The sequence below is a fragment of the Schistocerca nitens genome, chromosome 4, assembly GCF_023898315.1.
Source record: "Schistocerca nitens isolate TAMUIC-IGC-003100 chromosome 4, iqSchNite1.1, whole genome shotgun sequence".
Classification (NCBI taxonomy): domain Eukaryota; kingdom Metazoa; phylum Arthropoda; class Insecta; order Orthoptera; family Acrididae; genus Schistocerca; species Schistocerca nitens.
This window is the reverse complement of record NC_064617.1, coordinates 851,068,617-851,356,974: the sequence shown is the minus strand read 5'-3', so window position 1 is coordinate 851,356,974 and position 288,358 is coordinate 851,068,617. Positions and strand designations below refer to the sequence as shown.

The 288,358-nt window shown below is 40.0% G+C and overlaps 2 protein-coding genes across 3 annotated transcripts; one reads left to right on the top strand and one right to left on the bottom strand.

The window, feature by feature from the left end:
- The first annotated feature begins 79,889 nt into the window (after positions 1-79,889).
- LOC126253289 (nucleotide exchange factor SIL1) lies at positions 79,890-209,617 on the top strand. 2 transcript variants are annotated; one of them, XM_049954515.1, is made up of 6 exons: positions 79,890-80,412; positions 127,322-127,545; positions 138,589-138,824; positions 140,687-141,002; positions 187,458-187,658; positions 209,282-209,617. In XM_049954515.1, the coding sequence occupies exons 1-6, from the start codon at positions 80,262-80,264 to the stop codon at positions 209,576-209,578; spliced, it is 1,425 nt and encodes a 474-aa protein (XP_049810472.1). In that variant the 5' UTR covers positions 79,890-80,261; the 3' UTR covers positions 209,579-209,617. The 2 variants fall into 2 exon arrangements, with proteins under 2 accessions (XP_049810472.1, XP_049810473.1); XM_049954516.1 differs by lacking the exon at positions 79,890-80,412 and adding an exon at positions 120,643-120,780.
- A 19,165-nt stretch (positions 209,618-228,782) lies between these two features.
- Positions 228,783-286,889, bottom strand: LOC126253010 (WD repeat-containing protein 54-like). The gene is made up of 5 exons (XM_049954063.1): positions 286,662-286,889; positions 285,871-286,051; positions 254,856-255,069; positions 249,783-250,008; positions 228,783-228,960 (listed from the first exon to the last, which is right to left on the bottom strand). Exons 1-5 carry the CDS (start codon positions 286,887-286,889, stop codon positions 228,832-228,834), a joined length of 978 nt encoding a protein of 325 aa, XP_049810020.1. The 3' UTR covers positions 228,783-228,831.
- Between the last annotated feature and the right edge of the window lie 1,469 nt (positions 286,890-288,358).

Here is a 288,358-nt window from a genome sequence, read left to right as displayed (position 1 = left end):
TAACCCACTCATCAGGAACGCAAACGAACCAAACAGAGTTCTCAATTGATTTTCGTTTAAAAAGAATATCATTGCAAACTAAATAATACTGTCTAATCGCTACGCTTTCCTTTCTCCTCCACTTCTCCCTAATGTCCTTCCAGTTTGGATCCTTGTTTTTCTCCTTAGCGATGTCCTGGAGCGAAGACGAAATAAAATTTTCAAACGTAACACCTTGAATATACATCAAACAATAATTGTTTTCTTTGCAGTCCTCCTCAGCACTTTGTTTTAAACCGATAGGTGCACGTGATAATGCACCAACAAAAATATTTGAAGAACCCTGTATGTAAACAATACTAAAATCAAATTCCTGTAGATACAGCGCCCATCGTGACACTCTTCCATGTGTTAATTTTGTTAACATAAGAAATTCCAGAGCTCGATGATCGGTGTAAACCTTTCTGCCATACAAAAAGATGCGAAATTTTGTGAAAGCCCAAACAACAGCCAAAACTTCAAGTTCCGTAATCGAATAATTCTTTTCTGATTTAGACAGAACACGACTTCCAAATGCAATAGTTTTCTGTACTACAACGCCGTTTTCTTCTATCTCTTGAAATAAGTGTGCACCTAGGCCTTTGTATGATGAGTCCGTCGCCAAACAAAAATCTTTAGATAAAACTGGATGTGAAAGAAGTGGAGCAGCAACTAAACCATCACGAAGTTGTTCAAAATCCGATTGAGCTTCCTCATCCCAACACCAATTAGAATTCTTTCCAGATAGTTCACATAAACGAGATGTGGCCAAATTGTCCAATCTAACAAAGCATCTAAGAAAATTACAGCCACCAAGGAAACTACGAACATCACGTTTTGTAGTAGGAACAGCATAATTACGAATAGCATCTAGTTTCTCTGGATCACGAAGAATACCTTCTGTAGAAATAATATGACTAAGAAATTTCACCTGAGAACGACCAAATTCAGATTTTTCCAAGTTCACTGTAATGCCAACTCTTGCAAAAATACGTAATAATGAATCCAAAATTTTGTTATGCTTACTCCAAGAACGTTTAGCAATAAGAATATCGTCAACATATGAAGTAATATTGTCACGAAGATAAACAGGTAAAATTTCGTTTAAACTACGAATGAATGCTGCTGAAGATACAGTAAGTCCAAACTGTAATTTCCGAAATTGATAACAATTACCAAGGGCTAAAAAGGCAGTGTATTTTCTACAATCAGGGTGGAGTTCTATTTGCCAAGAACTTGCGCGCATATCAATCGTGGATAAAACTTTAATTCCATGGAAATGTTGAAGAAGTTCATCTAAATTTTGTGGACGGTCAGTTTCAGGAATGATGATATTATTTATCTGTCTGGAATCCAGAACCAAACGAATTGACCCATCCTTTTTAAGAACGACGTGTAATGGGCTGGTATAAGGACTGACTGCTGGCTCAATGATGCCTTGATCTAACATGTATTGAAGTTCACTCTTAACCTTGTCTCTATAAGCCAAAGGAATAGCGTACGTTTTCCCCCGAAATGGTGTGTATTCTTTTACTTTAAATAAATATTGTAAGCCTTTTATAGTTCCTGTGTGATGACTAAATACTGTAGCATGTGAAGTCAAAATTTGGTGCAGTTCTTCTCTTGCAACATCTGGTGCTTCAGCTTTGTTAACCTTTTCATTACTTAATTCTTCACTATTAATTATATCATCCATCCCGTCTCTGTATCTATCGTCGTTGTCATGAATGAACACATTGTCGTCATAATAATCAGCGAAAACATCAGAAGTAAGAAACCTTAAACAATTTGTGTCTGATTCAGATTTCGTTACACACTCGAAAAATTTCAAACATCTCGGCATTCCGACAACAGTCAAGTTCACATTTCCTTCCTTAAAGTTTAAAATTGCCTTATGTGTGTTAAGAAACTCCATACCTAATATAATTTGTGTACTGAGTAATGGAACAATAACAAAATTAGCAGAAAATTCATATTCTTGACAAATGAAATTTAAGTTGGTCTGTTGTTTGACTTCCACACTTTTTCCAGAAATAGCTCCTTGAATTGTAGTTTTAGAAACAGGTAACACAGGACGAGCAATAGTTCTTACACATATACGAAAAACTGATTCACTAATAACATTCAATGGGCTCCCAGAATCTAAAACAAGAGTGAGCTTATTCTTACTCACACATACTTCAATAACAGGATGTAAAAATGTGTCTACATTATTTTCCTTTTCGTCTAGCAAAATATCTCTCATGTCTTCCTGGCGCACGTAGTGTACAGTCGTAGTGTCATTCCTTTCTGAACCGTCTGTATTGCTGCCAGAAGCCGAAGCTACATGTCATTGTCGAATGTTTGCATCACGTCTTTGATTATTCGCGTCATTTCGCGGATCAATTTATACGATTTGCACTTGTCTCTCTGAAGTTCTGTCACGTGGAGGATGCCAATTAGGTCCCTCCTGTCTGTTACATGTAAATTCTTGGTTGTGTCTGTTATTAAAATTTCTATTTTCCTGGCTATCTGCATGACTACTTCTTGTGTAATTTCGACTGTCACTTCTGAAATTATTGTTATATCTACTACCCTGGTTATTTCTGTAGTAAGAATTTCTATTATTGTATGAATAATTTCTGACTTGATGATACCGATTACTGTTTCCGTATGATTGATCATTCCGGTACGAATTACCGTTATTATAATTGTCTGTGTAATTTCAGTTAGAACGTCTGTTATTGTCATAAGGCTGGTATCTATTGTCCTGTCTGTTTCGTCTGTCATTTTCAAAATTACCGCTATTACGTCCGTCACGATCATTTACCCTTTTCTTCGAAAATCTATTGTGATTACCGTTAATGAAAAAATTATAAGAAGTCCAGTCGTCGTTGTCATACTCAAGTTCTTGTAGCAAAGCCTTAAAAGTTGCAATGTCGTCTTTACATCTTCCGGCTAAAGCAATGTGTCTTATCGATTGAGGCAGCTTAGTTGAACAAATGCGAATTAATTCAGTCGGGCTATAAGGGTTGGAAAGGAATTGATTCTTTCGAATCATGTCTTCAAAGTATTCTGCCGGCGTGCGGAACTCAGACTGTTTAAAATTACGCTGCATAATAATACTAGGTTTGACTCTGTCTTGCGTGTTTTCGGACCACTATGCCGATAGAAATGCATGATAAAAATCATTTAAATTATTGAAATCTCTAATAAGTGCGCGCATCCGCGTCGCCGGATCGTTTTCTAAATATCCACACATAAATTCCAGTTTGTGACTTAGTGGCCAATTTGGTGGAAGTGCGTACATAAATTGATCTAACCATGAACATGGATATATGTCATTCTTAGAATTGCGAAAGATCTTAAATTTCCGAACAGTTAAAAAGTGTTTATAGTCAAAGTTTTCGCCTCATGGCGACAAAGACCTACCTCGTCTGTCCCAGTCCGAATGTCGATTATTGTCAAGTTCGCGCGGCTGGCGCTCTCTTGTAAATGAAATAAATTATTTTCTTCAAAACCCGCTGCTATCGGTGATTCCAAATTTCTTCTACTGTCTTTTCCTACGATTTCGCTTTCAATTTGTTTAACTTGCTTTTGTAACGCCTCAAATTCCCTTTTAACACCTTCATTAAATTTTCCCCGATTTTCTACATGTTTATTTATATTCTGGTACTCTTCTGTTTCTGCAAATGGCAATGGAGATGTATCATCTGAATCTCTGTCCCCATTTAAACTAAGATTTGTAAATTTATCTGAAATCTCTTCAACTCTTTCCGATAAGTCACCTATTTGTTCTTTCTGTTTAGTTACGTCTTCCGTAAGTGTCGCGACTCGGGTTTCAGTATTGACACATTTAGTAGTTAACTGTTCATATTATTGTGTTAGATTATTTATTCTGTCATTTGGTACAGATTCCTTGATTCTTTCAAATATTTCTTCCTTATCGTGTGCACGTTGAAGATTTAAATCTGAAAATTTTTGTACTATCACGCGATCTCTTTCTTCCTGTTCTCTATCCTGTTCCTTTTCTCTAATTTCTATTGAAATTAATCTGTTATTGTGAGCATTCAAAATCGGTTGTACTTCTTCTCTAATTTCTTTCTTTAATTCATCTTTCATGTTTTTGAAACATGTCCCTATTTGTGAATCTAACCGTGTTTCCATTGTTCCCATATCAGTTTTAATTGTTCCTATTTGTGAGTCTAGCCATGTTGCCAATGTTCCCATCTCGGTTTTTAATTCAGATCCTAACTGTGATCCCAAATTTAATATTGCACTCATCAACTGCTCCATATTAACTGGTTCGAAATTCTTTTCGCCCCTAACATTTCCCGTAAAACTAACTTCCTTCTGCATAGCCGTAAAGCTATCTGTGTTCGATACTATTTCAGAATCTTCTATCGTTAATCTCATATTCTGAAAATTTTCCGATTGTGAAAAATTTTGAACTGGTTCCGGACTATTTTCCCTGCTTATTAAATTGTTTTCTACTTCATTATTCATCATATTGTTCTCCTGTGTTGGCGAGTTCGCCATGTTAATTTCGTCATTCTGACTATCCATCATTTTTGCCTTTTTCATCGATCGCATAATCATTTATAAAACATACAAAACTCGTCATTATACGAAAATTACACACAATATAACACTTTATCACCAACAATACCATTCACACGAAATGCTTACCGACAAGCACAATTAACGAACAATTAAAACCTTCACAATTGCACAAAACTGTCAAACCCATATACGAGACATCAAAAATTAAATTCTGCAAAAATACCACTAGAAGAATGACAAGACAACTACAAATGTTCAATTACCAAATCTACACTTGCAATATAGACTACAATTACTAAACTACAAATTACTATACAATACTACTGTCTGCTATTTTTACTGTCCAAAGAATTCCAAGGGACGATCCGAAGCAGCTCTCTCGCCCAGCAGAACAATAACTGCACACGACATGCTCTCAACTAGTACTGCTCTCGACATCCTCTCAACAAGCACTGCTCATGACAACGTCTGAACTACAACTGCCCTCGACATTCTCTAAACAACAACTGCGCCAGTGGAGGCGGCGGAATAATACTCTTTAGCGCAATCTCTGGCGCTGTGACTCAGTGTAGCCACCTTTCAACTGTCATAGTATTTACAGTGGATACTGATGCAGTCTGGAATTCCTGTATGATGGTCTGGATAGACGTTTGCCTATTACACATTACTACCAACTTCAGCTATCGGCGGTCTCTGTCAGTCAACAGACGAGATCGACCTGTACACTTTTGTGCTGTAAGTGTCCCTTCACGTTTCCACTTCATTATCACATAGGAAACAGTGGACCTAGGGATGTTTAGAAGTGTGGAAATCTCCCGTACAGAGGTATGACACAAGTGACTGCCAATCACCTGACCACGTTCGAAGTCTGTGGGTTCTGCGGAGGGCCCCATCCTGCTCTCTCACGATGTCGAATGACTACTGAGGTCACTGATATGGCGTACCTGGCAGTAGGTGGCAGCACAATGCACCTAATATGAAAAACTTATGTTTTTGGGAGTGTCCGGATGCTTTTGATCACACAGCGTACAACTCGAATATGTGTGCACTAGAACGTTGACCAAAGTGATCTCCTATTATCAAAGACGATCTCCTCACCGGATCTCAATTGCTTACTAGAGAGTCTTATTGTCTCACCATCAACAGCGAGGTCCTCACATTTACGATTTGATATCTGTAAAACACGAAGAATATGTTGTATATATCTCTAATAGATTCATAGAATGAAGTGTTGTTCCTTATCATAAACTTAGTAAAGGCTACATTCCGTGCAGGGTATGTCTGAACTTTCGTGGTGTTTTCCACAAAACGGACAGACAATGCATTTGCAAGTGCTTCTCCTCCTGAAATGAATATGAGCGCTGACCAGCAGTTCGGTCTCGTAATTTAGTAGTTATTTCGATCGACTCTCCCTTTTACGTTGTCCATGTAAATAGTGTTGTCCCCTCTGCACCACATCCACATATCGCATACTGCAGAGTTCGACTGATTATGCCGTTTTCCCATGTGTTCGTCCCTAACGCAGTTAAAATACTATTTTTCCATTGGAATGAAGGGAGAGAATTTGCGAGTAAAGCCAAGACCTATACAAATTATAATATAGTCTGAGATCTGAATGTTCATATACACTTCTGGAGTTTAATGATGTCTTCTGAATAATTGTGGTTCACCTTTTTCGACACTTTTTTAACTTACATTACCAGTACTCTGTCCAGTGACTCACTTTCTCCATAGTTCCTGTTTCAGACAGATCTATGAATACATCGACATCTGTATCTACATCCATACCAAACAACCACTGTGAAGTGCGTGACAGAGGGTACATCACATTCTACCAGTTATTAGGGCTTCTTCTCAGTTCCAATCGCGTATGGAGAGCGGGATGAATGAGTGACTAAACTCTTCCGCGAGCACTGCATTATTGGTCTAAGAATGTCCTCGTTATCCCTACAGGTGTTACATATTGGTGTTTTTAGTACATTCCTAAATTCATCATTTAAAAATGGTTCTTGAAAGTCTGTAGGTAGGTTTTCTTTTGCTGGTTTGCATCTGTCTTAAAGTGTCAGCCACTTTAGTTTCTTCAGGGTCTCCGTGACACTTTCCCATGTATGAAACTAATGTGTGACAATTCGTGCTGCCCTTCATTATATACGCTCAATATTTCCTGTTACTGTTATGAATCGTACTAGTGTTTTGTAAGCCAGCTCCCTTGTAGGATGATTGCATTTTCCTAGTATTCTAAAGACGAAGAGAAGCCTGTCCCTCACTTTACCTGTGACTAAGACTGTGTCACCATTCCATTTCATATCCCTCGAAATTGTTACACACAGGCATTTGTCTGAGTTGACCGATTGCAATTATAACTTTTTATTGTAGTCATTGCATACTACGTTTTTGTTTTTTGTTTTGTGAAGCGCGCAGTTTTACATTTTTGAACATTTAAAGCAAGCTGCCAGTCTTCGCGCCACTTTGAAACCTTATCGAGATCTGACTAAATATTTGTGCGGCTTTTTCAGACGGTACTTCATTATAGATAACTGCATTGTATGGAATAGATAACTGCATTGTATGGAGTAAGAATGAGGTTACATTAACATTGCCTGCATGGTCATTAATATACACCTTGAACAGCAAGGGTTCGAACACACTTCTCTGAGGCATATTTGAAGTTATTTCTGTCTTTCGATGGCTCTCCATCCAAGATAACATGCATCACTCTCTCTACCAAGCAATTCTCAATCCAGCAACAAATTTCTCTTCATGCCCCAGTTGCTTCTGCTTGTGATAATAAATGTAGGTTGTGTATTGATTCAACTGCTCCTCGGAAATCGAGAAACACTGCATCTACCTGAGTAATTTGATCCGTAGCGTTCAGGCTGTCATGTGAGAAAAGTGCGAGGTGGGTTTCACATGATCGATCTTTCCAAAACTCGATGCTGGTTGGCATGGAGACGATTATTATGTTCGAGACAACTCATTACATTTGAGCCCATAATATGTTAAAAGATTCTACAACAAATGGATATCAAGGCTAATGGATGGTAGTTTTTTGGATCACTTCTGCTTCCCATCTTGTCCGCCGTTGGTGTATGACCTGTGTGTTCTTCCAATTACTGGGCATGGTCTTTTGTTCCAAGAATGTAAGGTAGATTACAAGTTAAAAAAGGGGCTACCTCCACCACAGATTCGCTACTGAATCTTATAGGAATTACGTCAGGCACTGAAGCTTGTTCAATTTTAGCAGTTTCAGCTGTTTTTCAATACCACTAACACAATATCTTTATAACTCATCTTTGCAGTGGTGCAATAATTAAAGTGGGGAATACCATTGGATTTTTCCTTGTAAAAGAACATTTGAAAATGGAGTTCAGCATGCCTGCTTTCTTTTTTCTGCCTGCAATTTCAGTTCCTGTCTCGTCTGTGAGTGTCTGCACACTAATCTTGGTACCATTAATAACACTCACTCAAGTTCAGAATTTCTTTCGATTTTGTGAGAGATCTTTCCGTAACATTCGACAGAATAGCCCTCTTGACCCCCAGACATGTTTCATTCAGCATCTATCTATATATAGCCCTAGGCTTTGTTTTGCACTAATTATGCAGTATTTTCTGTTGCTATAGAAGTGATGCACCACAAAATAATGTACTTGGCACGGCTGAGTAAAATTAAGGCATCACCCCCAGGTGCAGCAACAATCCAGAGAAGCAAGTTACGCAGTATGGCGCTCTGATTCAGTAAGAACTGCTGTTATGGTCGTAAGGCAGTTACTTCACACTGTTGGCAATTCGAGCGGCCAGAAGTGCAAAAGTACTGACATAGCAGAACGATGGTCCACCCAAGGTGCAGATGGCCCAGTTACCTCTTACCAAGGCTGAGGTTCTGTTATGACTTGAGTGGAAGAAGCCTCTGGTGTAGCAAAACAAGCATGAAGCACGCCCATATAAATATTTCTCGTTTTAGCTACAGGTATCTCAGTCCACCCACATCCAACTACGAGTTGGGACCCATGAGAGTCCGCAGTTTTTCTGTCTATTGATCTTTGAGTTCAGCGGGTCTACATGTCTTCTTATGTGGATTCAGATCTTCATAGCCATGACACGTACTCATGCAGAGTCCAATGCTGAGGACTTGCTACTCTGCAACTGGAAGACAACTTGCTGGCCTGTAGTTTTTTGTGGCTGGGGGTATGCAGCTCCCGTCCATTCCCCAGAGGGAGGTTTGTGGAGGCAAACTACTTGCTGCCTATGCTGTGCACACTATACACACAGTCTACGCCATGTTAATGATCGCCCTGGTTACCTACTCCCAAAGCTGGTAGTGGCTACCATGCCATGTGAGTGATGCAGCAAGTTTCCTATGTTGTGTTACACATGTAGATATTACGGGAATGGGAGAGTAAAATTTTTTTAATGCGCTAGACTTTCGGGATAAGCATCATGCTAAAATTGATCTTTCACTGTATACTATCCAAGTGAGTGGGATATTGAATCAGTTGTGAATGACCATCACAAATGTTAGTTCTTCACAAGGTTCACCAATCATGAAGGTGGTACGAAACAAACTGAAGACAAATGCGTTAACCCTCAGTTCGCTTGATGAAGTACCGAGGGTTACAGGTACTTATCTCTGGGTAAGAGTGGGTACTATCCTACAGAGTGAAATGTGATATCTTGTAGAGCACTGAAATGCAGTGACGATTTTGATGTATTACTTCGTTTTGTCCGTAGTAGTGTGGTATACATGAGAGAAATAGATAGAGATTGTCTGTTTCTAGTGAGTTTGGATAATTTTGGGTCTGATGTGGTAAGTCTGTAATACGGTTTATTGATTGCCAACGTGGACACACTGAATGAAGACATCTGGAGAAGTCGAGTAGGAACCTTTTCTAGTCAGACCATCAATGCATCTACATTTTAATGGAAGAGAAACAAGGGATGGACAAAAATATGGAAGCACCGCAAACATAAGACATTAAAATTCCCTAATGTGGCGTAGGAAAAGCATTGGCACTCAGGACAGCTTCCAGGTCTCAGACTGGAAACATACAGGTCCTGTGTTGTTTATCAAGGGAACCTTGCACCATTCTTCCTACAAGATAGTGGCAAGTTCAGGTAATGATAACAGAGGTGGTCGGTGATTACGCACTCTTCTCTCCGAAGCAGGCCCCAGTATTGAAATCTGGTAACTGTGGTAACCAGGGTTAGATGTGACAGTTCACCTTTGTGCTAATAAAAACCAGTCCTGGATGAAGTGAGCTGTGTGAACAGGAGTCTTGTCGTCGTGGAACACAGAATCACCATTGGGAAATTAACATTGTACGATGGACCTAATAGCCAAAATTGTCACATACTCTTTGGCAGTAATGCGACCATGCAGAGTACCTATGGGGCCTGTGGAATACCATGATAAGGCTGTCCAAATCATCTCAGAATCCCCACAATGTTTCTTTCTTGCAACAGAAATGCAGACAGAATTTGAAAACAGTGTAGAACAAGACTCATCCAACCAAATGACTTTCTTTGATTCCTCCATAGTTCACGTTTTATGGCTTTGGCACCACATTTTCCTGTCATTGGCATTTGCATCACTGACTGCTTTGGTGTTCCAGCTCACCCTTCTATTCATGGCTTATGGAGCTCCCTTCATGTTGATTTCTCGCTGACAGGGTTTGTAAGTGTAACATTAAGTTCTGGAGTGATTTTGCAGCTGCTGTCGTTTTATTACACTATGTTCTCCAATGACAGTCCACCAAAATCACTCAACACATACTATCGTCTGCTTTTTGACTTAGCAGATGATGTTCTTTCACTTTCCTTATACACAGTATAAATGTTAGATATGGTGGCTCTTGAAGCACTAGAACTTCAGCTGGCTTGCTTACAGAAGCGCCCACCATATGAGCACCAACAATTTACCCACGTTCGAATTCACTCAGCTCTGACATAATGCGCTCACAACTACATAGAACAGTGTTCGGGCCACAACTGACGCTTGCAACGTATTCAGGACACTGCACAGGCGTTGTTCATGTTTAAATACAACAGTGCAACATACAGGTTTGGCTATTATCTCCATTATTGAAGTATGTATTTCTTGTGGTGCTTCCAGCCCCTGTAAGTCGGATATGGAAGCTTCATTAGTACAATTTGCAGATGTGCTCTACCCTGGTGGACCACTACCAGCAATACAACATAGGACACCAGTGGTAATAAAGCTCTGATGTGCAAGAAGTTGTCCAGAATCCCTAGGCAAGTATGTCTGATAATGGAAGAACTTAACAGTCAAGATTTGGCTGACAGCATTATCGAGGAGACTGTAGTCCATGGGGAGCAGCTGCCATATTCGTACCAAGGAAACCATTAGATGAAACGAAGAAATATAGATATTGTTGCGATTACTGATATCTGAATGCAAGGACAACCATGAATGCATAACCTATACCGAACATAACAGAAACTTTAGACAACCTAAGTCAGTGTAAATACTTCTTGTGATGGATTAAAAGAGTGCTTATCACCAACTGGAAGAGTGCCAGGCACTTCCTAGAGGTTACTGGGTGGAGTGCTTAGAGGACTGAAACTGAAACCATGTATTGTTTATCTTCAGTACATAACTGGATTTTGTAAACACTTGGATGAGCATGGACAGTGACTAGACGAAATGTTTAAAAGGCTTTGTTCAGTGCAACTAATGCTGAGTATAGAATTACCACTTTGCATCAACATAGATTATTAAAGTACAGTGGTAAACAGAGTGTCTGATCACGTCTGAAAAAGTAAAGGAAGCGTTTAATATTAGTCTAGTACTGGTAGTCCCAAATTCTGAAAAGGAATTTATTCTGTCATGTGACACAATCAGTCTGGCAGTTGGATGTGTTCTCAGTTAACATATGGACAGCAAAGAGCACCTGGTGGCATGTATGTCAAGACAGCTGAATAAAGCAGAATAGAATTACTTGAATACAGAAAAAGAAATGTTGGCTGTTATTTATGGGATTAAGTATTTATGTTTGTTAATTGTATAGGAAGAAATTAAGGATTGAAATGATTACTAGGATTAAAGGATCCTTCAAGCAGGTTAATGCACTGGTCTCTGAAATTGAGAGATTTTGTTTATGAAATGGTACACAAACCAGGTAACAAATATGCCAGTGCCAACAACCTAGCAGGAAAATTGGGGATTTGCAAGCTCTTGGCAAAAGTCGTCCTGAATGACAGGAAGTTAAGGGTGCTAATTCTGACTGCTGGACTGCTAATTATTTAAGGCTCAACTGCAGTTTACAATGCACAAGTGGCTGCTATGTAGAACGTCAAAGCATGGACCAATTATACCTGTAGCTCTGAGGGATGAACTGTCAAGGCAAGCACACAACCATGTACTTGTGGGTCAAAACACAAATGATTACTGAGTAGCCAAGAATTTTTGGTGGAGGATTAGGAGACAGGAAGTTGAGTAGTATGTCAGGAATTGTATACTATGTGCACAACATACTGACATCAGTCATCAAATAGTACAATTGCAAAGATTACTGGAAGCATCCAAACCATTTGAAATCGTAGGGATGAACATTCTAGGGGCATTTAACGAAACACTGATGTGTAACCATTACATATTGACCATCACAGACCATTTTTCATGTTATGTTCCAATGGTTACAATTCTGTATCAGCAACACAGTGCTGGTGACAGGCAATGGTAAACAACTGATTATTGAAGTTAGACATTTCCAAAATTATAATTACAGATATATAGAGGCACCTCTGGAACACTGTGTCAAGGATGTGAGAGAAGGCTTCAGAAGGTATAGCTGTTTAAAACGATAGAGAGAAATTCATTGAACTTGGAGTCTATATTCTCATTGACGAGGTACTGACGTCTTGCCCTAAGGAGCGAAAGTTACAGGATGCCTGCCAGTGCAGGCCTAACTACAGAAATAGGAAGTGGGGGCAATGGCAGTTCACCTCTATGTGACTGTTGGCCAGTCCTGGCAAGCAGCAACAGAGGTGGATGAGAGTAGGCTGTCCATTCTGAAGTCTGGACACTGAGAAGATGTCTGCACTGTCTCGTAACTCATAAGCAAGAGAGCAAAGCAGCTCTGTTCTGATCTGATGAAACATCTATGGCATTTATTACACACTCAGAAGTCAGGTCCAGGCCTTTCCACCATCAGTCAAATCGGAGAACAAAACATGTTCATTGTACAGTTGCCTAAATCTTAAGTTATTATATGAACAAATACCATTGTGATCCACCGGGCACTATGAATTCAAACATAAAGGATTTACAGACATTGGTTGCAAGTGGGCATTATTTAAGTCAATGGAAAAAGTTCAGGTATAAATTTTCAACCTTCTCCATTGATTTAAATAAATGCCCACCTGCAGCCAAGGTCTGTAATTCCTTTGTGTCTTATTCATTGTGGCTGCTGGATCAAAATGGCGTTTGTTCTTTTGGACATGTTCTTATGGAAATCAACAAAATGCCACGAGAAATGAGAATAATAGTCAGAGGCATTACATTAGTAGTGTGTGGATAAGTTAAGAATTTGGGTCTGACAGGAGGCGCCCTAGGGTAATATGTGCAGTTGTGATTACCATTTTGTCTGGATGGGTTAGTGGTCAGGGCATCGGTGTGGTAAGCAAGAGACCCAGTTTCTTTTCCTGGTCTGGCACAAGTTTTCAACTTTTCCCATTGATTTAAATCAATGCCCTCTCGCAGCCAATGTCTGTACTTCCTTTATGTCTTAGTTATATGAACAGCCATAAGAATGATTGGGACACAGACCTTCCTTATGTAATGGCAGCTTATAATTCTAAGGTACACAACAGTGTCAGACACTCATCATATGAAGTAATACACAACAGGATGCCATCACATTTTGAGCTGATTAAGTCTAATTGTGGGAAGAACTGAGAGTCAGCAAAGAAGTTTTGAAAATGTTAGGGGTTGTCTGGAAGAGGGTGAAGAAAATGAGTACAAAGGCACTCAGATGGCAACAGCAAGTCAGAAGATATACTGGCATGTTACCTCAGTACAGAACTGATCAATGGATTTTGTTGTCAGATACCTACACACCTAAGGGTAAGATGAAGAAATGCCTAACTGGAAACCAAGGACCATATCAGGTCATAGAAATGACATCACCCATGAGTATAAAGCTGCAATTACCAACAAAAACTTCAATTGTGCATGTAGAGTGCATTAATCTTTTTAAGGGAACTGCCCAAACCTTACTGCAAGGGCCAGAGACGGAAATAGTACATTTTATATCTAAAATGGAGAGGAAGAAAGTGAAAATTGACAAACAGGGTATGCTCAAAGTGATAAAACTGACACAGCCAACATCGTATTGGCTGGAAAAGCTGATAGGTGTGTCACTGACCCAGAATCGAACCCTTTTCAACAACGCCTTCAATCTGGACTTCCTTCACTCCTTAGACGAGCTCATAGCTTCACAAAAAGGTCAAATTATCCCAGATCAGATATTATAGCATGTACAGCAGTATCACAACAGGCAACACCTACTGCTGTAACCTGACATAGATCGCAACATACTTACTTTGAATCTCCGTCTGAGAATGGAGTTGAGTGGGATTCGAGATCATCCATCTGCAGCACATCAGCAAGTACTTGCGGGGATGAGACGCTGATGGGGTGAAGCTGCGTTTTCGAGGTCTCTGGAGTTGGAGACAGTACAATATGACTCTGATAAAGCTAAGTAGGTTAATATGGTGGAAATAAGGATATGAGACTCTGGGTTGGTTTTTGGTATGCTTTTAATGCTTCTTCACATGTTTATATGAACATGCCGAAGAGCAAAGACACTGCTTTATCACTTGACTCTAAGACCCACTTAATGTATGTATAAAACACAGATGTGGCTTGTAACCCTCCATGATTCAGTCATAACTCCTCTCATCCCAAGAGGAGGTTTACCCTCAAATTTTTAAGAACCAATTTTACACTTCTTTATTATACAACTTACATACACAATATAAATATACATACAAAAATACATAGTTTTTTCTTCTATTTGAATATACATACTAGATCTTCCTGTTAATACGATTAATACATTCTTGAAACACAAATATGTACAATGTGGAATCACATCTTCATCTCCCCTTTATCTGGGGTCCTGCATATCTATCCAGTAACGAACTAATGGGGTTAGATACAATTTCACTCAGATGTTACATGTCTTGTGAGAGTTTTCCATGACTGGATCACAATTCACACACAACTTTGTGCGTTTGATAATACTAAGAATCTTTTCTATCATTATGAAGACAATAATGGTATTAATGCATAGATGGAAATGTGTGTTTTCCAACCTGTCTCTACTACTTTTTATGTAACCTTAAATTATTTCCTAAGCCTTCCTACACTGTTCTATCCATTATCTACATCTGTGTCTACATGATTACTCTGCAATTAACAATTAAGTGCCAAGCACATGGTTCATATAATCACCTTTAAGCTACTTCTCTACCATTCCACTCTCAAGGAGCATATGGGAAAAACGAGCTTGTAACTATTTCTGTGTGTGCTCTGATTTCTCTTATTTTATCATAATGACCATTTCTGTCTATGGAGGTGGACGCCAAAAAAATATTTTTTCAATCGGAGGAGAAAGTTGGCGGCAAAAACGTTTCATGAGAAGTTCGTGCCACAGTAAAAACGTCTTTGCTTTAATGACTGTCACCCCAGTTCACATATCATGTCCATGGCATTCTCTCCCCTATTTTGTGATAATACAAAACTAGCTGCCCTTCTTTGAACTTTTTCGATGTACTCTGTCAGTCCTATCTGATCCAGATCCCACAATTTCACAACAGTACTCCAAAAAAGGGCAGAGAATTGTGGTGCATGCAGTGCAGACTTGCACTTTCTAAATGTTCTGTCAATAAATTGCAGTCTTGGGTTTGCTTAACCCAAACATAATCTATGTGTTATTTCCAATTTATGTTATTCGTAAATGTAATCCCTAAGTATTTAGTTGAGTTTGTTTGCTACTGCTGCCATGGTTAGGCTAAGAGACTCGGTGAGTGGCAGGGAGGGGGGGGGGGGGGCTCGACCTGTCTCCATGGTCCGATCACAAAGTCTCCCTCACCTATACCCTTGGTATTCCATTACAGAAGACCCTCTCTAAACAGTTTTAAGATAGAATTTAGTCTATTTTTTCTCCTCATATTTCGAAACTCATCAATTTTATTTCGTCACAGCTAAAAGAAATCCTTTAATCTGTTCACTTGTACTGTTCTAAACTTCTTATTCGTTAACTGGAGTTGTGCATTTGGTGCTTTGATTCTATCAGCGTGAAAAGGCCCTCTCCATGGACATTTTAACATATTTCACCACCTTCTTCTCACACTTTCGTCATGTAATAATGCTCTGTCTCCCACTGTAAATTCTTTGAGATGTTGCATGCGACCATAGTATCCCTTATTCTTTTACTTACATTCCTTATCTAAACTCCTTGGCATTGTATGCAGCTGGAGCATCCCTTCCTTAAATTCTGTTATGTAATAATCATAGTTGTATTGTATTTTGGCTGAATCCTCCTCTCGAAAAATAGCTCAAATGGTGTGAATCCAATCGATGAGTGTGGTGTGCTGTTATATTCAAAAACGGCAAAGGAAACCTATTCATTCCAGTTTCCCTGCTTCATTCTCAAAGAACGACGTAGATAGTCTATTAGTGGCTGATGTTTTGTTTCGAGTTCTCCCTTCATCTGCATTTTGTATGCACAACGGTGAATCTTCTCAATCTTCAGTAAACGATAAATTCTCTTTAGGGTGTCACTTGCGAAGTTTGACCTTTGATCACTTAGTAATACTGACGATGTTCCGTAATTCCAGATTATTTTTATACTAAGACTCAAGCTATTGTGTTGTCATCCTGTTGTGCTATAGGCTCTGCTACAATGAATTTTGTGAGGGCATCCCGAATGTGAGATTGTACGAGTATCTATTTCCTTTCTCTATTACCTGAAGCAGACCAGCCTCATTAGTACCAGAATGAATGAATGAATGCTAGTTAGATATTTCGGTCAGTACTAAGAGCAGCTTGAACTTATTCGGTGTAATCTGGTTCTTCTGACAATTCTCGCAACTTTAAATTTACTGTCCTTTGTCTTTGATCGCACTTCTCCATTTTCTATACATTTTAAGACGGTCACAAGTGCGGCTGATCCCTTGGTGTACACTTGTGGGGGAATGATTAAATTGCTTCAAAATAGCTTGTTTCTTTTTTCGTTAATCTCTAGTTGCTGGTGGTCTTGTTCTTCCTCATTGGCCTCTTTCACGCTCCTAGGTACTGCAGCTGGATTTTCTGGTATGTTCAACAATCCACCTGCTACAGTATTTTGCGATCCCCTTTTGTATATAATCTCCAAATCGTATTCTGAATTTCATTAATCTTGATGATCGATCACTTGATGTACCAGTCACATGAAGGGTTAGTGATCAGTACATATAATAAATTTTCTTCCACAGTGCAAGGCCGGTAGTGTTTCATTGCCCACACTATGGCTAAGACCTCTTGCCCAGTTATACTGTATCATTTTTCTTCTGGTATGTCCGACAATCCATCCGCTACATTGTTTCGTGGTCCCTTTTGTACATAATCTCAAAATCGTATTCTGAATTTCATTAATAGTGATTATAGATCACTTACATGTACCAATCACATCAACGGTTTGTGATCAGTACATACGATAATTTTCTTCCATAATGTAAGGTCAGTAGTGTTTCACTGACTACACTATGGCTAAGAGATCTAGCCTAGTCATACTATATTTTTTTCCAGTGAGATTCAGTGCTCTCGCCATGAAGGCAAATGGTAAATCCTAACCGAATTTAGTTGTATATTTTGAAAGGGGTTAAAGTTAACTGACACACATTTATGGGAAATTGAGAAAAATGGTTAAATTTGTAGAACAACCATAGATGTGCATCATTATTAACATTGTCATATTACATCATGCAAATGTGATTGGCAGGTAAGAGATTAAATTTCTAATGTTATATTTTGGTAATGCAGTTAATCATCAATATAAGGAAATTGATACCTTTAAAGAAAATGTAAAAGATACTGAAATTGCATACTTCTTTCTATTCACACTAACATTATCATGACTGCATACAATACAACATATGAAGTTCTGCATTTGACAATACTAATGCAACGTTCTACAACAATGATCAGTATTTGACAGTCCACTCCCTAGTCATCATGGCTCTAGTTCTTTATAGGTCATTTCAGAATTTCTTCATGGGAATGCAGGTGTTTGTCATATGGATAATGTTAGTGTCTTTCCGAGACCTTGATTGTATTAGACTTAACTGGAACAATTCCTAATGGATAAGTTAATTTTTCTAGAGCAATCAAAGGATCACACTGAAGATCCAGATGGCAAATGTGATTAATCAGTCCACTGTTGTTGCAGAAGCTGTAATACAATGCTTTCTTTTGTTATCAAAATCAGTATATGAAAAAGTGTTAATAGGGAATTCTACCTTCTCTTATCTTCCAGTAGCTGGAGTTTCTTCAGAAATTCTAGTCTTCCTGTAGTCTGGCTGCCACCATGACTTTAAGTCTAGTATCTCAGTTCAGTTATATTTCCAATGAGAAATTTACCTAATTTCTAACTAATAAGAACCACCTCTGTGATGCTGCAGTAAACAATGTATCCTGTTTCTTTAGTTTCGTTTTAATAATGCCAGAATCCCTAACACAGGGTAAAAAAATTGTGTCCTCTCGCTGAAAATTAATGTTGAATTTTCTTGACTTTCCCATAATCAGTGAAGTACAATAGAAATCTGCTGAGAGTGTGATTCCTTCTCTCAGCTGAGCAGTTGTCTGAGGATATACAAAGTTCGGTGTATTATTGTGGTTCATTCGTCCAAGCACTCGTTGCATTACAAATAATTGGTAAACACTGCTGTCAACTCATAATGCAATGCATATTTATCTGTGTGGATAACAAAGACAACAATGTACAACAGTCAAAACGGTTGGAGCATATTGTTTTCTTGTAAACACTACTGGTAATGTTCTCTAGGAATGCGAATAGAAAGTATTAAAAACCATTCAGCATCATCCACTGCTGTGATCTAATCTTTATTTTCAGAGGAGCATGTATTACTACTAATACCTCTTTTCTTTTAAAAGGGCATTAACCACTGAGGGATGCCCCTTTCAGAATAACATTCATTTTCAAAAGCCTGTAGAATAGACACTAACTGATAAATTGATAAGCCTTTAATGTCAATTTCTGCAGTTACAATGTAGTGTCTGAAACAATAGCAATTAAAATCACAAAATTACAGACTGATTCCCTTTTAAAAATATACAATTCAGTTGTCCTTGGTTCTGTAATGCACCAGTCGCTTCCTTGGTGGCGTCTGTTGTGATGATGAATTGCTTCATAAAATCAGGATACCGTAAGGTTGGGGGGCTAATTATTTTCTCCTTCAATTAATGGAAAGATGATTCCTGCTGCGTCAACTGCTCGTAGTTTGCTCAATTTTTCAGCAATTCATGTAACAACTTCGCTGCCCAGATGAAGTATTTGATAAATCTTTGGTGAAACGACACTATTTCTGAAAAATTCTTCAACTGATTATTAGTACTGGGTCTCAGATATTCTTTTATCGCTCTTGTCTTCTGTGGGTCAGATTTTAATTTTTATGTCATAATTATGTGCCCTAAATAAGTAATTTCCTTCTGTAGGAACTCACACTAGTCAATCTGCAGTTTTAGGTCACGCAATTGGAACCTCCCATACGTATCTACAGATCTGGCGTTATGCACTTCTAATATAGCTCTGAACCTGACCACTTCATCTTAATATGCAAACATTTGTTGTCTTTGAAGTCTGGTTAGCAATAAGCTCATCAGCCTCTAAAAAATGGCTCCAATATTTTTTATTCCCATCAATAATCTCTTGTACTTATAACGTTCTTCTGGAGTAGAGAAGGCCATTCTCCCTCTACCATCCTTATCCAACAGTATCAAATGGTAATCCCTTGTACAACCTAAAGTGGTGAAGTACTCATATATGGCCTATCCTAAGCTATCTAAAATCTGGTCAATGCGGAAATACAGTACTAATTTAGTTGTCGTCTTCTTTAGAATCTTCAATAGCAGAAAATTCAATCCGCTTGTGCTTTACCTCAAAATCTCAAGGCGAATTGCTCTAAGACTGGGCTTGCTAGACCTCTTCGGAGAAAAGTGTATCTTTTACTGTAAGGCAACTTACTATTTAGTTAAGGTGCTCAGCTAAGTCTCGAAGGCTGGACCCAAAATTTTACACCAGTTTATATGTGGTAACCCAGTGCGGTTCGCAACATACTTACTTTGAATCTCATTCTAAAACGGGAGATTATGTTGGATTTGAGGTCATCCATCTCTAGCACATAAGTGCCTACTTGTGAAAATGAGATGGAACAGCAGCCAAGCTGAGATTTTTCGGGTCCCAGTGGCTGGAGTCAGTACAAAAGGACTCAGACATCAGGCTAAGGAGGAACATATGGTGGTGATAAGGAAATGAGTCCCTGGATTGGTTCTAGGTCTGCTTTTAATTCTTCTTCACATGTTTACATGAATATGCCAAAGAGCACAAACAATGGCGTATCACTTAAGATATGAGTAAAAGGCAAATGAGGCTTGGAACCTCAAACTACTTCTAGATGCTCCAAAAAAATACCAGAAAAAATGAACACGCCAGCCTAACACCCTATTACGAATAGAGTACACTCAGCAGCGTCGAAAGATGGCATTCCAGATCAAGAATCTTGAAAGGTGCCGGTTTCCCTTGCTCTAACTGAACCCTTTGGGTTCCATTACACGACACACTGGAAGTGGAAAACAGATATAGGAACAGATAGGCAAATGTACGACAGAAAGTACTAACCACAGCTTAGAGGTACATACTCGTACAGGCACATTTTACAGGTCCTTTTTAATGTACAAGTTTAATTGTTCCTGCTTCCACCTTCGGAGGTGCAAGTTTTGCTTGATTTCAGGGTTCAGCTTCTCTGCTTGCTGAAACTCTACTCTTCTTGTCAATTGGTGGCCTCTGTAAACTGCAATGGGCGTCTTTCCTCACAGATGTTGTATGACTATCGCCTTTTGTGTCCAATTCGCAATCAGAGAGCATGACATTGGTAGTTTCTTAATGTGTATGACCAGATATTGAACTGGTGAAAGCGACTGGCATGGTATGTCTCCATCTAAGGTAGAATGTTTATTGCTGGTACTCGTATATAGACTACTTTTTTATTTGTCTGGTAACCATTCATGATTTGGTCATTACACCACAGTGTAATGACTCTAACTGTTATGGTTTCTAGTGTTGTATTAATTCTGATTCTGTTTCATGTAACCTACATCTACCTCAAACGAAAATTTAGTTACCCCCAAGAACTGCCAGTGTATCGGATATCAGTGGAATGGATAAGATGTAGCAGTTAAGGATTGGTTACGAAAGATTTAAGTAGAAACCACCTTGTAAACGAGAAGGAGTGCAGAGTATTAGAAGTGAGCAAGAGTGTTATTGTGAAGTATTAGTGAAGCATCTGTGGAGGTATGGAGGATATTATAGCATAATTGTATTAGTTTGTAAGTGGTGACTTGGAATATGTTCGCGCATGAACACCCCATACTCAGGCTGAGGTTCTGTTGTGACTTGAGTGAAGGACAATAGTGCTGTAACAAAACAAGCTTGGGCCACGTCCATATAAATATACCACATTTTCAGCTCGAGGTATCTCAGGCCGCTGGAATCTATTTATGAAGTGGGCACTATGATGGTTTGCAGTCATTGCATCAACTGATCTGAGAGTTCCATGGGTCTACACATTCTCTCCTGTGGCCTTATATGCTGCTAGCCATGACATTGTAGCTGTCCATTGTCTGACACTAGGGACTTGGTGCGTGGAGCTGCCTGTCCACTCCCAATTGTCTGGGCAAATTACTTGCTGCCTGCACCAGACACTCAGCCACTATAGGCTGCTCCTGTTGTAAGCAGTCTATCTCATGGTCATGCTTCACCTCATTGTCTAATCCCGAAGTTGCTAGTAGCCACCAGCCAGTGTGGGTGTAACAGGAAGTCAGCTCTGTAATGTCAAGGGCCTTACAGTGTTGCTGGTGATGATGCTGCTGCTTCCTTCACCACCAACCACCTCTGGCTGCAAGCCACGAGCTGGTCAGCAGTTACCTCAGCAGGCATGCACTACCAACACTTTGTAGGTGCTGGCTGTCTAGAGCAATGTCACCCTGTATAATAAATACAAGCTTTGTCCAGACCGTTAGACTGGTGCCTCACTGGGCTTTTGGCAGGCATCTACTCGTCACAACATCACCTGGCCAAACCCTAGAGCAGCAGTTCATCAACGTCATGAATTCGAACTGTCCAACAACAGTACCACCACAACGGTAGGCGAATTTGTGAATTATAGAAGTTTCTTTACAGTGACTGTATACCTTGAATGGACCTTTCCATCATGAGCAGCTCTGCTATGTACATACCTATCAAGTGATTGGTGAACTATTCTTTTAAACTTGAACCACAGTTCTTCTATATACTCCTCTCCTGAGCTAAATGGTTTGAGTTTGCTATCGAGGCATGACACTACTGCTTCTTTGTCTAGTGTTGCTGAAGATATAAACCCTTCCACTTCTTTTAGTTGTCCTTTGTACTTAGATAATCACTGTTCCAAGTGCCTCGTGATCACTGATATCACTCACACTGTGGTCATACTTAAAGAGGTCATGTCTATTTGTTGTCATTACATCCAGTATATTTCCATTATCAGTGGACTTCCAAAGTATTTGTTCTAGGTAGTTCTTAGAGAACTGTCATTAATGTTTTGCAAGAGAAAATTACCATTTTCACATTTTTTTGTTTGATGAGTAAAATCACCTGCAATTATACAAATTTGATTTGTGTGCTCATGTACTAGTGAACTTAAGTTTTCTCTAAAGTTTTCAGTTACATCTGGAGGAAAGCCAAGTGGTCGACTGAAGGATCCAGTTATCAGTTTCTGCCCATCCTTGATGCTGAGTCTTGCGCAACAATCTCACATTTAGCTTCAATTTCTATCTTGGTAGATTTGAGTTCCTTTTTATCGTGACAAATACAGAACCTCTATTTACCACAAGCCCACACTTTCTATATACTCTTAAATTATCGCAATAAATTTCACTGCCAACAATGATGGGTTTTAATCAGCTTTCCGTACTTAGTATGATGTCAGCTGAACTGCTTTTAGGGACTGCCTTAGCACTTGGGATTTTATTTTGGATGCTTTGGCAGTTAATCACCAGAATTTTAACAATCTCGCCTGTGGAGTGCATTGCTCTGGATATTATACTGGAACCTCCAAGTATCTTATAGGTAACATTTCCTGAGCTGGATGGAGAGTTAGCTGGCAGCAACATGTAATGTGCATATAACAACATGTAGCACCTTGTTTATATACTGTATATGTGAGGAAGCAAATATAATGCTGCACTTGTATGACTTCTATGTGATCACAGAGAATCACCAAAAAGTGTTTTTTCGTTAGAACTCTGCTCGGAAATTCTGTTACATATATTGAATTTATTTGAAGAGTTCATGCACAGTGAAAAGGTGCTTTATCGTCAACCCTGTGGAGAGCTGATTTACGTTGAGTTTTTGCTACTTTTCCTTGCATGACAGCATTTGCTTTAATGTTTCTAACTTCGGTAGAAGGTGTTTTGGGAGAGAATGCTTTATGAGAATCTGGTATTCTAGCAGCTTGCTTATCTGTATTTTCAAGTAATCTTCTCCCAGTCGATTTCTTGCTGACGGAATGCTCAATACTTCTATAATGGAACTGTCTTTTTGCCCATCCATGATGTGGAGATTAAGCGAAAGTTTTAAGGCACTAATTTGCAATGTAAATTTTAAGTCAGAACTATCGTAAAATAGCATTTCAAACCACTAATGGAGTGCAGTGTGCTGTGGGAGTGTCTTTTTAGCATGTATGAACAGTTGCACATCTAATGCTGCATTTCTATCATGAGTATGCGATCACAGAGGGCTACCAAAAAGTGTTTGCTCACTAGAACACTATTCGGAAATTCTGTATTTATTTATTCGAACTATTACAGAGTTTTTTCCCTTAACATTGCCAACTACAGAAAACTATTTGACACTTCTCATCAATGACACTGTGCAAAGCAATATTCTTAGGTAGGTTTATCAATTCCATTTTCTTCAGCTACAATAAATGGATTCATACAAGTGATGTAGAGCATAAATACTTCAATATGTCGTAATGGGAAAGCAATTCCTAATTATATAGCTGCAGAAAAGTCACATCTATCACCTGTTACAATGTAGGCTATGAAAATGAAAAGGTTGTTTAAACTATTCTGACTAGCTTGTAGAGTCTTTAAAATTAAATCTGTTACATGTGTGTTTGTCATACCATTATTTTATTTGTTTGTTGAAAAAGACTTCTAAGAGATATTGACGTTTTAAGATAATGCCTTAGTTTCATCAGCTATTGTACACCAGTGAGTCTCACAATCAGTCAATTCAAATGGATGTTAAATATTAATGTTCATGCCCCCATTCTATCATTGGAACATATCTCTGCATTGAGGGGATGACACAATGGAACACCATGAGTGTGTGGGACATATGAGTGAAGTTCAAGAAATTACAGCAACAAAATACATCTAAAGGTGAAAGTAGGTTTTAACAATGAAAAACTACATGTCTTCATTACTTATAATCACACTGGACTGTGACAAATGTCACATTCATAGTGTTGCAATACAACACAGGCAAAATTGACATTTTTAGTACCCTGCGTATCAGCTACCTGAAACTCCAAGAAGATGGATAATGCTAAATATGGTTTACAAACTGAAGTATTTGCCATGGGTAGAACTAATATGCAAATATTTGGCATTATGTTTGTCTTTGAATATATGTAATGTTATGGAATGTAGAATAACGTAATCCAGTACTGAAATGTACTTAAATAACATACACTAAATAAATAAATTATAATGAAAAAGACAATGTGATTGATGATGGTTTGAGTCTGTGTGAATTTCTGTGTAATAAGGGCAGCACAATACTTTAAGACAATAAAAGATCATTTTAACACAAGAGAATCAGAACAATATACATGCAGACATAACATACAGCACTAATGTGAACTTCAATATCACTGGAAAAAGGCATTATTTACTAAATGTGTCATGCTAGGCACAAAAAACATAACTGCTACAGTACTTTGTTATTTAAAAAATTATTATTGTTATGAAGTTAAGTTAAACCAAATTATTAAGTAAGGCATAGACGGGTGGGAGGGGGCATTCATATGATATAAACAGTAGGCATACTTCACACACCACATATTATGAAAATGATAAAGATACGAGCTGAAATTACTGTAAAAGAGTTACTCACAAATGGTGGAAAGCAATTTAATAATAAAGATGCACAAAAGTTTAAAATTAATTGGACTGAAAATTATAATTATCATGTCATATACTGTTCTGCAGAATTGGACTACCCAGCACAAAAACTGAAGCCATTCTGAGAAGGCACAGTTTTGGTTCTGCTTGCCAAACGTCTATCAAAAGCATTGGGCACTATAGCAGTTTTGACTAGTATATATTCTTGGAATCGAAATGGTCTCACAAAAGTGAGGGGTGAACTTCAATTGAAATATTCTTAAATAAGAAAGATTATTTTAATAATTTGTTGATATTGAAAATGTTCTCTGGTACTTGGATTCACAAGACAAAACAGAAGAAGATTGTTACTAAATCTGCAAAAGGGTATATGGCACATCATGTTCATTTTTCTGAAAAACGATATGTCTGATGATATAGAGGTAAACATTTTAACGCAAAACAACGATGTAAGCCACTGAATCTTGTGATTATGAGGAATGTTGATATATAACAAAGAGAGGAAAAGAATGGGATTACACGGTGTGAAACTGATGATTTTGAAGAGAATGTTAATCAAGACGCCAACAAAAATGTTTGGAGTCATATGTGTGACACTAATGATCAGGTACAGAGAATTATGGAAGCAAGGAATGAGGAGCTCATAATTTACGTGATCGCCAAATCTTGAAGGAACTGTCAAGTTACTATGTAGATTCAGCCCATCAACCAATTATGGCACCACTCCATAAGATACCAAGGAATTATAGTAAAGCAGTGAAGCCAGAAACTGGAAGGAATGCGAAGATAAGAAATGAACTCTCTCAAGAGTAGCTGAGTTAAATAAGGCAACCAGAAACCAACGGCTTTTTTGCAATAAAATTAAATACAGTAATGAGGTGATGTAATGCTCGATTAGTGACAACAGTATAGACTATGACTTATACACAGAGCAAGTTTCGAGACATGAAGACTTGAAAGTTGGATGTCTATGATTCTGCTGTGTGCATATACAAATTCGGAGTCTGAGTATTGTGAGTAGTAGCGAGTGAGGAGTTGTTGAGGAGGGTTGTAAATGGTCGATCGCAGCGTGCAGTGGAGAGAAGCCACGCGACATGAGAGGTCGCAAGTGGCTGTTGATCGTAATAGTAGCACCAGAGGAGACTTTGGTATTAATTGAGGATTTTTCGTAATTTGGTTTTTCGATGCATGTAGTTGTTGGTTGCTTGCACGCCGGTGGGATCTTCTCAGATTTGTGAATGCATACATTGAACGTAATATTCTTATCTTTGTTGTCAGCAGAAATGCGATTTTGAGTATAGACATTGCGAAATAATTAAAAAAATGTATAAAGTTTCGCAGTGCTTAAATAATATATTGCAAATACAGTATAATAGACTATAGAATTAATTGGTTTCTTTCATTTTTGTTTACATCGTTTAAGGCTAGTTGACCAAACCCCTTGTGATCATTCAATTTCTATATATAAAAACGTGGTAATAATAGTTTCTATTAGCCCATGAATTGCACTTTGCATGTATTGCAGTATTGCTTTTGAAATGTTTTAGCATGTTGATGACAACGCAGTTGCAATGGCAAGATGAAGTGAGCAGTCTACTGCATACAGGACCATTGCAGAACATTTGTTAGGGGACATCAGAGAGTCTTTTAAAATCACAGTCAGATAGTTGAGTACTGATGTTTTAATTATTCTTAGAAGGAGTAATTAATTTTCTGTTCCTCTTTCTGCTTCTTTTATGTTCTCAATCAGAATTCTATTACTGTCACAGATGCAATGTCACATGTTTCTGTGAGTGTTCCATCAGAACTAATAATAATAATAACTAACTTTGAAATAATTTCAGGCTTTCCAATGTGTCGTATTTCAATGTGATATATAAAATAGTTTGAAGTAAAGATTATATTTGTCATTGGTATTTCGAAGGGGAGTGCTATGGTAATCGTACAGTAAGCCTCAAAATACTAGTACAGATATCTAGTTAAATTTATAAGTAAATGCATTTATTGGGGAGATTTACTGTTCAATGTTGATTCTACAGCGAAAACATGACACTCCTTTCTCATATTAATCATCGGTTGCATATAGCTTCTACTGACTGAACCACTAAATTTATTTAACAGCTGAATAATCGTTTTCAGATTACTGTAACGATATCGATTATTATTTAGGTTTACAAATCGAGAGATGCTGCTCAAATCAGAAAAAAATCAGCAATTATTGCCATTCTGTTCTGCGTTCAATGGGGTGCAGTTATGTGGAAAACTAAATCAAAGCAGGGGTAATGCAGCACCATTTGTTCACTGGAGGGTGAATATGTGTTATGAATGAGACTTCTCAACCAATTGTTTGGTTAAATCGACTTTTGAAGTAAATTATAGCTGACAATGACTCCTCAGTTTCTATTGTTGAACTAGAGGACCTAAGTGCTGTCATACATCTTATCAAAGGATAAAAAATTTATTAGGGCTCTAAACACATGGAGATAGAATATCATTATATTCAACAAGAAAATAAAAAGGAGACCAGAGTGAGTTAACCTTAAACTAACCAACAGAGAGGGAGGCAATATTCTTACAAAAGGGTTACTATTTGTAGTGTTGTAGGTAATGAAAGATCTTGTTGGGATAACGTCTGCAACAGAAATAATCATTATGGTGTTATGTAAACAATGTTATTTTGGATTAACAACTTTTGAAACATGTGAATTAGCGATTTAGAAATTCTTTTGTGTAATTCTTCTGTTGTTATTGAAAATGGGCCTCATATCTTGTTTAATAAAACGATTTACCATCGCATTTTTATGAATAAAATAAATGTTTTACTTACGTTGACTTGTGACAGTTTAAAGTTGCTCCTCATGTGTGTTGCATATCTTACGTCTCAGGTCTTCATCCATGGTTCACTTGTAAATATCTTCCATGGGGTTTGCTATACCTATGATCTGGCGAGAACATCAGTCCATGTGAATGACAGTAACTTTTGTATGATAACTGAATTAAAACATAGTATTCCCAAGAATAAAAAATCTTCCTTGACATATCCTAACATGCAACCTGTGCCTCACTTACACAGCTGCTCGTTTCTGTCCCACATAAACGTGATAGTGACGAGGGCAGTAGTGAAGCAAGTTCTGCATCGTCACCTTCAAAACACAGTTCTTTGAAATATTCTAATTTTATGTGTAACGATGAGTATACAGAGACTCACAAAATAACATAGTGTGAATTTTATGACGTAGTGAGAGGTCTGGAACAGCTGAAAGGTGAAGCTGAACTGTTGGAGTCAAGACCACAACAGTAGAATTGTCTTGATATGATGGTAAATGTGACTGTTCCATAATTGGCATGTCATTCCTTCCGTTTTTCGAAAGAGAAAAGCAATGGGAATTTTGTAAGTAAGTCTCAAGTGTGTACTACTGCGTAATGGCAACATGTTACGATATATTCTGGTTAGGTATGCACCTTATATGAAAGAAACATGTGAAGTGGCGAGAGTGACATAATCCAAAGCCACCAAAACTAAATTTGTCAGGACAGCGTTTTAAAAGTTAGAATGAATCCATGAATCAAATATCAATTGTTGTGTGTATCCAACACACATAATTTATTTATCTAGTGTCTTCATATGTATGTATTCACAGTTATCTTTTGAAAAAAGTTACATGTTATTAATAAAAAAATATTTTATCATTGGGTGACATATCAGTGGGCTTTGGTCTGCCTCATCCTAAAAGAATGTTTACAAAATTGGGAACATCAACGTATAACATAACTTAGAACGATAGTGACTACATTATTTCGAACCATATAACCAATATCTATCACCTCTGCATCATTTTCTTATTTGTTTCACTCAGACTCAATTACCCCTTCAAAACATCTGGTATACCTAGCATTAATGACATAACATCCTCAGTTTTTTCTCACAAATTGGAATGAGGTTTAAATGTTCCCTTGGTAGCTGGAATGGATTAAGCTCCTAATGTGCTCACCTTTTTTCTAGTGATACTTGTAGCTCTGAAATAACTGTACTGATACTTCAGTTTTAAATGTGACGACAAAACGAAAAGCTGTCGTTTCTGAAAATCAGTACTGAGGTCCATCATTATGTTTGCCCTTCTTTGCAGTATTTTCAGCGAAAGTGTCAGTTCTATAAAGTCTACTTGCTCCATTTTAACAACTGAAATTGGCTTCTTTTCGCAGGAATCTTTTATGACTGTAACCGAATCATCAAGATTATACACTGTTGGGTTTCTGCTCTTAACAGGATTCGCAATTCGACCGAAATCTCGGTCACAGAGCAATCGTGTGTGCCCAATTTGTGGAAATCAATGTTCAACGGTCTTAAATTTTCGTGACTGCACTATTGATCTCTCTATTCTCACAATTTCCCAATTTTTACATTGACCTCTGCAGTTATCACTATATACTATTTCTAAGAATTTTGTCAGACAACTTCCTATCTCATCATATCCACACCATGCATCACATTCGCTCCACACAAACAGTCCCTTTACAGACCCACAATCATGAATACCTAATTATACATCCATACTTTCCTCTTATAGAATGCAGTACTGGACGTCAGTTGCGATGATGGTAAGATTTGTTGTAGATCAAAGGTTATTGTAAGATGTCCCTCAGGATTTTCTCTAGCTATCTTGGAAAGCTGCATAACGATATATTGTCCTGCAGATGATCTGGTATGATTTAGATCCCTTTCAGTTTTTAATCTTCTAATTATATCTTCAGAATAGGTCAATTGTGCATTTTCAATTTGAATTTGAAATTCATCACATACATAATTTAAAACCCATATTGCCAGCTGTGGTGGCTGGGCAGTTCTATGTGCTTCAGTTTGGAACAGCGCGACCACTACGTCGCAGGTTCGAATCCTGCTTCGGGCATGGATGTGTGTGATGTCCTTAGGTTAGTTAGGTTTAAGTAGTTCTAAGTTCTAGGGGACTGATGACCTCAGATGTCCCATAGTGCTCAGAGCCATTTTTAAAACCCATATTGAAATCACGGTTGAAAACATCTGCAAATGTTGAAACGTTTAACTGTGGTGCATTATTTTCTTCGCAATATTTCAAATAATGTTCTTGATATAATGAAGAGATCAATGTGTCAAGGTAACATTACACTTTATCAGAGTTCCGTGAGTGGCTGTAATGACTGGCATGCTTAGGTATATTATTTATGAAGTTTTGAACTGTCTGAACTGCTTCTGGTTCAAATGGTTCAAATGGCTCTGAGCACTATGGGACTTAACATCTATGATCATCAGTCCCCTAGAACTTAGAACTACTTAAACCTAACTAACCTAAGGACATCACACAACACCCAGTCATCACGAGTCAGAGAAAATCCCTGACCCCGCCGGGAATCGAACCCGGGAACCCGGGCGTGGGAAGCGAGAATGCTACCGCACGACCATGAGCTGTGGACGAACTGCTTCTGGTGGAGCTTTCCTTGATGAGTTACGCTTTATGCATGGAAATAAAAAAAATCATTTTAAAGTTAAGAATAGGTCATAGAAATTTAGTAATTTGTGATAGAATATGATACTTAAAGAAAAAACAACATAAATAAACAGAATACAATATAACTGAGGATTTGCTGTGAAATAATATTAATTTAATCTTTAGATACCTCCTCAGTATTTTGGAAAAGCACAGTGACCATCATTCAGAAATACGTTCTTAAGATGTTCTTCATTGCTCTGGACCCATGGCGCTCTGCATACCAAAATAACACAGCCATTAACCTTAATCTGGTACAGAAAAGTAACCATTCCCTCCAAAATTGTGCTTTTCCCTTTCTTTTGGTACCTGAAAAAATAAAATCTGTTAACCAACCAAAACAATAAATTTATCTATAAAAAGTATCTAATATAAAAATCCAATTTCCGATTTTGATTAGTCATAGTTACCTCCTTTACAATTGTTCCATTTTAATATTACTCAGAAGGTAAATATTCTGACAACTGAAGTCACCCATATGCCAGAAAGAATGGATTACCGGTTCTATTCATTCATAAATTTTGTTCCAACACTTGTTTTTACATTTGCATCTAAACCAATAATTTTCGCACCTACAGTTTGTCCTGTTTTATTAGATATGTACTCTCCACCAGAATTTCTCCAATGTTTACATTTTACCCTTTCCCAATTGTTCATATTTCTTCTTTTTTCCACCTTTAGGTGATTTAGCAGGTGGTATCTCTGGAGATCTTTTAAGTTGTCAGCATTCTAAGCCAAACCAAATATTCAGGATGATAAAGACCAAAGCCACTTTAACATATAGAACATGTATTAATATATTATACAAATAGTCTTATAATATTAAAAGTATTACCAATAATGCAGTAATTAATGGGAGAAGTATGATTTATTATATGCATATACACATTTTAATTGGTGTGCAAGTAATAGTTACAATTACATAATAACATTGTAGAATGGTATTTTCGACTTACCATGTCATTTTCCGAAGAATAGTCATCAGAGGACAATAACTACTTCCACTCAATGAATAATCTTCACCAGAGGAAGCCATTTCTTTCTCATGATCTTCTTTCTATATTATGTATGCAAATAGCCTTTTCTTTGCAATGGGCTTTTACTGCAGCTTTGGGTTATTTCACACACAGAAAAGACTAGTTCCTCAATGTATGTGAACAACAAGTGTGAATGGCTCTGCCATCTTGTGAGTGAAAGATAAGATATTGTTGCAATAGCTTCCCCTGTTGAATATAAGTTGAACTAACACAAAAAACGTGTCTTTGTACTACATCATTCTCACCCCTTCATATGATATCGAGAACACTTGTTATTACGACTGAACTTTAACAAGTTTAAATAGATTTCTGGGGTTCTGTAAGGAAGGCATATTACGTGGACTACAACATGCCTACACCAGATTCTGTTGTTTTCTGTGACTCTGGAATAGCCGTGCCAAAAAAAAAATTGGCATGAACGCCAATCACCTGAGCCAGGATCTCACAACATCCATTAAGGACTTGTCAAATCCAAGATAATAATTGTCTCTGCTCTTCATATAAAATTGGGCCTAATGTAAAACTTCGTTAAGGCCATGGACAAAACTAGGGAAACATTTCTGTATTTCCATGAGAAATATCCATGCCTTAGTAAAGAAAATTAAAGAGGGAATTTTCTTGGATCACCAGATACGTAAACTGTAAAAAGATGAGCATTTCAACACTGTCCTGACAGGTGATGAAAAGTTAGCTTGAGATACCTTTGTTCAAGTGTCAACAAAATTTATAGAAAATAAGAGGGCATAAAACTATAAGGATCATGTGACAAATCTTCTGCACTGCTCCAATATACTGGGCTGCAACATGTCCTTAAAGTTACACTTCCTAGATTCCCATAAGAACTTCTTTTCCTGACAGCTGAGATGGTGTAACCGACGAGCACGGATAACGCTTCCGCCAGCAAATTTCGGATATGGAAATGAGATACCAAGGAAAGTGGAGTGCATCAGAGTTAGCCGATTACTGCTTGACGCTAATCACGGAATCACCATCAGAAAACTACAAACGCCAAGCAAAGGGGTTGCGCCTTCAGTGACCTTCCTCCAAGGCATAATAGTAAGATAAATACATACACAATCTTACATAGACAATAATGTAAAGTTATCGTAACTTCAGAACGAGAGCTAATCTTCCATTTCCATTAGCATTTGCGTTATCAGAACGCCTAAAAACACACAGATTGGCTGTTTTCATGCCAGTTACAGAAAAAAAGTAACGTTTTGTTGGCTGGTGTAATCTTTGTGTGATGCATAACACCAATTTCGATTGATCTTTACAAGTGTTTAGCGAACACAACAATGTTTCACGATTGCTAAATATGTACATCTACATCTATATGGATACTCTGCAAATCACATTTACATGCCTAGCAGAGGATTCATCGAACCACCTTCACAATTCTCTGTTATTCCAAACTCGAATAGCACGGGGAAAGAAAAAACACCCATATCTTTCCGTATGAGCTCGGATTTCCCTTATTTTATCGTGGTGATCGTTTCTCTCTATGTAGGTCGGTGTCAACAAAATATTTTCGCATTTGGGGAAGAAAGTTGGTGATTGGAATTTCGTGAGAAGATTCCGTCGCAACAAAAAAGCCTTTCTTTTAATGATGTCCAGTCCCAATCCTGTATCATTTCAGTGACACTCTCTCCCATATTTCGCGATAACACAAAAAGGGCTGCCCTTCTTAGAACTTCTTAGATATACTCCGTCAGACCTATCTGGTAAGGATCCCACACCGTACAGCAGTATTCTAAAAGAGGACAGTCTCCTTAGTAGATCTGTTACATTTTCTGTGTCCTGCCAATAAAACGCAGTCTTTGGTTAACCTTCCCCACAACATTTTCTATGTGTTCCTTCCAATTTAAGTTGTTCATAATTGTAATTCCTAGGTATTTAGTTGAATTTACGGCCTTAAGATTTGACTGATTTATCGTGTAACCGAAATTTAACGAATTCCTTTTAGCACTCATGTAGATGACCTCACATTTTTCGTTATTTAGGATCAACTGCCAATTTTCGCACCATTCAAATATCTTTTCTAAATCGTTATGCAATTTCTTATGATGACTTTATTAGGCGATAAACGGCAGCGTCATCTGCAAACAACCTAAGATGGATGCTAAGATTGTCTCCCAAATTCTTTATATAGATAAGGCACAGCAAAAGGCCTGTAACACTACCTGGGGAGCGCCAGAAATCACTTCTGTTCCAGTCGATGACTTTCCATCAGTTACTACGAACTGTAACCTCTCTGACAGGAAATCACAAATCCAGTCAAATAATTAAGACGATATTCCATAAGCACGCAATTTAAATACAAGCCGCTTGCGTGGTACAGTGTCAATAGCCTTCCAGAAATCCAGAAATACGGAATCGATCTGAAATCCCTAGTCAATAGCACTCAACATTTCATGCGAATAAAGAGCTAGTTGTGTTTCACAAGAACGAGGTTTTCTAAGCACATGCGACTGTGTGTCAATAGGCCGTTTTGTTAGAGGTAATTCATAATTTTCGAACACAACATATGTTCCAAAATCCTGCTGCATATGACGTTAACGATATGGGCCTATAATTAAGTGGATTACTCCTACTAGTACCTTTCTTGAATATTGGTGTGACCTGTGGAACTTTCCAGTCTTTGGGTATGGATCTTTCGTTGAGCAAATGGTTGTATATGATTGTTACGTATGGAGCTAATTCATCAGCATACTCTGAAAGGAACCTAATTGGTATACAGTCTGGGCCATAAGATTTGCTTTTATTAAGTGCTTTAGGTTGCTTCACTACTCCGATATTTACTTCTACGTCCCTCATGTTGGTAGCTGTTCTTGATTCGAATTGTGGAATATTTACTTTGTCTTCTTTTGTGAAGGCATTTCGGAAGGCTGTGTTTAGTAACTCTGTTTTGGCAGCACTGTCTTCGATAGTATCTCCATTGCTATCGCGCAGAGAAGGCATAGATTGTTTCTTGCCACTAACATACTTCACACATGACCAGAGTCTCTTTGGATTTTCTGCCAGGTTTAGAGACAAAGTTTCATTGTGGAAACTGTTATAAGGATCTCGCATTTAAGCCCGCATGAAATTTCGAGCTTCTGTAAAAGATCGCCAATCTTGGGGATTTTGCGTCTGTTTAAATTTGGCATGTTTGTTTCGTTGTTTCTGCAACACTGTTCTGACCCGTTTTGTGTACCAAGCAGGATCAGCTCCGTCGTTTGTTAATTTATTTGGTATAAAAATCCTTCAATTGCTGCCAATACTATTTCTCTGAATTCAAGCCACGTCTGGTCTACACTTATATTACTAATTTGGAAGGAGTGGAGATTGTCCCTCAGGAAGGCGTCAAGAGAATTTTTATCTGCTTTTTCCAATGGGTATATTTTTATTTTATTTTTGGAGAATTTAGGGGTTACAATAATCAATCTCGCCACGACAACCCTGTGTTCATTAATACCTGTATCCGTTTTGATGCTCGTTATTAACTCAGGATTATTTGTTGCTAAGAGGTCAAGTGTGTTTTCACAACCGTTTACTATTCGCCTGGGCTCATGAACTGACTGCTCGAAATAATTTTCGGAGAATGCGTTTAGCACAATTTCGGATGATGTTTTCATGCGTATCTCAGGAATTAAACATGTATTTTCGCCAATATATAGAGGATACATTAAAGGCACCACCAGCTATAATTGTATGAGCAGGTACATCTTTGAAATCAAACTAATGTTTTCTTTGAAACTTTCAGAAACTGTATCATCTGAATTGGGAGTTCGGTAAAAGGATCCAATAATTATTTTATTCCGGTTGCCAACAATGACCGCTGCCCATACTAAGCCACAGGAAGTATCTACTTCAATTTCGCAACGAGATAAACTACTTCTATCAGCAACTAACATGCCACCGTCAAACGTGCTTAGCCTATCCTTTCGGAACATCGGTTCTTCGCAAAAATTACGGCTGAGCTTATATCCGGCTTCAATCAGCTTTCAGTGCCTATAACGATTTTAGCATCAGTGCTTTCTATTAGCGCTTGGAGCTCTTGTACTTTCCCAACACAGCTACGACAATTTACAACTGTTTTACCGATGATTCCTGTGTCTAAGTTCTTCCTGTGTTCAGCCTGCATCCTTTGTGACTGAAGCACTTCTTGTGTTTTCCCAAAACCCTCTAACCTAAAAAACCGCCCAGTCCACACCAAACAGCCCCTGCTACCCGTGTGGTCACCTTCTGAGTGTAGTGGACACCTCATCTATTCAGCGGAACCCGAAACTCAACCACCCTTTGGCGCAAGTCGAGGAAAGTGCAGCCTACATGGTCGCAGAACCGTCTGAGCCTCTGATTCAGACCCTCCACTCAGCTCCGTACCAGAGGTCCGCAATTGGTCCTGCCGACTATGCTGCAAATGGTCAGCTCTGCTTTCATCTTGCAAGCAAGACTGGCAGCCTTTACCACTTCTGTTAGCTGCTGGAAACCAGAGAGAATCTCTTCTGATCCAAAGTGACACACATCACTGGTACTGACGCAAGCAACCACCTGTAGTTAGCTGTACCCTGTGCTCTTCATGGCATCCAGGAGGACCCGTTCCACATCTGGAATGACACCACCCAGTATGCACACAGAATGCACATGGGTTTTCTTTCCCTTCTTGGCAGCTATGTCCCTAAGTGGCCCCATAACGTGTCTAATGTTGGAGCTCAGAACTATCAATAATCCCACTCTCTGTGATTGTCCGGATCTTGCAGGTTGAGAGGTTTCCTCTGAAGCAGGACAGGTGACAGCATCTGGCTCAGTGACAGTGTCAGCCACAGACAGCGCCTGGAATCTGTTTGTCAGACAAACTTGGGGGGGGGGGGGGCGCTTACGTGCAGCCACCTGGGAAGTCTTTCGCCGCCTGCTACGCCCCAGGGAAACCTCCCGCTCGATCACAGGTGAGGGTCAACCTCAGTGCGAGCAGTAACTGGGCTGACCACCAGTGAGGACCGATAGGAGGACTCAGACATGCTGGATGTCCATTGGATCCCCGTGGCCGGCCAACAATAGTGGTGCCCATCCACTGTAGCCTCAAGCTGTGTAACTGAAGCCAACACAGCCTGAAGCTGAGAGCGATGTTTCACCAATTCCAACATGTAATGGAATTGGACATAGTCCTAATCTCCGTTTACTCTCCCCCTCTCTCTGGTCATCTCCTCATCCGCCCTCTCTTTGTCCATCTTCTCCTGCTTCTCATTTCTCTGTCCATCACCTCCTCCTCCCTCTCTCTATCATTCACCTCTCCCCTCTCCCTCTGGCCATCTCCTGCCTCCTTTCTCTCTGTTCATTTCCCACCCCTGCCCCCTTGGTTTACCTTATCTTCCCCTCTCTCTGAGTCTGAGTCTTGTTTATTCATGTTGGAAAGAAAACCTCGATTGGAAACTGAAGTCACTTGAAATTAATAAGTAAATTGGTTGGGATAATTGGTACATAGGGTATGAGAGAGATCTCTCCAACTGCAGAATCTGTGAGGATAGTAGCTTCAGTGACAGTACTCTGAATATTCTGCAATTGGGTATGATTACGAAGTTTGGTACTATTCAGATTCTGTAGTAGCTAATTTAACCATAAGCTGATAAGCCATAAAGACAGCTTCTCCGTTTCTGTTAAAACCGAGTGTGAGGAATAAAACAAAACAGTACATTGTTGGTTATGCAAATTTTGTTTAAAACTGTATCTAATGAGAAAGAATATTATATAGGAGAACTAATTTGTCTAATGGTTTAAATGCTCTGATACTGTAGTTAAAATATATTGTGAGAAAAACAAATAAACCACAAAAAAATGGTTCTGAGCACTATGGGACTTAACATCGGTGGTCATCAGTCCCCTAGAACTTAGAACTACTTAAACCTAACTAACCTAAGGACATCACACACACATCCACGCCCGAGGCAGGATTCGAACCTGCGACTGTAGCGGTCGCCCGGTTCCAGACTGAAGCGCCTAGAACCGCTCGGCCACAACGGCCGGCAAATAAACCACACATTTTCACTGTACAACATTTTTTCCTAACAGAAAACCTGTACATTGTTGTTCAAAAACTATAGGTTATGTCCATCTGAATGTTTATTAGAGTACCGTGCAAAAAAAATCTGAAATAAATCGATCAAGAACTTTTCGAGATTTTTGTTGTATATTACATACATATTTATATACAATATATATTTATATGCAATACATATTTAAAGATATGTAGCCGCTGTTTGTCCAAACTTTAGTACAGTATGGTCTAAAGATTTAAAGTAATTCGCCCAGGAACTTTTCGAGATATTATTGGTAACAACTTAAAGAGTACAGTACTGTCCGACATAGAAAATATATACAAAAACATACTTCGTTGTTGTAGGCTGGCTGGAGTGGCCATGCAGTTTTAGGCACTACAGTCTGGAACCGCGTGACCGCTACGGTCGCAGGTTCGAATCCTGCCATGGGCATGGATGTGTGTGATGTCCTTAGGTTAGTTACGTTTAAGTAGTTCTAAGTTCTAGGGGACTGATGACCACAGCAGTTAAGTCTCATAGTGCTCAGACCCATTTGAACCATACTTCGTTGTTCTTGTCAGAATAGCAGTTTTTGTATAATAACACCATTTTATTTAATACACCGAAGCCAGATACCAATGTAGGAAAGAAGGACAATTTATATATTTAATTATTCAGATGTGCAGAACACGTCCTTAAAATAGATCCCTATATCCAGTTTGGTGATGTTTGTGAATTGAATGAATGGCTGGTCGTCTGCTGACCACAGATAGTGAAGGTAGATTCTATAATCATCTTTGAGACAGTCCTCTGGTCACCTTTAGCCAAACCAAAGAGAGGAAGTACACCAGAGCACTAGAGGGCCTGGAATGTGGCTGACCAATATGTAGTGGCAAGGTCCTCCCCCACTTCTGTGGAAGTGCGGGATGACCTGATGAACGGCCATGTTTCAGCACTCTGTCGCTGGTTCCTGAGGTGTGAAGATGTGTTTTATGTGTGCTCCATAAAAACAAATTTAAATGAAAATGGTATGAACGTGGAATATTTAAGAGTAGATAAAAATAATGATTTCCTTTTTTAGAAACTTTTGGTGGGAGGCTCATGTGAATTGTTCACAAAAAGATATCCAGGTAAAATGAATGGGGAACATAGGATTCTTTGGAAGTGACCAACAGTCACAATGAAAGCGCTTGTCGTAATTATAAGATGATATACGTACTTACATGTGGTAATATTAAGATGAAATACTTGCGTGTGTAAATCAAAGTTGGAAATATTTCAGAACTGTGTGTGCAGAACTTGAATGAGAGACAAGCACTTCCATGTGGTAACTACAGTGTGAGTCTCAATGTGACTATGAGACAATAAAAAAATAGAGGTGCTTGTCTAAGCATTCAGTTGAGGATCCATGTATGAGATAATTAAGATACCAAAAATTTCCATTATGAGATACATTTGTGTGACACTAGCCTGATATTCTGGGAGAGAATTAAGGTGAGACATCCATCTACCTGCAACACCATGTGGGTTGCATTGCACAGGCAGACATGCAGAAATCCTCCAGAGTTTGTGGTAGGGAAATTTATTACGTGGGTCAGTGACATGTGAATGTGAGATGACTATTGATTGATGTGGGAAAGCAGAACAAGTAGATAACCAAACATTTTTTTAAAATGTGTTTTATACTGCCAATTCGATTTATTTTGTATATTTAATCAGTGTGATTTGCATGAGACAGTGGCGAATTAGTTTCAAATACGATGGGTCAACCATGATTTTCCTTAGTACAGCCCGATAGTCAGTAAATTCAGAATGATATTATGAGAGTATGGGAGAGGATGAAGTAGTGAAAGATTCCTTACCAATCCAGAAAGTGCACAGTAGCAATAAACAGAAACATTACGAGACCATAGAATAATAAAATGCTTATGTAATGTCATGCCAATTGGGTGGAGAATCTCTTGTTTAACTATTGTGTTTAAGTGTAATGCAAGAAATTATGCAACATTAGCGTGAAAGAATTTATTATAAAAAAAGAGGAGATATATGAAACAAATGGTGGTCTTGATTATTGAGTTGTGGGTAGCCACTTTTGTTGAGGCATTATAACATAAGCCCCATTTTTTGCTAGTATGCCCAACCTTTGATTGAAATATATGCCACAGAAAGGAAATGTGGTCTTGCCAGGGTGGAGTGAGTCAATCAGAAATGTGCACAAGCTATTAGACAGATGGGTTATCCATTCTGCTGCGTTAAGAAGTAAAGACGAGAATGAATTATAGCTTAACTATTAGGTACTAGGGCTCCAATTTCAAGCATAGTTGCAGTTGGTATGATAAATCATGAATATATTTCTGATGTACAAATAATAAAAGCACTTGCCTTGCAGGCCACTCATCTAGTAGGCCTGACTACTAGATGCCACAGATGAGGATAGCCTCCCACAACGTTAAACAACGCTTTGTCTTTATATAATAGCGTAGCGGTGGATGAGTGTAAATTGCAGGTGGAAATTATGAAGGCAAAAAAAAAAAGAATGGAGGTTGCACTACATACTTATGCTGTACATTGTTTTGAAACCAGAGCAGGCAGGGCCTACCGGCATTTTAAATAGCCCAAAACATTAGCAGACTATTGTTTACGATTGCTTCATGTTCATTATTTCTGTAGTGTGCAAGCAAAAGCTGTTTTAAATACTAAAAATTACAGCGCTTACATAAATAACAGAGTAAGGAAGGCAGTTTAGAAAGCTTCTTTTGTTCTTGAGTGCTCATTTGCTCTAGTAATGCGAGACATTTGGCCTCGTTAATGTACTATGTTTCTCTTCATATGTTTCAAATAACCAAGAAGAGAAGGATGTGATGTGAAAACGATGGTTTCGTAATGTTGACAGCAAATGAAGCAGTAATCCTGAAACCAATGGTTGTTTGCTTACTGGTACTGCTTCTTATTCGTCACATTTTCAGTTTTCAGCTCGTAAGCACAACATTTGTAATAATTCACGAGTTCAAAAAATTTATCTACATGTCCTTTTGTAGGACACACACATAATGTAGAGATATACCTCCATGCAGAATAGAGTTTTTATTTTATTAGGTTGTCAGTTCTTTAGTCTCACTGCAGTTTACACATCTTCTCGCTTTGAAATCTACCTATGATGCATCATTCAATATGTGACCTATAATAGCAATTTACAGGGTAAAAACGATGTAATTTTTTAAACATCTTCCAGCATTCTGGAATGCTATAAATATGATTAAGGGAATGGATTTAAACGTTCAAGACGCTGTAAAATGGATATTTTGCTTCAATATGTATGCAAGTATTTCATTTTAGTAATGATAGCCTAATCTGTGTAAGATGTAAGTCTACCTTTCCAACAGTGACCTATTTGCTTATTTTCTTGGAATATTTCTCGCTAGTAACATTTTTTCAGTAATAACCAGACATAGCACAATTGGGATGTATGTCTAGTTTGAATTTCATTTTGAGGTTTTCAAAGTACATACTCCTATACCATGACTTTGGTATACAAATAGTTAGTTGATTACTTAGTTAGCTCGTTAGTTTCGTGTACCATGTGTCAATTACACGATAAATTTAATAAAATAGAACAACTCATTATATACTGACATCAATTTCTTTCAAACATGCCTTCTTGCTGATCATTTATTAAGTTTTTTCGTTTCTAATTAAAGACAGACAGGTGGTAGTCAGTAATTCCTACCCATCGCCATTTACACATCACAGTAATACATAACCATCTGCGGAACAGATGGAGTTTTCAAAGATTTTTTTCAGTTTAGTTCTAAATTTTACTTTGCTGTCTGTCATGCGTTTTATAAGTGACCAAAGCTTTTCTTTGCAGCATTGTGAACACCTGTTTGTGCTAGAAACAACCTTAATGTGGCGTAATGAATGTGATTCTTTTTTTCTTCTGGTACCATAATTATGTTCATCATTGTTCCTGTTGATATATAGTGGATCATTTGCAACAAACTTTATGAGAGAATAACTGTGCTGTGAAACACATGGACTGTTACTCACATGGCGAGCAGCAGGCACCCACGATGAAAGGAGTGTTCACATAAGTTTCAGCCAAAGCTTTCTTTAGAAAGGAAGCAAAGCTCGCACACACCTTCACACAGTCATAAACACAAAACTCACACAAACATGACCGCTGTCTCCCGCTGTTCTAGCCAGAATCATTTTTAAAGTATGAGGAAATGAGAACAACAAATGATTATCAGCAGGAATGATTTAGGGCATGAGATGCTGCCCCAACGATCAGCGCTGTTACATGGCTGTGTGTTGTACGAGGACGAGACCATTGATACAGTGTGGCTAGTAAGTGGGAGCATTGGGACTTAGAAGGCAATGAAAAATACGGGGAAGACAAGAAAACAAACACTGAGTAAGGCCGGTATTACACTATCAAATTTCTTTGTCAAAGATTTGATCAAAGATGTGATCAAATATTACGTCAAATATTATTTGACAAAGATCTTTGACATAGCACTAGAAGGGGTATTACACTGTCATCATATTTTTCGTCAAAGTTCAAGATGGCTGACAACAACTTGTTATTAACCGCAACAGTTGCATGTACCACAATTGCACTGTGTGCATATGCGGAAAGGAAGTGGGGGAAAAAAAGGAAATATACCTGGGTGAAGCCATGGGTTTTATGACGACACGATAAAAGCATTCAACAAAACTTGTTATGTAAGCTTATAGTGGAGGACGTCAAGTCGTACATCAGTTACTTAAGAATGGATGAGCACACATTTCTGTATGTGCTCAATGAAGTGTATCCTCATATCACAAAGCACAATATTCACTTAAGAACTGCTACAGCTGTAGAAGACAGGCTCACTGTAACACTCCAATTCCTTGCTACAGGAGAGGGTTAGGTTAGGCTAGGTCAGGTCTCCAATCTTCGTAATCTATTTTTGTATTGAGCGTGCCTCACGTTGTAAAGTGCCTCATCAGCTTCATACATCTCTATTAATTTTGTGGTTGTCGGCACACATCAATCGTATTTACACGCAATGTTTATAAAAACACTACAGATGACAGAATGCAGTGATGCTAGCGCTCCATGTGGTAACATGTCACATTGCTGTGAACAGAAGACAAGCGACTTCTTTGATCAAATCTACAGCGAGGCCCTAGATTTGATAAAATATTGGACGACATTTATCAAAGTTCCCTATTACACCATCAAATATCTTTGACAAAGATATTAGACAAAGATATTTGACAAAGAAATTGGATAGTGTAATACCGGCCTACAGTAAGGCAAGTCTAAAGTCAAATGACAGAAATAAAACCACTACAATAAAAGTAAACAGTGCAATCGTAATTCGCGTATACAAAAGAAAATATTGCTTGAGCAGCTTCACTTACGAATGAAATGTAATTTCTTTAAACTTAAGACTGCAATCACATCAATTAGTACACCCATAAACAACGCAAGTTGGCATTTTTGATGAAACAACTACGTCTCCACACATTCAAAGCATCCAACACGGTCGGAAATGGGTACAGGCACGTCAGAGTGACGTCACGGGGAAGTATCTCAGCGGTGAAGCTAATGTTTTAAGCTACTTAAGATGGTGGACGTCGGCTTCAAGTCCGTGACGTAATGACATCTCCCTTCTTTTTTTTATCTCCATGTTTTTTTACCTCCATGTGAATGATGCATCACAAGATGATCACTTGTTGCAGCATGGAATTATTATTATTATTATTATTATTATTATTATTATCGTAATGGAACTTTTGTCCTTTTTATTCTTTGGTTTATCTTTGTTGTTTGTTGGTTAGTTACATGAATAAAATACGAAAATGTCACTTGTGTGTATCTTTAATTCGCTACTATTATGCTGCTAAAGTTGTGTCCCCAACGAAGCAAGCAAATTTATAAGATAACATACCTTTTTCCTCTGAGGCGACGGCAAAATGAGACATGCCAGAGGCAGAAGCCAATGTAAAGGCTACCTATGCCTTGAACATCACTGCATCAAACCACTATGGAGATGATTCAAGCAGAAAGACATCCTATAAATAATATGGGCCGTAACAACTTGCCACGCCTAAGCGAGAATAATAGCAGGGAAAAAAAGAAACAAGTAAGTAATCGTTTACTCCTTAATTCGCATAGAAAACCAACAAATTACAAAGATAAATCAAACAAAAGTTCTGCCATAACAATAATTCCATCATGCTGCAATCAGAGATCTGTGTCAGCTCCAGTAATCAGGGCTGATTTTGTGTCACGTCGATAGAAGACTGCTCGCATTTGTTACAACATTCCAGCAAAGTAACACAGTGGTGGGCCTGTCAGTGCGAAATGTTCAACAAACGGATATACTGATTAAAACGACAACGCAGTCAACAATCTCTAGCACAAACAATGGGAGATCACGCAGCCATATAGTGCCAAAAGAAGATGCAGACACGTGATGCTGCATCACGTCAACATGACCCCTGGGCAGCCAATAGCAGCCATATCGAGAAGACTGCCACTGGACATCCTACAAGCAGCACAAGCCTGTTTGGAAGAACTAATCACAACAAGTATCCTAACCCGTTCTTGCCCGCCCAGTTAGCCGTTCGGTCTAACGCACTGCTTTCCGGGCGGGAAGGCGTGCCGCTCCCCAGCACATATCCGCCTGGTGGATTAGTGTCGAGGTCCGGTGTGCCAGCAAGTCTGTGGATGGTTTTTAAGGCGTATGCAGGCTGGTTCCCCTTATTCCACCTCAGTTACAGTCTGTCGACGACTGCTGCGCAAAGTGGGGTGAGTGGACTGCTGTAGCCTGTTGTGGGTTGTGAACCACTGAGGACTACAGCAGGGACGAAGCTTCTCTGTCGTTTCTAGGTCCCCAGTTCTATACAATACAATACAATACAACCCGTTCTAACACCTCTTGGGCTTCATCATTCAATACGGTATGTAAAAAGGACAAGACTTGGCGTTTATGTGGTGATTACAGGGCACTTACGATTCCCGACAGATACCCGGTACCTAATGGCACATATTTTAATTGTGCTATTGCACAGACAAAAGTATTCAGCACAGTAGATGGTGCGAAACCATATTTACAGATACTGGTAGCCAAAGTGGCTGCACACAAAACTGCAGTAATTACACCCTCCAGCTATCCCAGTGTAGTTTCATGCAGTCTATGTTAAGAAACGTAGCACAAATACGGCAATGATTCATGCACGAGGATTGCGCGAATTTTCGTTTCTCTTCAGCTACATGGATGACATATTCACTATCTCGGCTTCAGAGAAGGACACAGGTCATTTGAACCTACTCTTTCAATGGTCGCAGTACAGAACAGTGGCCAATGTCGCCAAATGAGTACTAGGTAGGAGTAAAGTGAGTGAGGTGGTTGCAGTGGTTAGCACACTGGACTCGCATTCGTGCAGATGACGGTTCAAACCCGCATCCGGCCATCCTGATTTAGGTTTCCCGTGATTTCCCTAAATCGCTTTGGGCAAATCTCGGGATGATTCCTTTGAAATGGCACAGCCGACTTCTTTCCCCATCCTTCCCTAACTGATGACCTCGCTGTTTGGTCCCTTCCTCCCAAATCAATCAATCAACCAAAGTGCAATTTCTCGGATACTCAGTATCTAAGGAAGGATTTTTGCCACTTCCAAGCCGAGTAGAAGTAATACCAACCATGCAGCTACCGGCAAAGCCCTTTCAAAGAATTACGTAGATTTCTTCGATGGTCAATTATCATCGACAATATCTTCCACATCTAGCATATCAACAAGAACCGCTTAATGCACCACTCACTGGCAAGCAGTCTTCAGGAAACCGTAAAATTATGTGGAAGCCAGCAGGCGAAGAGGCTTTTAACATGATCAAATCGTGTTTACCGCCGGGTGCAGTTTGTGAAGGCATTGATAATTACGTATATAATTTTTTTGCTACGATTTTCTTTCATTTTCTACTTTTTTCTTTTGTTCCTACCAGCATACATAATTATGAGGATGTAACGTACTACTGTTGTTTTTAAATGTAAAGATGTAATTGTGATTATTTCATTTGCCAATGGATAAATATGTTTCTTGCTTTGTAACTGTGAAAAAGTTTGTAAATTTCTTTTTTGGTGTATTATTAATTGTGAAAAATGCAGTCAAGAGCATTTATAAAGATTTATGTAATTTACGTTAATGATGTAGCATCTGTAGACAAGGGACAGCGATAGTCAAACAGAGGATGTGCAGTAGAAGGTATGGTGGACGATGCATCTGTGAAGTGTGCGCGGGAGAATGATAGTATGTTTTCATGATAAGCACCCGGAATTGTGTGGACAGTAATAACGAACTATGAGAATGTCAATTCGCTTTACTACTGCAGTCCGTAATGCCATTGCCAGCGAACTTTAGGACCAAATAAACCGAACTGTGAAAGTGCTGCTAACAAGACTTTCTTGTGGACTGATGACCTCAGAAGTTAAGTCGCACAGTGCTAAGAGCCATTTGAACCATTTGAACTTTCTTGTGACCGACACAGCCGGCCGATGTGGCCGAGTGGTTCTAGGCGCTTCAGAGACTGGAACCGCGCGACCGCCAAGGTCGCAGGTTCGAATCCTGCCTCGGGCATGGATGTGTGTGATGTCCTTAGGTTGGTTATGTTTAAGTAGTTCTAAGTTCTAGAGGACTGATGATCTCAGATGTTAAGTCCCATAGTGCTCAGAGCCATTTGAACCATTTGTGACTGACACAAACAATGCCTTTATGCGAATGAACTTTCCTGGCATTGATATTCGGGTGGTGGAACTGCTGTCTTTCGCATTCTATCAAACCCTGAAAGTGGAGACTTAAATGAACTGTGCTGTAGATCTGGCTTTCAATAACGTTACAGAAGTTTGAATTGCGAGAACAGAGTGGACAGTGTTTACGTGAAAGAACGATTCTATGAACTGTGGCTACGGCTACCGCTATATGAATGTGACGAACTGTGTCGCTGTGGACGAAAGCCTCGCGGACAGTGCACAGAGTGAATAAACGAACGCTGTCTGTGTAATGTGCTTTGGAAGAGGGGACGTGTCAACAGTGGTCGCATACCAGCGTCTTGTGGTTTGTTAATCGCCACTGGCTTACTGATACAGCTGTGCATAAACTTTGCTCGCGTTTGGCGGAGAAGATTAACAAGCGAAACTGCCTGTATCCTGCCCACAACATCGTAACCCGCCAACATCGTGCTGCCCAGCGCAACAAAAGTTAAGATATTTCGCCAAACGCTATTCCGATCTAAAAACTTTCTTTCTCTATTAAACGTAGGAGAATTATGGACTCTATTCAAATCAATTCTTTGCTTGTTTATGTTTGCTTTCTGCTATCGAAAATAATAGTACCATTAGTGAACAATAGTCACTGTTGAAACACTGGTAAATATAAGCTTCTTCCTCTCATTAGAACTCATTCCTCTTTGTTATTGTAGCCGTATTATTTTAGGTGATTTTATGTATTGTCATGAGTACAGAAATGTGATAGTGACTAATAAGAATATATTGTCGCGAAATACGGCTGCGCGCGTAAATTACGGTGACCGTCATAATTGCATGAGATCCGGCCAATGACATAAAAGCTACTATTTCACTATTAGTGCATTTCCTGCCGTGCGTGCGAATCATATATGTCAGTTGCAGAGACACGTGGGGAACGTTTACACCGTATTAAAAGCTTTGGTATTATATTGCTACAGGTCTAAGTATTGAGATTTACTGGTTATACTCAAAAGTGAGTAGATGTATGGTGAATACACCCAGTGTTCATGTAATTATTAACAGTGTTGTATGAGATTCACGTAATCTTGTCACCTTTTCTAAATTCTGTAAGGTGTTGTCTTTGACGTTTTTGAAGTTTCCGAGAGTATATACAAAATTTTATTGGGTCAGGTTACTTTCAGAGCAGTTTCTCGTAAACATTCAGTTTTTCAGTTCATAAATAAAGTGGGATTGTGACCAATTGAGAAGTATAACAAATAGTTTGGTTTTCCAACTAGAATTTTGGGTGACTTCACAGTTCAGATTTTGATAATTACACTACTGGCCGTTAAAATTGTTACTCCTAGAAGAAATGCAGTTGATAAACGGATATTCATTGGACAAATATATTATACTAGAACTGACATGTGATTCCATTTTCACGCAATTTGGGTGCATAGATCCTGAGAAATCAGTACCCAGAACAACCACCTCTGGCCGTAATAACGGCCTTGATACGCCTGGGCATTGAGTCAAACAGAGCTTGGATGGCGTGTACAGGTACAGCTGCCCATGCAGCTTCAACACGATACCACAGTTCGTCAAGAGTAGTGACTGGCGTATTGTGACGAGCCAGTTGCTCGGCCACCATTGACCAGACGTCTTCAATTGGTGAGAGATCTGGAGAATGTGCTGGCCAGGGCAGCAGTCGAACATTTTCTGTATCCAGAGAGGCCCGTACAGGACCTGCAACATGCGGTCGTGAATTATCCTGCTGAAATGTAGGGTTTCGCAGGGATCGAATGAAGGGTAGAGCCACGGGTCGTAACACATCTGAAATGTAACGCCCACTGTTCAAAGTGCCGTCAATGTGAACAAGAGGTGACCGAGACGTGTAACCAATAGCACACCATACCTTCACTCCGGGTGATACGCCAGTATGGCGATGACGAATACACGCTTCCAATGTGCGTTCACCGCGATGTCGCCAAACACGGATGCGACCATCATGATGCTGTAAACATAACCTGGATTCATCCGAAAAAATGACGTTTTGCCATTCGTGCACCCAGGTTCGTCGTTTAGTACACCATCGCAGGTGCTCCTGTCTGTGATGCAGCGTCAAGGGTAACCGCAGCCATGGTCTCCGAGCTGATAGTCCATGCTGCTGCAAACGTCGTCGAACAGTTCATGCCGATGGTTATTGTCTTGCAAAGGTCCCCATCTGTTGACTCAGGGATCGAGACGTGGCTGCACGATCCATTACAGCCATGCGGATAAGATGCCTGACATCTCGACTGCTAGTGATACGAGGCCGTTGGGATCCAGCACGGAGTTCCGTATTACCCTCCTGAACCCACCGATTCCATATTCTGCTAACAGTGATAGGATCTCGACCAATGCGAACAGCAATGTCGCGATACGATAAGCCGCAATCGCGATAGGCTACAATCCGACCATTATCGAAGTCGAAAACGTGATGGTACGCATTTCTTTTCCTTACACGAGGCATCACAACAACGTTTCACCAGGCAACGCCGGTCAGCTGCTCTTTGTGTATGAGAAATTGGTTGGAAACTTTCCTCATGTCAGCACGTTTTAGGTGTCGCCACCTGGCGCCAACCTTGTGTGAATGCTCTGAAAAGCTAATCATTTGCATATCACAGCATCTTCGTCCTGTCGGTTAAATTTCTCGTCTGTAGCACGTCATCTTCGTGGTGTAGCAATTTTAATGGCCAGTAGTGTATTTTTCCTATGGGGTGAGGTCATCACAAGTCCTAGCACACCCTCGTTGCGATGCTCAAATAGCTCTCGTGATACACATGAGCAACACATCAATTGGCGTGGCGCTGTAACAAAAGATAAACGGACATGGTAAGCTGCCGGTTTTTTTTCGCAAAATCACTCATGTCATCAGACAAAATAGTGTGCAGTCGGTTTCAAACTATGGACAATTTTTGGTGCGATCAAACATTTCCATTTGGCAGTGAAAGACAGGCATTTTATACTTTCCACCGATCATAAGCCACAGATGTTTTTTTAACTCATAATGAAGCATAGGTCTCAGATACAATAATGACAGAAGGAATTCATTGCTCCATTTACGATCGATGCATGTTACATTTCCAGGGCACAGTACATAGAGCCAGACTGTCTGTCATGAAACTGTGCTACCTTATGTACAATTTCGTGGGAAGAAATGGCTGATGAACAGAAAGCTGATAGGATGCTGCAAGATCTGAGAAAAAGTAAACACGTGGCATTGTGGTCACAATGCATACTGGAGGCTTACAGTGGTATCAGATTCAGGTGTGATATGTCAAGAGATCATACTGACCATTTATTCCAAAGGAATTTAGGCCAAATATTTTTCATAACTTGCATGGTTTGAACCATGCAGTAATGGCAAACGATGTCATATGGCCAGGCACAAAGATATGTACATGTCACGAGCATGCCTAGAAATGTCAATGTAACGAAATCAGCCAACATGCCCTTCCACCAGTTTTACAGTTTGCAACACCAACTTGGAGACTCGCTGTCATTCATGTGGATTTAGTTGGGCTGTTACCTTCATCTAGTGGGTAATGGTGCATGATGACAATCTTGGAACGTTTCACAAGATGGCCAGAAGCAACACTGGTAGCAGATATCTCCGTCGAAACTGGCGAAAGTTTTAGTAGGTGAGTGGTTTGCACGTATCGAAATTCCACACAATATCACGACAGACCGAGATCGTCGATTCGAATCACAACTGTTCATGGAAGTAACGAATACACTTATCAGCCAAGATATTAAGATCGAAGCCCACCGCGACGTTGGGTGCCGCTTGGTGGCGTTATGGGCATGTGACACGGTAGCAAAACTATGTAAGCACACACAGATGGGGAATCACCGTAGCGAAAATAGGGGCTGTAAATGGGGAAATCCATTGAGATAAGTGACTTTTACAAAGGGAGATTATTATTATGCAGAGCCTGTGAACGAGTATTCCGCAAATGGCGAAGCTGGTCGAATGTTCATGTGCTACTGTCATGAGCTTCTACAGAAACCACCACTAGGCGCTAAATGGTTGGACTTACATGACTTATCGTGGAACATTGGGTTCGGAGGCTTGTCTGGTCTTTAAAGTAGGATAGATGGTGATCTGTGGCGTCTGCTGAAAGAGCACAATGCTGGTGCATGCACGAGTGTTTTGGAGCACACCGTTCATCGTCCATTGTTGAACATGGAGCTCCCCAGCAGACCACTCTTACATGTTCACATGTTGACCCAATGGCATCGTCAAATACGACTGTCGTGGGCATGGGGCCATTGGGTGTATCGCACTTTCGCTACACTAGGTCGACAGTCGTCTCCACAAATGGCATCATCGAGATGAACAGCGGCTCGAAATGAGCAGCATGCCACGGATGTAGGCTGCTGGGAGCAGTATTATGCTGTGAAAGCCATTCTGCTGAACTTGGATGGGACCTGTGGTAGTACTCAAAGACAAGCTAACAGCTGCAAACCACGTGCATCCCTTTCTGCTTGATGTAGTCCCTGATGGCAATGTCATCTTTCAGCAGTATAATTGTCCATCTCTCAGAGCCAGAACCTTGCTATGGTGGTCTGAGGAGCATTATAGTGAACTCATTGTGATATCTCGGCGACCAAATTCTCCTGATGTAAATTCTCAGCAATCCATCTGGGTCGCTACTGGGCGCCATCACCACGGACGGGCCGGCCGGATTGACCGAGCGGATCTAGGCGCTACAGTCTGGAACCGTGTGACCGCTACGGTCGCAGGTTCGAATCCTGCCTCGGGCATGGATGTGTGTGATGTCCTTAGGTTAGTTAGGTTTAAGTAGTTCTAAGTTCTAGGGGACTGATGACCTCAGAAGTTAAGTCCCATAGTGCTCAGAGCCATTTGAACATTTTTTTTCACCACAGACGCTAATCAGCAGTCTGTTATTTACCCCAATTATATGACCTGTGCGAAGACGTCTAATGCCACGTACCTCCACAAAGCTACTAACGAACTGTCAGATCCCTGATACACAGAATCAGTGATGTATTTCGTTACAAAGATGGACAAACAATCTATTAAGCAGGTGGTCACAATGCTTTGGTTCATCAGTGTACTTGCAGCTGAAACTATCTATGTACAACCAGTTACAATCCAGCAAGTAAAGGGATGGTGGAAAAGTTTCAACAGACATTAAAGGCAGCACTAATTTGCCACAAGACAGCATGAACTGAGACGTTTCTTCTTGTGTTATTAGTCTTGCACACAATTGTGAAGGAATATATACTAAGTTCACTAGCACAATTGATATATGGACAAGGGATGAGGGTTCCAGGAGAACTAATAATTCCAACGACATCCTCAGGTGTGCAAGTGCTGAGGACAGAATTCGTTAGGTAGGTCAGCAAGCACATGAGACGGTTACAAACCATGCCACCCATCAGGCATGGGGATAGAAGGATATTCCTCCATAAGGTCTTATAAATATGCCGCTTCATTCGGCTACATAATGGCATCATGCAACTGCTGCTACAGCCACGTTATGTAGGTCCTTATAAAGTATCGACAAAAACAGTAACAACTGAATAGTTGAAATAGCATTACCAGTAGAAGGAGGGAACAGTATGACATGAACTAGCAAACACACCTACTGCCAACGACTCGTCACCAGTGTCACATGGAAGAGACAGACACTGAGACTCTGAACAGGAAGAAGACGTCCTGGCGCAGAGATCGCAGGCTTTCATTACCAGGACACGTTGCCGTATGAAGTACCAGTACCCCAACAAACCTGGGGCACCAGGTTTAAGAAAAAGGGGGGGGGGGCTGTAAATGGCAAGTGGGTGATAAAGTAGAAGATGATCGCTGGCTGCAGCACAGAATTATTATTACTATGACTAAACATTAAATCTTGTTATATTTCACCTTGTTATATCAAATCAGGCTTTCAAAGCAGTGCATTCAATTAACAATATACATATTGCAAACTTTAGGGAAACCCTACAGCAGCTAGACTGGGATGAAGTGTATAAGGAACCCGATGCAAACTTGAAATATAACTTATTTCACAATAAATTTTAAGGGTATTTGAAAATTGTTTTCCCAAGAAAATAGTTAAACATAATTTCCAAGAAAACATATAAAAAACGTTGGCTAACTAAAGGAATAAGAATATCTTGCAACCGTAAAAGTGAACTGTATCTAACAGCAAGAGGGAGTACTGACCCCGAAATTGTTCAATATTATAAAAACTATTGTGCGGTATGACGAGATAAAAGAAATTATTCAGGTAGTGAAGGGAGACGAAAATTTAATAGTCATGGGTGACTGGAATTCGTCAGTAGGAAAAGGGAGAGAAGGAAACATAGTAGGTGAATATGGATTGGGGGGAAGAAATGAAAGAGGAAGCCGCCTTGTAGAATTTTGCACAGAGCATAACTTAATCATAGCTAACACTTGGTTCAAGAATCATAAAAGAAGGTTGTATACCTGGAAGAATCCTGGAGATACTAATAGGTATCAGATAGATTATATAATGGTAAGACAGAGATTTAGGAACCAGGTTTTAAATTGTAAGACATTTCCAGGGGCAGATGTGGATTCTGACCACAATCTATTGGTTATGAGCTGCAGATTGAAACTAAAGAAACTGCAAAAAGGTGGGAATTTAAGGAGATGGGACCTGGATAAACTGAAAGAACCAGAGGTTGTAGAGAGTTTCAGGGAGAGCATAAGGGAACAATTGACAGGAATGGGGGAAAGAAATACAGTAGAAGAAGAATGGGTAGCTCTGAGGGATGAAGTAGTGAAGGCAGCAGAGGATCAAGTAGGTAAAAAGACGAGGGCTAATAGAAATCCTTGGGTAACAGAAGAAATATTGAATTTAATTGATGAAAGGAGAAAATATAAAAATGCAGTAAATGAAGCAGGCAAAAGGGAATACAAACGTCTCAAAAATGAGATCGACAGGAAGTGCAAAATGGCTAAGCAGGGATGGCTAGAGGACAAATGTAAGGATGTAGAGGCTTGTCTTACTAGGGGTAAGATAGATACTGCCTACAGGAAAATTAAAGAGACCTTTGGAGAGAAGAGAACCACTTGTATGAATATCAAGAGCTCAGATGGCAACCCAGTTCTAAGCAAAGAAGGGAAGGCAGAAAGGTGGAAGGAGTATATAGAGGGTTTATACAAGGGCGAAGTACTTGAGGACAGTATTATGGAAATGGAAGGGGATGTAGATGAAGATGAAATGGGAGATAAGATACTGCGTGAAGAGTTTGACAGAGCACTGAAAGACCTGAGTCGAAACAAGGCCCCGGGAGTAGACAACATTCCATTAGAATTACTGATGGTCTTGGGAGAGCCAGTCATGACAAAACTCTACCATCTGGTGAGCAAGATGTATGAGACAGGCGAAATACCCACAGACTTCAAGAAGAATATAATAATTCCAATCCCAAAGAAAGCAGGTGTTGACAGATGTGAAAATTACCGAACTATCAGTTTAATAAGTCACAGCTGCAAAATACTAACGCGAATTCTTTACAGACGAATGGAAAAACTGGTTGAAGCGGACCTCGGGGAAGATCAGTTTGGATTCCGTAGAAATGTTGGAACACGTGAGGCAATACTAACCTTATGCCTTATCTTAGAAGAAAGATTAAGAAAAGGCAAACCTACGTTTCTAGCATTTGTAGACTTAGAGAAAGCTTTTGACAACGTTAACTGGAATACTCTCTTTCAAATGCTGAAGGTGGCAGGGGTAAAATACAGAGAGCGAAAGGCTATTTACAATTTGTACAGAAACCAGATGGCAGTTATAAGAGTCGAGGGGCATGAAAGGGAAGCAGTGGTTGGGAAAGGAGTGAGACAGGGTTGTAGCCTCTCCCCGATGTTATTCAATCTGTATATTGAGCAAGCAGTAAAGGAAACAAAAGAAAAATTTGGAGTAGGTATTAAAATTCATGGAGACGAAGTAAAAACTTTGAGGTTTGCCGATGACATTGTAATTCTGTCAGAGACAGCAAAGGACTTGGAAGAGCAGTTGAACGGAATGGACAGTGTCTTGAAAGGAGGATATAAGATGAACATCAACAAAAGCAAAACGAGGATAATGGAATGTAGTCAAATTAAATCGGGTGATGCTGAGGGGATTAGATTAGGAAATGAGACACTTAAAGTAGTAAAGGAGTTTTGCTATTTAGGGAGTAAAATAACTGATGATGGTCGAAGTAGAGAGGATATAAAATGTAGACTGGCAATGGCAAGGAAAGCGTTTCTGAAGAAGAGAAATTTGTTAACATCGAGTATAGATTTAAGTGTCAGGAAGTCGTTTCTGAAAGTGTTTGTATGGAGTGTAGCCATGTATGGAAGTGAAACATGGACGATAACCAGTTTGGACAAGAAGAGAATAGAAGCTTTCGAAATGTGGTGCTACAGAAGAATGCTGAAGATAAGGTGGGTAGATCACGTAACTAATGAGGAGGTATTGAATAGGATTGGGGAGAAGAGAAGTTTGGGGCACAACTTGACTAGAAGAAGGGATCGGTTGGTAGGACATGTTTTGAGGCATCAAGGGATCACAAATTTAGCATTGGAGGTCAGCGTGGAGGGTAAAAATCGTAGAGGGAGACCAAGAGATGAATACACTAAGCAGATTCAGAAGGATGTAGGTTGCAGTAGGTACTGGGAGATGAAGAAGCTTGCACAGGATAGAGTAGCATGGAGAGCTGCATCAAACCAGTCTCAGGACTGAAGACCACAACAACAACATTGTGCGGTACTAAGAAAAGTTATTAAAAAGCCCAGAAGCATGTGTGTCATGTCTGAGATCAGTAACTCTGATAATAAAATTAAAGCAATTTGGAATATTATTGAAAGGGAAACAGGGCAACCAAGAGCACAGGAAGACTTTAGTGCCATAAAACTGAATGACAAGTGTACTAACAAACAATCAGAAATTGAAAATATTTTCAATAATCATTTTTTAAATGTTGTGGAGAAAATAGGATCTAGATCTTCACTAGAAGAGGCAAGTCTACCAATAGAAGAGGCCATACCTGTGCAGTTTGAAACAACTGTAATTCCACCAACCTCTCCATCTGAAATCAGTAAAATAATAAACTCACTGAAAAGTAAAAGCTCTTGCGGAATTGATTGCATTTCCAGCAAGGTACTTAGAGCTTGTTCCCCACAGATAAGTAGGATTCTCAGCCACGAATGTAATAGCTCTTTGGAGCAGGGTCTTTTCCCCGATAGACTGAAATATGGTTTGTAAAACCATTGCATAAAAAGGGGAATATGTCGGATGTCAACAACTACCGCCCAATCTCTCTTCTGACAGCTCTATCACAACGTTTTGAGAAAGTAATTTATTCAAGAGTAGCCTCTGTAACGTTCCCTGGCAAACTCACACTATTTATAAACTAAAATTTATTTGTACCATATACGCCGCTAAAAAGCAATTTGTAAATACTGTAATTATTTAACAAAAAATATCATTTAATTTTGTGTAAAGGGCATTCGTCATTATTGTAATATTTGTTGTAGTAATATTCTCTCTGTATTTAGGATGGTAATATTTCTATATTCATAATATAATTGTGAAATGTGTCAGTATCTGCGATAACAAAAATGTAAAATTCAGCCACAGACGAAAATAATGTCGTAAGATTGCAAAGAAATGTTAATAGTCAGCAGTAGTATAAAATCACCACGTACTGTGGATACTTTGGTCATCTCCCTGTAGAGCTGAAGGCGAGAGGAAGCTGTGACGAAGTATTTTATGAATGGGTACACTTCATTTGTCTGTATCGAGATTTAGCCGCCATTAGAGCAGAAATTACAAACTAATGTAAGTTGAATTATTGTTGTGGTATAAATACATCATAATTTATCAAATGTGTGTATTATTAATGTAAATTAGCTTGCCCATGTCATCTATAATATTTATTTAAAGAATTTTCAGCATTTTTAGCGGTGTTGCTGGGCTGTGCCGCGACCGAACGATTTGCAGCGGCGGCACATTTAAAAAAAATTGTTCCGCTAAGAAAAATTAACTAAACCCGTAAATCGGGAACAGATAAAAATTAGCAGTGAATTAAGAAAATGTTCTTCTTTTACAGCGATCCTGAGACTGATGGATTTGTGCATTCATAGGCGGATAGTTAATGTTGAAATTTAACAATTTTGGTTCTTTCAAATAACTTAAATGTATAGTCAAGTGTGTTATATCAGTGATAATTAAACGTCGTCTTGGCAATATTTAACCATTTTCTGCTAATAGAGACAGTCTTGTGTTCCATAGCTAACGCCGGGAAAGAATTCAGTAAATATTTAAAGAAAAAAACCCACTGCATTTAGAAAATGTGTGCCAAGGCCGAATTATGTAAAGGATTTAATTTTCAACTAAATATTCTTAATCAGTTAATATGAGTTCACGTAATTTTAAATGTACGTAATTCTTTTGAAAATGCATTTTTTATTACCACACATTAATAAGACGTTCTACAACAAAGTTCGTACGTACTGACAGAAGGAAGGAAAGGCAAATTAACTAAAAAACAAATTTAAAAAAAACTAACTGATTATTATTATTATTCTTTAATGAAATTTCCTCATTTCATTAAATTGGCGCCCAGCGTGGGGCTCGAATATGCAGTGGCCACAAAATACCCATGAGATAACTAGGGAATTATTATAGTCGAACTTTGTTGGAGAACAACTAATAATTTTTTCATGTATTGTATGTATTGCCTAACCAATATTGTGTGGTAATACCTGTATATGATTTTTTGCATGGGAACACTATATACCCAGAGGCAAGCTGAAGAAGAGAGCTCATTATATCGAAAAATTAATTACCTACCACAATACCAGGGGGCAGCTGCACCCAAGATAGATCACCAAAAGGTAAAGCTACAGTGTAGTTGTCCTGTGGGTAGTAAAGTAGCCGCAGTGCAGTGTTCTCGGATCATTAGTGGTGTGCTTGTTGTTAGTGTTTTTTTCTAAAAATAACAGTACATTTGAGTAGTTAGTCATTGTAGTATATAATAAGTGTGTTTCAACAAATGACCATTTCTTGTGTGATTATGTCAGTGAAACCTGAGTATTAGGATATTTAGTTCAGATTTTGTTTCTTTTGTTGACTATGGTTAGGTTGCGTAGTCAGACAGATATAAACATGGATAATGAACAACAGTTAGCAAGTAGTGATACCGAGTTGGAAAGTGAGGCACAAAGTAATGTTAGTGGCGTAATTCAGGAAGTACAATGTGAGAATCTGGGGGCAGAAGGGCAAGAAATGTTGCCACTGCCAGCCAGTGATTCAGTTGATGGTAGAAATACTGTGCCACCCACAAGCACTAGACACGGACCAGAGAGTGGTGAGGTGTCGGAAGTGCAATCACTAAGAGTTATGTTCGAGCGCATGCTCAATTTCCAAGCTACATTTATGCATGAACAAGCAGAGCGTGATCGACGCCAGCATGAGAGAGATTTGCAGTTAATGCAATCTTTGGAAGCTATGCAAAGTGAGATTGTTAGTTTGAAACAAAACTATGAAACCATACCCAAAGCGGTACAAGAACTGAGCGAAAGAGTAGATAGTATCCAAGTGGCTAACGCCAGTATCGTGGGTGAAATCAGTGTACTGGCTAACAGGATGGAACAATTAGAAATTGACACAAGTCATGTAATTGAGCACAAAATGTCCGAACAAGTGCACAAAATTGAAAACGAATTTATAAAAAAAATAGATGAGAAAGTGCACGCCCCGATTGAAGCCAAAGATGTGGGCTCCAATGAGGAAATGCAGGACCTAAAAAAGGCGGTACACACTGACATTCCGCTGTGGCAGTGGAATGTCAACCGTCGTCTTGCCGAGCTAGAAAGCAGCTTGCTGCACGGCGACGCACAGGCGTGTCACGCCAGCCAGATCCAACAATGATAGGCTTATAAATACAGCAGTAAAAAATTGCGACTGCGAGACAGAACAGGCAACCAATGTTAGCGAAACAAATTAATGTCACTCCAAAATAGTGATTGAAGAAAGCCTGATTAGAAACCGACAGTTTCAGATCTTTACAACGGAGAAGAAATCTGTTCACCCTGTAGTGTTTATCAAGGGATTTAGAAACATTTTGCCTAGTGTTTGGAGTCATACACAGAAAATACAGTTCGTTATGTCTTACATACAAGGAGATGCTGCGTTATGGGCAACCGAAGCAGCTGACAGTTGCGATACATATGAGCAATTTGAAAAGGCATTCTTGGCCAAATATTGGTCAACATGTATTCAGGAGAGATTACGGAAAGAGGTATATAATCCAGAGCCGTATTCTCCACGATTAGGCAATTTGCGAAAATATTTTGAGAAGTACATTAATAAGACCCGTTACTGGGACGAGCAGATTTCGTCCCGGGATTTGATCAGACTTTTGAAATCACGCTTGCCGATACACGTAAGGGAAAAACTTATATACGTACCGGAGAACGACATAGAACATTTCTTGTCTGTTCTGGACTCAATTGACCTGATTCAGGAGGATGTTAAAGCAGCCTCTGAACAGGCTAGAAGTAACGGAAACGGTTACAGAAATGGTCGAAATATCACGCCTCCACCAAATAATGGAAACGGCGGAGGTAAAAATAGGAGACAAGATTATGTACAAAACGGGAATAGAGGTAGGGACCGGAACGGCAATAGTCCGCCGGTGAATAATGACCGGAAAAGGAGGTTCGATGACGGATATGAAACAGGCCCACCAAGCAATAGTAGATGGAAAAATGCCAGGGGGCCGTGGAACACTAATACCTATAACGATGCAAACCGAACTTGGCCACAGAACCAGAGGCCCAGTCCGGACCGGCAAAACAGTGAAGGATATGACAATAACCGACCGCCACCACAAAATGCGCCAATTGCGCAACCGTGGCGGCCGACGCAACACAACTTACACATAGTGGAGGTCAGCGACACAGAGCAGCCACACCCATCCACCAGTAATAATCCAACAAACTAGATTCAGCCGAGATACGCTCTCCATCGTCGGCTGAGGTTTGGAGTGAGAGCAGCCCGACACAGAACAAAACATCGGGAATCTGTATCCTCAGGTATAATGACGGGGTACAGATGGGACATGAATTAATAACTGAACCATCCACGTGCATAAAGGAACACAAAGACAAAGTACAAGCGATAATAGAGATCTTAATTAACAATATTGATGTGCAAGCAATCGTAGATACAGGTGCTACTGTCAGTGTCATGAGTATGGACTTATTCAGAGTACTGGGGAAAGAAAAGCGTATGCTGACTTTTCCTGTGAACAACTGCAAAGTCACTGGAGCCATCAGTGCACAACGACAAATAATTAAACTCCAAGTGCGGGTAGAGATGTATATAGGGGAAGAAGCCATAGCGTGCTCATTCCTGGTAGTAAAGGGTTTAAAGGTAGCCTGCATTTTGGGGGTAGATTTTTTGAGAGAAAGGGACGCAGTAATCGACCTTTCTCGGGGAAAATTAAGTTTGATGAACGCTGGTAGGAGGATAGAATTGTCCATGCTCAGATCTGAAGAGGTACCTGTGCCTAATTGTAATGTTATTAATATAAAATTTAGGAATCAGTGGATACTACATTTAGACAATCATTGTCTAGGACAAAATCTCTATTATCCAGATGTACAAAGTGATCAATTAAAAGCAAATGTGGACGCACTTGTGAACAAAGTATCAGAGTCCGAAAATTTGAACTCAATGCAACAGCAGGATTTGGTACAGTTATTATCTAACTATCCAGATGTATTTTTAGAACGACCAGGAATTGTTAAGGGATATCAGTACAATATCGAGGTGAAGCCTCACAAAACCTACTGTCGAGCCTCATACTCCATTCCTTAGTCCAAGAAGGAAATAGTAGCTATCTCTTAGCAGATCCCCAATCACGGAGAGTACGGGGACTGTATCCGCATAAGGATGTAAAAATATTCCTACAGTAAATGACTAATAGTCCTATGTGGACACCTTTCTTTTGAAAATGAATGAACATTAATGATGTGTGATCTGTAGAGATAATGTACTAGTGTAGAAGTATTTAGTTATAAGAATATGATTGACTTTCTCTTTTGTTTATGAATATTTGTGTTATGTCTTCTTTTAATTAGTGTTAGCTTAAACATGCTCTAAATGTCTGCACAGATAACCTGATTAGTGCAATTATTTATAGTGTTAAATTGTGACAGAGATCAGTGAGGAGGAACATTTTAGTAGTGATTAGTTTGTGTACTGCATAATATTCTATATGTGTGTCAAACTTGAAATATTTCTTTGTACAATCTTTTCTGTGATATGTATATGTGTATATATGTAGCTGTCAGATTGACAGATTCGAACCCAGAATAATATCAGAAATATGAGACCCTGAGAACCTTATTATCAAACCAGTGTTATCAAAGAGAATAATGCACCCAGTAGTGACCCGAGGGCACCATGGGAGGCAAACTTATTGCAAATTTAAGTAACGCAAAGTTACGCACAAAGAAGCTTCAATTGAAGCATGTGCAGATTCAATCAGTAAAAAAGAGCTAGCCTGATACAGTCCAAGTCAATTTTAGCCTACAGAGACTACACTGTAGTTACGTAGGACCTTGCAAGTAAAGTGAGACATAATTTCAAAGGAGTTATTGAACAATATGCCTGAATCCGGCTGGAATGCACAAATAAAATCTACTCGAACATAAATATAGATGATTTTTGGGCAAACTAACACGAAATTTTAATATTTGTTACCATGTACGCAAATAACACACCTTGGTAAAGAGCGAACAAAGAAGTTACGAATGTGCCGTTAAAAAAAATTGCACAACGGACATTGTAAATAAAAAAACTGAAACAAAAGTGCAGTATTGTGTGGCAGAGACAAACAGTGACTGTTAAACCTGCAGCAATACGTCACGAAGTTGTGTTGTACAAGCAATAAGAAACTGTATCATCGCCGTGTGTGCAAGTGGACAAGGAACTAGCACGACACGAACAGTGAGCCGATAACGGACGGTGGACCAAGTTAGTGTCAAACTATAACTCTTTGTGTGTCAAGGGACGCCAGAAAAGCGCATTGACTACAGAGATACATTTTGTCCTAAGGTGAAAACTTGCGTGTTACTAATGACAAGTCATGACATGGTGAAAAAATATTGTGTGCCCATAAAACGTGTTACTATGACATCGAAACATTGTGCAAACCAGACAAGTGAAGGCCTACTGAATAATAACTGCCAATAACTGTGTGCGTTTTTTTCCCACAGCAGGAAAAATGCCCATAAGGGTAGTACACTGTTTGTCAACTTGTTGCATGTTTGCTGGAGCACTGCAAGAAGATGTCACACGGGCGAGCTGATATACAACGCGCATCCGGCTACCTCAGCCATGCAGCGGCCGCAGCAGCCCGTAGCAGACCAGACAGCCACACGCCTCTCCGCGCCGTAGCTGTCAACACCGGGGGCAGTGACCTACACGGAGCCAACGCGCCGCGCCGAGCGCCGTTCAACAATCACTCCGCACCGCTCACCAACTATAGCATTATTGACATTTTCCAAAATATTTACACAAACTGCATAACATGTCAATGACTCCATTTTTGATAAACATTGAACATTTATTATGTATATCCGTAAACTGATAAGAGAAAATGAACACCAACAAATGTAGGAAATGGATTTGTAACATGTAGGTAGTGGGAACATTATGAAAAGTGACGTTGTGCTAAATTATTTCAAAAAACTAAGTGATGTATCCTAGGACAAGTGACCTTGCAGTATATCGCAAAATTAATAATAACGAGTTGTTAATCACACACAAAAAACTTTCGTTGAACTGTATGTGACTGTGATATTATGTAACCGTTGATGACAAACTGCTAAATCAATTCAAAAGAATGACTGTTAAAGAGACAAGATTAATCATAAACCAACTGGGATGGCTGGGCTCCGGCACAGTTTTGCCCAGGTTTCCTGTCTGCCTTCGCCCAAATGGGGGAGCCATGAACATATATAACCCTGGGACTAATTAAAAGAGCCATTCCATAAAAAAAATACGGAATTGTAAAGAACGTTACTGGCACCATTGTGTCAAAGTATAAAAACTCTTTGCCAAATGCTGCCAGGGGGCAATGTAACGTTCCCTGGCAAACTCACACTATTTATAAACTAAAATTTATTTGTACCATATACGCCGCTAAAAAGCAATTTGTAAATACTGTAATTATTTAACAAAAAATATCATTTAATTTTGTGTAAAGGACATTCGTCATTATTGTAATATTTTTTGTAGTAATATTCTCTATGTATTTAGGTTGGTAATATTTCTATATTCATAATATAATTGTGAAATGTGTCAGTATCTGCGATAAAAATGTAAAATTCAGCCACAGACGAAAATAATGTCGTAAGATTGCAAAGAAATGTTAATAGTCAGCAGTAGTATAAAAGCACCACGTACTGTGGATTCTTTGGTCATCTCCCTGTAGAGTTGAAGGCGAGAGGAAGCTGTGACGAAGTATTTTATGAATGGGTACACTTCATTTGTCTGTATCGAGATTTAGCCGCCATTAGAGCAGAAATTACAAACTAATGTAAGTTGAATTATTGTTGTGGTATAAATACATCATAATTTATCAAATGTGTGTATTATTAATGTAAATTAGCTTGCCCATGTCATCTATAATATTTATTTAAAGAATTTTCAGCATTTTTAGCGGTGTTGCTGGGCTGTGCCGCGACCGAACGATTTGCAGCGGCGGCACATTTAAAAAAAATTGTTCCGCTAAGAAAAATTAACTAAACCCGTAAATCGGGAACAGATAAAAATTAGCAGTGAATTAAGAAAATGTTCTTCTTTTACAGCGATCCTGAGACTGACGGATTTGTGAATTCATAGGCGGATAGTTAATGTTGAAATTTAACAATTTTGGTTCTTTCAAATAACTTAAATGTATAGTCAAGTGTGTTATATCAGTGATAATTAAACGTCGTCTTGGCAATATTTAACCATTTTCTGCTAATAGAGACAGTCTTGTGTTCCATAGCTAACGCCGGGAAAGAATTCAGTAAATATTTAAAGAAAAAACCCACTGCATTTAGAAAATGTGTGCCAAGGCCGAATTATGTAAAGGATTTAATTTTCAACTAAATATTCCTAATCAGTTAATATGAGTTCACGTAATTTTAAATGTATGTAATTCTTTTGAAAATGCATTTTTTATTACCACACATTAATAAGACGTTCTACAACAAAGTTCGTACGTACTGACAGAAGGAAGGAAAGGCAAATTAACTAAAAAACAAATTTAAAAAAAACTAACTGATTATTATTACTCTTCTTTAATGAAATTTCCTCATTTCATTAAACCTCCCATATTTGTAAAAATAAAATACTAATAAAATGTCAGTTTAGTTTTCAGAAAGGCTTTTCAACAGAAAATGCTATATACGCTTTCACTGATCAAATATTAAATGCTCTGAATAACTGGACATCACCCATTGGTATTTTTTGTGATCTCTCAAAAGCCTTTGATTGTGTAAATAATGGAATTCTTTTAGATAAGCTAAATCATTATGGTTTGCGTGGGGCAGTGCACAAATGGTTTAATTCATACTTAAGGGGCTCCGGAACGCCCTATACTTGCAATGTTAAAATAACGCTTATAAATTACATCTTTCCTCACAAAGTATTTGAGGTAGGAAGTTGAACTTTTTACAGATTATTTATTGGAATATGGGCTACAACTTAACACAGGGATTTTACAAAATTTTAGTTCAGTTATTAAAGATGATTTTTTTTCAATTGTAATGGAAATTCACAACATTTTTTTGCAATTTTTTATTTATATATTCAAAAATATACAGTTTTTTTGGAAAAAGGCTGTGTTAAATTATGCAGAAGGTATTGTGTAACATTTACTGAAAGTTTGAAACAAATATGTTTGGAAGATCCTTAGAAAACATGTAATTAGTATGAGAAAATAAAAGTTTTGGAAATCTAGCGACAAAGATTGGATTAACTTTTTAGTGCATTCCAGGTCCATAGGATGGATTATCTTCATCCTCTGCAAACTCCTCCTCCAGCTTCCTCTTGTTCCTCCTCCTGTTTACTCTTGCTTGTATTTCTAGACTCTTTACAGCCCTGTCTGCAGCCCGAAGGCGTTCCTTGTCTAAAGCAAGCATCGCTCGTACCATGTTAGAACCTATCTTCATTCCCATATTTCTAAATACCTTGCACCTTACAACGCTGCCATCATTGAAAGTCGCAACAGCATCATACACACCAAAGTGAAGTGTTTCTATTCCAACAAATACAGTCTTGGGGATTCTCGACCATATAACACTATTTACACTTTCATTGGGGTTTTGAGTTTTTCCGTGAATACACTTTTTCAACAGTTCAGGTGCTGCTAAGTCTCTGAAAATAGGTTTTACCACCTCCATTATTGCATGAGGCAGACTATGCTTATGAGTGTACACTTCACCAGTTAGCAATCCTTTGTTATATTTACACCAACTGTCTTCTTCTTTGGGACACAAGCTATGTTGGGGATTTTCATCGGTTGAAGAAGTATGAAAAAAAAGAGCCCAAACAGCCTTCTTCATTTCGTCGACACTTTGTGTATTTTGCCTAATAGCCATTCCATAATAGTTCTGTATTTTGTCAATTACACTGTCAGTTAACCTTCCCTTCCCATCCAACCCTTTACCATCACTGAGTTTTTGTTTTTTGTACGAAGCTTTCAGTCGCCGAAGTCTTGTTCCCATTCGCTTCTGTACGTGTCCAATACACTCAAATTTCTGCACTACAACATCATCACCATAGGGCTTCAGTCCTTGAACATGTTTGAAACTTTTAGAATCACCGTCACCAAGGTAATTAACATATCGCACTTTATCACACGCCTCAGAACGCTGGAATATACTGGCAACACCAGCCACTTCCATTCCTCCACTACTGCCACTATAGTTAGCTTTGCAATTATTTTCATGTGTACCTTTATATTTTTGTGGACATCTACAATACTTTGATCTTACTGCTACATCTAAAACTTTCCCTGTATACATACTGGTGGCAGATACTACACCATGAAGAGATGTGTGTCCCAGTTTATGCCAGGTACCATCGAACGCTGCGGTCCAATCTCTGTTACCATTATTTTCCATTACTGCCTCTTCCACAGCGTTCTTCATAGATTCTATACAGACATCTTCTACTTTAGACCCTATTAATTTATTATAGGTCGTAAACTTGGTTGGGGGATTTGGAAGATTCATGATGCCACAGAAAATTGCACCTGCAGTAGCACCCTTACCAACTGAACGCAAGGAATAAACAAATCTAATGTTGTGTTCGTAGATTTTGCTACCATTTTCTTCAGTTGCAGTTACTGCAACACTGTTCCAAAAGGTGGTCATGTATGAACACTTATCACATTTCAGTTGTATTTCACTTGCAAGTCCTACGTGCTTTATTATGGAGAGTTCCAGACCAACTTCACTACAATGAATACATCTTACACAGTTTGAAAAAATTCCTTTGAGAACCGACATATCAAATATTTCATTCACATCCGATTCGCCCATAAAACATTCATAGTTTTCACTCATTGAACCAAGCCTCTTCTGTGAAGTATTTTCTTTCCCACTTTGACTGCTATAGGCAGGTGTACTTGAGAGGTTAGGTTCACTCACTTGGTTATCGTCTTTATTGTTTACAGTAATAACACATACCTTTGGCTTTCCAACATTTCTCCTTTTCTTAAAAGCCTTCAGAGGATTTCTAATAACTTTACTTTTACTCATTATTATACTTCAACAAAACAGAGACTCAAGAAACAGAATTAATTACAAATATTTTCGAGATAACGACAGAGTAAATAAACATGAAACAATCGACAATCACACCAGCGATGTATATTGAACCATCACAGGTTAGCCACAACACATACTTTATCTCACATCACTAAAATGTACCTGATGAACACGGACGTTAATAATAACACCATTTGACAGCAGTTTAACAGCGCCACAGTGGGTCACGCCCATGTAGAACACATTTTAAAAAAAATTTAAAAATAGTTGTAGTCTTCAGAATTGAATAAATTATATATCTATTAAAAGGTAATAGTCTGCAGATTCAGAAAACGCAAAAAAGTAAAAATTGAACTTTTCATGATTTTGAGCCTTTCCGGAGCCCCTTAACTGGAAGAATGCAGAAAGTTGAAATAAAGGGTTCATGTAATGTTAAAACAACAGCTGATTCCTCAAACTGGGGGGCTATCAAGTACGGGGTCCCACAGGGTTCAGTCTTAGGTCCTTTACTGTTCTTGATATAGGTTGGTTGGTTGGTTTGGGGAAGGAGACCAGACAGCGTGGTCATCGGTCTCATCGGATTAGGGAAGGATGGGGAAGGAAGTCGGCCGTGCCCTTTCAGAGGAACCATCCCGGCATTTGCCTGGAGTGATTTAGGGAAATCACTGTTCTTGATATACATTAATGACTTACCATTCCACATTGATGAAGATGCAAAGTTAGTTCTTTTAGCTGATGATGCAAGTATAGTAATAACATCCAAAAACCAAGAACTAGTGATGTAATTGTAAATTGTGTTTTTCACAAAATTATTAAGTGGTTCTCAGCAAACGGACTCTCTTTAAATTTTGATAAAACATGGTATATACAGTTCCGTACAGTAAATGGCACAACTCCAGTAATAAATATAGACTTTGGACGGAAGTCTGTAGCTAAGGTAGAATTTTCAAAAATTTTAGGTGTGTCCATTGATGAGAGGTTAAACTGGAAGCAACACATTCATGGTCTGCTGAAACATCTGAGTTCAGCTACATATGCTATTAGGGTTATTGCAAATTTTGGTGATAAGAATCTCAGTAAATTAGCTTACTATGCCTACTTTCATTCGCTGCTTTCGTATGGCATCATATTCTGGGGTAATTCATCGTTGAGTAGAAAAGTATTCATTGCTCAAAAACGTGTAATCAGAATAATTGCTGGAGACCACCCACAGTCATCCTGCAGACATCTATTTAAGGATCTAGGGATCCTCACAGTAACCTCACAGTATATACAGGGTGTTTCAAAAATGACCGGTATATTTGAAACGGCAATAAAAACTAAACGAGCAGCGATAGAAATACACCGTTTGTTGCAATATGCTTGGGACAACAGTACATTTTCAGGCGGACAAACTTTCGAAATTACAGTAGTTACAATTTTCAACAACAGATGGTGCTGCAAGTGATGTGAAAGATATAGAAGACAACGCAGTCTGTGGGTGCGCCATTCTGTACGTCGTCTTTCTGCTGTAAGCATGTGCTGTTCACAACGTGCAAGTGTGCTATAGACAACATGGTTTATTCCTTAGAACAGAGGATTTTTCTGGTGTTGGAATTCCACCGCCTAGAACACAGTGTTGTTGCAACAAGACGAAGTTTTCAACGGAGGTTTAATGTAACCAAAGGACCAAAAAGCGATACAATAAAGGATCTGTTTGAAAAATTTCAACGGACTGGGAACGTGACGGGTGAACGTGCTGGAAAGGTAGGGCGACCGCGTACGGCAACCACAGAGGGCAACGCGCAGCTAGTGCAGCAGGTGATCCAACAGCGGCCTCGGGTTTCCGTTCGCCGTGTTGCAGCTGCGGTCCAAATGACGCCAACGTCCACGTATCGTCTCATGCGCCAGAGTTTACACCTCTATCCATACAAAATTCAAATGCGGCAACCCCTCAGCGCCGCTACCATTGCTGTACGAGAGACGTTCGCTAACGATATAGTGCACACGATTGATGACGGCGATATGCATGTGGGCAGCATTTGGTTTACTGACGAAGCTTATTTTTACCTGGACGGCTTCGTCAATAAACAGAACTGGCGCATATGGGGAACCGAAAGGCCCCATGTTGCAGTCCCATCGTCCCTGCATCCTCAAAAAGTACTGGTCTGGGCCGCCATGTCTTCCAAAGGAATCATTGGCCCATTTTTCAGATCCGAAACGATTACTGCATCACGCTATCTGGACATTCTTCGTGAATTTGTGGCGGTACTAACTGACTTAGACGACACTGTGAACACCTCGTGGTTTACACAAGACGGTGCCCGGCCACATCGCACGGCCGACGTCTTTAATTTCCTGAATGAATATTTCGATGATTGTGTGATTGCTTTGGGCTATCCGAAACATACAGGAGGTGGCGTGGATTGGCCTCCCTATTCGCCAGACATGAACCCCTGTGATGTCTTTCTGTGGGGACACTTGAAAGACCAGGTGTACCGCCAGAATCCAGAAACAATTGAACAGCTGAAGCAGTACATCTCATCTGCATGTGAAGCCATTCCGCCAGACACGTTGTCAAAGGTTTCGGGTAATTTCATTCAGAGACTACGCCATATTATTGCTACGCATGGTGGATATGTGGAAAATATCGTACTATAGAGTTTCCCAGACCGTAGCGCCATCTGTTGTTGAAACTGGTAACTACTGTAATTTCGAAAGTTTGTCTGCCTGAAAATGTACTGTTGTCCCAAGCATATTGCAACAAACGGTGTATTTCTATCGCTGCTCGTTTAGTTTTTAATGCCGTTTCAAATATACCGGTCATTTTTGAAACACCCTGTATATTCACTTATGAAATTTGTTGTTAATAATCCAACCCAGTTCAAAAGTAATAGCAGTGTGCATAGCTATAACACGAGTAGAAAGGATGATCTTCACTATGCAGGGTTAAATCTGACTTTGGCACAGAAAGGGGTAAATTATGCTGCCACAAAAGTCTTTGGTCCCCTACCAAACAGCATCAAAAGCCTGACAGATAGCCAACTAACATTTAAAAATAAATTCAAAGAATTTCTAGATGACAACTCCTTCTACTTATTAGCTGAATTTTTATATATAAATTAAGGGGAAAAGAAACAACAACGACAACTTAAACATTAGTGTTATGCAATAGTTTGTGTAATGTAATATCTTGTACAGACATATTTTATTAACCTGACATGTTCCACATCATTACAAACTGTCGTATTCATGATCTATGGAACAAGTATTAATCTAATCTAATCTAATCTTTGATTTATCTTTGTTGTTTGTTGGTTGGTTACGTGAATGAAGTACAAAAAGACTACTTATCTGTTTCTTTTGTATGCTGCTATTATTCTTGCTTCTGTCACCCCTATCTGATACGGATGCCACACTGCTGAGCAGTATTCAAGCAGTGGGCGAACAAGCATACTGTAACCTACTTCCTTTGTTTTCAGATTGCATTTCCTTAGGATTCTTCCAATGAATCTCAGTCTGGCATCTGCTTTACCGACAATCAACTTTATATGATCATTCCATTTTAAATCACTCCTAATGCGTACTCCTAGATAATTTATGGAATTAACTGCTTCCAGTTGCTGACCTGCTATTTTGTAGCTAAATGATAAGGGATCTATCTTTCTGTGTATTGGCAGCACATTACACTTGTATACATTGAGATTCAATTGCCATTCCCTGCACCATGCGTCAATTCGCTGCAGATCTTCCTGCATTTCAGTACAATTTTCCATTGTTACAACCTCTCGATACACCACAGCATCATCTGCAAAAAGCTTCAGTGAACTTCCAATGTCATCCACAAGGTAATTTATGTATATTGTGAATAGCAACGGTCCTATGACACTCCCCTGCGGCACACCTGAAATCACTCTTACTTTGGAAGACTTCTCTCCATTGAGAATGACATGCTGCGTTCTGTTATCTAGGAACTCTTCAATCCAATCACACAATTAGTCTGATAGACCATATGCTCTTACTTTGTTCATTAAACGACTGTGGAGAACTGTATCGAATGCCTTGCGGAAGTCATGAAACATGGCATCTACCTGTGAACCCGTGTCTATGGCCCTCTGAGTCCCGTGGACGAATAGCGCGAGCTGGGTTTCTCACGACCGACTTTTTCGAAACCCATGCTGATTCCTACAGAGTAGATTTCTAGTCTCCAGAAAAGACATTATACTCGAACATAATACGTGTTCCAAAATTCTACAACTGATCGAAGTTAGAGATATAGGTCTATAGTTCTGCACATCTGTTCGACGTCCCTTCTTGAAAACGGGGATGACCTGTGCCCTTTTCCAATCCTTTGGTACGCTACGCTTTTCTATAGACCTACGGTACACCGCTGCAAGAAGGGGGGCAAGTTCCTTCGCGTATTCTGTGTAAAATCGAACTGGTATCCCATCAGGTCCAGCGGCCTTTCCTCTTTTGAGCGATTTTAATTGTTTCTCTATCCCTCTGTCGTCTATTTCGATATATACCATTTTGTCATCTGTACGACAATCTAGAGAAGGAACTACAGTGCAGTCTTCCTCTGTGAAACGGCTTTGGAAAAACACATTTAGTATTTCGGCCTTTAGTCTGTCATCCTCTGTTTCAGTACAATTTTGGTCACAGAGTGTCTGGACATTGTGTTTTGATCCACCTACCGCTTTGACATAAGACCTAAATTTCTTAGGATTTTCTGCCAAGTCAGTACATAGAACTTCACTTTCGAATTCATTGAACGCCTCTCGCATAGCCCTCCTCACACTACATTTCGCTTCGTGTAATTTTTGTTTGTCTGCAAGGCTTTGGCTATGTTTATATTTGCTGTGAAGTTCCCTTTGCTTACGCAGCAGTTTTCTAACTCGGTTGTTGTACCACGGTGGCTCTTTTCCATCTCTTACGATCTTGCTTGGCACATACTCATCTAACGCATATTGTACGATGGTTTTGAACTTTGTCCACTGATCCTCAACACTATCTGTACTTGAGACAAAACTTTTGTGTTGAGCCATCAGGTACTGCGTAATCTGCTTTTTGTCACTTTTGCTAAACAGAAAAATCTTCCTACCTTTTTTAATATTTCTATTTACGGCTGAAATCATCGATGCAGTAACCGCTTTATGATCGCTGATTCCCTCTTCTGCGTTAACTGTTTCAAATAGTTCGGGTCTGTTGGTCACCAGAAGGTCTAATATGTTATCGCCACGAGTCGGTTCTCTGTTTAACTGCTCAAGGTAGTTTTCAGATAAAGCACTTAAAAAAATTTCACTGGATTCTTTGTCCCTGCCACCCGTTATGAACGTTTGAGTCTCCCAGTCTATATCCGGAAAATTAAAATCTCCACCCAGAACTATAACATGGTGGGGAAATCTACTCGAAATATTTTCCAAATTATCCTTCAGGTGCTCAGCCACAACAGCTGCTGGGCCACGGGGCCTATAGAGACATCCAATTACCATGTCTGAGCCTGCTTGAACTGTGACCTTGACCCAAATCATTTCACATTTCGAATCTCTGTCAATTTCCTTCGAAACTATTGCACTTCTTATCGCTATAAACACGCCTCCCCCTTCGCTGTCCAGCCTGTCTCTGCGGTATACATTCCAATCTGAGTTTAGGATTTCATTACTGTTTACGTCTGGTTTCAGCCAACTTTCTGTCCCTAGTACTATATGGGCGTTGTGACTGTTTATTAATGAGAGCAGTTCTGGGACCTTTCTATAGACGCTCCTGCAGTTTACTATTAGCACATTAATATTGTTATTCCCTGTTGCATTTTGCCTATTCCTACCATGCCGCGTCTCAGGAGTCGTCTTGTCGGGCCTAGGGAGGGAATTCTCTAACCTAAAAAACCCCCATGTGCACTCCACAAGTACTCCGCTACCCTTGTAGCCGCTTACGGCGTGTAGTGCACGCCTGACCTATTCAGGGGTACCTTACATATCTCCAGCGGAGGTCGAGAAATTTGCACCCCAGATCTCCGCAGAACCGTCTGAGCCTCTGGTTTAAGCCTTCCACTTGGCTCCAAACCAGAGGACCGCGATTCCGCCAACCACCTGTACGAACTGAGGATGACCTCTGAACCCAGACGGCAGGAGTCATTGGTGCCGACATGAGCAACAATTTGCAGTTGGGTGCACCGAGTGCTCTCTATCGCCGCCGGCAGGGCCTTCTCCATATCTCGGATGAGACCCCCCGGCAAGCAGACAGAGTGAACACTGGCCTTCTTCCCCGACCTTTCCGCTATTTCCCTAAGGGGCTCCATCACCCCCCCCCCCCCATGAACCATGGACCTTGCCGTTGGTGGGGAGGCTTGCGTGCCTCATCGATACAGATAGCCGTACCGTAGGTACAACCACAACGGAGGGGTATCTGTTGAGAGGCCAGACAAACGTGTGGTTCCTGAAGAGGGGCAGCAGCCTTTTCAGTAGTTGCAAGGGCAACAGTCTGGATGATTGACTGATCTGGCCTTGTAACAATAACCAAAACGGCCTTGCTGTGCTGGTACTGCGAACGGCTGAAAGCAAGGGGAAACTACGGCCGTAATTTTTCCCGAGGGCATGCAGCTTTACTGTATGATTAAATGATGATGGCGTCCTCTTGGGTAAAATATTCCGGAGGTAAAATAGTCCCCCATTCGGATCTCCGGGCGGGGACTACTCAAGAGGATGTCGTTATCAGGAGAAAGAAAACTGGCATTCTACGGATCGGAGCGTGGAATGTCAGGTCCCTTAATCGGGCAGGTAGGTTAGAAAATTTGAAAAGGGAAATGGATAGGTTAAAGTTAGATATAGTGGGAATTAGTGAAGTTCGGTGGCAGGAGGAACAAGACTTCTGGTCAGGTGACTACAGGGTTATAAACACAAAGTCAAATAGGGGTAATGCAGGAGTAGGTTTAATAATGAATAGGAAAATAGGAACGCGGGTAAGCTACTACAAACAGCTTAGTGAACGCATTATTGTGGCCAAGATAGATACGAAGCCCACACCTACTACAGTAGTACAAGTTTATATGCCAACTACCTCTGCAGATGACGAAGAAATTGAAGAAATATATGATGAAATAAAAGAAATTATTCAGATTGTGAAGGGAGACGAAAATTTAATAGTCATGGGTGACTGGAATTCGAGTGTAGGAAAAGGGAGAGAAGGAAAAGTAGTAGGTGAATATGGATTGGGGCTAAGAAATGAAAGAGGAAGCCGCCTGGTAGAATTTTGCACAGAGCACAATTTAATCATAGCTAACACTTGGTTTAAGAATCATGATAGAAGGTTGTATACATGGAAGAACCCTGGAGATACTAAAAGGTATCAGATTGATTATATAATGGTAAGACAGAGATTTAGGAACCAGGTTTTAAATTGTAAGACATTTCCAGGGGCAGATGTGGACTCTGACCACAATCTGTTGGTTATGACCTGTAGATTAAAACTGAAGAAACTGCAAAAAGGTGGGAATTTAAGGAGATGGGACCTGGATAAACTGAAAGAACCAGAGGTTGTACAGAGTTTCAGGGAGAGCATAAGGGAACAATTGACAGGAATGGGGGAAAGAAATACAGTAGAAGAAGAATGGGTAGCTTTGAGGGATGAAGTAGTGAAGGCAGCAGAGGATCAAGTAGGTAAAAAGACGAGGGCTAGTAGAAATCCTTGGGTGACAGAAGAAATATTGAATTTAATTGATGAAAGGAGAAAATATAAAAATGCAGTAAATGAAGCAGGCAAAAAGGAATACAAACGTCTCAAAAATGAGATCGACAGGAAGTGCAAAATGGCTAAGCAGGGATGGCTAGAGGACAAATGTAAGGATGTAGAGGCTTATCTTACTAGGGGTAAGATAGATACTGCCTACAGGAAAATTAAAGAGACCTTTGGAGATAAGAGAACCACTTGTATGAACATCAAGAGCTCAGATGGAAACCCAGTTCTAAGCAAAGAAGGGAAAGCAGAATGGTGGAAGGAGTATATAGAGGGTCTATACAAGGGCGATGTACTTGAGGACAATATTATGGAAATGGAAGAGGATGTAGATGAAGATGAAATGGGAGATACGATACTGCGTGAAGAGTTTGACAGAGCACTGAAAGACCTGAGTCGAAACAAGGCCCCCGGAGTAGACAACATTCCATTGGAACTACTGACGGCCTTGGGAGAGCCAGTCCTGACAAAACTCTACCATCTGGTGAGCAAGATGTATGAAACAGGCGAAATACCCTCAGACTTCAAGAAGAATATAATAATTCCAATCCCAAAGAAAGCAGGTGTTGACAGATGTGAGAATTACCGAACAATCAGTTTAATAAGCCACAGCTGCAAAATACTAACACGAATTCTTTACAGACGAATGGAAAAACTAGTAGAAGCCGACCTCGGGGAAGATCAGTTTGGATTCCGTAGAAATACTGGGACACGTGAGGCAATACTGACCTTACGACTTATCTTAGAAGAAAGATTAAGAAAAGGCAAACCTACGTTTCTAGCATTTGTAGACTTAGAGAAAGCTTTTGACAATGTTGACTGGAATACTCTCTTTCAAATTCTAAAGGTGGCAGGGGTAAAATACAGGGAGCGAAAGGCTATTTACAATTTGTACAGAAACCAGATGGCAGTTATAAGAGTCGAGGGACATGAAAGGGAAGCAGTGGTTGGGAAGGGAGTAAGACAGGGTTGTAGCCTCTCCCCGATGTTATTCAATCTGTATATTGAACAAGCAGTAAAGGAAACAAAAGAAAAATTCGGAGTAGGTATTAAAATCCATGGAGAAGGAATAAAAACTTTGAGGTTCGCCGATGACATTGTAATTCTGTCAGAGACAGCAAAGGACTTGGAAGAGCAGTTGAATGGAATGGATGGTGTCTTGAAGGGAGGATATAAGATGAACATCAACAAAAGCAAAACGAGGATAATGGAATGTAGTCGAATTAAGTCGGGTGATGTTGAGGGTATTAGATTAGGAAATGAGACACTTAAAGTAGTAAAGGAGTTTTGCTATTTGGGGAGCAAAATAACTGATGATGGTCGAAGTAGAGAGGATATAAAATGTAGACTGGCAATGGCAAGGAAAGCGTTTCTGAAGAAGAGAAATTTGTTAACATCGAGTATAGATTTAAGTGTCAGGAAGTCTTTTCTGAAAGTATTTGTATGGAGTGTAGCGATGTATGGAAGTGAAACGTGGACGATAAATAGTTTGGACAAGAAGAGAATAGAAGCTTTCGAAATGTGGTGCTACAGAAGAATGCTGAAGATTAGATGGGTAGATCACATAACTAATGAGGAGGTACTGAACAGGATTGGGGAGAAGAGGAGTTTGTGGCACAACTTGACCAGAAGAAGGGATCAGTGGGTAGGACATGTTCTGAGGCATCAAGGGATCACCAATTTAGTATTGGAGGGCAGCGTGGAGGGTAAAAATCGTAGGGGGAGACCAAGAGATGCATACACTAAGCAGATTCAGAAGGATGTAGGTTGCAGTAGGTACTGGGAGATGAAGAAGCTTGCACAGGATAGATTAGCATGGAGAGCTGCATCAAACCAGTCTCAGGACTGAAGACCACAACAACAACAACAACTCCATCACCCGCCTAACGTTGGAGCTCCCAATCACTAATAAACCCTTCCCCCCGTGTGCCTGCTCGGACCTTGCTGAAGGAGCGTCCACATGTCCACTCACAGGCAGAGCGGGCGATGCCACATGGCGAGCCTCCACATCGACCCTCCACCTCGTGCGCCGCGAACGCCGCTGAACCCGCCACTCCACTTGGGGGCAGGGTGGCCCAACCGCTCCCGGTACCCGCGAAGATGTCTCGACAGCAGGGACAGTGGGTGAAGCATGTAACACCTGGGGTGTACCATGCGACGCACCAGACTCCCCACTGCCGCTACACTCCGAGGCAGCAGCCTGAAGACGGCTGACTGCGGCCATCAACACGCTCAGCTGTTCGCAAACAGTGGCTAGCTCCTCCTGCGTCCGTACACAGCAGTCACACATCCTGTCCATCCTAAGGAATCAATTTACTGTAGATTGTTAATCAACTTTGAACTAGACTGCTAATTCACTAAAGGCGGCTGATAGTTGACTAAACTGTGGTTGCTAGACACTTCTTGCAGAAAACAATGAAAATAGCACTACCTGTCTCTGGACTGTATTGCAAACAAACACTAGTACTGCGGGCACTATGGTTGACTAAGGAGACTCAGACTGACTAAAGGGACTCTCTGACTGTATTCAAAACAAACACGAAATCTATGGAACACTATTACTAGCACTCGACAATTAAAGCTTCCTAAAAGCAAAAACACACGGAAGAAGAAGTGACAAGTAAGAAAAATACAGTTAATACTTAAATTAAGGTAGCTCGCTGCGCAGCAGACGTGAAGCAGGCGGCAGTTACGACGACACTGACACTACTGGCACTATGGCTGACTAAAGGGACTCTCTGACTGTATTCAAAACAAACACGAAATCTGTGGAACACTATTACTAGCACTCGACAATTAAAGCTTCCTAAAAGCAAAAACACACGGAAGAAGAAGTGACAAGTAAGAAAAATACAGTTAATACTTAAGTTAAGGTAGCTCGCTGCACAGCAGACGTGAAGTAGGCGGCCGTTACGACGACACTGACACTACTGGCACTATGGCTGACTAAAGGGACTCTCTGACTGTATTCAAAACAAACACGAAATCTGTGGAACACTATTACTAGCACTCGACAATTAAAGCTTCCTAAAAGCAAAAACACACGGAAGAAGAAGTGACAATTAAGAAAAATACAGTTAATACTTAAGTTAAGGTAGCTCGCTGCACAGCAGACGTGAAGTAGGCGGCAGTTACGACGACACTGACACTACTGGCACTGTGGCTGACTAAAGGGACTCTCTGACTGTATTCAAAACAAACACGAAATCTATGGAACACTATCACTAGCACTCGACAATTAAAGCTTCCTAAAAGCAAAAGCACACGGAAGAAGAAGTGACAAGTAAGAAAAATACAGTTAATACTTAAATTAAGGTAGCTCGCTGCGCAGCAGACGTGAAGCGGGCGGCAGTTACGACGACACTTACCTGTGATCAAAGAAGTTTCACTGAATTAGACTTTGTTTGCACAAATAACTCTGAGATTATTTTCAGTTTGTGTTTATTTTCTGTGTGAGCACCTACCAGATTAATATCTAATTGGCACATTGCTACTGTCCATATGAGTTGTGAAAATTATTCCATTTTTGAAATACCTCACTTAAAAGGAAAGTTCTTGTAACAATTTTTTGATAGATTTTGGGAACATTATGACTACATGTAAATTTTCTCCTTGATAACACTACAAAACAATTTCGACAAAGACCTCCGTAGGTCCCCTGTCTGGGTAACTTGTGTCCCGAGGGAGTGTCTGGTGCCATTTCTAAACAATGTATGCCATCACTTCTTACGAAAGGAGGAAGGATATATAGCGTGGCCGGCCAGTTCAAGAACATCTTAAAGCTCATAACAAAATTTCATTCTAAAACTTTTCTCATTTACTTTTCAGCGAAGCAAGCAGCATGAATTCTTTGCACTGTCTAGGTGACATCCAAGACTGTCCTTCAGGACAGAAGGAGTTAAAAGACACTGACATGGTGTACATTCAGCCTCTGCTGAAAACACTGGCATACTCACACCAGCGAGTTGATCAATGGAGAATGTGAGAGGTGGGTGACATATGTGGTCACTGGAGAGTCTTGGAGGATGGGATGTGGTTGCTTCTCTGACTTGCTTTCCAGGTTTGGGACGCAGCTGATGTTCTCTTGAACTCCAGGACAGACAGCTTCCACTGTCCATCCCTGGCCCTCTGGGATCTGCTGCCAGGCACACAAACGTGAACCGGCACTTCTCCTGTGTCTTATTTCATAAATTTCTTCCTAGACTGGCAGTTGAAATCCGTCTTCACACCCAGAGTGAACTCTTTCTATATTCCATCACTGAGAATATATCCAAAGTTTTCTGTAATCAGTTCTTTTATTTTGACACCACCCTTCCAATACTCACTAATTCTGCATCACATCCTGTACCTCACTTAGAGCAGTATCAAACAGAAAACGTGGTGTTAAGAGACACCATCTGTATTACAAAATGTCGAAGCATAGTACTGGAATTAAGGAACTAAAAAGTGCCAAGTTTATTAATGGCCAAAGAAAACTTCATAATGGATGTCCTCCATCTGTTTAGTACTATAAAATGGTGAGTGATAAAACAACATTTGAAAACATCGAAGTTTACGTATCAGCGATAACACAACACATACAAACATGTCAAACAATATTTATAGAGTAATACACAAGTTCTGCTTATCTTATCCATTATGTTTTTTTCCGTGTGTAGCATATACTATCAAAAATAACTGTATTTTTCTCCTTCAGTACAGCTGACTTTTTCACTTAACAAAAAATTATTTAATAATTGCTTCATCAATTTATGTTCTTAGTTTTACATGTAGTGTTGGCATCAACACAGTTGAGTTATTGTAAAACAAGTTTTCGCTTTTAGATACCTGACATCTCTTGTGGAGGAACACTCAGTGAACAAAATATCCATGTCGTCAAGGTATATTTGCAATTTGCTACGAAAACAAATCAAAATAATAAAATAAAGGCTAAGAAGGCCCAACAGCAGAAAATCCAATACTGTAAGATGGGTGAGAATGGCGAAAATAGGTTAACTTTCGATAACCCATTTCCCTTGTCAAGGTCAAAACTTCCTTCCCGAGAAAAATTAACAGTCACGTTCCTTTACGTTCTGTGGCGTTGATAGCGTGTGTGAATGCCGCCATTTGAAATACAAAGTGGAATGTTTTGACGTGACATTCTGTTCCGTCAAGTATGAATCATCCTTACCGGTAACGGAAGAAATATTAAAGTTATCATGTGTCACAAAAACGAAGAAAAATAATAAAATAAAGACTAAGATTAAAAATGCACAATTCCATTTGTATATATTGAGTGAGCGTTGCAAAATCGAGTTGACTTCCGATGTTAACAAACGACGACACCGTCTCCGCCGTCAACATCAAAACTTTCATGTGGAGAAACCTTGACTTTCCTTCACTCTATTGATAGCTTGTTCGAATGACGCCATTTGAAACGTTTTGTGGGATGTTTCGGCCTTCCTTCCCGTCAAGTATGAGTCGACCTGACTAAAAATCGGAAACAAAGTTTAGATTCCCAAGGCATGATTTGGATGCGCATCGTCCGGATTAGGTTGGCTACACTTGTCAATTGACATGACGATAGTTGATGTTTTCACATCTCAAAACACAAAATATAAATGCAAGTATTGACGGACGAGCGAAGATTGGAATAAGACTTAAAATAAAACTGCCAAAACGAGCCATGTTATGACTGTTAATTATTACCTCTGTTCAAACAACGTTATTTCTAGACTCAAACAGTCTACATATACAAACAGTTGTATGCTGCACTAATGAGAACAAAACATTATTGCAGGCGCAACACATCGTGTTACACGTGTTGCTGCGTACTTGTGTTATGAGTTTTATGCCCCATGTATAATATTTTCCCTTTTAACTTTAATTATTAAAAATGTTCATGTAGATAACTTGAGACGTGCCCTTCTATTATTTCACCTTTCAGTTTCTCTCCTCGTTTACGGTATGTATTATGAGAACAAGAGTTTCCAATGTAGTATTTGTAGTCCATAGATTTTTCAAATTCGAAATCGTATATTTGACATAGATAAAATTGCCAGGACAGTGCGAAAAGTCACATTTTCCCCTAAGAGGAATATAAGCATGCGAATTTTCTTGTCTTAGTTCACAGATTATTCCGTGCCGAGAAACAATTTTTAGTTGTGAATTAAATTTTAGTTGCGTGTGGTTTCGTAAGTAATCACAATCGTACATCATTTTCCCCTTGATACACGTGGAAAAATCTGATTCGATGTTTACGCTGTCTTTCCTGAATAAATACAACCAACACGAGTGACGAATAAACACGCCTCAGGATTTTCTGTTGAACCAATGTGAAAATTTTTGTTTGTAACTTGTTCGTAATCAGTATTCCATTATGAGGTTATGTGTCGTGTTTGCTGTGCTGTTTTTCGTTGAAGCCGTCGTCGGACAATTTGCAACCGTGCGAAGGAAGAGTGGTGTAGTGAAAGATGACGAAGAAGACGATGTTTTTGTAGCTACTGAAGAATGGCAAACAGTGAAAAAAGGTATCAAACTTTTATTTCTCTCTCGTAAGAATTATAAAAGTGACTGTATTTCACACCAGCCACAACTTGCAGAAAATAATACGTTCAAATTACGAATTACACTGTTGTGCTAAGATGTTGTCTTACTTGTAAGAATTCACGCGACTAGGCAACAATATAAGCAATACAAACAGAAAGCTCCACGATAATGCATTTCAATTAGACCGCTTACTGCTCTCATGACAAGTGCTAAAGTTCTTATTTGAGTACTACTATGTACAAATAAAGCTTCCTAGTCTCTGGAGGTTCTCCATGATGGGATTTACGAAACACGTTTGTGAATGAATGTTGATAACCATTTTGCTTGTAATAACTTTTGATGGATTGTCTGACATGCGTAATAAATGATGTTTTTTCGCTTCTTCATTGTAGCCTTTGCATATTAACATTTTTAATATCTTCACACACTACTGTATAACATTACAGTTTCAGGCCTATAGCATATTAAAGCCAGATAGTTTTTCTTCCACTGATTCACAGAGCGAGCTATGAAATTCAGTGTATTGATTTCCTCTAAATATAATGTTAGTTGCTAAATGAATTCTCTCTGTATTGTGAGTACCTGTTTCACTTGTAATTTTAATTCCATTAAAACGTATGTGTTTGTCAGATTAGTTTGCATAATAAGGTGACAAATAGGTCATAATTTTATCCTATTTACTGGTGTTTTATAAACGGCCAAACCTACTGTAGCAGAAGTGATCAGTGCAAAATACTTGCAACCTATTATTTTTATGCCAAAATCATGTCCTATGCGTTGTGCAGACAGTTTTTAAGCCTTGTAAAAAGATTTATTTGACAGGGCCTATACTGTCTTATACTGTTATATAGATTTTGTTAAAAAGCAGTAAAATCTTTATATATAAATGATCAGCTATTCTTAAATACAATTGTTTTAAAATCAAGTCTTGGTAGAAATCATACTGGTATAACTCGGTGGGTCTCTAAATTGAACATGATGTACTTTGTAACACTCGAGTGCACATTGTGCAAGGATTTCAGTGATTTCTCTAAGTGTACTAAGCCTCTTTTACTAAACCCATGTAACAATACCAGAGAAGGAAAGTTTCTACTCACCATATAGCGGAGATACTGAGTCCCGAATGGCACAATAAAAAGATTCACACACTCATAGCTTTCGGCCATTAAGGCCTTCGTCAGCAGTGTAGTTTCAGCTCTCTGAGACTGCAGAAGTGTGTGCAAGTTGTGTTTGCGTGAGTGTGTGTGTGTGTGTGTGTGCGTGGTGTATGTTGCCTACTGCTGACAAAGGCCTAATGGCCGAAGGCTATGAGTGTATGAATCTTTTTATTGTGCCTATCGCGACTGAGCATCTCTGCTATATGGCGAGTATCAACTTTCCTTCTCTGGTATTGTTACATTCCATCCTGGATATTTCATTGTTGGATTGAAACCCATGTAAGATTTACGAATACAATTAGTACCAATTCGCAGTTCTCACCAATCTGGTATTGTCAGTATAAAGTATAAAACAGAACATTTTTTAAATATTTTGTGTGTGAAACACCACTACAGGCCTTACAATTGTAATTAGCTAGTACATGAACTCTAAATTAGGACTTTATTTGAATAATGTATCGAGTAGTAAAATTGACGATGATTTTGGAACAATGTAATACTTTCCCCTCTGTAGTGTTCTAGAGCGAAGGTGAATGCCGGGATGATTTATTTGAGAGAGCATGGTAGATTTCTTTCACCATCTTTCCTAAATCTGAACTAGTGCTTTGTGTCTAATGGCCTTTTTGTCAATGGCATGTAACACCTTAATCTTCCTTCATTTTTTTTCATTAGCTGCAATAGGAAAAAATGGGATTGTGTACAAAAGTATCTTCTTCTTTGTGGTAATTTTTATGTGTAATATGGACAAATGGAATAAAATTTTTCAAAATTATCTGAGGATGAGCTCAGAGATTAGAAATAAGACTAACCATGGCCATACTTCCATCATATCTGCAAATAACATTGGCAAGGCTTGTTTTCCCTCTTCGGTATCTGACGCATTATGCATACTGGAATAAATTAAGTTCTCTGCTGTGGCAGTTGTCGGAAAAGAAAATAGCCTCACAACTTCTCCATTTGAAATTTCACTCAAAAGATTTCTGATTGACATTAAACACAGCATTGATCTGAAGACTGCTGCAAGGATAACACCACTGTTAATGTAAATGGGAGGACTGTAAATGATCAGTCACAGGTAGCAGACTTGTTTAATAATCATTTCTTAAATGTAGTAGGAAATATAGGGACGGACAGTTCAAGAAGAAAAATGAAAAGAGTATATTGAACAAACATCTCATACATATGGCCATCTCACCCACTTCTCATTCTGAAATAAGAAAATTATATATTCTCTCAAAAATAAAAGCTCATCTAGATTTGATGGGTTTTCCAATGGAGTACTAAAGACTTGCCCCCACATAAACAGTTTTTTTTTTTTTTTTTTTTTTCTGAAATACGTAATGCATTACTATCTTAGGGCATTTTTCCAGAGATGTTGAAACATGCTAATGTTAAAGCAGTCTATAAAAAAAGGTGATAGGAGAGATCATCAATAACTACCAACCGGTTTCACTACTGACATCATTAACCAAAACTTTGCGATGCTCATGTATTTTTGCCACATGAGCAACAATAATATTCCCAGTAAACCACAGTTTGGATTGCAGAAGAATTGCTCAACTGAGCATGCCAGTTACACACTACCTCACCAAATTTGATCTATGATCATGTATGTAAAAATAATAATAATGATTATAGCTAATGCCAAGAGGCATGTGTCAATTATAGGTTCAATACCAAATAGACTATCTTGAAAAACAGACAGGAGGTAAACACTGGGCACAGGTAACAGTAGAAAGCAGAAGGAGAAAATGAGAGAACAGAGTTACCTCATGAGTGTTTGTGAGAACAGTCATAGCAGCACAGAAAAGGACGTGCACAAGCTGAAAATATGCCCCCAGACTAAAACGTTGCTGGAGTCCCATCTGCACAGAGCATCCATATGCATGTTAAGAGCATCAGCAAAGTATTGGGCAAGTAGTAATGACAGGCACTAGGCATCGCTGGAAGTGGGGAGAGGGTGGGGGTGCAGTGCAGTAACAGCAAAAAATCATAAAATAATAATGAAGAAATTAACAAACAAATGCAAACCACATTACAATAAAAATGCAAGTATACATAGTTCAGGATGTATAAGATAAAAACTGTGTGTGGAGTCATAAACAGAAAGGCTCATAGGCACAAGTGCAGTACAATAAAACTAAAATTCAGAAAAGCACCAATAAAAGAAAAAATTGACAGTAAATATAAAGCTAAAATGAAATAAAAGAATATAAATAAAGTACAATACAACACATATGGTGAAAAACAGAGACCTTGGTCTTAAATAACAAGGTAAATTAAAAAGTAATTAAGTCTTTAAAAATGGTAAAATAGGATTGTGGAAGACTTTATGAATATTTAACAATTACAGTCTCTTCGAGAATATTGGGTCTCTTCCCTTTGGGAACATGACGTAAAACCTTTAGCTTTCTAAGGGTGAGTTGCTGGTGGCTACTGGATTTCTGCGAAGACAAATTACGTTTAATGTGCCCCTTTGAAATGATTATGCAAATCCGTTGTGCTAAGAAGCTACACTATGTGATCGAAAGTATCCGTACACCTGGCTGAAAATGACTCACAAGTTTGTGGCACCCTCCATCACTATTGCTGGAATTATATGTGGTGTTGGCTCACCCTTAGCCTTGATGAAAGCTTCCACTCTCACAGGCATACATTCATTCAGATGCTGGAAGGCTTCTTGGGGAATGGCGACCCATTCTTCACAAAGTGCTACACTGGGGAAAGGTGCCACTCTTAGAGAATGGAGTGACCGTGACGTATTTCTGTGCAGTCCCTAAATCACAGATTGATCATGTCTTACTTTGGCAGTAGACACCAATTCATATTAGTATATACCAAATTATTGACTAAGTGTTATTTTTCTTTCTGGGCCAATCTTTATGGAGTGGTCCAGTGACAGTTGCTTGACCATTTTAAAAATATTTTAATTTTTTATATGTGATTGCCCGATATTTGAGATGTTCAAAACAGTTTTTTTTAAATAATTTATCTTGCACCTTTACTGGATGGCGGCCCTTTTTCATTTGTAGGCGAGCAACGGTTGTTCAGTCTGGAGACGTGAATGTCTCTGCACTGGGTTAAGTTACAACATTGAAATTAACATGATTGTTTTTAGAAAAGTGTCCTCTACAACATTGTCTATTACACAAAATACCCTAAATTCAAAAATAGTCACTCAAAATGACCTCCAAAATTTGGTATCCAAATTTTCAAAAATCCGCTTTTTAGGCCCAAAAATAACAAACAAGGAGTGATTTAGAGTGTCTATTTTTTCCTATAGTTAGATATCATACACTACTTGCCTCATATAGAGCAAGACTACTTACAAATGTTTCCTTAATTTTTTATGAATTTTTGAAATTTGAACATTTTCATTTTTTGTTAAGTTTGGGGTTATTTATCTCAGGTGGGACTGAATATAAAAATATTATTTTTGCCTAGTTTGTACACCTATATCATAGCAACGTACTGTAAAAATTGATATCTGACTGTGACCAAAGAAATGAATTTTTGAAAATGAAGAAATAATTCACATTACTCTACAACTGATCTTATGGCTGTTGCCTATTTAAATGGTTTATTGTTTCATTGTAATAAAATGATGCAATATTGAACAATAGGAGCTTTCACTTTTGTTCTATGGTAATAAAAATACCCATTTACGTTTAGGTCAGTAAAGAAGTACATTATTGCTGGGTGTGGCATTATTGTAGTCAGTCTGTGGATGTACATACTTCGAGAACGTAGAATGTATTATGTGCTTTGTTCTGTGTGTAATTTGTAATTAATTTTGAGAGACTAACTGGAATTCAGAAACATGGATGAACATTGCTGTGTTGGACAGATAGCAAGTGAAGTGTGTCACAAAATAGTTTATGGTTCAGTTTCAAAAAACTTGAAAAATGTCAATGACTTTGATGAAGTTAGACAAACTTTGTTTAAATTTCGAGTAAGTTCTTCTATAACATCAGTGTGTGAGTATTATGAGAAGAAATATATTCTGAGGTACCACCAATTTTTTGGAAGGAAATACATTCTGAAGCACCACCACATTTTTGGAAGAAAGTGCTGTAATCCACTTAAAGTTCTTAAAAAGCCTATTACTAAAGGTTTGAGGGAAATAAAACTTGAACATTTGTCCGTGTTATGTGAGAGTGAAATAGCTTCCCAAGTGAAACGTAATGTGATTCCTGAAAATTCCCTGTGCCCAAGTTGTTGCTCAAAAATATTTGTTGTGAATCCAGAACCAGAATCATGTAACCTTGGTAATGACATTTATACTCCCAATGAGGAAGCGGTTAGCATATTGGATTCTGCTTGTTCTGAGTTAGATGTATCTCCTGCTTCGAAAATAATAAAATTAAGTAGCAGAAAAAGAAAAGCAGCTATTGAAAATAAGGACAACAAATTTCAGAAAAAATTAGAAAAGACTAATCATGATTTAATAATACAGATACCAAAATTATTTCTAAAGAAGAAGGAAACCTACCACCAGCATCGTCTGACGCTGAATATTTGAGCTCAATAGATAAATTAAAAATTAAATGTTCAGTGACATCTAAAGAGGAAAAAGTTAAATTTTAAGTTTGCTCCCTGACTCATGGTCAAGGGAAAAATAGTTCATGAATTCAGCGTTTCTCATCGTTTGGTTAAACTAACCTGAAAATTAGTGAAAGAGCAAGGCATTCTTACAGCTTTAGGAAAGAAGAAAGGAGTAGGTATAAGTGAAGAAACAATTAAAAAGATCCAGCAGTTTTTTGAAGATGATGAAAACAGTAGAATGTGCCCAGGTTGCAAAGATAGCAAGAGTTGTTATAAATGGAGTTAAAGTAACAAAGCAGAAATGACTAGTACTGTCAAATTTAAATGAACTTTATGTAGCTTTCAAAAATTCTCATCCTGAATGCAAAATTGGAAGATCAAAATTTTGTGACCTCCGCCCTAAATGGTGTATTTTGGCTGAATCCTCAGGGACACACTCCGTATGTGTTTGTTTATATCATAAAAATGTCAAACTGATGATTGGGGGTGCAAAACTCAGTGATCTTAACTTCAAAGAGTTACTAGATTTAATGGCCTGTGACACTAACAGTTATGACTGCATGTTGAGTTTGTGTAATAAATGCCCTGATAAGGAAACTGTTATTGAATTGTTTCACAAATATGAGGAGGAAATGCCAGACAGTATTACCTTCAAACAGTGGGTCACAACTGAGAGGGCAGAAATGATAATGGTGGTTAAATCTCCGGAAGAGTAGTTGGAATCTTTAATTGACAACTTACAAAAACTCAGAAGTCACCACTATGTTTCTAAAATCCAAAGTAAGTTTTTAAAAGGACAAAAAAGCACAACTTCATGAAACTGAATGCATAGAGCTAGCTGATTTTGCATTTGTGATTCAGGATGCAATACAAGGGTAGCACTGGGTCAATGACCAGGTAACAGTGCATCCATTTATTCTCTACTTTAAAAATGAAATAGATGAATTTTGCAGTTCTTCAGTTTGCATTCTAAGCGACTACTTGGAGCACAACACTTTGGCTGTATGTGTGTTTCACAAGTATGTAATAAATCACATAAAAGAAAATTTTCCCCAAGTTGAGAAGTGTATATATTTTTCAGATGGAAGTGGTAGTCAGTATAAGAACAAAAAGAATTTTTCAAATCTGTATAACCACAAAGTAGACTTTGGGTTGGAGGCTGAATGGCACTTTTTTGCATCTTGCCATGGTAAAAATGCATGTGATGGAGTAGGAGGTACAACAAAATGTGAAGTACAGTAAGTAAAGCCAGCCTACAAAGACCAACCACAGACCAAATTCTCAAAGTAAAGGACATGTTTGCTTTTTCAAGTATAATATTAAAGGCATTACCTATTTTACTATCAAGAAAGAAGAAGTGGTTCTGCATATGAAATTAACACTTCAAACCAGATTTGAAAACTGTATAGCAATAAAAGCGACAAGGCATTTCCATAAATTCCTTGTCATTGCAGAAAACTTAGTTCGATGCTGTGTAACATCAGAAACCGAAATTTATGAGGATAATTGTGTCAGTAAAATTACATCTCTGTCTTTAACATTGAATGACGTAGTGGCATGTATGTATGACGGACAGTGGTGGCTTGCAGAGGTTGAAAGAATAAGTTTGGAAAACAATGATGTTTTTGTGCGTTTTTACCACCCTGCTGGCCCAAGAACATCATTCAAGAAATCTACTGGAGACAAAGTTTGGATACCAATGAAAAATGTTTTAAGGAAACTTTCAGTGCTTGAACTTGCCACAGCAACTGGGAGGTCGTATTCTATATCACAGAAGCTGTCTTAACATTCACCACCAGGTCTAGGAACAGTCGCATCTCGAAGGATGTTAATTGAAAATATTTATTTTAAGTATGTCAAAATAATATAAATGTTAATTTCAACAATGTTTCCACTCTTTGTATATAATTCGGTACCTTACTTCAATAATAACTGATTATATCCCGCCAATATCACACATGAATAGGCAACAGCCCAGATCAGTTGTAGAGTAATGTGAATTATCTCCTCATTTTCAAAAATTCATATCTTTGTTCACAGTCAAGATATCAATGTTGAAATTTTTACAGTACATTGCTATCATATAGGTGTACAAATTGTGCAAAAAAAACATATTTTTATATTCAGTCCCACCTGAGATAGCTAACCCCAGACTTTACAAAAAATGAATATTTTCAAATTTCAAAAATTCATAAAAAATTAAGGAAACATTTGTAAGTTCTGTATGAGGCTTGTAGTGTATGATATCTAACTATAGGAAAAAAATATACTCTCATAAATCAGTCCTTGTTTGTTATTTTTGGACCTAAAAAGTGGATTTTTGAAAATATGGATACCAAACTTTGGAGGTCATTTTGACTGGTTATTTTTGAATTTAAGGTATTTTGTGTAATAGACAATGTTGTAGGGGGCACTTTTCTAATAGCAATCATGTCAGCTGCAATGTTACAACTTAACCCAGTGCAGAGATATTCATATTTTTTTGCTAACGTCTGTAAACTGAAAGAGTCGCACGTTTACAAACTAAAATGGCCAATATTCAGTAAAGGTGAAAGGTAAAATTTTTTTAAAAACTTTTTTGAACTTCTCTATTATAGGGTAACCACATATACAAAAAATTAAAATATTTAAAAATGGTCAAGCAACCAACTTAATTTTTATTGGACCACTTCATTTGGATTGACCCTTCTTTATTTTTTTAACAATTTGTGAACCTGAAGTTTCAGTTTTAGGGACCTGATTTTGACATTATATGTAAGATTTTTGCAGGTGTGATAGATGTGCATCTTCTGCAGTTTTTGATACGTACATTCATTGGATGTTTACAAAAAGCTTGTTCTGCTGTTTGCATTTAGTGAGGAGAGAGAAAATCCAAATAAAAGGAGTATGTGTCAACAGAGATTAATTTTGTTATAGTGAAAACTTCATGGAGATCGTCATGAGACTGTGTAGTTTCATTAAGAGGGGTGCTGTGCATCATGAAGTCTACTATTAAAATTCTGAGAGCATTTGTTTAAAGAAGTCAGGCAGTGTATTATTTCCTTCCACATACAACTCATTAAATGACAACAATGGAAATAGTAGATTTGAGCTTGTCCAGAGGCTTACAGACAGTCGCTCATGCCATTTGTGACTGGAACAAAAAGAAAAGGAAAACTATAGCTGATTTCAAAGCACCCTCCTTTACACATAGTAATGTGACTTGTAGAGTACAGACATAGTGCTAAACAAGAATTGTGGTATTCATATCAAACATTTGTGAACAAATAACTACTATGAGAGAAATCAGAGTTTATCAGCTTATTACAGAGATGATGATGATGATGATGATGATGATGTCGATGAAATTTGTATCCTATTAGAATCACTCATACAGCAGTAGGACGTAGGTCAAGTGTTAACTTGGTTTGTGGAATAGTTTTATTTGTGTAAAGCTTTTTAACATAATCACAATATTATGAAAAGGATAGATAGCTACTCGCCATATAGTGGGGATATTGAGTTGGAGATAGGTACAACAAAAAGACTGTCAAACAAGTAAGCTTTAGGCCAAAAAGGCCTTCTTTTGAATTTTGATAAGGAAACCCCCCCTATCAAGTGCCAACGGTCTCAAAGAGAGCGGATGAGCGGATAGAGGCAGGGCACTCTCTTGTCCTTGGAGTGAGAAATTGCTCCTAAAGGCGGAAGAACTTCACAGTCAACGGCATAGGATGGAGAAGGCAACGGGAAACCACTCCATTAAAGATCACTCAAGATATCCCAAGAATCAGTAGCGCACCATGCCAGAATCTTCTGTTAAACATAAATCCGGAGTAATAGTCCCCCAATCGGATCTCCGGGTGGGGACAATGGAAGGTCAGGCAAAGTTGAAGAATACACTAAAAATAGCAACATGGAATGTAAGAACACTCCTCCAATGCGGGAAATTAGAGAACCTCAAACTAGAGATGGACAGAATGGGAACAGACATAATAGGAATATCTGAGATGTGATGGCCTGAACCAGGAGACTTCAGATCAGGAAATTATCGTATCATTCATACAGGTACTAACCAAGGAACAACTGGAATCGGTGGAGTTGGAATAATTCTAAAAGGAAAACTCGGGAATCTAGTCACAGGATATGTGCAATTTAACTCTAGGATAATACTAGTCAAAATTGGAACCAAACCAAAGAACACGGTAATAGTACAAGTCTATATGCCGACATCGGCAGAAGAAGACGATGTAATAGAAACAGTGTATGAAGACATCAACAAAGTTATAAATTATGTTAAAGGTGAAGAGAACTTAATTATAATGGGAGATTGGAATGCTAGTGTTGGAGAAGAGAAAGTTGACGGAATTGTAGGGAAATATGGTCTAGGAGATAGGAACGAAAGAGGAAGCCGGCTAATTGAATTTTGTGCCAAAAACAAGTTGGTCATAGCGAACTCCCTTTTCAACCACCATAAAAGAAGAAGGTACACGTGGAAAGCCCCAGGAGATACTAGAAGACACCAAATCGACTATATATTAGTAAAATCGCGTTTTAAAAACCAAATCAAGGATTGCAGAAGCTACCCGTCTGCGGATATTAATAGTGATCACAACCTTGTAATGATGAAATGCTTACTCAAACTCAAGCGATTAGAGAGAAAAACGAACAAAGTATGGAACAGAGATAACCTAAAGTCTGAAGAACTAGTGATCCCTTATGCACGGAAAACTGATGAGATGGCATCAAACATTATTCCCGGGAGTACTAACGAGGAGTGGAAACAAATCAAAGAAGGCATACATAAAGCAGCAGAAGAATTTATTGGGAAAGCCAAACCTGTAAACAGGAAAGAGTGGATAACACCTGAAATAATTTGTCTAATGGAAGAAAGAAGACTATACAAAAATGCCTCTGACGAGCAAAGCGAAAACAAATATAGAAAGCTTAGAAACCAAATAAACAGAGAATCTAGGAAAGCAAAAGAAAATTACCTCAACAGCATTTGTAAAGAGGTGGAGGAAAACATGGTTAAAGGAAAAACTGACTTGGCCTACAGAACAATAAAACAAAACTTTGCTAAACGGAAAGTAAAATCTTCAGGAACTATAAAGAACAAAGAGGGCAAGGTACTATTTGGATATGACACGCTGAAGAGATGGCAAGAATACATTGAAGAGCTATATCAAGGAGACCCTCTAACAGATAATATGATAGAATTAAGCGAAGAAGTAGAGAAAGAAGAACTAGGGGACACAATTCTGAAAGATGAATTTGAAAAAGCACTAAAAGAACTACCAGATAAGAAAGCGGCAGGTGTTGATGATATACCTTCTGAACTAATTAAGAAATCAGGAGACAAAATGAAAGCTACATTACTGCAACTCATACAGAAAATATACAAAACAGGTGAAGTTCCTGAAGACTATCAGAAATGCATCATATTCCCCATACCTAAGAAAGCATCTACTATGGACTGTGAAAACCATCGAACACTCAGTCTTCTTTCACACGCATCAAAAATTCTAATAAGAATAATTTTGAAAAGAGTTGAAAACCAATTGAATAGCACTCTAAGTGAAGACCAATTCGGTTTTAGAAGCGGTGTAGGGACGAGGGAAGCAATCTTATCTTTAAGACTAATAATTGAGAAACAAATTTCCAAAAACAAACAAGTATTTATAGCCTTCGTAGACCTCGAAAAGGCATTTGACAATGTTGTATGGCCAGAAATGTTTAGAATTCTGAAGAAGGCTGGTCTGAAATATAATGATAGAAGGATAATCTTTAAAATATACCAAAATGAAACAGCCTTAGTTAAGAAGGAAAACAAAGAAGAAACAGCAAGAATAAGGAAAGGAGTGAGACAGGGATGCCCACTATCTCCAGTAATTTTCAACGCATATATCCAAGAAGCAATAGATAAAATAAGAGAGAATATTGAAGTAGGAATAAAACTTAACGGAATGAAAATAGATATGTTGCGATATGCAGATGATATCGCCATAATTACAGAAAGGAAAGAAGATTTAGAAGCCGCACTCAATGAAATGGAAAACACCTTAAAAGAACAGTATGGAATGAAAATAAATAAGAAAAAGACTAAAGTGATGGTGAGTGGCGCCCTGAACTACAATGAACCCATACGAATAACAATAAAGGGAGAGAAACTAGGGCAGGTTACAGAATTTAACTACTTAGGTAGCAAAATAACAGCAGATGGAAGGAGCAAAAGTGACATTAAAAACAGAATACAACTTGCCAAAATAGCATTCAATGGAAAAAGAAACTTACTGACGAGTAGAAATGTTAGTTTAGACGTAAGAAAGAGAGTCATGAAAACCTATGTGTGGAGTACAGCCCTTTACGGATGTGAAACTTGGACTAGTGGAAAAGAAGAAAAGAGAAGATTAGAGGCATTCGAAATGTGGTGCTACCGGAGAATGGAAAAAATCAGCTGGCGAGACAAGGCTACAAACGAAGATGTCCTCAGAAGAGTGAAAGAAAACAGATCTCTTTGGCGAAATATACAGAAAAGAAGAATAACCTTCATAGGTCACATTTTACGGCATAACAATTTCATTAAGAGAATATTAGAAGGAATCATTGAAGGAAGAACTCGCCGAGGACGACCTAGATTAAGCTACATTCAACAAGTAATAAATGACATCGGGTGCCAGACCTATGCAGATATGAAGAAGAAAGTTGACAAAAGAACGGAATGGCGTGCTGCTGCCAACCAACCTGTGGGTTGATAACCGAAGAAGAAGAAGAAGAAGAACACATATGCAGGTGTTCACACCCCCCCCCCCCCCCCCCACTCACACACATGACCTCTGTCTGTGGCTGCCAAGGCCAGACTGCGATTAGCTGTGCTTGATGGGATAAGCAGTCTGGGTGGTGGGGTAAGGAGGAGGCTGGCTGGGGTGGGGAGGGAGAGGGATAGCGGGTAAAGGTGGGGGACATTAAAGTGCAGTTTGTGGGAGCATACAGGGTCAAGATGGAGAGAGGAGAGAGGGTAGGGCAGTTGAGTGCAGTCAGGAGGCTAGACAGAGGGCAAGTGGGGGGGGGGGGGGGGCAGTAGAAAAGGAGAGAAATAAAAAGACAATGGGTGTGTTGGTGGAATAGAGGGCTGTGTAGTGCTGGTGTGGAGAAAGGTAGGTGGGTGAAGGACAATGACTATTAAGGTTGAGGCCAGGAGGGTTACGGGAATGTAGGATATATTGGAGGGAGAGTTCCCACCTGCAATTCAAAAAATCTGGTATTGGTAGGATGGATCCAGAGGGCATAGACTGTGAAGCAGTCATTAAAGTGAAGAATGTTGTGTTGGGCATATGTTGAATAGCAGTCTATCCTTTTCATAATATAATATTATCATTATTCCACCCTGGATTTTCCATTTTTCTAAAGTAATCATTTTTTTATTTATCAGATAATTAGTGTTTCTTTCAGATGGGTAAATTCTTGTACTGTGCTGTCACAAAATGTTTTATTTTGTTTGCTTAGTCACCATCATCATCCAAAATAAGCAGCCTGCCCCTTCTTTCATTTTCAACAGTTGAGAAATGGGCAACTAATTCAAACAATGGAAAAATCCGGGATAGAACATAACAATAACAAGGGTAGTGTGGTTTCAGTTGCCTGAGACTGCAGTTGTGTGTATGAGTTGCATTTGTCTCTCTCTCTCTCTCTCTCTCTCTCTCTCTCTCTCTGTGTGTGTGTGTGTGTGTGTGTGTGTGTGTGTGTGTGTGTGTGTGTGGGGGGGGGGGTCACACACGCAAGTATGTGTGGCTTTTGTTGACGAAGGCCGAAGGCCCATGGGCGAAAGCTTTAATTGTGAGAGTCTTTTTGTTGTACCTATCTGCGACTCAGCATCTCTGCTATATGGTGGGTAGCAACTTTCCTTCACATAATATTGCATGTAATTCAATATTATGGACACATCCTTCCAGATCTAGTTTGACAAGGATAGGCTAGTCATCTGCCATTGCCTTCTAGTGGGAACTATCCTATGCATAATATGATTTGGACAGTCAACAATTGTAGGCATTCATTCACTCACACATCATGTTCCTTGAATTCCATCATGAAGGAGAGCCTTCAGAGATGTTGACGATTCAGATTGTATGTTAATAGACACAAACATCCACAGCACAGTACTTTTGTAAAGTACACTAACAGCAAATTACAATTAGTACTAATATAGTGAAATGATAGTGATGGGAATTGCGTATAAATTACTGATTACAACTATCCTTAACTTGCCTTTTTTCCCTTTATTTGCCAGTGTTTCCTGAATTCTATGAGTTGACTACATGCTTTTTACCAGTGTTCAGAGCAGCAAAGTTGTGGGAATGTCTTGGCTAAAGCTAGCAGACTTGCAGTTGTTTCTCTTTGAACCTGCTGCATGGGGTAGCCGCCTGGTCTGAGGCGCTTTGTCATGGTTGGTGCGGCTACCCCCTGTTGGAGGTTTGAGTCCTCCCTTTGGCATGGGTGTGTGTGTGTTGTCCTTAGTGTAAGTTATTTTAGGTTAGATTAAGTAGTGTGTAAGCCTAGGGACTGATGACATCGGCAGTTTTGCCCCATAGTCCTTACCACAAATTTCCAAATTTTTCTTTAAACCTCTTGCCGAATTTGGCAGGTTTGTGTGCAGTCCAGTCACCTACCATATTCCTAATCTTGGTGCTGCCAATTACAGCTCTTAAATGCTCTAATTCTGAAAATAACTCACTACCTGGCACATTTATATTTGTATTTCTAGTGAGAAGGCATTGTCCATTCTCAGATCATAAAATACAGGCTGTGGTTCAATCATACCATGTATAAACCACATTTTTTGTTTGAAAACATCATTTCTAAATGTTATGATTGAACCGTGGCTTGTATTTTGTAATCTGGCGATTGCCAAAATTGGTCATTTCATTGTAACTGTGATTGTGCTGGATAGTAAGCTATTTTCAAAACAGTCACTCACCGTGTCCTTTGGCTCAGTTGAAATGTCATCCTTTCCAAAATATTTAATTCTGCCTGTGCCAACATGAAAAACCACATAGCCTCCACACTGTCAACAATTTCTAGTCTGCAGCTTTGATTCTAACTGATTACTTTTAAAAAGACTGCAATACATTTTATACATAGTTTTGTCACTGCGGATGACACATGAGCCAATTATTTCATGCCGTAAGTCAAACAGCAATCACAGCAGTGGTGGAAGTGGGTGAATCTGAGCCAAAACACATCAAGTTGAATTCATTTCCTGGAATGCTTTAGGTCAGTATTGTCTAGGTTCTATAAGTGATTTCTTATTTATCTTCATCTTGCAAGAGGTATAACTGTTGAATACTATGAAAAACTACAGGAGAAGAGACATGGAGTATAAGTATGGGGCCACAAAATTTTCTCCACTTTATTTATATATACAGGGCTATTACAAATGATTGAAGCGATTTCATAAATTCACTGCAGCTCCATTCATTGACATATGGTCACGACACACTACAGATACGTAGAAAAACTCACAAAGTTTCGTTCGACTGAAGTCGCACTTCAGGTTTCTGCCGCCAGAGCGCTCGAGAGCGCAGTGAGACAAAATGGCGACAGGAGCCGAGAAAGCGTATGTCGTGCTTGAAATGCACTCACATCAGTCAGTCATAACAGTGCAACGACACTTCAGGACGAAGTTCAACAAAGATCCACCAACTGCTAACTCCATTCGGCGATGGGATGCGCAGTTTAAAGCTTCTGGATGCCTCTGTAAGGGGAAATCAACGGGTCGGCCTGCAGTGAGTGAAGAAACGGTTGAACGCGTGCGGGCAAGTTTCACGTGTAGCCCGCGGAAGTCGACGAATAAAGAAAGCAGGGAGCTAAACGTACCACAGCCGACGGTTTGGAAAATCTTACGGAAAAGGCTAAAGCAGAAGCCTTACCGTTTACAATTGCTACAAGCCCTGACACCCGATGACAAAGTCAAACACTTTGAATTTTCGGCGTGGTTGCAACAGCTCATGGAAGAGGATGCGTTCAGTGCGAAACTTGTTTTCAGTGATGAAGCAACATTTTTTCTTAATGGTGAAGTGAACAGACACAATGTGCGAATCTGGGCAGTAGAGAATACTCACGCATTCGTGCAGCAAATTCGCAATTCACCAAAAGTTAACGTGTTTTGTGCAATTTCATGGTTTAAAGTTTACAGCCCCTTTTTCTTCTGCAAAAAAAAAAAAAGTTACAGGAGACGTGTATCTGGACATGCTGGAAAATTGGCTCATGCCACAACTGGAGACCTAGAGCGCCGACTTCATCTTTCAACAGGATGGTGCTCCACCGCACTTCCATCATGATGTTCGGCATTTCTTAAACAGGAGATTGGAAAACCGATGGATCGGTCGTGGTGGAGATCGTGATCAGCAATTCATGTCATGGCCTCCACGCTCTCCCGACTTAACCCCATGCGATTTCTTTCTGTGGGGTTGTGTGAAAGATTCAGTGTTTAAACCTCCTCTACCAAGAAACGTGCCAGAACTGCGAGCTCGCATCAACGATGCTTTCGAACTCATTGATGGGGACATGCTGCGCCGAGTGTGGGAGGAACTTGATTATCGGCTTGATGTCTGCCGAATCACTAAAGGGGCACATATCGAACGTTTGTGAATGCCTAAAAAAACTTTTTGAGTTTTTGTATGTGCGTGCAAAGCATTGTGAAAATATCTCAAATAATAAAGTTATTGTAGAGCTGTGAAATCGCTTCAATCATTTGTAATAACCCTGTATTTATGCACACTTAAATTATTTTTTAAATTAATGCCTTTCATCATAATAACCCAATTGCAGTAAAGTGTCCTACTCAAATTCCACTCAGCCTTATTATTTACAATGTGGGACATTGAATATTTCAATGATTTTGCTTGATTAGAGACAGGAAATAGTAGAATTCCATTCTTCTTCTGTGACATACATCTTAATTTTTTTGCTTACTCCACAAGCCATCATAGGGTGTGTGTGGCAGAGGGTACTTGTACCACTGTTAGTCATTCCCTTTCCTGTTCTATTTGCAAATGGAGCAGTGAGAAGCAATTGTCAGTACGCTTCCATAAGAGCCCTGCAAGCAGCAGCAGACCACTAACACTGTATTCAAACAGTACAGGAATGTTTTTCTTACCCAAATGCACCAACTTACATTTTTCGACATTGAGAGCAAGCTGCCACTCATTGCACCAAGTAGAAATTCTATTCAAGCTATCCTGTTTTCTCCTAGAGTCCCCTTATGACAGCAGTTTCTCATACTCTACAATGTCATTGGCATAGAGTTGCAAATTGCTGCTCACTCTAGCTGTCGGGCATTTAATATAAAGAGAGAATGGTCCTATCACACTTCCCTGAGGCCCTCCTGACAATACCTCTCTCTCTCTGAGGAACACTTGCTGTCCAGGACAACGTACTGTGCTCTATTACTTAACAACTTTTCGACTGAGAACATACTCTGTATGCTGAGACCTTCATTGACAGTCTTTAGTGTGACACTGACAAACACTTTCTGTAAATTTGTGAATATGGTCTCTATACGTGTTGCCATTCGTATATAGTTCACGGGATATCATTCGAGAAAAATGCACAAACAATGCTTTCAAAATTAAATTTGTGAATAGAAATTTTTCTCTGTCAAAGAAGACACAGATTATTATTATTATTGTTATTATTATTAGATTCAAAGTTGAATTCTGCAGCAAACCAATGTTAATGATATTGTTATGTAATTTTGTGGGTGTATTCTTTTACCCTTCTTATGTGAGTCCTCTGTACCTTTTTCCAGTCATTTAAGACTTTGCTGGATGAGGTATTTATTGCAAACGTGAGCTAAGTAAAAAGTACTTTCTGTAAAACCAAATTGAGACTCTATCTAGGACCTAACAACTTATTTATTTTTTCAACCGTCTTAGTGATTGTACATTTTCTAGCCTGTGGCAAGATCTAACATGTGATGGTGGAAGTTTTGTGCATTGATTTTCTTTAGAGTGCAATTAACGGTCACTTTAAACTTTGCCCATAATTCCTCTACATCCATCATATTGAAACTAAGTGATGTTCTTTCATTGTCTAAGTAGGATGCTAACAACTGTTTACTTGCTCTTTCCAGCATAAAAACTCTACTTGCTTTCATGACAGATATATCAACTTCCTTAACCATCATGGTCATGATTACATTGTGGTTGCTAATCCCTGGCGTTCTATGGATCGGAGCATGGAATCTCAGATCCCTTAATTGGGCAGGTAGGTTAGAAAATTTAAAAAGGGAAATGGATAGGTGAAAGTTACATACAGTGGGAATTAGTGAAGCTCGGTGGCAGGAAGAACCTGACTTTTGGTCAGGTGAATACAAGATTATAAATACAAAATCAAATAGGGGTAATACAGGAGTAGGTTTAATATTGAATAAAACATAGGAGTGCAAGTAAGCTACTATGAACAGCATAGTGAACACATTATTGTAGCCAAGATAGACATGAAGCCCAAGCATACCACAGTAGTACAAGTTAATGCGCCAACTAGCTCCGCAGATGACGAAGAGATAAAAGAAATCATTCAGATAGTATGGGGAGATGAAAATTTAATAGTCATGGGGGACTGGAATTCGATAGTAGGAAAAGCGAGAGAAGGAAAAGTAGTAGGTGAATGTGGAATGGGGGTAAGGAATGAAAGAGGAAGCCACCTTGTAGAATTTTGCACAGAGCATATCTTAATCATAGCTAACACTTGGTTCAAGAATCATGAAAGAAGGTTGTATACGTGGAAGAGGCCTGTAGACACTGGAATTTCAGATAGATTATATAATGGTAAGACAGAGATTTATGAACCAGGTTTTAAATTGTGAGACATTTCCAGGGGTAGATGTGGACTCTGACCACAATTTATTGGTTATGAACTGTAGACTAAAACTGAAGAAACTGCAAAAAGGTAGGAATTTAAGGAGATGGAAACTGGATAAACTGAAAGAACCAGAGCTTGTAGAGAGTTTCAGAGATAGCATTAGGAAACAATTGACAAGAATGGGGGAAAGAAATACAGTAGAAGAAGGATGGGTAGCTTTGAGAGGTGAAATAGTGAAGGCAGCAGAGGATCAAGTAGGTAAAAAGATGAGAGCTAGTAGAAATCCTTGGGTAACAGAAGAGATATTGAATTTAATTGATGAAAGGAGAAAATATAAAAATGCAGTAAATGAAGCAGGCGAAACGGAATACAAACGTCTCAAAAAAGAGATCATCATGAAGTGCAGAATGGGTAAGCAGGGAGGGCTAGAGGACAAATGTAAGGATATAGAGGCATATATCACTAGGGGTAAGTCAGATACTCCTACAGTAAATCCCTCTGTGGGTCCAGGGGTTAGAATAGGCCTTAGGTATTCCTGCCTGTCGTAAGAGGCGACTAAAAGGAGTCTCTCACGTTTCGGCCTTTATGTGATGGTCCCCTGTAGGGTTTGACCTCAATTTTTCAAAATTTTCCCGAAGAGCGAGCCAGATGGGCAAGGGCATCTTACATGGTGCATAGTGTCCATTATGTGCTGAGACGTCTCGCATCCTTCATCGATGTGGATCTGCACTTCTGCTCGTTCTCCAGCTGTTGAGTGAGGTCACCCTCCAGGGTGCATTTTCGTCCATCCTCTGTGCAGTATCGCTTTCTGCGCTGTCGACGGTAATGGACTTCTTAGCTCATTTGCGCCCAATATCCAGCACGGTAGCCAGCCCGTTATGGTGGGGCTGCCATGTACCCTGTTGGTTGTAGCCCCCTAACCACATATGCCAAGGAGTAGATGCCCGTCACCCTGGGGCATTGGGACTCCCGGCAAGGCCATCCTGCCAGTTGGCCTCTGTTGCGGCGGGGTGGCACCCATGGGGAGAGCCCCTGGTTGGAGTGGGTGGCATCAAGGTGGATGACATACCATGAAGCGCAGTACGTCATCTCTTGCTGCAGGTCAAACACCAGCAGTCTCTAAGCAGTCAAGGTCTAACTTCAATGCTAAGAAATACGACTAAAAATCCCCCCCCCCTCTCCCTCTGCCACGCCATGGGTGGAACGCCAGGCTAAGAATGGCAGCGAAGCTTATTCATCCCGGTACCTTGTATGTACAAGAGTTGATGGGGAATCTTTCTTGTCAATCTACATCTACATCTACATCTATACTCCGCGAGCCACCTTACGGTGTGTGGCGGAGGGTACTTATTGTACCACTATCTGATCCCCACTTCCCTGTTCCATTCACGAATTGTGCGTGGGAAGAACGACTGCTTGTAAGTCTCCGTATTTGCTCTAATTTCTCGGATCTTTTCGTTGTGATCATTACGCGAGATATATGTGGGCGGTAGTAATATGTTGCCCATCTCTTCCCGGAATGTGCTCTCTCGTAATTTCGATAATAAACCTCTCCGTATTGCGTAACGCCTTTCTTGAAGTGTCCGCCACTGGAGCTTGTTCAGCATCTCCGTAACGCTCTCGCGCTTACTAAATGTCCCCATGACGAATCGCGCTGCTTTTCGCTGGATCATGTCTATCTCTTCTATTAATCCAACCTGGTAAGGGTCCCATACTGATGAGCAATACTCAAGAATCGGACGAACAAGCGTTTTGTAAGCTACTTCTTTCGTCGATGAGTCACATTTTCTTAGAATTCTTCCTATGAATCTCAACCTGGCGCCTGCTTTTCCCACTATTTGTTTTATGTGATCATTCCACTTCAGATCGCTCCGGATAGTAACTCCTAAGTATTTTACGGTCGTTACCGCTTCCAATGATTTACCACCTATGGCATAATCGTACTGGAATGGATTTCTGCCCCTATGTATGCGCATTATATTACATTTATCTACGTTTAGGGAAAGCTGCCAGCTGTCGCACCATTCATCAATCCTCTGCAGGTCTTCCTGGAGTACGTACGAGTCTTCTGATGTTGCTACTTTCTTGTAGACAACCGTGTCATCTGCAAATAGCCTCACGGAGCTACCGATGTTGTCAACTAAGTCATTTATGTATATTGTAAACAATAAAGGTCCTATCACGCTTCCTTGCGGTACTCCCGAAATTACCTCTTCATCTGCAGATTTTGAACCGTTAAGAATGACATGTTGTGTTCTTTCTTCTAGGAAATCCTGAATCCAATCACAAACCTGGTCCAATATTCCGTAAGCTCGTATTTTTTTCACTAAACGTAAGTGCGGAACCGTATCAAATGCCTTCCTGAAGTCCAGGAATACGGCATCAATCTGCTCGCCAGTGTCTACGGCACTGTGAATTTCTTGGACAAATAGGGCGAGCTGAGTTTCACATGATCTCTGTTTGCGGAATCCATGTTGGTTATGATGAAGGAGATTTGTATTATCTAAGAACGTCATAATACGAGAACATAAAACATGTTCCATTATTCTACAACAGATTGACGTAAGCGAAATAGGCCTATAATTATTCGCATCTGATTTATGACCCTTCTTGAAAATGGGAACGACCTGCGCTTTCTTCCAGTCGCTAGGTACTTTACGTTCTTCCAGAGATCTACGATAAATTGCTGATAGAAAGGGGGCAAGTTCTTTAGCATAATCACTGTAGAATCTTACGGGTATCTCGTCTGGTCCGGATGCTTTTCCGCTACTAAGTGATAGCAGTTGTTTTTCAATTCCGATATAGTTTATTTCAATATTTTCCATTTTAGCGTCCGTGCGACGGCTGAAGTCAGGGACCGTGTTACGATTTTCCGCAGTGAAACAGTTTCGGAACACTGAATTCAGTATTTCTGCCTTTCTTCGGTCGTCCTCTGTTTCGGTGCCATCGTGGTCAACGAGTGACTGAATAGGGGATTTAGATCCGCTTACCGATTTTACATATGACCAAAACTTTTTAGGGTTCTTGTTTAGATTGTTTGCCAATGTTTTATGTTCGAATTCGTTGAATGCTTCTCTCATTGCTCTCTTTACGCTCTTTTTCGCTTCGTTCAGCTTTTCCTTATCAGCTATGATTCGACTACTCTTAAACCTATGATGAAGCTTTCTTTGTTTCCGTAGTACCTTTCGTACATGATTGTTATACCACGGTGGATCTTTCCCCTCGCTTTGGACCTTAGTCGGTACGAACTTATCTAAGGCGTACTGGACGATGTTTCTGAATTTTTTCCATTTTTGTTCCACATCCTCTTCCTCAGAAATGAACGTTTGATGGTGGTCACTCAGATATTCTGCGATTTGTGCCCTATCACTCTTGTTAAGCAAATATATTTTCCTTTCTTTCTTGGCATTTCTTATTACACTTGTAGTCATTGATGCAACCACTGACTTATGATCACTGATACCCTCTTCTACATTCACGGAGTCGAAAAGTTCCGGTCTATTTGTTGCTATGAGGTCTGAAACGTTAGCTTCACGAGTTGGTTCTCTAACTATCTGCTCGAAGTAATTCTCGGACAAGGCAGTCAGGATAATGTCACAAGAGTCTCTGTCCCTGGCTCCAGTTCTGATTGTGTGACTATCCCATTCTATACCTGGTAGATTGAAGTCTCCCCCTATTACAATAGTATGATCACGAAACTTCTTCACGACGTTCTGCAGGTTCTCTCTGAGGCGCTCAACTACTACGGTTGCTGATGCAGGTGGTCTATAGAAGCATCCAACTATCATATCTGACCCACCTTTGATACTTAACTTAACCCAGATTATTTCACATTCGCATTCGCTAATAACTTCACTGGATATTATTGAATTCTTTACTGCTATAAATACTCCTCCACCATTGGCGTTTATCCTATCCTTGCGGTATATATTCCATTCTGTGTCTAGGATTTCGTTACTGTTCACTTCCGGTTTTAACCAACTTTCCGTTCCTAATACTATATGCGCACTATTTCCTTCAATCAGACCTCAGTTTTTGTGGAGCATTTAGAGGACAAGTTTGGGGAGATGAAGGGCTTGCCCAAAATTTGTTCAGGGTCAGTCATGATCAAAACAGCATCCTCTGCTCAGTTACGAGCACTACTCGCCTGTGACAAGCTGGGGGATGTTTCTGTTTCCATCATGCCCCATAACAGCTTAAATATGGTCCAGGGTATCATATTCCACAGGGACCTTCTTTTGCAGTCTGACAATGAGCTGCGTGCCAATTTAGAGCAGCAAGGTGTCCACTTCATCCAGCACATCCAACGGGATCCAAGCCATAATCAGGTTGCCACAAGTGCCTTCCTCTTGGCCTTCGAGGGTGACACATTACCCGAGAAGGTCAAGGTGATGGTCTACCACAGTGACGTAAAGCCATATATCCCTCCCCCGATGCAGTGCTTTAAGTGCTGGAAGTTCGGCCGTATGTCTTCCCGCTGTACTTCCAGTGTCATCTGTTGGAATTGTGGACGTCCTTCACATCCCAATATTCCCTGTGCCCCGCCTCCCATCTGTGTCAACTGTGGAGAGCACCATTCGCCTTGCTTGCCAGACTGCAGGATTCTCCAGAAAGAAAGAAAAATAATGGAATACAAGACCCTGGACCGACTGACCTACACTGAGGTTAAGAGAAAATATGAGAGGCCACATCCTGTGCATATGACGTCAACCTATGCTGCCTCTATGACAACGATTCTACCATCTTCCATTCTGCTGCATACAGTTGGCTCTCAGAGCTGTCAGACTCCACCTGCCCCCTTGATGGTGGGGGGCACTTCCCTCCCTGTTGCTCCTGCACAACCTGCTTCAAGAGCAACACCCGCCCCCGAACCATCAGGGACATCAGTTCCCACTTCTCAGTCACAGAAGCGTAATTCTTCTTCGGGTCCTCTCGCCAGGAAGGAATCCCTTGGGTCACTCCCGTCCCAGGTTCCTACCAGTGGCAAAGCTAACATCCGCCACTGGCTGAAGCAGCCACAGGTAGCTGGTTGGAGGGCTTCACAGTTCTCCTTAGTCCCTGAGACTGAATCAGTGAAGCCCTCCCAACCAGACAAACTTAAGGAGCAGTGAGAGAAACTTAAAAAGGAAATGACCTCCAAGAACCAAAGCACTGCGGTGGCACCCACACCACCACTGCCTATAAGCTCTGTGTCTGAGGATGAGGTGGTTATTCTGGCGTCCGCCGAGGACGTAGATCTCACTTGGCCCTCAGACACGATGGATGTCGAACACACAGGTACTCATCTGGTGGCAGCAGGTGACCCTGAGGCGTAGACTGCCTCATTGAGTGTTTCATGCCTTCCAGTCTAACGATCATGTAATCCTCCAGTGGAATTGCAGCGGTTTTTTCCACCACCTGACTGAGCTACAGCAACTTTTAAGCTTTACACCTGCTTTCTGCATTGCCCTCCAGGAAACCTGGTTCCCAGCAATGCGGACCCCTGCCCTCCGTGGCTATAAGGGATATTACAGGAACCGTAGCGACTATGATAGTGTCAGGTGGAGTTGTGTCTATGTCCTGAACTTGATATCTAGTGAACCAGTGTCCCTTCAAACCCCTCTTGAAGCTGTGGCTGTCAGGATATGGGCGACACAGGAAATAACTGTCTCCCTTCAGGTGGTGCAGTACCCCTGAACGTATTGGCTGCACTGATTGATCAACTCCCTAAAACTTTCCTACTCTTGGGAGATTTTTAATGTGCATAACCCCTTGTTGGGTGGCACCATGCATACTGGCTGAGGTAGGGAGGTCGAAAATTTACTGTCACAACTCGACCTCTGCCTCTTAAATACAGGTGCCCCAACACATATCTGTGTGGCACATGGCACATATTCGGCCATTGATCTCTCGGTTTGCAGTCCTGCCCTTCTCCCATCTATCCACTGGAGAGCACATGATGACCTGAGTGGTAGTGAACACTTCCCCATCTTCCTGCCACTCCCCTGGTGTCGTGCCCACGGACGCCTATCCAAATGGGATTTAAACAAGGCAGACTGGGGAGCCTTCACCTCTGCTGTCACCATTGAATCTCCCCTACATGGTGCCATCGATGTTGTCGTTGAGCAGGTAACTAGAACGATCGTTTCTGTGGCAGAAAACGCAATCCCTCATTCTCTAGGGTGCCCCCGGCGAAGTCGCTGAGGCAATTAAAGAGCATCAGCAATCTCTACAGTGACATAAGCGGCACCCTTTCCTAGAGCACCTAATAGCCTTTAAGCAGCTCCATGCCCATGTTTGCCAGCTTATAAAACAACTGGAATAGGAGTGTTCAGAGAGGTACGTGTTGACCATTGGGTGCCATATGTCGCCTTCCCAAGTCTGGACGAAGATCAGATGTCTTTTTGGGTACCAGACCCCAATAGGTGTCCCTGGCATTAACATCAGTGGTGTGTTATCTACCAGCGCAAAAGCAATTGCTGAGCACGTTGCTGACCACTATGCTGGAGTCTCTGTGTTGGAGAACTACCCCCCAGCCTTTTGCACCCACAAACAGCAGATGGAAAGGAAAGTCCTCTCATTCACTACACACCACAGTGAACCGTATAACGCCCCATTTACAGAGTGAGAGCTCCTCAGAGCCCTTGCACATTGCCCCCGACACAGCTCCTGGGCCTGATCAGATCCACAGTTAGATGATTAAACATCTCTCGTCTGACTACAAACGACATCTCCTTGTCATCTTCAACTGGATCTGGTGTGATGGCATCTTTCCATCGCAATGGTGGGAGAGCACCATCATTCTGGTGCTCAAACCCGGTCCAAACTCACTTGATGTGGATAGCTACCGGCCCATCAGCCTCACTGCCTTTCTTTGCAAGCCACTGGAATATGGTGTGTCAGCGGTTGGGTTGGGTCCTGGAGTCGCGTGACCTACTGGCTTAATGTCAGAGTGGCTACCGCCAGGGTCGCTCTACCACTGATAATCTTGTGTCCCTCGAGTCTGCCATCTGAACAGCCTTTTCCAGATGTCAACATATGGTTGCTGTCTGTTTTGAGTTACGTAAATTATACGACACGCCCTGGTGACATTATATCCTTGCCAGATTGTATGAGTGGGGTCTTCGGGACCACTCCCAAATTTTATCCTAAACTTCCTGTTGCCTTGTACTTTCTGTGTCCAAGTCGGTGCCTCCCATAGTTCCCCCCGTATTCAGGAGAATGGCATTCCGTAGGGCCCCATATTGAGTGTCTCTCTATGTTTAGTAACTATTAATGGTCTAGCAGCAGCTGTAGGGCCGTCGGTCTCACCTGCTCTGTATGCAGATGACTTCTGCATTTCGTACTGCTCCTCCAGTACTAGTGTTGCTGAGTGACACCTACAGGGAGCCATTCACAAGTGTAGCCCATGGCTTCCAGTTTTCAGGCGTGAAGTCGTGTGCCATGAATTTCTGTCGGCGTCCCACTGTTCATCCAGAACCATAACTTTACCTTAATGACGATCCACTCACTGTAGTGGAGACATATCGATTCTTAGGACTGGTTTTTGACACATGATTCTCTTTGCTACCTCACCCTCGTCAGATTAAGCAGAAGTGCTGGCAGCACCTCAATGCCCTCTGCTGCCTGAGCAACACCAACTGGGGTGCAGATCGCTCAACGCTGCTGCAGCTCTACAGAGCCCTTGTTCAATCCCGCCTTTACTATGGGAGTCTGGTGTACGGTTCTGCAGCACCCTCAGCATTGCGTTTACTCAACCCAGTGCACCACTGTGGCGTTCGCCTAGCGACAGAAGGTTTTAGAACGAGTCTGGTGACCAGTGTCCTGGTGGAGGCCGGAGTCCCTCCATTGAAGGTTAGGCGTGCACAACTGCTTGCCAGTTACTTTGCACACATTCATAGTTCTCCTGCGTATCCAAATTACTGTCTCCTTTTCCCAACCACGCGGTTCATCTTCTGCATCAGCGGCCCAGGTCAGGACTTACAATTGCAGTTTGCGTATGGTCCCTTCTGTCTGAACTGGAGTCCTTCCTGTTACCACCTCTCCACAAGGTACATTCACGTACATCTCCATGGTGTTCACCTAGCCTGCAGAGTCTTCTGGACCTTTCGCATGGCCCTAAGGACTTAGTTAACCCTGCAGCTCTCCGCTATCATTTCCTCTCAATTCTCGACATGTACTGGGTCCATGAAGTGGTTTACACTGATGGCTGATGGTCACGTAGGCTTTGCGTATGTTCATGGAGGACGTATTGAATAGCACTCCTTGCCAGGTGGCTGCAGTGTTTTTACTGCAGAGCTGGTGGCCATATCTTGTGCTCTTGAGTACACCCGCTCATGCCCTGGCAAGTCATTTCCCCTGTGTACCTTACTCCTTGAGCAGCCTACAAGCTGTCGACCAAAGCTACCCTTGCCATCCTTTGGTAGCGTCCATTCAGGAGTCCATCTCTGCCCTGGAATGGTCCAGTCATTCAGTGGTGTTTGTGTGGACCCCAGGACACGTCGGAATCCCGGGCAATGAACTCGCTGGCCAGACAGGCTATGCGGAATCTGCTCCTGGAGATGCGCATATCTAAAACTGACCTGCGTTCTGTCTTACACCGCAGGGTTTTTCAGCTTTGGGAGATAGAATGGCATAACAGTACGCACAACAAACTGAATGTCATTAAGTAGACTACAAATGTGTGGAAGTTTCCATGTGGTCCTCTCGCAGGGAATCAGTTGTCCTCTGCCGACTCTGCATTGCCATACGTTGCTAACGCATGGTTACCTCCTACATCACAAGGACCCACCTTGATGTCGCTGTGGCTCATTAATGATGGTCGTCCACCGCTTGCTGGACTGCCCTCTTTTAGCCACTCTACGGTGAACTTTTAACTGTCCCAGCAGCCTATCTTCAGTGTTGGGCGACAATGCCTCAACAGCAGTTTTAGTTTTACGTTTTATTTGTGAGGGTGGGTTTTATCATTTGATCTAAGTTGTAGCACATGTCCTTTGTCCCTCTGTGTCCTCCACCCTAGTGCTTTAATGGTGGAGGTTTTAATGTGTTGCAGAGTGGCCGGCTTCTCCGTTTTATTCTTGTGGTCAGCCAGCCATGGTAATCTGCTATCTTGTTTTGATATCTTCTACATGTTTCTTGCATTTCTCTGTGGTTTTCTTGTCCGATTTTGTCCATTTCAGTTTTTGTTGCCCTTCTGTCATTCTTGTGGTTTTCTCCTTTCTTCCAGCTGTGTTTTGTATGTCTCGATTATTTTACTCCCACCCTTGTGGAATTATTTTAATTGGACTGAGGGACTGATGACCTAGCAATTTGGTCCCTCCCCCCACCCCTGGCCCCCCTCCCCTCCTTCCCTCTTTTAAACCAACCAACCAACCAACCAACCTACAATAAAAGTAGAGAGACCTTTGGAGAAAAGGGAACCACTTGTATGAATATCAAGAGCTCAGATGGAAAACCAGTACTAAGCAAAGAAGGGAAATCAGAAACATGGAAGGAGTACAGTACATAGAGGGTCTATACAAGGGCGATGTACTGGAGTGCAATATTATGGAAATGGAAGAGGATGTAGATGAAGGTAAAATGGGAAATATGATACTGCATGACAAGTTTGACAGAGCACTGAAAGACCTGAGTCAAAACAAGGCCCCGGGAGTAGACAACATTCCACTAGAACTACAAGAGTCAGCTGTGACAAAACTCTACCATCTGGTGAGCAAGATGTTGGAGACAGGTGAAATACCATCAGACTTCAAGGAGAATGTAATAATTCAAATCCCAAAGGAAGCAGGTGTTGACAGGTGTGAAAATTACCGAACTATTAGTTTAATAAGTCACAGCTGTGAAATACTAACACAGATTCTTTACAGATGGACGGAAAAACTGGTAGAAGCCGACCTGGGGGAACCTCAATTTGGATTCCGTAGAAATGCTGGAACACGTGAGGCAACACTGACCTTACGACTTATCTTAGAAGATAAATTAAGGAAAGGCAAACCTACTTTCTAGCATTTGTAGACTTAGAAAAAGCTTTTGACAGTGTTGACTGGAATAATCTCTTTCAAAGTCTGAAGGTGGCAGGTGCCAAATATAAGGGACAAAAGGCTATTTACAGTTTGTACAGAAACCAGATGGCAGTTTTGAGTCAAGGGGCATGAAAGGGAAGCAGTGGTTGTGAAGGGGGTGAGACAGGGTTGTAGCCTATCCCCGATATTATTCAATCTGTATATTGAACAAGCAATAAAGGAAATAAAAGAAAAATTTGGAGTAGGAATTAAAATCCATGGAGAAGAAATAAAAACTTTGAGGTTTGCCGAGTACATTGTAATTCTGTCAGAGACAGCAAAGGACGTGGAAGAGCAGTTGAACGGAATGGACAGAGTCTTGAGAGGAGGATATAAGATGAACATCAACAAAAGCAAAACGAGGATAATGGAATGTAGTTGAATTAAATCAAGTGATGCTGAGGGAATTAGATTAGGAAAAGAGACACTTAAAGTAGTAAATGAGTTTTGCTATTTGGGGAGCAAAATAACTGATGATGGTCGAAGTAGAGAGGATACAAAATGTAGACTAGCTATGGCAAGGAAAGTGTTTCTGAAGAAGAGAAATTTGTTGACACTGAGTAGAGATTTAAATGTCAGGAAGTCTTTTCTGAAAGTATTTGTATGGAGTGTAGCCATGTATGGAAGTGAAACGTGGACGATAAATAGTTTTGACAAGAAGAGAATAGAGGCTTTCAAAATGTGGTGCTACAGAAGAATGCTGAAGATTAGATGGATAGATCATGTAACTAATGACAGGGTACTGAATAGAATTGGGGAGAAGAGGAGTTTGTGGCACAACTTGACAAAAAGAAGGGACCGGTTGGTAGGACATGTTCTGGGGCATCAAGGAATAACAAATATAGCATTGTAAGGCAACGTGGAGGGTAAAAATCGTAGAGGGAGACCAAGAGATGAATATACTAAGCAGATTCAGAAGGGTGTAGGTTGCAGTGATAGCGCCTGTTCAAATTTGTCATTTGAAAATATCGAGCCTCTTCAGTTTCTTACTCGTTTCGTGATTTCCGCCACTATAGCCTCCACCAGCAATTAACTGCTTACATTCGCCTGCTACTACATTTGCCTTATGTCCAGAAGTTCTCTGCTCATCTCACTGGAAGCTAAGTTACTTTCTACTAATTATTAATTGGCGTAGCGGAATTGTTTGTAGTGTAATTTGTATACTTTAATCTGCCATCATGTGCGACAAATGTGGATGTTGTCATAGATTAGTGAGCACAGGAGTGAAATATCAGGATTGTGGGTTTGGTGTTTCACTGGGATGATTGTAGCGGGGAAGCTGTTATAGTGCCAGATGAGGCTCACCAATGGAGTTGTAGATTATGTAGCCGTGACAAGAAAATCATGGAACAGGGAAAAAAGATTTGTGCCCTTCAGGCTGAACTAGAAATGGTGTACTTTGAATTAGACAGGTTGAAGGGGGAAAGAGACAATGGGAGCTGGGAACAGCTAACAAGTCGTAGTCGGAAGGAAAAAACCCCAGAAATCACTTTCCAGATTCCAGTGAGCAATCAGTTTGATTTGTTACCTGAAGTAGAAGAGCCTCATACAGGATGAGATTTTCACTCTGCAGCATAGTGTGCGCTGATATGAAACTTCGTGGCAGATTAAAACTGTGTGCCCGACTGAGACTCGAACTTGGGACCTTTGCCTTTCGCGGGCAAGTGCTCTACCTTCTGAGCTATCGAAGCACGACTCACGCCCGGTACTCACAGCTTTACTTCTGCCAGTACCTCGTCTCCTACCTTCCAAACTTTACAGAAGCTCTCCTGTGAACCTTGCAGAACTAGCACTCCTGAAAGAAAGGATATTGCGGAGACATGGCTTAGCCACAGCCTAGGGGATGTTTCCAGAATGAGATTTTCACTCTGCAGCGGAGTGTGCGCTGATATGAAACTTCCTGGCAGATTAAAACTGTGTGCCCGACCGAGACTCGAACTCGGGACTTTTGCCTTTCGCGGGCAAGTGCTCTACCAAGTGCTGGTAGAGCACTTGCCCGCGAAAGGCAAAGGTCCCGAGTTCGAGTCTCGGTCGGGCACACAGTTTTAATCTGCCAGGAAGTTTCAGAGCCTCATACAGTTTTTGAGCAAAGTAGGATGCAGCAGACTCGTAGTAACAATTGTTATGCTAGGTCAGGAGTAAAGTCAAGCAGAAAGAAAAGAGTCCTGCTGTTAGGTAGCAGTCATGGGTGAAGTGTAGGCCAGTTGCTACAGGATAGGCTAGGAGTCGAGTACCAGGTCACGAGCATTCTGAAATGTAGTGCTAAGCTTAACCAGGTTGCAGAAAACCTAGGGACCTTGTGCAAAGATTTTGACGGTGAGGACCATGTTCTTATAGTAGGAGGAGTAGGAAACAGCCTGGCTAGCAATTCGGACTATAGTATTACGTGTGACCTGGATGTATTAGGAGCAGCAACAGCTCACACTTGTGTGGGGATTGTGGATGTTTTGCAGTGCCATGACCAGCTCTGGGTTAACACAGCTTTCAACCGTGTTAACAGAGAACTTGGTGGGCTGGGGGGAGGGGGGGGGGTCAACCGTGTTAACAGAGAGCTTGGTGGGCTGGGGGGAGGGGGGGGGGGTTACTGTTGGCAGAAACTGAATCTCATATCTGTGCTGTGCCTGTTGATGCAATTAGGAGGTGGGGTTACACTAGTCATGGCCTGCACCTGAATAGGAGGGGGAAGGATAGTTTAGTTGATGTTCTTGCAGAAAACGTAAGGGGGGCCACATGCACACAAGACAAAATACCTGTGATTGCTGGAGTCAGAGGGACACATTTTTTAGGTTAGAATCAGGTTACAGACAGAGAGTATTGAAAGAGATTAAAACAGAACAGTGCCATAATGTCTGTAGCAGTATCCAAAAAAATAAAATTTGTGTGTTTCATCAGAACATTAGAGGATTGAAAAATAATATAGATGAGTTTCTTGTATGCCTAGAAAATGGGGGTAAATTCTGAAGGTATAGACATTTTGTGTCTTTCTGAACACCATGTAACCTCCGGGATGGAGAAATTGAATTTAAGGGATTACAGATTAGCATCTTATTCATGTAGAGTCAACATGGAAAAAGGAGTTGCTACTTATATAAAAACTGGACACAAAGTCAAAAATATTGAAATAAATAGTTTTTGTGTGGATCAGATCCCTGAAGCATGTACTTGCGAGTTGCTACTGCAGTATACTTCTATAGTAATTGTAACAATCTACAGATCCACTCAAGTAACTTTCAGCTACTCATGGAAAATCTAGAGGCAGTATTGAGATACCTGTCAGACAAAAAGTGGTTTGTGATGATTTTAATGTAGATTTCTTGAAAGATACGGATAGGAAAAATGAGCTAGAATTTTTATTTGGTTGTTTCAATCTAGTATCTGTTGTAAATTTTCCAACTCGTGTGCAGCAGGACAGTAGGTCACTTATCGATAACATTTTCATAGACAGTGCTCAGGCAGAAACAATTAATGTGTACCCGGTTGTTAATGGGCTATCTGATCATGATGCACAGTTAATGGAAATAACACATGTAGCACCTTACAGGCTTCAGGCAGATTCATACAAGGCAGGGAGGCTTATTTAATGCGAACAGGGTACAGAGTTTTAAGAGCAGCCTAGAAGAGGTGGTTTTAAGAGCAGCCTTGAAGAGGTGGAATGGGATGAAGTATACACAGAAAATGATGCTGATGCCAAATTCAATTTATTCCACTGTAAATTTGTCTCAGTATTTGAGAGTTGCTTTCCTGAAACGTTATCAAAAAAAGCCATTACAAAGACATGTAAGTCATGGATTACTAAGGGAATTAAGATATTGTGTAAAAGGAAGAGGGAAATATATGTACAGGCCGGAATAAGTCAGGATCCGACTTTACTTGCTTACTACAAAAGATTTAAAAGTCATTAAGAAGTCAAGAAGCTTATGTGTTCTGACAGAAATTAATAATGAGGTAATAAGATAGAAACTATATGGAATATTGTCAAATGGGAGATAGGGCAGCCTGACAATGCACAGCGTACCATAGCAATAAAGCTAAATGACAATGTTGTGAGTGATAATTCACAAGTTGCAAGTATTTTTAACAGCACTTTCTCAATGTAGCAGCAAAAATAGGATTAAAGGGTTCAGTTGAAGAAGCAAAAAAATATGTTAAAATGTCATTTGCCAGGACTTTAGGCCTTTAGAAATAGCACCCCCCCCCACTGAAATGAAGGGAATTATAAATATACTGAAAAACAAGAGCTCATGTGGTATTGATGGAGTCTCTAACAGAATTTTGAAGTGTTGTTCTAATTTAATAAGTGGAGTCCTCAGTGATATATGTAATGCTTTGCTAGCACAGGGACTTTTTCCAGGCAGATTGAAATACACAATTGTCAAACCTCTTCATAAGAAAGGGGACAAGAGTGACTTAAATAATTATAGACAAATCTCATTGCTGACTTCATTTTTTGAAATATTTGATAAAGTTAGGTATTCAAGAGTAGTCTCACATTTAAGTGAAAATAATTTACTCAGCATGCCTCAGTTCGGATTCCGGAAGGGTTACTTGACTGAGAATGCTATCTACACAGTTACCCATCAAATAGTACAAGCCCTAAATAACAAATTATGGCCAGTTGGTATTTTTTGTGATCTTTCCAAGGCATTTGACTGTGTGGATCATGTCACACTCATAGAAAAACTGAGGTTTTATGGAATTGAAGACTTTACCCACAGCTGGGTTGAATCATACTTAAAGAACAGAAAGCAAAAAGTTGTGCTGAATAACACAAATAATGTTGGGAGGGCTCAATTTTGGGTCTTCTCCTGTTCCTTATTCATGTGAGTGATCTCTCACTTAACGTTCAGCAAGCAGAACTAGTACTTTTTGCAGATGACACGAGTGTTATAATAAATCCCATTCCAGAAAAAGCAGCTGAAGATATTGTCAAGGATGTCTTTCAAAGAATTATTAAGTGGTTCTCAGAAAATGGACTCTCTCTGAATTTTTAAAAAACTCACTATATCCAGTTCTGTACAACGAATAGTGTCATACCGACAATATTGTAGCATATGAGCAGGGCTCAGTTAACGGGGTAGAATTCTCCAAATTTTTTGGTGTTCAGATTGATGACAACTTAAACTGGAAGAAGCATATATTACCGAGTTTCTCAAACAATTAAGTTCAGCTTCTTTCGCTCTTCATATAATCACTAGTCTTAGTAATAAACAGATCAGCCTCATAATGTACTTTGCATATTTCCTCTCAATAATGTCTTACGGAATAGTTTTCTGGGGCAACTCACCACTTAGACATAAAGTATTGATTGCACAAAAGAGAGCAGTGAGATAATTAGTGGTGTTCACCTAAGGATGCCATGTAGGTACCTATTCAAGAAGTTAGGTATTTTAACTGCACCATCAGAGTACATATATTCACTAAAGAAATTTATAATAAATAATCCATCTCAATTCACGAAGAACAGTTACGTTCATACGTACAACACTAGAGGGAAAAATGACATTTACTATCTGTTATTGAAGCTATCAGTTGCTCAAAAAGGAGTACATTATTCAGCAACAAAAATCTTTGATCATTTGCCCAACAACATAAAAGTGTCTGGCAGTTAGCAGATCAAGTTTTAAATCTAGCTTAAAATCGTTTCTGTTTCAGAACTGGGAGGAGGGAGGGGGGGGGGGGGAGGGAGAGAGAGAGAGAGAGAGAGAGAGAGAGAGAGAGATGGGTTTGTGCCTCTCATGTAGTTGCTTGTGTAGAACTAAAAATTTCAGTAATAGTAATATTAGCACTATTCATGTGTGTATATATATCTTGTAATCTGACTTGTTCCACATCATGTTGTTGTTTGTTGTGGTCTTCAGTCCTGAGAGTGGTTTGATGCAGCTCTCCATGCTGCTCTATCCTGTGCAAGCTTCTTCATCTCCCAGTACCTACTGCAGCCTACATCCTTCTGAATCTGCTTAGTGTATTCATCTCTTGGTCTCCCTCTATGATTTTTACCCTCCACGCTGCCCTCCAATACTAAACTGGTGATCCCTCGATGTCTCAGAACGTGTCCTACAAACTGATCCCTTCTTCTAGTCAAGTTGTGCCACAAGCTCCTCTTCTCCCCAATTCTATTCAATACCTCCTCATTAGTTATGTGATCTACCCATCAAATCTTCAGCATTTTTCTGTAGCACCACATTTCGAAAGCTTCTATTCTCTTCTTGTCTAAACTATTTATCGTCCACGTTTCACTTCCATACATGGCTACACTCCATACAAATACTTTCAGAAACGACTTCCTGACATTTAAATCTATACTCGCTGTTAGCAAATTTTTCTTCTTCAGAAACTCTTTCCTTGTGATTGCCAGTCTACATTTTATATCCTCTCTACTTCGACCATCATCAGTTATTTTGCTCCCCAAATAGCAAAACTCGTTTACTACTTTAAGTGTCTCATTTCCAAATCTAATTCCCTCAGCATCACCCGACTTAATTCAACTACATTCCATTATCCTCGTTTTGCTTTTGTTGATGTTCATCTTATACCCTCCTTTCAAGACATTGTCCATTCCGTTCAACTGCTCTTGCTTTGCTGTCTCTGACAGAATTACAATGTCATCGGCGAACCTCAAAGTTTTTATTTCTTCTCCGTGGATTTTAATACCTACTCCAAATTTTTCTTTTGTTTCCTTTATTGCTTGTTCAATATACAGATTGAATAACATCGGGGATAGGCTACAACCCTGTCTCACTCCCTTCCCAACAACTGCTTCCCTTTCATACCCCTCGACTCTTATAACTGCCATCTGCTTTCTGTACAAATTGTAAATAGCCTTTCACTCCCTGTATTTTACCCCTGTCACCTTTAGAATTTGAAAGAGAGTATTCCAGTCAACATTGTCAAAAGCTTTCTCTAATTTTACAAATGCTAGAAACGAAGGTTTGCCTTTCCTTAAACTTTCTTCTAAGATAAGTTGTAGGGTCAGTATTGCCTCACGTGTTCCAACATTTCTACGGAATCCAAACTGATCTTCCCCGAGGTCAGCTTCTATCAATTTTTCCATTCGTCTGTAAAGAATTCGCGTTAGTATTTTGCAGCTGTAACTTATTAAACTGATAGTTCGGTAATTTTCACATCTGTCGACACCTGCTTTCTTTGGGATTGGAATTATTATATTTTTCTTGAAGTCTGATGGTATTTCGCCTGTCTCATACGTCTTGCTCACCAGATGGTAGAGTTTTGTCAGGACTGGCTCTCCCAAGGCTGTCAGTAGTTCTAATGGAATGTTGTCTACTCCCGGCACCTTGTTTCGACTCAGGTCTTTCAGTGCTCTGTCAAACTCTTCACGCAGTATCATATCTCCCATTTCATCTTCATCTACATTCTCTTCCATTTCCATAATATTGTCCTCAAGTACATCACCCTTGTATAGACCCTCTATATACTCCTTCCACCTTTCTGCTTTCCCTTCTTTGCTTAGAACTGGGTTTTCATCAAAGCTCTTGATATTCATGCAAGTGGTTCTCCTTTCTCCAAAGGTCTCTTTAATTTTCCTTTAGGAGTATCTGACTTACCCCTAGTGATATATGCCTCTATATACTTACATTTGTCCTCTAGCCATCCCTGCTTAGCCATTTTGCACTCACTGTCGATATCATTTTTGAGACATTTGTGTTCCTTTTTGCCTGCTTCATTTACTGCATTTTTATATTTTCTCCTTTCATCAATTAAATTCAATATTTCTTCTGTTACCCAATGGTTTCTACTAGCCCTCGTCTTTTTACCTATTTGATTCTCTGCTGCCTTCACTATTTCATCCCTCAAAGCTACCCATTCTTCTTCTACTGTATTTCTTTCCCCCCATTCCTGTCAATTGTTCCCTTATGCTCTCCCTGAAACTCTGTACAACCTCTGGTTTAGTCAGTTTATCCAGGTCCAATCTCCTTAAATTCCCTCCTTTTTGCAGTTTCTTCAGTTTTAATCTTCCACATCATATCGATAAAATAATTATGAAAATGATCTATGGAATATGACAAAAACTAAACTAAACTTCAAGATGAAGAAGCTTGCGCAGGATAGGGTAGCATGGAGAATTGCATCAAACCAGTCTCTGGACTGAAGACCACAACAACAATAACAATCCCTTTCTCTGTACTGAGACTGTTGATAAGGTCAGACTTGTTTGTAGCTGCAGTGTCTACAATATTTTCTTTATGTGTGAATTGTTAAACTACTTGGTCAAGACAGTTTTTGGAAGAAGTGTTCAGAACTACTTTACAGGAAAGTCTATCAATATCACTTGCAATGAATCCGCAGATGTGCCAGTCTATACTCAATAGATTAAAGTTGCCTCCAACCAATTTTTGTATGATTGGGGTATTACTGCACTACTGATCATTGACATTGTTTGAACAATTCTACAACTCAGAGTGCAATAAAGCTCCACTTCTGGAACTTGGGAAAGCGAGCTTGGTTCACATTGAGGCTGCTTCGTGGATTAATGAGGGGGACGAGTTGGTCAGCCTGGATGGAGTTTTTAGGCAGTTTTCCACGTTCCTCTAGGTGAATATCGGTCTGATACCGAAGTTCCATCTTGGACACATGCTAAGCAAACATTTGCAAAACATTCTCACATTTGTACATTGGGTTAACTCTAGATGCTGACCGGCAGGGGCAAATAATAGACTATTGACTGTAGAAGTTTAGTCTCTTCAAACCCTTAATCAGCTGCATCTGATACTGAAACTGTTATGGTGGAATGAGGAGCCTGGTAAAAACATTCGATGATTAACTTGAGTTCACCTAGACAAGTTAGCTGGGTCCAGATAACTTCACTGTCAGACTCAATTTCAACCTCAATAGACATAAGGTTTTTGACAATTGCAATGAATACTCCGTCCTATGATTTATAATCTGTCTTCTCCGTTGTGTGTTCCATGTCTCTCTAAGTACTCTGGTGTGCAAAACTTAAGCACAAAATTAACTTTCACATGATGTGTCACTGCCAAGTAATGTAGTTCGATGAAACTTGGACTATACATAGAAAGAACTACTACAGTATATTACAGAAGGGAACTGAAACAAATATGCAATGAGACAAACAGAAATGACACTTTCATTCAAAGACAATAATTATACTGAAGTCACTACAATTTACGATAGTTCCCTGAAACACCTCTGTGCAGTCCACATGCAGCTGTGAAGCCTGAGATTGTGTGCCTTGCAGTCCTGTTAAAGGTGGTTGCAATTGCACCCAATGTTTGACTTGGATCCCGTCTAGCCTGTTGCACAATACATATATCAGTCATCTGCTACTATAGTTGACTGTGGTCAACCACCTCCTCCCCTTTAGGCAGCAGTGCCTGTCATTTGGAATGCTCGCCATGCATGTGAAACACTGTTGTGAGAAATACCATACTTCTGGAAACACCAGTCACCTTTGTCCTTCTACCAGTTTTTCAATGATTCTTCCTCATGCGAAGTCATCCAGATGTGTTTCCAGGCCAAGTTGTACTGAAGACCACCACCACAGCATGCTGTAAATGTTCACTCATTGACACACCCTGTCTTTTCCTGTTTCTTCAACTGCCACATGTTGTGGTGCTACCCCCATATGGTGCTACAGTCACGTTTTCACACCATGTGATGTCCAGCTCTTTGCATGACTGGAAGAACGCTGACAACATGCTCCCACTCTTCAATTGGCTTCCACCAAATAGTTAAATGGTATCAGAAGTTTCACTTAAATGTTAAGTTACTTTACCCAGGTCATCCTTGAGTTTTGTAGAGCAATGTATTTCAGAGTTTTATACTCCAGTTTTTATCCAGTTCGTGGTTTTGAGTATGATTTGAGTTTGACAACTTTCTTGTAGGATGGTAAATTCAGGGATTTTGTTCCAAGTGTGAGCATTCATCAGAGGACCTTAAACTGTAGACTAGCCTAAAAAAATGCTTTCCTCGTGTACTCAGCTAGCTGAGTAACTTCTTCCTCTGTGTAGTGCATCCCTGATCTATTTAGGAGAACCCCACAGTTCTCTAACCCGTAATGCAGGTTCAGAAATCTGCAGCCAAGTAGTCTCTAGTTCAGACCCTCCACTTAGCTCCAGACCAGCACTTCTGCTAGCTGCATGTAGGAACTGAGGGTGACCTCAGAACCCAAGTGACAAGAGTGACTGGTGCCAACATGAGCCACAATTTGCTGAAGACTGCAACCTCCATCCTCAGTAGCTGCAGGTAGGGCCTCCTCCACATTTCGGATGCAGCACTCAAGCAGACATACTGAGCACACATTGGATTTATTTTCAGTACTGAACACTATTTCCCTCTAGTGCTCTGTAATGTGTTCTACATTGAAGCTCTGAATAATGAAAAAACCATTTCCCCCATGCTCCTATTTCTACATCTTGAAGGAGGTGGCCTTTCTCCATTGTTAAGGTGAATGGAATGTCAGACAGCAAGTCCTGACATTCATCATCCGTCTCAAATGATGCGAACTGGTTACAACCTGCAGAGGTCATTGGCAAAACAAGTGACACAAGAGTGTCCCATGCAATGTACCAGTTTCTGCACCTTTGTTACATCTAGAGGCAGCAGCCTTCAGGTAGCTAACTGTAGCCAACAGCACCTTCAGCTGCTTGCGAACTGTGGGCTGTTCTTCCTGCAATTGCACAATAAGCATGCTCCCTGCTAATACTAAAATTTGAAAGAAAACAGTAAATAAATAAACATTAACCCTGTTGTCTTTTAGATGCAAATATGCACTACCAGATGTTTTAAAATTTACAACTGCCAGCTACTAGAAAGCACTGACCCTATCACTGAACGACAAGGAAATACTGACTCAGCTAAGCTGAATATATTGAACTGTTTTAATACGACAAAGTGACATGTTCTTGCTTGAAAATGACAGGTACAGTTGCTAAACGTATCAAAGTTCTTTTTTGAGCATGTAATTGTTTTTGATTGGTCATACCTTTCACTCCAAGAATCTCCAAGTTGGTAAACACTGATCACTTTATATTTGCACAAAGATGGTAAATAATAACCACAGCTTGATCTCTGGTGCATATTTCAAACTAATTTTGCTATTTTGTTAACATAATTGCTAGTTGCACCACAGTGATCAGGAATCCATTCCTGAACAATGTGCTTCCCATCAGCAGTCCCTTCAGTATGATTTTGACCTACGAAAATAATCTTTAAAGACTTTAAAAAGTAGTTCGAAAACTGTAACGTTTGCTGATGACACAAGCACAGTAATCAAGGACCGAAATCAAACTTTCCAGAAGCTGCTCAGGTGAGAGCTGAACAGGCATTCAACTGTTTCATTGTATCTATTTTAAGTCTTAATCTCACAAAGTTTCATGATATACAGTTTTGGAGAACCAAGGAAGTCTTGCTTGCACTAGAAGTTAACATTAATGGTCATACATTAAATGAAACATGCTGTGTGAAACTCATTAGGCTCCAACTTGAAAGCAGTTTAAAATATAGTCAGCACTTACTTGTGTATTTCAAATTGTAATACCAGGAAAGATAGAAAATAATGAAATTTTACTTGTTGTTTGCATACAGGGGGTGAAACTTAGTAAACAGAGTTGCTATCTCTGGCAGCGACAATGGCACTAACCCAGCTGAGAATTGAGCTGGACCGAGCTTGGGTGACAGATATGGGTGTGTCATACCATGCTGCTTCAACTCGTGCCAGAGTTTGTCAATTGTCGTGAATTGCGATGGTGGCATCCCATTTTTTTGACAGCCCATGACCAGATGTTTTCAAAAGGTGAGATATCTGGAGAACGTACTGGCCAAGGCAACAGTCCAACACTCACTGCATGAAGGTACATCATGACAGGGGCATCATATAATCGTACATCATGACAGGGGCATCATATAATCTTGCATTATCTTGTTGAAATATAACTTCCCTGAGACCTCAGAGTTAGGGCGCAATCTTTGGCTGTAAAACATCAGAAATGTAATGGTTGCTGTCCAAGTTATTGGCTGTGGGAACCAGAGGTGATCATGTCGTGTACCTAATGGCTTCCCATAAGGTCATGCAAGGTGCTGAGCATGGTATGATGATGATGAAGAATGCTATCTGGCAATGGTCATTCTCCTCTGAGCCTCCACACACACTCTTTGTCTATTGTGATGCCACACGCACAACTGGGACTCATCTGAGGGGTGGGGGGTGGGGGGAACATTGTGTCACTTTTGTGTCCGGTTTTCTCATTGGGTGCACCACCACTAGCCCACCTTTCTCTGCTGCTGCAGTAAGAGAAGCTGCAACAATGGCCACTTTGCTGATAAACCATGGTGCTCCAGTCGCACTGTCCATGTGGATACCTGTCTTACTAAAGACTACCTCATTTCCTGACTGGAGGTACTTGACTTGAACATCAGATCCTGCATGGCCAAGTGACCAATAAGTATGTCCTCTTTGGATGCTAGTCATGTAGGACTATTGACATACTGCATAGCACTGACTGTGGCCCTCCTTAACCCACCGATTCCATATTTGCATCACCGTCATGGGATACAGACCATTGTGAGCAGCAGTGTCACCAAAAGATAAACTGCAATCTTGACACGGGGCGACCTTGTTGCTATTGAATTGCGACACGTGGCGGTAGACATTTTTCCTTCTTGTTTGAGACATAAACATGGTCTTCCCATAAATAACCAAATTTCAGATGTGATTTCTGACTGGAAACTACTGCATAACCTTTTATTATATGCAGTAGATAGACTTACTCCTAATTACTTTGTGCAGTTCTGCTGAAACACTAACCATTTGCATATCCAAGTGTGTGGTATGCTTAATACCAGTTTGACATTCGTTGCATGCTGCCTTCATGGTGTTGCACTTTTGCGACTAGCAATATCAATTAAGTATTTATTCAGTGGAGGGAAGTTTGAAGAATATCATAAAAAGTAGATAGCCATACAGCTTGCAGAGATCTCTGACACGTATTTCTTACACTCACTTTTTAAGTACATTTTCTCCTTAATACTTTTTGTAGCTGACATTGAAAATCAGTTTCAGTTGAACTGTGATTTGCGCTATCAATATACAAGATGCAAAAATAATTTTCCAGTAGACTTCACTCATTTATCTAGATTAAAAGTGAAGTTTTGAGGTCTGATGTAGAGGTATTCAACAAACTTCCATCAAACACAAAGAAAGAAATCAGAATCCCTCCTCCATGCTTTAGGGGGGTGGGGCTTATCAATCTTCTGACTGGTTGCATGTAGCCTTCCTCTAATTCTTTTCTGTGTTAACATCTTCATCTCAGAGTAACACTTGGGCCTAAAGTCTTTAACTATTTGTTGAATATATTTCAATCATTGTCTTCTTCTACAGTTTTTACCCTCTACAGCTCCCTCAAGTACCAATGAAAGTTATTCCTTGTTGTCTTTAACGCATGTCCTGTCAACCTGTTCCATCTACTTGTCAATGTTTCCCACATCTCTCTCTCCTCACTGACTCTGCAGACAACCCTATAATCTCTTATCATATCAGTCCACCTAATTTTCAACACCCTTCTATACCGCATCATCTCAAATGCATCTCTTCACTTCTTTTTTGGTTTTCCCACAGTCTATGAAGGACTTGCGTAGAATTCAGTGATCCAAACATACATTCTCAGAAATGTCTTCTGTACATTAAGGCCAATGTTTGATACAATAGACTCCTTTTGGTCAAGAATGCCCTCTTTGCTTGTGATAGTCTTTTTTTTATGTTTTTTTATGCCCTCTGTGTATTATCCATGGTGTGTAATTTTGCTTCCAAGGTAGCAGAATTCCTTCACTTCATCTATGTCCTGGCTTCCCATTTTGATATTAAGTTATATAATCACTAATCTCATTTTTGCTATTCTTCATTGCTTTTGTCTTTCCTCAGTTTACTGTTGGCCATATTCTATGCTCATTGGACTGTTAATTCCACTCAGCAGGCCCTGCAACTCTTCCTCACTATCACTGAGGATAGCAGTGTCATCAGTAAACCTTATCGTTGATATCCTTTCGATTTAATTGTGTTTCTAAATCTGTATTTTATTTCTATGATTGCTTCTTTGATGTACAGACTGAGCAGTAGAGGAGAAATACTGCGTCACTGTCTCTCACCCTTTTTAATCTGATTACTTCATTCTTGGTCTAGTTACCTGTTTGGATAACCATGCAAGTTAAAGCGTATATTACCTATTTTTCCTTTCAGCGTACACCAATTTTCCTGAGAATTCCAAATATCTGGTATCATTTTAAATTTTTGAATGCTTTTTCTAGGTCATCAAATCCTTGCAAAGTATCTTGATTTTTCTTAAGTCTTGCATCCATTATCAAATGTAACATGAGAACTGCCTCTCTAGTGCCTTTACCTTTCCTGACTCCAAGTTGATTGTCATCTAAAAGATCTTCATTATTCTTGTAAGCAACTTGGATGCATGGGCTCTTAAGCTGCTTGTGCAGTAGTTTGTGCACTTATGTGTCCTTACTATGGTCAGTATTGTATGGATGACAGTCTTCCAAAAGTATGAAGTTCAGATTCATAGATTCTACCAACCAGCTTGAATAGTCATTTGGTTACCACTTCCCAAGTGATTTTAGAAATTCCATAGGAATGTTTTGTATGTACCCTACCTTATATCATGACAAGTTGTCCGAGGGTCTGTTAAATTCTGACTCTAACACAGGAGCCCCTGTGTTTTCAATATGACTTCAATATCTTCTTCTTGTCACACCATCAGCCAGTTCCTCCCCCTAGTAGAGGCCGTCATTGTACTCTGTTCACCCATCTGTTCACTCTACCGCATTTAACAGTGGAATTTCCACTGCACCTTTAATGTAGAAGCTTTTGCGTTTGATTTCACCAAAGGTTGTTTCTAGTTTCCTGTGTTAGTCCAGTCATTTGGTAGTTTATGAGGAAAGTTTTCACTAGAAGAAAGTTTTCCAGGAGTTTTAAAAATTGGTGTTTTCATAGATTTCAGTGTTGTAATTTTGAATTTTTCCTTTGTCATCTTGTATCTTTTCTTCACGCCATCATATGGAAAAAAATGATGCACAAAAACATGTTTTTTACAGTATCTCCTTTCTCAATCTTTTATGATGAAAATCGATGTGTAATAAATGAAACTACAGAAAATTTCCTATAAATTATGTGGTAACCTTTTTTGCAAGAAATGAATACTTAAGCGTAAGAGGATCACAAAGTCTGTGCCAACATGTATTCTGGGCAAAAAAACTCATTTCTGTACCATCAATGAGGTACAGTGGTGCAGTTTTTTTGTGGTATCCCCATCAGGCATAATCCACATGTAATGCAATATTACAAAATTTAATGCTTCCTCCTGTGCTTCCCTATCGTTTTATTTGAACTTCCTTTTTGTTGTTTATTACATTGTGCAACCATTGACATGTTTGAGATGTTCCACAACTGCTTGACCCCAGTCTTCATTATGAATTCTAGTGAGTTCTGAAATGCTGTTTTTCATTGACAATTTATGCATGGTATACACCATATTTGATCTCCCAATAAGAATACTGTGGTAGTGGATTGCGGTTGTGGATGGGAAAATGAGACACCATTTCCCCTTTGCAAAGATGCAGAGATTAATTTCTCATTATTACAGCATTTTTGACACACATCGTGAACCAGTATCGGACTCAGTCATTTCAAGAGTTTGCCCCAGTTGTCTTTTCTTTGAACACTTGACTTACGAAATGTCTCCAGTTCTTTTTGATTCTCTTCAGTCACCTTACTTCCTGGCAATGAAATTTATTTTAAAGCAGTTCATTTCCTTAGAAACCATGGCCCTGAAATGCAAACGACACAGAAGAATGATAAACTCATACTGATGATTCAGGCACAGAGTATTTCAGCTCTGTTGGCAGAATTTTGTAGAAGGATGCACCGCAACACTAAGCTACATGTTCCTTGACACATGCAGCTTGTCCCTCTAAACTTGTGGCAAGAAAGGTTGTTGCATAAATTACAGGAAATTTTCAATAGTTTAATTTATTACATGACTGTTTCATCATAAAGTGCATCAGAAATATTGTCAAAAAACTGTTTTGGCGCACCATTTTTGCAGTGTTGTGGTATGAGTGGCAAAGATGCAAGGTGGCAAAGTGAAAAATCAAAAACAGCACATCAAAATCTATAAAAATACCAATTTTCAAAACTATCGGAAAACTTTACAGGTAACCTGCGTTTTCTGTTAACAACATGGCAAGTTGAAGTGTTCAGTGTAGTGCTGCATGTCAAGTACCAGTGTGTTGTGGAAGGGTCTCTGTATTATAGATATAGATAACTATTTACTTGAAAAAAAAAAATACCAATTTAACCAAGTAAGTATAAACTGGGAGGAATCTGAAAAGTTCTCAGAATGGAATAGAAAGAAACTACTTCCCTCAGTGAAACTTATTTATTTTTCAATGTAGTCTTCCTGTACACAAGTGCACTTGGCCCAGTAGTATTCAGATGCCTTGATACTATCTCAAAAATTAGATTCCTCCAGGCCTGCAACTTCGGTTATCAGTTCTTTGTCTAAACAGAAACTCCATCCACTGAGGAAAATTTTTCACTTGGAGAGTAGATGGAAGTCTGATGGAGCCAAATTAGGTGAATAAGGTGGTCGTGGCAACAATTCATATCTTAGTTTGTGTTTATCTGCCATGGCAATGACACTTATGTGTGAGCAGGCATTGTCTTGATGAACGATTATTTCCTTTCTTGCCAAAACTTGGCTTTTTTCATGTATCTTTTGCTGTAGTTGGTCCAGGTGGTTAGCGTATAATTGTCTCGTAATTGCTTGATCAGTGGAAAGGCGATCTGTCACCAGGATCCCATTTGCGTCTCAGTAAACTGATGCTGTGACCTTTCCAGCCGACTGTATTGCCTTAGCTTTCTTTTTTGGTGGTGAATCAGCATGTACCCACTATTTTGACAGTTGTTTTGTCTATGGAGTGTAATAGCAGTCAGAAACTGGCACAAAAAATCTTGGTGGTTGCTCTGAAAATGGGTCAAATACTGTTTTGACATTTCCATTATAATATATTTCTTATCCTTTATTAAGAGTTGTGGTGCCCATATAGCAGATAATTTTCTTATATCCAACTCCACTGTCAAAATGTGATATGGTCATCCAAATGATATCCCTACAGCTTCAGCAATGTCTCACACTTTGTCGGCGATCCTCCACAACTATTTTATGGAATATTGCAATAATTTCTCGGGTCATGGCATATCTAGGCCAACCACTATATGAATCATCATCTAAGCTGTTCCAACCAAATTTAAACTCATTTGTCTACAAGGCAAGAGTTGAATCGAAGGAGCAAAGTACCCCAGTGTGTTCTGAAAATTGGCATGAATTTCCTTTGTTTTCACCCCTTCCTTTACAGAGTACTTAATCACTGCTCAAATCTCTGTCCCCCCCCCCCCCCCCGCCCCAATCTTCACAAATCACTACATGGAAACAACAACAACAAAAGATATTCACACCAAATATATTTATCCGGAGCATTGATGCATCATATGTTTACTGCTAAGGATGACCTATTGTTACACAGGAACCTTGTCGCACTAGTGCTGACATCTGGTGTTGATTATGCAGAGTTTTTGAGCTGCTTTCATTCTGGTAGGAGATGCACACCAGCTATTCCATGTGATGAAGAAGCAGCAGTCTGTTTTCAAAATAGCAAGCTATCCTTCTAATTAGCTAGCGTAAGCACAAATAGTAAGCGGTGTATATGTTGAGTTTCTTTTCTATGATCTGCCTGCCTTTGTTAGCGTATATCTTAATTCATTCCACACCACAGAATGTTCTTCGTAATGGGATCTATAGAATACTATGAATGAGTGAAAGAATGTGAATCTTAAATTTTAAATTTACATCAATAGTTGAAGTATCATTTTTTTAATTACAAAGTTACACATCCAGATTGCTGAGAACCTTTAAGCAAACATCTTCAACATTAAAGTGCTCACTATATGTCAGGGAATTGTTAAGCAGCTGAAACACTACAATTGTTTCACTTCATCTGTCAATACTAAATAAAGGTGGAAACTTATAATGTTGAGTTTTTATACCTAGCACAATGTTTTGTCGTACATGACATTATTTCTTCTTCTTCTTCTTCTTCTCTTCTCTTTTCTCTCTCTCTCTCTCTCTCTCTCTCTCTCTCTCTCTCTCTCTCTCGCCAAAAAGGAGGACTGTTCTTATAAATACTTGTCATGTTTCAGAATACACCATGTATCCATCTGCACAATACATATGCCACCAGGTAACTCTTTAGTATTTTATTTTCTTTCATTCCAGGCCAGTCTGTACCAAGTGGGCTTCATGTGAGACTAAATCTGGAGACAGGAGAGACAGAAGCGAAACTTCTTGATCCAAGTGAGAGACCAGGGGCTACTGCTGTTGCACCTGTATATGATGAAGCAGCTAAGGATGAAAACTCCGATATTACCGAAAATAAAGAACGAATTAGGGAGTCTATTTTGAATATAGAAAGTGTTGAAGATTCTATAACAACAGAAGAGGTTATTGTCCATTCTAAAAGTTGTTCTCAATTCTTGATTTTTCATTTAAATCCATGCTGTCCATCAGTGTGCTCCTCTGACCATTTGCACCAGTTATTTATTTCTCATATCAGAAAGTCCCAAACGTCACTACAGCTATTCTAAAGATATCTTGGTTTTGCACCTCTTCCAGTTGTACAATCATTGTTGTGATATTCATGTACCATAGCGTTGCTATGTTCTGTTTTTCTTTCATTCAGCATCATTCATTCTTTGGATACGGCCATAAAAACCAACTCTGTGGTGGCCCATTGTGTCTGTAATTTAAATTTATGCCAGACCCGGATTCGAACTTGGGTCTCTTGTGAAATGCCACAAGGAATGAGGATAATTGACAAGGGACATTACATTAGTAGTTTGCGGATAATTAGAGAATTTGGGTCTGATGGGAGACGTGCCTGGGTAGTGGTGACCACTATGTCCAGATGGCACATCTGCCTAGTAAGCAGGGGACCTGTGTTTGAATCCTGGCCTAGCACAAATTTTCAATTTTCTCCATTGATTTAAAACAGTACCCATTCATAGAAAATGTCTGTAATTTCTTTGTGTCTTAATTCATAGTGGCTGCTGGATCAAAATTGTGTCTGTTTCTTTGGACACATCTGCAAGAACAGACACAACAAATACAAGATGTGTTCAAAATGTAAGGAGACTTTCTATTTGTATGAAAAAAAATGTTTGTTTATTCATCAGTATTCATGTTGTCCCCTTCAAAGTAATCCCCGTCAGGTACAATACACTCGTGCCAACGCTTCTTCCGATCCTTGAAGCAATTCTCATAAGCACTTTTTGCTACAGCCTTGAAAACTTCCAGCAATGCAGTTTTTAGTTCCTCAAACATTGAAAATCTTCATCTGTTCATAGGTCTCTTCAGTTTTGGGAACAGGAAAAAGTCACAGGGGACCAAATCCAGTGAATATGGTGGCTGAGGCATGATTGTCGTGTTGTTTTTGGCCAAAAAATCTTATACAAGCGATGATGAATGAGCAGGTGCATTGTCATGATGCAAAAGCAACGAATTGTTTTTCCACAATTCTGGACTTTTTTGCATATTGCTTCTTGCAAGTGGGGCATAACATCAAGGTAATACTCTTTATTGGCCGTACAACCTTGAGGCAAAAATTCATGATGCACTACACCATGGTAATTGAAAAAAACAGTGAGCAAAACTTTGACATTTGATCGAACTTGCTTTTTTCGGTCTTGGCTCTCCAGGATGCTTCCATTGAGACAATTGGGCTTTGGTTTCAGCATCATAACCATAAACCCATCTTTTGTCACCAGTTATGACCATTTTTAGCAAATCAGGATCATCATTGGCATTGAAATTTCCTGGCAGATTAAAGCTGTGTGCCGGACCAAGACTTGAACTCGGGACCTATGCCTTTTGCTGTCAAGTGCTCTACCAACTGAGCTACCCAAGCATGACTCATGACCTGTCCTCACAGCTTCAGTTCTGCTAGTACCTTGTCTCCTACCTTCCAAACCTCACAGAAGCCCTTCTGCAAACCTTGCAGAACTAGAACTCCTGGAAGAAAGGATATTGCGGAGACATGGCTTTGCCATAGCCTGGTGATGTTTCCAGAATGAGATTTTCACTCTGCAGTGGAGTGTGCGCTGATATGAAACATTATAGCAGATTAAAACTGTGTGCCAGACTGAGACTTGAACTCAGGACCTTTGCCTTTCGCGGACAAGTGCTCTGCCAACATTGACGTCATTCAAAGAGCTCCTGAGCGGTGCTCATGTGATGGTTCTTCTGATAAAAAGAAGTTTTGGAACAAACTTCACTGACGCATGTCAAAACGTGAAAAAATTGCATGACACAAGCTGACCAATATACCAACATCCTCAGCAACTTCTCTTATGGTAATTCAATGATTTTCGAAGACAATTTCCTTTACAGCTACGATGTTATCATCTGTTGTTGATATGCTGGGGCATCCAGAGCGAGGTTTGTCGTTGGCATCTTCACGGCCATCTTGGAAGAGCTTGTACCACTTGTACACCCCTTTTTTACTTAGAGCAGACTCACTGTATGCCACTGTCAACATTTCAAGTGTTTCAGAGCACTGTATTCCATTTTTCACACAAAACTTGATGCAAATTGTTTGCTCCTTCTTCTTCTTCTTCTTCTTTTTTTTTTTTCTTTTCTTTTTTTTTTTTTTTTTAAAAAACGAAAATCACCGAACACACTAAAATACTTCTAACCTTTCTATCTGTCAAAAACAAACGAAGTATGCTGTACTCTTAAAACTGTGTACATATGTTCAGGACATGTGTGCTAACATAACAAAGAAAAGAAAAGAAAAATAGGTAATCAAATGTATGTTGCCCACGCAATTTGAAAAGTCACGTTACTTTTCAAGCAGCCCTCGTATATATGCACATTTGTTTTATGACAGAGTTGTTATGATGCATTTCAGTTTTCATTGAAAAGCACTTTTTATTGTAAATGGTACATACAGTGTGTAGAGCTGTTTCCTTTTTTCTGGCTACTGCTTTGAAGGCATTTTTATCTAGCCCTTTAGCTGTAATCCATTGTCCAGATATTGACAGATAGACCCACATTTTCCGTATCTGGTGTTTCATTAGCGTGTATTGACCTTGATATCAGACATTATTTCTGCTTTTCCAAAACATAGTTGTAAACCCGTTATTCTGCTACATCTTTCAGTACATGAATTTGTTCGTTTGCCATTTCAAAATCTTCTGTCATTATGGCTGCATCATCCACATAAACTAAACAGCCTATTCCCACACCATTCTTTTCAGTCCAAATGCCTGAAAGGTATACACAAGTTCTGAAGTTTTAATTCCTTGCGCCATTCTTGTATTATTTTTTCAACAAATAATTGAAAAAGAACGGTAAGTCTCCATCTCTTGGGCAACCTCCTGTTATGACTTCAAGGAGTTTACAGACACATCCTTGAAATTTTACTTTGGACTTTGTGTTAGTCAGTAGAAAGAGAACCACTGCTCAGAATGATGTCAAATTTGAACAACATGTTTTTGGCACAGGAGGAAACACCATGGAACAAAAACATAATTGAACAAAATTTTACCAATAATGGAACTGTAAGTGTGTTAATGTAAATGGGGATGGCTACAAATCGGAGATGAATCACAGTATAACAGGTGTGGTCTGAGTTGCACATTACCCTGCTCCAACTGTTCAGTGTGCATGACTGCACAAGTTCGGCAGTCAACAGTTGTTAGTTAGATAAGCCCCATCCACTAAGGCAAGATTGTACCACATCAGATGGGAAAAAATGGTTTTCAACTGTCATGAGACCAAAAACTGCATCAAAAGCAAAATGAGATCAGTTTTTAATTGCCCCGGGAACAAAAACTGCATAAAAGGCAAAACAACATTGATTGTTAATGGTTCTGTGACCGAAAACTAGAGAAAAAACAAAAATGTATCTGTTTCTAATTGTTGTGAGACTGATGCAACACATGTACATTAAGCTGTCCGTTGTTTCCTGTCACAACTGGAAATCAAGAAACAGCATGTCCCACAACAGATCGAAGTGTCTCGGGGGTCACATTCAGAATGTGTTGTACAAGGCGTGCTTCAATTCAGCTACATTCATAGTTGGAGCACTGAACATGATCTGGGTGGCCAGGCTGCAAGGAAATGATGGCTGTTAAATCTAGCATTTCCAAAATGCCTCTGCAGCAGCCACTTCATTGGCTATGCAATGTGCAGAGGAGAGCCATCTTGCATAAAAATGCAGAGATCCATGCTGTTGAAGGGTTGGAATGACATTGCTGTGCAAACAACATTCGTAGCATTTACCAGTGACCGAGAACCGCAGGACTCATCTCCTTGAGAAAAAAAAAAGTGTCCCTATAATAAACAATGCTGTCAACCTGCACCACACAGTCACCTATGCAGAGTGAAGTGGTACTGGTGGAGACGTGTGCGAATTCCCATGTTTTGAAATTCTGCATATTGACATGTTCTTGGTGATGGAAATGGGCTTCGTCTGTCCACAACATACTCCATTGCCATTCATTGTCCACTTCCATGTGAGCAAGAAATTCCAGAGTGAACATTTGTCTTGCTGGCAGGTCAGCAGGAAGCAGCTCCTTGGTTGATTATGTATGGATAGCAATGCAGAATTTTTCGCAGGATTTTATGCACCAAGCTCGCGAGCATGTCCAATGTTCAGGCAGTTTCCTGTGGACTACATGTTTGTGCACCACCACTTGACCCCTCCTGCAGTGCTGTGGCCACATATTTGACAGTCATTGGATCAAGTGCTTTCCTCATTCTCCCACACTGTACTTCAGAAGAACCTATCATTTCGAATTTTGTAATCATTTTCTCCAGACCCCAGCAGATGTCAGACCAATGCCTATTTTCATGCCCTTGAGTGTCCAGAACTTCTGCAGGACTACTCGCACACAGCCACTGTTCTTGTAAAGAGTGTTACCAGCATCATGCGATCCTTCATGGAGACAGTCAGACTGGGCATCTCGGATGCAAACTGAGCAACATCTGCGTGCTGTATGTCTGTTGGTGCACATATTCTGACACTTAAAGTGCCATCAGTTGGTGAAATTTTCAATAAATTTTTTTTTGGTCCATGGTGTTTCTCCTTTCATCAATAATATGCTCTTTTCTAATTTGATGTCATTCAGAACAGTAGTTCTCTTTTTACAGCATTTTGTAACTGGAACATTAATTATGAATAAAATTTAATAGTGTAGTAATTTCAAGAGAGCATTTCAGCCTTGGTCAACTACGTATACTTTCCCGAATCATCACACAACTGTTATTCTGTATTTGAAGTACTGAGAGAGTACCTCAAGGTAGGCCTAATCTTTGATGATTTTTGTTATTGTGTTTTCATTTTGCTACATATTCATTGATATTATATATATAATCTTGAAAGTGACTTCACTGTCCTACCTCAATTTCTGAATTCTGATAGTTTCTTCTTTACATATGTGGGAAGCACCAGTTACAGACAACTAGTCAAGAGACATAATATTTCTTTGGTCGACCAGCAGAATAGTGTTTACTGGTTTATTCTTTGTGAGTTTCTTCAGTTAGTTCTTTATTTGTCTGTTTGTCAAGTGATAATATTCTGTTGTAATCAGTAAAATAAATGCACTGTTATTACACTGTATTCTATAAGTGTGTGTTTTGTAGACTATGCTATGAGAAATACTTATAAAATGGTGACCCCGAAAGCAAAAAAGAAAACAGCAAATTGAAGCATAGCGCAAAGTGAGATGGTGACTTCAGGTGATGGTGATGGTTGAGACCGGGTGGAAGAACAACTTTTATGCTTACAGGAGGAGCTAGAGAAAGACAAAGGAACTGCGAAGTCCAGCATGTCCGCCAAACTGACGATGAAAACTTAAATGCAAAAGTTCCTGCTGGAGAAGCCCATGCTTTAGTTTGCAATGTTAGAGCTAGTATTTATGCGGAACAGTGTCACAAATAACTATACAAAGTTAGCAGTGGCAGTTAATAGCATAGGGGCTCAAGCAGTGGAGACAGTATTGCATGTCATTTTGAAGTCTCCTACATACAGTCAGTATCAGCATTTGAGACATGTTGATCCAGCACATGGGGAAATCTTTAGACCAATGGATGCAGCAGGTTCTACAGTCAGAATAAATTAGCGACAATGCTTTCCGAATTCTGGTGGCACCTCCGGCATACTGTAAAGGAGGCAGCAATGTCAGATGAGATGCTGCTGCATTTGTGGCTCATGCAGCTGCCGCCGTCAGTGAAAATGGCTTTAGTCACTTGTGGGCAGGTCGACATTAGTTCTGTTGTGCCAACCGCTGACAAAGTACACCAGAAGTGGGGCAGACAGTTGCCTTAGCAATAACACAGGTAGCTGACAGCTGCAACCCAGCAGAAGCCATGGTTATATGACAGGAGCCAAGAAAGTCTGTCAATGAGCAGCTCCACATTCTAAAGCTACTGTTGGGCGCAATGCAGAAACAATTATCAGTTCTGGAATCGGACAGACGAGACAGCATGCAGAGTGGTAAAGTAGGGAGACATTCGCCTGGTTAAAACAAGCAAAGGCTATAGGGACAAGAGGCAGAGTATGTTGGTAAAAGCAATACATCCATCCACATGCAGACACCTGAGCAAGCTCCCCCACTCATGTTGTCCCATCGCTTGTAAGTGACGGACAGAAAGTCAGATTGATGTTACCTGGTTGATGGGCATCGCCACTGCACCTTGTTAGGAAGAGAGACGACAAATGGAGGCCCAGTGGGGATTATCGGATGTTGAATGCATGAAAACTACTGAACCGCGATCCCATACTTAACTTGCAAGATTTTATGAGCGCCTTTCAGACTATTTGAACACATCTGCGTGCCATATCGACTGAAAAATGCTGCCTAGATATGGCAAAGATTTGTAGATGTAGTTCAAAAGCCAGTATAGCATTCACAATCTGTCTGTGTGGGAACCCCCAGTCAGTTAGTTCTCAGTTTATCAGTTGTCAAGTGATAATTTGCTGTTGTATTCAGTAAAATAAATGGTTACTGCATGGTCCTGTGAGTGTCTGTTTTGTAGATTGTGCTGTGAGCAATACCTATACATCTTTACCATTTTTAATGTCACAACTGAAGTAATTAAGTTATTTAACTAGTTTAAATACTTCATCATGCAATTTTCATGCTCATGGGGTGTTTTTACTTTAAAAATCATAGTTTAATTTTTTCATTTTGGTGCCTGCAAATTATATTTTTTTACATATTCTGCCCAATGAGTAAATTCTTTTTTGTAAATTGTCATCTCTTACTGCCAAAAATGTCAGATTGTTTCTGTATAAGGGGCATGTTTAATAGTGTGCCAGTCTATCAAAACACCTGTGCCAAATTGGGCTTTCCATTCTTTTAATGCATAATCCAGGTACGTTTTAAGACTGTTGGTCATACACTGCACCCTTGCATGACCACCTTTGTTTTTTTTCAGTATAAGCTGAATTAATTTATCATTTTTGTTTTTTTTTCAACTTAAGCTGAATTAATTTACCATTTAAATCTTCATACAGGTTTCTCAAGGCATCTGTAAGATGTAAACGACAACCTCTTATTTCCATTATATTTAACAGTTTTTCTTCTATTAAAATTATCTACAGCTTTTATGTAGATTACGAAGCTAGATGATTTTCTTCTGTTAAGTTCTCATCATATTTAATTTTTTTGTTGCCACAAATACAGCAGTTGCTACTGCAGACTTTCTCTAACTAAAGCCCATTTCTTCATCACATAGCAGAAATTTGGATATAATTTACAGTACATTATTCAGATTTGTGGCATGTAATTTGCATGCAGTATCCAGCAGAATTGTCCACCCATAATTTACGCAGTTCTTATCACAATTACTATGGACTGTTGCCATACTTCGGCACTGTTAGTTTTCCAGCACATGGTAACATAATTGCAACACTCTGAGATGAGAGACCAAACCATAGCAGGTTAAAAGTTCCTTATTTATGCCATTTATGATAACATATTCGTTTTTAATATTAGCCATCATATGCAGTAGAGGGAGGAGTTTTTAAATCAGTATTTATTTATTTATTTGTTTAAGAAGCAGCCACTTGACTGTATGCTAATTAAATGTAACTCGAGTACTGAGTGCTGCGGGTTTTGAATCTGCGCCAGACGGCATGGGCCACGATTACCACTAGAGGTCTCTGCAGCCGTTGCGCCATAAGCCATGGCTGTGCGCGCTTCTGGCCCGTGTATAATGTGAGGGCGCCACTGTGGAGCACGTGGTCCCAGCAGCCAGTAGCGATGTACCCTATCCTGCCTGTCACTTAGCCAGGCAGTCTGATATTCGTGTGAGTCTCTCGATATCTTGCTTACAGACATCGTGTTTACTTTGTTTATTTCCTGTCCAAGTGGATGTTGTTGATTTCGTGAGGCTTTCGCTTGTGACCCCATTGCTTCTTGTGTGTTACTGTTCTTGGTGTCTTGCTCAGTCATCTGTCATTGTGTGTGTCCACCCTTTCTCGTTCGCCCATCTTGTTTGTTCGCGGGCCGCTCCCGTTCGGTCCCCTTTCATTCACGGCCACCCCACAACTGGAATGGTCGCAGTTACAACAATAACGATTCACATGTTCCTGTTTTTTAAGGCTTTTGTGGCTTCTTTTAGCACTTCCATGACAAGAGTGTCAGTTGCTTTCATGCCCCGTTTACACATTTTACAGAGAACTTCGCATTACAGTATTGAGTTTGCTTTACAAGACCCTAATAGTCTTATCACTTCTTTAAGCAATTTTACAGTTACCGTTGCACATTCCATAAAAGAAACATACCTCACAGGCAAACAAAGCACATAAGAACAAAACACAACAGTTATGTTTAAGACCTCATTGTTATTCACAGCTGACTGATAAACAGCAGCTGAGGTAGTAGAGTGATATGTCAACTGTGGACAGAACAGAAGATGGGACCAAACTTGTGCTCTGATCACTAATTGATTGTTGCTATGGTAGCTGTCCTGTTAACAACTGAAGATGTTAAACCTGTAACATGCATCTGCTGCAAATGAAAGTCACTCGTTGTGGCAGACCCCATATTTATTTTGGCATATCTGTCTGTTTTGTATTATAACCTGCAGTATGCCATTTCAAGGTAATGGCACAGTGAAGATTTATCACAAAACTCATCCTTATCACTAAATGTCATTTAATGATGCATCAACAATATAAGCCTTTATGAGAGACTTTCTACATCTTACCATTGTTATTGCATCCTGGGACTTTCTTAAGAATGCTATACAAGTATGTTTTGCAATATTCAAAGTTATTTATATTTCTGTCTGATTAGAAAGTGACTGAAATAAATATTTGGCTGTTTATTTCTGAATATGTGGTAACTTCTGAGTGTGTGGTTAGGCGGGGACCTAAGAACAACTTAAATAACCATGGGTGAAACAAGCAGCTTATTCTTCATTGTCACAAATATTTTGCTGTTTATTTCAGAATACATGGTGATTTCTGAGTGTGTAGTTAGGCAGGAATCTAAGAGTACAGCTTAAATTGCTGCAAGTTAGGTGAGCTGCAATGACATGTATATTCTTTGTTATAAACATTTAGCTGTTTGAGAAGAGGAGGAATGAGCATGTGCAAGGTGAAACGTGTCTTAAGCCACTTCAGTTTGGAGCAGATGGATATTATAGGTTTAACATCTTGTGTAAACAATTAGCTGTAAGTCACTTTGTTATTCTAATCCATGTAGCGTATAATGACCTTGTCTTCAGTAGTACATTAAAGCCTAATCTTCATTTCACCGTTCTTCACCATCATTGCCTTTTTTATTTTTTATTTTAACTGTGCAAGTTTGTTGTCCAATCTCTTTTGGGACATGCCTGTGTCACATGTCTTCGCTGAGCAAAAATACTTTGCCTCTTTTCATGTTTTTCCTTTTCGTATCACTCCTCCTTTTGCATATTGAATACCTCCAATATTACAAAGTAGTGATCAGATGCTGTAACATCATCAAGATACTTATGTGTCTCTTGCTTCACCATCCATTTTCCTGCTGATAATATAGTCCATAAGGGACATATATTGTGGGATATTGCATTTCTGAAAAAATGAGTTAGTTATTTTCAATCCATTGAAAGTCAAAAACTTTCTTGATACTTTTCCATTCTCATTAATAGTATGTCCTCCCATTCTTCTGCTATGTGTTGAATTGATAAATTTCCAATTAGTGCACTCTTATCTCAGAATGAAATTATCTATGACTTATTATTTTATTTACTTAGCATTTGTTGACGTACATTATAGACAACTTTGGATTCTTCTGCTTTATTTTTTTCAGCTGCACAGAACATAATCATTATTAGGCTCTTTCCATGCTCTTTTCATGTCAGAGGTAGTGTAAACAGGTACAGCCTTTTATTTTGTTTGCCCACTACATGTATATATGCTTCATTACCCTGTTACTTACTCTTCATGTTATACTGTCAAGAAATATTCCCCTAAATATTTGTTCCCTTGGCTTTTCTTCTTGTTATGGAAATTGGCATTACATATACATTACAAATACATTAGTTGGCTTCAGTATTAGTTAGAAATCCAGAATCACCAGTGATTCATCATGGTTTATTTATCTTCTGCGAGACCCTTCTGATATTGCAAGGCAGAGTATTGTAAGTAGTTTTAATGTCCCTGGACGATTTACAAACCCCCCTCAAATTCCAGATACAATTCATACTCTTAACAGAGGTAGAGCATTTCCTCTGACTACCAAATATTGACAGTATAGCAATAATAATTCTCCAGAGCCCTGTTCACTAAGCAGAGTACACTGATAGTTGGTCACATGGATTCTGGGCAATGGGTTTTGTGTTCACATCACCACCCTACTAGTACTCCTACAGTTTTTCTGTCATGTACATTGTTCTCTGCACTGAAACTGGGCATAGCTATCAGACTGTTCATATTGCTTATTCACTTGTACATTTTTACAGCTTTTTTAATCTTCCATCGTGCACGGTGTTCTCCAACCTGAGATCAGGTGTGGATATCAAGCTATTCAGGTTGCTTATTCACTTGCTTTTATCAGAACAGTACTAACAAGAAGGTTTCATTGATGTTGACTGTTTACAAATAACTGACAAAAAATTTTGATCAGCTGCACCTGATGGAAAATTAGATTCTATAATTTTTGAAATTTCCTGGTAGATTAAAACTGTGTGCCTGACCGAGACTCGAACTCGGGACCTTTGCCTTTCGCGGGCAAGAGCTCTACCGTCTGAGCTACCGAAGCACGACTCACAGCCGGTACTCACAGCTTTACTTCTGCCAGTATCTCGTCCCCTACCTTCCAAACTTTACAGAAGCTCTCCTCTATAATTTTTGTTCCATACTCCTGTGCAGAATTTTTAAACAGTACTTTTTGGCAAGAAATTTAGGGGTAAATTTTATTTTATGAGGTAGATATCAGTGTGATAGCAACATTCTGACAAAACAATTAGTGGATAACATTTATTTGCAGGACATTGAACGAGTGCGGAAGAGATTTAGATCCTATGATGAATTGAAAAAGAAATTTGAAGAATTAAACTTGAATATAAAAACTGATCTAGAATTATTGAATGAGTTGCTTGCAAAGTTCAGAGCAAGTGAACTGAAAGAGGATGAAGGTGAAGATGAATTAATAGCCATTTTGACTGATCTAGAATATATGGTGCACCAAGTGGACAATGCAAAGGAATTTGTTCAAGCAGGAGGGTGAGTACTTACTCTAAATTGGATAAAATTTCACGGAATTTTTTAATGAATTAATAGAAATCTATAATTTAAATTAAATAGTTTAAGAAATATTGTTACATAACAATAAGAATTAGTTTTTGGTTAGATTATCTCTGTCAATCTCTGTGCTTTCAGTGTGACACTTCTACCTGGTAAAAAGTATCAGCACATTATTGCAGTAAATAAATTATAGTATGCAATAAATTTTTATAAAGATGGCGGAGGCAGCAATGATGATGTGGTGTCTGCACAAATGGATAGTGAAAAAGGATCTTTAAAAAATGGATATCAAAGCAGTTCACTGAAATTGAATATGTCTATTTGCCCACAGCTGTTCATTTACTCTTGATTTAACTTTCTGCAGCCTGTTTTCCTTTTTTCCTTTGTTACACGTGGTTCCAAGAAGTGATATCCTTGTTGTAACTTCTGCTTAAATGGCTGAAACTGAATAAAATTTATTTTAAAATATGAAGATGAGTGTTCTGTCACCCACCAAGTTTATTTATCAGCAAAATTCTACATGTGTGTACAATCAGTGTTTGAAGGTTAACGAATCTAAGGACTCCAGAAGCACAAGTCACTGATGAAACAGTGCCGTGTGATGTACAGCTGTGACCAGCATATTCACGTGAATCATGAATAAGGTGTTATTTGGCAAAAAGCTTAACATTTGCTTGAAACATTAGATGTTCATGAACAAATTATTTAAAGAGTAATATCTCCCAAAATAGAAGTTGCTATGTTGTCTTCCCTTGTCACTGGTGTGCAAATGTGGTGTTTCAGTGAAGCGATTAAAACACAGGTAAAAAGCACAGATTTGAAAAAAAGCTGCATCTTTTTCATCGTATCCAGACTGCAGTAATCCAGTATCAGAAACTACAGCAATCACATTATCAAATGATCCAAAAGAAATATCATCTTCATAATCAAATCTGTGCCACACACGTTAAGCTGCTTATTATCTCAGTACAGAAAGTTAGTTGTTGATACTAAAATGAAGGCATATGATGAAATACTGATCATGTGGCATGATCTGTGGTTTGTCAATTTGAAAATTACTTGTGCTTCTGTAGGTTTTAAAAACATTAACCTTCAAACATCGATTGGACATGAATGCCCTATTTTTGCAGGTAAATGACTTTGATGGGTAGTAGAACACACATACATATCTGTATTTTGAAATCATTTTTATTTCATTTTAGCTTCTTGAGCTTGGATACTCCATTGTAAGACCTCTTGCTTCAGCATAAGTGTTAATTCTAAGATTATCAACGCCATTGTTCTATGTCTATTGACAGGCTGGTAATGCTATATGTGTTACGGTTTTTTCTATAACTGTACCTCTGTCTCTCTATTAGCAAACTGTAAAGGTTTTATGTATAGACATTGATTATTCACAGGATTCTTGGAATAAGGAGTAGTGGAGTGCATTTGCGTGGGAATAAAATCTGTTGGTTTTGATTTCTTATGGTTAGCACCTGTCATTATTGTTGACTTTTATCTAATGTAGTTCTGCTGGAGTAAACAGTAAACATCAGATGTTTATAAAGATGCATATATACATATGAATATGCATAGTAAAAAGTGATTCCATCAATAATAATAATAATAATAATAATAATAATAATAATAATAATAATAAACTAAATACATTTCATTTATTTTAGTCACAAATGTGTTAGAGCAGAAGAATAACCATCTGAAATAAATAATAAATCAAGCATATGATAATGAGCAAAGAAGTGCGATTATTTTTTTTGTTTGTTTGTTTGTGTGTGTGTGTGTTTTTTTTATTATTCCACAAAAATGATCACATGGCAAAACCTTCCCTTTGTTTTTAGGATTTTGGAGATACTGCCATTGCTGAATGCCACCTCTCCGCAACTACGTTCAGTCGCAGCACACTTATTGGGCTCAGCAGCGCAGAGCAATCCTAGAGTGCAGATAGCTCTGCTAGAGGCAGGTGCACTTACAGCACTCGTTCGTGCTGTTGCACTAGACACAGATCCCACAGTTCGTTCTCGTGCACTGTTTGCCTTATCTTGCCTTATTCGCAATTTTCCAATTGCTCAGGCACAGTTTGTAACTGAAGGAGGTTTGTCAGGCCTTGCAGAATTGTTTGCTGGTGGTGATAGCCATGACAAACTAAAACTCCAGGTATGTTTTGTGAATGTTAAAAACAGAAAAGTCATTGTTACAGAATTATTTTATCCTGGACCATGTAATCATAGTTGGTCTCCAGAAATTAATACACCTTTTACAGTCACAATATAACTAGTAAAAATATTTTATATCACAACTGTATAACTTGTATTGCTTCTCTAGAAAATCCTCAGTAAATTCAAACACTAGCAGTATTGTGTGGTAAGGGTCTCTTGTTATCCCTGCTTTATATTCATGCCTTCTCCATTGCCAGATGATTGAGAAAGGCAGTGACCACTTATTTCAGCTCTTCATCACTGTGAAATATTGTTCATTGGGAAAATCTTACAATTTTATGAAACTGTGATAAACAAGAAGCCAAATCAAAGTTATAGTGTTGGTGACAAAAAATTTCAGAGTTGAAACTGTTGGGGGAAATTGCAATTTCACTTGTGGTGAGTCATTTTCATAGAAGAGCACATTGACAATTCTGAACTGCCATCACAATCTGCATAGAGCTTCACTGAATGTGTTAGCTTAAGATTAAAAAAAGATAAGGAATAAACCATTCTGCTTCAGAAATGATTTAATGTATTTTGGTACTGAATCTTTATCTTTTGTGATCTGATTAGAGAAGAAGCATAACTGATATTTGCTCAAATGTACACAATTAAGACCACAGTTTTTATTTCTTGTTGCAGTTTGCATCAGTATTATGATTTTTTTATTCAAGCAAATTCCCAAAACATTTAAAGATACAGCTACTCACTTATTTTTATGCTCATCAGTATATTGTTGTTGTGGTCTTCTGTACAAAGACTGGTTCAATGCAGTTCTCCACATTGCTCTGTTACATGCCAACTTCTTCATTTCTGCAATAACTAGTGCAGTCTACATCCATTTGAACCTGATGATTTTGTTCAAACATTGTGTCCCACTACAATCCCGCTCCCTCCTGCTTTTCTCCATAGCTTGATGTGTCAAGACTTCTTCTATCAACTGATCCTTTCTCTTAGTCAAGTTGTGCCATAAAATTTCTTTTCTCTCCAGTTCCTCATAAGTTATTCTATTAACCCTTTTAATCTTCGGCATTCTTCTGCACCACCACATTTCAGTGCTTCTATTTTCTTCATGTCTGAACTATTTATCATCTACATTTCACTTCCGTGCAACACTCCACTCCACTCCACTCCACTCAAAAACTTCCTAACACATAAATTTGTATTTTAAGTCAGAAAATCCCCCTCCCTCCCTCCACTCAAAGTACAAAACTTATCTAGTATTTTAAGTGTATCATTTCCTAATCTAATTCTCTCAATATCTCCTGGTTTAATCGGACTACATGCTATGACCCTTGTTTTATAGGGTTCTTCAAAAGGTGCGCAATTTTTTGTATATCAAATTATGAACTTTATTTTTTTCAAAACACATTATCAAAATATATAAACATGTTCATCATACCTTCCCATTTCAGGTATGGAAAGTAATGTCTGGCATATGACCTCCTCTACTGTGCTGGCACGCAGGAACTTTATCCATGACTCCCTGGCAAGATTCCACTTAATTTTGTCAACAACACCGAGCGAGGTGGCGCAGTGGTTAGCACACTGGACTCGCATTCGGGAGGACGACGGTTCAATCCCGTCTCCAGCCATCCTGATTTAGGTTTTCCGTGATTTCCCTAAATCGCTTCAGACCAATGCCGGGATGGTTCCTTTGAAAGGGCACGGCCAATTTCCTTCCCAATCCTTCCCTAACCCGAGCATGAGCTCCGTCTCTAATGACCTCGTTGTCGACGGGACGTTAAACACTAACCACCACCATTTGTCAACAACACATCAGATTTGCTCCTTTAACTTGCAGATGTTTTGGGATTTATTCACACACGCCAATGATTTAAGGGGACCACATCGTGGTTCAGGTCGAAAAAAATCGATATTTGGTTTTCATCATATTTCGATAGATTTAGGTTATATTTAAGTACTCTGAAAAGGATTTTGCTGAAAAATTTTTTTTTTCGAGCATTTAAAGAGCATTTTCCTACAACGTGTGTTTGTGCCATGCCCACTTTTCTGTCACCCACTGTCAACCAACACACTGTCAACTCTAAGCCATGTGGAGATGCCATTATTCTCAAAATAGAATGTGCAGGCCATGTTCAAAAGTGTTTGGGAACAAGGTTGAGAAAACTAATGGTTAATATGAGAGGAAAAATATTAGAAGATGGGAAAATTGTTGACCGGACAGGGTCGGTTAACTAAAACTGAAATAGAAAACTTGCAGGTATACTATGAGCAGGCAGTTAGGAGGAATAAAGAAAATCTGGAGGCAATGAAGAGAGATGTTTGGGCCATATTCTTCCATAAGTCCTCAACTGATGATAAGACATGTCCTGGATTGTGTCCATCAGGAGAAAATTTGTGGTGCAAATACAATAGGGCTCAGGCAACTGGAGAGTCTTATTCTCACCAGCATTCTCTTCCTGCTGCTGTTATTACAGCAATTAAACCTATTTTCAGATACTTGGCTGCATGGGCAGACACAGAACCCAAATGAATGTTTCAACAGCATAATTTGGAACCGCCTTCCTAAAACTGCATTTGTAGGTGTGCATACAATGAAACTAGGAGTTCATGATGCTGATATTACATTCAGTAGTGGTAATATTGGAAAGTGTTGTGTACTGAAAAAGCTGGGAATTAATCCTGGTGAAAGTATGATCACTGGGCTGCAACATTGCAATAAAATGAGGATATCCAATGCAGACAGTTCTGCATCTAATATGGCCAAGAAAGCAAGACAAACATCCAGGAAGGAGAAAAAGAAACTGGAAGACCTGCTAAAGGCCAAAGAAGGGCCATCATATGCAGCAGTTTAGTTTTAATTAACTGTAAGTAACAAATTTCAAAAGGTTTTTCTTTAAAGTCAATTTCCCGCAAACTAAAATTTTCAGTACATATGCCCCATTATATCAGAAACTATCATAGATAAATGAATGAAATTTTCAGAGACTCCGGTACTACATTCATGAATAGTCCCCCATTAGGAAGTTCACAAAAAAAAAATTCTGAAGAAAAAACTTAATATTTTTTTGCTAATAAATTTAAAAAAGTATTTTTTGAAAACTATAAAATAGATAAAGTAGATTTTAGTACAACTGACTCTATTAGCACCATGTAACATACAGTAAAAATATTAAGGTCCTGCATCAAATAGTTTTTTTCAGAAATGGGTCAAATACTGCCTAAATTAACATGTGTTAGATAGGCAGGGTGTGGTCCCCTTAAGGTAACCCCAAAGAAGAAATTGCAAGGGGTTAAGTCACATGACCTGGTTGGTTGCCATTACACAAGATGTGGCAATCTGGTAACTGCTCCTGGAGCAATTCAATCATTTCATGGGAAGAATGACAAGTGGCACCATACTGCTGAAATCACAACTCTTGACTGTCCATTACATTGAAATGAGGCCATAAAAAATCTCTAATCATCACATGGATCAGTTTCCATTTAACTATCACAGCTTGTCCTGTCTCATCTTCAGAAAAATAAGTGCTGGTGATGCTACCCACCCAAAAGCCACACCATGCTGCCACTTCCTGTGGATACATTTCCCTCTCATGAACCATGCAAAAATTTCCTAGACCCCAAATATGGGAGCTCTGTTGATTCATAAATCCATTTAAGTGGAAGCGAACCTTGTCACTAAAGATGATGATACTTGCAAAACTGTTGTCTTCTCAAAAACCCTTGAACAGAATGTTGCCTCTTCTCATGATCAGATTCTTTCAGCTACTGCACTAACTGAATACTGTAAGAGTGGTAATAGAGATCATACTGGAGAATTTGCTGTATTATGCCCAGTTCTTGGGAATAGTGAAAAACTGATGTCACTAGACTAACAGCCACACTGTCACAAACCACCACAATATTTTGCACAGATTGGCCAGAATAAGGATACCCAGAACACTTAATGTTCTCTGCTGAATCCATTTCATTGAACTTTGCAATAAGTCTGCAAATTGGTGAGGTTTTTTTTTTACATTGCACAGTAGAATCACCCAAATATTTCTCACAGTTGTTGTATAGTTTTCTATGTTTTGATAAAATGTTTTCACTATTGGCACGTGCTGCACAGTAGTAAACTGCTACACGATCAGGCATACTGTGAAGAAATGTGAGAAATACAAAATGAAGCAGAAATCTGAATGTTTATGGAAACCAAAATGATGCACCTCAGAGTGATCAACTAACAAATAAAAATGTACTGCACAATTCAAAATGACACACTTTTTGAAGGACACTTTACTTTTGTTGATTTTCATGTTGTTATATCCTTTCAAGACACTATCTATTCCTGCAAACTGCTCTCCTGAATCCTTTGCTGTTTCTGAGAGAATTTTAATGCCATCGGCAGACCTCTTGGAACTTTGCTTTCCAAATCTCTCTGTACTTTTCTTCACAGCTTGCTCAGTCTACATGTGGAATAACGTTATAACTTTGAGGTGGGTTACAATGCATTTTCACTCCCTTCTCAACTAATACTTCCCTTTCAGTTCCTTTGAATAGTATAATTGCAGTCTGTTTTTTGTACAAGTTGTAAATGACTGTTTGCTCCCTGTATTTTGTCCTTGCTACCTTTAGAATTCCAGAGAGTGTATTCCAGTCAGCATTGTCAAAAGCTTTCTTTAAATCTAGAAATGTTAACAAACTTAAGTTTGCCTTTCTTCAGCCTATGTTCTAAGTTAAGTTGTAGGGTCGGTATTGCCTCCCAGGTTCGTATATTTCTCTGGAACCCAAACCGATCTCCCCAAGGTCAGCTTCTTTGTCAGTTTTTTTCCATTCTTCTGTAATTTGTGGCAGTAGTTCACAACCATGATTACTTAACTGAGAGTTCCAAAATATTCACACCTGCCTTCTTTGGAATTGGAATAATTACATTCTTTTTGAATCCCGAGTGTAGTTTTGTCTCACATATCTTGCACATCAGGTGGAATAGTTTTGTCATGGCTGACTCTGTCAGTAATCCTGAAGTAATTTTGTCTACTCCAGTGCATTGTTTCGCCTTTGGACTTTCATAGTCCACATTGAGGTTGACTTCTCACCCGTGGTCAACTGGGAGATTGTTTCACTGTGCGGCAGACAGCAAAAGACTTTTAGGGGGGTGGAGGGGAGCAGTGTGTAGACCAGGGCCGCACAAGGTGCATGCACCAGTGCATCACACAGTGCAGAGTGCAGAAGACGGCTGCGCTATGTTGACGACGGTGCAGACCCCCCACTCCTCGGCTTTGCGCAACAGCGCTGCCTCTCACTTCCTTATCTTGTGTCGCTCGCGCCGCCTGTCTCGACCTGTTTCAAAGCTTTTACCCTGTTGTCTTCGTCATTGCCAAATACTAATGTTCACTAGGTGGAGAGCTTAGTTTGGTGTACCGGTACAAAAGAGATTTATATAATAACTGTAATGGTAACAATTTTAAATTTGGTTTCATCACAAATGTATCTTCCTATGTGCTCTTTATTTTATTTGCAATTATGCTACTAAGATCTGGAACAAGAGATTGGCTGACAGCAATTCTGAGAGAATTTTTTAAATTACAATTAGAAATACTCGCACGTAATCAAGTTTTTGTACAAGACAAAACAGAAAAAAACCTTTCACATACACAAGTGGAACCAACATTGAGAATTGGCTGCAGGTAGGTAATTTCCTGAAACAATAACAAAGCCAATGTTAATAATTGAAAGTAATGTAAGCCATTGTTTCGAAGTACTAAAATGCGATAGATTTTAATAAACATGTAATGTGTACTATTGGTTTTAATGTAATGTTACACTTGCATATGTAACGCAATCTCCTTTATTTAGCTGTATGTCATATACCGGCACATTACCTGGAATCGGTCGTTAAACGCAATTTTAAGGGATTGTAGCACCTCGACGTATTTTTCAAAGCGCGCTCCTTCCTGCACAGATGCTGTCAAACAAAAACATAGTACCGTTTTGATTAGAGCGGTTATAAAAATCAGGCTGTTTTAATAAAGGTGCAATTTATATCTCGCTTACCTAGTTCAGGAAAGTTTTGTGTATTTTTCTCTGAAAGGTTGTTTTTGAGGAGCTTCAGTTTATACCGGAAAGCGTTTATTTTGCTGATCATATTGTTGATGAGATTGTTTTCTTTTTGGAGTTTCAGACTTAAATCATTTAGGAGAGCCATAATGTCTGCTAAAAATCCTAAATCAGCTACGCATTCAGGGTCATGAAAAAGTGGCTCCGGACGTCCTTTGCTCTCCAAAAACTGAGCCACAGTGTGGCGTAGTCGAAAAATTCGGGAAATCACTTTCCCTTTGCTCAGCCAGCGCACCTCAGCGTGGTAGGGAATATCTGGATACTCCTCTTCAAAGGAAATCAAAAATTCTTTGAATTGACGATGAGTGAGTCCATGAGAACGAATGTAGTTCATGATATGCACCTCTACCTTCATCACATCTTGAAGACCGATAACTTTTGCACAAAGAGCCTCTTGGTGTGCAAAACAATGAACGGAAGGTAAACTTGGCACGTTAAGTTTTTTCCGCAGTAGGCCAATAAACCCTTTTGCTTTACCGCACATTGCTGGTGCCCTGTCTGTGGTTATGGAAAACAGATTTTCCCAAGGGAGTCCTATTCCTTCAGCTGCCATTTCAACAGCTGCTAAAATATCCGCCCCTGTAACAGTGTCCTTCAACGAAATCATATCCAGGAACTCTTCCGTTACATGTAGGTCGTCGTCCACGCCACGCAGAAATATTGCTATCTGAGCCGTGTCGTTAATATCCGTGGATTCATCAAGTGCGATAGAGTACGCTAGGAAGTTTTCAATTTTGGCTGCCAGTTGTTCATGCAAATTCTCAGCAATGTCGTTGATTCTCCGATGTATTGTGATTCTGGAAAGTGGTATTCTGCTGCACGTGGGAGCTAATGTGGGATTCATGGTTTCTACTACGTCCAACATAATGTTTTTTATTAATGGCCCATCCATAAATGGCCTCCCAGCTTTTGATAAACGTAGAGCAACTTTGTAACTAGCTCTGAGAGTCCTTTTGCAACACCCCTCTTCTTCTTCACCCTAAAGTAGAGAAAAAAGATATGTTAGAAATAATTTATGCAAAAACGAAAACTAAGGAATCTAAACAAATGTTATTTCGTTTCGCATGACCTTTAACCAAAATATACATGCTAAAGTACTTGCAACAAACCTCGTTTGTAGACACAGAATTCTCTTCTGTAAGAGTTTGCAACTTCCGTGATTCTTCCTCTCTGGCATCCCCTGTTATATCACTATACTTTTCTGAATGCAATTTGCTGTAGTGCCTTTCAATAGACGATTTTCTTACACACGTAATTAGTGTACCGCAGATTATACATTTGGCTTTACCGTCACAACGCACAAAAAATAGGAGAGTGCCCATTCCGGTTTAAATTGACTTTCGGCAATTTTCCCTTTTTTTGGAGCAGATGGTTCCATTATTCCGGTAATTGTCTTGCGCTTACGTATTCCAATGTTGACTAAGCCGTCTGGCAGCGCATTCGGCAGCGCACAGCGTCGGCCTCACCTAGCAAGCCGAGCTGAACCGATGCACTGTGCAGGCACTCGCTGCACCTCGCTTTGCACGCATGCGGTTTTCCGTGTTTGTGCGGCCCTGGTGTAGACTGTGCAGACCTATACTTCCTTATTCACATGGTCTCCAATTTTGTGACTGTCGTGTTACAATCCACACCTCACGCATTGAGAGTGTCTCGCACAACACGTCCAGGCCCTGGTTGTATTCCAGGGGCTGTCCTCCAGTTGGGGGAGGGAGTGTCAGTTTCTTCATTCCCTACATCTATACCACTGGTGGTTTCCACACCATTGGTGCAGCCAGAGGTGCCTAGTCATCCTCTGGCATTAGGGATGATGACACCTGTCAAGATCCCCTCCTCTCAAGACAAGGACTAACAGCCACAGCCTGGAGCCGAAGAAAAGTATGGTTCTCTTTGCTCCCAGAAGGTAAAATGGGGAAATCTTCTCAGAAATCTGTCCCAGAAGAATAAGCAGAAAGGCAAACTACTTTCTGAGGCTTCGGACCTTCTGCTTCCCAGTCTTGCTGTAGTTGAGCCTCTGCACATGGACGACAACAGATTGTGCAGTCAGGTGGCAAAGCAATCACACTCATATTTTCCATTTACCACTTTCTCAGAGCTGACACACGAACACTCCTGCAATGGAACTATAATGACTACTATTGCCATTTGCCTGAACTCTGTCATCTAATGCCTACTTATTCTGCAATTGGCATAGTGCTTCAGGAAACATGGTTTAGGGAACACAGCTCCCTGCTCTGAAAAACTACCACCCCTACTAGACTAATTACATTAATGTCGAGAGAGCGTCCAGTCATATCTGTATCTTCATATGCTCTGATATTTTCAGCGAGCAGGTGCCCCTTACCACTGCACTAAAAGCCGTAGCCTTCAGGGTCTACCTGTCAGTTAGGATGACAATATGTAATGTTTATTTCCACAGATGGACCTTTCCATTATCACGAGCTGTTAAGAGTTAGGAGAACAGCCCCCTGCTCCATTCCTCTTATTGGGGGACTTTAATGCCCATAATCTTCTGTGGGGTGACGACACTGTCTCACAGAGGCCAAGTACTAGAACACATCCTTTCATAATTAGACCTCTGCCTACTCAACACTGGATCTGCAGCCCATTTCAGTATAGCCCCCATAACATTTTCAGCTTTTGATCTCACAGTTTGCAGCCCAAGTATTTTACCCCTGATTCAGTGGTGAGCCCAGAGTGATCTTTGTGATAGTGACCATTTTCTTATTGTTCTCTCCTTCTCTGCTCGGACATCTAGAACATGCTCCATTTAGGTAGCTTTGGAAAGCTGATTGGCAGGCTTTCTCCTCTGCAGCTTTTTCACCTAGTTGTGTGATGGCTATTGACAAATTGGTACAATACCATACTCCTCTGGTTCCATTCAGATGACTGTCTGTGCCATGGTGGTCTGAAGATATAGCCACAGCTATCAGGGAATGCCACAGGGCACTTAAACAGCACAAGCTCCATCCCTCTATGGATAACTTAATAGAATTCAAGAGACTCTGGGCGAAAGTGCAGTTTTTAATAAAGAAAAGGAAGCGGGGGTGTTGGGAGAACATGTCTCAACTATGTGATTCTACACCCCATCGTCCCAAGTACAGACTAAACTCCGCCACATTTGCGGCCTTCCATCATCCATGGCAGCTCCTGGCATTCTTGTAAATGGCAATATCTGCTCTGATCCTGTGGTACTTGCTGAATGTTATGTGGCGCACATCACTGAAGTGTCCACTTGCAGTAATTGCCATCCTCATTTCTTGGCCTGAAAACATCTTATTGAGTGCCACTTGTTATCTTTCCATGCACATGGCTCTATCTCATACAAATGCTCAAACACCTTTGTGCCGACAGCAAGAAACATATCCTCTGGCTTTTTAATTGCATTTGGCAAGAGGAAGTATTTCTCTCTCAATGGTGGGAAGGTATTATTATTCCTGTCCTGAAATCGGGAAAGGAACCACATATTTTAACAAATTACCTGCCAGTCTCTCTAACGAATGGGCTGTGTAATTATTCGAATGAATGGTCAATCACTGTCTTTGTTGGTGTCTTGAAGCCAGAAGGCACATATCATTTTTTATTTATTTATTTATTTATTTACATTTTCTTTGCGTGGAGCCATCTTAATGATGGCTTTTGCAAATGTCAGACTTAATACTATGGTTATAAAAAATGGCTCTGAGCACTATGGGACTTAACATCTGCGGTCATCAGTCCCCTAGAACTTAGAACTACTTAAACCTAACTAACCTAAGGACATCACACACATCCATGCCCGAGGCAGGATTCGAACCTGCGACCGTAGTGGTCGCGCGGTTCCAGACTGAAGCGCCTAGAACCGCTCGGCCACACAGGCCGGCATACTATGGTTATATTTATACTTATAAAATACACTATATTCTGTAGCTGTTGCTTCTTATGTCTATTTTTTTACATTTATCACATTACAACTGATATGCTAATGCCTCATGTTACAATCACTACCTTAAAATTCATTGAAAGAATATAAACATTTTTCTATTAGAAAAGATTTTAATTTTGTTTTAAAAACATTTCCTGTGTACATTCTTAGAGAGTTTGGTAGCTCGTTATACCAAATCAAATCACTGATGTATGGACTTCTATCAGTCAATTTTAATGTTGTTCTGTTACGGAAATAGTTACACTTTGTTCTAGTGTTGTGATCGTGTACATCACTGCCGTTGGTTGACTTATAAAAAATACAACTATTTTGAAGATGTACAGAGAATATATTGTCAGATATTCGTGCTGCACAAACACTTCACGACATGGATCTCTATGTCCCATCTCATGTATAAGTCTTATTGCTCTTTTCTGTAGTAGTAGTATTCTTTTTAAATGTACATCAGCTGCACAGCCCCATAGTTCAATTCCATAATTGAGAAAGGGGTAAAGTGTTCCATAATATACTAATTTCAGTGCTTGGCTAGGAACTATCTTTGCGAGCTGGCTGAGGAGATATATGGCACTACTGACTTTTCCGCATACGAAATTAATGTGGTCAACATATACACCCAGGAATTTACAGTTACCATTTTCTGTTGCAGAGATATTACACACACTATTCATATTGTTGTGATGAGAACTGCCTGTTTTAAATGTCAGTAGTTGAGATTTGGTGACATTCACCTTGAGTCCCTGATCATTGAAGTATTTTGTTACTTCTGTTACACCACTAGTAGCAAGAGATTCTAGCTCTTTTAGATTCACTCCCATAGAATAAGATTGACGTGTCATCTGCATAGCTTACAATATGGGAGTTAATGGGTTGTGCAATGTCGTTAATATATATAAGGAAGAGAAAGGGTCCAAGGATTGAGCCCTGTGGTACACCTTGTAATACAGGTTCACTGGTGGACTGGGAGTTCATGATTTTATTATCTAGTTTGTATGACAATTTAGTGCTTTGCTTACGATTCAACAGGTACGTGGTTAGAAGATTCATGGCTTGATCCCCAATACAATAAGATTTTAGCTTTTTAAGAAGTACCCTATGGTTTACCGTATCAAATGCTCTTGTCAAGTCCAAAAATATACCTGCAGTCTGCATCTTCTGGTCCAACAGACAGTAAACGTCTTGGATGAACTGTGTAACTCCCTAAATCACTCCAGGCAAATGCCGGGATGGTTCCTCTGAAAAGGCACGGCCAACTTCCTTCCCCATCCTTCCCTAATCCGATGAGACCGATGACCACGCTGTCTGGTCTCCTTCCCCAAAACCAACCAACCAACTGTGTAACTGCTGTGGTTGTACTTAGCTCTTTCCTGAAGCCATGCTGCGAATCTACAAGCAGTTTATGTTTTGTGAAAAAGGCACTTAGCTGAGAAAGGATAATGCTTTTGAATATCTTACTAAAAGTGGGAATTAATGATATTGGTCTGTAGTTGGAGACTTCTTCCTTACTTCCCTTTTCATACACTGGTTTCACTACACTCATTTTTAGAACCGTTGGATACATGTTATCTCTAATGCTGCAATTAATCTGGTGAGTAAGAGGTTTAGAAATTTCTTTTAAGCATGCTTTAGTAATAACACTGGATACGCCATCCCATCCAGATGAAAATTTTTTCTCTAGCATGTATATTGCCCTGCGAACCTCCTGCTCATTCACTTCCACAAATACAAATTCGGTACACTGGGTGAGATGGCACCAGATCTCTATCTGTGAATCTGTAATATGCATTGATTGTTCACCAGAAATGTAGTAGTTATTAAAATGAATGGTTACATGTTCATTTTTTTCGGTATTTATCAGTCAATTCCAAGATGCTTTGCTTATGTTGTCAGACTGTTCTATTGTTTTGCTGTTAATCTGCTTCCTTAGATTGACAATTTCAGTTTTAAAAGTTTGCTTGGCCCTATTGTATTTTTCCTTGAAAACATGCATAGTAGTAGCTTTATAAAGCATGATTCCAAAGTGGGTTTTTGGGCTTTCCGGTCCACCACAGATCACCTGGTTTGTTTGGTATCTGCAGTCGCAATGCTTTTGCACATTGCCAACATCTGATTGCTGCGTTCTTTGACCTACAGTAGGCATACAATACCACCTAGTGACATCACATCCTCTCTACACTACATGAGTGGGGTTTCGAGGGCAGTTTACCCATTTTTATCCAGAATTTCCTAGCTCTCAATTTTTTTTAGGTCCGGATAGGTTCAGCTCTCAGCAACCACTATGTACAGGAAGCTGGAGTCCCTCAGGGATCAGTTCCGAGCATAATGCTGTTTGCTATCGCCATCAATGGTATCGTAAATGCAGTGGGCCCCACAGTTTCTCTGTCACTGTACGTGGATGATCTTTGCCTGTACTGTGTCTCTGCATCACTGTTCACTGTGCACCACTAAGCGATAGCTTTAGGGGGCTGTCTGGAGAGTCCATAATTGGACCCTGAACCACACCTATCAGTTTTCTCCTGCAAAATCATGAGTTATGCATTTTTGTCGACTCAGGACTGTGCACCCACACCTAGAAATTTATCTTGGTCACTAGTTACTCAAAGTCATTGACACTTTCCAATTCTTAGGTGTTTTATTTGACCACAAGCTAACTTAGCTGCCTCATGTCCACCAGCTCAAGGCAACTTGTATGAAGAAGCTGAATGCTCTCCATTTTCTTAGTCACTCCTTGTGGGGCACGGACCGCACAGTTCTCCTGAGATTTTAAAAAGCACTGATTTTATTCCACTTGGACTATGGATGTGTTCCCTAAGGGTCGGCAGCACTGTCCATACTGAGCCTGCTGGACCGTGTTCACAGCATTGGCATGCGGTTGGCAACGGGGACCTTCCATATGAGCCCTGTTGACAGCCCCCTAGCAGTAGCTGGTGTGCCACCACTGTGGCTTAGTTGACAGCAGCTTGTGGAAAGTTACGCAGTCGCAGTCTGTCAGATGCCTACCCATCCATGTCACTCAACACTGTTCCACAACCAGCAGTTCAGACTCTTTGCGCATTGCTCAAAACTGGGAAGACCATCTGGGAGCCGACTCAGTTTTCTACTGAAGGACCTCCTAGAGCTACCTCTCAACATCCCATGTGGGCTTACCATGTCCTGTGATTTTAATGGACCTCTTTTGTGGCCCCAAGAAGGATGCTGATCCTACCCTTCTCCAACACCTCTTTCTTTCAATCCTCCACAATTATTTGGTATGCATCTACACAGATGGATTGAAAGTCAATGGCAGAGTCAGTTATGCTTTTGCACATCCAAGGGGACACGAGATGCACTCTCTGCTGAGTGCTTGCAGTGTATACACTGCAGAGTTGATTGCCATCTCTCAGGCTTTGCAGTATGTCAAATCCCAGGCCACAATGAACTTTCTGAGCTGTAGTGATTCTATGAGTTGCTTAAAAGGCAATAACCCTGTGCTATCCCAAAAATCTTTTGGTCGCCAACATTCAGGACATACTGGCTGACCTCTATAGCTCAGGAAAGATGGTGAGTTTCATCTGGACACCGAGCCACATAGGCATATCACGAAATGAACTCTCTGACCACCTAGCAACTACAGGAGATCAACTCCACATCAGGATACCTGGCTCAGACTTACAATTACAACTCCGATGCAGTATTTTTAGGCTCTGGTAATTGGAATGGCTGGCTACTGCAACCCAAAAGAAGTTGAGAGCGATTAAAAGATCCACTAAGGTGTGACATACATCTTTCCAGGCCTCCCGGGAAGATGCCACTGTATTGTGCTGACTACACATTGACCACGTGAGACTCAGCATGAGTTCGTTTTGAAATGGAAGGATCCTCCTCACTGCAGCTGTGGTAGTCTACTGATGATAGCATATGTTCTTTTGAGTGCGGCCTGCTGGCTGATCTGCTGCCCACACTCAGCTTGCCCATCTCACTTGCGGATAACGTGACAGACACTACCAAAATGTTGCATTTCAAGAGGGAGAGCAGATTTCACTGTAACCTATAGTGATCTTCCACTTCCAGTGTTAGGGGTGGTTATGGGGGTGAGAGCCTCCCCCTGTGGTGGGTACCCACCAAGCAACTGCAGATTCTTTTCTTACCCTCTCACCTTGTTATACTCGTAGCCCCCCGTGCAAGATGGTGCCTCATTTGTCCCATTTCTTTTACCTATTGTGGTACAACTACCGTCGCACCCTTTTAAACTCTTCAACTTGCTTACCGTATTTACTCGAATCTAAGCCGCACTTTTTTTCCGGTTTTTGTAATCCAAAAAACCGCCTGCGGCTTAGAATCGAGTGCAAAGCAAGCGGAAGTTCTGAAAAATGTTGGTAGGTGCCGCCACAACTAACTTCTGCCGTCGAATATATGTAGCGCTACACAAGCATGCTTTGTGGGCATAAAGATAAATACTGGTGCCAAAACCTCTGCATCAGTAAATAAATTTAAAAAAAAAAGGTAGAAGCCGAGCTTTTTTTTTCTCCGCCCCGAGTTTCGACCACTGCATTTTCGTACATTATCCAATGAAGTAAATACAAATTCCGTATTGTTCATCTTCGAATGTAGCAGAATTTCAATGTACTACGAAAATCCGACTGGCAAGACTGTTAGGGATGTTTGTCAATATGGCCAACTCTACGTTCCGAGTTTTTTCCTACCTGTGAGAAGAGATGGTTGCTAATAGGAACCTGATGAAATGTGAATCACATGCAGTATTATCTTCACCATAAGAATAATATGAATATAAACATTTTGTCATGTATTCTTTCGTGTTTGCTGCTATCTCATTTAAATCCTGTCTGCCTAATAAACTACGAAACTAGAGTGAGACAACAGCAAACTCGGAAGAATATACGTATCGTGTCATGTTTATATTCGTATTATTCTTATGCCTAATAGTGATAGTCAGAAATGAAGCACAGCAACTGACTAGATTTTAAATGTAAGATGACTAATTTCTGTGCAGAATTTGATGTACTAAAGAAGCGGCCGCAAAGATTTTCAAAAGGAGAAAAATTTTCGCTATACTCTCGTTCAGAACATGTTCTATCATACGCAGTCTATTATTTGGTTCTTGTTGATCATTATCAAAGAAAGCAGCAGTGTAAGTAACAACAAATAGCTGTATCTTGCCATTGTTTCACTAATGAGACGATTCCTCTTTTTTTTTTAAGCGGCGGTAGAGCTCACAAAAGCAAGTCATGCCGCGAGCGGCGACAGGCCGTAAACACGCACTATCAAAATGCGTCAATGCACGACACAGTACAGTAATGCATTTTCAGCTTAGAGTGACGTAAACACCTATAACAAAGAAAACGGCACTTATCAGATCAAAGCAAAATAAGCAATCGATTGAAACCAGATGAAGCACGTGAAAAAGGAAGGGTACCCGTATAAATACGGACGGAGCGCCTGACGCATAGCAATGGCTACCTGGTAAAGCTTAACTGCTAAGGTTATGACTCGAACCAAACTACTGTAGCTGTATCGTCATTCATTCGACCTAAATTGTGTCTCATATTACAATGGACCAACTTTGTTCCGATTTGGAGGTGCGGCCTAAAACTTTTCTCTCCCCTTGAATTTCGAGTCTCAAATTTCAGGTGCGGCTTAGATTCGGGAATTTTTTTTTCCCTTTATTTCGAGTCTCATTTTTCAGGTGCGGCTTAGATTTGAGTAAATACGGTACATAGTTTGAGCAGCCTAGTCCCCATTGTTTTCGGTTTTTACCTTTTGACATGTTTCTCTCATGATAAGGAGGGACTGATGACCCCATTGTTTAGTCCCTTAAACGCATAATCATCAATCAGATGCAGTATCTTCCCCAGTTACAGTGGAAGCCTCTCAGCCTGCAACATCTGGGCATTCACAGAGGGTGGGATTGTTGCTAGTTGGAGCTATGATGTTCATGCCTAATGAGGCCCATAGGAATACGGCTGCCCTACCAAGGAGGGGAAGAAGTCTGGTATGCACTCTGTGGGCATACCATGGAGAGTAATCTGAAATGTGCAACGGGTGCCTCCAGATGCCATTAAGCAATCAATGTGCATCCAACTGCAGTGTGTCACTTGGGTCGGAAGAGATTCTCTCTGGTTTTGGGCAGCTATGTGGAGTGGTAAAGACTGCCAGTGTTGCTTGTGAGATGAAGGCAGAGGTCACCATCTGTAGCATCATCGGCAAGACTGATTACAGACCTTTTCTACAGAGCTGAGTTGAGGGTCTGAATCAGAGGATCAGATGGTTTTGTGACTGTGTAGGCTGGAGATTCCTTAACTTTTGCCATAGGATAGTGGTGTTTTGGGTTGCACTTAATAGGACAGGAGTCCATTATACTCAGGAGACAGCTATACAGATAGTGGGGTTTTTGTGGAGTGGACTGGATGGTTCTTTCGGTTAGAAGGTCTCAAGGAAGTACAGAAAGGGCTCCAGTCTCAAAGGGTACAAAGCAAACAGAGGATGAGCATTAGACCTGTCAACAAGTGGTATTGTAGCTGTAAATTGTCATAGTTGTGCTAAAGAACCAGAGCTTGAAGTGCTAATAGAAAGTGTTGAAGCTGAGATCATTATAGGTGCTGAAATTTTACAAAGGGAATAATATTGTTCAAAAAAGATAGATTAAATAAAGTTGATGTTGGTCTGTTTCTTTCAGTTAGAAATTCAGTTGACATTTTCCTGAGAGACAGTCTCCATGCTATACAAACTAACTATGTAAGTGTGGAATAAATGTGGCTTAAATACAAAGAAATAGTATTGACAGTAATTGAGAGATATCTGTACTAATAATAAATGTGTAAAGCCATGTGTGTGTCTGAACACGCTAATCTCCAAAACTGCTTGACAAATTTTCTGGCATTTTCACCAGTAACTTGAGCATAATTTTGTACAACATAAAGGCTTTATTTCCTGAAAATTATATCACAGAAAAGATATCATAATTTAAGGTTAAACAAAGAAAAATCCAGAATTATGAAAAGAATAGATTGCTGCTCACTATATAGAGGAGACACTGAGTTGCAGACAGGCACAATAAAAAGATTGCTGTACATTTTATCTTTCGGCCAAAAGGCCTCCTTCTGATGTAGAAAATACACACACATTCACACAAGCACAACTCGCACAGCCCCCAGGGGCTCAGCATTCGTTTGCTGGGTATGGGCTTGGCGACCCCGGGGTTCCTGAGCTGGGGACTGGTAAGCGCCGCCAGTCCTCTGTCACCGTAAGCTCTGAGCATACTTCAACGACCACCGTACGGCGTGGCGATGGAATGTTGTGTGTCTCAGGGAGTGGGGATCTTGGCTTGACCGCCCGGATCGCAAGGATGGAATAAACCTCTATAAACAACCCCTGAATCTCAAGGTGTGCTGCGCGCTGATGAGATGCATGGCTGTTGAGGTGGAACAGTCGTTAGCGGGCATCCTCTGGGGAACCTGCCGCACCTCAGTTGTATAAGGCTTACCTAGGCACGCGGGGCTCTGTCTAGGTGGATTTATAGTTCCCTAGCTGCTCGTGGGACCGAGATGGATCCTTCGAAATCCTCTTTTCTTCCTCCCAGCGGAAAGGGTGGGCCGCTGGAAGGTTCTAACACCCAGTCTCTGAAGAGGGCTCGTGCAGTCAGTCCCCCTGACTCCGGCACTTCTTTGACAAGTCCAATCTTAGGTATCAGAATGCATTCTGGTAATCCGAATGCGTTTCTCATTGTGAAATGGAAGGAGGGTAGTTTCGAGAAGGTTTCGCCCTTCTATATACAAAAGGGATTGGAGGGAATCTGTGGCTCCTTAAAATCGGTGAAGCACTTACGTAATGGGACCTTGCTAGTGGAAACTTCCACTTCCCAGCAAGCAACTAACCTCCAGTCGGCTAAATGCCTTGGAGAGTATGCCATAGACACTGAACTGCACAGCACCTTGAACTACAGCAAAGGTGTTGTGACATGCCGGGATCTAGTTGACATTCCCAAGGAAGAACTGCAACGTGAGTGGGCTCCGGAAGGTATCGTTGATGTCCAACACATCATGAACAGGGTTGATGGTACTCTTGTCAAATCCGACTCCTTTATTCTGACCTTCAGTAGCACAAAACTTCCTGAACATGAACATGTTAAAGCTGGCTTCCTTCGCCTTAGTGTGAGGCCTTATTTCCCAACCCCAATGCGCTGTTTTAAATGCCAGCGTTTTGGGCATACCACCTTAGGCTGTAAAGGCGAAGCGACTTGTGGAAACTGTGGTCAGGCTGGTCATGAAGGAGTTGGTTGCTCGTCTCCGGCTAAATGTATTAATTGCTCTGGGAACCACCCTGTTTGGAGTAGGGACAGCCGAATATTTTTAGAGGAACGCAAGGTCCAGGAAATAAAAACAACCAAGCGTATCCCCTATGGTGAGGCCAAGAAGATTTATAAGTCGATGCAACCTCCCACATTTGCTACATCTTTTGCATCCCTGGTTCAGAAGCCTACTCCAAAAGTCGATGCCTCACCGCAGACTGAGGTGGTGAGTGTTGGCACTAACACCTGCAGCAGTCAGTGCACTTGCAATGCAGCCAGTGTTTCAGAGCCAGTAGCTCCTACTCGAACGGCAGACAAAGGTACAGTGGTGAACTTGGGCCAGCCCCTGGCGCCTCCAATAGCTGAGGCTGTTCCCAAGCCCAGTGCGCCAATTACCACTCCAACATCAGCTCCCCCAAAGTCCACCAAACCACAGAAAGCTACTGTACAGCAGCAACAGTGGGTCAGATCCCGTGGTAAACCATCTGACCATGTGGATGTTGTTTTACGTGAGGCTTCATCTGACTCTTCCCCAGAGTTGATGGAGTACGATGTATGTGTGGGGCAATCATCTCGTCCCACGCCTGCCCCTCCACCTGCTGCGGTCTCCCCGCCCCATCGGAGAGACAGGATGAAGGTGCTACCCCCAACATAGATGGCTCCCATACTTCAGTGGAACTTGCAAGGGTTCAGGACGCATGTGGAGGAACTTCATCTACTCTCTCAGGGTAGACCACTGTGTCTCTGTCTCCAGGAGACGTATTTCCATCCATCATACTCCCCTGAGATACGAGGCTATACACTCCACAAAAAGGATGACCTGCATGGAGAGAGAGCTAGAGGAGGCGTAGGTATTTTCGTCAGGATGGACGACCACTCCTCGCCTCTCTCACTTACGACGACTTTACAGGCCGTCGCTGTGTCCGTGCACGTGCGTCATCCATTGACTGTATGTTTACTTTACTTGCCCCCACATGATGCTCTTGATGAAGCGGCCCTCACCGACATTCTTACACAGCTCCCCCAGCCATTCATTATTTGTGGTGATTTTAATGCCCACAATGTGCTTTGGGGCTCTGCAATTACCTGCCCCAGGGGTAGAGCAATTGAGAGGCTTCTCCTGTCATCCTGTGCCTCCTTGCTCAATGGAGGACAGAGTACTCATTTCTGCACGGCGACTGGGTCGTTCTCTGCCATTGATCTCTCGCTTTGCTCTCCAGCTCTTGCCGCCAGTGCTCACTGGGAAGTGGTCGCTGACTTGCATGGCAGTGATCATTTCCCAATCTGGATTCACCTGCCAGATGGCGTGGGCCCCGAAAGGAGACCACCACGATGGGTTCTCAGTGGAGCTGACTGGACACGTTATAGCCAATTGGCCCAATTCGAACACTGTGCGAATGTTGAGGTGTGGGTGGATCATACTACCAAAACGGTCCTCCACGCCGCTGCAGCATCCATTCCACAGGCCACCGGAAGAGGCCACCTGTGCCTTGGTGGAGTGCCGAATGCCGCTCTGCAATCAGGACCAGGCGTGCGGCTCTGCGTCAGTTCAAGTGTCGGCCGACTGCTGAGAATCTTGCAGCCTTTCGGGTGGCGAGGGCAAGATGTCACCGCATTATTCGTGAGAGCAAGAAGAGGTCATGGCAAAAATTCCTGAACACCATTAATCGTTCCACCAGAAGTTCCATTGTGTGGGAGACCATCAGGAGAATTTCTGGCAGAGGAGGGAGGTGCCCCATAGCTGCTGTAATGAATAACGGCACTCTCCACACGGATCTGCGAGACATTGCCCAGACTATGGCAGCGTATTTTGCCACAGTTACTGCAACAACCAGTCAGGGTCCAGGTTTCCAGCGCCATAGAGTGGTTGCTGAGAGATGTAGTCTGAACTTCCAGTCCACCTCTCATGAAGTTTACAACTGCCCATTTTCTATGTGGGAGCTGGATTCTGCATTGTCTGGAGCTCGTGACACATCCCCTGGTCACGACAGGATCCATTACAGTATGCCATGGCACCTCACAATGCGCAATAGAGAAATCCTCCTCGCACTTTTTAATGCCATTTGGGCGTCAGATCACTTTCCTGACACGTGGCATGAGGCAGTTTTAATCCCTTTTTTAAAACCTGGGAAAGACCGCACGAGCCCAAGTAGCTACTGTAGTGTTGCCCTCACTAGATGCACAGGGAAGACCTTGGAGCGGATGGTCAACCGCCGCCTTGTCTGGATGTGTTAGAATCCCGGCAACTCCTTAGTCGCTTTCAGTGTGGGTTCAGGAGGTTTCGTTCCACCTTCGATAACCTTGCCCTCCTGGAGGCGGCTATACAACAAGCTTTTCTACGCCGTCATCACCTTCTAGGTGTATTTTTCGACATCGAGAAGGCCTACGATACCACTTGGAGGCGTCTCATCCTGGAGCAGCTTCATGAATGGGGTTTTCGTGGTTGTCTTCCTCTTTTTATTCAGTCTTTCCTCTCGCCACGATATTTTAGATACCGAATTGGTGACGTCCTATCTGATCGCTTTGAGCAGGAGATCGGTGTCCCTCAGGGGAGTGTTTTAAGTGTGACTCTCTTTGCCATCGCTATTAGTAGCATTACGTCCATAGTGAAAAGTCCTGTCCAGTGTTCTTTGTTTGTGGATGATTTCTCTTTGTTTTGTTCTTCTTCAAGCCTTGCAACGACAACTCGTCAGTTGCAACTTACGATTAGGCGTTTGGATGACTGGGCGCAGAAGAGTGGTTTTAAGTTTTCCACCAAGAAGTCTGTATGTGTTCTTTTTAACTGTTCTCGTTCGATTTTAACCTTTCGTGAGTTGCGGTTGAGGGACACTATTCTTACTTTTACAGACACGGTGAGATTTATGGGGCTCAGTTTTTACTCGAGGTTCACGTGGTTACCTCATCTTAAAGACCTGAAACGGCGGCTGCTTCAGGCTTTAAGTATTTAAAAATGTCTTAGCCACAGTACATGGGAAGTTGACAGGACTTGTCTGCTCCAGTTTTACAGGGCGTTTGTGCGATCTCGGCTCGATTATGGGTGCACGGTGTATGGGTCTGCGAGGCCTTCTTACTTAAAGATGTTGGACGTTGTGCACCATGAAGGGCTTCGGTTGGCCACTGGGGCATTCCGAACTAGCCCCATACCAAGCCTCTGTGCAGAGACAGGTGAACTGCCACTTCATATGCTACTTACGGTACGCCAGGCGTGTAAAACTTTGTCCACACCTGCATACCATACCGTTGCTCAGCCTCCTCTGGCACAGTTATTTCATAACCGGCAACGTGCGACGCAGCCCTATGGGATTCGCGCACAGGATTGCCTCGCTGCGATGTCTATGGCTGGTCTTCGTGTTTTATGTCGCGGTTGGAGCAGATCTCCACCTTGGCTCCTCCGGAGACCCAAACTTATTTTAGATTTGACTCGTTTTAAGAGAGATGGCACGCCAGATTTTACATTCTAGTCACTGTTTTTTAACATTTTAGATGTGCATCACGGTTTAACTGTCGTTTACACTGATGGCTCCAAACAGGAGAATTTCCTTGGCTGTTCTGTTGTGTTCCCTGATCATGTTACCCGGATTCGCCTCCCTGCTGAATATACCGTTTTTGCAGCGGAGCTCCACGCGATCCTGAAGGCACTGGAGCAGATGCATCGTGTTTTGGGCGATCAATTTCTTCTCTGCTCCGATTCTCTTAGTGCCTTACAATCACTGCAGAACCTATACCCGACTGAGGAGATGGTCCAGCTGATATATGACCAACTGTACTTGCTCCAACGGCGGGGTAAAGACGTATCCTTCTGCTGGGTGCCTGGTCATGTCGGCATATGGGGCAATGAACAGGCCGATCGGGCTGCCAAGGAGGCCTGCAGAGAGCAGGATGTGGACCAGTGTCCTATCCCCTTGCAGTCAGTCATTGCTGCACTCCACAGGAAGTGCATGGAGTTGTGGGAGGACGAATGGCTGGCGGTGGCGGCCAATAAACTGCGGTTGGTAAAGTCAACCACTCGGCCGTGGCGTTCCTCCTGCCGGTTGCTCAGGCGGGAAGAGATGGCCCTCACACGTCTTCGGATCAGGCACTGTCCTCTCACACTTAGCTTTTTATTACGGCGGGAGGATCCTCCGTTTTGTGATGCTTGTGGTGTGCACATCTCTGTCCGGCACATTTTAACAGACTGCATTTTATACCGTGATGCAAGGGCAGAAGCACAAGTTGATGGGGATCTGCCTTCTGTTTTAGCTAATGATGAGACGAGTGTGTCTAGGGTTTTTAAGTTTTGTGATGTGTCTGGACTCTGGCCTAAACTTTTAGGCTGGAGGTTTTAGTGTATTGCAGAGTGGCTGACTCCTCCCCTTTTTTCCTTGTGGTCAGCCAGCCACTTCCATCTGCTACATTGTTTTAGCTCCCTCTATCATTTTCTTCCTGTGTTGTCCATGTTTTACTGCTGACACCCTGCTTCATCCCACACTTCGGTGTGGGTGAGCACATATTTTTCAACGATTGTTACCCGTGTTTTATGTTCCGTTTTATATTCCTGTTCTGGGATTTTTCTTGACACCCGTCTCCCTATGTTACTGAACGGGCGCTGAAGACCTTGCTGTCGTGCGCCCAAAAAACCCCTCTACTACTAGTACTACTACTACTACTACTACTACTACTACTCGCACAGACATAACCACTGTGTTTGGCCATTGAGGCCTGACTGCATACAGCAACTGTCCCTGATGGGAGAATGGTAGGGGTAAGGAGGATGGTGAGTAGGAATGGGGAGGGATAGCAGGGAAGGGTGAGGGAAGGTGTTGTGCTGCTTGTGGGAACATGCATGGATGTGGTGGGGCAGGATAGTGCTGCGTCCACTTGAGTACTAAAAGGATTCTGTTAAATTTCAGTTACATGATAAATCACCCAAATCTGAAGGCTGTCAGTTCAACTAGATAGATAATGTTATGGGGAATGCAAATCAAAGACTGTGTTTTATTGATGGACCACTTAGAAGGTGCAAGAGGCCTACTAAAGAGACTGCATGCACTACACTTGTCTGCCTCTTGTGTAGTGCTGCTGTGTCGTATGGGATCCATATCAGATAGGATTGACAGAGAACATCGAAAAAGTTCAAAGAAGGGCGGTTTGTTTTGTATTACTGTGAAATGGGGGAGAGTGTCATGGATATGGTACACGGGTTGGGGTGGCAATCATTAAGACAAACTATTTTTCATTGTGGTGAGATCTTTTCATTAAATTTCTATTGTCAGCTTTTTTCTGTAATGCGAAAATATTTTGTTGGCGGTCATTTACATAGGGAGAAACTAGGGAGAAATTATCTTAGTAATAAAATAAGAGGAATCAGAGCTTGCACAGAAAGATTTAAGTGTTGTGGAGTGGTAAAGAAATAAGATATATGCATAGTCTAAAGAAGGTTTGATGAAGCATTTGTCAGGCAGTTGTGAATTACTGTGTAGTCATGTGGATTTAGATGTAGATGATGTCAAATTCTTCTCATAGTGTAGCATCTTGCACCTTGTCTTCATCTACTTCCTCTTCCCTTTCTATAATAACGCATCAAATTTGTTTTCCTCGCGTAGGGCTTCTGTATATTCCTTTGACTCTGAACTCTTTATATTCATACAAGTGCTTCTCTTTTGTCCAAAGGTCTCTCTAATTTTGTTATAGGCGGCATCTATCTTTCTTTTAGTAATGTTGGCTTCTACAGCTGTGCATTTGACGTCTAGCCATTCTTGCTTAGCCATTGTGCACTCTCTGTCAATCTCATTTTTTACGTTTCCTCCTTCATTTTCATATTTTCTCTTTTGTAAGTTAAATTCAGTGTCTATTGTGATATCCAAGAATTCCTGCTGAGCCGTTTTTACATTTTTTACCCTCTGCTGCTTCCCCTATTTCATCTCTCAAAACCATCCAGTTTCATACAGGTTCCATTTTCTTAATTTCCTACATTTCTGCACTTTCTTGAGTTTTAATTTTCAGTTCATAACCAATAAATTACAGCCAGAGTCCATATCTGTGCCTGGAATTGTTTTGCAGTTTAAAATTTGGTTTTGGAATCTGTCTTACCATTATATAATCAGTCTTAACACCTTCTGGTGACTCCTGGTTTCTTCCAAACATACAAGCTTTCTTCATGATTAAATTATGCTCTGTGCAAAATACTACCAGATGGCTGCCCCTTTCATTTTTTTCCTCAGTCCGTAGTCTCCTACTTTTTTCCATTTCTTTCTTTTCCTACAACCGGGAGTTCCACATCACAGTTAAATTTACATCTCCGTTAACTGTCTGAATAATTTTGATTATCTCATTGTACATTCTTCAGATCTCTTCATCCTCTGTAGAGCTAGTTGGCATATAAACTTGCACTGGTGTGATGCAACTATCTGCTATCTAATATAAAGCAAGAAATTAGAATCCCTACTGCTTCAAAAGAAAATTAGAAACATAGCTTATTAGCCACTCTTTCTTAAAAATTATCTCAATATTTACATTCCTGGACTGAAAAGTTCCATTAGCTTCATGCCAAGTAGCAGCGTTTGTTGTAAAACTGTATGAAAAGTAGTGGTGTGTCACCCAACAAAGTGAACTGGTTGCCTGGCCAGAGTGGCACAGAGTGTTTTCACCACACTACACATATGTAAATACCACTGAATAAAGTGCCCATTACTAAAAAGAGCAGAAACACAGCATACAGTGTATCTCACATTGGCTGCTCATGATACGTTGCTGGCAGTATCCATAAAACTACCTCACCCAATGATATCACTGTCTTTCTCACAGATATAATGCTGACTCCTTGTTTGAATCAGTGCCAACTGATTTTGTTACATGTTCATTTTCCTTGCCTATCAAAGTATCTTTCTTCCTGTCATCATCACACACTTATTTTGGTGTGATACACAGCATACCAAGTCTTCTAACATCACAGTAGTAAAAGCTCATGTCACAGTAGCAGTAGATAAGTGGCCACGTTGTTAGCATTTGTGGCTAGCAATGCCAGTGTCTCAAGTTGATCCTTGGTGCCATTACAGATTTTTCTCTGGTGGAAAGGTCTGGAAGGGGGTCTATTCACTTGTGATGTCAACTGAAAAGCTGCTTGTTTTATTTATTTATATTTCATGTTCCGTAGATCATTTGAAGGATTCTGTTATTGGTACGTTGTGGAACGAGTCAGTTCACGAGGTATGTATACGTGTTTAGTGTTAAAATTAATGAACACATTACAATTTTTAGTTGTACTCTTGCCACAACATATGTACCTCACAGTTCACACCAAGTGCCTGGCAGAGTGTTCTTTGATCCACCATTAGACTATTTCTCCACCATTTCCGTCTCTAATGGCAGGTAGGGAGAATGGATTCTTAAATGTTTCTAAATGAGCTCCTACTTTTATTATTATGATTGTCATTGCTCCCTGTGTAGGTTGGCAACAGTAAAATATTTTTGCATCCAGAGGAAAAAGTTGGTATTGTAATTTCATGAAAACATTTCAACACAAAGAAGAACACATTTATTTTAATAATTTCCACCCCAACTTGCTTATCATATTCATGACACACTCTTCCCTATTTCACAATAATACAAAACAAGCTGCCCCTCTATGGACTTATCTCATGTTCTCTGTCAACCCCATCTGGTAGGAATCCCATATCGCACAACAATACTATTGCAGAGGGCGGACAAGTGTAGTGTAATCAGTCTCTTTAGTAGAACTGTTGCATCTTCTAAGAGTTCTGCCAATAAAACACAGTCTCTGATTTGCCTTCCTGACAACATTATCTGTGTGATCATTCCAGTTTAAGTTGTTTGTAATTGTAATTCCTAGGTGTTTAGTGGAATTGACGACATTTACATTTGCTTGCTTTATTGTGTAACCAAAATTTAGCCGATTACTCTTTGTACCCTTGTGGGTGACATCACAGTTTGTTTTATTCTGAGACAATTGTCACTTTTCTCACCATATGGATATCGTGTCTAAGTCATTTTGCAATTGTTTGTGATCTTTTGATGATTTTACTAGATGGTAAATGATGGCATAAGTTGCAAACAACCTAAGAGGGCTGCTCAGATTCTCTCTAAAATTGTTTATATAGATCAGGAACAGCAGAGAGCCTATGACTTTCCATTGATTACTACGTACCATGATCTTTATGATAACAAATCATGAATCCAGTCGCACAATCAAAGTGCTTGCAATTAGATTAGCAGTCCCTAGTGAGGAATGGTGTTACAAGCATTCTAGAAATCTCTGCACTTAAAAGCAAGGCTTTTTTCGGGTTACCAGTTTTTAAATAGAAATTTGTCCGTGGAGTAGGAGTCGTCAAGAAGACATGATTTTAAGTTAGTTTTAAAACATGCTTTGCTACTGTCAGACATTCTGTGTTATTTGGCAAATTATTTTTCTTGTTGCATATTGAACTCGTTTATGAGCCACTGATAGTTTTAATAATGGGTGTTGTTGTGGTCTTCAGCCAAAAGTCTGGTTTGCTACAGCTCTACATGCTACTCTAGTCTGTGCAAGCCTCTTCATCTCTGAGTAACTACTGTGAACTAATCCTTTTTAAATCCGCATACTGTATTCATATCTTGGTCTCCCTCTAAAATTTTTACCCCCAGCGCTTCCCTCCTGTACTAAATCGGTGATCCCTTGATGCCTCAGAATATGTCCTACCAACTGATCCCCCCCCCCCCCCGATTAGGTTCTACCACAGATTTCTCGTCCCCCCAATTCTATTTAGTACCTCCTCATTAGTTACATGGTCTATCCATCTAATCTTCAGCATTCTTCTGTAGCACATCTCAAAAGCTTCTATTCTCTTTTTGTCTAAACTGTTTATCATCCAAGTTTCACTTTCATACATGGCTACACTCCTTACAAATACTTTCAGAAAGGACTTCTAGGCACTTAAATCTAAACTTGATGTTAACAAGTTTCTCTTCTTCCGAAATGCTTTTCTTGGCATTGCCAGTCTACATTTTATATCCTCCCCACTTCGACCATCATCAGTTATCTGGCTTCCTGAATAGCAAAACTCGCCTACTACTGTAAGTAATTCCCTAAGCATCATCTGATTTAATTTGACTACCTTTCATTATCCTTGTTCTACGTTTCTTGATGTTCATCTTACACTGAAGTGCCAAAGAAACTAGGATAGGCATGCAGATTCAAATACAGAGACACATTAACAGACAGAATATGGTGCTGCGATCGGCAGTGCCTATACAATACAACAAGTGTTTGGTTCAGTTGTTAGATCGGTTACTGCTGCTAAAATGGCAGGTTATCAAGATTTAAGTGAGTTTGGACGTGGCACTATAGTAGGCGCACAAGCAATTTGACACAGCATGTCTAAGGTAGCAGTGAAGTGGGGGTTTTCCAGTATGACCATTTCATGAGTGTACCGTGAATATCAGGAATCTGGTAAAACATCAAATGTCTGACATCGCTGTGATCGGAAAAAGATCCTGCAAGAACATGACAGAAATGCAACTATTCCACAGATTGCTGCAGATTTCAATGTGAGCTTTCAGAGCCGAAGGCCCACTCATGTACCCTTGATAACCCCACAACGCAAAGCTTTATGCCTCGCCTGGGCCCGTCAACATCGACATTGGACTGTTGATGACTGGAAACATGTTCCCTGGTCGGACAAGTCTTGTTTCAAATTGTATTGAGCGGATGTACGTGTACGGGTATTGAGACAACCTCATGAATTCATGGACCCTGCATGCCAGCAGGGGACTGTTCAGGGTGGTAGAGGGTATGTGCAGTTGGAGTGATATGGCACCCCTGATATGTGTAGATACAACTCGTGACAGGTGACACATACCTAAGCATATTGTCTGATCACCTGCATCCATTCATGTCCATTGTGCATTCTGATGGACTTGTGCAATTCCAGCAGGGAAATGTGGCGCCCCACATGTTCACATCTGTTACAGAATGGCTCCAGGAACACTGTTCTGAATTCAAACACTTCTGCTGACCACAAAACTTCCCAGACATGAACCTTATTGAGTATACCTTGGATGCCTTGCAATATTCTGTTCAGAAGAGATCTCCACCCCTCATACTCTTACGGATTTATGGACAGCCCTGCACGATTCATGGTGTCAGTTCCCTCCAGTTCTACTTCAGACATTAGTAAAGTCCATGCCACGTCGTGTTGGGGCACTTCCGCGTGCTCACGGGACCCCTATACTATATTAGGCAGATGTAACAGTTTCTTTGGCTCTTCAGTGTATATCCTCCTTTCAAGACACTGTCCATTCCACTCAACTGTTCTTCCAAGTCCTTTGCTCTGTCTGACAGAATTACAGTGTCATTGACAAACCCCAAAGTTTTTATTTCTTCTTCCTGGACTTTAATTCCTACTCTAGATTTTTCTCTTGTTTCCCTTATTGCTTGCTCAATATACAGATTGAATAACATCTGGGATATGCTACAAACCTGTATCACTCCCTTTTCAACCACTGCTTCCCTATTGTGCCCCTCTACTCTAATAACTGTCATCTGGTTTCTGTGCAAATCGTAAATAGCCTTTTGTTCCCTGTGTTTTACCCCTTCCACCTTTAGAATTTGTAAGAGAATATTCCAGTCAACATTGCCTTTCTCCAAGTCTACACATGCTATAAACATAGGCTTGCCATTCCTTAACCTATCTTCTATGAGAAGTCGTGGGGTCAGTATTACCTCGCATATTTCTATATTTCTCGGAATCCAAACTGATCTTCCTTAAGGTCAGCTTCTACCAGTTTTCTCGTGCTAGTATTTTGCAGCCATGACTTATTAAACTGACAGTTCGGTAATTTTCACACCTGTCAGCACCTGCTTTCTTGGGAATTGGAATTACTATATTCTTATTGAAGCTGTGAGTATTTCACTTGTCTCATACATCTTGCTCACCAGATGGAAGAGTTTTGTCATGGCTCTCTCTCCAAAAGCTATCAGTAGCTCCAATGGAACAGTGTCTATTCATGGGGCTTGTTTTGACTTAAGTCTTGCAGTGCTTTGTCAAATTTGTCATGCTATATCATATCTCCCTTCTCATCTGCATATATGTCCTCTTACATTTCCATAATGTTGTCCTGAAGTACATCTTCCTTGTGTACACCTTCTATACACTTCTTCCACTTTTCTGATTTCCATTCTTTGCTTAGGACTGGTTTTCCACCGTCTTTTTAGCTACTTGGTCCTCTGCTGCCTTCTCTATTTTGTCTCTCAAAGCTAATCATTCTTCTTTTACTGAATTCCTTTCCCTTGTTCTTGTCAGTCATTTCCTAATGCTCCCTCTGAAACTCTCTACAACCTCTCGTTCTATCAGTTTATCCAAGTTGCACCTCCTTAATTAAATTCCTACCTTTTTGCAGTTTCTTCAGTTTTAATCTGCAGTTCATAACCAATAAGTTGTGGTCAGAGTCCACATCTGCCCCTGGAAATGCCTTACAATTTAATACCTGGTTCCTAAATACCTGTCTTACCATTATATAATCAATCTGAAACCTTCTGGTGTCTCCAGGTCTCTTCCACATGTACAACCTTCTTTCTTGATTCTTAAACCAAGTGTTAGCTATAATTAAATTATGCTCTGTGCAAAATTCTACCAGTCAGCTTTCTCTTTCATTCCTTTCCCCCAGTCCATATCCACCTACTACTTTTCCCTCTTTTTCCTTTTTCGACTATTGAATTCCAGTTCCCTGTGACTATTAAATGTTCATCACCCTTAAGTATCTGAGTAATTTTTTTTTATCTCATCATACATTTCCTCAATCTCCTCCTCATCTGTGGAGTTAATTGGCATATATACTTGTACTACTCTGGGTGTAGGTTTCGTGTCTATCTTGGCTAAAATAATGCATTCACTGTGCTCTTCGTAGTAGCTTACCCATGTTCCTATTTTGTTATTCATTATTAAACCTACTCTTACATTGCCCTGTTTGATTTTGTATTTATAGCCCTGTGTTCATGTGACCAGAAATTCTGTTCCTCCTGCCTCTGAACTTCACTAATACCCACTATATCTAGCTTTAATCTACCTGCTTCCCTTTTTAAATTTTTTTAAACTACCTGCCCAATTAAGAGATCTGACATTCCACACTCCGATCTATACAAGCCAGTTTTGTTTCTCTTGATAAACATCCTCCTGAGTATTCGCAGCCAGGAGATCCAAATGGAGGACCATATTGCCCTGGAGATGCCCTCATCATTTAACCGTACAGTAGAGCTGCATGCCCTTGGGAAAAATTAGGGCTGTAGTTTCCCCTTGCTTTCAGTCATTTGCAGTGCCAGCACAGCAAGGCCATTTTGTTTGATGTCGCAAGGCAGATCAGTCAATCATCCAGACTGTTGCCCCTGCAACTACTGAAAAGGCTGCTGCCCGTCTTCCAGAACGATACATTTGTCTGGCTTTTTGACAGATACCCCTCTGTTGTGGTTGCACCTACGGTACGGCTGCGTGTATTGCTGAGGCCCACAAGCCTCCCTACCAACTGCAAGGTCCATGATTCATCGGATAATGAAAGTAATCTTTTTTCCTCAAATGTAGGCATGGCTATCACATTCTTCTCAAATTGTCATGGATTATTTATGATGAGTTTCATTACCGAGTATGTGTATTGTGGTTGTGGAGTTAAAATACTTAAGTCCTTGAAGAGATACCTACATGATGACTGCGGGTGAACACCACATTATTCTTACTGCTCGCTTCTGTGCAATCGGTACTTCCTAAGTGGTGAGTTACCCCTGAAAATCATTCCATAATACATCATTGAGTGGAAATATGCAAAATATGTCGGGGGATTGATTCATTTGTTTCCAAGACTAGCAATTATACGAAGACGAAAAGTACGTGAACCCAATTGTTTAAGCAGCTCAGTAATATGCTTCTTCCCATTCAAATTTTCATTGGTATATATGCCCAAAAATTTGAAGCATTCTACTCTATTTACTAACTGCTGTTGATGTTCCACTTCAGTTGTTGGTATTAGTTTGTTCGTCGTACAGAACTGAATATAATTTGTTTTCATAAAATTTAGGGAGAGTCCATTTTCAGACACCCACTTAATAATTATTTGTAAAACATCATTAACAGTATCTTCTATTGCCTTCTCTCTAATGGGATTTATTATAACACTAGTATGTCTGCAAAAAAGTACCACTTCTCATTGTTAAATGCTAAGTGCAATTCATTCCAGTATGTAATGAATAGGAGTGTACCCAAAATTGAACCCTGTGGTTCATCCTTTGTGGTTTCCCCATGGTCACTAAAATATCCCATCCTTCCATTGTTTGAATTATTCACCTCAACTTTTAATGTACTGTTTGCTAAGAATGATTCAAACCAGTAGTGTGTATGACTATTGATTCCATAAAACTTGAGTTTTTCTGGGAGAGTAAAGTGATCTCCATAATCAAACACCATGGAATGATCACAAAAAATTCCAAATGGTGATACTTTCATTTAAGGCTTGTAATATTTGATGAACGAATGTATAAATAGCATTCTTAGTCAAGAAATCCTTCTGGAATCCAATCTGTGATCTACTATGTAAATCATTGTTTCTACTTATATTTGAGGCTACTTTTGAATACACTACATTTTCAAATACTCTGAAAAAAAAAAATCCTCAATACCGAAATTTGATGATAATTATTTAAGTATTGTCATCTTTCTTACAAAGAGGTTTAGGAAAAGGATTGATTGCAACTCACCATCAGAGCCACTTTTTGGTAACACTGAGCAATCTACCCTTTCGCTAATATTGTTGATACTCCAATCTGGAGTTTCCATTGTTTGATTGTGAAGAGGTTTAACAATTCCATATTTTAATGTGTCTGGAAATATTCCCTGTTCCAGTAATGCACTGTACATATCTTAAGTAAGGACGTTACTTTATTAAGTTAAAACAATTCTGTCTGAAATTCCTTGAACAACTTCTAGTTGATGAAAGTTTTGTGGAATGACATTTTTTAATATATTCTCTTGCTACTTCAACTAAACCATTTAATTATATTTTTGCTGCTACATTTAGAAGGTGATTGTTAAAAGTACCTGCAGCTTGTGAATTATCGGTCACACCATTGTCATTTAGTTTGTTATGGTACTTTGTACACAGTCTGGTTGTCAAATCTACTGTTTGGCAATATCCCAATAGTTTTAATCTTATCTGCATTATTAATTTGTGAGGATTTACTATTTTTTGACATTTTAATGACTATCCTTGAAATATTACAGTATTTTTTGTAGTGTGCAGGTAATGTCTGACCTTGATTTATTCTGGCTTTTATATAAATTTCCCTCTTTCTCTTGCATAAGATTTTGGGCGTGCGCGCGCGCACACACACAAACACACACACACACACACACACACACACACACACACACACACACATTTTGTGAATCATAAGATAGTCCAAAACAGTTCGGTACACATTGTTTCAGCCTCACCACTATCTATAAAAATGTTGTCAACCTGTGTCTTACAATCTTTCTGCACGAGTTCGAAAACTGACTACTGAAATTGGATTAAAGCAACCAAAATATGATTTTAATGAACTATTGCTGTCCGTATCTTTCAAGAAGTCTACATTGAGATGGAGATCTTGTGTGATCTTTTACAGTTCAAAATCAGTGTGTTTTTTGAAGCGCCCTTTACATTTCATTGTTAAGTGGATCCTTTTCAGGTGTTTTTGAACATGCTATCATGTCATCAATGCAGAAGAGCCATCTGGGAAATGCCTCTTATGGTGTCAGTCTCCTTACTGAACAGAACTTCTTTTGCCATATGTTGTTTTCAAATAACAAGCTGTATGAGTATTATATATAATACTCATTTAGACTCTTTCTTTTATAGGTTGTTATTTGGAAAAAAAAACACACACAACTCTTCCTGCCACTGCTGTCACTAATGTGTCATCTACAGTAACGAGCGTAGTCTATTGTGTGTGTGTGTGTGTGATACTTATTTACTTGCTTGCATGTTTCATGGATCATTGTTTTGACCTCTCATTTGCTGTGAAATGAGGCTGTTTTACAATTATAGTAAACTTTCTAAGTGAAAAATGTGTCAAACATACTGACTATTTACACACTAGTCGTAAGTCCCCCCTCCCCCCGCTTTTGATTTTCACTCTGGTAGAAAGTGGGAATTAAAAAAATTTCATCTGAAAACAAAGAAATTCTGCTACTGATGTCAATGAAGTACCTGACACAGGTGCATCCACTGTCTCTTCTATGCATGCTACACTTGATGTGCATTTCATTTAAAGTTTCTTGCACTCCCCACTAATCATGTCCTATGTGGCTTATATTGATGAAATTCTCTCTTTTCAAGAACATTTTCACATTTCTTTCTTTCATCGTCAAAACGAAGTATTTCCTCTGTTACCCAAAGATTGTTCACATTTGCTTTCTTTGTACCTACATTTGTGTGTCCAACTTCTGTGGATACCCTTTTCAAGCATGTCCATTCCTCATCAACTGTAGTACTCATTATCACACTCCAACAGCATCAGCAGGGCCAGTTTACGGAATTTGGCCCCCCCCCCCCTCCCCACTTCTGCGAAGTCTAAGTTTGGGACCTTCACTCTTTTTCTGCAAAGTAATTTTGTTTACAACTTGTGTGATTTTTGTGATTATATATGACTGTTATGAATGTGTGTTGTGTATGAAACAGGCCAGGAGTTTATTAAGTAGTCGCTTACTTGCGACTTTGCATGGTAAGCTAGTACTTATTGCTAAAAACAAATTTAGTTATTTTTTTATATGGAGAGTAGCATGTTAACCTCGAGTTGTAAGAATACCAGATAGTGTAACTTTCACAATATCTCTGTTCATCTTTTTTTAATGTAAACATACTGCGCTGCTGCTCCAGCTAGGTCACCTGTTGGTCGTGCCATGTTAAATGTGAGCACTTAGGCATTAAAATATGCACAAAACAACTGAAATATACACTAAAACAAGGAAAATATGCACCAAAAACATACTAACATGCGCTTAAAATAAACTAACCTGCATGTTAAAACCAATACCAACTTGAATTAAAATTTAATAGGCATTTCTCACAGTATGATAATACTGAACCAATTCTGAACTGATTTTAGTTGTCTGTTGTAGTAAATTACAGTAGAGCGTTGATTATCTAAACGTCGGTCAACCGAATGACCGCTTAACCGAACTGTGTACTCGCTCGCACCTGTTACTCTCCCACCCTACCGTCCATCATCCCCCTCACTCCCAAACCAAGTTTCCCACAGTAGTCGCTGCACTGGGCCACCGCTGGCGGAACATTGCTTATAATGGGGCCTTCACAAGGCGCTGCTGACCGGCCAAGCCACCAGTCGCTGTGTTTCAACAATCAGCACACTTCTGTCAGCTTGGCACTGGCAGTAGAAGTAGCGGCAGTATCAAAACTGTTCACAGCAACAGCTGTGCCAGCTTAGAGTTGAGGCATGCCGCTCCACGCAGTTTGAAAGATTGCGCGCCCCCAAGAAGAGCTTCTCACGGTGCAGTCACCTTCTGTTCTCTGTTACGACCACTTGTGTGCTGCTGTGTGAAGAAGTGAACTTGACGATACAAAATGCTTAAACATAAACGTGTTGTCCTTTCTATGAGGGACAAGTACGAGATCATTAAAAGGTTAGAAGAAGGTGAATCTGCAACCACTTTATCCAATTTTAATTTTGTATACTGTGGTATTGTTCATGCAAAATGCGTATGTAATATGTATATATTTTTGTTTAATCAACTGTGCCACATACTATATATTCCTACTGAAGTTGCCTTTGTATGTTACTTTGTAATACTAAAAGAGATTCCTGTTTTTATGAATAAATTTACTGTAGAGTACTTCTTTTGGGCAAATAAACATGAACAGTTCGATTATCTGAACAAACCAGTTTTCCGAACACCCATGTCCCCCAATTACTTCGGATAATCGACGCTCTACTGTACTAAATATTTTTCATAATCTTTCAGAAAGGCCATCCCGACATCTGCCACAATAGTTTCACATTTGGAAAAATCTCCTTTGTGCCACATTATGGTATGGAAAAGAACTTCATTGTTGCAAAGCCCCCTTGCAAAATAATTCTTGTAAAGTATGTCCGAAATCATCATGCCAGACTTAATGTTTTTCTTTAACTCACAGATTTAACAGCAAGCAAGTATATGGTGATTTTGAAATGAACTAAAAAACCTACTTACAGTATTTCATATGCGTTGAGGGAATGCCAGATTACTACAGATATTACAGAAGCTATAACAACTGTGTGTGTCATCTAATTTTTACTTGTTAAGAAGCAATAGAACCTGGTTCAACACTCAGTTTTCAGAGTGCATGAAACATTGATCTGTTTTTACAGTCAAAACAGGCAGCCAATGAGAGCTGTTGTAGAAATACACTATATTTACAAGCATTCTTAAATTTTGTTTTTGTCATATTTTATCATTGATGACTACACTTCAGTAATAATTTACAGTAGCTTCAAGCTAAGCCTGAGACTTGGTAGTAATAATTATTACATGCACTACTACAACCAAGCAAAATTAGGCATATAAGTTAATAGATTCTGTCTAATGATAAATAAAACAGGGAAAAACCTACTAAATCATGAAAACATTATTTTAAAAAATTACCCACCTAAATCTTCATTTTTCTCGTGTTTGAGCAACAAAGACCTTCACCAGTGTGTGTGCGCGTGCGCGTCTACTGTTGACAAAGGCCTTAATGGCTGAAAGCTATAATTGTGTGAATCCTTTTGTTGTGTCTATCGTGACTCAGCATCTCCGCTATATGGTGATTAGCAACTTTCCTTCTCAGGTATTGTTTCATTTAAACTAAGTGTTGATTTTATTAATTTTACTGCAGTGTGTAATTGCATACCTTCTTGCTGAACTGCTTTATTTACTCTGTTGACATGGCAAAAGACATTATGCCATATCACAGCACACAAAGAAAACTTAAAATTTTGAGATTTCTTCCAAGAGGCTAGATACTTCACTGAAACACATTGGATCATTTTTGCATGTGTTCTGAAGGTCTTATGGGACTGCAATTGTTGTGTGTGGATGTGAGCCAAGTTGGTGACACTTCGCTCTCAGCTTCAGGCTGTGATGGTTTCGGTTACACAGCTTGAGGCTGCAGTGGATGGGCGCCGCTGTTGTGAGCCGGCCGTGGGGATCCAACGGACGTCTAGCACATCTAAGTCCTCTGATCGGTCCTCACCGGTGGTCAGCCCAGTTACTGCTCGCACTGAGGTTGACCCCTCACCTGTGGTTGAGTGGGAGGTCACCCCAGGGCGCAGTAGGCGGCGAAAGACTTTCCAGGCAGCCGCACATAAAGCCTCCTCGGTTTGTCTGACAAACAGGTTCCAGGTGCTGTCTGTGGCTGACACTGTCGCTGAGCCAGATGCTGTCGCCTGTCCTGTTTCACAGGAAACCTCTCAGCCTGCAAGATCTGGCAGTCACAGGGTGGGATTATTGATAGTTGGGAGCTCCAATGTTAGGCACATTATGGGGCCCCTTAGGGACATAGCTGCCAAGAAGGGAAAGAAAACCAATGTGCACTCCTTGTGCACAACAGGTGGAATCATTCCAGATGTGGAACGGGTGCTCCCAGATGCCACGAGGAGCACAGGGTGCAGCCAACTGCAGGTTGTTGCTCACATTGGTACCAATGATGTGTGTTACTTTGGATCAGAAGTGTCTCTCTGATTTCGAGCGGCTAACAGAAGTGGTAAAGGCTGCCAGTCTTGCTTACAAGATGAAAGCAGAGCTGACCATTTGCACCATAGTCGACAGAACCAATTGTGGACCTCTGGTACAGAGCCGATTGGAGGGTCTGAATCAGAAGCTTAGACGGTTCTGCGACCGTGTAGGCTGCAGATTCCTCTACTTGCACCAAAGGGTGGTTGGGTTTCAGGTTCCGCTGAATATGTCAGGTGTCCACTATACGCAGGAGGCGGCTACATGCATAGCAGGGACTGTGTGGCATGGACGTTTGATTTCAAACACGTACACGACTCATATGATTATAGTTGGTGGTGACTTTAATTTACCCTTGATATGTTGGCGAAAATACATGTTTAATTCCTGAGGAATGCTTAAAACGTCATCTGAAATTGTGTTAAACGCATTCTCTGAAAATTATTTTGAGCAGTTAGTTCATGAACCCACACGAATAGTAAACGGTTGTGAAAATACACTTGATCTCTTAGCAACAAATAATCTTGAGTTAATAACGAGCATCAAAATGGATACAGGGATTAGTGAACACAGAGTTGTTGCAGCGAGACTGAATATTGTAACCCCCAAATCCTCCAAAAATAAACGAAAAATATGCCTATTCAAAAAAGGAGATAAAAATTCACTTGATGCCTTCCTGGGAGACAATCTCCATTCCTTCCGAATTAATAATACAAGTGTAGACCAGAGAGATTTATACCAAATAAATTAACAAATGACAGAGCTGGTCCTCCTTGGTACACAAAACGGGTCAGAACACTGTAGCAGAAACAACGAAACAAACATGCCAAATTTAAACAGACGCAAAATTCCCAAGATTGGCGATCTTTTACAGGAGCTCGAAATTTAGTACAGACTTCAATGCGAGATGCTTTTAACAGTTTCCACAACGAAAGTTTGTCTCAAAATGTGGTAGAAAATCCAAAGCGATTCTGGTCATGTGTGAAGTGTGTTAGCTGCAAGAAACAATCTATGCCTTCTCTGCGCGATAGCAATGTAGATACTATCGAAGACAGTGCTGCCAAAGCAGAGTTACTAAACACAGCCTTCCGAAATGCCTTCACAAAAGAACATGAAGTAAATATGCCAGAATTCAAATCAAGAACAGCTACCAACATGGGTAACATGGAAGTAAATATCCTCAGAGTAGTGAAACAACATAAATCACTTAATAAAAGGAAGTCTTCTGGTCCAGACTGTATACCAATTAGGTTCCTTTCAGAGTATGCTGATGCATTAGCTCCATACTTAACAATCATATGCAACTGTTAGCTCAATGAAAGATCCGTACCCAAAGACTGGAAAGTTGCACAGGTCACACCAATATTCAAGAAAGGTAGTAGAAGTAATCCACTTATTTACATACCCATATCATTAATGTCGATATGCAGCAGGATTCTGGAATATATATTGTGTTCGAACATTATGAATTACCTTGAAGAAAACGGTCTATTGACACACAGTCAGCATGGCTTTAGGAAACATCATTCCTGTGAAACACAACTAGCTCTTTATTCGCATGAAGTGTTGAGTGCTATTGACTAGGGATTTCAGATCGATTCCATATTTCTGGATTTCCAGCAGAAGGCTTGTGACACTGTACCACACAAGCAGCTTGTAGTGAAATTGCGTGTTTAAGGAATATTGTCTCAGTTATGTGACTGGATTTGTAACTTCCTGTCAGAGAGGTCACAGTGCGTAATTGATGGAAAGTCATCGAGTAAAACAGAAGTGATTTCTGGCATTCCCAAGGTAGTGTTATAGGCTCTTTGCTGTTCCTTATCTATATAAACGGTTTGGGAGACAATCTGAGCAGCCGTCTTAGGTTTTTTGCAGGTGATGCTGTCATTTATTGACTAATAAATTCATCAGAATATCAAAACAAATTGCAAAACTATATAGAAAAGATATCCGAATGGTGCGAAAATTGGCAGTTGACCCTAACTAAAGAAAAGTGTGAAGTCATCCATGAGTGCTAAAAGGAATTTCGGTTACACTATTAATCAATCAAATGTAAAGGCTGTAAATTCAACTAAATACCTAGGAATTACAATTATGAACAACTTAAAATGGGAGGAACATGTAGAAAATGTTGTGGGAAAGGCCAACCAAAGACTGTGTTTTATTGACAGGACACTTAGAAAATGTAACAGGTCTACTAAGGAGACTGCCTACATCTTTCGGAATAAGAGGTGCTACCCAAAATTTTCGGGACTGCTGCTGCCATCTGTTGAAAACCTTATCTTTGGACTAATGGTCACCATCACCCGCGAAGTAGTTCCCATCCGCATGTGCACACCGATCTGAGGGCTTCTGCCACTGGTCAAATGTTTTCTGGAAGTCCTGTTCTTTGAGGGTGTTTATCACCGCCAGCTATGCTTTTTGAATCATCTCTAGAGAGTCGAACCGATGGCTTTTCAACTTGAGTTTCAGTTGGAGTAGCGTGAAGTCTCCAAGGTGCCAAATCTGGCGAGTATGGTGGGTGGGGTACAACTGCCACATTGTTTTTTGCCAAGAAGGTCCAGGTGAGCAAGGACGTGTGACAGGGCGCGTTGTCGTGATGCAGCAGCCAGTTTCCTTGACGCCAAACTTCAGGCTGTCATCGCCACACGTTTTCATGGAGCCATCGCAAAATGTCATAGTAGTACACAGAATTCACTGTTTGATTGGGTAGGATGAATTCTTTGTGCAAAATTCCCTTGGTATCAAAGAAAACAATGATCATGCTCTTCACTTTGGTCTGCACCTGTCTCGCTTTTTTGGATCTTGGAGAGTCCGGGCTCTTCCACTGGGATGATTGTTGCTTTGTCTCTGGGTCATAACCGTAAACCCAGCTCTTGTCACCAGTGATAACTCGTGACAAGAAGGTTGGATCATCAGATGTGCTCTGACGAAGGTCCATGCACACTTCAACACGCTGTGCCTACTGATCGGCAGTCAAGATCCTTGGCATAAATTTTGTGGCAACACGATGCATGTCCAATTCATCAGTCAACATTCGTTGACATGTCCCATAAGCAATACCCATTTCATCTGCAAGGTCTATAGTGGTTCGACGTCGATCCGCATGAACCAGTTGAAGTTTGGCAACGATATCTGGTGTTGTGCAGCTAACGGGCCTTCCAGTGTGAGCATCATCTTCGGTGTCTGTACGGCCGGCCCTGAACTGAGCAAGCCACTCAAACATGCACGTATAGCTCATGCTCTGTCCCCCAAACACTTGTTGAATCATTGCATGGGTCTCCGTAGCACTTTTCCCGAGATTCACACAGAATTTGATGCACATGCACTGTCCTGTTCGCGGATCCATTGTAAAATTGCCACACAGCAAACACAGGAGCACATCGAAAAAGTTTAAAGGAGGGCAGCACGTTTTGTATTATCACAAAATAGAGTAGAGAGTGTCACTGAAATGATACAGGATTTGAGACAGACATCACTAAACCAAAGGCGTTTTTCGCTGTGGAGGAATCTTCTCACCAAATCTCTATCATCAGGTTTAACCACATGATTAATATGATTATTTAATACAGGATCGAACTTGGCAATTAATTCTACTTGTCCTAAAAAGTTTTCATTACCTGGATTTCCCAACATTTCATGGTCACCTCGTAATGGAAGACTTATTTTGGCAAGAAAACATACTTTGGAAAATAACCTTAACAAAATCGATCTTGACCTGTTTTCTTTGATCTTAAATTGCATGATCAATTAATTTTTATATTTTAATTTTCTGCGAAAGCTCTTTCCACTTGCACAATTCAGTAATATGATTGTGGGACAGTTCATAGTTAGAGAGAACTTTCATCAGTCTTTGCAAGTCTCTTAAACCATTTCTTGTGGTAGTGCCAGCACTTGAATTGAACAACTTTCAACAAAAGCAATACACAGTATCTTTTGTCCGGGAATATACAATCCATGTTCGCTTACCTTTTTCATCATTTGAAAGATGATGGAAGCAATGAAAAACAGTAAAAAAACCTTCTTGTCTCATTACCCACAGGAAATGTGACTCTTTTTCACTTATGTCTTGTGAACCTTCCTTAATTGCTCTTATCCTAAAATTATCTTTGGCAATATCTAGCCATATTCCCGGCTTGCTAAGATCATCAACTTAAGGCTGTTACCTTCCTTTGATGATTTTCTTTCATCTTGGCGTGCTGCAGTTTCCTCTGCAGTAACAGTATTATTAGCTATTTCCACTAGCGGGACAGTTTCATCTGCCACTAGTTCTTGCACAAAACATACAGTTCTTCAGAATTATCTACTGATGAAGCTTTAGTAGCACTACATTCTTTAATGTCATGCTGTCCATTCACTGAAACACTGTCAATTGAGTTTAAAAATTTATTTTATGAATGCTTTTGCCAGAACTGCTCTTTTAGGATGTCACACCTATGTTTTCTTTTTTCAGCACCCAACAGGTATTTACAATCCATTTGACACTCTAGCATAAAACAAACCACAGATTCCAATAGCATCAGACACAGACCGCAGACTGCCTAATATTCCTGTTACATTCCTGTGTATTTTGGCCATTTTCAGGTACCTCGTCGTATAGTGATTTTTGAATGTGATTATCTGCTGTTATTGCAGAACACAAGTACTCTTTCTTCTCTTTCATTCTTATTTCTGAAACCATAACCTCTCTCCAGTAATTCTCTGCTTAGTAACTGTCCCTATAGAAAGTTTGAGTCCCCCATGATTATTTGATTTTCATCTTCTTCTACATACTTACACATACAGTTTCCTCTTATACTCTGTGTCATCGTCTGCATGTGAGATCAGCATGTACACTTGAGCTATAGTTGTTGGTGTTGGTTTGGAGCTTTCTGTTAAAGAAAGCTTAAAATTGGTAATAATATGAATAATCTCTAATGGTAGAGCACTTGCCCGCAAAAGGCAAACGTTCCAAGTTTGTGCCTAGGGCTGGCACACAGTTTTAATCTGCCAGGAAGTTCCATATTGTTTCACGCTCCACTGCAGAGTGAAAATTTCATTGTGGAAACATCCCCCAGGCTGTGGCTAAGCTGTCTCCACAATATCCTTTCTTCCAGGAGTTTTAGGCTTACGACGTTTGCAGGAGAGCTTCTGTGAAGTTTGGAAGGTAGGAGACGAAGTACTGACAGAATCAGAGCTGTGAGGACAGGTCATGAGTCATGCTTGGGTAGCTCAGTTGGTACATCACCTGCACACGTAAGGCAAAGGTCCTGAGTTTGAGGCTTGGTCCGGCACACAGTTTTAATCTGCCGGGAAGTTTTATACACACATTTACTTACAAGAATGTTCTTTCATATGCAGAATTCACTTGTAAAAACTATGAAATCTTTGTCTCCCCTCACCCTCTGTGCTGAATGACCTGCCCCTCCTAATCCTCTTGGCTCACTGAAGAAGAAACTAACAGTTCCAAAAATTAGAAATTGTTTTTTCTGCTTCGAATAGCACCATTATTGCCATTTCATCCCCTGGCTGGTCATTCTGTCTCCTTGCCATGTTCTCCTTCATGTTGACATCTGATGACAATAATAGAATCCAACAGTGCTCCACTGGGAAATATTTAATATAAATAATACCAATGTTATTTGCTACTAAGGCTGTAGTTTAGTGAACCACAGACTTTTTCTGAAGATTTGAAGCACTCATTAATTAATGACTGGCTATGCAGGCTTGAATTTTTGTAAAACATGAATTATGTAATCCAAATCAAGTTTTGGCACACAGTTATGATGTTGTGTTGTGTTGTGGTCTTCAGTCCTGAGACTGGTTTGATGCAGCTCTCCATGCTACTCTATCCTGTGCAAGCTTCTTCATCTCCCAGTACCTACTGCAACCTACATCCTTCTGAATCGGCTTAGTGTATTCATCTCTTGGTCTCCCTCTACGATTTTTACCCTCCACGCTGCCCTCCAATGCTAAATTTGTGGTCCCTTGATGCCTCAAAACATGTCCTACCAACCGATCCCTTCTTCTAGTCAAGTTGTGCCACAAACTTCTCTTCTCCCCAATCCTATTCAATACCTCCTCATTAGTTACGTGATCTACCCACCTTATCTTCAGCATTCTTCTGTAGCACCACATTTCGAAAGCTTCTATTCTCTTCTTATCCATACTAGTTATTGTCCATGTTTCACTTCCATACATGGCTACACTCCATACAAATACTTTCAGAAATGACTTCCTGACACTCAAATCAATACTCGATGTTAACAAATTTCTCTTCTTCAGAAACGATTTCCTTGCCATTGCCAGTCTACATTTTATATCCTCTCTACTTCGACCATCATCAGTTATTTTACTCCCTAAATAGCAAAACTCCTTTACTACTTTAAGTGTCTCATTTCCTAATCTAATTCCCTCAGCATCACCCGATTTAATTTGTCTACATTCCATTATCCTCGTTTTGCTTTTGTTGATGTTCATCTTATATCCTCCTTTCAAGACACTGTCCATTCCGTTCAACTGCTCTTCCAAGTCCTTTGCTGTCTCTGACAGAATTACAATGTCATCGGCGAACCTCAAAGTTTTTACTTCTTCTCCATGAATTTTAATACCTACTCCAAATTTTTCTTTTGTTTCCTTTACTGCTTGCTCAATATACAGATTGAATAACATCGGGGAGAGGCTACAACCCTGTCTCACTCCTTTCCCAACCACTGCTTCCCTTTCATGCCCCTCGACTCTTATAACTGCCATCTGGTTTCTTTACAAATTGTAAATAGCCTTTCGCTCACTGTATTTTACCCCTGCCACCTTTAGAATGTGAAAGAGAGTATTCCAGTCAACATTGTCAAAACCTTTCTCTAAGTCTACAAATGCTAGAAACGTAGGTTTGCCTTTTCTTAATCTTTCTTCTAAGATACGTTGTAAGGTTAGTATTGCCTCACGTGTTCCAACATTTCTACGGAATCCAAACTGATCTTCCCCGAGGTCCGCTACTACCAGTTTTTCCATTCGTCTGTAAAGAATTCACGTTAGTATTTTGCAGCTGTGACTTATTAAACTGATAGTTCGGTAATTTTCACATCTGTCAACACCTGCTTTCTTTGGGATTGGAATTATTATATTCTTTTTGAAGTCTGTGGGTATTTCACCTGTCTCATACATCTTGCTCACCAGATGGTAGAGTTTTGTCATGACTGGCTCTCCCAAGGCCATCAGTAGTTCCAATGGAATGTTGTCTACTCCCGGGGCCTTGTTTCGACTCAGGTCTTTCAATGCTCTGTCAAACTCTTCACGCAATATCGTATCTCCCATTTCATCTTCATCTACATCCTCTTCCATTTCCATAATATTGTCCTCAAGTACATCGCCCTTGTATAAACCCTCTATATACTCCTTTCACCTTTCCGCCTTCCCTTCTTTGCTTAGAACTGGGTTGCCATCTGAGCTCTTGATATTCATACAAGTGGTTCTCTTCTCTCCAAAGGTCTCTTTAATTTTCCTGTAGGCAGTATCTATCTTACCCCTAGTGATACAATCCTCTAAATCCTTACATTTGTCCTCTATCCATCCCTGCTTAGCAATTTTGCACTTCCTGTCGATCTCATTTTTGAGACGTTTGTATTCCTTTTTGCCTGCTTCGTTTACTGCATTTTTATATTTTCTCCTTTCATCAATTAAATTCAATATTTCTTCTGTTACCCAAGGATTTCTAGCAGCCCTCGTCATTTTACCTACTTGATCGTCTGCTGCTTTCACTACTTCATCCCTCAGAGCTACCCATTCTTCTTCTACTGTATTTCTTTCCCCCATTCCTGTCAATTGTTCCCTTATGCTCTCCCTGAAACTCTCTATAACCTCTGGTTCTTTCAGTTTATCCAGGTCCCATCTCCTTAAATTCCCACCTTTTTGCAGTTTCTTCAGTTTCAATCTGCAGTTCATAACCAATAGATTGTGGTCAGAATCCATATCTGCCCCTGGAAATGTCTTAAAATTTAATACCTGGTTCCTAAATCTCTGTCTTACCATTATATAAGCTATCTGATACCTTTTAGTATCTCCAGGATTCTTCCAGGTATGCAACCTTCTCTTATGATTCTTGAACCAAGTGTTAGCTATGATTAAGTTATGCTCTGTGCAAAATTCTACAAGGCGGCTTCCTCTTTCATTTCTTCCCCCCAATCCATATTCACCTACTATGTTTCCTTCTCTCCCTTTTCCTACTGACGAATTCCAGTCACCCATGACTATTAAATTTTCGTCTCCCTTCACTACCTGAATAATTTCTTTTATCTCGTCATATATTTCATTAATTTCTTCATCATTTGCAGAGCTAGTTGGCATATAAACTTGTACTACTGTAGTAGGCATGGGCTTTGTGTCTATCTTGGCCACAATAATGCGTTCACTATGCTGTTTGTAGTAGCTAACCCGCACTCCTATTTTTTTATTCATTATTAAAGCTACTCCTGCATTACCTCTATTTGATTTTGTATTTATCCTAACCTACCTGCTCGATTAAGGGATCTGACATTCCACGCTCCGATCTGTAGAACGCTAGTTTTCTTTCTCCTGATAACGACGTCCTCTTGAGTAGTCCCCGCCCGGAGATCCGAATGGGGGACTATTTTACCTCCGGAATATTTTACCCAAGAGGACGCCATCATCATTTAATCATACAGTAAAGCTGCATGTTCTCGGGAAAAATTACGGCTGTAGTTTCCCCTTGCTTTCAGCCGTTCGCAGTACCAGCACAGCAAGGCCGTTTTGGTTAATGTTACAAGGCCAGATCAGTCAATCATCCAGACTGTTGCCCCTGCAACTACTGAAAAGGCTGCTGCCCCTCTTCAGGAACCACATGTTTGTCTGGCCTCTCAACAGATACCCCTCCGTTGTGGTTGCACCTACGGTACGGCCATCTGTATCGCTGAGGCACGCAAGCCTCCCCACCAACGGCAAGGTCCATGGTTCATGGGGGAACAGTTATGATAGCACCACACAATTTTGTATTCTTTTGTGGCAGTTTCTATTAATAATTGATGCACATTACGGAATCACTTTGCGAGCTAATGTGTTAAAAGTACGTGTTAAAAGTACCAAAATCGTTAAAACTTCAATGTTTTAAAAAGATTGCTTTTTAATTTATTCTTGTTGTGGTTTAAAAGCAGCTACAAACTGCTAGGTGATTTGAGATATAAATTTATGGTTACAGGTGAGCGTGATGGGTAAGGGATTCATTTAGCACTGTCCCTATGCAATTTACTGGATTCTTGAAATGCTTGCTCATATTCTCAAAGAATACCATTAGTATTTGAAAATGCTGTTGATACATACTAATGAAAAACATAAAAGCTTCATAATTTTTGCAGGTATATTGAAGGTACGATTGCAGTAGATGCTTGCTAATATCAAACTTAATGTTAACTGTAATTGTTTTTTGTTTCTGCTCTTCTTAAGCTGAAAGTTGCAACTCTGCTGCAAGATCTACTGCAAGAACGTACCGATGCTCTTATGGCTGAAGATAAACAGAGAGAAGAACGAATAAGGCAGTATGAACAAGCTGGTTTGGAGGCTCATCTCTCAGAACAAGGCTGGTGCCGGAGGGTTGTCCAGTTGCTAGCAAGCCAGGCTCAAGTTCCTGCAGAAGGCTTCAATAAGGTAAGTTTCCTGGTATAGGAAGAGGTTAATGATGATGACAAAGGAAATTTAGATTTATTTCCATATTTGTTTATGAAGGTGGATAATTATTAGTGAGAATATTTTTTTTATTTCTTTTACTTCAGGAGAAATCATTAAATCACATGAATTTAATTACAGATTTCATTGATGTGTATGTGTTACCGGCCAAACCCAATTTCAGATGAACTAGTTTCACCTACGTCAGACTCGTTCATCCTCTTACTGATAGGCTAAAACAGTTTAGCCTAGGTCGAATGGTTTATTATAGTTAGAATTTACATGCTTTAGGATAAACTGGTCTGTCCTAGTCTGAACTAATTTCACCTAGTTTGTATCTTCTATAAGCTTTTCAAAGTAAACTGAATAAAGGAATAGAAATAAAATAGTATTATTCATTAAAGTTATTCATTAATTAATCAGTAATTTCACATTTATCACTAGATCGACTTATCTGCAAATTGGTTATTTTCTTATTTTTTGCACTTGGAAGTGCAGCGTACTTTTTCTTACAATTGCATTTGTTTGTTGTACAGTTTTTCATACAGCTGCATTTCACAAAGCCTTGCCCTGATTCAACAGAATGTTTTGTGGTTGCAATCCTTAAAGATATTTCAATATCCTGGTTAATATCTCCCACATCTAAAAACTTCTTAATGCAGACATCAAAATCAGATCTAAAAAAAAAAAAAAAAAAAAAAAAAGAAGTTAAAACAAATATTTTTTGATATTTTATTACAAAAAAATTATGAAAAATTTTAATAAAATTATACCTGCAATAATGTTGGGAGAGACAGTTCTGACAAAACTCTACCATCTGGTGAGCAAGATGTATGAGACAGGTGAAATACCCTCAGACTTCAAGCAGAATATAATAATTCCAATCCCAAAGAAAGCAGGTGTTGACAGATGTGAAAATTACCGAACAATCAGTTTAATAAGCCACAGCTGCAAAATACTAACGCGAATTCTTTACAGACGAATGGAAAAACTAGTAGAAGCCGACCTTGGGGAAGATCAGTTTGGATTCTGTAGAAATATTGGAACACATGAGGCAATACTGACATTACGACTTACCTTAGAAGAAAGATTAAGGAAAGGCAAACCTACGTTTCTAGCATTTGTAGACTTAGAGAAAGCTTTTGACAATGTTGACTGGAATACCCTCTTTCAAATTCTAAAGGTGGCAGGGGTAAAATACAGAGAGCGAAAGGCTATTTACAATTTGTACAGAAACCAGATGGCAGTTATAAGAGTCGAGGGGTATGAAAGGGAAGCAGTGATTGCGAAGGGAGTGAGATAGGGTTGTAGCCCCTCCCCGATGTTATTCAATTTGTATATTGAGCAAGCAGTAAAGGAAACAAAAGAAAAATTCGGAGTAGGTATTAAAATCCATGGAGGAGAAATAAAAACTTTGAGGTTCGCCGATGACATTGTAATTCTGTCAGAGACAGCAAAGGAATTGGAAGAGCAGTTGAACGGAATGGACAGTGCCTTGAAAGGAGGATATAAGATGAACATCAACAAAAGCAAAACGAGGATAATGGAAAGTAGTCGAATTAAGTCGGGTGATGCTGAGGGAATTAGATTAGGAAATGAGACACTTAAAGTAGTAAAGGAGTTTTGCTATTTGGGGAGCAAAATAACTGATGACAGTCGAAGTAGAGAGGATATAAAATGTAGACTGGCAATGGCAAGGAAAGCGTTTCTGAAGAAGAGAAATTTGTTAACATCGAGTATTGATTTAAGTGTCAGGTAGTCGTTTCTGAAAGTATTTGTATGGAGTGTAGCCATGTATGGAAGTGAAACATGGACGATAAATAGTTTGGATAAGAAGAGAATAGAAGCTTTCGATATGTAGTGCTACAGAAGAATGCTGAAGATTAGATGGGTAGATCACATATCTAATGAGGAGGTATTGAATAGAATTTGGGAGAAGAGGAGTTTATGGCACAACTTGACAAGAAGAAGGGACCTGTTGGTAGGACATGTTCTGAGGCATCAAGGGATTACAAATTTAGCATTGGAGGGCAGCGTGGAGGGTAAAAATCGTAGGGGGAGACCAAGAGATGAATACACTAAGCAGATTCAGAAGAATGTAGGTTGCAGTAAGTACTGGGAGATGAAGAAGTTTGCACAGGATGGAGTAGCATGGAGAGGTGCACCAAACCAGTCTCAGGACTGAAGACCACAACAACAACAACAACAATGTTTTTGAAGTACACCATGTTTGGTGCCAACTTTGTAGAGGCCGTCATCAGTCTTTCGAAGTATTACTCCAATTATGTTTTGAAGGTCACCTCTGCCTTCATCTACATCTGGGATAGGTATGGTCACGTTGTCTCCAATTTCAGCTGGTGGATGGGACTTGTCATAGGAAGCTTTCATGCTTTTAACTTTTTTTTTTTCCTAGCATTTTGAATGCCTTTTGTGTCAATTTTCACAATGTTATCATCATCACTGTCTTCGTACTGTTCAGTATTGCTGTCATCTTCGATTGCCTTCTTTAGGTCATCTTCATCCTAAATATCATTTATGATTTGTTGAGGCAACAAGGAAGTGGAAAATCCTACTCTAGGTTTGACTCTGAATAATGCTTTGTAAGGTGATTTTTTTATGCCAGTGTGGTTACTCAGTTTTTCATGAATTGGACATACCTTAATCCTTCCGACCACTTCGTTGAATTGTTGTCCTTTAACCAAGAACTTATCATATTTTCAATGTCTTGGTTGGCATGTTCAACAGAACCCTGACTTTGGTTGTGCCTTGGTTTTCCATGCACAATTTTCAGTTCTGACAAAATCTTTTCGAGTTCACTTATAACATTATTGACAAATTCTGTGCCATTATCAGATGGAAGAATGCATGGTGCCCCAACAGTTAGGAATATGTCATTCAAATGATAAACCACTTCTTCAGTCCTCTCTAATATTAACACATGAAGGAGAACATATTTTGTGAGATGGCCTTGGTAAACTGGAATGAATTTTAAATTCCCATCTGGTTGTGTTGGGAAATCAATCAAATTGACTTGGCATTTGCTATTCATTTCCGAATGGAGAATTGGCTTTGAAACTAGCCCTCTTTTCTTTTTTGTCTTCTTTTGTTGACAAACATCACACATTGATAAATAGAGGCATTTCCTTTGTGATATTGGCAAATATTTTTGCTGCCTTGGCTAACATCTTATCGCGACCACCATGACCCACAGCTACATGAGCTGTGTCAATCACATCATTAAGTTCGTCAACCGGAACAAAGTATTTTATATTCGCTTCACACCATGCAATGAGTTTTTTCACTTCATTAATTTTCAAAACAGCAAATCGTTCGTCTTCTTTCTTGTAATAATTATATTTTTTCCAACTTTTCTGCCTCTTCTGCTTGTTTAACCAAATCTGCATATTCATCTACTGATAACACATTATAATGAGGAGACTTTTTGTTTTCACTCTGCAAAATTTCCACCAAAAACTTTTCTCTCCACAGCTTTTGATTGGCTTGTTTACTGCACGAAGGCTCATCCATGATGAAACACCTCACAATAATTATACTAGGATTATAATCAAATCTTTTAAATGCAACCAGCAACTTAACACACGCACTCGTCGATGCAAAATACCGTTCAAAGCAAAGAACAGTGCAGGTGAAGAGCGGTTGAGAAGTGCGAGGGGCGAGCCAGAGATGATTCGGGGATTCCCCGTTCATACAGGCAGCGACATGCGATCTGACTAGGCAAAATTAGTTCAGACTAGGACATACTAGTTTATCCTAAAGCATGTAAATTCTAACTATGATAAACCAGTTCGACCTAGGCTAAACTGTTTTATCCTATGAGTAAGAGGATGAACGAGTTTGACCTAAGCGAATCTTGTTTATCCTAAAATCGGGTTCGGCTGGTAACATATGCATCAAAGTATTGTGTTACAGGACCATCAATGGCTCCATAATAACTTTCCACAAAGGTGCTATGGGGGGTGAGGTGGAATTCATTTGCATAGGAGTGGGCATTAAATAACAAAATTTATTTTTGGTGACCTATCAAGGCATATAACTGTGTGAATCACAATACTCTCCTAGATAAACCAAGATTTCATGGCGTTGATGATATAGGCAAAAAAGGGATAATGTCATATCTGACCAAAATAATGCAGAAAGTGGTACTTGATAATTCAAACAGTGTAAGCAGGGGAGATTCTTCTAACCAGGGAGAAATCGATTACAGGGTTCCACAAGGTGCTCTCTTAGGTGCACTAGAGTATCTCATATATTTAAACAATCTTCCATGTAATACAGGATTAGTTCTTTTTGTGGATGACACTAGTGCTCTGCACATGTGGAGGTACCACACCAATGACGAGGATATAATAACTAGAGTGGAAACTTCACAATTTTTAGGCGTCCATGTTGATGAGAATTTAAACTGGGAAAAAAAAAAAAGAATTCATTTTGAAATTCCTAAAACAGTGTAGTCCAGTCACTATGGAAAATCCAGGATGGAATAATGACAATATTATGAAAAGGATAGATTGCTACTCACCATACAGCAGAGATGTTGACTCACAGATAAGCACAACAAAAGGACTGTTAAACAAGTAAGCTTTTGGCAAAAAGGCCTTCTGAATGTGACAAAGCACACGCGCGCGCACACTCACGCACGCGCACACACTTTCTCTCTCTCTCTGATGGAGAGACAGTGTTCCTGAAATAGTGACTGCGTCTTCAGGGTATCAACAGACTCGTTCTACTAACCACATTAGCGATGATCACACATGAGAAGGACGAGACACAATATCTCGGCCTATTTGATAACAGTGATTTGAACCCGAGCTTGTAAGGCATCCAATCTGCAAAACTGTGTAGACAGTAAGCTTTCCACAGGCTGTCATCAAGAATAATACAGGATCACTCTTAGCTAGCTCACACTGTAAGAGTTGAAATGTCAGAAACCGTCAAGTAAAATAATTGCCAATTCCATGTTGAAGAACTATTATATGTGAGTAACTATTTTATCCAAAAACCATCTGCTCACTTTGGATCTATGAGTTATAAGCCTACATGAGTATTTCCACTTGCCATGTATTGCAGAACACAGAAATAAACACAGGCCCAAGAGCACCACCATTGCTGAATTCTAGAGGAGGGTATATGTGTAGCTCCCTGTCATGTCTCCCAGCATTCCATATAGATAAATGACATGCAGATTTCCCAGCTTATCATACTCATAATTTTAGGAGACTGTACCACTTCGTTGGATACTTGTGCAGCCAGAAAGCCAGTATATACCACATTACTCTGCATGTAAGAACTGAGGGCGGCCTCGAAACACAAGCAGCTGGCATAATTTGTGCCAATATGAGCCACAGCTTGCAGCCAGCTATACTCATTCCACTCACTAGTTGCCTGCAGAACCTGCTTCACCCTGTGACAGACATTCCATGTGGAGTGTGGACACTGACATTCTCGAGCTGTCTGCGATTTCCCTGAGGAGCTCTCTTTTACTTACTTAATGTGGAGCTCTCAACTAGTGAACCCATCCTCTGCACTTGACCAGGTCATACAGGGTTGCCTGCAGAAACCCCTTCACCCTCTGATGGACATACCGTATGGAGTGTGGACACTGGCCCTCATTCATGAGCTGCCTGCTTATTTCCCCAAGGAGCTTCATTACTCACTTAACATTAGAGCTCTCAGTTAGCGAACCCACCCTCTGCACTTGACCAGGTCATTCAGGGAAATTAGCCACAGCACCAACAGACAGATGTTCTTTCAGCAATGGGCTCTACATCAAACCTGTTTTTAAGGCATGAGGGGTCAGCCACATGGCCAGTACGCACTTTTGACTTATGCCCAGAAAATCATGACGCTTCGCTGTTCATCATTCACCCTAAGGTGAATGGGAACCATCTAAGACAGACTTATCAGAAGGCACTGCTGTGTCAAGGATCCCAGGCAATGCTAAAAGCTATGGAGGCGCCGCAACTCTCACGATAGATGCCTTGATGACTTTACAGCCCAGGGAAGCAGTTTGAAATACACAACTGTTTCCTGGATTGATCAATTCTCTTGGCACACATACTCAACTGGCACACTTTACATATGTTCAGCCATACAGCAAAAAATATAGTACTAACCTAACCAGTTATCATTTTCAAGTGCAGTCTACAAAGAAACGGATCGGAGGTTTATATCAAGTATAAGTTTGTCAATTTATACCTGTTGTATCTTTGAGCTGTTTCCTTGTCGACAGCACTTGATAATGGACTGTAAGGCCGAAATTGGCCAATTGTGCAAGATACAATAAAGTGAATACTTGACAAAAACAGCCAAGACAGAAAACTTCAATTACAGAATGATACACCCACAGTGGGAGTTACCATTAAAAATACCAAATATTGCGCAAGATGTAAGCTAATTTGCAAATGAGTTGACCCTGCTGAAGTGAAATAGATGCTAAGAAGTAAAGCAAGTATACACGTATCACTTTAAAATTTTATTGGATACTACTACTACTACTTAATATTTTTACATTTTTTGAAAAATGGCTAACCTCTACATTTTTCTTCTTCGTAATTTTTTAAAGGGGATTTATGAGTCTTGAGTACTTAGGCCATGATGTAGCTCAATCTGCCTGTGGGAAAGCTTAATTTGCAACAGAATAACAAAACTGATTTCTTGATAGATGACATAGTAATGCGTAAAGCTGGATATGAAACCATGAAGTTAGCAGATAACTGCAGCTCTGCCAAGATGAAATTAGCAGCAAGTATGACACCTTTGCCACAGTCATTCAGTGATGTCCCCATGAAACCTGAAATTTCTAAAGATGTGACAAGGGCAGGTAAGCAACACCTGAGTACAGCCACTGTGAAAATCTAAAAAAAAAAAAAACAATGTTACCTTCGTACAGCTATCCTTTGCATTTATTAAGCTGAATGAGAGGACATTTCTTGGATACTGTCATTGGCACAGAACTGTTTCTGCTGCTCGAGACCAGGACTTTGATTAGTGAACCTAAAAATGGAGATTTATTGGACACACTGGAAGTTTTGGATTAAAAATTTTGGGCAAGTAAGTTATCAAGAACTTGTTAATGCTATTTCCTTTCCTTTAACATTTTATTCTTAACATGATGCACTCATTTAATTTATATTACTTGGCTTCCGTTGTTTGCCTGTCTCGTTACCAGTTTACACAAATAAAATTCTTTTTTCACAATCTAGCAAACATTTTTGCTTCTGGTGTAAATTCTAGTTTTTTATAACTCAGATACTTTTCCACATCAATTCAGCAAAGTATTGACTCTGTTTTAGCTTGTGATACAGTTGAACATTGAAGAATTTTACACATCCTATTTCATTTCATGAATTCTCATTGATGTCTATTACTGATACAAGTGACTTTTATTCCTTCAAAGCAGCACAAAATGAGTATTTGTGAGATTAAAATTTGACTGCTGTGAAAAATTTACAAGCTTGTTGAGTTGTCGTCTGGGCTTTGTCTGAATTTGATTGAGATCCTTTGTTGGTATGCTTTTGCCACCAGGAAAAGATTTTGTTTAGCAGTCCTGTAAAGACATTCTAAGGTAATTTATGTACATTAGACCAAATACCGATATTTGTGTGTCTCCCTATCTTATTCAACCTGTCCCTAATTCAGAGTTCAGTTTTGTTAATGTGGTTCGGGTAATCAGTGTGACACTATGCTTCCTGTTATGAAGGTAACAAATGGTTCAAATGGCTCTAAGCACTATGGGTCTTAACATCTGAGGTCATCAGTCCCCTAGACTTAGAACTACTTAAACCTAACTAACCTAACCTAAGGACATCACACACATCCATGCCCGAGGCAGGATTCGAACTAGCGACCGTAGTAGTCGCGTGGTTCCGGACTGAAGCGCCTAGAACCGCTTGGCCACTGCGGCCGGCTGAAGGTAACATTCCATCCATATGACATGGGTGCTGTAAATGTCATAACACTAAGTTTTCCAAGTAAATTTTCTTTGTGATGCAGACAGTCAGAGGCCTCAACAAGGTCACAGAGTATATCGACAGTATTTCTTTTTTAGCTCTGCCAGGACTTGTGGATCATACATGGCTTTATGTATAGATAATTATTTATGAAAGCCAAACTGAGAGGCAAGTAACAAATTATACTGTGAAAAAATCATTAAATGGTTTGTTGTAGTCCACTTACTTAGAAAATCAAAACTGACATGTTATAAGAAGTGATTTGCTTATCCCAGTTTTTATGGTTAAAAATCACTACTGCACATTTGTCAGTCAGGAAATACCACTTGAGCACTAACTGATTACAGTGACAGAGTCAAAGTAACAGCAGATACTAATAATGTGCTAGTTACTACCAGAAGAAAATAATCAAACTTGGTGGGCTACTGATTTCAGTGTCATCGTTCCTGCGTTAACAAGTTTCTACTAAATCAATTTTGCCTGCCTCGTTGTTTTTATTTGTTTGTTACTTAACAAAGCAGCTAGTCAGGAGCTTTATCCTTGAATGCATTGATTCAAAACTGTTGGACTCTAAACAACATGGTCAGTAGTGCCCTTTCTCAAGATCGTGGTACTGGTTTATGAGTAGTAGTTAAAACAAAAAGCAAAGGTCTTATAACTACATCCACAGTAATAAAAAATTTCACATGCAATCACCAGTGTTTCTGTTCAGACTGTTGTCATACATTAATAAAACAGTAGATGGCAGGTTGATCACAAAACTAATAGGATGAGCAAGCCACATTTAAATTGCACAGCAGTCCGACACCACGCAAAACGCGAACAATTTACTTGTACCTAAAATTGAGAGCAGGTTCCTCAGTAGACCAAACACCCCTTCCTATTAGTAGACAAAACACAGGACATTAAAAATTGACGCACCATGAGTGGGATGCCAAAAACAGTGCATTCCAGTGGATCTCCATGCACAGTAGGTAAGGATGCATCATTGGGCTGAGTCCAATATGAAGGTGAGTGAGGAACACTTCATCCCTTCTCAGATATCGAAAGGAAGTGTACTGTGAGTGAGTAATTGGTTTGATTGATGCAGTTTTTTGTTGGCCACTTCCAGCAATTGTCTTTCCCACTCTCCTAACACTCCGTCACCCGTGGCACATATGGGATGTTACAGGAATTGTTGTATTGCCCTGGCAGGCTGCTTTTGCTGTTCTGTCAGTTTTCTCATTCCCCTCGACCGACGTGTACCCAGGCACTCAGCAGGAGGCCACCTCTTTATTTTGCCTGTGTAGCAGGTGACTAATGCCTTTGACCATCTGAACTATCCTATCAGCTGGGAACATTTGCTGAATAGCTTGCAGAGCACTAAGAAGGTCTGCATAGACAAGAAACCTTCCACAGTGAGAAGTCTCGTGTGCTCCAGTGCCTTCTTGATCACCCAGAGCTCTGCGTAGTACACTGAGAAGTGAGTTAGTAGGTGGATTTTAATGATTAAAGCTGGGAAGATAACAGAACACTGCATTGTCCACTTGCTTTGAACCATCAGTAAAAAATGCCATCTGCTGACAATACTTTGATAAAATGACATTAAAAATCCTTTTTAAAACCATATGCGGAGTGTGTGCCTGTGTGCTGTCCACTTGTAATCAGTGAGCTAGTATCTATGTAGCAGTTTGTGCATTTCATTTTGTAACAGTGATTATTAGTATCGCCTTCAATGCCATCTAAAAATCACCGAACTCGTTTTGTTGGTAGTCTGAGTTTGTTGTCTGCCTGTGTGCTGTTCACTTGTGTTCAGTGGACTATTATTTACTTTAGGCAATAGTGAAAATTCTGCAGAGCAGATTTTAGTGTCTGTTTATCCTCCTAGTTTATATTTTGCATACATTCACCTCAGTAGTGCCACAGCCAGATAATTTTCACCCTCGTGGGGCTGTGTTTGTACTTTCTCTGTTACACCTGACTGCTTTGTATTTATATACAGATATTGACTATGCTTGTTGTGAGCATTCATGAAGAGAATTGGCTGCTGCCTGTAAACAGTTGGAAGGTGTGTTGGGCACAGTTGACAGGCTTCTGGCTCATGCTCAAAGCTGTGGTGACATCGGGGCATCAGTGATGAGGCTGCAACACCTTTGGTGCCATTGGAATCCCCTGGTGACCTGGTTGTCACTGTGTCTTCTGACACGTAACATCTGACTGGCCCATCTTCACTCAGAAGGGAGATACAGACAGGATGGGTTTGTGTGCCACTGGGCAGAAAATGAAAGAGGGAATGGGCTACTGACTCCTTACACCTTAGCACAAGGCTGAGAGAGCAGGTGTGACTACAGGTATCACAAGGAATGTTAAGACAGGATGTTGTTGTGGTCTTCAGTCCTGAGACTGGTTTGATGCAGCTCTCCATGCTACTCTATACTGTGCAAGCTTCTTCATCTCCCAGTACCTACTGCAGCCTACATCCTTCTGAATCTGCTTAGTGTATTGATCTCTTGGTCTCCCTCTTCGATTTTTACCCTACACGCTGCCCTCCAATACTAAATTGGTGATCCCTCTGTAGGGAAGCAGCCTAATCACGCCATAGTAAATTCACATCAGTCTTTCCATTGTGTGCCAGCCAGTCCGCTGTAACTAGCTCTGACGTCATAAATGTTGCGCAATACTTTAAAAATCAAGCAAATAACCTAAAATGTTTCTAGCATGTCAGGAGTAATACTAAATTAATATGTGTTGAATATCAGTTCGATAACTTTAGCCATTTTCGAAATTTGGACGTTTTTCTGTAAAAATCATTGGCGCAACAGAAAAGAGCTAGAGACTTCAAAATTTATAATTAGATTCCTTTTTCATAAATATTTAATAAAAACAGTACTTTGGATTTCACAAATTAAAATTTTAGTGGAAATTCAATATTTTCTGGTTTTTGTCTTAAAACTTAAGGAAGCAAGATAGATTAAGTAGGCTAATAAATAAGGCTAGGATGTTTATATTTAAGTAGGTTGGAGATCCGCTATAACTATGAAGATTTGAGAAGTTTCATTTGAATACCTATAAAACTATAGCGATAGCGTATCTCCAAAGGGCCAGTTCAGAGCTCGTCAGGCGTTCCCTTAGCCATCTGCACCGCGGCTTTATATATAAGAACGCTGCGCGAGGAAGCAAGGCCCCAGTTCTCTCCAGACGCTGAATAGCACGCCATCTGTGTCGGGATTCGCGTCGCGTCGGTATCATTGCTACAAACAGCCTCGGATGCCGTATTAAGTTACTCGGGATACGCGTAACCATGAAAGCATTTTCGAGTGAAGTGTTAATTCTGGGTTGACTTTAATTATCTAGCTTCAGTTTGTGTATGTCGTATTTTCATGTGCCGCCTTGGGACAGACATTCTACCATTATTTAGCGTGGCGTTGGATGAACTTATCATCAAATTATGACGAGTATTCATTTAAATATTTAATTTGGACAGTTATAGTGGCATCAGCGCATTAGACTCTGAACTGCTCTGTTAGTTAGATTGTGTGGATTCTTTTGTTTTCATCTGTGACTTTCAGAATACAGGACGTTTTTTCACGACTGTTTTTGATTATAAATCCCAGACAATCTCCTAATTCCTCAGAGCTATAAGCTGTAACTATAAGTGTATTCTCAGATGAAGTGGGCACTAGGAATTCTAATTACAGGCTTCACGTTTTGCTAATCACTTTCTGGTTGCCAATATTGTAGTTAGAGAGCCAGTGTTGAGAACGGCGAAAGACAGCATAAATAACATTCTAAATAATAGGAACATTTAACAACAGTAATTCCACCCGAACCGCACATATGGTTAATCGGCCGGGAAATGCAGTGTTTCAACATTCAAACAAATTCTACATTCTACAGAATTTTTATATAACAGCAACAATTACCTGCCGCCCCACGCCTCGATGTCTCACAACATGTCCTACCAACCGATCCCTTCTTCTAGTCAAGTTGTGCCACAAGCTCCTCTTCTCCCAAATTCTATTCAATACCTCCTGATTAGTTATGTGATCTACCCATCTAATCTTCAGCATTTTTCTGTAGCACCACATTTCAAAAGCTTCTATTCTCTTCTTGTCTAAACTATTTATCGTCAACGTTTCACATCCATGCATGGCTACACTCCATACTAATACTTTCAGAAACGACTTCCTGACATTTAAATCTATACTCCATGTTAACAAATATTTCTTCTTCAGAAACGCTTTCCTTGCCATTGCCAGTCTACATTTTATATCCTCTCTACTTCGACCATCATCAGTTATTTTGCTCCCCAAATAGCAAAACTCCTTTACTACTTTAAGTGTCTCATTTCCTAATCTAATTCCCTCAGCATCACCCGACTTAATTTGACTACATTCCATTATCCTCATTTTGCTTTTGTTGATGTTCATCTTATACCCTCCTTTCAACATACTGTCCATTCCGTTCAGCTGCTCTTCCAAGTCCTTTGCTAATGTCATTGGCGAACCTCAAAGTTTTTATTTCTTCTCCATGGATTTTAATACCTACTCCAAACTTCCCCCATGAACCATGGACCTTGCCGTTGGCGGGGAGGCTTGCGTGCCTCAGCGATACAGATGGCCGTACCATAGGTGCAACCACAACGGAGGGGTATCTGTTGAGAGGCCAGACAAACATATGGTTCCTGAAGAGGGGCAGCAGCCTTTTCAGTAGTTGCAGGGGCAACAGTCTGGATGATTGACTGATCTGGCCTTGTAACATTAACCAAAACGGCCTTGCTGTGCTGGTACTGCGAACGGCTGAAAGCAAGGGGAAACTACAGCCGTAATTTTTCCCGAGGACATGCAGCTTTACTGTATGATTAAATGATGATGGCGTCCTCTTGGGTAAAATATTCCGGAGGTAAAATAGTCCCCCATTCGGATCTCCGGGTGGGGACTACTCAAGAGGACGTCGTTATCAGGAGAAAGAAAACTGGCATTCTACGGATCGGAGCGTGGAATGTCAGATCCCTTAATCGGGCAGGTAGGTTAGAAAATTTAAAAAGGGAAATGGATAGGTTAAAGTTAGATATAGTGGGAATTAGTGAAGTTCGGTGGCAGGAGGAACAAGACTTTTGGTCAGGTGATTACAGGGTTATAAATACAAAATCAAATAGGGGTAATGCAGGAGTAGGTTTAATAATGAATAAAAAAATATGAGTGCGGGTTAGCTACTACAAACAGCATAGTGAACGCATTATTGTGGCCAAGATAGACACAAAGCCCATGCCTACTACAGTAGTACAAGTTTATATGCCAACTAGCTCTGCAGATGATGAAGAAATTGATGAAATGTATGACGAGATAAAAGAAATTATTCAGGTAGTGAAGGGAGACGAAAATTTAATAGTCATGGGTGACTGGAATTCGCCAGTAGGAAAAGGGAGAGAAGGAAACATAGTAGGTGAATATGGATTGGGGGGAAGAAATGAAAGAGGAAGCCGCCTTGTAGAATTTTGCACAGAGCATAACTTAATCATAGCTAACACTTGGTTCAAGAATCATAAAAGAAGCTTGTATACCTGGAAGAATCCTGGAGATACTAAAAGGTATCAGATAGATTATATAATGGTAAGACAGAGATTTAGGAACAGGGTTTTAAATTGTAAGACATTTCCAGGGGCAGATGTGGATTCCGACCACAATCTATTGGTTATGAACTGCAGATTGAAACTGAAGAAACTGCAAAAAGGTGGGAATTTAAGGAGATGAGACCTGGATAAACTGAAAGAACCAGAGGTTGTAGAGAGTTTCAGGGAGAGCATAAGGGAACAATTGACAGGAATGGGGGAAAGAAATACAGTAGAAGAAGAATGGGTAGCTCTGAGGGGTGAAGTAGTGAAGGCAGCAGAGGATCAAGTAGGTAAAAAGACGAAGGCTAATATAAATCCTTGGGTAACAGAAGAAATATTGAATTTAATTGATGAAAGGAGAAAATATAAAAATGCAGTAAATGAAGCAGGCAAAAAGGAATACAAACGTCTCAAAAATGAGATCGACAGGAAGTGCAAAATGGCTAAGCAGGGATGGCTAGAGGACAAATGTAAGGATGTAGAGGCTTGTCTCACTAGGGGTAAGATAGATACTGCCTACAGGAAAATTAAAGAGACCTTTGGAGAGAAGAGAACCACTTGTATGAATATCAAGAGCTCAGATGGCAACCCAGTGCTAAGCAAAGAAGGGAAGGCAGAAAGGTGGAAGGAGTATATAGAGGGTTTATACAAGGGCGATGTACTTGAGGACAATATTATGGAAATGGAAGAGGATGTAGATGAAGATGAAATGGGAGATAAGATACTGCGTGAAGAGTTTGACAGAGCACTGAAAGACCTGAGTCGAAACAAGGCCCCGGGAGTAGACAACATTCCATTAGAGCTACTGATGGCCTTGGGAGAGCCAGTCATGACAAAACTCTACCATCTGGTGAGCAAGATGTATGAGACAGGCGAAATACCCACAGACTTCAAGAAGAATATAATAATTCCAATCCCAAAGTAAGCAGGTGTTGACAGATGTGAAAATTACCGAACTATCAGTTTAATAAGTCACAGCTGCAAAATACTAACGCGAATTCTTTACAGGCGAATGGAAAAACTGGTAGAAGCGGACCTCGGGGAAGATCAGTTTGGATTCCGTAGAAATGTTGGCGCACGTGAGGCAATACTAACCTTACGACTTATCTTAGAAGAAAGATTAAGAAAAGGCAAACCTACGTTTCTAGCATTTGTAGACTTAGAGAAAGCTTTTGACAACGTTAACTGGAATACTCTCTTTCAAATTCTGAAGGTGGCAGGGGTAAAATACAAGGAGCGAAAGGCTATTTACAATTTGTACAGAAACCAGATGGCAGTTATAAGAGTCGAGGGGCATGAAAGGGAAGCAGTGGTTGGGAAGGGAGTGAGACAGGGTTGTAGCCTCTCCCCGATGTTATTCAATCTGTATATTGAGCAAGCAGTAAAGGAAACAAAAGAAAAATTCGGAGTAGGTATTAAAATTCATGGAGAAGAAGTAAAAACTTTGAGGTTCGCCAATGACATTGTAATTCTCTCAGAGACAGCAAAGGACTTGGAAGAGCAGATGAACATCAACAAAAGCAAAACGAGGAATATGGAATGTAGTCAAATTAAATCGGGTGATGCTGAGGGGATTAGATTAGGAAATGAGACACTTAAAGTAGTAAAGGAGTTTTGCTATTTAGGGAGTAAAGTAACTGATGATGGTCGAAGTAGAGAGGATATAAAATGTAGACTGGCAATGGCAAGGAAAGTGTTTCTGAAGAAGAGAAATTTGTTAACATCTAGTATAGATTTAAGTGTCAGGAAGTCGTTTCTGAAAGTATTTGTATGGAGTGTAGCCATGTATGGAAGTGAAACATGGACGATAACCAGTTTGGACAAGAAGAGAATAGAAGTTTTCGAAATGTGGTGCTACAGAAGAATGCTGAAGATAAGGTGGGTAGGTCACGTAACTAATGAGGAGGTATTGAATAGGATTGGGGAGAAGAGAAGTTTGTGGCACAACTTGACTAGAAGAAGGGATTGGTTGGTAGGACATGCTTTGAGGCATCAAGGGATCACAAATTTAGCATTGGAGGGCAGCATGGAGGGTAAAAATCGTAGAGGGAGACCAAGAGATCAATACACTAAGCAGATTCAGAAGGATGTAGGTTGCAGTAGGTACTGGGAGATGAAGAAGCTTGCACAGGATAGAGTAGCATGGAGAGCTGCATCAAACCAGTCTCAGGACTGAAGACCACAACAAGAACTCCAAACTTTTCTTTTGTTTCCTTTACTGCTTGCTCAATATACAAATTTAATAACATCGGGGATAGGCTACAACCCTGTCTCACTCCCTTCCCAACCACTGCTTCCCTTTCATACCCCTCGACTCTTATAACTGCCATCTGTTTTCTGTACAAAATGTAAATAGCCTTTTGCTCCCTGTATTTTACCCATGCCACCTTCAGAATTTGAAAGAGAGTATTCCAATCAACATTGTCAAAAGCTTTCTTTGTTGTTGTTGTTGTGGTCTTCAGTCCTGAGACTGGTTTGATGCAGCTCTCCATGCTACTCTATCCTGTGCAAGCTTCTTCATCTCCCAGTACCTACTGCAACCTACATCCTTCTGAATCTGCTTAGTGTATTGATCTCTTGGCCTCCCTCTACGATTTTTACCCTCCACGCTGCCCTCCAATGCTAAATTTGTGATCCCTTGATGCCTCAAAACATGTCCTACCAACCAATCCCTTCTTCTAGTCAAGTTGTGCCACAAACTTCTCTTCTCCGCAATCCTATTCAATACCTCCTCATTAGTTACGTGATCTACCCACCTTATCTTCAGCATTCTTCTGTAGCACCACATTTCGAAAGCTTCTATTCTCTTCTTGTCCAAACTGGTTATCGTCCATGTTTCACTTCCATACATGGCTACACTCCATACAAATACTTTCAGAAACGACTTCCTGACACTTAAATCTATACTAGATGTTAACAAATTTCTCTTTTTCAGAAACGATTTCCTTGCCATTGCCAGTCTACATTTTTTTCTTTAAGTCTACAAATGCTAGAAACGTAGGTTTGCCTTTCCTTAATTTTTCTTGTAAGATAAGTCGTAGGGTCAGTATTGCCTCACGTGTTCCAGTATTGCTACGGAATCCAAACTGATCTTCCCCGAGGTCGGCTTCTATCAGTTTTTCCATTCGTCTGTAAAGAATTCGCATTAGTATTTTGCAGCTGTGACTTATTAAACTGATAGTTCGGTAATTTTCACATCTGTCAACACCTGCTTTTTGTGGGATTGGAATTATTCTATTTTTCTTTAAGTATGAGGGTATTTCGCCTGTCTCATACATCTTGCTCACCAGATGGTAGAGTTTTGTCAGGACTTGATCTCCCAAGGCTGTCAGTAGTTCTAATGGAATGTCGTCTACTCCCGGGGCCTTGTTTCGATTCGGGTCTTTCAGTGCTCTGTCAAACTCTTCACGCAGTATCGTATGTCCCATTTCATCTTCATCTACATCCTCTTCCATTTCCATAATATTGTCTTCAAGTACATCGGCCCTTGTATAAACCTTCTATATACTCCTTCCACCTTTCTGCTTTCCCTTCTTTGCTTAGAACTGGGTTTCCATCAAAGCTCTTGATATTCATGCAAGTGGTTCTCCTTTCTCCAAAGGTCTCTTCAATTTTCTTGTAGTCAGTATCTATCGTACCCCTGGTGAGATAAGCCTCTACATCCTTACATTTGTCCTCTAGCCATCCCTGCATAGCCATTTTGCACTTCCTGTCGATCTCCTTTTTGAGACGTTTGTATTCCTTTTTGCCTGCTTAATTTACTGCATTTTTATATTTTCTCCTTCCATCAATTAAAATCAATATTTCTTCTGTTACCCAATGGTTTCTACTAGCCCTCATCTTTTTACCTATTTGACCCTCTGCTGCCTTCACTATTTCATCCCTCAAAGCTGCCCATTCTTCTTCTACTGTATTTCTTTCCCCCATCCCTGTCAATTGTTCCCTTATGCTCTCCCTGAAACCCTGTACAACCTCTGGTTCTTTCAGTTTATCCAGGTCCCATCTCCTCAAATTCCCACCTTTTTGCGGTTTTTTCAGTTTTAATCAACAGTTCATAATCAATAGATTGTGGTCAGAGTCCACATCTGCCCCTGGAAATGTCTTACAATTTAAATCCTGGTTCCTAAATCTCTGTCTTACCCTTATATAATCTATCTGATATCTTCTAGTATCTCCAGGGTTCTTCCATGTATACAACCTTCTTTCATGATTCTTGAACGAAGTGTTAGCTGTGATTAAGTTACGTTCTGTGCAAAATTCTACCAGGCGTCTTCCTCTTTCATTTCTTAGCCCCAATCCATATTCACCTACTATGTTTCCTTCTCTCCCTTTTCCTACTCTCAAATTCTAGTCACCCATGACTATTAAACTTTCGTCTCCCTTCACTACCTGAATAATTTCTTTTATCTCATCATACATTTCATCAATTTCTTCGTCATCTGCAGAGTTAGTTGTCATATAAACATGTACTACTGTAGTAGGCGTGGGCTTCGTGTCTATCTTGGCCACAATAATGTGTTCACTATGCTGTTTGTAGTAGCTAACCCGCACTCCTATTTTTTTATTCATTATTAAACCTACTCCTGCATTACCCCTATTTGATTTTGTATTTATAACCCTGTATTCACCTGACCAAAAGTCTTGTTCCTCCTGCCACCAAACTTCACTAATTCCCACTACATCTAACTTTAACCTATCCATTTCCCTTTTTAAATTTTCTAACCTACCTGCCCGATTAAGGGATCTGACATTCCACGCTCCGATCCATAGAATGCAAGTTTTCTTTCTCCTGATAACAACGTCCTGAATAGTCCCCGCCCGGAGATCTGAATGGGGGACTATTTTACCTCCGGAATATTTTACCCAAGAGGACGCCATCATCATTTAACCATACAGAAAAGCTGCATGCCCTTGGGAAAAATTACGGGTGTAGTTTCCCCTTGATTTCAGCCGTTCACAGTACCAGCACAGCAATGCTTTTTTGGTTAGTGTTACAAGGCCAGATCAGTCAATCATCCAGACTGTTGCCCCTGACAAGGCTGCTGCCCCTCTTCAGGAACCACACATTTGTCTGGCCTCTCAACAGATACCCCTCCATTGTGGTTGCACCTACGGTACGGCTATCTGTATCACTGAGGCACGCAAGCCTCCCCACCAATGGCAAGGTCCATGGTACATGGGGGGTACAAGTGGGTAGAGTAGTTCAAAAATGGTCACAGCTGAGGGACTGATGAATACTGTTCTGACCAACCAGTTGCAGTTTCAACTCCCTCACTTGAAAGTCGAATTGATGACATTATTTGTGCCAACCGCCATGCGACTGTGGAAATGATAGTTGATTAGGTTCAAGTTAGTACTGGTATGGTTCATAACATTATCTGTAAGAAGCTGAAGTACCGCAAAACTTGCAATATGTGTCCCAAAGGAGTTGACGTGGCTACACATGGAAACAAGGCTGAGAATGTGCACAGAGCTAAAGGAATGTTATGAAAGAGAAGGTGAGCACTTCCTCAACAAAATTTTAACTTGTGATGAAACTTGGATTCACTATTATGAGCCAGAATCAAAAAGGCAAAGCATGGAGTGGAAGCACACCAACTCACCTGTTAAGAAAAAATTCAAAACCCAAGCATCAGCAGAAAAGTCATGTCGACTGTTTTTGGTTGCTGAAGGTCCAGTTTTTTGTGGTTATCTCGAAGAGCAGTGTACACTGAACAGCCAATACTACTTGGATTTGCTTTTAAACAAGGTGAAGTCAGCCATGTAAGAGAGACGCCGTACATCTCACAGGAGAGCTGTGATTCTCTAATTAGACAATGCACATCCTCATATTGCTCAACAAACCCATGAAACCTTTGAGAAACTAGGCTGGGGAGTACTGCCTTATCCCCCTTAACGTCCTGATCTAGCACCTTGTGGTTTCCATTTGTTTGGTGCACTGAAGGAGGCATTAAGTGGAAAGAGGTTCCAGGATGAGGACGTGAAAAAGTTTGTGGGAAATTGTTTCAAACATCAAGATAAAAAGTTCTTTGCAGCCGGAATAAAAAAGCTTGTAGCCAGTTCGAACAAATGTATAAACATTCAAGGGGATTATGTTGCAAAGTAGAAAAAGTTTTGTTTTGGAAAAATAAACGCTTTTTTCTCCAGACCAATTTGTCTGATTATTGAATAACCCTTGTAGATAACAGTTTGTAAAAATATCATTGATATTAATAATGTGTTGTACTGGAAATCCATTTTTTCTCCATTGAAACACTTTTTTTTTCTCTCTCCTACAAGAAAAAGTGGAGGCATGTTGAGTATCAGACATTCAACCAAGACAACATGGTCCAACTGCTGCCCATTGTGATTGATAATTTGAATAATGGGATTAAATGTAAAACATTGTTGCATAGATGAAACACTGGGTGATCAATATGCACATAAAAAAGACCAAGAGTGTTGCAAGCTTTCTGGAAAATCCTTCTTCAGAGATAATAGAATGCACATACAGATATTCATACAGCTGCATGACTATGTTGTCCTGGCTGACTACATTGTGCTTGCACTGGAGTTGGTCTGTGGTGTGTGTTGTATCAGGAGAGTGGGCGAAGGGACAAAGAAACTAGGAGGGAAGGTTGGGGAAGCGTGGCTGATGGCTGGGAGCGAGGCACAGAAGACTCACAGAATAGGAATGAGGCAGGAGGAGTTACACACTTGTGGAGCAGCCACTGAAATTGTGCTAGTTGTTTCTGTGACTGTGTGGTCAACTCCACTCTTGGCCACAACTTGGCAATGGTAATTCATTTTGGTCTATTCCTGATTGGTAGTTGTCAGCATAAAATGCACTGTGCAGAAGTTAACAGCAGAGCTGGTATATGATAAGAGTGTTTTTGCAGATGGTTCTGCCTTTCAGATGGTTCTGCCTTTAATAGGATATGATGGGTCTGTGATGAACTGAAATATGATTTGCTGAATGGGTGCATCAGACAGGCTTTGTGCCTAGTGATGGGACAACCGACTGTTTTCAACAACCAACTGGTCAGTTGATCGTCATTTCCTCCACCCAGTTTTTTTTTTTTTTCAGTCGAATAAAAAAAAACTAAATGAAACTAGTCTCTGTGGCCATGTCAGCTATATGAATGTTTTCACTCACTCACTTGGGTCAAGTGGTTTCACTCAATGTGAGACAGTCGACTGAAACACATGGTGCCACTGCCATGGCCGCCTCCTGCTGCTGCCAGGACCAGAAGCTGGCGTGAGAAAGTAGCGCAGTGGCTGGTGCAAGCGTAGCACTACTAGGACCTGTGCCAGCAGCAGTAGGATGCTGATGTGGAGGGTGCGGGACGCTCAGATACAACTAAAACGACTGATTGGTTTCACTGGAAAAGAAAGAATGAATAACTCAGTCAGTACGCAAAACACCACAGGATTGTGTCGACTGTTTTCATTCAGTAGCTCCAGTGGACTTGTTTCACTCAAAAGAACGAATTAATAATTCAACTGATATGTAAAGCTACAACCGAATGAGTCAGTTGTTTTCCGACAACCGACTGAATCAATTATTTTCTTTCGATTGCTCCAAACACTAATTGCACCTTGGTCTTCCAGAGGGTAGTGTGATGGGAGTGTGGACTAGGATATTTCATAGATTTGGTGGGCAGTAGAATAACACTTTGGGAGGAGTGAGAAGAACTGTAGATAGGACATTTTTTGTTTCCAGCCATAATGGTAAGTAATAGAAGCCCTGGAGACAACACGATTAAACAGCGAACCTCCCACACTTGCAGTCACTAGCAATTGCAATAGAAATGGGTTGCTCACTTCATTAGAGATGATGACATACTTCTGTGATGGGACTTGTTGAAGTATATGGCTTTCTTTGTAATTTATAAAGAAATTCAGACTAGTAATTTTCTTATTTGATAAAAAAAATGGAGGCTGGTCCTGTTTATCTCCCCAGTCAGTCAGTTATTATTAACGCAATGAAGCCTACTCGATGTAGTTTATTTCTTTCACAATTTTTTTTTTCAGTGTTTTCAACTGCAGTATTATCTGTGCAGGTTCGGCGGGATGACTTCAGTTCTGCAGTATCCCAGGAAGTGCCTGTTTTAACACACCATGATGCTGTAGAGAAGGCTGCAGGCGCAGTGCTTGCATTGGCACGAGGACCATGTCAGAAAGAATATCGCGGAAACAGTCGGCTAATTTCAGTAATTAATGAACTCCGTGTGTGGTACAGTGAACTAGCATCACGAGAGACACAGCCAGATGGACAGTACTTCTCTGGTCTTTTTGAGCTTTTTGATCAACTTAGTATTGAAGTTGGAATCAAAACTGGAACTAAAGATGAACTTTGACTGTGATTGAGTGTGAAATAAATTGTGCATTATATGAAAGTTCCTAGGACATGGTTCATAGTCTTATGATTTTTTTGTGTATGTATTTGTATAAATAGTATGTGGACTTTTGCAATTAAATTTGAGACTTGATCTGCATACAAAACAACAAAGGGACACACTGCTAAGTGGAGATTGTTTTGGATGGAAATAGTGTTTATGGAAGTATGTTGAATTCATTTTTTATTAAAATTTGAGATGTATTTATTTTTTGTAGCTTGTGCAGCTAATAATTTAAATTTATTTTTGAAGGGAGAACTAAGCTTTTTCATTTTGAGGACTTTTCATTTGGAATACTGCGTTCATAGAAAAAAAGACATTGGAGAACAGGCAGTTTTGAGAGAATGGGTAGAACCAATTATGAGCAAGTTTAAATCCTGAGCCCATATTTATTTTTTTTATCACAACAGAAATATAATGCACACTCAAGTTGGAACAATAACAACATATTATTGCAGATATGTGTGTATTATATGCACAATATAACTTGGCAGTTTTCATGAGAAATGTCGGTAGTGTAACCAGGTGATTGTTTCCTACCTCATGGGCTGCTGCAGAGGAGGAGAGATGAGGGAGGAACAGGACCTGCCTCTTCATCACAGGATAAGCAACACACTGCATCCAATATTGTATACACAATGTCTGTTACACTGCTGTAATGCACTGCATTGTTTCGGAATGATCTGTATTGGTCTGAAGTCATCCAGCTTCCACAGATCCCTTCACTCTCAAGAACGTCTCAAGTCTTAGTGTGTGATTGTAGTAGCTCTGTGAAATCCAGTCCTTGAATTACGTTCCTTCATGTTTCCCTGCAATGGGTGCTTTGAAGTGTTACTGCTGTATGGGAAACAAGACAAAACACTTCAACGGTTCGATGCCAGTAATATATGCAAAATTATGAGACTTTGTTGCATCCCAGGAAATACGGGGGAGGTGGAGAGAAAGAGGCATACAGTTTCTTTCACTGTGCCGTGGCCAAATGAAACTTACAGTGGGTGCAGATCCAGGTAATAAAATACTTTTCCTTGATATTTGCGTGAATTTTCTGTTGTATTTCATTCACATATCTGCTCATTTTGAGTTCATTCTTTGGCCAATTTTGAATTAAGAAGAATGTTAATGACTAATAAATATTGCTGTGGTGCAGTTAAAAGCAAGCAAAAACTGTAAATGTATTTCCTGAGCATATGGAGCTCTGCTGTATAGTTTAATGATGACAGCATCCTCCTGTGTAAAATATTCCAAAGGTAAAATTGTCCTCTACCAGGTGTACCGGTATGAAATGAGTTTTAAAGATACAAATGTGTCAATAGGGAACACTTGTTGTGAATTAGCCTTAATTTTTTTTTGTTTGGTTGGTATGACATCTGTCAAAGATATTCACTATACATCAAGTCATGTAACAAACAACATCATATGTTTTCATCATGTTAACAATGTCGAATTGTGTACCAGAAAGTGATGATTTATGGAGAGCATTAATTTTTTGTTTTCATTTGAAAAAAAGTGCTGTAGAGTCGCATCGAATGCTTGTTGAGGCATATGGTGATCATGCTCTATCAGAAGCAACATGCAAAAGATGGTTTCAATGGTTCAGAAATAATGATTTTGATGTAAGAAATGAAGAACATGGTGGAAGACCACCAAAAAAGTTCGAAGACGCCGAATTGCAAGCAATATTGGATGAAGATGATACTTTGAGTCAGAAGCAAATGGCAGCAATGCTAAATGTTGCACAACAAACAATTTCTGACCATTTGAAAGCTACGGGAATGATCCAAAAGTGTGGAAAATGGGTGCCACATGAATTGAATGAAAGACAGATGGAAAACCGAAAAACCATTTGTCAAATTTTGCATCAAGACATAAAAGAAAATCAGTTTTGCATCGAATTGTTACTGGCGATGAAAAATGGATTTATTTTAAGAATCCTAAACAGGAGAAATCATGGGTTAATCTGGGACAACCATCAACATCGATTGCAAAACCAGATCGATTCAGCAAGAAGACAATGCTCTGTGTTGGGTGGGATCAGAAATGTGTGTTGTATAATGAACTTTTAAAACCCAGTGAAACTGTGAATACTAATCGCTACAGACAACAAATGATCACTTTGAACTATGCATTGATTGAAAAAAGACCAGAATGGGCCAGAAGACATGGCAAAGTAATTTTTTTACACGACAATGCACCTGCACACAAAGCAAAACTGGTTCAGGATACAATCAAAACACTTGGCTGGGAGCTGCTACCCCACCCGCCGTATTCACCAGACTTGGCCCCTTCCGACTACCATTTATTTTCATCAATGGGACACGCATTGGCTGAGGAACACTTCCATTCCTACAAAGAAGTCGAAAATTGGGTGTCTGATTGGTTTGCTTCAAAAGACGAACATTTCTATTGGTGTGGTGTCCACAAATTGCCAGAAAGGTGGTCAAAATGTATAGAAAGCAATGGCCAGTACTATGAATAAAATGTTTTTACTTTTCAATTCAAAATTAGTGTTTCATCTTCACAAAAAAACGCTCATTTCATACCGGTACACCTGGTATTCTGACGTCTTGAGTGGGGACTATTTAGGAGTATGTCATTAGCAAGAAAAGAAAAAAAAATAACTGACATTTTATAAGCCTCAGTGTGCAATGTTAGATGCCTTAATCATGTAAGTACAGGGTGCGGCTGCATTCATTGCGTGATTTGACTTGTGTAGTACAATGATGTACTGCAGGACTGCGTGCCAGCTCAAGCTGCATTCGTGTACTAATGAGCTGCCATTTCGAGTGTGACAGTGATATGGAGCGGTCGAGTGCACAGCATCGTGCCTTTGCTGTTGAAAGTTATTTAAAGAATAATGACTCTGTTATTGCTACCCAGCGTCTATTTCGGCAACATTTCAACCTGGGACGTCATGGGAAAGTTCCAGATGGATGGACCATTGTGAGGTGGGTACATGCCTTTCTTACAACAGGTTCTGCTTGCAGTGGCAAACAGGGAAGAAGTGAAAGAACTGTGCGGACACCAAAAGCCATGGAAAATGTTCGTGCTGCACTATTGGGTAGCCCAAAATGATCTGCTCGTTGTCATACACAAACTGTGCATATGTCTGAGCTGTCATTCAGGAGAATATTGCACGAAGATCTCCATTTTCACCCATATAAGCTGCAGATTGTTCAGGAAATTAGGCCTCATGATTGGGTTTCACACGAAACATTCTGCTTAACCATGCATGATCTCCTTCGCCAAAATCCACAAATGTTGCACACCATCCTGATGTCAGATGAAGCTCATTTCGAGTTATGTGGTTCAGTGAATAAACAGAATATGTGTTATGGAATGATGTACACCCGCATGAAATGCACATCAAGCCCTTGCACAGTTCTCGTTTCACAGTGTGGTGTGGAGTTGCTTCCTTTGGGATTATTGGCCCTTACTTCTTTGAGGATGACAGCGGTGTGGCTGTAACTGTCACCGTTGTGCAGAGGGGGCATCATTTGACAGGAGTCATGTTCAAAAAGTAATCCATGCAATGGACAATGACTTTCACATTAGTAAATGGCATAACCTTAACTATTAATTGACATAAGAGCTAATAAATAAATTACAGTTACTGCCTGATGGTTTGTTTTTAATATCCTACTATGAATGCCGCCGCACCCTGTATGTTGGTGAACTAAAAGGGCAGTGGACAGGTTGAAGTTACATATAGTGGGAAGTAGTCAGATGCTATGGCAGGCCTAAGAGGATTTTTGAGCTGTTGAGTACATGGTTATCAACATACAATTAATATAGGCAGTGTAGGACTAGGACTAGTAATCAACAACAAACTAGGAATGCCATTGAAGTACTACAGACAGTGTAGTGAGTAGCTTATCATAGTCAAGACAAGACACAAAGTTAAGACCCACAATAGTAATACAAATAAATATTTGTATGGAGTGTAGCTTTACATTGAAGTTGAACGTGGACGATAAACAGAACAGACAAGAAGAAAGTAGAAGTTTTTGAAACAGAAAAATGCTGAATATTACTCAGTTTGTGATGTTCACCTGCTTTATTTCTTTGTTGATAGTCCTCAGTGTCAACGTACTGCATTTTTATACTGGCTGAAAAATGGGGAATGGGGGTGGAAGTTCAACACTGACTATTGTAAATGACGTAGCTGACAGTTGCACAGTTGTGTTTCACAGTTATTTACTTTCACAGTTCACAACCCCCCAATATTACAAAGTTAATATGGCCAGTTCACTACTGGTTAACTTTTGATAAGCCTCATTAAAAGTTTGCAGGCAAACGTCAGCATACTGCTATAGTAGTTTACCATTGAACACCTCTTGTTGTTGTTGTTGTTGTTGTTGTTGTTGTCTTCAGTCCTGAGACTGGTTCGATGCAGCTCCCCATGCTACTCTATCCTGTGCAAGCTTCTTCATCTCCCAGTACTTACTGCAACCTACATCCTTCTGAATCTGCGTAGTGACATCTATGAGCAGTAAAAACCTAACCACACAGTTCTTGCGGATTAATAGGGTACGTGTGGCACTACGGAACACATTGTCATTATTTTAACACATGGCTTGTGTTACACTTATTTCACGGTTAAATTCATGCATTGTTGTTGACCTAACCAATACAAGTTTCTTGTCTGAAAATTGGTCGTGGACTGACTGTTGGGATAAAAAATCGGACATTTATACATCCACATTATAATAGGTACTGAAACTATACACTGTTCAATGTTTAATTTATAGAAGTTACAACTAAAACATAATTCATTCAATTAACTGAATATATAGAAAAATTCCTTCTTTTTAACAGTTTCTTCTACTACAAGGGTTAGGCCAAATTATTTCTTTAAATTATGAAATTAACAGATATAGTTATACAAACAAGACTTTTGACAAACCTGGTAATTATTTTGGAAATAATTAATGGCTGGCTTTGCTGATGTTTTCAAATGGAGACAGATAAATACTTTAAGAATCCTAGTACTACTTCTCCAAAATGTTTATAATTAGTACATAATTTATATTTGTTTATTAGTCAACAATAAAATCTAAGTCACTAAACAATTACTGATTTCACCCTGTAACAAAAGATATTAACTAGGAATAGTCAAAATAAATTAGTAAATTGATGACATACACAAAACTAAGCACAAAATTAGACCTGGTCTTTAAGTCCTTAAGACTGATGGCCAACCTTTCTCTTTTAAGAAAATGCAGATTGTACTTAGGTATGTCAATGGTAATTAGGGAAAAATGAAAATAAAATGAATTTAAGGAGGCAGGTGGCAAAACAAGAGAAGAAGTAAGAAGATCCCAGCTTGCTTCGTCACAAATTTGTCTTGTCTAATGAAGGGGCACTGAATCAAATTGGAGAGAATAGAACTTCAGGACACAACTTGACTAAAAAAAAGGATAAGCTGATAAGATACAAAGCAATTATTATTTGGCAGTATGTTTTCAGTATCTATGTATCCTATAGTTGACATGTGTCTATACCACAGTTACCAACAATGGCTTATTTCTGCATTATATACATTTCCATGAGAATGAAAGATGATGATGGATTTACCTTCCTGTCTCAGTTAATACTCAGAATTCAGAAATCTGATTTCTGTGTGTCTTATGCTGACAAGTTTAAAACCACAAAAGGACAATTCATTCTGGACCCAAGAATATTGAGTTTTACTGTGTTTGAAATTACTAATTGGAAATATGTTGCACTGTTCAGCAATTACAGAACTCTTATGTTCATTACAAAATCACACAGCTGACCATCAGTTCCATTGCAGTGGCATGCAAAAACAAGCCAAACTGGCCTTCTTAGATTTCTGTGCAACTACACAAATAAGTAGGAGTAACGTGATTTACAAACATATCTATATATAACGAATGATTATGTAGTGAATTTCTCATTCAGAAATTGTGTATAAATGTTATTTGCGAGAAAGTCGTATTATATGTCATGTAAAAGAGAAGAAATACCGTGGGTCTGCAAAGTCTCTCTGCAGTGGCAAGACCCTCGAATGTCTCACCTTGTGGGCCGCATAAAGGTGACAACACACTCAACTCTCAGCTGCACATGTTCCATAGACCTGCAGTGGTAGGGTGGGCGTAGTAGTGATGAGTGTGCATTGCAGCTTTTGTCTAGTTCTTCTGCAAGCTTAGTTTAGCGAGAATGCTTACTATTGCAGAGAGAGCATTTTTAATGGGCGAAGTTTTCTGTCCAGAAGGAAACTTTAAAGAGCATTTGAGACGACAATTTACATTTGCGTTTTCCTGCTTTGAGGTGTCCACATCGTGACACTGTACATGGTTTAATTCACAGATTTCAGACAATAGGTTCAATTCATGATGCACCACAAACTGGTAGACCCACAATTTAAACAGAGGGGAAGCTTGACATTTTGGACATCACAGGGTCCAACAAAATCAGTGAGGAGATTATTGCAAGAGGCTAAGTCTCTTCTATGACAGCACATAAGACCATAACCATAGAACTAGGGATGTATCCATATAAAATTACTGCTGTACAAAAATTACATTGTATGGACAATGGAGAATGAATGGCATACAGGTATTTTGAAAGGTTTCAGCGATTTGTTAACCTACATGGAGTTGCTGTTTTAGATTGAGCCTTTTACACTTGAGGCTTGGTTTCACCTATCTGGTTACATCAACGCCCAAAATTCAGAGATTTGGTCATCAGAAAATCAATATGCCTTAAGGGAAACATCATTGCATGCAGAGAAAATCGGAATGTGGGTTGCCATAACATGAGTGCGAATTGTTGTTGTTGTGGTCTTCAGTCCTGAGACTGGTTTGATGCAGCTCTCCATGCTACTCTATCCTGTGCAAGCTTCTTCATCTCCCAGTACCTACTGCAACCTACATCCTTCTGAATCTGTTTAGTGTATTCATCTCTTGGTCTCCCTCTACGATTTTTACCCTCCATGCTTCCCACCAATACTAAATTGGTGATCCCTTTATGCCTCAGAACATGTCCTACCAATCGATCCCTTCTTCTAGTCAAGTTGTGCCACAGACTTCTCTTCTCCCCAATCCTATTCAATACCTCCTCATTAGTTATATGAGCTACCCATCTAATCTTCAGCATTCTTCTATAGCACCACATTTCGAAAGCTTCTATTCTCTTCTTGTCCAAACTAGTTATCGTCCATGTTTCGCTTCCTTACATGGCTACGCTCCATACAAATACTTTCAGAAACGACTTCCTGACACTTAAATATATACTCGATGTCAACAAATTTAACTTCTTCAGAAACGCTTTCCTTGCCATTGCCAGTCTACATTTTATATCGTCTCTACTTCGACTGTCATCAGTTATTTTGCTCCCCAAATAGCAAAACTCCTTTACTACTTTAAGTGTCTCATTTCCTAATCTAATTCCCTCAGCATCCCCTGACTTAATTCGACTACATTCCATTATCCTCATTTTGCTTTTGTTGATGTTCATCTTATACCCTCCTTTCAAGACACTATCCATTCTGTTCAACTGCTCTTCCAAGTCCTTTGCTGTCTCTGACAGAATTACAATGTCATCGGCGAACCTCAAAGTTTTTATTTCTTCTCCATGGATTTTAATACCTACTCCAAATTTTTCTTTTGTTTCTTTCACTGCTTGCTCAATATACAGATTGAGAGTCTGAATTATAGGGCCAATTTCTTTCAGCACTACTGTCACTTCTAATGTTAAAGTGTTCACAGATAATTTATCCATTTATTATCCTGTTGAATAAAAATGAGATAGAGCATTCATTTTTACAACAAGACAACACTACTGTTCTTATGGCACACCAATCCCTATGACTTTTAGATTAAATCTTTGGAGACAGAGTAATTATGAAAAAACTCTGGCCCCCATGCTCACCGGATCTGTGCATCATAACCAACCAAACAATAGATGAACTAAAGAAAGCAATAATTGATTATCTGCTGTATTCGAGTGCATGTTAAACACTGGTAAAGGTGTTCACAAATAAATGTAATGTGCTGAACTAAGCCTTAAGAAAGAGGAAAACATTTTCAGCACCTACTGTGATATTGGTGAGACAAGAGTATTTGTCATTAAAATAATTAATTTCATTGCTTTAATTGTAATAATTTTCACTCCCATCTCCCAACATAACTGTAGCCACTAGCAGTGAACCCTGGCCCCTAGTTTATACAGTGACATGAATGTACTGCCAACCTTACACGCCCAGCAAGGCAAGACATGCAGAGCTCACCTCTGTGGAATGACTTTGCACATACACTATCTACTAGCACGCATCAGAATTCAACAGCAGGAGGATCATGGCTTATCAAGACTGATGTATAGTTCCACAATGGGATCCCATGACTGTTATTCAAGTATGTAACTGATAGATTAATTGGGCCATAGTCATCCAGGATCTCAACTGCCAGAGTGAATAGTGTCCAAGAAGACAGATATGTTATTTGCTTGACCACGCAGAATCTTACAGCTGCATCATTTACAAGAGTCAGAAAATTCTTGTTTGCAGCAAGACAAGTGGAACACCACAGGCTGTCAGCTTGGAGACCAAATATACTTCTCTTGACATGGTCCCACCGAAAAGTGTGCCCAAAGACAACAATGAATACAGGATTGACACTATGTCATTTTTTCAGATGAGTCGCAATTCTATGTACAGATCATCAAATATGTATCCGTCTGTGGAGGCTTCTAGGTGAATTAATGTTGCCAGATTGCATTCAATATCATTGTACAAGCCCAGCACCAAACTTGATGCTACTGGGTACCATTGGATACATGGACACAATCATCCCTGGTTTACATAGCCGGTAATTTGGCCATCAGCCATTATATTTGTGATGTGTAACGGCCAATGGCTGTGCTCTATCTTTGGCGACATTATCTTTCAAAAATGTAACACAGGATCATATGTTCCTTGTTCTGTCCAGGCCTATACAGTAGGTGTTCAATATTGCTCTAGCCAGTCAACTTTCTCCAGATCTCCCACCTATTAAAAACATCTGGTGATGTGTTGTAGAGAGACTGACTCACTACCCACAAACAGCAATGAGATCAGGCACTGAGCTGTAACAGCATGCAATGACGTACCCAAACGTATCAGCCAAGTTCATTTCAATTCAGTTCATAGCCAGTTTATTGCCATTTTTGCTGCCATAGGTGGCAACTTGGCGTACTAAATTTCACACTTTGTTTACCCCCAAATCACCTATAAATTTAATAATGTATTGTTCCTACTATACTGCATATGCAAAATAAGTAATCTTTCATCATTTTCTGCCCATCTCAAGGTTGCAGGTTTAATGGCCAGCAATGTATAAGCCGTTAATTCTTGTGCACTGTCACCCACCCCCGTGGCCGAGGTTGCTAATGCTTGTGTGGTGGCGCTCAACCTTGGGGTAAACCAGTTCGAATCCTGGTGGTAGAGGAAGTATTCACTGTCAGTATCTGACGAGCAAATAGAGGAGAGGTGATGGCATAAAGTTTCATGTGCTAATGTGATAGTTTAAATACCAAAGCTCCTGCAGTGTCTCGTGGCGTGAGGGCCTACGAGTTGATGGTAATCCATCTGTCAGACGGGGATGTCAAGCTTGGCACCACCTTGGTGCTATGTGCCGGCATGGGGTTTCACCCTCTCTCCCCTCTCATCATCATCATATAACATTACACTCCACTCCACTCCGCACACACACAGACAAGACATCATACATATAACATTGCAAATTTGTAATGGAGCATGTTGTGAATAAATAAACAAAAAAGTGTCACTTTCTCCATAAGCAACTTACAAACAGAGCTTTGCAACAGCTTACCACTTGCAAGTTCAGTGTCATGGTACTGTGAGATTTAAGTTTTTCAGTGTTCTTCATCAACGTCTGATACTCTTTAGTGTCCTTGTGCTCTAATTTCCTCATTTACTTTTGGGCTTTGGCACCAATTTTTATAAGGATCAATAAAGAAAATAATTTCAAATAATACAAGGACAGTTGTTTATTCCAGTAACAGGCTATATAGTACCAAAATACAATGTCAGGGATGTTTTGCTATTAGCAATATTTGTCTTTCCTTGACAATATCTACCATTGCCCTAATACGAATTTACCATTACAGTTTTTGAAACCTACCTTACATTCAATTTTTTCTCATACATTTCTACTTTATTTTTCTTTCAATATATTACACTCCCAAGCCTTATTTTAAGTCTAGAGGGACAAGTGTGATTCCTTAAATGATATAATGGCAAACTGTTCTGGGCCATCAGGAAGAAAAGCTTGTCACATTTGGTTCTCAACCTGATTTAATTAACTGCCCTCTGTGTGTTTCTCATGGTGAAAGTGTATTTTGAATTTTTTTATTCATTGCATCTTTGCCACATAGAGAAAGATCTTCTGACCAATATGCGAAGAGAACATAAGGAGGTGCAGATAGAATCAGGAGTGCAGAGAATAAGCCTAGCAGGGCACACTGCCAGGAAGCCAGACACTTGTTCAAGTGGAAGACCAAGGAAGCGATGGGAGGAGGAACTGCAGCTCGGTGTCCATAAGAACTGGATCCAAAATGGCACAATATCGCCATCTATGAAGGAATAATGCAAGGTCAGCACACAATGTTCAGGGTCTGTGATCACTAATACATATGTATGCCCATTACACATGCTTCAATTAATGTGAGATTATACTTTCCTTACAGGTACCATCTGACGATCTGTGTACAGTCACTACACACAGCTATCTTCAAAATATTGTAGGGCTACTTTTCTTTCAGGAGTATGAAAGTGAATATGCTAGGTGCTGCATTATGTCTCACAGAATTACAGGATATTTCAGCAGCGTTACACCTTTTTTTGTCAAAAAGAAGCAGTTATTGTGTATTAGAAGAAGAAATTGGTCAGCATTGGGAACTACATTGTACCAATTATACTTCTTGGTAGAAGTGTGTAACACTTTCAGAGGGTGCCGTACCAAGGTGATCTGGAGTATTTATCATGATGATGTTGAGGACTCATCAGCTGATTAACAACAGAGGCACTGTGATACAATTAGACTTCCAATTTAAATTAACAGTTTTCTTCACGCAGTTTGATATTTATGTGCTGCGAAAGAATTGTTTAAGAGCAAAGCACCTTTCCTACAGCAAACATTATACTAGATACGCTACATGGAGAAATTCAAATATTAAACTGGAACCGTGTAAGACCAAGAGAGCAGTCGGAATAAAACTGACGCTAGTACGCAGTGCTAGTTCCGAAATGTTTATTCCTCCATTGTTGGTCAGAGAAGTTACTACTTACATTGTCAGCAAAAATAAAAATGCTCTCCCGTAGTGTGCTACAATTATGGAGATTACGCTACATGTCTTACAAGTGCTAGTAGTATGAGTTTTATTTGTTCTTGGATCATATTTTACAACAGTATAGAAATGCCTTTGTAATACTGATTTAAATAAATATGTAGTTTTACAGATAACGCACAAAAAGAAACACAAAGTAGACAATATTTTCACAATTAAGAATCACTGTTTTTACCCAGATAAGCACTACGCATCAAATGTGTGCCACAACACAGACATAAGCAAAAACAAATGCAAATAAATTTACAGTCAAGTTGTTATACACAAACATAGACAAATTCTGTATAACCATAAGCACTATTATTTCAACACACACACACTAATATGCAGCACCAAACGCATAACTATTTTTCTGATCTGTGTGTTTATGATCCAAGCACTGGTCGCTTGAGCAGTAAGACACATTTTTGCAGATATTCTCTGGTTACTGCCTTTCAAATCTTGAACTAAAATCTTTCTATGGCACACTTGCACAGTACATGGTTCAAGTATGTTAAACACCCAAGTATCAAAAATAATTCGGGGGTAGAGAAAACAAAAACATTTTCGAAGTGTGAATACTTCACAGTACTAACGGTTCCATGTATTGTATCAGTTGTTGTGATTACAAAATCAATTGTTGCTGATGATTAGTAGTTTTGTTAGGTGCTATGCAGCCACTTCTGGACCATACTTCCTAACCCATTTATGAGGAGACTACTCACATTGTTCTTGTCTAAAAGTAATTCTGTTCAATTAAATCCGTATGTTCCTATTAAGTTAGTGATATGAAGTTGAATTGATTGTTCCAGAATCATTTGCACTCTGCAGGGCATCTATTTATACAGTGAAAATCATTTGTTTGATACCATATTTGCTCATCACATATCAGCACTGTATAAACTATGTAAAACATTGCACGTACAAAGTAAAAAACAACCAAGAACAAGTTTCATCCAGCAAAATGAATCACATAAAATCATCAGTTGGGTGTAATAAGACACTTTCTTGTTCATATTTGTACTTGGTGGTGATATGAATGTGTAAAAGTGAACTTGAACTTCTCCAACAAAATTTTGTAGATTTCTGAGTGATATTTTCTAAATATTTTAGTAAAGGACTTGTGGTTTCCATTTCCAGACTAATAATATGATGATGATTTACTTGATTTGTTACCCCAGTTATCTTTGTTTTTGTGAGATGCCTTTAATGCAGTGTACAATCCAAAATACAGAGTAATGCAGCAACCCTCAGATGAACAGTATTGTGATATGGTTGCAGTGGCTGCTGGAACAGCACAGAATAACACTGCTGTGCCGTTTCTTCATTGCATTCGTTCAACCCATATACACAATTTGCGTATTGGCCAAGTCTTCATCAGTAAACCTGTCCATACTGTTGTAGGTAACTGTCAATGTACAACTAACACTGCTGAAAAAACAAAAGGGAGATAGAACCGAGCAGTACTGAATGCAAACTTGAGGGCAAACAGAAAAATGGACATTCCTATTATTAACAGCAAGTACTGTAAGTGAATGAAACATGTTTGTTTCCAAACAACGTACGTAATACATACTGGGGTCATTCCATGCCTAGTGGTTTAGAGGCTCCCACATGACCCTCATGGATTTTGATGAAATTTTGTATGAACATTCACACATGTTCTCAATGAACACTGGTAAAGCTTCAGTTTCAGAAATTCAATACTTTCGGAGATACAGTCACTTGTTTAAGACCATAGCACAGCTTTCTATAGTGCGTCCTTGAATTTTCAGCAGCTTTGAGATGAGATATCTCTGTAAGTATTTGCATGAAAGAAACAAAATTTGGCCATCTTATACAACTTCTAGAGCTCATTAAAGTAAATTATTAAGAAAACAATTTCTGAGCAATTTTCATATAGATAATTTGAAGCCAAGTTGGGCGAAAAAATAGCTGTTTTTAAAAAAAAAAATGCGAACTTTAGTTTTTTATATCTCCAAAAGTAGTCGTGGGATGTACATGAAACTTGCACGCCATAACTCACCAACACAAGGTCTTAGAATATAAAATTTCATTCTCCTATTGCTTTCCATTATTTCACAAATCTAGGGTAAAGTTGACGATTTTTCAAAAAGTGCTAAAAATGGGTATTTTTAGTCACATTTTTCAAAAAAATGTTTTCTCCAAACTCTTCTAAACTATGGTCATTAGAAATAGCATATTCTAAACTATCTAGAAAAGTGGATTTGGTTTTGCAATGCAAGCATATAAGGACCTAAAAAGTAGCACATCAAAGAGGCACACTGGAAGTTTGAACACATTTTTCTGGCACTCAAATTATACCTGAAATCTTTTATTTTGCCTTATACATGTTTATTAATGTCTGGGATAAGTGAAATAAGAAGTCCTGATGAATAGGACCTAGCTTAAGTCCGAATAGCAAAAGAATAAAAATAGAAACAATGTTATTTCTTAATTGTCACCTCCCCCCCCCCACTCTCACTCTCTCACTCTCTCTCTCTCTCTCTCTCTCTCTCTCTCTCTTTCTTTCTCTCTCTCTCTCTCTCTCACACACACACACACACACACACACACACACACACACACAATTATTATTAAGAATGAATGTAAATCGTAAAATTTATTTGCATAATCATCTCATTATTAAAACAAAACTTCCTGGCAGATTAAAACTGTGTGCCGGACCGAGACTCGAACTTGGGAACTTCGCCTTTCGCGGGCAAGTGCTCTACCAACTGAGCTACCCAAGCATGACTCATGCCCCGTCCTCACAGCTTTACTTCTGCCAGTACCTCGTCTCATTATTAGTTGCCTGTTTAATGAACAACACCAGCTTACTGATGGAAAAGAAGTGTATAAATGAGTTGCTGTGGTCCATGGTGGCTTAACCACTGCTAGTTTCATTTCACCTGAGAAAACCAGCATTCCCACTGCCATAGGGGCCACGCCCGATAGCTTAGCAACAACGGCCACAGGTGGGTTTCTTTACCATAGGATCCCAAGCCTGATAAGGGTTTCTTTACACAGGTTCCCAAGCCTGATAGCAAAATTATTTAAGTGCCCTGTGTAAAATTAGAAGGCACTCTTGGGTTCCTTAGATTGTTTCCTCTAACCTATTTCAATTTTTGATATGCTACATTAATTTTCTGATGAATATCAAGAGGAATGGTGTATTGCTGGCCAGACGAATTTACTGATGGAGCTGGAATAACTGCAATAATGTGGTGTTCTGGAACCCAGCACTTGTCACTTCTTGGTGGCCAATAAAATGAATTTGCTGGACCATGTGGGTGCATAAAGTTTATTAATGCATCCCTTTGCTCTGTGGAGGTCTCACAGATATTCCCAATCCACCACATGTTTTCATAGATGCATGCAACATATTGTCCTGGTTGGAGAGCAGACATTAATATGCCTCCTTCATTACTGTGACCCATTTTAGCTAGAAAGGATGAACAATCATTTGAAACTCTGCTGACCTGAATCGTTGTTTCATCAATAGGTAAAAAGTGATGATTTTCTCTAGTGCTGCTACAGTTTGTCCAAGTTTAAACCTCTCTTCTTGTGACACAATATATATTTTTTTTTTTTTTTTTTTCAATTTCATCTTTACTGACGAAAACAAATTTAATTCCATTAATGTTTTCAGAGCAGAAGTGAAACAGATCTAGGGGAGTAAGAATTTGTCCATTTTCTACAAAATCCATTAGGACAACAAGCTCTTTGTCTTTCAGATGACATTTAAGGCCTTTAAGATGCAAGCTTTGATGCTTGGCAATGTAATGATGGCATGACAGACTCCATATTTTATGTTTTACATCTTCAATAAATTCATCCACTACCATTTGCTTCGTGTCCAGTGTGGCCCAATCGGTATGTATCCATTGCTTAAATGCAACAACTTCCTGTCGCTCGTGATCTAGGAAATAGCTGGCAATTTCAGATGCTATAGCTTCTGGCCCAGGACACCTTTCACAGCGATGTAGCATGCACTGTTTAGAGTTCAAACTGCAAATTGTCTTGCTGAGAATCTCCTTATAATTTTCACGTATACCAGCTCCGCTAAGTGTAAGCTTAAAATTTTGGTGAATTGCACAGACACAAACTGCATGCATTCCGGCTGATCCTACTGTTACACACCATTTGGGTCTAAGTTCACAAAACTTTGAGAACCCTATTTCTGGACAATTTATATTCTTATAGATAACATACATTTCCTGTAAATTGCAAAGTAACAATCTTTTCTGCATGTATTTCTTTCTATCTAAAAGTCTAACTGAAATACTATCTTTTTTTCCAGGGCACACCCTACTATACTCATCATCTTCAAAAAAATTTCGCACTCTACTAGCAACTTCTGCTGGTAATTTCCTGCTTTGCCTATTTTCGGGAAGTGCCAGAATGTCCTTCTCTGCCTTAAGCTTCTGAGCATTCTTCACCATTCTTTCGGACACGCCGAACTGAGCTACTGTCCAACTTACAGGTACCAAGGTTAAAATTTGCATCTGTTCTTTATGAATTGCATTCTGCATCTTGGCTTTCAGTTCAGTCAGCAAATGTGCATAGTTGGCACAGTTTCCACATTCCTTAATTTCACTAGCATCTTCAATTTGTCGGTTTGCTCCCATTGCATTTACAATTCTGTTTTTAATCACATTTTGAGCCTTTTGAATTTTCTTCTTCACATATTGGGGCTTATCTCTGTAGCTGTGAAATACCAATAGACAATAAGCTACTATTTAATTCTTCTTTTGGTGTAAAGTCCTCATCAGAATGTGATGATGAGGCTGATAAAGCTTCGTCCAAGTGTTTATTTAAGGTAGTCCTGCAAGCCGGACAAATTTTCTGACCTGGCTTTATGTTATTAACAAGCTGCTTCTTCAACATATCAGAAGCCTTATTAGCTGTTTCAGTATCAAGAGTGCAAATTCCTGCCTTAACATTATGATTCGCCTTCCCAAAGGGATTGAAGCATTTTTTTGTAACTTCTCATATTGTGTCAATAACAGGGCTTCATGGTGTAGGCAAACTTGAGAGGTATTGTCCAGCTTTGCTTCAGAACGTCGGACCAACAACTCTTTTTTCCTCATCACTAAAATCCGCAAACCATTTTAAAGCAGCTTTTTTAGCAAAGAAAGTGACATGACACTTTGTTCACTACCTCCTCCAATTGAGCAGGAAGGTATGCTGTTCCCTTCTGCATCCATCTCTAATCAGTAACTAAGTAATGTATTTGGCTTCTAAGTGCAAATTATAATCTGCTTAAATTTCAGACAAATTGCTACTGAATGAAATTATACACAATGTATAATACCAATGAAAAAATCTAATAAGAGATATATGCTATAAAAGACACAATCAAAACAATTTTTTGTAAATTAGATTACAAACTTTGATGGTCTTACGAATCACTTAACAAGCCACACTCAGTCAAGAGAACCCACTCACTATGCTGCAAACACACCACTGAAATACTGATTGTTCAAACAAGGCTCACAATAATGAAACAATCTGATTGTTAAAGAAACTGTTGCCATTATATTTTCTATGAACAGTGAATCTTGTGAATTTTCTCTGTGAAACTAGTGGTTACGTATTTACCAAGGTAGTAGGCTACATTTAAGTGTGATTAAATACAAAATTAAAACTCTTAGATGTTTAACCAACCAATTTCACATGTTTCCCTAATAACTTTAAGACAAAAATTCACAGGTTACAACACCTAGGTATTAAAATCTCTGCAATATTGATTGGAAAATTTACATCACTTGATGCATGATTGAAGCAAACCGATTCTTTTTTGGAAAAATGTTTTATTCAATTGAATCCAAAAATTAGGTCTTCATTTTCCACTTGTAAATATTTTTTTGAGAAGTATAAAAAATATGAAGCTATTATTCATTGAATTCTTTATGATCTCTCTCTCTCTCTCTCTCTCTCTCTCTCTCTCTCTTTTAATACAAATGAGAAGCCTTATTAGAGCAGAAGGGCTGCTTCTCATAGTTTTAAAGTTTTTCTGACAGTCTCATTGCCTATTTACCAGATCTTTTTATTTCAATTATTCAAGGCACTAATAAACATTTATTAGGCATAATAAAAGGTTTCAGGTATAATTTGAGTGCCAGAAAAATGTGTTCAAACTTCCAGTGCGCCTCTTTGATGATGCTACTTTTTAGGGCCTTATATGCTTGCATTGCAAAACCAAATCCACTTTTCTAGATAGTTTAGAATATGCTCTTTCTAATGACCATAGTTTAGAAGAGTTTGGAGAAAACACTTTTTTGAAAAATGTGACTAAAAATACCCATTTTTAGCACTTTTTGAAAAATCGTCAACTTTACCCTAGATTTGTGAAATAATGGAAAGCAATAGGAGAATGAAATTTTATATTCTAGGACCTTGTGTTGGTGAGTTATGGTGTGCAAAGTTTCATTACATCCCACAATTAATTTTGGAGATATAAAAAACTAAAGTTCGCATTTTTTTAAACAGCTATTTTTTTGCCCAACTTTGCTTCAAATTATCTATATCAAAATTGCTCAGAAATCCTTTTCTTAATATTTTACTTTAAAGAGTTCTAAAAGTTGTATAAGATGGCCAAGTTTTGTTTCTTTCATGCAAATACTTACAGAGATATCTCATCTCAAAGTTGCTGAAAATTCAAGGATGCACTATTGGATGCTGTGCTATGGTTTCAAACAAGAGACTATATCTCTGCAAGTATTGAATTTCTGAAACTGAAGCTTTACCAGTGTTAATTGAGAACATGTGTGAATGTTCATACAAAATTTCATCAAAATCCATGATGCTCGTGTGGGAACATTTCTCGATATTAGACCACTTGGCACGGAATGGCCCACTGTCGACTTTTGCACTGTTGTGCAGATATATTCACTGCAATATGGATAAAAAGTTAATTTTGTCAATGGAATTCAGTTTAAACTTGTGTAATTGCATTGCACAATACAGTGGTTCCAGGATGAACAAGAGCACTTTAAATCAAGGCTCAAGTTTGTCAGTGTCCACTGAACATTCATGATCCACAGGCTAATATAAACTCACAGCAGCCTCAATCACTCATAACTTGCATGAAAGATGGAACATTTCTGCTACTAAGTTGCACACTAAATTAACTTTTCCTCCCATGATTTCATTATATGCACAATATTCTTGGGAGAGAGCAGTACAGTATTCCGTATTTCTTTGGTCTCCTCCTACTCTTTTGAGTGACAAATTTTATGATCTGGTGATGAATGAAGTATTCAGTCTCCCAAAAGCACATGTTAGGCAATATCTTAAGATGTTCTTAGCTTCCACACATACAAACCAAGTGAGGCTTCACAGGGGTAAGATATTGAGCTTATATTCAGGACACAAGGGCTTAAGTTTTCCAAGGTTTCTCTAAAATTGCTTATGACAAATTCAGGGTTGGTTTCTTTGAAAAGGCATAGCCAATTCCTTTTCCCAATTAAGCTTGTGACCCTAATAACCTCACTGTTGATGGGACATTAAACCCCAATGTTTCTTCCTTTCTTGCAGATACAAAAACATTGAATCTATTCAGTGCTTTGCAGTTAAAATAAAACTTTTTAGTTCTGTAACCTCTATGAAATAACATATACCTTTTAAAAACCTTAATTATCACTGCAATGACTCTACTGAAACTGTGATTTTCATTACTGACTCAGCCATTTTTTCCCCTGATGAAATGCTAAATGTTCATTGAATGATTTATTTTCAGACTTGGTGCAAGATGTTTCTCTTGTTATCCTGCTGACCTTTGTATGAGTAAAAATCTCGTAGATGTAATGTGAACATTATTATTATTATTATTATCATCATCATCATCATCATCATCATCATTGTTATGTTTTGTAGCAAAGGATTTCTGCTGAATCGTAACATGACACGCAAAACTGTGTGCCCTTGCTGTTCAAGAACTGGCAGCCAACTATGAGTCTGTCCTTTACATGTACAGTGGACTTGTGCTGAACCTGTGAAGAAAGAAAGCACATTTATTAAATTTACCATGACTAATCACTTTTCCTCCAGTTGAGACACTTGCATGAAAAATAACTGGAAAAATACTTGACATACTTAGTACATATTACATATTTTAAAAGCTGCAATGAAATAAAGAATTAAGAGAAGTACATCAGTATATCCCAGCAATTTTGAAATGCTTAGATGGAAGAAGAGGAGTACATATCGGCGGGAGGAGAACAAGAACGTATAATATTTGCCAATAATATGATATAAATGGCAGAAAGTGAAAAAACTGTAAATAATATGCTAAAATATCTGAATGAAGCAAAAACAAAGAGTATAGTGATCAGCAGAGGAAGGAGACAGGCAAATATTTAGATACGACAAGTTATTAATACCCAAGTAAGAGTACCATGGAAGTACCATCACTCAAGACTTGAGGTGCATTCAGGAGGGGAAAACTTGCATTGCTATAGTGAAGGAGGCATTCATTAGAAAGAGAAAATTATTATGTGGCAAACTTGATAAAGGTGTGAGGAAAAGGTTTCCATATGTTTCTGCCTAGTGTGTGGTACTCTATGGGGGCAGAAACTTGGACACTGAATTGAGAGGGTGAAAAAAGGCTAGAAGTTTTGGAGATGTGGACATGGAGGAGAATGGAGCAGATAAGCTGGATGGAAAGTGTGAGTTTACTGGAAGAATGGAAAGTTTATGTAAAGATGAAATGTGCAGAGGGAAATATAAGAAAGTTGACTCTGTTATACGCCTTTTTTTCCAAGAAATATCTTTTGATCATTTCATATTTTTGGATTCTGTTGAACATCTCCTCCTGTGCTTCTGAAAGTAGAACATCCATTATTTCCGACTGTTCTGTGTTTCTTTTGTCCTGTAGCAATTGGTCCAACTTCATTGGTGGAAAATTGATATGTTTGTCAGATCTTGCAAGATCACTGACAATATTCGTAAATAATTTTTCCTTGCAGATGTCATATAATATTAGTACGAATTATTCTTTCACAAAAGGACTGAGAATAAGCTAACTCTGTAGCTTCTAATAAAAAACTTGTGCTCACTGTACATGTGCACTGTAACCTGACAATAATTAGATTAGTGAGCTGTATGTCTCCTGCTTCTGGAAGGAAGAAATGCCCGAATTTTCATTTTTTTTTTTTTTTTTTTTTTTTTTTTTTTTACGATTATGAAGTCAACATGTCAGCTACTAAGCAAGTCTTAATTATTTAATGAAGAAAATATTTAGCCAGAACATTTCCCTGTTGGGACACTGTAATACACTAAAACATTGTTCTCCATTTTGTAACATGCTGTACTCTCCGCATGGCTTATCTGTGCTCCTTCTAATGATGGATGGATGGATGGCTATAATGTTGTGAATGATCAATATAAATAATATATTACTGTGAATAATATAATTCATAAGACTTAGGACACTACTAAACAAATTTGAAAAGGCATGGAGGAAATGAGTGACATAACATATTAAATGATCACTGAGATATCATGAAACAAAAGCTGAATTTACTATCAGTTTTCACATAACATAAGGTGCCAATACAAGTAATCTAAGACATTCTTTGATTACTTTTGCAATGAAAGTTGAATATGATTTCAATGTGTAGCTGTTGTTGAAAGTTGGCATCTCTGCACAATTCATTCAGACACCTCATATCACATTGTTATGATGGAAACACTGTTGGGGAAGAAGAAGGTTGGCTACTTCTTAACAACTTTGTTGCAGGCACCCACATACACTGTTAACAGAATTGAAAGCATCAACAGTCTATAGAACTAGTTATTTCAATTTCAAATATCAGCAGTACCACATTGATTTCAGAGTGAACATGCTATGTTTTTGAAAGCTTAGAAAATATGAACTACACTAACAAAATAAATTTTTCATTATTCTTTGTTAGACTGATTCTGAAATGTTCATCATTCACTTAGCTGATAATGTTATAAAAGTATTATAATTTCAAGTTGATAAAAACCTGAGGGGAAGACAATCAATTCCCATAAATGCTAATTTTCTACATCTAAATTTTGCAAACCACTGTGAAGTGGTTTCCATTCACCTGTGGAGTGTGGGAAAAATGACTGTGAAAATGCCTCTGTGTGTGTTGTAATTAATCTGATGACGTCCTCAGAATCCCCAGAGGAGTGGTTAGTAGAAGGTTATATTATATTCCTAGCCAGTTCTTGAAATTTTGTAAGTAGGCTTTCTCAGGATTGTCTTCAAAAGTCTGCCAATTCAGCTCTTTCAGCATCTTCATGACAGTCTCGCACTGTCAAACAAACCATGACCGTTCATTCTACCCTGCCCTGTATAGTCCCACACACTTGAGCAACATTCTAGGATGCATTGCACAAGTGATTTGTATGCAATAAACTAAAGACTGCTACCTGCTTTACCTACGACTGAGCCTATGTGAGCAATCCTATTTGTTTCCCTACAAAGTGTTACACACAGGTATTTGTGAGTTGGCCAATTCCAATTGTGACTCACTGGTGTTATAGTCATAGGATGCTATGTTTTTTTCATTTTGAGAAGTGCACAGTTTCACATTTCTGAACATTTAAAGCAAGTTACCCGTTATTGCACCACTTTGAAATCTTATCAAATCTATTTCTGCTACTGCTTTCAGACAGTACTTCATTATAGATAACTGCATAATCTGCAAAAAGTCTGATGTTACTATTAATATTGTCCGCAAGGTCATTAATATACAGCATGAATGGCAAGGGTCTCAATACACGTCCCTAGGGCACATCTGGAGTTACTTTTACACCTGTCAATAAATCTCCATCCAATACAATGTGCTCTGTGTCCTACCCACAGAGAAATTGTCAATCCAGTCAAATTTCACTTGACAGTCTATGCAATTGTACTTTTGATAGTAAATGTAGGTGTGGTATTGAGTCAAACGCTTTTTGCAAATTGAGAAAGACTGCATATCCCGGACTGCCTTGATATGTGGCTTTCAGTTTGGCATGTGAGTTGGGTTTACACGATCAATGTTTTCAAAATACATGCTGGTTTGCCTGGAGGAGGTCATTCTGTTAGATATATCTCATTATGTTCGACCTCAGGCTATGTTTTAAGATTCTACAAGAAATTTATTTCAAGGATATTGGACGAATAGTTTCGTGAACTACTTCTACTACCATTCTTGCAGACAGTTTTGACCTGTGCTTTCTTCCAATAATTTTTTGTTTAATTTTTACTGATTTCAGCTGTTTGTCAAAGCTCCTAGCACTTACATCCATTTCATTATCTTTCAGTGGTAAGAGAATTAAACTAGGGCAATACTCCTGGGTTTTCCTTTGTAAAGGAACATCTGAAAATGGAAATCAGCATTTCTGCTTTTGCTTTGCTACCTCCAGTTTTAGTGCCTGTCTTGTATATGAGTGATTAGGCACTAATTTTGGTGCCACTTACAGCCCTGACACACGATTAGGATTCCTTTGGGTTTTGTAAAGGTTGTTCGACAGTATTATGCTACAGTAATCACTGAAAGCTTCAAGCATTGGTCTTTTGACAGCCAAATGTGTGTCATTCAGCATCTCTCTGTAAATAGCCCTATGCTTTGTTTTACACCCATTATAAAGTAGTTTCTGTTTTTTTATAAGTTTCTTTATGGTGACTGTATACCAAGGAGGCCTCCCCCATCATGACGTATTCTACTGGGTACACCCCTATCCAGAGATTGGTCAACTATTCTTTTAAACGTGAGCCATAGTTCCTGTACACACTCATACCCTGTTCTGAAAGTTTCAAGTTGCTCATGGAGATATGTTACTACTGCCTCTTTATCTAGTTTACTGAACATAATCCTCCTACTTGTTTTAGTTGTCCTTTGTCTGTGTTAATCAGTGTTGCTACAAGTACCTCATGGTCATTGAGGCCAGTTTGAATGTGGACATTCTCAAAAAGGTAAGGTCTGTTTGTTGCCATCAGATCTAATAGATTCCCATCATGAGTGTGGTTCTAAACTATCTGTTGTAGATGGTTAAACAATGGAAAAATGGAGCTGCTGAGCTGCAGATAGGCACAACAAAAAGGCTGTCAGAAAGTGAGCTTTCGGCTAATAAGGCCTTTGTTAAAAATAGACAACATACACACAAACACTCATGCAAATGCAACTCACACACACTTGACCACAGACTCCGGCCACTGAAGACAGACTCTGGCTATGGTCATTTGTGTGTGAGTTGTGTTTGCACGTGCGCGCATGTGTGTGTGTTTTTTGTCTATTTTCAACAAAGGTCTTGTTGGCCGAAAACTCATTTTCTGATAGTCTTCTTGTTGTTACTATCTGTGACTCAGTATCTCCACTATACAGTGAGTAGCAACTATCCTTTTCATAATGTTGTTCTAGGTGGCTTTCTGAGAAGACATTTAGTAAATTTTCACAAGATGTCTTGCCATGCCCACCACTAATAAACTTGTAATTTTCCCAATTGATTGCTGGGCGATTAAAGTCTCCAATGATTAAAATATAACTGGGGAACTGATGTACAAGCAAACAAGTTTTTAGTAACATGAAGAGGTGAGTCTGCTGGTCGATAGAAGGATCCACTTACTATTTTATGCCTGCCCGCTGATACTGAGTCCTGCCCAAACATCTTGAATAAGGCTTCCATTTCTACCCTGATGCATTTTATTTTTCTTGTCTAATGCAACAAATACACCACCTCCATTTCCCGTAAGCATATCCTTTCAATATATACTTAAATTTTCCCGAAAAATCTCACTGCTGTCACCCTTAGGTGTTTCCAGCTTTCTGTATCATGTGAGCTTCACTGCTTTTTAGGAGCACTCCAAACTCTGGTAATCTGTTGTGAATGCTTTGAAAGTTAACTACTAGGATTTTAATAAATACTTTAACATATGAGGGACATTTAATTACAAATAAAGTATGAAACCTCACTTAGATTTTTTTGGTGCTAGATGTAAATAAGAAATAATCTTCAGAGAGAGCTTGCACAAGTCATTCAGAGCTGATTAATAATCTAACCAAATAAGGTTAGCCACTCTCTTTTTTTTTCCTTTCCTTCTTTCTTTCTTTTTCTCATTGTGTGCAAAATCATTAAACAGTGGGGAACAGATTTTTTTAAGAAAACCGTCCTTTCACTAGCAGCTGGGAGGTCAATCTCAGTCTATATGGCAGCCATTATTCTGTTCAATTCTGGCACTGATTAAGGGGGCAGTTTATTGTTTAGATGCTGGTGAAGAAGATTCAATCAAGGGTAGTTATTCAACAGATATTAAAGAATTTATACAGTGTCAGTTTTAATCAGCTATGGCAACTGATTCCAACCATTCTTCAATCATTTCTATTGCTGCCTTAATGATTCATTCCTGCAGATTTCAGATGATGGATTTTGAAAGTCCACCAGTGATTAGATTTTGATAGTTGTACATACCGAGCAATGAACAGAGTACTTAATGTATACTACCTTCTTGAGGAACAAATGCTTGTTATGATACTGATCCCCCCATGAACCATGGACCTTGCCGTTGGTGGGGAGGCTTGCGTGCCTCAGCGATACAGATGGCCATACCGTAGGTGCAACCACAACGAAGGGGTATCTGTTGAGAGGCCAGACAAATGTGTGGTTCCTGAAGAGGGGCAGCAGCCTCTTCAGTAGTTGCAGGGGCAACAGTCTGGATGATTGACTGATTTGGACTTGTAACACTAACCAAAACGGCCTTGCTGGCGCTGGTACTGCGAACGGCTGCAAGCAAGGGGAAACTACAGCCGTAATTTTTCCTGAGGGCATGCAGCTTTACTGTATGGTTAAATGATAATGGCATCCTCTTGGGTAAAATATTCCGGAGCTAAAATAGTCCCCCATCCATATCTCCGGGCGGGACTACTCAAGAGGACGTCATTATTAGGAAAAATAAAACTGGCATTCTACGGATCGGAGCGTGGAATGTCAGATCCCTTAATCGGGCAGGTAGGTTAGAAAATTTAAAAAGGGAAATGGATAGGTTAAAGTTAGATATAGTGGGCATTAGTGAAGTTTGGTGGCAGGAGGAACAAGACATTTGGTTAGGTGAATACAGGGTTATAAATACAAAATCAAATAGGGATAAGGCAGGAGTAGGTTTAATAATGAATAAAAAATTAGGAGTGCGGGTAAGCTACTACAAACAGCATAGTGAACGCATTATTGTGGCCAAGATAGACACGAAGCCCACGCCTACTACAATAGTACAAGTTTATATGCCAACTAGCTCTGGAGATGAAGAAATTGATGGAATGTATGATGAGATAAAAGAAATTATTCAGGTAGTGAAGGGAGATGAAAATTTAATAGTCATGGGTGACTGGAATTCGAGAGTAGGAAAAGGGAGAGAAGGAAGCATAGTAGGTGAATATGGATAGGTGCTGAGAAATGAAAGAGGAAGCAGCCTGGTAGAGTTCTACACAGAGCATAACTTAATCATAGCTAACACTTGGTTCAAGAATCATGAAAGAAGGTTGTATACATGGAAGAATCCTGGAGATACTAGAAGGTATCAGATAGATTATATAATGGTAAGACAGAGATATAGGAACCAGGTTCTAAATTGTAAGACAGTTCCCAGGGCAGATGTGGACTCTGACCACAATCTATTGGTTATGAACTGTAGAATATAACTGAAGAAACTGCAAAAAGGTGGGAATTTAAGGAGATGGGACCCGCATAAACTGACTAAACCAGAGGTTGTGCAGAGTTTCAGGGAGAGCATAAGGGAACAATTGACAGGAAAGGGGGAAAGAAATACAGTAGAAGAAGAATGGGTAGCTCTGAGGGATGAATTAGTGAAGGCAGCGGAGGATCAAGTAGGTAAAAAGACGAGGACTAGTAGAAATCCGTTGGTAACAGAAGAAATATTGAATTTAATTAATGAAAGGAGAAAATATAAAAATGCAGTAAATGAAGCAGGCAAAAAGGGAAACAAACGTCTCAAAAATGAGATCGTCAGGAAGTGCAAAATGGCTAAGCAGGGATGGCTAGAGGACAAATGTAAGGATGTAGAGGCTTATCTCACTTGGGGTAAGATAGATACTGCCTACAGAAAAATTAAAGAGACCTTTGAAAAAAGAGAACCACTTGTATGAATATCAAGAGCTCAGATGGAAACCCAGTTCTAAGCAAAGAAGGGAAAGCAGAAAGGTGGAAGGAGTATATAAAAGGTCTATACAAGGGCGATGTACTTGAGAACAATATTATGGAAATGGAAGAGAATGTAGATGAAGATGAAATGGGAGATATGATACTGCGTGAAGAGTTTGACAGAGCACTGAACGACCTGAGTCGAAACAAGGCCCCGGGAGTAGACAACATTCCATTGGAACTACTGACGGCCTTGGGAGAGCCAGTCCTGACAAAACTCTACCATCTGGTGAGCAAGATGTATGAAACAGGCGAAATACCCTCAGACTTCAAGAAGAATATAATAATTCCAATCCCAAAGAAAGTAGGTGTTGACAGATTTGAAAATTACCGAACTATCAGTTTAATAAGTCACAGCTGCAAAATACTAACACGAATTCTTTACAGATGAATGGAAAAACTGGTAGAAGCTGACCTCGGAGAATGTCAGTTTGGATTCCGTAGAAATGTTCGAACACGTGAGGCAATACTGACCTTACGACTTATCTGAGAAGAAAGATTAAGGAAAGGCAAACCTAAGTTTCTAGCATTTGTAGACTTAGAGAAAGCTTTTGACAATTTTGACTGGAATACTCTCTTTCAAATTCTAAAGGTGGCAGGGGTAAAATACAGGGAGCGAAAGGCTATTTACAATTTGTACAGAAACCAGATGGCAGTTATAAGAGTCGAGGGACATGAAAGGGAAGCAGTGGTTGGGAAGGGAGTGAGACAGGGTTGTAGCCTCTCCCCAATGTTATTCAATCTGTAAATTGAGCAAGCAGTAAAAGAAACAAAAGAAAAATTCAGATTAGGTATCAAAATCCATGGAGAAGAAATAAAAACTTTGAAGTTCGCCGATGACATTGTAGTTCTATCAGAAACAGCAAAGGACTTGGAAGAGCAGTTGAATGGAATGGACAGTGTCTTGAAAGGAGGATATAAGATGAACATCAACAAAAGCAAAACGAGGATAATGGAATGTAGTCAAATTAAGTCGGGTGATGGTGAGGGAATTAGATTAGGAAATGAGACACTTAAAGTAGTAAACGAGTTTTGCTGTTTGGGGAGCAAAATAACTGATGATGGTCGAAATAGAGAAGATATAAAATGTAGACTGGCAATGGCAAGGAAAGCGTTTCTGAAGAAGAGAAATTTGTTAACATCGAGTATAGATTTAAGTGTCAGGAAGTCATTTCTGAAAGTATTTGTATGGAGTGTAGCCATGTATGGAAGTGAAACATGGACAATAAATAGTACGGACAAGAAGAGAATAGAAGCTTTCGAAATGTGGTGCTACAGAAGAATGCTGAAGATTAGATGGGTAGATCACATAACTAATGATGAAGTATTGAATAGAATTGGGGAGAAGAGGAGTTTGTGGCACAACTTGACAAAAAGAAGGGACCGGTTAGTAGGACATGTTCTGAGGCTTCAAGGGATCACAAATTTAGCATTGGAGGGCAGCGTGGAGGGTAAAAATCGTAGAGGGAGACCAAGAGATCAATACACTAAGCAGATTCAGAAGGATGTAGGTTGCATTAAGTACTGGGAGATGAAGAAACGTGCCCAGGATAGGGTAGCATGGAGAGCTGCATCCAACCAGTTTCAGGACTGAAGACCACAACAACAACATGATACGGATAGTCTCATAACTAGGTTATGAAATTCACATGTAGCAAATAACATAATTTATTTACTTCTGTTTCCCATCTTATTTATTAAGGTAATAAGCTGTTTCAAAAACACTGAGAAGTCTCTGGTATGTTGAGATGGTGTCACCTTTGAAGAAACCACCACAAGTGAATGGAGAAAGTATTGCATAGCTGGCAAAACTGTCAGTTCATGAACACTGATTAGTGATAAACTGGTTGGGCTGGTCTACTGTTGCAATATAAGAAAAGGTAGAAAGTAAAGCGATATGTTAAGGATTTTGTACCATCCTTCTTATTCTTTCCCTTCAATGTTTTTGGCTTTTTAATCATTTTTGTTTCAACTGTGCCATCTTTTGTACTGATCTTTCCAGTTGACATCATTGGTATTCATACACTAACTTCAAGATTTTGTGGTCTTTCATGTGTTTTACACGTCATACTGCTTATTCGCATACTCCTCTATACCAACACAGTGCAAAAGTTGATACACTTTCAGCACTAGTACTGGAATTTCCTCACGGCTGATGACTTCACTAGAGCAATGACCGTTATCTGTATTATGATGACTTTGCAGCAGTCCAACAAATAGGGTGCACACATGACACCTCCATTGCCAACAGCAAAACTAGCAGTCACTGAGGCACGCTATTTATATGTGCCCATCCACGTACCAAGGTAGGCATCATCCAGTTGAGCCATTTGGCCTGATCAACTGTCAACATCTGCTGGGCAACTGTCCTTTGTTCTTCAACTGCCGCTCAAACATCAATGCCAGTCGCATGTCAAGGTCAAGAGTGTGGTGCAGTCCCGATTCCCCACTGCCACCTCCCCTCCACCAACACTATGGTAGAATACCACAGGGAAGTATGATAGGACCATGGCTGTTCACAATATATATAAACGATCTAGTAGAAAGCATTGGATGCACTTTAAGGCTATTTGCATATGATGCAGTTGTCTATACCAAAGTAGCAATGTTAGAAGATAGTAAAAATTTGCAAAGCGACTTGTAGAGAATTGATTGAATGGTGCAAACTCTGGCAGTTGACCCTGAACGTAAATAAATGAAAACATACTGCACATACATAGGAAAAGAAATCCACTACTGTACAGCTACACTATTGATGACAAACAGCTGGAGACAGCGTCTGCCATAAAATATCTACATGTAACTATCCAGAGTGACCTTAAGTGGAAGGACCATGCAAAACAGATAGTGGGAAAAGCAGACACCAGACTCAGAATCATCAGAAGAATCTTAAGGAAATGTAACTCATCCACAAAAGAAATGGCTTATATGGTGCTTGTTCACCTGATTCTTGAGTATTGTTCATCTATTTGGGATCCCTATCAGATAGGACTGATAGAGGAGATAGGGAATATCCAATGAAGAGCGGCACATTTCGTCACAGGATCGTTTAGCTGGTGAGAGAGCATTACAGAGATGCTACACAAACTCCACTGGCAGACGTTACAAGAGAAGCATTGTACATCACGAAGAGATTTACTATTAAAATTTCGGGACAGCACTTTTTAGGAGGAGTCAGACAACATATTACTTCCCCCACATACATCTCGCATATTGACCATGAGGACAAAATTCGAGAAATTAGAGCAAATACAGAGGCTTACTGACAATCATTCTTCCTACGTACTATTCGCGAGTGGAACAGGGTTGGCGGTATCAGTTAGTGGTACTGAAAGTACCCTCCACCAAAAACCATTTGATGGCTTGCAGAGTATGATGTAGACGTATGGTCACAGTCTATGAGGTGTTACTTTTTTCGAGGCTTTGAATTATATGAACTGTGTTCTTTTTTCCAGAAGATGCCGATATTTTTTTCTCCTTGCACACATAAGGACTCTGAATAAATTTTAGATATATTTCCTTTGTAAATTAAGTGGGAATCTAGAGAAAGAAAACTATTTGTATGTATTCTTTTTTTGTATGTATGCATGTCCTGGTGGAGGAAATATTATTTTATTGATGAAGAGTAATTTTAATTAGAATTTCGAGTAGCTTTGGTGCAGTGTTAACTAAAGTATTAATAAATGTTTAAAGAAATATATAATCGAAATAATTTAATTACAATCACACAGAAAGTTGTGACTGCTTAAAAGTTTGTTTGTTTTTGGTAATACGCTGCTTGCAATACATTTTTAGACATAAAAACAGAGATCTAGGTGTTTTTAACGGTTTATTGCACCACTGAAATTTGTAGCTTTGATCCCTGCCCTGTACTGCATAGTTAGAAAATTCATTACTTTTTTACTGTCTCAATGCACTTTGCTTAATTAAGATTTTCCTTTTATTATTGTGGTAGAGCTGAAGATCAGTCAATAACCGCATTCACAATGCCTTCTGGTGGAAGTGTGGGGTGGTGTCTTATCTGTAGTCTCATCAGAACTTCACCGTGCACTAGCGATACATTGACACAGGGGTTAGCATTAGTTTTTCTGGGTTATTGAAAAACTGATATACAGGTTGAGATACTAAAGAACCTCATGGTACCAAAGTGCAGAAGATAGTAATTTTATCTTATAGGAAGCAGTGTAGTTTTTTTACGGTGTCATGTAAGTAGAGTTAGTGAAGTGATAATGAGAGGAACAGAATTAGGTAGCCCGGTGTTCTTGCTATAGTAACCCTGCCGGATGTGCAGATGGCTGGAGGTGATCTCTCCCACCATTTCCGCTACCTAACTCATCTCTACAAGTGTATTCTGCTGCACTGGCAGTTTACTAGGTGCTCAGTGCCTATCTGGAAATAGTGCCTGTTACCCAGCTAAATGATACTTGGTCTTTGCTCTTCTACTTTGGAATGATCCTCAAATACCTTCAGTTAAAACTTCCGGGCTGAGAGGCCGTGGTCAACGTATAAAATTCCCACCGAACGTTTTGTCTCCATCTGCGGGAGACATCTTCTGAGGTCGTCCGGCTACTGCCACTGAAGCTCCAAGTACTCTCGCATTTATAGAGCACATAGAGGGCACCACCATTCGTCATGTGATGGTATGCCTATCATTGGAAGGTGTCATCATTCTCGATTAAGAGTAATCAATTCTAATTTCTCCCACATCCTCTCCATCATAGCTGATAAACCCTGCCTCGCAGACCTACTACATTTACCACATCTTCAGAAACTCCCTCCCACCACCACACAGAATCCAGAACCTAAACAGACCCGAAACACAGTTATCAAACTTTTTCTCAATAAGCCTTAGACCCACATAGATATCAGCCATTTCCAAAGGCCATACTTTTTGCCCCACTTCCAAATTCAATCATACTGGACTTGTTATAGGCCTTCTCTCATTCTCCTGATCCCTACAGCAGAAACGCTTTTTCACCACCAACCCTACCAATCAGACTCAACACAAAGCCAATGTTGAACCCTGCCTGGCTCAGTTCACTCCTCCATCCATCCATGATCCATGCCAACAGCCCCCAAATCGGCACCTGTTAACATTCCAGAATTTCTTAACCTCAAACTTCTGCAAATCCCCCAACACAGAAACTAACCTCACATCTATAGAAAAAACTGCAATCCACTACCTAAAAACTGATCCCAACCTTATAATCAGTCGACAAAGGCTCCACCACTGTCGTTTTGTACCAAGGGATTACCTGACTTAGGGACTCCACCAACTGTCAGATTTGTCCACCAGCAAACCCAGCCAGAGTGACCCTATTCCATAAATCCAACAGGATCTCAAATCTCTCCTCAAATCCTTAGACTCATCTCAGAAATACACCCCCCCCCCAAAAAAAAATAAAATGAAATAAAATAAATAAAAAAATAAAATAAAATAAAAAATAAATCTCTCTATCTCTCTCTCTCTCTCTCTCCCTCTCTCTCTCTCTCTCTCTCTCATCACTCCTACCACTCCCTGCACTCCTACCTTCTACATGCTTCCTGAAGTCCATAAAGCCAACCACCCAGTGGCCAGTAACTGTGCCCCCACTGAGAGAATCACTACTCTTGTTGACCAACATCTTTAGCCTATTACTCACACCTTACCCTCCTATATAAAAGACACCAACCAAAATCTGTCCCATACATCCTCCTACCACCACCACCACCACCACAACCACAACCTACTGCACTCCAGTCACAGCCATCACCTATCCCATAAAACGCAGAGCTGCCTGTGAAAGCAATCGTGTAATCTATAAACTAAGCGGCAACCACTACACAGCTTTCTATGTGGGCATATCAACCAACAAGCTGCTTGTCCGCATCAATGGCCATTGACAAACTGTAGCCAAGAGACAGCTGGACAACCGAGGTGCTGAACATGCTGCCCACCACAATGTGCTTCACTTCAATACCCCATGTCCTCAGCTTTCGCTAGCCCCTGTCCTTTACCCATCTATCCCCTTCCCTGCTCCCAATTTGACACTAGTCTTATATTGCGCCAACTCACCCATTAGTCTTTTTCCCCTCTACCTCTCGCCTTTACCACTCCCTCCCCCCTTGCCCACAGCACCTAGCAGCCCTAGCCTGTTCCACTGCGTACCTGCATGATTCCACATGTAGCACTGCACTTCCCCCACCCCACCCCACCCCTACCCTACCCTACTATCCCTTCCCTTCACTGCCCCAGCCTCCTCATTATGCCCACCACCCAAAGATTGCTTCTCACATCAGGTGCAGTTGGAGTTATGCAGTCCAGCCTCAATGGCCAGAGATGATGGTCATATGTGTGTGTGTGTTGTGCATTTTCTACTTCAGTAGGAGGCCTTTGGGCTGAAAGCTCATATGTATAGCTGTCTTTTTGTTGTCCCTGTCTTTAACTATAAACATCTCCTCAGTTTAGTGAACAGCAATCTATCCTTATCATAATAATATCGTCATTATTTCATCCCAGATTTTTCACTGTTTGATTTTGAGTGACATATTTTATTCAGTACATGCACTGCCCTAGCTTCAACCTGTTTTGCCTCAATTCAATCTTTACCTGTTGGACAATTAGTAATTACATTTTCATCATATACTTTTCACTGATATCAAGTGATTTGCTGAGTTCTTCCATCCTCACAACCTTGATCTTGTCCTTATGCTATACTGGTTAAAACACTTATCCAGGGGAGACTTTTTTGCCATCAAACTTGATGGACCTTGGACTTGGCATGTCAGTGGTGTCACATTCCATCAATTTGGTATCTAAGCCTAATCCCCACAAATCACTGCTTTTCACCAATTCTCATGTGATGTAGAGTCAAAAATCCTACTTAAGATAATACCTTAATTGTGCAGCAACTGTCATGACATGGTCTACTACTCACTCCTATTTTTACCTTCAGTCCTGAATGCAATTAATGTATGATTTGCATTTGTCTTTGACGTACCTTACAAATAAAAGGAATTAAAGATAGGACCAGATGGAGTGTGATGCAGAAATGAAAATAAAAAAGCAGCTCCACAGACAACACAGGCACTCTGTGAACATCTAGCCACATTCACATATTTAATGTTGTGACAACTCCACTTTTACAAAATTTAGCCTACACCTGACTATATTTGTTTGGAATCCAAGGCTTATCACGTTTCAGTCAAGTGCTATAGCTGCACTGCCTGTTGCACTGCACTCTTTATCGACAAGTCCAACATACCATGTCATGTGACTCACTTCACTTCATAAGGTGCACAGCCTGGCAGGTTACTCTGAATACATGTCACACATTTCATAGATTCATCCCTCAGCCTCTTACCTACTATTCCCAACATAACTGCTTTCTGTATGTCACTACAAGAAAAGAGCAGAGAAATGAGGAATCTATGAGCAGTTATAATACACATATGCTGGCATAAATGTAGCAGTTTAGTTTTGTATGAACGCTCTCGAATGATGGCTCACAGTGGACCTTGTGCTATGGCACTCAGCCTGGTTGCTGCACTAAGTTGGCAGTGGCTTATAGGGCACTATTAGCAACATGAATTGCTGCTGACTTGGCAGTGGTGCCTGGCAGTCACAGCTTTGCTGCTCTATGTTGCTTTCATTGCAGACTTGCAAAAACCCATTTACAGTGGCTGAATGTGTGTTGTTTGACTTCATCCACAAAGCAAACATTTATGAGTTTAAGTAAATAACAGCTGTAATCAAAAGACTATTGTCAGGATACAATTAAGCAATTAACCTGTATTCATAAATAAGACATCTTTCTGGTGGAATATGAAAGAAATGATAAAAATTCCATGAAGCAAATGTTGTGTGTGTAGTACAACCAATCTAAATTTGCATAGTTATATCTTGAAAGAGACACAAAACATAATTCTTAGTACTGTGGCTCCTTATTCTCCATGTGTTTAACAGAGTATTGTGTATGCAAATGAGTTCGTTTACTTTTAAATAAATTTATAGATTACAAACAGCACAAAGGACATTCTGCTTAAAGCAAGAATGCATCCATTGAGCACTGAAACTTTCATACCTGTGAATTTCAACCACCTCTTTCACAAGACGTTTTTGTTCATTTCATTGTAATTTCACTCTACTAAGTTCTACAGAAAACAGATGTGCTGCTCCCTTTTTGAAAAAATTATTATTGCATCCATTATGGTGCCATGTGGTGATGTGATACCTCAACCTGAACTTTCATTTCTCAAAAATCATACTGAAGTTAGTGCTGAACTTGCATTAATGTAATATGAATTTACAACAAATCTGCAGATCTGACAGCATTCTACACAAATTTTCAGTGCCACATAATCACACACTCTAATCCTCCCACCATTCTGAACAACCTCCTACAAAGGACTGTCCCCCATCACACAATATCATGCTGGATTGGGAAAATTGAACCATATCCTTCGCCAGGGCTTCATCTATCATCATGCCCTGAAACGAGGGATACACTATGCAAGATCCTTCCCATCCCTCCTAAAGTGGTGTTCCATCACCCACCCAATCTACATGGCAGCCTAGTCCACCCTACACCATTCCGACTCCTAACCGCTTGCCACAGGGATCATATCTCTGTGGAAGACCCAGGTGCAAGACCTGCCCAGTCTACCCAGCCAGCACTTCCTTCCAGCCCTGCCACAGGCCTGTCCTATCCCATCAGAGGCAGGGTCACATGTGAAAGCAATCATGCCATGTACAAACTCTGCTGCAATCACTGCACAGCTTTTTAAATCAGTATGACAACCAACCAACTGTCCACCAGAATAAATGGCCACGGCCAAGAACAAAGTTGACCACCCGCTGGCACAACTGAACGTAATGTTTGATTTCAATGGCTGCTTCGCCACCCAGGCCACATGTCTCCTTCCTTCCACTACCAGCTTGCAACACAACCTTCAGTCCTATAACATGCCCAGCCTTGATTTTCACTAACCCACTCCGCACCCTCCACCAAAGCTTCCCCTCCCTCTAGTCTATCATTCTCTCCCAATTTATGTCTCCACATCATCTTCACCGTTAGCCATTCCCCACCAGCTCTGGCACCCATGCTTAGTCCCTGCATCTACCGCACCTTACTCCTGCATTCCTAGGCAACAAACTGGCTGTCTCCATTCGAGCTGCTAGCTAGCCATCCCCAACACGTTGCCTCCCGGCCTCTCTTTTTCCCCTCTACCCACCCCTTTGACACAACTGCCACTGCAATCCTGGCAGTATGTGGCCAGCACTGTGTGTGTGTGTGTGTGTGTGTGTGTGTGTGTGTGTGTGTGTGTGTGTGTGAGAGAGAGAGAGAGAGAGAGAGTGAGAGTGAGAGAGAGAGAGAGAGATTTATTCTGAAAGTTAGCAAGTTGTCTTTTTTTTTTTTTTTTTTTTTTGGGGGGGGGGGGTATTCGTCAACAGATCAATATTTCAGGTTTTTGGTGCATGGACTCCTTTACCACTGAAATTTACACATGACAAGTATCATTTCACTTGCTTGTATATAAGACATGTCCCAATTAGTTCATACCCACACTTCACACCCATATAGTGTTAGTTTGTCCTTGCCCAATTCTTGAGCAAATTTTAGTAATGCCACACATATGGTGGAAGCTGTGTAACTTACAATCACACAGTATCAAAGGAAAATGCATTTGATAAAACTATAAATTACAAAGAGACAGAATGCCTGACCAGTATTTATATCCAGGTGATGAAATTCCAGTACTGTTGATAGACATATTTAAAATGTGAAAAGAACTATTCCTAACTTTCAGAACTATTGTTTTCTCTATCAAGGAGGAAAGGTAGGATGAGAGGAACACAACTGTTTTCTAATTTTTACCAAACTATTCCTCTTGATGAAGGAAATGACAGTTCTGAAAGATAGGATTAGTTTGATCACTTCTAAATGTATCTACTGGCAGTACTGGAACATTGCCTCCTGAAGATAATTTTATTATAGTCCATTCAATAAAGGAAAATTAAAGAAAAAAATCATGTAGTCACAAATTGTTGTACAGTGGTAGGAGGAGTGTAAAGAACAACATACTAAAAATCCTGACTGGGCATGGGGTGGGGGGACATTTAAAAGTAACTTTCTTATGTTTTTCTTGACTGTCTCATTTCCCAAATTTATACCATCCCCTCTGTAGCTTCTCTTATGAATCCCTGTCAATGAAGTCTGCAGAGATTCCGGGGAGGGGGTTATTCTCCACAAAGTGGTGGAATACAGACATGAATTACTAATAATACTAATGCAAGACATGCTTATGGACAGAATCTATGTGGATCCTTGCACATTGTTCTACAATGTTAGAGGGCAATTGATTCTTAGTCATCCTACCGAGCGAGGTGGCGCAGTGGTTAGCACACTGGACTCGCATTCGGAAGGACGACGGTTCAATCCCGCGTCCGGCCATCCCGATTTAGGTTTTCCGTGATTTCCCTAAATCGCTCCAGGCAAATGCCGGGATGGTTCCTCTGAAAGGGCACGGCCGACTTCCTTCCCCATCCTTCCCTAATCCGATGAGACCGATGACCACGCTGTCTGGTCTCCTTCCCCAAACCAACCAACCTTAGTCATCCTGTACAGCAACTGTAGTGTTCTTCTGGGAAAGTTAACTTCCCCCACCACAAATGCCTCCCACTTTTCAGTTTACACACAGACCTCCACATTTCCTGTTCAGTTCTCTCATGTGAGTACACAAAATAATTTCGCTGAGATCATGTTTAGGTAGTGCAATTATTTACGGGTTACTGAGTCTTTATTTGCAGTTGTTAAATGAGCTATTATGTAAAAAATCTCAATGGTTGGAGCTGTCAACTGTCTACCACACTGAAGAGCCTGCTTAAATGGTAACACACTAACAATATGCATTCGACAATGTTGATTTCACTTGCTCCACTTTCAATGCTGGAGTACTTTTCACAGCTTGAGGGTGTCAAATGCATCACTGTTGTCTCAGGTCTCCCAATGAGGTCCAGAGGTGTAGATTGACTCCCACTGTGACAGAAGCAGTGTTCTTCATTTAAACATGGTCAATCCCATTATATTTGACATATTGACACCTACCTTACAAGATATACTGTGGATTTTTGGTAAGTGGCTCCACTCAGCACAGTCCCTCTGTAAGTGCTAGCAATTCCTGACTGGAAGAGATTTGTGCAGTATACCAGCAGCACGATTAAGTTAAGAGAAGGGCAGTAAATTTCTGTTCATTCATTAATTCACCAACAAGTGACTATAACATGGTTCCATGGGTTTACAGTAAGCTGTCAATGACTGACAGCAGCAAGCTGCCACATTTACCAATCTAATTCTGTTCTCACCAACACTATACAGGCCACTGACATCATACTTACTAACTGAGCACTTCTCAGCCATTGTTTATTGGAACATATTTTTACACAAAACTCACTTAACATTGCAAATAAGTACTCAATAAACTTAGAATAACTCCAGTTTAGATACATGTACTCAGTGAAGTTATTTTTTCTACTTACAGAAGAGGACTTGGCAGGTCATTCTGAGACAATACAGTCTGTCCATAAACTGAAAATGGAAGAATGCTACAACTGCTGTAGAGGACCACTAAGAATCAATTTCCCCAATGGCAGTCTAGAACAGTGTGCGATGATTTATGTAGAATCTGTCTACACTGTTTTCTTGCATTTATATTATTACAACTCATATTTGTATTCACTGTAGTGTTAACACTCTTCTCTATTTGTGCCAGGTTCTTGACATTGTTTTCTCTCCCTAACACATGTTTAAAAGATGGAAGAAACAGAGTTTGCCTCCATATCAAGTTCAAAAGTGATATCTTTCAATATAGGACCTATTTTACTCTTAGTGGTTTTTAGGACCTGCACAAAAGAAAGTAAATAGAATTACACGTGGAGTTCATACACACATATCTTGCAGACATCTCTTTAAAAAAGCTGGGAATATTAACCAGTACCACACAGTACATTTATCCATTTAAGAAATTTGTTACCAACAATTTATCTGGGTTTCAGAGCAACAGACACATTCACAAATAGAATACTTGAAGGAAAAATAATCTGCATTGCCCTTTAATGAATCTAACTTTGGCACAGAAATGGGTGAAATATGCAGTTATAAAGCTGACACATGGAAATAAAATGACTGATAGATAGCAGAAGTGTTTTCACATGTTCAGATGTTTCTCCTTAACAAATCCTTCTACACCATAGAGGAATACTGTACATGGTCAAGACCTACACAATGTTGAGGGCAATGGACAGAGCTCACACTGACTACAGATATACCCACTTAATTTGCTACATTTATGAGAATGCCATTCTAAATGTGAAAATAAAGGAAGACTAGACCAGTGTAGAAGTTCTTTTGAGGAGAGGTGTCAGACAAGCAGACACAATTATCACCTAAATTATTCACCATGGCTCTGAAGGATGTGTTCAAGTGTCTGTCCTGGGGACAGAAAGGTATCAACATAGATGGAAAACATTTCATCCACCTTCGCTTTGCAGATATCATCCGTAAACTGCCTATCCCTATAAATTCAAAAAGGGAAGTCTGACACACGCATTCTGCCAGTAACAACATATGGGCTCAAAACAATGAAACTTACAAAAAGCAGTGCAATTTGGTTCCGGGTATGTCAAATGGCAATACAGAGAGAGCAATGCTTGGAGTGAGTCTGAGAAACAGGATCAGGTTCAAAGAGATAAGGAGAAAAATGAAGGTCTATGATGTTGTTAGGCAGGTAGTGAGACTTAAGTAGTATCAGGCAGGACATAATGTAGTTTATTCTGAATATAATCTATGGAACTAACTACTTCAATATCTTTTTCTGTGTTAAGCCATTCCTGTTCTATGTTATCTGCTGACAGAATTTTTCTGTTTAGTCTGCTTTGGTGTAAATTGCTGTCAGTTTGTAAAATATATGTTTAGTAACACTCTGATGTTTGTGCTCTATCTTTGCTTTCATTTTCTTCTATGTAGGTAACTTAAATATCTCTGAGATTATTAAATAATTGCCTAACATTATGGTACATCTTCTTTCCCAGTTGAGTACTGGTAGCTGTGGGACAAAGTTCCTCATTAGTTACCACAGAATCAATTATTAACCTATGTCACTACCCTTGTTTGTTGAATTTATAAATATGTTTCTTCCCAAAAAACTCATCTCATAATTTTGCATTTACTGAATGTACAAAATGCTCTTAGATGGTACCCATATTGCCAAGGCAAGATTCTCCTTCTGTCCCTACAACTTATGGAAAGATTTATGTCAAACCATTGCATTTTAATTACTGTTTTTACAAATAAAGCCAATTTTATTTATCATGTCCATCAGCTTTTGTAGTTCCTTATAAAATGGACAGACATTTGATTACTTATGCTTAAGACATCAGTTTTAACAAGCCCAGTATATACTATGAATGTGTTATTCATTAGCATTTCATTTTGTTGAAGCTGTTACTTTTTAATCTCATAGGGTGGAGAGTCTGCACAGTGTACCTATGGCTAAAATAACGTTAATGATGAGACAATGCTATACAGATTTTTTGATGAAGTACCCATAGATACAAGTCTTACTGACCTAAGCAACATTTTAGCAATCTGATATTTGCAATACTTACCAATTTATCATTGGGTTCCAACTGCCAGATTCTAATAAAAGAATCTTCCGATACAGATAACAATAATCCAGCTTCAGGTGTAAAGTCGAGAGCTGTGACAGGACGTGCATGAGCTGTCACATCATAAAGAAGCTGACCAGATGGGCTCTCAAATAGGCGGAGGTGGCCAGAGAGATACCCCGCAATTACCACACTGTCACAGTTCACCAAAGATGTGCAAACTGAACTGAAAGCATGTACTCAACAGTTAGCAATAGATAATCTTTCAAAAAGAGATAGATTGTTACTAGCTAACAATTTTTAAAAAAATTAATTTATCAGACCATAAAAAAGGATGATTCAAATACAGAATTTCCTGAGCTTTCAGCCAGGTCCATCAGGTAAGAGGAATAGATCTATATTATACACCGAAGAGCCAAAGAAACTGGTACACCTGCCTAATATTGTGTAATGCCCCTGGGAGCACGCAAAAGTGCCGCAACACGACGTGGCATGGACTCGACTAATGTCTGAAGTAGTGCTGGAGGGAACTGCCACCATAAATTCTGCAGGGCCGTCCATAAATCCGTAAGATCTCTTCTGAACAGCATGTTTCAAGGCATCCCAAATATGCTCAATAATGTTCATGTCTAGGGAGTTTGGTGGCCAGCAGAAGTGTTTAAACTCAAAAAAGTGTTCCTGGAGTCACTCTGTAGCAATTCTGGATATGTGGGGTGTTGCATTGTCCTGCTGGAATTGCACCTTTCATCCAAATACAAACACTTTCTTGTTCACTTATTTTACGATGATTTCTTGTTCTTAAATAAAATGACTGATTAGATACAAAGTGTGACAAACCCAAATCTCTATTATACACTTCAGAGACATGTAAAGTACGGTAAGATATTACATCTCTTGCATTAAACATTTCCAAACCAGTAACATTTTTCACTTTATTACCATCATAACGAACAACAGCAACAGTAATCCATCCATTGCCAGCTTGAGCTGCATCTAATGAAAGGTGCAGGAAGATGTGCTAAAGTCCAAGTGACTGGAGATGTAACACATTATTATAGAAATTGAAATAAATAATTTTTTAATCTTTATTCATGTGTTTTATTTATAATCATAAACCAATAATTATTTTGATCTGTTGATACATTGAACGCAAGACGTACGCTCCATTGACCGGAGGCCATAGAGTGAGAACAGTTTTTTTTGTTCGTAACGCAATGCATTGCGTCACCACTGTGTGACGTCACTACTCTGCCTTGCCTTAGCGCTGGCGCCGTGCCAAGGCCACATCCCGTCCGCGCGCGGTCTAGAGCTCCTACCGCGCGCAGACGGGATAAGCCGCCTCCGGCACCGCCACCGCTCAAGGTCACGAGCCTCGCGCTCATATAAGTAAGTTACAGTCAAAGCCGACGTCAGTCGGCGAGCAGCTGCACGTGCTACTGCATGTTCCGAGATGCCTCGCTACAGCAGAAGATATCGGCGTGGCCGTCAAACTGTTTACAAGGCCATAGAGGATCTGGAAGTGAGAGTTGCTAACAAAGGATCACAAGTTATTTTGCAAGGTCCATCAGTGTTTTGTGGTTGTGTTATTAATTTCACACTTACGCAATTAGATGCAGCTCAAGCTGGCAATGGATGGATTACTGTTGCTGTTGTTCGTTATGATGGTAATAAAGTGAAAAATGTTACTGGTTTGGAAATGTTTAATGCAAGAGATGTAATATCTTACCGTACTTTACATGTCTCTGAAGTGTATAATAGAGATTTGGGTTTGTCACACTTTGTATCTAATCAGTCATTTTATTTAAGAACAAGAAATCATCGTAAAATAAGTGAACAAGAAAGTGTTTGTATTTGGATGAAAGGTGCAGGAAGATGTGCTAAAGTCCAAGTGACTGGAGATGTAACACATTATTATAGAAATTGAAATAAATAATTTTTTAATCTTTATTCATGTGTTTTATTTATAATCATAAACCAATAATTATTTTGATCTGTTGATACATTGAACGCAAGACGTACGCTCCATTGACCGGAGGCCATAGAGTGAGAACAGTTTTTTTTGTTCGTAACGCAAGTCTGTCTGAATGCACAATGGGCAAGAATGGATGCAGGTGATCAGACAGGATGTTTACGTACATGTCACCTGTCAGAGTCATATCTGGACTTATCAGGGGTCCCATATCACTCCAACTGCACATGGCCCACAACATACAAAGCCTCCACCAGCTTGAACAGATCCATGGATTCATGAGGTTGCCTCCATACCCGTAAACGGCCATCTGATCTATACAATTTGAAGTGAGACTCGTCCAACCAGCAACATGTTTCCAGTCATCAACAGGCTAATGTCGGTGTTGATGGGCCCAAGCGAGGCATAAAGCTTTGTGTCATGCAGTCATCAAGGGTACATGAGTGGGCCTTCAGCTCCGAAAGGCCATATCGATGATGTTTCATTGAGCAGTTCGCATGCTGACTCTTGTTGATGGCCCAGCATTGAAATCTGCAGCAATTTGCGGAAGGGTTGCACTTCTGTCACACTGAAGGATTTCTCCTCATTTGTCGTTGGTCCTGTTCTTGCAGGATCTTTTTCTGGCCACAGCAATGTCGGAGATTTTATATTTTACCGGATTCCTGATATTCACGGTACACTTGTGAAATGGTCATAACAGGAAAATCCCCACGTCCACACTACCTTGGAGATGCAGTGTCCCATCATTCATGCACTGACTATAACACCACGTTCAGCCTCACTCAAATATTGACAACCTGCCATTGTAGCAGCAGTAACTGATGTAACAACTGCGCCAGACACCTGTTGTCTTACATAGGCTTTGCTGACTCCAGTGCCCTATTCTGCCTATTTACATGTCTCTCTATTTCAAAATGGATGCCTATACCAGTTTCTTTGGCACTTCATTGTAATACATTTGTAAGGGGCTGAGCAGCAATTTAAAAGCATCTTTAACTTAGGTAAGAATGGAGGAATCAAAATGCTGTAATATTACTACAACAGAATCCTAGTATTCCAAGACAGTCATGGCCAGAACAACCTCAGATAACTGCAATGAAAAATAATAATAATAATAATAATAATAATAATAAGCAAAAAATTAAAAAAGAAGCAAAATTGGTACTACATATATTAGATACATACTTATTTGTAACAGAAAACCCTTAATTCTGTGAAAAAATTATGTATATATGAATATAATAATATATCTAAAAACAAAGATGATGTGACTTACCGAACGAAAGCGCTGGCAGGTCGATAGACACACAAACAAATACACACAGCTTGAATTTTGTGTGTGTGTTTGTGTTTGTTTGTGTGTCTATCGACCTGCCAGCGCTTTCGTTCGGTAAGTCACATCATCTTTGTTTTTAGATATATTTTTCCCACGTGGAATGTTTCCCTCTATTATATGAATATAATAATAACAATAAACAACTACAAACATGTAATAAGCAATTGGTACCTACATACACACAACCTTACAAACAAGCTTTTGACACTGTAATTAAAAAACAAAACTGTTGAGACTTTAAAATCTCTGTAAGTTTTTTCCTTTTTGTCTGCTTAGGGTCTCTTGAAAGCTGTGTAGTTCCCACTTTCTTTTAAGTATGCAGATGTAATTACAGAGGCTGCAGGTTGCTGCTCCAAATATGTTAACGCAGTTTCAAGTGCTGATGAGTGAAGCTCCTGTGCAGCACCTATGTACATTACCATCACACTTGTCATCAAGCAGTGTTCGCCTGTTAACAGCTTTGTTAGTCATCTCTACCAGATCACCACTGTTAAGGACAAATTCTACCATCTGCCTGAATCTGAGCAACAAAACTTTTTAGTAATGTCTTCATGGTTGGGAAAGCATTTGCCAAATTTGAAAGACGGTTATTCACTACTGTGAGGTCCTCAGTTCTGCAATGTTCTTCACAGTTTAGCAAGTTATTTCATGATCACCCATGTTATTTTGCAATGCTAATATTACTGTGGGTAACATTTTATAGTTTTCATTCATCTCTAAACAGATGAACTAGTGTATAACACTATTTCCCCAACAAATCTTGAAAGACTTTACAAAAACAGAACAGATGCTGCAACAGATGCTGCGTCACCTCACATGTCTCTGCCCTCGGATAAGTTGACTGCTTCATACTCTTTTTTTTATCACCATGAATGCTCCATGAGTTTATCATTTATTTCTGTTTTGTTGTCTACTCACCCACACTTTGAGATGTTACACTTTAAGCAATGTTGTTCCTCACCATTATTAGGAGGTGTTATTGCTTTAAATTTCTTTTGAAGCATTTCCATTTCAATGTTGTGCTTTTCTTGGGCATAAAATTTGACAGAACAGTGTTTGAATGCTGGGAAAAGAAGTAAACACTGGGACATGGAACAATAATGATGCAGGCATTTTTATAAATACAGGTATTCAATTTGTAAGTCAGCTGATATCTAGGACAGGCTGTTCCTCATGTGGCATGGTTCTCATGAGTAGCTTACAGCTCACACACAGGCAGGCACAGTTAGTACTGGCTACCTGTCAGGCAGCTCTACTGTACACTTTCTGTGCATGTGCGAGTCATTGGACACCCCTGCTTACAGGTGCTCAGTTATGGCAGTGCTGTCATACAGGACATAGCCAGGCTCCCTGACTGTCTGCATGGCAGCAGTTTGCCACCCCTGCCCACCAGAGTGCCCTACTGCCCACGAGTGCACACTTGAGCTGGAGCAGCCTGCCCTAGTGAGCCCCTTGTGCCATACAAATTACAACAATACAAGAACTTAAATGTAATATTATTGCAGATAGACTGTGGCATGTACTGACTGCTGTCCGAAATGGCCAAAATATGGCACCTTATTTTGAAACTAGAGGAAGATTACAAAATGCTGTAAAGAGACTGCAATTCAGTCTGTATCAATGTCATTTGCGCCTGAGTGCTATTGAATTTGTCACAACACAGGTGTTGTGTTAAAATTCATACATTTTTGACTGTTTTTATTATGTATTTTTTGCAAAATTACTGCTGGCCTATTTTTAACATGGTTCAAGCTACAATTAAACCTACCTGAAGCTGGGAATAGTAGCAAGATGGCTCATGCTGTCGTCAATTGCCCATATTGTAATAACACCAGAGTTATCAGTGGAAATCATCGTTTTTCTGCCACTCTCTAATGAGATCACTGCCTGATCGTGTGCCTTAAAGAGCCTTACCACTTCCAGTACCTGACAACTCTCCTCATCTGGATAGCAAAATATGTAGATATAGCCCGAACTGTTCCCTGTGTTGAACACAAATAAGTACTGCAATTTCCATGTATTTTACTTGACTACATTTTTAAAAATGGTTTTCATTAGTAAAGATGAATTTTAGAAGGAAATCTACATTTTGTCTATATTACCTATGCTAATGGAAAGTCCTTGGAGGAACGTAAATAATGTAAGCTCAACTGGGCTGACAGGTTGTGGCACGTGGAGTGGGCGAGGGGAGAAACAAAGTGGGGAGTGGGAGATAGTGATGGGCAAAGGTGACCGACACCTGGGAGGGAGAGGCAGCAGGTGCATGCGATAGCAATGTGTCTACAGTGAGCTTGTTCTGGCCTCAGGCGGAGGGAGTTATGTTCAGTGCACAATGACACAGAGAGTGGGAGGGGCTTCACAAAAATTATGGTAGAGCTAGTATATTACATGACTGCTTTCAAATGTGGTCCAGCCCCTGACAGGATAAGATAAGCTTGGACTGTAGCAGCATGTGCACGTGGGTGCAGTGGGCAGGTCTTACACTGTATCTTCCATATGACTTATGTGGCAACTCTTGGGGATAGTTGTAATGTAAGGACATAGTAGGATATTGTGTAGATAAGATGGGCACTGGAATACTATTTTGGGAGGGGATTGGATGGATCACTAGAAGCATGTTCTTTATTTCAGTGTATGATGGCAAACTGGTAACTGGCAGTTTGAGAGGGTGGGAGGGGGGGTGCGTCATTTGCAACTGGATACTGATGTTATTGCTGAACCATGTGTAAGGAGCAGTCAAATGAAAACCGAACACGTGCCACAATGAGACCATGGAATGGTTCCATTCAAAAGTAATTATCATTACGACATTTATCGCACTGGGAGACGAGACGGCCAATTCTTGTTTCGTAGAATGTGGTCCGTACTGATGGATCCACAGCCCTACTCACTCTTGCACTTCCTCGTCCAACTGAAACTGACACCATGCGTGTCTTTCTTCAAGTCACCAAAGATGTGAAAACCACATCATGAAATATCTGAGCTGTAGGGAGGAGGTTGTAGTGTTTCCCAACCAAATCACTAAAGTGTAGCTTTTGTCTGATTGGCAGGGTGGAGCGGGCATTATTGTGCAACATGATGACTTCATCTGACAGCATTCTTGGGCATTTCGACTTTATGGCACATCACAGTTTCTACAAAGTGTACTCACGGCACCTGCACATTCATTGTGGTTCCACGTTTGAGGAACTCAACAAGCAGAGTTGCAAGATAATGGATTTGCTGATTGACATTGTGGGGCCAGGCATTGTTGTGCAACTCTGCTAATTGAGTTCCTCAACAATGGGATCAGAGTCAATGTGCAGCACTATGACAAGGGCTATGCCTCGGTGATTTGGTTAGGAAACACTGCAGCAGCCTCCATATACCCCAGATCTTTCACTGTGTAGTTTTCACATCTTTGGTGACCTGAAGAAAGACACGTGTGGACATTGGTTTGAATCAGACAAGGATGTGCAAAAGTGGGTCCAGTTGTGGTTGGTTGGTTGGTTTAAAATGGGGGGAAAGGAACTCTTTCCAGTAGAACAATTACCCAAGGGAAAGAAGAAAACAAAGAAGATGTACGGCACAATAACAGAAGAAAGGAAGAACCGGAAGAATGACGGAAGGACAACAAACACTACAATGGACAAAAGAGGACAAGAAAACCACAGACACACACAAGAAACAGGGAGAGGAGATTAAAAACAAGAAAGCAGATTACCATGGCTGGCTGACCATGAAAATAATAAAAGGAGAAGCCAGCCACTCTGCAACACATTAAAACCTCCACCCTAAAAGCCGTAGGGTGGAGGACACAGAGGGACAAAGGATATGGGCTAAAACTCAGATCAAATGATAAAACTCAACCTCATGAATAAAACGTAAAACTAAAGTTGTTGCCCAACACCGAAGTTAGGGTGCTGGGAAAGTTAAAGGTCCACCACAGAGCAGCTAAAAGTGGGCAGTCCAGCAAGAGGTGAACGACTGTCATTTGGGAGCCACAGTGACAGTGAAGTGGGTCCTCGCGATGGAGGAGGTAACCATGTGTGAGCCATGTATGGCCAATGTGGAGACAACAAAGGACAACAGATTCCCTGCGAGAAGCCCACAGGGAAGATTTCCACACATTCACAGTCTCCTTAATGACGCACAGTTTGTTGTGCATACTGTTATGCCACTGTGTCTCCCACAGCCAAAAAACCTTGTGGCGTAAGACAGAACACAGGTCAGTTTCAGAAATGCCCATCTCCAGGAGCGGATTCCGTGTAGCCTGTCTGGCTAGTCTGTCAGCAAGTTCATTGCCTGGGATTCCAACATGTCCTGGGGTCCACACATACACCACTGAACAACTGGACCGTTCTAGGGCAGAGATGGACTGCTGAATGTTCGCTACCAAACGATGGCGAGGGTAATACTGGTCGATAGCTTGTAAGCTGCTCAGGGAGTCAGAACACAGAAGAAACAACTCACCAGAACATGAACGGATGTACAGAAGCGCACAAGATACAGCCGAAAGCTCTGCAGTGAATATACTGCAGCCAGCGGGCAAGGAATGCTGTTCAATATGGCCTCTGTGGACATAGGCGAAGCCAACATTACCATCAGCCATTAAGCCATCAGTGTAAACAACTTCAGGGGCCCGGAACACGTCAAGAATCAAGAGGAAGTGACAGCGGAGAGCGGTGGGGTTAATGGAGTCCTTAGGGCCATGCAAAAGGTCCAGACAAAGCTTCAGCTGAGGTGTACACCATGGAGATGTATGTGAATGGATCTCAAGTAGAGGTGGTAAAGGGAAGGACTCCAGTTCAGAGAGAAGGGATCACACATGAATCACAATTGTGTGCCCTGACCTGGGCCGCCGATGAGGGAGATGAACTGCTGCGGGTGGGAAAAGGAGATGGTAATTTGGATGCTCAGGAGAACTACAAGTGTGTGCAACATAACTGGCGAGGAGTTGTGCACGTCGCTTCTGCAATGAAGGGACTCCGGCCTCCACCAGGACACTGGTCACCGGACTCGTTCTAAAAGCTCCCGTCGCTAGGCGAACACCACAGTGGTGCACTGGTTCAGTAAATGCAACACTGAGGGTGCCGCGGAACTGTAAACCAGACTCCCATAGTCAATGCAGGATTCAACAAGGGCTCTGTAGAGCTGCAGCAGTGTAGAGCAATCTGCACTCCAGTTGGTGTTACTCAGGCAGTGGAGAGCACTGAGGTGCTGCCAGCAATCCCACTTAAGCTGATGTAGGTGAGGTAGCCAAGTCAATCAGACATCGAAAACCAGTCCTAAGAATCAATACGACTCCACTACAGTGAGTGGATCCTAATTAAGATAAAGTTTGGGTTCGGGGTGAACAGTACAATGCTGACGGAAGTGCACGACACATGACTTGACTGTGCCTTGTGAATGACTCCCTGTAGGTGCCGCTCAGCAGCACCAGTACTGGAGGAGCAGTGCGAAATGCAGAAGTCATCTGCATATAGAGAAGGGGAGACCAACGACACTACAGCTGCTGCCAGGCCATTGATGACCACTAAAAATAGAGATACACTCAATATGGAACCCTGCAGAATGCCATTCTCCTGAATACGGGAGGAACTATGGGAGGCACCAACTTGGACACGGAAAGTACGGAGCGACAGTAAGTTTTTGGATAAAAATTGGGAGCGGGCCCCGAAGACCCCCCCCGTACAATGTGGCAAGGATATGCTGTTGCCAGGTCGTCTGTCGCCAGGTCGTGTTGTATGCTCTACATAAGTAAAAACAGATGGCAACCAGATGCTGCCTTCCGGAAAAGGCTGTTTGGATGGCAGACTCGAGGGACACAAGATTATCAGTGGTAGAGCGATCCCGGCGGAAGCCGCCCTGACACGGACCCAGTAGGCCACGTGACTCCAGGACCCAACCCAACCGTCGACACACCATACAAGCCAGCAGCTTACAGAGAACATTGGTGGGGCTGATAGCTATCCACATCAAGCGGCTTTTTACCGGGATTCAGCACCTGAATGATGGTGCTCTCCCACCATTGCGATGGAAAGACGCCATTGCATGAGATCCGGTTGAAGATGACAAGGATATATCACTTGTAGTCAGATGACAGATGTTTAATCATCTGCTGTGGCTCCAATCAGGCCCAGTAGCTGTGTTGAGACAATGTGCAAGAGTGCTGAGGGGCTTCCACTCTGTAAATGGGGCGTTATAGGGGTCACTGTGGCGTGTAGTGAACGAGAGGACTTTCCTTTCCATCTGCCATTTGAGGGTGTGAAAGTCTGGGGGGTAGTTCTCCATCGCAGAGGCTCGAGCAAAGTGCTCGGCAATCACATTTGCATTGGTAGAGAGCACGCCACTGATGTTAACTGTAGGGATACCTGTTGGGGTCTGGTACCAAAAAAGATGTCTGATCTTCGTCCAGACTTGGGAAGGTGACGTATGGCACCCAATGGTCGACGCGTACCTCTCCCAAAACTCCTGTTTCCGTCGTTTTATAAGCAGGTGAACGTGGGCACATAGCCGCTTAAAGGCTATTAGGTGTTCTACAGAAGGGTGCCGCTTATGTCGCAGTAGAGCTCGCCGGCGCTCTTTAACTGCCTCAGTGACTTCCGGCGCCCACCAAAGGACTGTCTTTGACTGGGGGCACCCTAGAGAAAGAGAGATCGCATTTTCCGCCGCAGAAATGATCGTTGTAGTGACCTGCTTAGTCACAACATCGATGGCACCACATGGGCGAGATTCAAAGGTGACAGCAGAGGTGAAGGCTACCCAGTCTGCCTTTTTTAAAGCCCATCTGGGTAGGCATCCATGGGCATGACACCAGGGGAGTGACACGAAGATGGGGAAGTGGTCACTACCACACAGGTCGTCATGTGCTCTCCAGTGGATAGATGATGGGAGAAGTCCTGGGCTGCAAATTGATAAATTAATGGCCAAGTAACTGCCATGAGCCACACTGAAATGCGTGGTGGCCCCAGTATCTAAGAGGCACACATCGAGTTGGAACAGTAAATTTTCGACATCTCTGCCACGGACAGTAAGCATGGTGCTACCTCACAAGGAGTTGTGTTGTTGTTGTGGTCTTCAGTCCTGAGACTGGTTTGATGCAGCTCTCCATGCTACTCTATCCTGTGCAAGCTTCTTCATCTCCCAGTACCTACTGCAACCTACATCCTTCTGAATCTGCTTAGTGTATTCATCTCTTGGTCTCCCTCTACGATTTTTACCCACCACGCTGCCCTCCAATGCTAAATTTGTGATCCCTTGATGCCTCAAAACATGGCCTACCAACCGATCCCTTCTTCTAGTCAAGTTGTGCCACAAACTTCTCTTCTCCCCAATCCTGTTCAATACCTCTTCATTAGTTACGTGATCTACCCACCTTATCTTCAGCATTCTTCTGTAGCACCACATTTCGAAAGCTTCTATTCTCTTCTTGTCCAAACTAGTTATCGTCCATGTCTCACTTCCATACATGGCTACACTCCATACAAATACTTTCAGAAACGACTTCCTGACACCTAAATCTATACTCGATGTTAACAAATTTCTCTTCTTGAGAAACGCTTTCCTTGCCATTGCCAGTCTACATTTTATATCCTCTCTACTTCGACCATCATCAGTTATTTTACTCCCTAAATAGCAAAACTCCTTTACTACTTTAAGTGTCTCATTTCCTAATCTAATTCCCTCAGCATCACCCGACTTAATTTGACTACATTCCATTATCCTCGTTTTGCTTTTGTTGATGTTCATCTTATATCCTCCTTTCACGACACTGTCCATTCCGTTCAACTGCTCTTCCAAGTCCTTTGCTGTCTCTGACAGAATTACAATGTCATCGGCGAACCTCAAAGTTTTTACTTCTTCTCCATGAATTTTAATACCTAATCCAAATTTTTCTTTTGTTTCCTTTACTGCTTGCTCAATATACAGATTGAATAACATCGGGGAGAGGCTACAACCCTGTCTCACTCCTTTCCCAACCACTGCTTCCCTTTCATGCCCCTCGACTCTTATAACTGCCATCTGGTTTCTGTACAAATTGTAAATAGCCTTTCGCTCCCTGTATTTTACCCCTACCACCTTCAGAATTTGAAAGAGAGTATTCCAGTCAACAGTGTCAAAAGCTTTCTCTAAGTCTACAAATGCTAGAAACGTAGGTTTGCCTTTTCTTGATCTTTCTTCCAAGATAAGTCGTAAGGTCAGTATTGCCTCACGTGTTCCAACATTTCTACGGAATCCAAACTGATCTTCCCCGAGGTCGGCTTATACCAGTTTTTCCATTCGTCTGTAAAGAATTCGCGTTAGTATTTTGCAGCTGTGACTTATTAAACTGATAGTTCGGTAATTTTCACATCTGTCAACACCTGCTTTCTTTGGGATTGGAATTATTATATTCTTCTTGAAGTCTGAGGGTATTTCACCTGTCTCATACATCGTGCTCACCAGATGGTAGAGTTTTGTCAGGACTGGCTCTCCCGGGGCCTTGTTTCGACTCAGGTCTTTCAGTGCTCTGTCAAACTCTTGGCGCAGTATCTTATCTCCCATTTCGTCTTCATCTACATCCTCTTCCATTTCCATAATATTGTCCTCAAGTACATCTCCCTTGTATAAACCCTCTATATACTCCTTCCACCTTTCTGCCTTCCCTTCTTTGCTTAGAACTGGGTTGCCATCTGAGCTCTTGATATTCATACAAGTGGTTCTCTTCTCTCCAAAGGTCTCTCTAATTTTCCTGTACGCAGTATCTATCTTACCCCTAGTGAGACAAGCCTCTACATCCTTACATTTGTCCTCTAGCCATCCCTGCTTAGCCATTTTGCACTTCCTGTCGATCTCATTTTTGAGACGTTTGTATTCCTTTTTGCCTGCTTCATTTACTGCATTTTTATATTTTCTCCTTTCATCAATTAAATTCAATATTTCTTCTGTTATCCAAGGATTTCTATTAGCCCTCGTCTTTTTACCTACTTGATCGTCTGCTGCCTTCACCACTTCATCCCTCAGAGCTACCCATTCTTCTTCTACTGTATTTCTTTCCCCCATTCCTGTCAATTGTTCCCTTATGCTCTCCCTGAAACTCTGTACAACCTCTGGTTTAGTCAGTTTATCCAGGTCCCATCTCCTTAAATTCCCACCTTTTTGCAGTTTCTTCAGTTTCAATCTGCAGTTCATAACCAATAGATTGTGGTCAGAATCCACATCTGCCCCAGGAAATGTCTTACAATTTAAAACCTGGTTCCTAAATCTCTGTCTTACCATTATATAATCTATCTGAAACCTGTCAGTATCTCCAGGCTTCTTCCATGTATACAGCCTCCTTTCATGATTCTTGAACCAAGTGTTAGCTATGATTAAGTTATGCTCTGTGCAAAATTCTACAAGGCGGCTTCCTCTTTCATTCCTTCCCCCCAATCCATATTCACCTACTATGTTTCCTTCTCTCCCTTTTCCTACTGACGAATTCCAGTCACCCATGACTATTAAATTTTCATCTCCCTTCACTACCTGAATAATTTCTTTTATCTCGTCATACATTTCATCTATTTCTTCATCATCTGCAGAGCTAGTTGGCATATAAACTTGTACTACTGTAGTAGGCATGGGCTTTGTGTCTATCTTGGCCACAATAATGCGTTCACTATGCTGTTTGTAGTAGCTAACCCGCACTCCTATTTTTTTATTCATTATTAAACCTACTCCTGCATTACCCCTATTTGATTTTGTATTTATAACCCTGTAATCACCTGACCAAAAGTCTTGTTCCTCCTGCCACCGAACTTCACTAATTCCCACTATATCTAACTTTAACCTATCCATTTCCCTTTTTAAATTTTCTAACCTACCTGCCCGATTAAGGGATCTGACATTCCACGCTCCGATCCGTAGAATGCCAGTTTTCTTTCTCCTGATAACGCCATCCTCTTGAGTAGTCCCCGCCCGGAGATCCGAATGGGGGACTATTTTACCTCCGGAATATTTTACCCAAGAGGACGCCATCATCATTTAATCATACAGTAGAGCTGCATGTCCTCGGGAAAAATTACGGCTGTAGTTTCCCCTTGCTTTCAGCCGTTCGCAGTACCAGCACAGCAAGGCCGTTTTGGTTAATGTTACAAGGCCAGATCAGTCAATCATCCAGACTGTTGCCCCTGCAACTACTGAAAAGGCTGCTGCCCCTCTTCAGGAACCACATGTTTGTCTGACCTCTCAACAGATACCCCTCCGTTGTGGTTGCACCTACGGTACGGCCATCTGTATCGCTGAGGCACACAAGCCTCCCCACCAACGGCAAGGTCCATGGTTCATGGGGGGGAGGCACAAGGAGTTATGGGCATTAAAATCTCTCAAAAGTAGGAAAGGTTAGGGAGTCAATCAATGAGTGCAGCCAATACATTCAGGGGTACCACAACATCTGGAGGGAGATATTTGTTGCAGGTATTTCCTGCGTAGTCCGCATCCTGACCGCTACAGCTTCAAGAGGAGTTTGAAGGGGCACAGGTTCACTACATACTGAGTTCAGGACATAAACGAAACTCCATCCAACACTATTATATTCGTTACAGTTCTTGTAATATCCCCTGTAGCAGCGAACAGCAGGGGTCCACATTGCTAGGAACCAGGTTTCCTGGTGGTCAATGCAGGAAGCAGGTGTAAAGCTTAACAGTTGCCATGGTGGAAAAAACAGCTGCAATTCCACTGCAGGATGGTGTGATCGTGAGACTGGGAAGGCATGAAACACTCAATGAGGTAGTCTAAGCCATAGAGTCACCTGCTGCCACCGACTTATTTCCTGAACTGGCTATATCCATTCGTCTGAGGGTCTGGCGAGATATAGGTCATCAGCAGACACCATCTTCACCTCATCCTCAGACACAGAGCTTTTAGGCAGCGATGGTGTGAGTGCCACCGCAATTCCCTTGGTATTGGGGGTCTCCTTTCTGGATTTCTCTCGCTGATCCTTGGGTTTCTCTGGCTGGGAGGACTTCACTGATTCAGTCTCCAGGCCTGTGGATTATCATGAAGCCCTAAAACCAGCTGTTTTTGGTCACTTTAGCCACTGGCGGGTGTCATCTTTCCCACTAGCAGAAACCCGGGACAGGAGTGACCCAAGGGACCCCTTCCTAGCGAGAGGAGCTGAAGAAGACTGACGCTTCTCCAGCTGAGAAATGGGGACTGGTGTCCCCAATGGTTGGGAGGACAGCGCTCCCGAGGTTGGTGTGGGAGCTACAGGGAGGGAAGTGCCCCCACCATCAAGGGGGCAGGTGTAGTCTTCCGGTTCTGAGAGCCGACTGGAATTCGCGGAACTGATAGGGCTACAGCTGTTCTCGTAGTGGTGGCATAAGAGGTGGTCATAGCCACAGGATGTAGGTGCTCAAATTTCCTCTTGGCCTCCGTGTAGGTTAGTCAGTCCAGGGTCTTGCATTCCATGATTTTCCTTTCTCGCTGTAAAATCCTGCAGTTTGGCGAGCAAGGGGAATGATGCTCTCTGCAATTGTGGGAGATGGGGCACCTGGAGTATTGGCATGGGATAGACGTCCACAATCTCGACATGTGATGCTGGAAGTACAGCGGGAAGATGTATGGCCAAACTTCTAGCACTTAAAGCGCCACATTGGGGGAGGGATATATGGCTTGACATCACAGTGGTAGACCATAACCTTGAGCTTCTTGGGTAATGTGTCACCCTCGAAGGCCAAGAGGAAGGCACCAGTGGCAATCTGATAATATCTCGGACCCCGATGGACGTGCCAGATGAAATGAACTTCTCGTCACTCTAAGTTAGCGCGCAGCTGTCGTCTGACTGCAAAACAAGGTCCTGGTAGAATATAATACCCTGGACCATATTTAAGCTCTTATGAGGCATGTTGGTAACGTAAACATCCCCCAGTTTGTCACAAGTGAGTAATGCCCGTGACTGGGCAGAGGATGCCGTTTTTATCAAGACTGACCCTAACCGCATTTTGGACAAGCCTTCCACCCCCCCAAACTTCTCCTCTAAATGCTCTACAAAAAAAGTGGGGCTTCATTGAGACAAAGGAGTCCCAGTCAGCTCTTGTACATACAAGGTACCAGGGCGAATAAGGTTTGCTGCCATCCTTAGCCTGGCGTTCCTGATGGTGTGGCCAGGGAGGGGAACGATTTAGGATCATACTTCCTTGCACTGGACTGAGACTTGGAACGCTTAGGGACTGCTGGCGCTTGGTCACCAGCCAGTGATGATGTGGTATGCTCCATTGCGCGTCATCTGCCCTGATGCCATCCACTCCGCCCAAGGGTCCTGCCCACGGGCACCACCCAGTCGCAGCAAAGGCCACCTGGCAGGACGGCCATTGCCGGGCATCCCAATGCCCCAGGGCATCTACACCTTGGCATAGGTGAGGAGTTAATGGTGTAGGCATCAGCAGAGCGGTCCCTGTGTAGTCAGGGGGCTACAATCAACAGGGTACATGGCAGTTCCACCACAAAGGTCTGGCTACCATGCTGGATATGACATGCAAAGAATTCCATGGTCATCGTCAGCGCAGAAAATGACACTGCATTGTGGGTGGAGGAAAACGCACCCACGAAGGTGTCCTTGCCCATGAGATGGAGGATGAGCAGGACTGCAATGGCGCGACGAGAAAGTGGGCTAAAAATCTCAATGCACGATGGACATGATACACCATGTAAGGCACCCTTCACCAATTGGCTCACTCTTCGGGAAAATTTTGAAAAATCTATTATAATCCTTTGGCCCGCAGGGGGAGGGGGGGGGGGTCCAGTTGTGGATCTGTTGGTGGCCGACCATGTCTACGAAACAGGAATTGACTGTCTCGTCTCCCAGTGGGATAAATGTCTTACTTGTGTGGTTATTACTTTTGTATGGAACCATCCTGTGATGTGCGTACTGTAAGACCTTCGGTACACACACCATCAGATTATTTGACTTGTCGCTCTAACGAAGTAGGCGAGTGTCAGCAATATGTCTCGTGGTCTTATCGTGGCGTGTTTATCTTCTGCCGTTAGGTCAGACGATAGAAATGCCACTTGCACGCTTAGAGTAGCAGATTGACGATGACCAACTTCAAACAGAACTTGATTAATTTTCACAAACATTTATTAAAATAATAATAAGCATAAAAATAACTTAACTTGGTTCTGGATGTAATTTACAATTGACAATCTGAAGTTCCTTTGGTCTTGGTACGTTCATCTTATTAGGCACAGGCTGAAACTTGGCTACAGACTAATGCAGACAAACGCAGACTGACTAATCGGAGGTCTGTACACTCGTTATAATACCTCGTGCGTTCAGATATCACTGTGCGAGTGTGATCCGCGAGGAGAAAAGGTTCTACGTTAGCAGCAATATCATTGGCTATGTTACATATTAATACACGGATTGGCGGGAGCAGAATTTGGTCTGTCTTTATGGCAGCGCCATCTCATACTGCGGAGATGGACGAGCACTGTGCCTGCGCTGTTGTGCTTAGCGGGGCGTGCTCTATTGGGAAAGTTGTGTACGCGCTGACTACGCGGAACTATGTACACAACACATCCCCTGGTTCCATTGTGGCGGGTGCTCCTCAGTTTTCATTTGACTGCCCCTTATATGAAAGATACTCTTAACTTCTCACATGTGAATTAATTTGTTCAGCTAGCTACTTTGCAACATTAAATGACTCATCACTGAAGTGATGAGCTTCAGCTTTCATTGTTAGTTCATTTTCAGTGTACAAAGTGAGGCAAACCAGATTTGTGGTTATACAAAATAACTTACAAGATGCAGAAGTACTCATAACCTATAATTTTGCTGAAAGTTACTCATTTGTGATTTAAGATGAAATCCAGTCCTACCACTGGACCATCAGTCAAGACTACTGTACCTCCTTGTTCTGTATTACGAGGGATAACAATGAACTCAAAAATCTGAAGTAATATTTCATTTATGATTACTTACAAATGATACACTTGAGTTTAATATCTGGAAGTCAAACCTGATCTCAGTAATAGTAATAGTAGTAGTAGTCGTAATCCATAGATCACTTTTACAAAGATACTGGACATACCATTGCATTACCATTTAAGAACAACAAAAATAATTCATATATAAAGACATTTACATACTTACAGTGTAGTTTGATAGGGGTGGAACATTCAGTTGGAGCTGAAGCAAAAACTGTCTTAACATATTTTATATGTTCTACCTTTGTGGCAACTGTGCTGCAAAATATAAAACAGGAAAAAACTCCTCAACACGTGCCTTCATAAGACTAATTAGAATATTGATGCAGAATGGCACTATTATGTCACAGCACAGGGTGAAAGTGCTTGCAATAGATTAGAGAGTTCTGTCAAAAGGCTTGCTGCTGAAGCCAGTTTAAAAAGGCACTGGAAAATTATATGCTACTCAAGCAACTGTATGATTTTGTTCAAGGAACCATTCTTGGCTTCCACTTTGAATTATGCACAACATAGGATACTAGCAAGGGGAGTGTTATTGTCCCAGTTCAGTAATTCAAATATCAGCCAAGAGACTAATACCATACTCCTTGAGTTTCAGTGTTTATACTTCTGGCTGTAATTAAACCATACTCCTTGATGGTAAATTCTAAACAGCATTCTTTCACAGAAGATTTAAGCATTACTGATGCTGGATTTGTTACATTTGTCTTAACTAGTAGAGCCAGTTCTCAAAAGTTGGTGGCTCAATGCTTGCATTCTTGAAGAGGACTCTCGATCTTAGAAATTAGAGTTCTTCATCCAAACGGAACTGCAAGTGACATGGCTTAAGTGACTGCTTGTGCAGCTTTTTCATTTTATTTATTTTTATTCTACATGTCACAAAAAATACTGCTTAAAACTCCTCTAACCAAAATGCAGTTAAAGTTCATTAACCCATTCTATTCAGGTCTATATGACCAAAAATGGTTATTAATTTCATTTCTCATTATGTAAATACCAAGATAACTTTACAAAATTTTCAGTTACTTTGTCTGAGAATGTATGAACAACACACATATAAAAATGCTTGGCAATATTTTAATAGCTTGGTCACAAACCTTATTGGAGACACATGCAACAATTTCCCAACATTAATATGATTACTGTTCCTCTAATGTCGGTTTTTGTTTGTTTTCTGAAACAATATTATCAAACGGACAGTTGCTACTTACCATATAGCGGAGGCCTTATCGGCTGAAAGCTCATTTTGTGACAGTCTCATTGTTGTGCCTAACTGTGACTCAGCATCCCCACTTTACGGTAATAATGATTTTTAATGTTCCAACTTACTTTGAACAATGAACAAAGCATAAAAAGCTTTCAGTTTACTTTACGCAAGGACTGTGTCGAGAAAACTTCATAGCCAAATCAACAAAGCCTCTGTGTTTACAACAATGGGATTACTTTTTTACTCCTTCCCAAGGAATGTTTGATACTCCTCAATTATTAGAATCTTTATTGTTGCTAATCAATCTGAATTGTGACAGTATGGTAACTACATCACTGACTGATGTTGAGTGGCAGAATTAATAAATTCCTCAGCAGCTTAAGGATCACTTTCCAAATTTAAAGATCATGTTAGTAATGTCACTGACAGTAAGTATTCCGATGGCAGTCCACAACTTGTACAAAATACTGTACAGTCTTTTCTTTCTAATAATGGGAACACAGAATGGCAGTTAGACCCACTAGCACATGGCTGCCTATCAGCTTTGAATGCCACCAAGAGTATAGCAGGAGTTAACAGGTATGAAGCCAGCAGAATAAATTATGTAAAAAGTTCATTTGAAGTAGAATTTTGTACAGTGTTTCAAAATTATATATTGGAGATACCAGGGCAGGAAGTTTATAGTCAACAATGGACAAAAATTGATGCTTCTGTTTTGCAAAACTTAATTATTCTGTTTTTCTTGCGTACTAGGACTCGTATTCCCTGTGGGGTGCATATCAATTACATGGCAATCTACAAAACCTTTGTGGGACAAGGATACTGGGCACAAAATATTTCAAGCAATTATGTCAAATGAAACGTCCTGTAAGATATTGTGTGTCTCGTGATTTGCTAAGAAATCCACTGTGAGAAAAATGTACAAACTAATAAACTTGCTGGATTTTGCGGTGTTTAGGAGAAGAGGATAGAAGCACATCATAAATTCTACAATCTTTAAGAAAATGTTACTATCAACAAGCAGTGAGGAGCATTCAGAGGTTGCTATTCATTCAAACAGTATATCTCAAGTAAACTTGCAAAATATGGTCTCAAAATATGGACGCTGTGACAGCAGTTTTCACATGTACTGAAAGCCCAAATTTATAAAGGAAAGGAGAGCAGAATGGCACTAGGAAAAAAATCAGGTAATGAGGGTAATTACTGATCTCACTTCTGAGTTGCAAGGTCAGAATACCATATGTGACAACTTTTTTTTATCTCATACAGTTTGGGACAACTTCTGAAACAGAAATTAACAAAGTTGGAAACTATAAGGAAATATAAGCCAGAGCTTGCGCAAAATATGATCAACAAGGAGGTTCATAGATCTTCATTTTACTCCACAAATGTCACTCCTGTGAACAATTATATTTCTATCATAATTTCTATTACAATAATATTGTACTAATGAGCATACTCCACCATGATGATGAAATCAGTGACAGGGCTGATAAGAGGCCACAAATGATTTTGGATTACAGTTCAATGCAAGGCTTTTCATACAGTCTTTCTCAGCTAACAGGCACGCAACATATGCAAATTAAAAAACCAACAGGTGAGTCATGAAAGTTTTCCACAATATTCCAGAAGTTTCCATTTGTACTGCATACTAGCTGTTTCCCCAGGGCTTCCTCTGTGTATGTGTTTGACACATATACTAAACACATCACCTCTGTCCCCCCTTTGTGTCCACCTTGTCATCCCATCTCTGTCTGTCTCTCCTTTTCCTTAACTCCACCTCTCTAACCATATCTTCACCCCCCCCCTCCCTCTGACCATATCCTCCTCCCCCTCTCTCTGACCTTATCTTCATCCTCCCTCCTTCTGACCATATTCTCCTCCTCCTCTCTTTCCATTGCCGTCTCCCACTCTTCACCTTCCGCTAGCCCACTATCCCCCTATACCTTTCACCTGCCTCATGCTTCTCCCCCTCCTCTTCTCTCTCTGTCCATATCCTTGTCCCCCTTGTTCTGTCCGCCCCTCCCCCGCTCTGTTCATCTCAACCTTTCCCCAGCTCATTAAAGCAGACCAATACTACTCCCACAACACACCTGTTATGCAGAGCAGGAGCCACACCAGGGGGTTGAAAATCATTTATTTGCCTCTGATGCACAAGCCGCCATGCAAAACAGTGGATAAAGCAGGCCACTCCAACTCCAACACAACATGCCTATCATGCAGGGAAGTCTATGTGTTGGGGCCTGGAAAACTACTTCTTTCCCCTGACATGTAGGCTGCCCTGCAGCACAGGTTGAGTTGACAAGTCAATACTGTTCCCACACCACATGCCTGTCAGGCAGGCAGCTTATATGCCAGGGGCTGGAAAAAACATTTTTATCTGTTTCTCATTTCCTAATCTAATTCCCCTCAGCATGATCTGATTTAATTCGACCAAATTCCACTATCCTCATTTTGCTGTTGTTGATGTTCATCTTATATCCTTCTTTCAAGACGCTGTCCATTCTGTTCAACTGCTCTTCCAGGTTCTCTGCTGTCTCTGACAGAACTACAATGTCATCAGCAAACCTCAAAGTTTTTATTTCTTCCCCATGGATTTTAATTCCAACTCCAAATATTTATTTTGTTTCTTCTACTAATTGCTCAGTATACAGATTGAATAACGTTGGGGATAGGCTACAACCCTGTCTCACTCCCTTTTCAATCACTGCTTCCCTTTTGTGTTTCTCTACTGTTATAACTACTATTTGTTTTCTGTACAAATTGTAAATAGCCTTTCGCTCCCTGTATTTTACCCCTGCCACCTTCAGAATTTGAAAGAGAGTTTTCCAGTCAACATTGCCAAAAGCCTTCTCTAAGTCTACATATGCTATAAAAGTAGATTTGCCTTTCCTTACTCTATCTTCTAAGATAAGTCATAGGGTCAGTACTGCCTCGCCTGTTCCAACATTTCTATGGAATCCAAACTGATTTTCCCTGAGATCACCTTCTACCAGTTTTTCCATTCGTCCATAGAGAATTTGTGTTAGTATTTTGCAGCCATGAGTTATTAAACTGATAGTTCAGTAATTTTCACACCTGTCATCACCTGCTTTCTTTGGGGTTGGAATTATTATATTCTTCTTGAGTCTGAGGGTATTTCGCCTGTCTCATACGTCTTGCTCATCAGATGGTAGTGTTTTGTAAAGGCTGGCTCTGCCAAGGCAACCAGTAGTTCTAATGGAATGTTGTCTACTCCCCAGTAGTTCTAATGGAATGAAGTCTACTCCCAAGGCCTTGTTTCGACTTTGATCTTTCAGTGTTCTGTCAAATTCTTCACACAGTATCATATCTCCCATTTCATCTTCATTACATCCTCTTCCATTTCCATAATATTGACCTCAAGTACATCGTCCTTATATAGACCTCCTATATACTCCTTCCAACTTTCTGCTTTCCCTTCTTTGCTGAGGACTGGTTTTTCATCTTCTCTCTTGATATTCATACCGGTGGTTCTATTTTCTCCAAAGGTCTCTCTGATTTTCCTGTACGCAGTATATATCTTGTTGTTGTTGTTTTTGTGGCCTTCAGTCCTGAGACCGGTTTGATGCAGCTCTCCATTCTACCCTATCCTGTGCAAGCTTCTTCATCTCCCAGTACTTACTACAACCTACATCCTTCTGAATCTGCTTAGTGTATTCATCTCTTGGTCTCCCTCTATGATTTTTACCCTCCACGTTGCCCTCCAATGCTAAATTTGTGATCCCTTGATGCCTCACCCCTAGTGATATATGCCTCTACATCCTTACATTTATCCTCCAGCCATCCTTGCTTGGCGATTTTGCACTTCCTGTCGATCTCATTTTTGAGACTTTTGTATTCCTTTTCACCTGCTTCATGTATTGCATTTTTATATTTTTTCTTTTGATCAATCAAATTCAATATCTCATCTGTTACTCAAGAATTTCTACTAGCCCTCATCTTTTTACCTACTTAATCCTCTGGTGCCTTTACTATTTCATCTCTCAAAGTTACCCATTCTTCTTCTACTGTATTTCTTTCCCCTGTATTTGACAATTGTTCCCTAATGCTCTCTCTGAAAGTCTCTACAACCTCTGGTTCTTTCAGGTTATGCAGGTCCCATTTCCTTAAATTCCCATTTTTGCAGTTTCTTCAGTTTTATTCTATAGTTCATAACTAATAAGTTGTGGTCAGTGTCCACATCAGCCTCTGGAAATGTCTCACAATTTAAAACCTGGTTTCTAAATCTCTGTCTTACCATTATATAAGCTATCTGAAATCTTCCAGTGTCTCAAAGCCTCTTCCATGTATACAAACTTCTTTCATGATTCTTAAACCAAGTGTTAGCTATGATTAAGTTACGCTCTGTGCAAAATTCTACCAGCCGGCTTCCTGTTTCATTCCTTACTCCCAGTCCATATTCACCTACTACTTTTCCTTCTCTTCCTTTTCCTACTATCGAATTCCAGTCCTCCATGACTATTAAATTTTTGTTTCCTTTAACTATCTGACTTCTTTCTTTCATCGCCTCATACATTTCTTCAGTCTCTTTCATCATCGGTGGAACTAGTTTGCATAAAAACTTGTACTACCGTGGTAGATGTGGGCTTTGTGTCTATCTTGGCTACAATAATGCATTGCTAGTGGCTTATCCGCACTCCTATTTTTTTTTATTTATTTTTTTTTTATTTGTCATTACACCAACACCTGCATTACCCCTATTTCAGTTTGCATTTAAAACTAGATATTCACTTGACCAGAAATCTTGTACGTCCTGCCACCAAACTCCACTAATTCCCACTATATCTAATTTTAAACTTTCCATTTCCCTTTTAAAATTTTCTTACCTACCTGCCCAATTAAGGGATCTGACATTCCACGCTCTGATCTGCAGAATGCCAGTTTTCTTTCTCCTGATAACGACATCGTCTTGAGTAGTCCCTGCCCTGAGATCCAAATGGGGGACTATTTTACCTTCAGAATATTTTACCCAAGAGGACACCATCATCATTTAACCATGCAGTAAAGATGCACGCAATCAGGAAAAATTATGGCTGCAGTTTCCCCTTGCTTTCAGCCGTTCGCAGTACCAGCACAGCAAGGCTGTTTTGGTTAATGTTACAAGGCCAGATCAGTCAAACATCCAGACTGTTGCCCCTACAACTGCTGAAAAGGCTGCTGACGCTCTTCAGGAACCACACGTTTGTCTGGCCTCTCAACAGATACCCCTCCATTATGGTTGCACCTACTGTACGGCTATCTGTGTCGCTGAGGCACACAAGCCTCTCCACCAATGGCAAGGTCCATGGTTCATGAGGGGAGGTTTATAGTATTATTAATCCTATAGGTTTATACTTAGGATTAATACATATGTAATTCAAATTTTAGTAAAACAAATACCTCAATTTCGTTTTTCAAGGAAAAGACTGAATATAGTTTGCTACAGCTACCTCGTTGTTCTTTTATGTAACTTAACATTCTTTATTTTATATCTGAATAAACCACTCTTTCTCCATCTTGAAACTGAAACAACTGTTTGAAAAGACACACATGACAAAACATTTTTTTTTCTTCTTTTTATAAAAAACAAAAGGGATGTGTTTGACGTTTTCCAAAGCACATTTTGCCATTCTTACGCAAAAATAAGCAAATGTTACAGCATTATCAACTTACATATTAAACTAAAGTATACCAAAAACTTTGCAATAGCATCAGTTCCAGCTTTTTTAGCATTAATAATTTTGATTTCATGGCCCTATCAGAAAAATGAGCAGTTTCGTTTCTTGAAATTTTAAAAACAAATGATCACTCGATCAAAAGGGTTTGAAATTCTGTAGTTTTTGCACTCTTTTGATTTTATGTGGACTGTCCCTTGCCTGACCCTCCAGGTTTGCCAAGAGCACTAATATGCTGCTTTCTGGACTTGGGTAGGCGCACCAGCCCTGGTTCGTATCCACCTGGCAGATTATCGACGTCGTCTGGTGTGCCAGCCAGCTTGGATTAGGGTTTTTAAGCAGTTTTCCACGTTTTGCTAGGTGAATACTGGGCAGGTCTTCATGTTCCACCTCTGTTACACGACTCATAGACATCTGAACATGTTCGCACTGTTCCATGGATTACACTAGATGCAGACGGGGTGGTGGCAGGAAGGGCATCTGGCCACCTCTTAAACTTACCGTAATCTTGCCAAATCCTATCCTAACCATGCCAACCCTGCGAAACGGTGGGACAATGCACCAGTGAAAGAAGAAGAAGAAGAAGAAGACGTCCCTTACCTACTACCACACAAAGCCCTTGACAATAAACCTCTCAATAAACTCATGACATAGACCTTCTCTTTCATGGAGACTTTAAAGTACATGTTAAGCAAACAGGTTTTGCTACTAAGTACCACAGGGCCTCAGCTGTTTGGAGCCTTATTTTAAGAGAAGAATTGTTTTCTGAACACCAGGCAAATGGCCACTTGTCAACTGGTTACAACAGTCAGGCGCAGCAGAGCCAGAAGGACGTCAATGAAACAGATGCTTATGAAAGTGCACTGGCTGAATCATCAAGAAAGATAAATACAAATGTGTGATAAGATGGTCAACTAAATCCACTTGTCATTGCCACATCTATTCTAGTGTCTATGTGAGGTTATATTAAAAGATCTGTGTTGTGACTGGACAAACAACACCAAAATTACATTATTTATCATTTTACATATAAAGAAAGTTATGTAAAAGAATTTTTCATGTAACATATAAAGCAAATTATTTACAACAAGGACATATGAAACAGATAAAAAACAATATTAAGGAAGATTTTAAGGTAAAGTACAAGCTACCTTGTTACTACTGCTAGCATTTATGAATATGAGATACATACTCTATGTGATGCAAAAATATTCCATCAAAATCATCACCACTGCCAGTCAGAATCAAGGAGGCTGCCACCAAGTGGTATATAAAGACTTCTGTGCCACAAAGGTACTTCTTTCATTAGTGAGCTGATACTGCTTTTCCTTGTTTCAATTGGCTGAGATGAAATTCATTACAACACATTGCATTAATTTACAGAGAGAACTAGAGAAAGGTCTTCTTTGTCCTTTTTACAAGGGTCACCATTAAGTTTTTAGTTTTTAGGTATGATCACTAGGAAGCTGGTTCAACACTGAAATTGATAGCAGTGAGATTTTTGGGGTAAATTTAAGCGTACATCGAAAGAATAGGCAAATGGTAAATGGAGATGGTGTATTTATCATAGTACAGAAGAAGCTCAGATCCGCCAAGATAGAAATTGAAGCTGAACGTGAGATTGTCTGGACAAGACTCAATGCCAGGGATCATTGGATCTTTCTATTGGCCATTGACCCCCCCCCCTCCCTCCCTCCCAAGACTCATCTCCTGGTGTAACCAAAACCTTCAGAGAAAACCTCAGTCCACTTGTATGTAAATTACCCAATCATAATCATAATGTAATCATCAGTGGAGACTTTAATCATCTAACAATTAATTGGGAAAATTACAGTTTCATTATAATGGGCATGATAAGACATCCTGTGAAATTTTACTAAATGCCTTCTCTGAAAACTACCTAGAACAGGTAGTTAGGAACCCCACTCATGATGGAAATATATTAGATCCAATGGCAACGAACAGACTTGACCTCTTTGAGGATGTCCACATCAAAACTGGTATTAGTGACCAGGTGCAGTAGCAGCAACAATGATTACCAAAGTACAACTAAACCAAGCAGAAAGATCTATATGTTCAGCAAGCTAGACAGAAAATCAGTAGTGTCACATTTCAATCAGGAACTTGAAGCTTTCAGCACAGGGCTGGAGCATGTACAGCAACTCTGGCACAACTTTAAAAGACTAACTTACCATGCACTGGATAGATATGTGCTCACTAGAACAGTTCATAATGGGAGGGAACCCCCATAGTACACAGTCACTGTAAATAAATTGCTAAAGAAACAGAGATTTCTGCATAATAGGTGCAAAACAAAGTATGGGACTAATGAGAAAGAGATATTGAATGAACGGTGTCTAGTCCCTAGCAAATGAAACAGGAATTGAAATTCAGGGTAGTAAAGCAAAAGCTGAAAAGCTTAACTGTGTTTTCAAATGTTCCTTTACAAAAGAAAACACAGGAGAATTGGTTTGTGGGATTAAAGGGACCAGACTGCGATGGTCATCGGTCACAGGAGAATTGTCCCAATTTAATCCTCATTCCACTGAAAAGATGAAAGAAATAAGTATTAGTGTCAGTGGTGTTGAGAAACAGCTGAAATCATAAAAACTGAACAAGGCTCCAGCCCCCAGTGGAATCCCTGTCAGATTCTATACTGAATTTGTGGTTGAGTTAGCCCCTCTTCTAACTATAATCGACCATAGATCTCCCGAACAAAAAACCATGCCCAGTTCTTGGAAAAAGGTGCAGGTCACACCTCTCTACAAGACAAATAGTAGAAGTAATCCAAAAAATTACCAATCAATATCCTTGACACTGATTTGTTGTAGAATCTTAGAACATATTCAGAGCTCAAACATAATGATATGTCTTGAATGGAATACCCTCCTCAATGCCAACCAGCATGGATTTTGAAAATATCAACTGTGAGGAACCCAACTTGCACTTTTCTCACGACATACTGAAAGCTTTGGATCGAGGCAATCATGTTGTAGTCTTTCTTGATTTCCAAAATGCATCTGACTCAGTACCGCACCTATGCCTATTGCCAAACGTACAATCATAAGGGGTATCAAGTAAAATTTGTGACTCGATTGAGGACTTTTTGATAGGGAGGACACAACATGTTACCTTGGATGGAGAGTCATCATCAGATGTAGAAGTAACTTTGTGTGTGCCCCAAGGAAATGTGCTGGGACCCTTGTTGTTCATACTGTACATTAACGGCCTTGCAGACAATATTAATAGTAAATTAGGCTTTTTGCAGATGATATAGTTATCTATAATGAAGTGCTATCTGAAAGAAGTTGCATAAATATTCAATCAGATCTTGATAAGATTTCAACATGGTGCAGAGATTAGCAACTTGCTCTTAATGCTCAGAAATGTAAAATTTTGCACTTCATGAAAAGAAACATAGTATCCTATGGATATAATATCAATGAGTCACTGTTGGAATAGGCCTACTAACACAAATATCTGGGTGTAACACTTTGTAGGGATATGAAATGGAATGATCACATAGGTTCAGTCATAGGTAGGCTTTGGTTTATAGGTAGAATACTGAGGAACTGCAATCAATATACAACGGCAATTGCTTACAAATCACTTGTACGACCAGTTCTAGAATACATCTCAGGTGTGTGGGACCCATACCAGATAGGACTAACAGGGGATATTGAATGTATATGGCGAAGGGCAGCACGAATGGTCACTGGCTTGCTTAATTTGTGGGAGAGTGTCACAAATATACCGAAGGAACTGAATTGGAAGGCTTTTTAAGACAGAGGTACACTATCCTGAGATAGTCTATTAACAAAGTTTTAGAAACCGGCTCTAGATGTTTACTATAGGAATATACTATAACCCCCTATGCATCACTCACATAGGGATTGTGAAGATAGGAGCACACACAGAGGCATTCAAAAAATCATACATCCTGCAGTCCATACGTGAATGGAACAGGAAGAAACACTTATAAACTGTAACTGGTACAATGGGATATACCCTCTGCCACGCACCTCATGGTGGTTTGCACAATACAGATGTAGATGTAGAGCGTGATACTGGGATATGACATTGTTTTTGAATGTGTCACTTTTTATTGTTTAAAATAATGGCAGCTCAGGGAAAAAGTGGAAATTTCATGTTAGGTTTTTCACTGAGTGCTTTTCCACGGCTTTGGTGAAGGCCTAGCTCGGCAACAATGCTTTGAATCACTAAATTCAACTTACGACAGTCAATCAACTTCAGAAAAGACTGTTTAGAACTGGTTTGCAGAATTTCATCACAGTAAGTCTCCTGTCAGAATTAGTTGTTATTTCAAAAACAACAATGATGCCGTGTGAAACATGATTGAAGAGGATCATCGTGGGACTTACCGTGAAATGAGAGGCATGATAGATTTCATAAAATTTGACCAAAGCTTAAAAATAGGTAAGTGTCAACTCATTTAGGCATATGCTCAAAAAAATTTGACTAAAGTTATGCAAAATCCCTATACAACATTTTACGAGGAAATGAAACTTGAATATATTTATATGAGCTGGTAACCAAGCAGGAATCAACTGTCTGGTCATTCAAAGAATCTGAATCAAAATAACATTCAATAAAATGATTATTTGTTTCTTTTGCAAGATGAGACATCACAACCACTGCTTTACACAGGTGAAGAACAGTTAATGCTGAATGATACACAAAAGTGCAGGTGACTCGTGTACATAAGAGGGCTAAAAGAACAGACCTGCAAAATTAAAAATATCCTTAACAATAGCTAGCTGGAGAATTCTTGAGCATATTATAAGCTCTAATATAATAAATTTCCTTGATACAGAAAAGCTAATATGAATAAATCAGCACAGATTTCGAAATCAGCACTCAAGCAAAATTCATCTTGCCCTTTTATCATGTGATATCCTGCAGACTATGGAGGGAGGGCAACCAAGAGATTTCATATCCCTAGATCTACATCTACATACACACTTCACATCCCACAACAGGGTGCACGGCGGTGAGGGTACCTTGCACCACTGGTAGTCATTTCCTTTTCTGTTTGACTTTCAAAGAAATTGAGAGAAAAGCAACTATCTATATGTCTGTATAAGAGTCATAATTTCTCATATCTTATATTTGTGGTCCTTATGCGAAAAGCACATTGACGGCAGTAGAATCATTCTGCAGCCAGCTTCAAATATTAGTTCTCTAAATTTTCTCAGTAGTGTTCCATGAAATTAACATCGCCTTCTCTCTAGGGATTCTCATTTGAGTTCACAAAGCATCTCTGTAACACTCAAGTGATCATCCAATCTGTTGTTGTTGTGGTCTTCAGTCCTGAGACTGGTTTGATGCAGCTCTCCATGCTACTCTATCCTGTGCGAGCCTCTTCATCTCCCAGTACCTACCGCAACCTACATCCTTCTGAATCTGCTTAGTGTATTCATCTCTTGGTCTCCCTCTACGATTTTTACCCTCCACGCTGCCCTCCAATGCTAAATTTGTGACCCTTGATGCCTCAGAACATGTCCTACTAACCGGTCCCTTCTTTTTGTCAAATTGTGCCACAAACTCCTCTTCTCTCCAATTCTATTCAATACTTCATCATTAGTTATGTGATCTACCCATCTAATCTTCAGCATTCTTCTGTAGCACCACATTTCGAAAGCTTCTATTCTCTTCTTGTCCGTACTAATTACTGTCCATGTTTCACTTCCATACATGGCTAAACTCCATACAAATACTTTTAGAAATGACTTCCTGACACTTAAATCTATACTCGATGTTAACAAATTTCTCTTCTTCAGAAACGCTTTCCTTGCCATTGCCAGTCTACATTTTATATCCTCTCTACTTCGACCATCATCAGTTATTTTGCTCCCCAAATAGCAAAACTCCTTTATTACTTTAAGTGTCTCATTTCCTAATCTAATTCCCTCAGCATCACCCAACTTAATTTGACTACATTCCATTACCCTCGTTTTGCTTTTGTTGGTGTTCATCTTATATCCTCCTTTCAAGACACTATCCATTCCGTTCAACTGCTCTTCCAAGTCCTTTGCCGTCTCTGACAGAATTACAATGTCATCAGCGATCCTCAAAGATTTTATTTCTTCTCCATGGATTTTAATACCTACTCCGAATTTTTCTTTTGTTTCCTTCACTGCTTGCTCAATATACATATTGAATAACATTGGGGATAGGCTACAGCCCTGTCTCACTCCCTTCCCAACCACTGCTTCCCTTTCATGCCTCTCGATTCTTATAACTGCCATCTGGTTTCTGTACAAATTGTAAATAGTCTTTCGCTCCCTGTATTTTACCCCTGCCACCTTCAGAATTTGAAAGATAGTATTCCAGTCAACATTGTCAAAAGCTTTCTCTAAGTCTACAAATGCTAGAAACGTAGGTTTGCCCTTCCTTAATCTAGCTTCTAAGATGAGTCGTAGGGTCACTATTGCCTCACGTGTTCCAACATTTCTACGGAATCCAAACTGACCTTCCCCAAGGTCAGCTTCTACCAGTTTTTCCATTCATCTGTAAAGAATTCGTGTTGGTATTTTGCAGCTGTGACTTATTAAACTGATCGTTCGGTAATTTTCACATCTGTCAACACCTGCTTTCTTTGGGATTGGAATTATTATATTCTTCTTGAAGTCTGAGGGTATTTTGCCTGTCTCATACATCTTGCTCACCAGATGGTAGAGTTTTGTCAGGACTGGCTCTCCCAAGGCCGTCAGTAGTTCTAATGGAATGTTGTCTACTCCCGGGGCCTTGTTTCGACTCAGGTCTTTCAGTGCTCTGTCAAACTCTTCACGCAGTATCGTATCTCCCATTTCATCTTCATCTACATTCTCTTCCATTTCCATAATATTGTTCTCAAGTACATCGCCCTTGTATAGACCTTCTATATACTCCTTCCACCTTTCTGCTTTCCCTTCTTTGTTTGGAACTGGGTTTCCATCTGAGCTCTTGATGTTCATGCAAGTGATTCTCTTATCTCCAAAGGTCTCTTTAATCTTCCTGTAGGCAGTATCTATCTTACCCCTAGTGAGATAAGCCTCTACATCCTTACATATGTCCTCTAGCCATCCCTGCTTAGCCATTTTGCACTTCCTGTCGATCTCATTTTTGAGACGTTTGTATTCCTTTTTGCCTGTTTCATTTCCTGCATTTTTATATTTTCTCCTTTCATCAATTAAATTCAATATTTCTTCTGTAACCCAAGGATTTCTACTAGCCCTCGTCTTTTTACCTACTTGATCCTCTGCTGCCTTCACTACTTCATCCCTCAAAGCTACCCATTCTTCTTCTACTGTATTTCTTTCCCCCATTCCTGTCAATTGTTCCCTTATGCTCTCCCTGAAACTCGGTACAACCTCTGGTTCTTTTAGTTTATCCAGGTCCCATCTCCTCAAATTCCCGCCTTTTTGCAGTTTCTTCAGTTCCAATAGATTATGGTCAGAGTCCACATCTGCCCCTGGAAATGTCTTACAATTTAAAACCTGGTTCCTAAATCTCTGTCTTACCATTATATAATCTATCTGATACCTTTTAGTATCTCCGGGATTCTTCCATGCATACAACCTTCTTTTATGATTCTTGAACCAAGTGTTAGCTATGATTAAGTTATGCTCTGTGCAAAATTCTACCAGACGGCTTCCTCTTTCATTTCTTAGCACCAATCCATATTCACCTACTATGTTTCCTTCTCTCCCTTTCCTACACTCGAATTCCAGTCACCCATGACTATTAAATTTTGGTCTCCTTCACTATCTGAATAATTTCTTTTATTTTATCATACATTTCTTCAATGTCTTTGTCATCTGCAGAGCTAGTTGGCATATAAACTTGTACTACTGTAGTAGGCGTGGGTTTCGTATGTATCTTGGCCACAATAATGCGTTCACTATTATGTTTGCAGTAGCTTACCCGCACTCCTATTTTCCTATTCATTATTAAACCTACTCCTGCATTACCCCTATTTGATTTTGTGTTTATAACCCTGTAGTCAGTCACCTGACCAGAAGTCTTGTTCCTCCTGCCACCAAACTTCACTAATTCCCACTATATCTAACTTTAACCTACCCATTTCCCTTTTTAAGTTTTCTAACCTACCTGCCGGATTAAGGGATCTGACATTCCACACTCCAATCCGTAGAACACCAGTTTTCTTTCTCCTGATAACAACATCCTCTTGAGTAGTCCCCGCCCGGAGATGCGAATAGGGGAATATTTTACCTCCGGAATATTTTACCCAAGAGGATGCCATCATCATTTAACCATACAGTAAAGCTGCATGCCCTTGGGAAAAATTACGGCCATAGTTTCCCCTTGCTTTCAGCCGTTCGCAGTACCAGCACAGCAAGGCCGTTTTGGTTAGTGTTAAAAGGCCAGATCAGTCAGTCATCCAGACTGTTGCCCTTGCAACTACTGAAAAGGCTGCTGCCCCTTTTCAGGAACCACATGTTTGTCTGGCCTCTCAACAGATACCCTTCCATTGTGGTTGCACCTACGGTATGGCTATCTGTATCGCTGAGGCACGCAAGCCTCCCCACCAACGGCAAGGTCCATGGTTCATGGGGGGGGGGGGGGGGTCATTCAATCTACTGGAAACAAATTAAGCATTGTCTTCTGAACTGCTTCAATGTAGTCTTTTAATCTGACCTGATGCAGGTTCCAAACACTAGAGAGTACTCAAGAATGGGCCGCACCAGTGTTCTACATGCTGTCTTCTTTACAGTCAACCCACACTTCCCTAAAATTCGTCCCTAAACTAAAGTTGACCATTTGCCTTCCCTACTACTGTACTATTACCGAGCGAGGTGGCGCAGTGGTTAGCACACTGGACTCGCATTCGGGAGGACGACGGTTCAATCCCGTCTCCAGCCATCCTGATTTAGGTTTTCCGTGATTTCCCTAAATCGTTTCAGGCAAATGCCGGGATGGTTCCTTTGAAAGGGCACGGCCGATTTCCTTCCCACTCCTTCCCTAACCCGAGCTTGCGCTCCGTCTCTAATGACCTCGTTGTCGACGGGACGTTAAACACTAACCACCACCACCACCACTACTGTACTATTGTCATTATGTGTTCATTCCATTTCACATCATTCTGCAAGATTGTGCCTAGATATTCCATTGACATGACTGTGCAAGAAGCACACTACTGAGCTGTATTCAAAGAATATTGGATTGTTTTACTACTCCTCTACATTAACTTATATTTTATATCTAAAAACAAAGACGATGTGACTTACCAAACGAAAGTGCTGGCAGGTCGATAGACACACAAACAAACACAAACATACACATAAAATTCAAGCTTTCGCAACAAACTGTTGCCTCATCAGGAAAGAGGGAAGGAGAGGGAAAGACGATAGGATGTGGGTTTTAAGGGAGAGGGTAAGGAGTCATTCCAATCCCGGGAGCGGAAAGACTTACCTTAGGGGGAAAAAAGGACGGGTATACACTCACGCACACACACACATATCCATCCACACATATACAGACACAAGCAGACATATTTAAAGACAAAGAGTTTTCTAACCTACCTGCCCGATTAAGGGATCTGACATTCCACGCTCCGATCCATAGAACACCAGTTTTCTTTCTCCTGATAACGACATCCTCTTGAGTAGTCCCCGCCCGGAGATGCGAATAGGGGAATATTTTACCTCCGGAATATTTTACCCAAGAGGATGCCATCATCTTTTAACCATACAGTAAAGCTACATGCCCTTGGGAAAAAAACAGTTTGTTGCAAAAGCTTGAATTTTGTGTGTATGTTTGTGTGTCTATCGACCTGCCAGCGCTTTCGTTTGGTAAGTCACATCATCTTTGTTTTTAGATTATTTTTCCCACGTGGAATGTTTCCCTCTATTATATTAACTTATATTTTTCTACATTTGAAGCTAGCTGCCATTCACCACATCAACTAGAAATTTTGTCCATATCATCTTTTATCCTCCTGCAGTCATTCAACAGCAGCACTCTGCCTGGGATATCAATTACGTATATAGAAAATAAGAGCGGTCCGATCACGCTTCCCTGGGGCACACCTGATAATACCCTGGTCTCTGATGGACACTCGCTGTGGAGGGCAATGAACTGGGTTCTATTACTTAAGAAGTCTTCAAGACACTCTCATATCTGGGAACCTAGTCACTGTGTTAAATGCTTCTGAGAAATCTAGGAATATGGGATTTGCCTGTTACCCTTCTTCCACGGTTTGCAGTATATCATGAGAAAACAGCAAGCTGAGTTTTGCATGAGTGATGCTTTCTAAATCCGTGCTGATTTGTGGACAGAAGTGTTTCCATTGCAAGCAAATTTATTATATTTGAACTGCGAATATGTTCAAGAATTCTCAATAAAGAGTACTGTGTAAACAGAACTAGTGCAACTCATTCTGTAGTACTGCTAGATTTGATATGAGTAGGTTCAGTCAACACATTAGTGTTACAGAAGAGAGAAGCTGCTGAATCCTTACAAAACCGTGTTTTTGAGGAACTGACATCAGAGTGGAAAAAATGCTTGCAAATTTATTTTGAACAAATGCAAAATTGAATAAAACTTAAAGGCAAATATTATGAGTAAAAAAAGGATTTGTACCAAAAAAATTCTCCATTCATTGTTTTTGTAAAAACTCAAATGGGGAGGGGGGGGGGGTCTATGATATTTAATTTAGGTGATGGGACATCTCAACTTAAGGAAAAAGACATTTTAATTAATAGTACTCAAACTTGCTAACAATCATTGTCATAGTTCATATGGGTAATACTCCACAATACGTGTAGGGAAGACCTCACAGCAATTCATTACGTGGCTTCTCAAACACAGATGGAATGATAGTCACTTTCTTTTAGGTTGTAGGAGATAACATAGTTAACCTGTCACTGCCAGAAATAGCTATGCACGTGGCTTTCCTATCAAAACAAAGCTAAATAGATGTCTTTTTCAGGCTTGAAATGGTCTATGATACTACTACTGACCACCTGCAATACTACTAGGGATAACACAAAACTGGGGATTCCTGGGATGTGTTCCATTCTTTATGTGGTTCTTTACTTGTCCAGTGCTCAGAGTAGGATTACGAACTCTGGTGCAAAGCTCTAGTTTAAATGGACTCTAAACCATAACGCAACTCAGCAGTTTTCACAAATAATTTTTAACAAATAGATGCCAGAGGTGAAGTAAGTCATAGATGTCATACAAGACCTTCTCTAATTGGGGATTGAACTTTCAGACATTTGGTTGGTAGTGTGTCACCTACCCACTGAGTCCAATTAAGCTGTAGGGTCTATAGTGATAGTTTGTGGCTAAAACTGTATATACAGGTAGATACATTCCTGCATGTTATTCGTCTTTTGTTAATGCATATTTTGACTCATTCCTCATGTCTAAGGCTTCTCTTTCTATAAGGGTTCTATGGAACATGATGAATGAGTGTGAATGCACGACAGTTTTGTGAAATTATACTTTTAGTAACATTATCTCTAAATATACTCCCTGCCATAAATACTACAGAAAAGCTCATAGAATGCATTACTGCATACGATATGTAAAATTGCGATCCATCAGATATTTCTCATTTGTGGGGACTTTCATCTGATGATACAAGTTTTTAATATGAATTACCAGTGCCTCTCCTATTTGGCTCGGTATGTGCTCTTTTATTTGTCAACTGCAGTATTTTTTTTAGAACTTGACTCAAAATTAAGAGTGATCGATGAAGACTCCTAAATATCAGTTGTAATGCAAAAGGATAGGGCTACATACTGTCACTCTGTATGATGGTTCACAACTAGATACAACTATAATGGCATGTTTAAAAGCATGGCTGAAATATACTATCTGAAGACAGATCTTAGTGGTGATGTACCTATAATTATTCACTCTTTCACAATGCATACATCTATCAAACTTCAAGAGACACAACTCATGAGTTAATCAATGTTTATATCTTCTGGGCTTGTACTTACCAACACAGAGCAACTGGTCACCTATCAATGCAATGCCCCTTGCAAAAGTTCCTGGAGACCTTGGGCCATCACAGCATGGATGAGTAAATTTGAAGATCTGACCTTCTTGGTCATAAACGTTGATTCCTAAGTTCGATGTTACCAACAGATGGTACCGGTTGCCAAAGAATGCCCATTTCACCTGTTACACAAATACTGCCATATATACTTATTTTTACACACACACACAAACACACACACACATATGTATGCACAATTCCAATTCCCAATTGTATGCTAATGAATTATATTCATGTGCAAGACCATCAAACGGCCAGTGCCATTGTAGTTTTAACACATAGGGTACGGGTAAAGGAAAGAAATTATGTCATCAGCAATATTTTGTGTCTGATTATATCCGTTGTGTTACTGGATACGTTTGACTTAACGTGTGACAGTATTGTTCAACATGGAGAAGTATAGGCCCCAACATACTGCTATTGTTGTTGTATTACGCGGCATTTACCGTTCTTTTTAATGGAAGAAACCTAACTGCAGTCCACATGAGGGAATCATGTAATTTCCCTGTAACGTGTGACTGCTAACCAGAATCCGAACAAAAATACGTAACGCAAAAGTGCTATACTTTTGTGCCTTAGTAAGTCCACAAGTAAGGGTAAATTCTTTGCTATTTCATCATCAGTTTTTATATATTATTAAAAAATGCCAAAGAGTAGTTATTCATTCACGTAAGACAATAAGAAATTCTATAGCAATAACTGGTGTACGCTGTAATGATTGTCCGTACTTACTTCTGTTACATAAGCGGTGATATGCTTTGGTTTTGTGCCCATTTCTATACATGGCAAATATTTTGGCCTTACGTTCGGTCCATGAGCTAATAGGATATTAATGTATCCGCCATGAATAACGGCAAATGTTCGTAGTGTTTCGTCCTCTATTGAATAATGCACTTTCAAGTTCCCGTAAATTAAGGAAGCTGACGTTACAAGCATAACTTCAGTATCTTTTTCGTACATTGTTTTTCTGTTTCAAGCAAACCAGTCTCATAGGTAGACCCGTTTTTCTTTATACGCCCCTTAAGCGAACCGTTACATTTTTTAACACGTTAAACTCCGTGTTATTGTTCTCACAAAAGCGAATTCTCTCAGGACACCGGTACGATACAGTTTGCACGGACGGAACAGCGACAATCGTAGTACAGCAGATTCATGCGTTTCAGCTCATGGATTGTTTCCATTGGGTAACTATAGCAACAGAATCGCGTGGAACAACACGCTATCTAATTCGTCAATACGCAAAGCGCGGAATTCTTGCTGTTATATTTGATGTAGGACGCCAAAAATGAAAAAAAGGTTTTCAAAAATATGTTAATTTTGTAGCGCACATGTTTAAGAAGAGTTTGATATATAAAACATATATGTTCGAGGAAATGTAAGACATGTTATTTGGTCTTAGCGTGCGTCAAAGTGCAGTGCCACGGCTCTATCCAATAGTGTATATTTTGTAATGAAAACCATCAAACCTATGTTCAGGACAGTGGAAATTAATATGTCCTGTGCTGCCTCTCCCGTCCCCAGTCGGCCGGTTTGACAACCCCTTCCCCCTTTTTTTTTGCGGGCCACGGTGGCCGAGCGGCTCTAGGCGCCTCAGTCCGGAACCGCGCGACTGTTACGGTCGCAGGTTCGAATCCTGCCTCGGGCATGGATGTGTGTGTGATGTCCTTAGGTTAGTTAGGTTTAAGTAGTTCTAAGTTCTAGGGGACTGATGACCTCCAATGTTAAGTCCCATAGGCCTCAGAGCCATTTGAACCGCACCCCTCCCCCTTTTTTTTAAAAAAAAAAAAAAGAAAAAAAAACTCCCAATTAATACTGGGTGGGATTATTTGTGACCGGGAGAAAAGGAACTCTCAAGAAAATTCGCACTCTTTATTGCCTATATTAGCTAATTAAATATAGGGATTATAAAAGCAGTAAAGACAAGAGACAAGTAAGACAGTACACATTTTTTCAGTCATTACGTCCCAGCATTTTTTTCTCTCTAACCTTGCTACAGCTTTACACGGCGAGCTTTCCTTTCTACGAAAGAATCTATTAACCTCATCAAAGTTCGTCAAACGTTTTGCAACATAAAAAATCAAAATCTGGTCTAATAGTGAAAAAGCTGTTAACACTAATAGTGCCCAAGACGGGCGTGGTTTCTCGATTTGATTACGTCTATTTTGTCACTGGCTGCTAGATCAAACGAAATAGGCCGTTCTAATATTGCAACATTGTAACACACGCCAACTAAGCGAGACTGTTTTGGCACAAACGGTCATTTTTATCTAACTCATTTACGTAAATAACACAACAGAATATAATTCACGAAGTACCAGTATCAAAGGCCTATTAGGCTACTACAAGCAAAACGTTTTATGTTCCAAGGGCTGCACGTGAGGTCACAGGTTCGCCTGACCAGTGGGAGAGTGTTACGGAGATGCCGTAAG

Bases quoted from the DNA above. Each gene is read 5' to 3' on its own strand.
- LOC126253010 (XM_049954063.1), bottom strand. From the start codon at position 286,889: ATGTACGAAAAAGATACTGAAGTTATGCTTGTAACGTCAGCTTCCTTA. The intron at 250,009-254,855 runs GTAGGTTTAATT...ACATGCTTTCAG, and splicing joins GCTACTATTCCCAGCTTCAG to TTCAGTTTGCACATCTTTGG. The intron at 228,961-249,782 runs GTAAGTATTGCA...CTTTCTTCACAG, and splicing joins TGGAACCCAATGATAAATTG to GTTCAGCACAAGTCCACTGT.
- LOC126253289 (XM_049954515.1), top strand. From the start codon at position 80,262: ATGAGGTTATGTGTCGTGTTTGCTGTGCTGTTTTTCGTTGAAGCCGTC. The intron at 138,825-140,686 runs GTGAGTACTTAC...CTTTGTTTTTAG, and splicing joins GAATTTGTTCAAGCAGGAGG to GATTTTGGAGATACTGCCAT. The intron at 141,003-187,457 runs GTATGTTTTGTG...GCTCTTCTTAAG, and splicing joins ATGACAAACTAAAACTCCAG to CTGAAAGTTGCAACTCTGCT.